This window comes from Perna viridis, chromosome 7 (genome assembly GCF_037379345.1).
Source record: "Perna viridis isolate PV_CMFRI_1.1 ecotype Kerala chromosome 7, ASM3737934v1, whole genome shotgun sequence".
NCBI classification, from domain to species: Eukaryota; Metazoa; Mollusca; class Bivalvia; order Mytilida; family Mytilidae; genus Perna; species Perna viridis.
Genome location: NC_142451.1, coordinates 38,319,470 through 38,546,163, shown reverse-complemented (window position 1 = coordinate 38,546,163; position 226,694 = coordinate 38,319,470). Strand labels below are relative to the sequence as shown.

The 226,694-nt window shown below is 33.5% G+C and overlaps 11 protein-coding genes across 22 annotated transcripts; 6 read left to right on the top strand and 5 right to left on the bottom strand.

The window, feature by feature from the left end:
- Window positions 1–3,181: 3,181 nt before the first annotated feature.
- On the bottom strand, window positions 3,182–36,735 carry LOC148612611 (uncharacterized). The gene is made up of 45 exons (XM_088594223.1): window positions 36,455–36,735; window positions 34,582–34,719; window positions 34,020–34,039; window positions 33,583–33,630; window positions 33,032–33,085; window positions 32,509–32,577; window positions 31,805–31,906; window positions 30,943–30,987; window positions 30,587–30,640; window positions 29,308–29,415; window positions 28,949–29,056; window positions 27,899–27,997; window positions 27,103–27,205; window positions 25,967–26,106; window positions 25,555–25,653; window positions 24,930–25,091; window positions 24,548–24,655; window positions 24,163–24,207; window positions 23,632–23,685; window positions 23,079–23,177; window positions 22,704–22,811; window positions 21,904–21,957; window positions 20,570–20,668; window positions 20,290–20,388; window positions 18,500–18,553; window positions 18,020–18,073; window positions 17,353–17,568; window positions 16,531–16,638; window positions 15,392–15,553; window positions 14,394–14,501; window positions 13,050–13,265; window positions 12,663–12,770; window positions 11,243–11,296; window positions 10,904–10,957; window positions 10,201–10,254; window positions 9,182–9,235; window positions 8,612–8,665; window positions 8,237–8,308; window positions 7,361–7,396; window positions 6,586–6,726; window positions 6,041–6,176; window positions 5,364–5,473; window positions 4,883–4,948; window positions 4,270–4,482; window positions 3,182–3,935 (listed from the first exon to the last, which is right to left on the bottom strand). The coding sequence occupies exons 1-45, from the start codon at window positions 36,531–36,533 to the stop codon at window positions 3,786–3,788; spliced, it is 4,314 nt and encodes a 1,437-aa protein (XP_088450349.1). The 5' UTR covers window positions 36,534–36,735; the 3' UTR covers window positions 3,182–3,785.
- Window positions 36,736–42,225: 5,490 nt separating this feature from the next.
- On the bottom strand, window positions 42,226–44,286 carry LOC148612610 (core alpha-(1,3)-fucosyltransferase-like). Its single transcript, XM_088595390.1, has 2 exons — window positions 43,941–44,286; window positions 42,226–43,362 (listed from the first exon to the last, which is right to left on the bottom strand). Exons 1-2 carry the CDS (start codon window positions 43,962–43,964, stop codon window positions 42,226–42,228), a joined length of 1,161 nt encoding a protein of 386 aa, XP_088451516.1. The 5' UTR covers window positions 43,965–44,286.
- Window positions 44,287–44,357: 71 nt separating this feature from the next.
- LOC148612609 (perlucin-like) lies at window positions 44,358–48,084 on the top strand. Its single transcript, XM_088594221.1, has 5 exons — window positions 44,358–44,515; window positions 45,101–45,201; window positions 45,949–46,039; window positions 46,534–46,765; window positions 48,022–48,084. Exons 1-5 carry the CDS (start codon window positions 44,467–44,469, stop codon window positions 48,056–48,058), a joined length of 510 nt encoding a protein of 169 aa, XP_088450347.1. The 5' UTR covers window positions 44,358–44,466; the 3' UTR covers window positions 48,059–48,084.
- A 362-nt stretch (window positions 48,085–48,446) lies between these two features.
- Window positions 48,447–53,297, top strand: LOC148612608 (perlucin-like). Its single transcript, XM_088594222.1, has 5 exons — window positions 48,447–49,025; window positions 50,085–50,176; window positions 50,937–51,027; window positions 51,447–51,672; window positions 53,103–53,297. The coding sequence occupies exons 1-5, from the start codon at window positions 48,980–48,982 to the stop codon at window positions 53,140–53,142; spliced, it is 495 nt and encodes a 164-aa protein (XP_088450348.1). The 5' UTR covers window positions 48,447–48,979; the 3' UTR covers window positions 53,143–53,297.
- Window positions 53,298–55,547: 2,250 nt separating this feature from the next.
- Window positions 55,548–64,851, bottom strand: LOC148612607 (kelch-like protein 24). Of its 2 annotated transcripts, none has more exons than XM_088594219.1 (2): window positions 64,756–64,851; window positions 55,548–58,027 (listed from the first exon to the last, which is right to left on the bottom strand). In XM_088594219.1, exon 2 carries the CDS (start codon window positions 57,968–57,970, stop codon window positions 56,159–56,161), a length of 1,812 nt encoding a protein of 603 aa, XP_088450345.1. In that variant the 5' UTR covers window positions 57,971–58,027; window positions 64,756–64,851; the 3' UTR covers window positions 55,548–56,158. The 2 variants fall into 2 exon arrangements, with proteins under 2 accessions (XP_088450345.1, XP_088450346.1); XM_088594220.1 differs by lacking the exon at window positions 64,756–64,851 and adding an exon at window positions 61,042–61,185.
- A 9,439-nt stretch (window positions 64,852–74,290) lies between these two features.
- On the top strand, window positions 74,291–87,991 carry LOC148612606 (nuclear receptor subfamily 2 group E member 1-like). The gene is made up of 7 exons (XM_088594216.1): window positions 74,291–74,449; window positions 80,749–80,991; window positions 84,436–84,544; window positions 84,984–85,360; window positions 85,609–85,989; window positions 86,893–87,063; window positions 87,598–87,991. The coding sequence occupies exons 1-7, from the start codon at window positions 74,401–74,403 to the stop codon at window positions 87,837–87,839; spliced, it is 1,572 nt and encodes a 523-aa protein (XP_088450342.1). The 5' UTR covers window positions 74,291–74,400; the 3' UTR covers window positions 87,840–87,991.
- Window positions 87,992–95,051: 7,060 nt separating this feature from the next.
- Window positions 95,052–131,370, bottom strand: LOC148612605 (galactosylgalactosylxylosylprotein 3-beta-glucuronosyltransferase 2-like). Of its 2 annotated transcripts, none has more exons than XM_088594218.1 (6): window positions 129,869–131,370; window positions 102,489–102,598; window positions 101,599–102,035; window positions 100,646–100,732; window positions 97,784–97,987; window positions 95,052–95,798 (listed from the first exon to the last, which is right to left on the bottom strand). In XM_088594218.1, exons 1-6 carry the CDS (start codon window positions 129,916–129,918, stop codon window positions 95,733–95,735), a joined length of 954 nt encoding a protein of 317 aa, XP_088450344.1. In that variant the 5' UTR covers window positions 129,919–131,370; the 3' UTR covers window positions 95,052–95,732. The 2 variants fall into 2 exon arrangements, with proteins under 2 accessions (XP_088450344.1, XP_088450343.1); XM_088594217.1 differs by lacking the exon at window positions 129,869–131,370 and adding an exon at window positions 108,434–108,727.
- A 2,803-nt stretch (window positions 131,371–134,173) lies between these two features.
- LOC148612604 (folylpolyglutamate synthase, mitochondrial-like) lies at window positions 134,174–155,798 on the bottom strand. Of its 4 annotated transcripts, XM_088594212.1 has the most exons (15): window positions 155,633–155,798; window positions 153,884–153,901; window positions 148,018–148,149; window positions 147,190–147,308; window positions 145,970–146,084; window positions 145,351–145,593; window positions 144,880–144,957; window positions 143,905–144,055; window positions 143,231–143,326; window positions 142,525–142,622; window positions 141,173–141,225; window positions 140,065–140,140; window positions 139,561–139,624; window positions 136,633–136,647; window positions 134,174–136,148 (listed from the first exon to the last, which is right to left on the bottom strand). In XM_088594212.1, the coding sequence occupies exons 1-15, from the start codon at window positions 155,777–155,779 to the stop codon at window positions 135,673–135,675; spliced, it is 1,881 nt and encodes a 626-aa protein (XP_088450338.1). In that variant the 5' UTR covers window positions 155,780–155,798; the 3' UTR covers window positions 134,174–135,672. The 4 variants fall into 4 exon arrangements, with proteins under 4 accessions (XP_088450338.1, XP_088450339.1, XP_088450340.1 ...); XM_088594213.1 differs by lacking the exon at window positions 136,633–136,647; XM_088594214.1 differs by lacking the exon at window positions 153,884–153,901.
- Window positions 155,799–160,292: 4,494 nt separating this feature from the next.
- Window positions 160,293–181,497, top strand: LOC148612603 (dual specificity mitogen-activated protein kinase kinase 7-like). Its single transcript, XM_088594209.1, has 13 exons — window positions 160,293–160,502; window positions 164,427–164,541; window positions 165,596–165,662; window positions 166,627–166,740; window positions 168,051–168,170; window positions 169,852–169,959; window positions 171,447–171,498; window positions 172,653–172,780; window positions 173,620–173,700; window positions 174,681–174,823; window positions 176,766–176,811; window positions 179,162–179,265; window positions 180,600–181,497. The coding sequence occupies exons 1-12, from the start codon at window positions 160,325–160,327 to the stop codon at window positions 179,258–179,260; spliced, it is 1,251 nt and encodes a 416-aa protein (XP_088450335.1). The 5' UTR covers window positions 160,293–160,324; the 3' UTR covers window positions 179,261–179,265; window positions 180,600–181,497.
- Window positions 181,498–184,035: 2,538 nt separating this feature from the next.
- LOC148612602 (uncharacterized) lies at window positions 184,036–188,357 on the top strand. 2 transcript variants are annotated; one of them, XM_088594211.1, is made up of 6 exons: window positions 184,036–184,088; window positions 185,750–185,845; window positions 186,082–186,183; window positions 186,783–186,884; window positions 187,788–187,886; window positions 188,231–188,357. In XM_088594211.1, the coding sequence occupies exons 2-6, from the start codon at window positions 185,753–185,755 to the stop codon at window positions 188,342–188,344; spliced, it is 510 nt and encodes a 169-aa protein (XP_088450337.1). In that variant the 5' UTR covers window positions 184,036–184,088; window positions 185,750–185,752; the 3' UTR covers window positions 188,345–188,357. The 2 variants fall into 2 exon arrangements, with proteins under 2 accessions (XP_088450337.1, XP_088450336.1); XM_088594210.1 differs by lacking the exon at window positions 184,036–184,088 and adding an exon at window positions 184,958–185,165.
- Window positions 188,358–193,266: 4,909 nt separating this feature from the next.
- On the top strand, window positions 193,267–225,047 carry LOC148612601 (ceramide synthase 5-like). 6 transcript variants are annotated; one of them, XM_088594203.1, is made up of 12 exons: window positions 193,267–193,438; window positions 196,057–196,155; window positions 201,001–201,232; window positions 202,207–202,333; window positions 202,596–202,702; window positions 209,879–209,936; window positions 210,880–210,930; window positions 212,180–212,272; window positions 216,230–216,358; window positions 216,812–216,918; window positions 218,331–218,508; window positions 221,059–225,047. In XM_088594203.1, the coding sequence occupies exons 3-12, from the start codon at window positions 201,054–201,056 to the stop codon at window positions 221,176–221,178; spliced, it is 1,149 nt and encodes a 382-aa protein (XP_088450329.1). In that variant the 5' UTR covers window positions 193,267–193,438; window positions 196,057–196,155; window positions 201,001–201,053; the 3' UTR covers window positions 221,179–225,047. The 6 variants fall into 6 exon arrangements, with proteins under 6 accessions (XP_088450329.1, XP_088450332.1, XP_088450330.1 ...); XM_088594206.1 differs by lacking the exon at window positions 193,267–193,438 and adding an exon at window positions 194,248–194,266; XM_088594204.1 differs by lacking the exon at window positions 193,267–193,438 and having other exon boundaries at window positions 195,799–196,155.
- Window positions 225,048–226,694: the final 1,647 nt, after the last annotated feature.

Genomic DNA, 226,694 nt, shown 5'->3' with positions numbered 1-226,694 from the left:
CAAAAAATATCGTTGAAAATGAAGTCAAATAATTCTTGAAATGTAATGTGTATTCACATATAATTGACTCATTGTACATAAAAATTATATAGATTGTACATGAAATTTGCACTTTGCAAGAGTTATCATTCTTGATTTGTCTTCATTTGGTTGCTTTTAATGAGAGATAAATGCATGATTTTCTCAAAAGTGCAAATCTGAAAACAGAAAAGGTTGTTGTTATGTGAAAGGATATCATATGGGACACTGAAAAAACATTTTTATTTGGTGGGTTTTTATTGACCATGAATCACTTTACCATTAGTAGTGTCTGAATTTAATGAGGACTTGTACTTAAAAAGTGTTGGTCAAACTAAGAATCATGTGAAGTTTGATAAAAATGAAAATTAAAATTTTCTGTTCTTTTTTTTTATGTGAAAATGCATTTATTGGACTGAGAAAACAATTATGACAGTTTGTTCTTTTGTTACCTAGAGAAAAAAAAAAAATTGGTTATGAACTATGTAATTTTGTTGTCTTTATTTTGTTGTTTTCACCAGATATACAAATAGTAACATCATGTCAATGAATGTCTGTATGAAAATGAATAGAATGAGTTAAATATGATATCTGAGTAATACATACAGAATAACCAAAAGACAGAAAATATCACAGTGCTAATGGTCTGAAATAGAAAAAATATGCAGTAACTACAATGAAAAACGATTAATTTGCTGATAAAACATCCTTTATATTAACTAGTACAGTTGTAGGAAAAGCATGGTCCATTAAAAAAATAGTGAATGATAATTTCATTTGATCAATGGGAATTGTTGATACATGTACTGGTAGTTGTGTATTGTGTTATGGATATTGTACTGAATTTTCAGTCATGAACTATTCTTGTCTGTGATACATGTGTATATAAATTGTTTTTTTTTTTTTTATTTCCATCCTAGATATTTACTGTATTTGTTAATTTACTCAGGATCATCTTTTAGTGAATCAAGAAATCAGTCTTTTGTTGTAGAATAGTTGTCAAGATACATTTATGAAAGAATACTGAAGTACAATATACACCAAAGAAAAGACCATTCTTAAAATAAACAATGTTTGATTGCTATTTTTTGTACAATAACTATACAATTTATTGATGTTGGTAGGTAGGTTGTTGATTTTATTTAGAAAAAAGGCCTAAATGGGCTTTATTTTTAAATAAATGATCTTAGAATAGAGAAAAATAGTAGGTTGGTTAATGAAATGCAACCCAAGAAAATTTTAAGAATGGCCTTATTTGTTTTGATCAGAATGTATTTATAATTATGTAAACCTTTGAATTATGGATGTGTAAAATAAATTTTTTAACTCGAACAAAATTTTTTCTTTATGTGTTCACTTACGAATAAAATCTAGTGTATTACTACTTCCCTTGGTGAAATATGAATAAAATCTAGTGTATTCCTTTTGGTGAAATATGAATAAAATCTAGTGTATTCCTTCTGGTGAAAGATGTATCAGATCTAGTGTATTCCTTTGGGTGAAATATGAATAAAATCTAGTGTATTCCTTTTGGTGAAATATGAATAAAATCTAGTGTATTCCTTCTGGTGAAAGATGTATCAGGTCTAGTGTATTCCAGTTGGTGAATGTATAAAATCTAGTGTATTCCTTTTGGTGAAATATGAATAAAATCTAGTGTATTCCTTTTGGTGAAATATGAATGAAATCTAGTGTATTCCTTCTGGTGAAAGATGTATCAGGTTTAGTGTATTCCAGTTGGTGAATGTATAAAATCTAGTGTATTCCAGCTGGTGAAAGATGAATAAAATCTAGTGTATTCCTACTGATGATTGTATTGCACCTTGATGTATGATTTCAAGATCTCAAATTATTGTTCAGACATCAGGAAAATGCTAGTTTCTGGCCTCTTTTTTGCCCTTATTCCTTAATAGTTCAAGTTACAACCCCTAAGATTAATCCCAGCCTTTCTTTGGTGGTGTGGCACTTTATGGTACAGTTTCAAAGAGACTCGATCAATTTTACTTGTCATTGTCTAGACTTCAAGAAAATGCTTGTTCTTGTGGCATCATTCCATACAGATCTTTACTTATACTTAGGTTATTGAATGGAATTGAAGAGTCTATGTAGGAGGACAACAGCGTGTTACCATTTTACGAACACAGATGTTTTGTGGTTGTATAATAAAGTGCATGGCAATGTGCAGCTTCATAAAATGACAAAGGTCAAACTCTGAAAAATTGAAAATGGAAATGCTTATTCCTAATCTGTTGAGGTCACAACCCCCAAAATCAATTTTTGCTTTTCTTATTTCTTGGTTTGACACCTTTGGTTTAAATTCATTTAGATCTATACACTTGTCTGGAAACCAGGTGTCTACAATGATGATGAAGCCACGAAAGCATCATACCACAATACCACTGCAAATATATATTTTTCATGTCTCATCTTATCTTGAGAATGCCTTGTTGGAATGGCTTAAGTTTTTCATACAGGGTTGTTAGTCAATATACTTTTTTCATGTTTTAGTTCACAATTTATGGCAGTTAACTAGTTTGTTTAAAGGTTGGAATGGGTGTACCATGCAGTCTAAATTGTTTATTTGATTATGAATGTTTTAGGCTTGGGAAATTCTGTAGTTTTTGCTTACATGGGCTACAATTCAAGTTTTATAAATTTATAGGCAAAACTCCCTTCAGTCCTTTTTTTATTTTATAATTTCTTGATTTTTTTTCAAGTTTTTTTTTAGGTCAGACTTTGAAAATCTTTTTTTCTTCAGTGAATTGTTAAATTCTATGGATTGTGTTAATGAACAATTTCTGGCAGGTTTTTCTCCTGAGATTTTTCTATTCAATTTCTACCAGTAAAATCTTTTTTCCAAATAATGATTAGAATATACAGGAAAATATGTTTCACAACTGAACATTTTTTTGTCAGTTTCTGTATGCTGCCAAGTCAATTCTGTGTCCATTCTTTTCATCTTTGTCATTAAACTTTCAAAATTTAGATAATGCCATAAGCATGTTAACCCTTGATTTCTCCTTCAATGAAAGTTAAAAATATTGTATTCATGGTTCAACAAAATTGCTACACAGTCATATGTCTCTACCCCTTTTTAAATTTGGAATTGCCCCATAACTACCATAAAAATCGCAGCTTGAGCGGAACAGTATAAAGACCAGTCTTGAACATTTTTTGTTTTATTAGTGAAAGCTGAGCATATCAGTAAACTGACCAGACACAATTTGGTAGCAGCTTACAATACACTTACACAAGAAAGTGTTTACCAACACATAAAACCTATAAAATTATTAAAGTCTTGAAACCATGGCAGTGTCTGGCATATATTATCACAGATAAATAATGTAACAAAAATTTGTTGCCATTAGCAACAGTGGTATCATGGCTGACCACAAGATATTACTAAAGTACTAATGGCAATAAATTTTGATCTTGAATAGAAAAAAATTAAAAAATAACATTCTGGCAACTTTCATTCGATAGAAAAATTCTATCTTCCACTCTCATAATACATTCTCCCTGATGTGTAAAATTATAAAAGGAATGGTCCCTCTCACAAGGACAAACACCAAATAACAAATCATAATACAAAATAGGTATTGCACACATACAAATCATTGTTACTCGATAAAATGGCATTTTCCGTCACAAATGTGTAAAAAATTACTCCTAATCATTTACAGCATCTTTACATTGTATTAAAGAATGATAAAAAAAAAATGGAAAAATATAATAATGAAAATTTGATAAAATGTTAATTTGATGATTTAGTTGAAGAAGCAGACTTCTCCAAGTTCTATCTTAAAGTCCTGGTCGGCACCGCCTATATCATAAACTCCTATATCCATAATTGGCAGAGCTTTGGTTCTCTTGGTGTTAACTTCAAGGACTGTCTTTTCCCAGGAACCATTCTTGTTCTGTAAAAAAAATAAAATGTCAACAATTAAGTAGCAGTCTTTGTAAGAATAATGCAGTCTGTAATACCGGTAGGTGATACACCTAAAAAAGGCTACACATTTTTATTTTTGTTAATAAATTGTTTTGTAGGTCTATATAATGAAATGTATTATCATTCGTTCAAATCTGTTAGCTCTTAGGAGAGCAATATGAGCAAAGATCTATTTACACTTGCATTTCTATGATGTTTTTTATCACTCTAATATACATATACATCTAAAAAAAAGCAGTAAGACTACAGCACTCTCAATAGTCAACTCCACTGACAAAATTTAATGCTTGTTTTGAACCTACCTTGCAGTTATCTTTCTTGATCTTATATCTGATGCTCCTCTTTCCTTTGCTGGAAAGTAGGCTGTTATCAAATCCAGCGAGCTGGATAGATTTGTCATCATCAATAGCAACAGAGTTCTTACATTTGTATACAATCTCCTGATTAGCCTTCTGATGGAGGTACTGTAAGAATTTGATCTGTGGTTTGACAAACAGAGATGGATCGTAGTCAAACTGAAATAGAAAAAAAGACATTGAACTCTGATACGACTTGTGAATATACTGTGAGTGCTTTCCATTGTGCGAGTCTTTGCAGATGAACCACAGATTCAAGTTTATTTATTGGTCCTTTTCAGAGTAGCTCATTACATATGATGTACCAGAGGAATTGGAAATAGAATAAGTGAAAGTGGGTTTGTAGCAGTAAATAAAAAACAAACTGTTCACACTGAAGGTAAAACAACAATACCTTATTGATTGTAGTAAATGACTTACTACATGAATTATTTTCTGTATATTTCTATTTAAGGGAGATACTGCCTTTACTGTTATTTTTTAATGTGCAGGGAATATTTTTTTTTTTAAATTATATAACAAAAACTGGTCTAATTTCATATTAAATTGTTAACTTTACCTTGCTTCCAAGGACCTCAGAGATCCAGGTATGGTCATTCTTCTGGGCAATATTCATATTCTCAATCTGAAAAAAAAACAATAATATTGGTACCGATATATTAGACATTATTTAATGAAGAACAATATGGAAGGAAAAACATGACAAAAATTAATTAAAAAAAAAAAGAATATGTAATGGTAAAATCCAGATCTGAAATGGCAGAAATGTACAAAAATTCAGAAGAAAGTCATTCCTGGTGTAAAGTATTTTATTTTTTAATTAAAAAATTGAACATTTATCTTGTATACCTCAAGTTGGGAAATAACAAGATAACTCCATATCTCTCAAACTATACCTTTACCATTATTTTACAGTTTAATGTAAGGAGATTCTTATCTTATTGAATGGGAACAAAAAGATATCTGACATGTTTAAGATTTTATGAAGCAAAGCTCTAAGAAGTGTTCTGCCTTACAATGGAACTAGTATAAGAACTTACGGTTTTAACTTCTGGTTGTACACAGGTGAAAACCCTCTTCTTTCTAAAGTCACAACGGACCTTGATGACATCGTAGATTGGACCAAGATTGGGGTTGATCCAGTAATAACCTGTAACAGACAAGAAAAATATATTAAAAATGTTCATTTATATACTGTAAATTTGTTTTCATTTTGTGACTTAGATCTCCATTTCAGCTAGTCCTGAAATGCATGAAATATCTGTCATAAGGCATTAAACCCAAATCAATCAATCCATGTAAAAAATATCTGCCATAGGATGGCTTTGCTATGTTCATCATTTAATCATAGTTCACTCGCATTGATTGTGGTTAAACATCCTATGATGTTTTACCCAGAAATGCACAACTTAGATAACCAATGACCACATCTGGATACAATCCTTATATGAGATTTATACTAAAAAACTGAAAAAAATAATAAACTAGGCTCATTGATATCAATTCAGATACTGTATGAGCTAAATATCAATACAACTAAAAGTTAACTTGTTCAGGGTACAATAGCTCTCAAGACACAAATGTGTGGGATACTTCATAATTTTTATAGACAAAGGAAAATGCCATCAAATCAGTTTTAAAATAAGTGAGTCTCACAAAACTTGACAGGCCAGCTACAACAACATGATTCTAAGACAAAATATTAGGATTCACTGACCATCCTTGATGTCTGGGTTGTGGGCTCTGAGATCTTCACAGGTGCGGCCTGGTGAGTCTTGTTCTCCAGTTGGGTTCTTGATCTTTTCAATCTGAAGTGTAACCTCCTCGAGGGCCTTGAACACATCAGTGTCAATCTAGAAGAAAAAACAAATTAGAGGTAAAATAAGGATTCATCTAATCAGTAGACTACAAATATTCACTATCTGTCAATAAGGGAATGTGTCAGAAATTCATAAATATTAGACCATCTTCCATATACTAAATTAAGGCACTAACTGAATATCATGCACAGAATTCAAATGTAATTTATATTTTACAATCTAAAGTCCACAACTAAACATGATCATAAAGAATAAAAGAAAATTTATGCCATGATAACATAACAATGCAATGTAAACAGAAATGTTCTTTGATTTTCAATCGTGCAGATGAATCAAACATTGATACTTGAAAATAAGTCCATCAGTTCATGCTTAATTTAAATTAATTTTATTTGGTGCTGTGACCTGGATTCAAAAGGTCATATTTAAGGACTAATCTTACCTCTTCAGCTGGAACAGGTTCATCTCCTTGCCAACCCTTGTTACCACTGGATCCCCGGAACCATGATGTCATAGCTCCTCCATAAACAGATCTACCTGGGGCACCAGGTGGACCAGGATTACCAGCTTCTCCCATGGATCCCTAGAAATGATGGAAAAGCTAATGATAAAGCAGATTTACTATGATTGAAAAACAAAGCAAATATGTCTCGAATGTTTACTATGATTGAGATTGTAGAAGTACTGCAACTCTATTTATAGAGTTATAAGTCGAAGGTCATAATTAATAGGGTCGGTATGTTAAGTTCTAGTTTCATTTCTTTACCTGAATTTCTGTTGTAGAATATATTGAAATCCATAGACTGATATGAATTTCATTGTTTACTTCCTGGATCTCGAAATGCTGTATTTCAATGAAAAATTCTTTTTTTTTTATTGTTTTTCCTATTAAACATTTTATTGTGTAGAAATATAAATTTGTTACTTTTTATCTGTATTTTTATACAGAAATATGTTTTGCTTTCAATACTGAACTCAACCCTCAGTAAATGATAAATTTCCACACATTTGAATGGTAGAAAATGATCCATTCTTGTGAAATCATGGTCACATGACCAGACTTACATACCCTATAGATGGTGAAATATATCTGTTTTTATTTTCATCAGCAGCACAAAAAGATATTGCAGATGGCAAGAAAACTTCATTCTACAAACAATGTCTGGTATTACATTGGAATTACTGATGTAAGAAAATATTAAATTGTTAACACTTACCCTTCTTCCATCTTCTCCTTGAGGTCCCCTTGGTCCCTGTTAATATAAAGGCAACAATTCAAAACAAATTCAAGTACATTTACCCTTAAAATGTAAATTTTGCCTGCTCTTTGAGTACTCTTGAAATGTTATAGTGGGAATTCCAATTTTTGCTATTTCTTTCCAAAATGTATTGGTGGAAATTCAAAGTATTGCCATTTCTCTTGGAAATTCCAATTCAAGCAATCATAACGCTGTTGTGTTTTTAAATGGTTAAACATCAAAATAATTTCCTACTTCACTGTACTGAAAGTGTCAAAATTATTTTTCATTCTTGTTTTTCATTTCGAAGTTAATTTTTTATAGACATATTTTTTCAGACATGATTTTATTTAGCCAACAAACAAAAAAAAAAACAACAAAAAAATGAAAATTTAAAGAGACATAATGGTATAATCTGGATTTGAACAAGCGGAACTCCATTTTGAATTTGAAGAAATTCATGCCTGGTTTTTACACTGCCAATAAGAACAATAATTGACAGGTAGCAACTGAGTAACTAAGAATAGAAAAGTTGTATAGTAAGAGGTTAAGAGTAGTTGTGGAAGGATAAGGGGGTAAAAATCTGATTGTACCTTTTCCTATGTACCATATCATGTAATCTTTGTGGGGTGCTAATCTGTCTTAAAACGCCAAAATAAGTTCTGCCAGATATGGACTATAGGCTTAATTTAATTAGTTCACCAAGTTATCATCCGACAAAATTAGAATGCCAAATTTTTTTGTATACTTTTTTGCTTAAAAATTGCTTAATTTTACATCTGCTGAAAAAAATCAGGAAAACGCTATATAGTTTATTTCCTAAAAATAACAACAAGAATAAAAGCAAGAACTTACAGGTGGTCCTGGGGGTCCAGATGGGCCAACCATACCATCAGACCCTGGATCTCCACGTCTTCCATCAGGTCCCTGAAAAAAAAAAGATTCTTAAAAGTTAACCTATGGAATAGAAGACACTCTATTACTATCAACACAAAGAAACTTCAGGCTCTATCATATCAACATATTATGTAAAAGTCTTATGAATGTAGCTGATTACAATAATGGTACTCTCTAAAAAGATTTTAAGTTAATTTGGAAATATTTAAATTTCATTATTCAAAGAGATTTTGACCACAGTACAATATGGCTAAAAAGATGAGCTTGTTTACAGGAACAAAATAAACACAAACCCACTCTGAACTCTTTTTTTTTTATTTCTGAGATACTGACCCTTTGTCCTGGAGGTCCTTGGGGTCCAGTCGGTCCAAGATCTCCAACAGGTCCCTACAAAAACAAACTTCATCCTTACAAGTATACTAAAACAATGATTTAATAGTTCCTAACATTTACCAATGATAAACATGATAAAAGTTTTATAAGTATGAATCTAATCATCCACAAGTGAATTTTACTGATGGAATGACAAAATGAAACGAACAATCAGTAACATTTTACATTCTGTTGCAATTTCCTCAATTTTATTTAAAATATATTACCAGTACTTGACATTTTTGCTTAAATTATGTCCAGTATAAATGTAGTAGTGTGTTACATGCAAAAAATTCAAATAAGGTAACTGGTTATATTTTAACTTGTGTTTTAGTCTATGATTCAATGTGAAATTATACCACCAGGATTCATACCACAAAGATCAGAGGGGGATTAATTTTAGGATGTCCAAAAAAAAATTGGGGGCCAACAACAACTATTTTTTTCTGGTTGGCATACAATAAATGGAGTGACTAGTGTGGATTTATGTAATAAAAACAAAAAAGGAAAATATACAATGAAAAAACTTACCTCAGGTCCTGATAATCCTGGCATACCCATGAGACCTGGGTCTCCCTTGTCACCCTGTAAACCAGTAATAAAATTATTCCATGAAAGTTATGTAAAATACACATGCATTTACAAAATAAGATTCTTTACCCTTCCTGGACACCTGGTCTTGATTACTGATTACTTTTACACATTTATGTTGCCAACCACAAAGTGTCAATGACTAATTGTTTTAACTCTGTTTATTATTATTATTATTTTCCTGTCGTCTTCCGTCTTCCTTTCAATGAACTTAACCAGACAAATTCTAAGAAACTGCAAGGCTAACTCTTACAAAACTTTGAACACATATTCGGTATAATCTTAATTTTTCAAAACTCTGAAAAAAGTGACCATTTCAAAAGGCTACCAAAGTAGGAAAAAAAGACAAAATATAGGACATTGCAATATCTCCTAGGTACCTAGGAACTTGAAATTCAGTACAGTGGTACAGTTTGATAGGCCAACAAAATTATGCAAAAAAAGGAAAAGATATATTGCTATTGCCATGGCAACCAATGTTTCCACCAAAATTTCAAAATGCTACGATTTGGACAAAAAATTGGTATTTAGGGTAAAACTGACATGCTGAGAAAAAATTTTAACATTTCAAGAAGATTCAAAATTTCAAAATGCTCTGAATTTGATGAAATTTTGTTTCTAGGGTGAAAATTACATGCTGAATTTTAATTTTGGGATTTCATGTAAAAGTCTCTGTTGCCATGGTGACCAATTTTTACCATCAAAACTTCAAAATTATTCCATTTGAGTATAATTTGATTTTAAGGGTGAAAATAATATGCCGCATCTAAATTTTTAGGTTTCAAGGCAATAAACATACAGGAGGTGATTTGCTCCAGGTACTTTAATTAAATTTATTTTAGTTGCAGATTTATATAATTCATCCGTTAGTAGATGTATTGGGTGAATTCTATATTCAGATTAATGTTTAAATAAATTCCATTTAGAATTGAACAATTGATGTTATCAACAAAACTTACGTTTTCACCAAGAGATCCTTTCTCTCCGCTTGGTCCCTGTGGTCCTTGAGGTCCCTGTAAGGTTAACAGAAAATATCAGTACATATATATCTTGATTATTTTAACACATAGTTTTTTTCTCAGCTTTTTGTATATAATTCCCACAAAAATGTACATGTCCACATTTAGGAGAGGTCCGAGCTAACTAATAGGTCTGTTTACACTTACTGAAGACGTTTTTGAAAGTATTAACTTTTGTATTTAGGTTTTATGCTGATACATTTGTTGTGTTTCACCATATCCATTTTTTCCTATGTTTAAGTAGCAAAAATACTTCAGGAAATAAAAAAAATACATCTTTCAGCAATTCTAAAAAAAATGTATTCATTTGCATTTATGAAATATAGATCATGTAACAAATATGATAACTTAGTAACTAATAAAAAACAAATTGACCCAAAGTAAAGACAAAGACAAATAGATTACAATCTTGGCCCAGACATCACAAAACATGAACAAATACTAAAACAGAGAAAATTCTTAACTATTTGCAATGTCATCAGTGCCAAAGACTATGATTGGAGTTACCATGAAATTTAAGAATATTTTTAGTCTTAAGTATTTTAAAAGTTTTGTGGCGCCCTGGCCTGAACATAGGATGTTAAACTGCCATTTTTCAACGATAACAAAGAATAATGTTTGTTTGGCCTTAGTAGTTACTTACTGGTGGTCCTCTAGCACCCTGTTGTCCAGCAGCTCCATTAGGTCCTGGTTCTCCCTGTTAAAAATTAAAAAAAAAATAACTGATAAATTAGCACAACTATTTATGGTGTCCACACTACATACCAAGTTTTAAAAAAATCTGTTCTGTAGTTTGAGAGGAGTTACAATGAGAAAAAGAGGATTGAAGAATAGACAGACAGACAGGTAAAAAAAAACAATATACTCTCAGCAATTGTGTTCTTAAGAATAATTTTTCACTATCAAAAGAAATGATTTCTGAGTATTCCATTATAGAATATCAATTAAATCATGAAAATAGAAAGAGGTACATTGTACTTACCCTTTCTCCTCTTTCTCCAGCAGGCCCTGCTGGGCCAGGAGGTCCAGGTGGTCCCTGTAACAGAAATATAATATAGAATGGTGTTATAAATATAGCATTCAATTGTATCAGAATGATTTGTTTTATTTTGCACGGTTTATATCTAATTCAAGATTGAAGTTCCTTGTCCTTTCGTTCTGAGTTTCAATGACAAATGACAACCAGGTAACCAAAACCTTAAAGATCCCTTCAAAGACAAGATAGGTCTAGGAGCTTGGACCCTTTTTAATTTGAACCACTGGTTTCGTGTTAAGTTCTTGGAATACTTTGCCTTGGTCTATTAATAATATGCACTTTCCATTTGTACTTAACAGCTTGGGACCTCTTTTATTGACATCTGGCATTAAAAAAGCTACTCTCATACAAGTTAACATAAATGTAAAAAAACTCAAGTAAATGCTGTTAAAAAAATTACTCAGTAAGAAGTAGAACAGCCAGGAACCTGACAGGGGAGACACCGTTTAACTCATCATAACAAAAGCAATGTACCAAATATCTAAGCAATCTCTCCAATAGAAAATGATGGACAAGATTATTGTAATAGGTGAGGGTATAATATATTGTAATAGGTGGGGGTATAATATATTGTAATAGGTGAGGGTATAATATATTGTAATAGGTGGGGGTATAATATATTGTAATAGGTGAGGGTATAATATATTGTAATAGGTGAGGGTATAATATATTGTAATAGGTGGGGGTATAATATATTGTAATAGGTGGGGGTATAATATATTGTAATAGGTGAGGGTATAATATATTGTAATAGGTGAGGGTATAATATATTGTAATAGGTGAGGGTATAATATATTGTAATAGGTGAGGGTATAATATATTGTAATAGGTGGGGGTATAATATATTGTAATAGGTGAGGGTATAATATATTGTAATAGGTGGGGGTATAATATATTGTAATAGGTGGGGGTATAATATATTGTAATAGGTGAGGGTATAATATATTGTAATAGGTGGGGGTATAATATATTGTAATAGGTGAGGGTATAATATATTGTAATAGGTGGGGGTCTAATATATTGTAATAGGTGGGGGTATAATATATTGTAATAGGTGAGGGTATAATATATTGTAATAGGTGGGGGTATAATATATTGTAATAGGTGAGGGTATAATATATTGTAATAGGTGGGGGTATAATATATTGTAATAGGTGAGGGTATAATATATTGTAATAGGTGGGGGTATAATATATTGTAATAGGTGAGGGTATAATATATAAAAATAATAATTTCGTTTCTATTTCTTTACCCTTAACAATGTAATAGGTGGGGGTATAATATGCTTTTCAAGACAGAAGGTTAAGTTTTGATGGCACTTATAAATGGAATTTCTCTTTACCCTTAACATATGAGTATAACTTACACTGAATCCCATGAGTCCCATAGCACCAGGCATTCCTATGTCTCCATCTGGTCCCTTCTCTCCCTGGGCTCCTTGTAATCCTGGGGCTCCATCAGGCCCTGGTGGGCCCTGTCAGAGGAAATAGTTGGTATAATAACAGATTGATTTTAACACAGTTTACATCATATTTACTTGTAATTTTATTACCTTCATTTTAAGATTGTAACTTCAGTACCACTTTCAAGATTACACATATTTTTACAGAAGAACATTTTTATCACTAAAGTTTCTCGTAGATTTGACCAGTTAATGCCTGGTTTAGTGAACTTATACAGTATATGTTTCTGACTAGAAAGCTAAACTTCCCATTATTTCAGGTTTTTTTTATCTAAGACATTATAAACATACTGGATGTCCAACTTCTCCAGAAGGTCCTGCTAATCCAGGTGGTCCTGGGGGTCCAGCATTTCCTGGGGCTCCATTCAGTCCTGCACGTCCAGGGTCTCCTGGTTGACCAGGTCGACCTGGTGGTCCAGCATTACCTCTTTCTCCACGGATTCCAGAATCACCGGGCACACCCATTTCTCCAGGGGGTCCAGCAGGTCCAACTTGTCCAACACCTCCCTAAAATCAAATATACGGAAATACAAACTGAAGAAAGCACCATAAAGACATTCTGGTTTATAATTTTCATTTTTCAGCTCACGGAAGACTTTAAAAATACATTTCTGGTTAAAATGAAAATGATGTAAAAATTGAAATTATTGTTTTTCATACTTACGGGTAAACATTTTTTTCTAGGCACAGAGGTGAGGGACTTACAAAGACAGTTTTTGATTAAGGCATGGATTCTTAGAATAATCAATTATGAAAATTTTTGTGAGGTCTATTTTCCCCTATATTCCAGTCATGAACAAATTATGAAAATATTCCTTTACTAAAGAAATAAAATAAAAAAAAGTACCACAGAAAAGACAATCACAAAAATAAAACCTCTCAAAAAGGTTTGATCATTAAAATTCCAAAATTTAAAACCACAAAAATAACCAGTTTTACAAAAAGCAGTTGAGCATTTTTGCCAAGAAAGGCATTGTAAATGAGGGAAGTCATAATAATTTTTCGTCAATTTTACAATTCATTTCACATACAATAATTAATGGTGTAAATGGTGGTTCTAACTTTCACTGGTGCCAATTAACTGTGGTGCAAACAGTTATCTCCCCATTTTTGTGATTAATCAATATATGTAACGATTTGGTCGTATAAACATTTTTGTAGGTGTGATTTTCACAGATTTTGTCAATTTAACATATTTGTGGGTATAAATTTTCACACTTTTAATCATCACTCAGTTTAATATAATTTTTAAAATATCAATAGAATAATTTTTTGTGTTTATTTGTTCATGGCAAAAATAACGAAAATGTGCACCAGGAAAATTAAGATTTACAGTATGCAATTAGAAAACAAGTACTATCTTTAAAAAAGATAGCCGATGTATATCCATGCTTTGTTAATACCCAAATCAGATTAAGACTTTATTTAGTGAACTGTGTGATCATTGTGCTATGTATCATATTTCAATTATATTATTGGTTCAACAAATAAACTATTTCCAATTATTAATATACAAATGGAGCCTTAAATTTCACAATTGCTATCACATTTGTCCAATGAAATGCAAGATTGTAAGTTATAAATGGCATGTGATGTCAAAATGAACTAAATACCCACTGCATCCGAACAACTTACAGATTCACCATCTTCTCCTCTAGCTCCCTTAAGTCCAGGTTCTCCAGGTAAACCAGGGGCTCCTGATTCTCCAGGGCGTCCAACATGTCCTGTCTCTCCTCTGGAACCCTGTTGCAGAAAGAAAATGTAAAATATCTAGTCCATGCGTAATAAAATGTAAGAGATCTTTTCCCTATTTATGTACCATTCTGTGTAAGAATCAGGCATTGGGTGGCACAACATTTATTATTTTTATGCCCTAAATATATTTGATAAATCTAGAAAACAAATGAAAGGGTTTTTAAATTTATCCTGAATCATCTATGACTCAGATCTTTTTTGACATCTTAAGGAAAAAAATGGGAGAAAATTTTCCAACCATTTTTTTATAGTGTATTTTAACAAAATTTGGCTTATCAATATCTTAAAAATGCAAAACTTTACAGACACTTTGATGGATATTCCTTGAAGTTATGAGGTATAAATACTTGGATAATGCAAAAAAATCTCTTTTTTTTCCTTCATGTGTCACACCTTACACACATTTTGCCTGATTCTCAGACAGAGTAGTACTTAAATCATGTTCTTTCTTTTCAGAATAGGATTTTGACTGCAATAAGAAAGGTGGCAAAACTAGAAGTAATATAGCATTTATACAGTTAAAAAAGGAATATAGAATGGTTAACATTCAGTTTATGAAGTTGAAACAAAATCACATTTTTATCTAGCTCAAATAATTTTAACTGTTAAATACTATTTTCTTGGATATCAAGCCATTTTTCACGTTAACCAATTTGGGTAGGAGAATTTTTTTTTTTTTTTAAGAGATGATGATGCTTTACTTTATTAACAGCCAGGAAAAATAAGGAAAGAGCTGCAATTTTATTTTTAATTTAATGATTTGGCAATAAAAATGGGTTAGAGGCAAACTCAAAAGAGATGAGGAAGAGGCTGAGAACCAATTAATTAATATCAGATAGCCTAAAGTAATGTTTTTTAAATCAGACAACACATCTGACCTTAATTCCATCTTCTCCAGGTGGTCCTGGTGGTCCATCATCACCATGGGGACCAGCATTTCCAACTGGTCCAACACCTCCTGGTGTTCCAGGCTGACCTGGGAGTCCCTGGGATCCACGGTCTCCTCGTACACCTTTCCTTCCATTCATACCATCTCTACCCTAAAATCTCACCAATCATAATGAAGTTTAGTTCAATTCTTACCTTGTTTAAATGTTTGGATGTGATACACACATGTATACAGTACCTATATAACTTAACAGTTGCAGTAAAAAACAAATTTAAAAAAAAGCCTGTTTCTCAGTTAAGTATTGTAAAAGTATTATTTTTTGCGGTGTACTAATTTTTGTTATTTTCGTGGTGGACAGAAAAGCATGAAAAATAGTAACCAAGAAATCGATTTTTAATACCATGTAACGCTTATTATTTTTTGATACCGCGAAAAATTAATACCTGCGAATACGTTCACTTGACAGAATCTGCGAAAATAAGCAACCGCAAAAATTAATTCGTTTACAGTATAACTACTATAACTCAAAATAAACAACAATCAATCTCTGAATGTATTCCTGATTATTTAAAATTAGGTATAAATAATAAGCAAAATACTTCCAAACTTTTCTTTTAAAATGATGACCTTCCTGAATGTTTTATATCTCCAGAATTAAATGTGTATAAAATAATTATGCAAAATATTCAAGAATCAAATACAAAAGCATAACAAAAGTTTCATCCATTATATAGTGATAACAGTCTTGACTTTAAAATTTGTTTTAAACAGTTGTTTTGAATTACCAAGGTAAAAAATGCATTTATGGAGGTAGGCCTAGGGTAAGGGACACAACTCTTACAAATCATTGGAATGTTTGTATTCAACATTTGACATCAATCTTATGTAAGTATCAAAGTAACTTGGATTGATTCTATTCTGTTCCAAAGGAAAGCTTGATAAGCTTTGGTGACATTGAATATGATAAAAACATATCACTGATCTCAAGAGTTACGTCCCTTACCCTTGATCTACTTCCTTACATTGATTAAAATGAATTTTTCAGTTTAAGTCAATCATCACAACAGCTTCCATATTAAATGGAACATACTTCAAGCCTTCTTGGCAGACAAGTAACTTTGTACTTACAGTGGGTCCTGGTGCACCTTGTGCTCCTGCAATACCAGCTGCTCCTTGTTCACCTTTCTGTCCTGTTTGACCTCTTTGACCTTTGGGTCCGGGTGCACCAGCCATACCCTACAACATTAAGGTAAGTCAATACTAACTTGATCAGGTGATATTTAGATATCTAAGGACTGGTATATTGTTTTTATTCTACCAGTAATATGACATGCTTCAAAGGTCTTACGACCAAATCTGTGGTAAAACAGTGATAAACATATGACCCAAATTATGGATATGTGATGGGTCTGATCTCTGATGTCATAGATAAGTTTTACCCAATTTTATTGATGTAAAAACTGGCTGTCATTTCATGCAACACATAGGCTGTGCCACATTCAAATCAAATGATTTTGCAGAATCTCCAATTCATCATAGTTTAACTGAGGGCTGGATATTTATGTTGCCTTATTTTACTCTAATCTGTAATAAAACATTTATGTTACTTGAGTATACAAGAGCAACTCTTTCACTGTACCTGTGTATAATGTTCTGAATCGGATCTTTATTGTGCTAGCTCACAGAAGCAACAGCCCACTCGGACACATTATTCTGACTCAGAGAAAACCAGTCGTCACTTTAATACCGTGTGCTTGGTGAAGAAGCGGTGACTTCCATTTTTAAAGTCTTTGGTCTGACTTGCCCGGGGATTTTTAAATCAAGGCAAGCCAAAGACCACCAAGGCGATTATGTTGTAGTGAATTTTATTCTCTGTACCATTAAATTTTTGGTTGAGTAAAAAAAGATATATTATACTTTTAATCAATTTATACCCAATAAATCACTTACAGGCTGTCCTGGTTCTCCTTGGATTCCAGCAGTACCTTGAGGTCCACGGTCTCCAGGGGTACCACGAGCTCCACGTTCTCCTGGGAGACCTAAATCTCCAACAGAACCCTTTTCATTGGGTTCTCCTGGTGGTCCAGGTTCTCCTGGGGGACCTTGTGGTCCAGATGGTCCTTTACGGCCTTCACGCCCATCTTCTCCTGGTAAACCAGCTTCTCCCTTAAGGAGAAAGTAAATCAAATTCAAATCCTATTTTGACCACTGTTGGTCAAATAAAATATTTATTCTTAGTTATTTCCTCTTTACAATTCTTCTTTTTTATTTGACCTTATCATCTTCTTAATAATTTTCTAATGTTTTTAGCAATTGATCTTTTACTAAAATATATGCAGTTATTACCTAAATGCATGCAGTTTTTGGAAAACAACTATGAGCAGATCTTCATGCCTGTTTATCAAGTAAACTTCAAATCAACAGAATTTCACTGATTTTACTGATTTTGTTAAGCATTCTGCTTATGTTTAATAAAATAATCAAAAATCAGTCTTAATATTCTTGAAAAAGGCAGAAACAAAATGTTGGTCATTTTCAGATTTTCACATTTCACACCTAGAGAAATCACTTTTCACCAAAATCTCAAACATAACAAATGTGAGAAAATTTAACTTACCATTTCTCCCTTGGCTCCTCTTTCTCCACGGGGTCCTCTCATTCCTTGACGGCCCTAAAACAAGGAGGAAATACTTAATACCAAATCTTCTATGGTACTTTTTGAAACTACTCTAAAGCAATCCAATTTTGGACTCGGTTTTGGCATATTTTTGGTTTAACAACATTAAAAATACATTTAAATTGATTTAAAAGGGCTTAAAAAAGTGTCTGGTTTAGACAGGTTTTCGGATAATTCAAGTTTGGTTTTGACAGACTTTTGTAATACAAAAAATTTAATTTCAATCAATAGTAGATTAGAAATAATGAAAGCTGAGTTACAAGTACCGGTAAAAAAGATACAATCAGGTCACAGAAACTTATTCAAATTCATGTTATATAGTTTGAAGTCTAAGCAGTAGTTACAAAATAATTATTTTGTTGTACATTAAAGTCTATCTATGATTCAACAGAAATGCCATTATAGATATGTTGTACTTACAGCTGGTCCTTCAGGTCCTGGTTCTCCAAGTCCTCCTGGCTCACCAGGGGCTCCCTACAAAAAAAAACAGAACTAGTACATAAATTGTGCTCAAAACTGGGCAACTAAAACATAAATTGTGCTAATATCTGGTCATCTAGCACAAAAATGTGCTAAAATTTGGAATAATAACAAGCATCACATTCACACATTTCATTAATAAAAGTTATGTGTCCTTTACAAAAGCCTGAATGTTGTTTAAAGCATGACACAAAATAAAAACTGATTTATGACAATAAAAAGGGCTTCCATTGAGAGTACATGGACTGATCTAACATTTCAGGTTAGGAAGGACCTAAATAAAGTGAAAAACAAAACAAGGTAAGAAAATTTTAAGGTGGAAGAATTTGAAACCAATCAAGTTTTCATGCTATAAATATGTTTTCCTCTACTTAACAGGGGGAGGGATTTGGTGGGCATATGCCAATGAATCTGTACCTGGAGTGTACATATCAACATGCACTATTCAATTAAAGGTTATAACATATAAAATGCATCACTGTAAGAAATGCACCACTTGGGTAACAACAAATAACTGAACACAGACTTCATAATGGAAAAACACCAATCACAATTACTTTATACAGTGGATTCCGCTTAATTGCATAGCCTATTTGCCAGTAAAAATTATGCAAATAACTGGGCTATTCTTATAACCGAAATTACGATTTTACCGGAAGTGTGAGTTCAGGTAAGACGACGATACTGTGGATCAACCAGGGATATCACTGTTCAACATTTCTGATCTGGTATTTAATTGTTATAGACCTTCTCATTGTATTGTTCTTTTATCAATAAATAATAATATATATTGTGTTTGTCTTGTTTATTGACCTTCTTTACATTGTGTGTATTTATAAGTAAAACCACTTGTTTCTCATCTATAAATAGTCAAGTAATTTCCTGACCTTTCTATGAAAGAAAATCCCATGTTTCAGCCAGGATTCAGTGTAATATTCATCAATGTTTGCAGTTTGTGGGCTACTGAAATGGTCTGTGTGTTTTTATTCCTCTGTTCATCACCATTGTACACTAATAGTTGTGTATTATACATGTCATTGACCTCGATATATTCCTATGAAGTGTGGATAGTATGGGGCACCTTAGGGTAGTTGAATTTCATTAGACATTGTTCTGAATGAATGATGACTTTTAATTTTCGGTTTATATTTATGCCTAGTAACCCAAGCTCACTAAAAACTGTTCAGGTCATTAAAGAAAATTAAATTTACATTGATAATCATTTGTAGTCAGAAGAATTTAAATAGGGACAAAAAATACCCCAAGCCGAACCCCAAGCTGCATCATAAGGTGATGTTTGGCATGTCGTCAAAAGTCAATGTTCACCTAGGTGCTTGTTTATTTTAATGTAATTAGAAATCATTTAAATTGTCTTTTATGTCCATTATGTTTTTAATCCATTATTAACACCTCCTGATTGATGATAATATAGTTTTTACAACAGTAAATATGATTGACATATTTATGACCCGAAGGCTTAAAATAGAATTTGGGAAAACCTGTCTTTACCTAGATGAGGCAAAATTATCTATGCAATAAACCGAAATGCACATGCAAGGCCTATGCAAATAAGCGAGTTTCTCCCTAATAGAATAATAGGAAATGGTTTTGTGCAGGAGAAAATTATGCTAATAACCGAAATATGCAATAAAGCGATATATGATTAAGTGGAGTCGACTGTACCATATATAGTATTACTTAACAGGATGATAAGAGAAAATAATACCCACCCTTTCACCATCCCTGCCAGCGCCTCCCTCAGGTCCTTGAACTCCTGATAATCCTGGTGCTCCTGGCTCTCCGGTCACACCTGGTATACCACGCTCTCCCTGCAACAAAATGCATATTGATTGAAAAAAAACCCAAATGAATTAGTTATGCACTTCTATCAAAAAGCCATAGAATAAGAATATTTTTAAAATTTGATCTAAAATCATTCTATTAACTTCAGCACAGTTATTGGAAATTATTTCAAGAACAATTTCTGTCTACTTTGTCCTATATACTGACCCTAGATCCTGGTCTTCCAGCCTTGCCTGCTTTCCCAGGGGGTCCTGGTTCTCCTGGTTTGCCTGGTTCTCCCTGTCCTCCTGGTGGACCTGGGGCACCCTGTAAAAATTAAAAACCAAATGTTAGTAGATTTACTCAAAAATACAATTCAAATACTTCTTAATAAAAAAAAATGTCAGACTGCCTACTCAATTACCCTATGTTTTAAAAGTACAGATTTGATTTTGTAAGATTCAATATACTGTAATAGTATTCATTTTTTGTGCTGTACTAATTTTTGCTATTTTTTCAGCGAATATAACAGCATGAAGAAAAGTACCTGAGAAATTGATTTTTAGGACTATATAAGGCTTATTATTTTTTGAATCCATGAAAATTGACACCCGCAAATATATTCACTTGACAGAATCAGCGAAAATTAGCAACCACAAAAATTAATAGGTTTACAGTAAATAAATGGCATGTTAAAAAATTCACCAATAAACATGAATTGTAATGAGGAAAATCATCCCATCATTATTTGATGGAGTAGCCATTACAATGAAACCTTTGAACTGTTAAGTACTTCTCCGTCTAAGAATCAGGCAAAATGTGTATAAGGTGTGGCACATGAGGGAAAAAAAAACACAGAGATTTTATTTTTTAAACAAAGTATTTATACACAGTAACCTCAAGAAATAACCATCAAAGTGTTTGTAAAATTTGCCTTTTTAGGATACTGACAGGTCAAATTTAGTTGAAATGTACTATGGAAAAATGGTGGTAAAATTTTCCCACACTTTTTCCTTATATAAGCAGTCAAAAAATATCTACATCACAGATGCTTCAGGATAAATTTAAATAGCTTTTCAGTTGTTTTCTAGATATAGTGACAAAAAAGACGAAATTGAGAGATATGATGTACCACCCATTGCCTGATTCTTACACTGAATGGTAAATTTGTTCTGTTTAGACAGGTGTATAGTTTACCAGGTTTCAAAACAGATGTCATGAAAGGACTACTGAAAGTACCTGGATTAGAAAGGCTTTTGGTTTATTCAGGGTTTGGTTTGGGATAGATTTCACTATTCTTGTTTTCTACTATAAAATCAAAATAATGAGGTGAAACACTACAGAAGTCATAGTTAAAATAAAGTCAAAGATAAAAAAAATATCAGATATGGTAAGTAAGGTAAAAAAGTAAAAAAAGTATTGAAACTAAAAAAAGACATAAAAAAATCATTGGTGTACAACCAAAAACATCTTACAATAATTGATGACAAAAGTTTCCATTCAAAATTCCTTCGGTCAAAAACAGAGATAACCTTAGTTTTAAATGATCAAGCTGCACTTACAACAAATCCTGGGGCTCCCCCATTACCTTCAGGTCCACGACCTCCAGGCTCTCCCTGCAAAATAATCAAATACATTGTATCTTAATAAATCATCAATGAAAAAAATCAATTGACATGCTAAATACTGTATGCTTTTACCTGCAAAATTGTATGCCACCCCCCTTCAATACAAAGTTTGAAGGGTATAACCTCCACAAAGTTCAGTGGATCATGAATTTCTGGTATTATGCAGAACTAATATGATGTTCTAATTTCCTAGAAAGTTTCATGAAATTTGATGCAGTAGTTTCAAAGGAGTTGCATTTACAAAAGTGTGATGAACAGATGGACAGAAAACAATGTCTCCCCATCAAAGTGGAATAATTAAGATTAAATATCTACCACAATAAGATTAATTGTTGTTGTTTGTAGACAAAAATTTAATAAAAACAAAAAAGGTCACCACGAAAGGTCAAAAACATTGAATATGTTTCACATATATTCAACTTTCAAATCCCTATAGATCAGAGATGATTTTACAAGGTCTACAAACAAAATGGAAATTAGCAAAATCTGAAGTAAATATACAGTTAAAAAAAGAATCGTAATGGTAAAATTCAGATTTGAAATCCATTAAAAAACGAAAGAAAATTATCCCTGACAGATGTACATGCACGTCTTTAGATAAGACAGATGCTTGGTTACTAGTAAAAAAAAAAACAGTTAAAAGAATGCTGTTAAAAGTGTCCTTGTATTCCATCTTATAAACTTAACATTCACCATCTAGTGCCAAATATATCTAGGATAAGTCCTATACTTACAACTGCTCCACGGGGTCCAGTGTTGCCTCTTTCTCCTGATGGTCCAATGTCTCCTTGTGGTCCTCTTGGTCCCTGGGCTCCTGGGTTTCCATCTTTGCCTGGTGGTCCCTAAAATACCCAGTCAAAATGAAATAGCATATATTTGATTGTAAAACAAGTATCTAAATGCACTCTTCTATTGTATATGTAATATGAGGCAGGTGTAACCTATTAGAGGATAAAGTTTTGACCTAGAGAGGCCATCATGTCAGAGACTGTGTGTTAACAGTAAACATCAAGTACAAAGGTTGGGATAGAGTATTATCAGTACTGGTACCTCCATATATTGAATTTTTGTTTCTGTCTTAATTTTTAAAAAAATATTTTGATATTTACCCTGGTTCCCGGGTTGCCCTGTACTCCCTGAATACCAGCAGGTCCTGGGACGCCAGGGGCTCCCATTTCTCCTGGTCTTCCATCATTTCCTGTTACACCCTGTAAAAATATATATCATTAAGAAACATGTAAAAATGGAACAGAAACTCTTGCAGAAGTAATTTTTTTCAACATACAAAAAATTAATGGACTGATTATTTTAAAGCCCTGGACTTGACTTTTTATGAGCAACTCGGCGGGTGTTTCTAGAAAAGCAGAGGACACTTACCCTACCGGTGCAACTGGTCCATGCTCCCAGTTTTTAGTGGAGTCTGAGTTGCTCATTTGCTTTTGTTACTTTGTATGTATGATTTTAGTTACTTTATGTTCTTTGTTGTGTATGTCTGTTTTTCATATCTGGTCTTTGTCCCTGGATTACATTCTTTTGATTACCGCTATAACCTTGGTTCCCTTGATTACGCTTTCAGCAGTCCTTTAATAAAACACAATTTAATGTTTGCCCACATATTAGTTAAAACAATGCAGAAAGTAAATATGATGACAATGTACTTACTGGAGGTCCTGGTCTTCCAGCCATACCATCAATACCTGGTCCCCCATTTCCACCCTAACATAAAGAAATGTTGGTTTATCAATATGATTTTAAGCTTTTCATATCAGGCAAGGAGCTATGTGTACTCAAGTAACAACTTTGCTATTATTGGTGTCTCGAACAACCAGAATATACAACACTTCCTGTGCAAGTTAAATTTAATGCCAACAAAAAATCAGAAGCAGATATATACCAATAGATAAAAAAATATAATAAAAACAATAAAATTTAGACTTGTAAAAGAGAAATCTTTTTTAAAGCCAAAGATAAAACATGTCTGAATTAAATTGGTTGAAAACAATAAAGTAGTCCTATACTGCCCATCCTTCAAACCACGAGCATAATGATACGATATCTTGTTCATGAATGTCTACTACAACATATTTTTTTAAGACATGAAACAGAGATTTGAGAAAAAAATTATTTTCATAGAAAGTGGTGTATTTTACTTCATTTATCATTAAAACTTATTTAACAAATACAAGCATTTACCCTTGGTCCACGAGCTCCTGGTGGTCCCATTCTACCTGGCACACCCTAAAATACAACAAAACAAGAAATCTGTAAGCTTAGGCTGAAGGCTTAGAAGTGATACCCCTGCTTTCGATCACATTGTAAGGAAATAAACAAAGTCCTCAGTAAACAGGAAGTTGTCAAATTTTTCAAAAATTGATCCCACTATATGGCATACCTACAGGAAGAATGTGTTAAAATTTCAAGCTGATGCAATAAGTAGTTGCTGAGAAAAGTGCAACAAAAATTTTCAAAAATATCAAGTCAAAAATAAACAATGAAGATGAAAATTATAAAAATTCCCCAGTTTACAGAATTTGAATAATTCATTCCTATCCTTCTATTTACAATTCAAAATACTTGCATTTGGTCCTGGTTCTCCTCGTCTTCCTCTAGGTCCAATACCTCCTTCCTCTCCTGCGGCACCTGGATCTCCGATGGGTCCTGGATATCCTCTCATGCCAGTAGAACCCTAAAAAGACACAATAATATAATGTAAAACATTTTCAAAAAGGTTCTGTCAATTTTTGACAATTCAATGTAAAGACAGAGTTATTATACACACAATAAAACATTAGCAACATTAAATACAAATGAATACATGTCAAAAACAGTATTTCTATATAAAGTACAATTTGAGAACAAACAGACAGACAGACTCTATAATCATATGTACCTCACAATTCATATCAGGGGCAAAATAAATTGTAATTTAAGTCTTCACATATTCAATTAAGGATCCCTACCCTTTCTCCCTGTGGTCCAGTAGGTCCTGGTTCTCCCATAGTTCCTCTCTGTCCACGTTTGCCTTCATTTCCAGGTGCTCCAGGAGGTCCACGGTCTCCTCCAGATCCCCTTATACCTTTAGGTCCTCGCTCTCCCTTGAAACCAGGAGATCCCGGTTGTCCCTTATAACAATAGAAATAATATTAATTTCTTTTATTTGTTGTTGATGGAATTCTTAAGAATGAAATTTAATCATGATCTATATTTGAAATCTGTTTTGTCTGGCAAGTAGGAGTATGAAGTTCCATATCCTATGAAGATGAATTTGAATTAAATGTAAACAAAATATGGTACAATGGCAAACCTTATCCGAATTAGTATTGTCTCATAAATTAGTACATTACAGTGCATAGAATGACGATGTTCAGGTGATAAATTGGTCTTCCGTTGATTAAATAACGATGAACTACCTTAGTTTGTCGACTTGACAGTTGAGAAGAAGATTCAAACTTCTATCAAACCATCAAATAGATATTGAAAAAAAGGTTTATCTCCTCAATAATTCATCAGGTGATTGATATCTAACTGAGGAAAGACAAACTATATCCCCTGAACATCACCATTGTCAGTGCTATAAATGCTTACAGGTGCTCCCTTAGCTCCAGCATTTCCTGGACTTCCATTCAATCCTGAGGGTCCTCTTGGTCCTTGGAATCCTGGGGATCCAGCTGGTCCTGGGTCTCCCTGAAAATAAAGAAGGGTAATGATATAATTGTTGACCATGTGAAAAAGATTTCTTATTTTTGCAAGTTTTGATTCAAAATTATTTAATATTGTAGATATATACACTCAAAGCAAGAACTGTATAAATTCACAAACACTATAATATAAAATTTTGTGACTGAAAAGTATTTTTATTACATATAAAAGCTATTCTGAATGATCATAAAAATGAAACCTAGGACGTCAACATTTATGTAGTTGTTTTCAAAGTGATTTTTACCTTAACAATATGCTCTTTATCAGAGTGATATCAATGTGTCAAACAGCTACTTACTGAAGCTCCCTTCTCCCCATTGGATCCTGGGAGACCATCAGATCCTGCCATTCCTTCGGCTCCCGGGGGTCCAGATATTCCTGGGTCTCCTCTGGATCCTTGAAGACCCTGCGAACCTTTTGGACCACTTGCACCAGCTTCTCCCTATAAATGGTATTATGTCTTTAGGTATCAATCTTAATAAAACTCAGGCAGGAGGTAAAACATGCATGTCAAAAACTGAATTATTTTACTGTGAAAGTACTATTGTTCGTGGGGTACCAATTTTCATGGTTTTTGTGGGTAGGTCAAACCACAAAAGTTGGTTCTTATCAAAAGAGAGATTTCCATTGATGTGTATATGAAAACCACTAATTCAAGAATCCATGAACTTGTTTCTTCCCTTATCCACGAAAATTAGTATCTACTACTTAAAGTACTTTCACAGTATTTCTAGTTCAAAAACAGTAACAGACCACATAACTAGCCTTAGTTTGTCATTTGTTTGTTGAACTTTCGAGACAAAAATTAAATAAGTTGGGTATGAAATTGTCACTTTACAAGAGTTATTGTTCTTGATTTGGTTGATTTTTAGTGGGAGAAGAATGTATGGTTTTCTCAAAAATATAAAAAGCCTGTCATTATGTGAAAATAAAGCATATGTAGACTGGGAAAGCATTATTTGTTTGGTGGGTTTTTCTACACCATGAATCTACCATAAGCACTGCCTGATTTTTTATGGAATGGTACTTACTTATACACAATATGATTTTGACTTACATAAACATTCAAATTAACATAAAAATGACCTTGGCATTGAAGAAATACATAAAAAAAATTCAAATTTTTTGCTAAAAATGCCAAAAATAAAAGACACAAATAACATTTAAAAATCTTTCATTGAACAAAAAGCAGCAATCAATATTCAAAATGAAGGATTTGTCACAGTGGACTCATTTTTCATGATTTTTGCACTGGACAATATTGTACCCAGGAAGGTCATTTTTTATTCACACAAAAAAATCATCTTTTCCAAAACTGTGACAATTAATATCCAGGTATATATTTATATTCATTGACAAAATCTGTGAAAATTAGTTACCTCAAAGTAAAATACAAAGTTTCTTTTTTTTAATTTATTTAGCATGAATTATCACTTGCCTTTTGTCCTGGCAATCCAGGACTACCTGGGGGTCCAGTTCTTCCAACAGGTCCAGGCTCTCCTGCTGCTCCAGCAAGACCATCAACTCCAGGCAGACCCTACAATAAACATGGTTTTAAATGATTATCAGAAAATGCTTACACAGGAAAAAATATTTCACATGATTTTCAGCTGAATTTCACATGATTTTCACCTGAGCAAATAAAATTTATGACAGTTCATGTGAAACAAGCCTTCAAGTGAATTTCATATGAATTTCTTACACAAAGTTGATGTTTGATGACTATCATGTGAAAATGACATTAATTTCACATAAAATATATATTAAGGTCAATTCATATGAATTTCATGTGAATAATATTTGCCTGAGTAAAACTATGATGTCTTTGGTTTATACTTTGCTGAAATATCACAATTAAAGAACTGATATAAGAGCAAAAACTGTGAAAGTACTTTCATTCACGGATATCAATTTTTCGTTGTTTACAGGGGTAATATAAATTCACAGATTCTTGAATTTGTGGTATGGACAACTTTATAAAACAAATAAATGGAAAAGTTCCTTTTCATTGTAAATCAAATTTTGTGGTTTGTCAAACCAATGAAAACCAAGAAAATTGGTATCCCACGAACAATAGTACTTCCACAGTACCAACCAACTGCACATTATAACAAGGGAACAAAATGATAAAACTGGAACTGATCTAGCCAGACTAGCCTATACATTAATGAGTTGCATATTTCTGTTTAGAATACTTCAAAGGTACTTTAGAATGGAAGATAATACTTACAGCTGGTCCAGCGCTTCCATCAGATCCTCTGTCTCCCTGACTTCCTCTGGGTCCTTCAGGTCCATTAGGTCCAGGAGCTCCAGGAGCACCAGAACTTCCCTAATGCATAAAATCACATACATAAATAAAAATGCTTATCAATTAATATATTTGTAGTTTTTACATTATATATAATGGGAGCTAAATTCTGATTTCATTTAATCATAAATGAAAAAGTATTACAGTAAGATATTGCAGTTATATACTCCCTGACCTTTGCATACTCCTATTTTATGTTAATCTTGTAACTTCCTTAAGCAATTTTCTTTCTTGGAATGGTGAATTTCTTGTTGCTGAGAATTTTTAACCTACCTGTAAGTATATCAACTCATCTCCAATCATCAAACCATGCAAATGAATGACAAATATGAAACAAAGTAGAATACACTCCAAGATTTTCATAAGCTTGTCGTAAAAGGCGACTATATAGTGCTCAGAAACCTAGCCGGGGGCTAGGCCCTCTGCCCACAGAGCAACTGGGATGTGTGCCCCAGGTGGTGGAATGGGGTACCCCTGGCATGTTAATGCTGGGGTTGTCAGGCTATAATACGGAAAACCTGACCGCAAACCATAGTGGTGCATCATGTTGGGAAAGATGCCACGTTCCTCACACGTTAAAGAACCCTGCTGTGGTATTCGATAGGAGTAGGAACCACTGTGCTCCGCCGCAGGAGGCTAAATTGCCCGACCTTACCCATCCCTCCCTTTTTCTAGTGGCAATCAAAATTTGTCGACCCTACTGTCCTTGTGTCCCATCCCATTTTTCATTTCATCATCATTTCATGTTCATTTTATCATCCATTTCATGTTCATTGTCTGAATATAGCTGAAATATTGCTGCTCGGACGTTAAACCCCAACAATCAATCAATCAATCCAAGATTTTCTGGTCTTACATCTTAACTGGTCCAATAAATATTGTGGGCCCAGGATCTATGCCAGAATAAAATTGGAAAGACCCCATAAATCTTCAATGTCCAATAAATAGTCTAAGCCAAGGTTCTACACATACCTTATCTCCTGGTCTTCCTTGTTCTCCTGATGGACCCTGAACTCCTTGGAGACCTCTGTGTCCCTTCATACCAGGCATGCCTGGCATTCCAGCTGGTCCAGTTGGTCCCTTAGATAAAAAATTACAGGTTGTGAGTATATTACTCTAATATGAGTGTCTTGTTGTTATGGAATGTGCTAAACAAAAAACAAAAAAAAACATACCATATGCCTTGTGTTTCTTTATTCAGGGATAAGTCCTCAAACAACATATTTATGAACAAGTTTGAAATCTTTAATTTAGGCTACCCAGTAATGGCTGAAAACATTTTTTCTTTAAATTGTCAACTGGTGTTTTGCCGTACTGATAAGTAAACAAACCTTTGGTCCTGATAAACCTCTGGGTCCAGTCTCACCATTTCTTCCAGAGTCTCCTTCTAATCCTGGTGGTCCTGGGGCTCCAGGGGCACCTCTTAATCCAGGGTTTCCCTAAAATAAAACAAACATAAACCATAGCAAAACAATCAAGTAACTGAAATTAGATTGAAATGTGCTCCACATTTAAATCATTTGCATACTCTAATGTATCATATAGTATTATAAGAAGGTAGATTTATAATAAGGGACATAACTCTTAAAATCAGTGATATGTTTGTATTAATATTCAATTTCACCAAAGCCTATCAAGCATTCATTTGAAACAGAATGAAGTCAATCCAAATTACTTTGATGCTTACATGAGATTGATGTTAAATACATTACACAAAGTTCAAATGATTTGTAAGAGTTATGTCCTTTAACCTAGGTCTACCTCCTTGAAGAGCATGTTAATGACAATTTTTTCCAAACCTTCATACAACTATACTAATTCAAGATTTTTCTTAACATATTTTTGAAGCAATAGCACTGTTTATTGTTTTTTTTTTATGTGATAAGAAAGTAACTGAAAAAATGTTTGTTCTACGTTTCTTTCATCCATCATACAGTCATGAAATTCAAGCAGTGTTCTATTTGAATTATTGTAACTTTACATACAGTAAACCAGGAAATTTTTTGGCAGTTTCTGCTATAAATCACCCTTCACCAAGTTTTAAAATCGTGATCGTTCATCCAATTTTATTGTAATGTGCTTTGAAGAAAATATTCACAATAGTTTAATTTTCATATTACAGATCTTGGTGTGAAAACAGTGAAAATAAAACTACAGCAAAAATTTCTGGGTTTACAGTATAATGGGAAATATATCAAGTATTGTACCACACCAATGGGCTCAACTGAATTTTAATATGCTAGCTCACAGATGCATATAGCCTGCAGGTAGCCATGTAATCACCCACACAGGTAAATTACTCAGTCCATGAACCTGCAAGTTGTAATGTACACATACTTGTTTGCTTAGTTGAAGAACAATAACTTTGAATTTTAAAGTTTTTGAAATGGGTCCACCAGGGATCAAAACCATTACCTACTCCACTGAAGGTAAGAGGACAACTATGAGACCACTGAGATAGTAGCACTACCGCAGGAGCATTGAGATGGTTCATGTTTTTTTTGCCAAATCAAAAGTTGTAGTAGAAAAAAAACTTTCCTTGAAACAACTTGTAACTGGAGTTTATTCTGGGTTACAGAAATGCTTATTTTTCAGTATGTTTAAACTTACAGGGGGGCCGGTGTCACCAGACTCTCCCCTCACTCCATCTGCACCTTGAGGTCCCTGTAAAATAAAGAAAAAAACTTCATTGTAGTTCAGAAAAAAAAAAAGCATTTATGGTTGTCATCAAAATGTTCCATTAAAAAAGCAAAAATATTTTGATCAAGTGAAAATTGTGCTTAATCACCAGAAACCACATGTTACTGTAATGCTTACTTACTCATAAATTGATAACTTAAAGTTTAAAGTTTTCCAAACTAGCAGATAAAATAAGGAATAAGGGAATTAACCTGCAAATGCAAAAAAAGATGGCTGCAGGTCAAAATTCCAGATTCCAATTTTTTCACATTTCTAGAAATACTTACTGGTTGTCCTGGGAGTCCTGGGGATCCTCTTGGTCCACTTGGTCCCTTAAAAGGAAAAGAAATGTCATAGTCAATTAACTCTGAAAACTGACTTTCAAAGGTAGATCTTAAAGAAAAAAAACATTTTAGTATAAAGAATCTGGGGCAGATTCATGATACATACCAATAATTTGAATAATTTGATTGAAGTTATTCTTGAAGTCATTTCATTTAAAATTCTTTGATATACATACATGTTGTCATCATGATCTTGTGGATCGTTATGGTGTATCCATCAGCACCATGAACTCGTGGATCGTCATGGTGTATCCATCGGCACCATGAAAACTGATTTATTCAATGGGTCATAGTTTGCCTTTCCTCGTTTGTCTACCCCGGACTTGACTTTTTATGAGCAACTCGGCGGGTGTTTCTAGAAAAGCAGAGGACGCTTACCCTACCGGTGAACCTGGTCCATGCTCCAGTTTTTAGTGGAGACCGAGTTGCTCATTTACTTTTATTACTTTGTATGTATGATTTTAGTTACTTTACGTTCTTTGTTGTGTATGTCTGTTTTCGATGTCTGGTCTTTGTCCCTGGATTACATTCTTTTGATTACCGCTATAACCTTGGTTCCCTTGATTACTCTCTCATGTACATAATTAAAGTTGCACTTAGAATTGATATTGACATACAACTTGTCTGCAAAAACTATGGAGCCTTGGAATGAAGAATGACTTACAATGTGGGCCTGTAAAAATCTTATAATATAAATAAACTTGCAACTTGGGTCATTAGGATATTTTGAATCTTAAAATAAGTGAATGTTTTACAGCCTGGGCCTGAAGGAACTTATGACCCTTAGAATGAATGAATGACTTACAACTTGGGCCTGTAAGAACCTTGGTCCCATGGCGGGTCCACCAGCCTTAAAGCTCTGACCATAGGTCTGCTGGAAGTATCGGTTGTATGCTTGGTCAGCTGACTGTAAGAAAAAAAATTATTGCAGCCATTCAAATTTGCTACTAATCATAAATAATTATTCATGTGATCAATTTTCTCAAAGGCAACAGCAAGAAAATTAATTGAGTTAAGAAAGGAAAAAAATTAGACACAATTTTATTTTCATTTCATTCCTAATTAAGGCAAAATAAAATCATACCTCTGTTTCTTGTAACATGTAAGAAAAAAATGGGTGGGATGGTCAGGATTTTATTTTATTTCATGAACTAACTTTTTCCCTAAATTTCATAGAAAACAACTTTAAAAACATCTTATTAACTTCCTGAACTTTGTGGAAACTAAAAATTGACTATGATCTATAAAATGTTGGGTCATTTGGTGGAACTTTTTATTGTTTGTTAACTTGAAAGTAAGTCATTTCGGGGTTGAAACGTGAGTCAGTTGGGTAATAGGAAACAGAGGTATAATTTTATTTGGCCTAATTGAAAACTTCGATTAAAAAGTTCAAAACAAAATCACCTGTCACCTCTCCTCACTGAAAAAAAAAGAATAATTGAAATACATATACCAAAATTTTTTAATGCTCACAATAAGTAATGTTTGTATATAAAACAGTGAACTTACCATGGGAGGAACTCCAGGGGGTCCTGGTGGTCCAGGGATACCATGTTTGCCATTGACACCTGGGTCTCCCTAAAATAACATATATATTTTTTTAAATATGTGACATAGATTGTATTGCTCTGAGAAAAGAAGATAACACCAAGCTCTTCAATTAACTTTTCAACAGTTGAACCACTGAATAAACAAAAAGTATAAAATATTCATGACTGAGATTATTATTCAGATAACAAAAAAAACATTCATTCATCTTATTTTTTCTTGCCATACTGATGTAAAGGGGAGTATATACTAACAGTAGAACTAGTCTAATTTGAAAGTATACCATAACAGAAATCGCTCATCTAAAAATCTTCTGAGACTTTAAATTTTAAGTTAATATTTTTTTTGTTGATTTCTTTCAACCTAAAATGTCCAACAACTTGATAAATCCAGAATAATTTTACCCCAAGAATGTTGAATAATATAAATACTACTGTACCCTAAGATTTATTTTATTCCAAAGGGATTCTTAAATAATACTTACTATAGGTCCAGGTAAACCCTGAGATCCATCTCTTCCAGGTGATCCAACAGAACCCTGAAATATAAATATGTATATGTAAAGAAAGATATGAAACTACTGTGTATGTTAAATTTCAGCCTTTATTAAATATAACAATTTTATTGTCTAATGGTAAAGTCAGCATAACAATTGCAGTTTAATCTATTTTAGTAAGTGCTAACTTATACTCTTTAATTTTTCAACATTAACCTTTTTCAAAACAAAATGTTGTTTTTAGACAGAAAATGTAAAAAATTATACTGATGCTTACATTACTAACTTAATAAACTGATATTGCTCACACTACAAATTGCTTTCACTACAATTCAGTGAACTGATACATGTAATTGCTCTCACTACAACTCAGTGAACTGATATTGCTCGCACTATAACTCATATTTCTCCCTTATTGAATTAAAATGTCCTATCAACATCTTTACTACTTTAGACAACTTTAAAAAGAAACACATCTGTACTCCCACATTGAAAAAAAGAGCCAAAAAGGCTAAAAGGCTTACTTCAATAGATCTTACCTCAGCTTCATTTTCAATAGCCTGGTGACCCTGAATGGCCGTATTACTCTGAAAAGTAAAAGATGATCATAAAACCTAGATTAAAAGGAAAACTTATGAAGGTCTAGGTGATGGTTAAATGCCTAAGACCATTAATTTCTGATGCAGGACCATTGAAATTTTATTTATATGTACTTACATTTAAGTTCTGGACATTCCATTCTTTACATTTACTCTTATTTAGGGCCTTTCATTTCTGATACAGAAAGTCAGTTTTCACAGTAAATCTGAAATTCTGAGGTCAAGGTTTTTTTCAAATGTTTTATGATAAAAGTTACAATGGGCCCAATGACATGTAGTAAATCTCATTTTCCAATTTATGTATTTATACATATTTTTTTTTAAATAAATATTTATTTCATCTTCCATTGGAAATTGTTATTTTGAGATATTCTTACCTCTTGACCAGTCGTTATCTCTACAATGTAAAAAATCTTAGTATAAATAAATAAGTCAAAAATATTTTAACAATAAGAAAAGTAGCACTCCAGATAAGAATCATACAAAATTTGATTCATGGTTGGAAAACCTACATATTTTTATTTTGATATTTTGTTTAAAATGTTATACTAAACAGAAATTAATATGTGGCTTTTCTTATAACCCTTGTTCTTAGGTGATGAAAATTATATAGAATGCACCGTAGAATTCTAAATTAAGGGATATAACTCTGTAAATAACACGAAAATACAATATAGAAACTGTTGGATTTTCAATGTGGATTATCTCCTAAGAGCAGACAGATTGGAATGAATAATTTTGCATTTCATATAGACCTACATGTATTGAGCAACTTCATAACAAAAATAAAGATGTGCAGCCTTTTTTGGGGTGTATCACATTTTACAGAATTTGCATGGTTCTTACAAAAATTCACTAAGACTTATGATGAACAAAAGCTCTTTATAAATAGATTGATTTTGGATTATACCAACCTATACCAGTATTTGCAGTACTTACGTCCGAATCCATCACAATCCAACAATTCTTTACAGTCTGCTACTCCATTGTCACAGACACACCATTTGCAATTTTCTGGTTTCCATTGGTCTCCATGGTAGTAAGTTGTACCCTCATATAAACAATTGGCCTTATCCTCTGAAATATGCAAAAAGGTTTAAGAGAGAGTCCAGGCAAAAACTAGGCAGTGGGTGGCACATGACAAATTTTGTTTAAAAAAATTTCACTCGCATCATGTCACAAATACATGATATTTAAAAATGATGAAAATTATGAATTTGAATGATGGTTGATGGTTTAGGATTAACTATAGTCCGAATTTGTCCAACCCGATATATCAATATCCAAATAAAAAAAGGAGGTTGCAGGGTCAGAGGAAATTCGGACTAGATTAAGTACAACAATTGAAGAGATCAAAATCGAATAGAAAGCATTGGAATTCATTTGAAAAGAGGGAGAAAATTCTTTTATTTTGACTAAATTTGATACATCTTAGACAAGAGCTAAATTACACTAGTACTCATACCCTTAGATGCGGGAACACCCCGGACGGCTTCGGATATTCTAAATTTGGTGAGGCATTATTTATAAGTCGGTGAAATATTGTCAAAAATAAATAACCACACAAAAAAATTCTAACTTCGGTTCAGTCTACGCAGAGACAAGGCACTGCTTGTTTTGGTATAATCACCTGGATATAACACTTCATATTTTATATTTTACTGTTTTTGAATTTCGCAACCGGAAACTCCAATACTAATTTCAGATGAACGTTCGGTACACCTATCCGGGACGAGGGTTGAGCAGTACTTCTAGATAATTGACAAATATCTTTGCTAAATGTACGACCTTTACTGGTATAATCATTGATGTGATTAAATTCAGTCAATATTTATTGAATTAATGCATTTCAAAATAATCGTAGTAGGTTTAAATCAGTAAAAATACTTCAGTAAATCTTACAGAAACGACATTCGTTGAAGGTTTAGATACATGCGTAAACGTATTTTGTTCATGAATTAAATCCGCGATCAAATAATTTGTATCAATTATTTTATAAGCTTACAGAGAGTCGAAAACTCACATTGAAAATGCGCCCTTCAAGTACCCCAACGCGCATGCATACGTGGCAGCTTGTAACTAGATAAGAGGCGCGGTAGGGGTAACTCTCATCAATAATGCATGGTTGATTACATGATAAATGGGTAGAAACATTAGCTGAATTAAACGGAAATAATTAAATCAGTGATCGGGAACAGCGAAATTGATATTATGACATCAAAAACTGTACTTTGTACAATGTCTCGTTATACGACTTTAATTTACCATCAGCAGAGGTATGGATATTATAAACTAACTTATGGGTTATTTATAAAAAAAATCCGCAATTTTACAGAAGATTTTCAATCATATTCATGCTGAACCTAATTGGTAACTTTACTACACGTTTAAATCAGATTTGCATGACAATTATACTTTTTTTGTCAAATATCAGTATGAAACACGGCCGTCATAATATAGCGAAAGACCTTGCCGTAAAATGACATGCAGTTTTGGATGGAAAATAATAAAATTTCAAATTATGTCATAGCATCTTATACAACAGCAATTTGGCTGAAAGGTTTTTTTTTTTTGCAAATGCAGCAAATGAGTCTTTGAAAGTATTTGAAAGTTTGGTATATACAACATATTGAACATTAGATAAGCACAAAATATGAATAGATTTCAAAATGTTTACATTCACGATTGTTAATGTAAGTATGCAATTTGGCATCTGTAAGCGGAAAACATTTTAAGCGTTAATAAAGGTATTTATTTGAAAAAACCTATTGCTTAGATGGAAGCTGAAACGATATTAACATGCATTTCTTACCTTCCTGAGATTTTACTAGCACTATAAAAAGGAATAATGGCGCTATACAGTTCTTCCACCGAACCGTTCCAAACTTCATTGTAAAAACCGTCTATAGTCTCAATTCTACCTCATTCAGATCGGAAAAAGGAATTAACAGAGAACTATAGGAATGTTTTAGAGCCAGGAATCCCGGCCCTTAACTCTCTAGGAAGAGCCGTGCTCCAATGGTAAATTGGAACACAGGATTCCTAGGCAGTCGGTGTTTGAGAATGGTAGCCGTGCCTGGCTGCTACTTTGCCGCGTAGACTACCAGATTACTAAACTTCATTACAACACTGCTCTAGTATTAGCCAATCAGATTCGCCGATTGCTCACTAAGTTGTTAACCTCAAAGGAGGCTGAGTTTTCACATAAGCTTTCAAGATTGAAACGTGGAATAGGTAATGCGATACATTAAATTTTATCAGACAGCTTCAGAAAGATATTTAAATTGCTTCTTGTAGATTTTTTTTGTTTTCCCACATGAACCGTATTAAAACAGGTCACCTACACTTGAAACGTGTACAGATGCTGAAGATGAAGTGCATTGTGTATTTTTCTATATACATTTACATGAAACAATACTAAGTTAATACAAGAAACTAATTAAAGCCGTATATGTCTTTAATTTTCATATATACTGTTTTATCTTCTATGTTACAATGACTGTAAATGAGGTTACCTTGCAATTACCCATTGTTAGGTTTTTTTCTGCTCCTAGTTTCCTGTCGTATGATGTCCTAACTCCCTGTTTATCAAAACTTTTTATCATAACGTAATAGCACAATAACATATAAGAAACTTATTTAAATACTTTCGTGCAATTACGAAGGGCAAAAGTATATGTATATTTGCTGTGTGCACAGACGGACAGACTTTTTACCTTTTTATTCGACATCCATGCAGATCTTGTTTAAGAATAGGCAAAAATGCTTGTGTACAAAATTATCTTAATTACGAACTACATTTTTGTTTATCTTGCATGCACTAATGTTGGAAACGTGTTATCATTTACTTTTCTCTTCTATGGTAAAATCCAAGAAGTTAACCCCACGGAACCTCAATGCGTGTTACACACAAATTGTAAAATAACAAAGCGCTTTAATGTCAGAGAACATAACTTCTTGATTTATAATTCAATGAATAACACGCCGTCTTAGTAACTCGACATCTTTTAGTAATCCCACGCACAAAGGAACTATGTTTCATACATGTAAGTTTCCACGAAATCTTTAGGCCAAGAAAATGATTTTCCGTTTATCATTTTTAGACGTACTCTGATTTATTTTTCAAACAATTAATGCAAAGAGTGTATATACAGTCCTGATCAGTGTCACCTGAGTAATTATTGCCATTTTGTGTGTCTAAGTATTCTTATATTCTTGTACATGAATTCATTAAAAATTGGTTTTAGGGGAATGAAATCTCAGAGGGCGTTTTTGAGTGTATTTCTGTATTACCGCTATTTTAAACACACAACTTTTTTAATGCGTTAAAAGATATTGTATATTTCAAGAATTTACCTTCAGCTATTTCTTGAATTGGACTGTATTCTGTCGATTAGTTTACAAGGCAGGGTATGATCGATTGGTCAATTGTTTTCGGCCTTAAATGCACGAATCACAATATCTGCCATAGGACGTTAAACCATGATAATTGGACTAATGTTCTGACTATCAATGATATACGCGTAGTCCTCTTGCTTTTTGTAGGTTCTTGGTCCTTGGTTTGCAAACTAAAGATGCTGTATTTTGTTATAAACTGTGGTCATTAATTAGTAATTTTGATAAACCTATTTAACAAAGCGTCTTATTTTTGCTACACGAAAGAAGAAAAATCGTCAAATATCGTAAATACAATTTGCAGAGTAACATTTGTTCTACTTCTCGAGTGAAAATTGTGTCAGAGGCTGGCAGTCGTTCACATGCTTCAGAAATTACAAATCTACCACTATTTCCTTTCGTCATATTTTAGAGATTTTATCGTCCGCGACTGGCATGATTAACGGCGTTGATTGTTACCCTCTAACTATGTAGGGACAATGAAATAATGCATCATGTTCTGCACTCTTAAAAATGAATAAAACATCTTAAACATGCAATAAATACAAGACATATTTGAGACATTATGAAACAATACATAGGCTACCACGGCACCTGCCACGAGAAAAAAAATTACGAGTCTAGACAGCTTTAAAATCGTCCCATCAGCTAAAATATGAAAAACGCAGAGTTGGCAATTTATGAAAATGTGAAAGAGATGTTATCAGATATGGTGTGTATATGTTCCAAATTATAAACACAAATGTAACCTATATATTTCATTTGCAACTTAATGTATATCGTCTTTATCATCGAATAGGTCAAGGGCATGCGGTCAAGGTTTTGTAAAAATAATAACACAGATTAAACAAAACCATGCAGGTCAACACAGATTAAACAAAACCATGCAGGTCAAGTTGTCCGTTGGCAAAATATTGCTTCTTGATGTAGTGTATTAACAATAATGCACGTTTCCGAGGGACTATTTAGATTTGGAGAGTTGGTGCATGCGTCTTAGTACATCAATATGCAACACAAGTGGCGGATCAAGGGATCTTCAGGATCAACCTCCTTTGATAGGAAAACCTTGCCATTTTTGCACAAAAATCTGGATATAAAATGAAAACCTTGTCCCATTCTATATATTGCTGGATAAGAGCCCCCTTTTGATAAATTCTGAACCCAGCCCTGTACAGACCTTTATATACTGATTAGAGTCTGAGAGCATTTTGGAAATAACTATATGTATAAATCCACGGCCAAGATAATAATACTATAATATTGGAACCCAGCTGTGATCCATTTTAATAGTGTTATTATCTGGGATTTGACTAATTAATATATGTTCTATCAAATTAAATTTTTGATGTAGAGATTAAAATTTGTTGGAATATCGACTCTTCAAACAACAGATAAAATCATCGATACCTTAAAATTGTGAAACACCCCCAACAGAACAAGAACTACCAAAAAAAAATAAATAAATAAATAAATTCACCGGCAACCAAATATTTTTACCCTGTCCAGTTACAAATATTTGCAAGGAACCAGAAAAATACACTCGGTTTGATTGACAAAGTTTTCTACCAAATGTAAGTTAGTTTTATGCTACACAAAATGCTCACCGATTCAAAGGTTCACAATCTTCTAATACTATGTTAAGAGTTATATTGTGCTACTTTTAATACTACCCTCATAGCTAGTCTTCTTCGAGATGTCAAGCTAGGAACGGAACAAGAAATTTATATAAAAAAGGGAGGTCAGATCCAGAAATTATACAAAGGGAGTCTAATCCAGTGATTTTGTTTTAAAAGAGGAGTGAAATACACTCGGTTTGATTAACAAAGTTTTCTACCAAATGTAAGATAGTTTTATACTACACAAAATGTTCACCGATTCAAAGGTTGTCTTATACAATTAAGAAACCTGGAAATGATTATTAGGTCTAGCAAGACTGACATTTAAAGAAAAACAATTTTAGTCAATGAAATTATACGAATATAATCATTATATTGACGTCTTCGGGACCACATTTTAGAGAAAATAATTGTAACCGTCACACTGCACTTACGCACCAACAGATTTATTAGAGGGGAGGGGGGTTCATGTAAAGATTATTCCCTGGTCCTTGTGAAGAAATACACATTCAGTTAAGCAATATATTTTGGAGAAAAAGATTGACAAATTTACTTGACAATATTCAGATAAGGTTTATTTGTTTATAGAGATTCTTATTTAATATCTTGCCATTTTTGTTCAAAGTTTGTGTGAAATCCTTTCTTGTCGTCCCATAAACATTTTACACTATGGAGTACGTGCGGTAATTGTATATCCTCTGAAGTTATGTTCTTTACAAACAAAAGTAACATATAAAGAAATATAATTCGAATTAAATTTTCCCATTACCTTATGTCATTATTCATAATTCATTTCATCAATTTTCCCGGTGCATTATGTTAATAATCATAATTATGTATAAAATCTAATTTCACAATTTTGATAAAATTGAACTGTGTCGATGCCACTGCTGGTGAACCAAAGGTTCCCGAGGATAGTCACCAAACTATAGTCAGACTTGTCTCACCCCGAATTATAATATCCATTATTTATAAAAAATTTCAGGGTTACATATTTCAAAATCCCTGTAAAACACTGAGGCTTCACTCCTTGTATTGAAAAACGGTAGAACCTCATGGTGATGGATTTGGCTTCCTATTACAATAGTTTTGGTTTTGTGTATACTTCTTGCATGCACTAAATTACTTTTGGAGGAGTAACCAAGGAAACCAAAATTTCTAGTGGAAACCAAAAGAATGTAATCCAAGGACAAAGACCAGACATGGAGATCAGACAAACACAACAAAGAACATAAAGTAAATAAAATAATACATACGAAGTGACAAAAGTAAATGAACAACTCGGATTCCACTAAAAACTGGGAGCATAGACCATGTGCACCGGTACGGCTTTTCTAGAAACATCGCCGGATTTAGATCTTCCTATGTATTTGATTATAATGCTTGCTGATGAGAGGTCACTCCTCGAAACGCGTGTACAGCATTTCGAAATTTGAAATATTAATCTGATTGGTATTTTTGTACTCATGATGAATGTTATGCAATACCCTATCCCGATAGGAGGAAGGACTACGGGCTCCACGTGACATTTTGGTGTGGTTCTAACCGGGTTTGCTTGCGTACCTTAATAGCCCATGTCCCGTCATAAGGTTTACAATCTTCTAATACCATGTTAAGAGTTATTTTGTGCTACTTTTAATACTACCCTCATAGCTAGTCTTCTTTGAAATGTCAAGCTAGGAACGGAACAAGAAATTTATATAAAAAAGGAGGTCAGATCCAGAAATTATACAAAGGGAGTCTAATCCAGTGATTTTGTTTTAAAAGAGGAGTGGGTTCCAGACTGTTATTTGCATAACTTTGCAAATGTTTCCTACAAAAAGAGGGCAGTGCCAGTGCCCTAGATACGCCACCGATTTCTCTGCTTGTTTGTTTGACCAGAACTTGAGAAGGCAGGGACATCAGCCATTTGCCCCTTCTGACAAAAAATGGTCCCTTCACATAAAAGAAATTGATATGATCTATGACAAAAAACATGAAATTGCCCCTTCTTATAATATTCTTTCCAACTACTGGTTCGATCGACGTTTGCTCTGTGGTTCCCGAGCAATATTGAATGAGTCGTTTAACCTTGCAATTACCATGCAGGAACTCGATTTATACCTAACTAAAGATTCCACTCGTGAATCTTTAGTGCTATATTTAAATCGGAATACTCTATTGTCTACTTTTTTCATAGATCATTTGTAAATGTCACCCTCAATCCAATAAAACAAGAAAATTTAGCAGAGTGGCCTACTTGGACATGGCAAAGGTAAGTGCATGTATGAGTTTTCGAGTTTGCCTCAGACTGTAATTGATGTTTAATTGTTATGATTACAAGTTAATACATGCTGGTCAAAGAGGCATAACTCTACTCGGTCATATTTCATAAGGTAACAGGTATGATAATCCAGGAGTACTTCGGACGGTTGACCCCATCCCTTTTTTTGGAAAATTTAAGGAAATGAGCAAATAATAGCCAGGACTCTTTTTTAACCATATGGTACATCCACCCATTTTTCAAAATCTATGAATCCGCCTCTGAAAAAGATGAATATAAAATAATATTATTATTGACTTTTATTATTTTCTATACTTCAAGATCAGAGGGCTGAGAGCATGCGCCCTCCCTAAACCACTTATTGAAATGTTTGCCAGTGTTCCGTGATACACTGTCACTACCAGAGTTAAGAAGTTTACACAAATCACAAAATGCACGCTCAGTTTTCTGATCAAACAACATAAACTTATCATTTTCTTTCAGATACGAAGTATATTCAGATTCGTTAGAGGCTAAACGTTTTAGATATCCTGCTAAAGCTTTCGGGGTGCCATATTGTTTTGTATTAATGAAAGTACCAGAGGGAACTAACGAATCAACATTCGGAGCGCCTCTATATACATTAATCATATTATTTCCGATAAGAAAACTTAGCTGGAGTTTCTCCGTAACATAGTCTTTACAAATACTATTTTCAAAACCTAGATAGAACTTGTAATCTCGTGAAAGCAACAACTGACACTTTGTAGAACTCATATTTTCACAGATGTTTTTCTTTTTCGAGCATTCTCCAAAAATATCAATGTCGATATAACTTTGAAGCATTTTCACATATTCCTCTCTTTTTGATTGAGTGTTGCAGTTGCTTACAGCCCATGCGGCAAACTTAGTTTTTCCTCGAAAAATATCTGTATAGTTCTTTTGAATCGTATAATTGTTTCTAATGATCATCCGTTGATTTACGATTTCACTATCGGTTCGATAGGTAATTGTCCAATCGAGCAGCCCCTCCAAGGCTGTTGAGAGGGGTTTGTCGTTAGCAGGACTCTCTGTATCCCATAGGACCCAAATTTGGCCCTTTGATTTTCTCGGAAATATTGTCTTCAAATGTCTGTGGTGGAATATGATAACGTCACTAGGTATGTGATTAACTTTCTCTCCTAATTTGCAGTTAAAAAATTCACAAGTTTTAAAATCAAATTTATTCGGAAGCCATGGTGGGTGTTTGTACCACTTTATGTAAAATGATCTGTTTTTACCCTTGGTAGTAGAAAGGAAATCGATAGTAGAATTTGTAGTGGACACGTCAAAATCGTTGATTACAGAATTACGTATCATCGCGAAGCTCAACTTATACTTGCTAAGAGTTAATAATGTGCAACAGCTAGTTAATATGAAAACTGCCGTTAAAGTTAATGTCTTGTTTCTGTTACCTTTCAACTTTTCCTGTAAAAAGAATTAAAAACGAATTAATACAATGGTCGTCAAAAATAATCGTCCCCTTCAGTAAAGCGAACTATTTTATTTATAAGGCTTCCAGAGACTACAAGCTGCATTTGGTGCTCATGTGTCGAAAGTCGAGCGAAGCGATAGAAAATGTTTACCAAGAGTTTTTGGATGCATATTTTTGTTCTGCAATAGGCCATTATGTGCTCACTGTGGAATTGTCGATGAGCATGCGTTCAGCATGCTCATTATATGCTTATTTTGTTCTACCTCACGGAAGTGTATGATGACCTTGCTCATCAACTTACCACAAAGGGTCTTTTCAAAGTATTTTCCTTTATTTACTTATGTTATTTCAATGCAAAGTTAATAAAGTACAACTAGTAAGTTTTTATACATAAAATGTTAAAATCTGAAAGACCTGTAATTTCAACGCAGATTTAGCCGATTCAGAATGACTCCAAGCAATTATCTGAACGATAAAGAAAAACGAAAGTAAACAAAAAACTCTCTTAATATAAGATTATACTCTTTCATTTATTACTAAACCCATAATAAGTGTTTTTAATTAAACTGACCTTGGTAGTATCTATAAGTGCCATGTTATGTTTCTGGTTTTCTTCATGTCATACGAGTATTTCGGACAAATACCCTCGGGGAATATGACCATGTACTTCCTAAATAGTAATGTTAAGGTTTAGTTTAATTTTAATCTTGTCATTTTTTAGTGTTTTAAATTAATAGAAATAGTAACTTTCCCGCGTTTCAACGATAGCAAACAATCGGAATTACCCAGGCTTTAAAAAACTTGCAGCGGAAATGGCCGAGTAGTTGCGATTGCGATTGCAATTAGTTGGAAATATTTGTGATAAAACTTGATTTGCATTTGTCATATGATTCAGGCCCCAATAGAGAAATTCCATTGAAAACTCAAGATTATCGGGTAATCCTACATGTTGAGGACTGGGAAGAGGAACACGTGCTGATACCATAGTACATGTTAAACATTGACCAGGGTTGAATGGTTTATGTACCAAACTAAAATGGAATTTAATACGTTAGTATTTACAGATAAAAGCATATAATACATATACAATTCTCAAAATGGAGTGTAACAATCGATTCTTTACTATAGTCTTGATATGCTCTTACGGTAAGCATGTTTAGCTTTTATTATTATTCAGAACGTGAGTGGTGGGAAGTACGTGTTATGTCACAGTCAAAGCTTACATCTACAGTGAAGCATACTTTCATTGTGTCCCATTTTTAATTAGCTCTCTCTATGGCTACATATTTTTATTTTTGTAATTAAGTTATTTTATGGGTCTATATCATGAAATGTGTAATTATTCATACAAATCTGTCTGCTCTTAGGAGATAATCAACTTTGGAAATCCAATAGAATCTGTTATATCTGAGTTTCATCTACAGAGTTATCTCCCTTAATTTTGAAATCTACAGTGCATTCCATATAATTTTTATCTCCTGAGAACTCGGGATATATGAGAATCCGAATGTTAATATCTGTTTACTGTGGCAATTCAAACAAAATATCAAAAATAAAAATATTTAGGCTTTCCACCCGTGAATCACATTTTGCATGATTCTTAGCTGGAGTGCTTCTTAAAGACTTGTACCAAATAACTTATTTTTTAAACTGACGTCATAACTGCCATTTCATTTTGCCTATTTCACAACTTTTTATGTGTAATTATGGTTTGGTGCTGTTCAACTGTAGCCTCGCTTGCAGTCTTTGGATCTTGTCCTTCTGGTTTCTTCCACCACGAAGAGTCATGCTACGTCATATTAAATGTATCAAGTACTTGGGCTGAGGCCATGGTAAGAGTTCTATAATTTAAGTTTTACCAAATATTATTTTGATATGATAGTCAAACGGGAGGGGCAGGAGCGGATCAAGAAATTAATCAAATTAAGTCTGATCCAGACAACTAGATTAGGGTGTAACAGGCTATAATTTGCTCTTTTTTTCCCCAACATTTTGCACAAAACAAAATTTTCGAACAATTGGGGAGGGTTTAACAACCCCAGCCCCCTCCCTTGGTCTGCCACAGTGGGGTGCAGAAATATTGCTACTAGACAACGACCTCATCTGATAAAATACAAATAAAATAACACCTTAGGGCAAGCTCAAATCGGTCCAGTCAGGTGTGTATTGATGCTCATAAGTTCGTTTGTCAGTTCATCCGTTTGTGTCTCTCATTTTGTGTTTTCGGCTGATAATTAAAGAAACGTCGAATTGTAGTTTACGACCAGAACAGACTAAATACAAGATTATGTGGGAAAACAATAAAGTATGGAACCAATCCTTCAACAGCCTGCCAGGAGGCGTTAATAGAATTACACACCAAGCGAAGCGAGGCAATACAATTTTTAGAAGAAGAGAACTTGTAATAGATAAATAAAGTCTTCACGCAAAAGAAGCAACAACAACAAAAACAAATATGGAATAAAAAAATACCCAATATATGGGATGTAGGCTCGACTATGCACACTCGTTCTTGGATCCGCGCCTGGCATTAAAAGCGGAGTTTTGATCTAATTGATTTTTTAACTACTCTTTGACAGCAACTGTGTGAAGTTTTTGGTGCTGGTTTGGCAGTCATAGAAACACAACACGAAGATATATTTATTAAAGGAATGTTACAAAAATTAAGGGGTAAATAGTATAGATCATCATTTGCCGTCTGTTATTGTGTAATCTTGATTACTTTTTCGTATGTACTTATTTTAAACAAAGAACCTTCCAAAATATCATCTAAAATTAATACCATATGTTCCTTGAATTGAGAATTTTTAGTTGATCCCTATTTCATATGTAAATACATTTTACTGTGCCATGGACAATAAACTGTCAAAATCGAACACTGACCAAACCGGTAAACAAGCAGCATAAACCAGACATCATCTTAGGTCCATTCAGTTTCAAAAGAATTTGAACCTCTGTAAACAAAACACCTGCCTTAACTGGACAAATTTCCCAGTCCAAAAAGAGTTTGGTTTAGACTGTTTTAATTTAATCCCATGATTGTCCTCTTATACCTTTTTAATCCGTTAAGATAAAGCAGTTTCCAGTTAAAAATCTAGTTTTAATCCAGAACTTCCCAATATTAGAATGTAATCCCCTCTCACTCTCTCTTTCAATTAATATAGCATCCATACACGAAAAAGAAGTGTGGTTAGGTGGAACAGACATGCTCAATGAGGGGGAATGGCTATGGGCTAAAACGTTCCAGAAAATTGCGTATGCCCGCTGGGCTCCGAATGAACCAAATAATGGCCTCGCAGCAAAGAACCAGCATTGCCTAGGGATGGAGGGAGATCAAGACTTTAAATGGGATGACTTCTTTTGTACTAAAATGGCTACGCCTTTTTGTGAACGTTCGTAAGTATGATCTAGATCTTTCAATATCAGTTTCCGCTATATAGATGACGTATTATCTTTAAACAATCCTAATTTCGGGGATTTGATACATGGCATCTAACCAAAAGAACTTGAGATAAAGGATACCACAGACACTGTGAAGTCAGCCTCATATCTTGACCTACACTTAGAAATCGATGGTAAAGTAAACTATTGACCAAAAACGTGATGACTTTTCATTCAGAATTGTCAACTTTCCTTTCATCTGTGGCAACATTCCTTCAGCACCTGCGGATGGAGTGTTCATATCCCAACTCATACGTTATGCCAGAGCTCGCCGAAACTACGCTGACTTTTTGTATTGCTCCAGAATTCAAACAAATGGGCTTCTGGAATAAGGTTGTGTAGCTACAAGATTGAAGTAATCACTACAGAAGTTTTGTGGTCGTCATCAAGAACTTGTGGATCGTTATGGTGTATCCATCTGCGCCATGAAAACTGATTTGTTCAACGTGTCATAGTTTCCCTTTCCTCCTTCGTCTATCCCGGACTTCACTTTTTATGAGCAACTCGGCGGGTGTTTCTAGAAAAGCAGAGGACGCTTATCCCACCGGTGCAACTGGTCCATGCTCCCAGTTTTTAATGGAGTCCGAGTTGCTCATTCGCTTTTGTTACTTTGTATGTATGATTTTAGTTACTTTATGTTCTTTGTTGAGTATGTCTGTTTTCCATGTCTGATCTTTGTCCGTCCGTGGATTACATTCCTTTCATTACCGCTATAACCTTGGTTCCCTTGATTATTCTTTCGAAGTCTAAATTTCGGATAAATAATCTTAGTTCAGAAATTCCATACATACATGTACCAGTTTGCTCATCAAAAAATTCGTAACCAGGCTACAAGAATTTTGTATCTTTCCTGACATGTAGCATTTGTAAGCAACTAGCAGTATCGGATCCAGACATTTCGAAAAAAAATGGATACTGACTAACCTAAGAGTGGACCAGCTCCAGTAATTTCCAGAGATTTACTATATAATTAAGAACCAATTTTTCAGACCGTTTTTGGTCGCCTATGGCTGGAATGTGACGGTTAAATAGTATATTTGCCCGTTTTCTTTAAACTGGGTTTCTTGATTTTTCTGTAATCGAACGCAGTTTGAACAGATTTTAAAACAAGTTCAGATGGCGTTTACAGCAATAGTTTTTTGAATCTGATTTCCGTAAAAAATCTTTTTAAACAAAAAATTAAGACATGTATTTCCTATTATGTATTTCAGCATGGATACCGATGTTGGCCAAGAGATTATAGGTTAAGGATTTGAAATAAACATTAAATAAATTGTGTTTGTTTATTTTTCATAAAGACGGAAATCATGGAGTCCATAAACTGACATAATAACTCACAAACATACTTTGAGGTCCATATTTACAACCTCGATAATACAAAAAAAGCTTTTTTTTTGGAATTATTCTCCAGCGTTGCTAGAGGTTGGCTTGTAAGCTGCTTATAATTGTGGATTCACTGCCATCATTCATTAGGAGTATGGGAAACGAAGTACCAATTATTGTTATTGTAGTAGTTTAGGAACTTGCAACTGTAGACAGCGGTAGTTCTATAGCGTTCTAAGAAATATAACTCTTGGATTAAAGAAAACCCGACGTCGATAACAGTTAAGTAAATACATGTACAAGTAATGCTAACAAGTCGTGGGTATGTCAAAGGCAGATCCAGACCGGCGTGCATCCGTCTGTTTTTTTTTTTTTTTCGGAAAAAGGTACTTGAAATGAATGAAAATCACTGACACGTGATGGTGCGCACCCAATATGTGTTCAGTCAGCCACCCTCACCCCCGTTCGTCAGTTCCCGTATTTACTCCTGCATATGTTGTACAAATCATGAAGTTTTAGTAGAATGAAATTGTAAAAAAAAACTTGAATAACTCATAAAATGATGTTTAAAAAATGGTCTGAACCTCCCTGATGGCGAGTTAATTTATATTCGATCAGAACACCCTCCTGGGGCGGATCAACATATTTATATAAAAGGTGGATGTTCATCGTACAAAAGTTAGCAACTCCAGGACGCCCTATATCCACCACTACTACCTGTTCCCATTCATACCCCATTTAACTCTTACCATGTTATCATAACGATTCGGATTTTTCTGAACTATAAAGGAATTTACTCGCTTATCATATATACCTGCACGAATTTATTGGAGTATATAATATGTTATGGAGATGAAGACATTTGTTGTAGTTTGTTCATATTTTCTTTGTGGTAAGTGGTTAGTAAAGTACTTAAGTAGAAAGGACATGGGCGAAAATATTGTAAATTCAGAAATTATTGCCGATGTTTTTATTATTGCGATAATTAAGTAACACTCTGTGTAGGAATCAGGCAATGGGTGGCACATCATATATTTCAATTTGGTCCTTTTTCCTCAAATAAATTCAATACATCTAGAAACAACTGAAAAGTAATTTATATTTATACTGAAGCATCTGTGACATAGATATTATTGACTGCTTATTTAAGGAAAATGTGCGGGGAAATTTTCCCGCCAATTTACATAGTGAATTTCAAATAAATTTCACCTTTCAATATCTTAAAAAGGCAAATTTTACAAACACTTTAATGGTTATTTCTGGAGGTTATCGAGTAAAAACACTTGGTTAATGTAATAAAATCTCTGCGTTTTTTTTCTTCATGTGCCACATTTAATACACATTTTGCCTGAACCTTAGACGGAGAAATGCCAAGAAATACCCCCAAAAAATTTTGATCTGCCCCCTACAGGCACTAATTAATATCTTTGGTAACGCGATAGTAGAGATGTGGTCATTAATGTATCTATTATCTCAGCAGGGTCTAAAGTTGGATTCTGGAGCGGTTTGTCTGGGCATGAGTACTTAAAACTTGTGTTGCAAAATTTATATATATACTAATGCGAGTTTTTTAACACAAAACCTGTATAAACAGAACACTTTGTGGACTTAAAAAAATGTTGGGTTTAAACAGGATTTCAATTAATTTTTCAAGCGAAGCTGGAAAACGTACTAGAGATGAAAATGTGAAAATTCTGCCTATTAACATGACACAACAAAAAAAAACAGAACAGAACAGAAAAAAACAATGTTAACAAACAAACAAACAAACGAAACGAAAAACAGGACAACCGGACAACTCGACATATGTTGATGTTGGTCCAGTGTATAGCAAAATTATGCGTTATTCACTGACAATGATCAGAAATGATTGTTACTCATATATACTTAATAAAAAAAAAATGAATGAAAAAGCTTTAAAAATAAATTAAACATTTTGATATATATTCAGTATTGGGATCATCATGCCCTCCTGGATTTTTCCATCATGAGGAGTCGTGTTATGTCCTCCTGAATGTAACTTGTACCTGGGCTGAAGCAATGGTAAAGTTGGCATTGTAACCGAAGATGTATCGATAACAAAAAAAAATTGTTTTCTTCTAAGCTCCGATCGAAACTCACCATGGAGCTTGGTTTTCTACGTCAGTGACAGACGCATTACGGACTTGGATACCGCTGTCTGTTCGTGTGTCTAAATGTATTGAATCTAGAAAAAAAAATTGTACAATTTACACCATGGTTTGAACCAATTTACTTTACATTCATTTTTTTTTTATTCTACCCCCCCCCCATAATTTTCAAGTTAGAAGTCTGTAATTTTAATACTGAAAAAGGGATGTTTCATGTGCTTTAGCGAATAATTTTATTAAATTGCATTAAGTACCCAGATGTCATTGTGAAAAAAAAATGTGGATATTGGCGAACTATATAATATATTCACACCAAAAGCTACTAAAACGGAAATTAAAAACATTACTTTCTATTGGTAAGCATTCACCCCTCAAAGTGAATCTCAAAATAATCTATAAACTCATCATAAATGCACATACATCCATTCTCGTTAAAGTACAAATAGCAAAATTACATCGTTTGAAGCATTTAAAAATAGAAGTATGAAAGCTGACGTGAAACTTACGGGCTAAACGAAAGTGCGAACACTTGTGACGTCTTCAGCCTTGAGAAGGCGGGGAGGTAGGGAACGTATTATAATCACCATTCTTTAGACATAGAGAAATTTCTAGCTAGCATCAAGTTAATACAAGTTGGTAAACATGAAACGTCTATATTAACTTGCCTTTTTCAGCAACTCTGTGAGACATTCGGATCAGGGCTTGCCATGCTAGAAACGCAACGCGAAGATTTATACATCAAAGGCATGCTCCGTAAATTAATTGGTAACTTTCTTATCTTTCAAAACCCAAAAGATATATGGTTAATCATTATGATATTTGACAATTTTTCTCTCTCCACTCCACGTGGCATAAGGTTATCAAATATTGTTTGCAAAAAATGTTTTTTAACTCCTAATTCGGATCCACAAAAAGACATTCGGGTCAGGGCTTGCCATACTAGAAACCCAACGCGGAGATTTATACACCATGGGCATGCTCCATATCAATTGGTAACGTTCTTATCATTCAAAACCCAAAAGACATATGGTTATTTAATATGATATTCGACAATTTTTCTCTCTCCACTCCACGTGGCATAAATTATCAAATATTGTTTGGTAAAAGCGATAATTTTCTTTTAACTCTCAAATCGGATCCAGAAAAAAAACATCTTTATACTATAATATTATTATACTTTGCAGCATCTATACCAACAAGAGAGGTTTGGCTAGGGGGTACAGACATGTTAAATGAAAGCGAATGGTTATGGGCTAAAACATTCCAAAAGATCACATACACTAGATGGGCTCCGAATGAACCAAACAATGGCGGAATGAACCAACATTGCCTTGGAATGGAAAAAGATCAAGATTTTCAATGGGATGACTTCTTTTGTCAAAAACTTGCAGCTCCGCTCTGTGAACGCTCGTACGGTTGTCGATACTTTCACAAATGGGTTTAAACGGTTTATCATTTACATATACCTCAACTTATTCTTAGTTCCTTACAAAAATACTTATGGCTACAAACCACTAATTCAGATTCCCATTACTCTCTATGTTAATTTGCTCATTTTCAGGGGATCCTCAGTAGTTTACCTTAAGTTTAAACTAACCAAAACCATATATCATCTGAAACATACACATAAACTGCTATGTCACTCAAAATTTCACAAGGGTTTACTGCCTTGCAGTGCAGCACTGATACTCGGAACTCATCTACCCTAAGAATAGCCTGGAGAATCCTAAAAATTCTTCATTTAGACCATCTCGATTTATAGTTCCACCAAATTAGTTTATTTAAGTTTGAGACAGCATACTCTGGACTCGAAATTATCAGAATAAAATTCCCTTTTTGAAGAAAGTTCATGCATTTAAAAATATTGTTAACTTTTTATATTGGCATGCTTAAGGGACTACTTTGTATCTTGGTGTAGGACATTTTTTGCGTACGTTCCAAATTGGTCAAATCAACCGAACACAATGACAACTTTAATAATTGAGTATTCAGGTATAATTTTTAATGATATAACAAATACTGGAATGTGCACTCTACTGTCATTATTTGGTGTGGATAAATTACTTTGGTTGAATGAATATAAACTTACTTTCCCAGAATAAATGATGCACGGACCTCTTAAGAAATTTAGCAATTTGAACTTAAAGTGATACCAATTTCATAACAGATCTAGGTCGGCTACTCAGTTATTTGATATTTTGCAAAAGGTATAACTCTGTCCAACATTATACCCATGTGTCCCACTCACCAGTGTGGTATTCCGAACAGTAATAAGCCACAGGCTAAGGTTTTCTCATTATTGACAGTTATTCAAAGAAAGAATGTGGTCATAAAGTAGAACACATTTTATCATTGCAGAGGCGGATTCAGGTGGGGCGTAGCGGGCGTGCGCCCCCCTCCCACCCCTAAAATTTGCAAAGCATGGGTTGTCCCGGATTGATTTAGGTGGTTTTAGGTTGAAACTTTAATTTCTCGCTAATTTTACCACAAAAGATATCTGCATTGCGCCCACTCTAGAATATTTAAAAAATTTAATCTTAAAAAATTTTAACTGTGCGCCCTCCTCTCCAATCTAAAATCCTGGATCCGCCCTTGCATATAGGGCACATTTTGTCCCAAGGAGAGCTATTTAAACTACCCAAAAAGGAACATCAATGTGTATTGATAGTGGTATTAGTCTATATAAAATTACCATAAAGGAAGCCTTCAATTATATCTTGACCTCCACAATTCGATTTTAGAAGCTTCTAAAATAGAGATTCGTCAAATATAACATATACTATTCCCTCACCTCAAAGAAGTAACAAGTATCTGATCCACGATTTTTTTGTTCTTTTCAGAATCGAACTTACCTGGGGAACAGATTTGATAGTTGGATAAGAACTATAACACATTCGGCGCAGTATGTCAAAGTATGATGAAGTTAATAGATATACGTTTATACTAACTTTTACTTTCGGATGTATAATTTGGAATGACTGCCTTCGTTTATAGTTATTTATGAATTGATTGATAATAAAATTTCAATTAATCAAGTCGATACTACTACCTTATATGCATTTGTATTGCAAACGCGTAAGTTACTACTACAAAGTGAATTTTTAACGTCCTTGGCTATTCTTTTGGATATAGCACACAATTTCTGGACAGTTCATATCACAACTTTCAGTCTTCATTTTGTAGTATAAGAAATTGTTGGAAAATTTCACTGAGGTCCATCAACATTTATCTGTAAGTTATTGCCTTGACATTAGAAAAATGCTTCTTTTTGCCCCCTTGTTCCTATTCGGTTCAAGTCACGACCCCAAAACAATACGTCCTCCTTTTGTGCTAGATATACCGGCAGTACCTTCTGGTATAGTTCACAGAGAGCCATACACTCGTCCGGACAACGAAAACAGCGCCATACCAAGAAATCGATATTACCGAAGTTATCATGTAACAGTAGTATAATACATTAATATTACCAAACTTCCAATGTAGCAGTGGTGTAAGACATTAATATAATCCCACTTCACATGTAGCTGTGGCGTTAGACAATACTATAACTCCACTTTTCATGTAGCAGTGGTGTAAGACACTAATACAAACACTTCCCATGTAGCAGTGGTGTAAGACATTAATATAATCCCACTTCACATGTAGCTGTGGCGTTAGACAATACTATAACTCCACTTTTCATGTAGCAGTGGTGTAAGACACTAATACAAACACTTCCCATGTAGCAGTGGTGTAAGACATTAATATAATCCCACTTCACATGTAGCTGTGGCGTTAGACAATACTATAACTCCACTTTTCATGTAGCAGTGGTGTAAGACACTAATACAAACACTTCCCATGTAGCAGTGGTGTCGGACATTAATATAATCCCACTTCACATGTAGCTGTGGCGTTAGACAATACTATAACTCCACTTTTCATGTAGCAGTGGTGTAAAACAATATATTAACCAAACTTCTAATGTAGCAATGTTGTAAAACATTCTAATCATATACTGCTACGTCCCATATGACAGTGGTATAGAACATTGAAATAATCCCACTTTCTATGTATCAGTGGTGTAAGACATTATAATAACCTAAAGTCCCATGCAGCAGTAGTGCAAAACTGATCAAATAGCAGTGGTGGAAGATATAAAAATAACACCACTTCCAATGAAGCAGTGACGTAAGACATCATTGATATTACCCCATTCCCATGTAGCACCGGTGTAAGTCATTAAAATAACCACACTTCCCATGTAGCAGTGGTGTAAGACATTGATAAAACCCCACTTCTCATGTAACAGTGGTGTAGGTCAATGATGTAACCCCACTTCCTACTGAACAGTGCTGTTAGTCAATGATATAACCCCACTTCCCATGTAGCAGCGGTGCAGGACATTGATATAACCCCACTTCCCATGTAACAGTGGTGTTAATCAATGATATAATCTCACTTCCCATGCAACAGTGGTGTTAATCAATGATATAACCTCACTTCCCATGTTGCAGCAGTGCAGGACATTGATATAACCCCACTTCCCATGTAACAGTGGTGTTAATCAATGATATAACCTCACTTCCCATGTTGCAGCAGTGCAGGACATTGATATAACCCCACTTCCCATGTAACAGTGGTGTCAGTCAATGATATAACCCCACTTCCCATGTAGCAGCGGCGCAGGACATTGATATAACCCCACTTCCCATGTAACAGTGGTGTTAATCAATGATATAACCCCACTTCCCATGTAGCAGCGGTGCAGGACATTGATATAACCCCACTTCCCATGTAACAGTGGTGTTAGTCAATGATATAACCTCACTTCCCATGTTGCAGCAGTGCAGGACATTGGTATAACCCCGCTTCTCATGTAACAGTGATGCAATACATTGATATAACATCGCTTCCAATGAAGCAGTAGTTTTAGTCATTAAAATAACCCGTTTCTCATGTAGCAGTCATGTAAGGCATTATATATAACCCCGCTTCCTATGTAACAGTGTGTTAGTCATTAATATAACCCCACTTCCCATGTAGCAGTGGTGTTTGACTTGGGTATAACCCCACTTCTCATGTGGCAGTGGTGTTTGACTTGGATATAACCCCACTTCCCATACAACAGTGGTGTAAGACATTGATATAACCCAAGTTTCTATGCAGCAGTATAATTCTGTAGTAAATGCCTTAAATGGTGGACATTTTCCCATGTCCTGTCGACCCCAATCAAAGATATTAATGAACTCTTAAGATAAAATATTTTATTTTTAAAAATAAATTATATCCAAGCAAAAAAACGATTTCTTTAAATATTTTATTTTTAAAAATAAATTACATCAAAGCAAACCAACAATTTCTTTAAAAAAAGTCTTTCTGCTTATGTACAATATTCTTATAAAAATACAGCACGACAGCGTGAAGATAAAATCAGTCGACAAAGCTTCCCTTAAATCATCATGTATATATCATATCATGCATATATCTGTACTCCTCCTTTAGATCACTCCGTTACACTGTCTAGCGAAATAATCGATCGCAAACTTGTCAAGTATTGAAGCCGGATGTATCTGCCATTGACGTTCAAACTGCAATACTTGACATATATTATCGACCTTGTGAGAGGGGTGTAGATGCATCCAATGAATTGAAGCAACAATGTACATTTATATTTGATATATGCTCTAAATTCCAAGTGTGGTCCATTTCCGACAAGTACGCTTGGACGAGGATGAAAAACAGAAAAAACGAGGGAGGCATGGACAATTTCTGATTATATCAATTTCGTCTTATTTGTGTACAATTTAAAAAACAACAAAATAATATACAACAGAAGTTTAAAACTTCGACTGTACTGTTAAAACCGGAATAAAATCACAATATACATACATACACAATTAAATTCACAAGAATGCTACTGAAAATACGTGTGATACATAAACTGCTTGTTGACTCTTCCCCTTTGACAAGCGTGAATCGGTTTCGGCTTACTTGTCGATTTTGCTGTGATTATTTCAATTCTCATTGGGTTTACACTTAAGTCTATTTTAAACATTTGTTTGTAGCACTGGGGCATATCTGTTCTACCACTAAGAAGTATGATACAGCCCTTGTAATGCGATACTGCCATTATGGGCAAATATTGTGCTGGTATCTTCTTAATAAGTTCGAATCTTAATTTATCTGAGTCAAAGTCGTACATTTCTCCCTTGCTTGTAAATGCAACAATTCTCCCGCCAAAATGGAGGACTTTAAAAGGTTGACTTATATTTTTACTGATGTCACATGCGTATTCAGTTTCGCGCAAACGCACGTTGAAGACTTGAACTTTGTTCAAGAATGTACCGTCATCTAAAATTCCGCCAAAAACGAAAACTTTTTCACCAGAGGCAGCTATACTTGCCGAATGAACAGGTGTTTTTAGTTCGCCAACGACTCGCCATCTTTTCCCGTGAACTTGGATTTCTTCTATTGTTCCTATAAGCGGATACGAACCATCCTTCCTCTGTCTGTCGATTAAACCACCGATAACATACAAGGATTCACCAACTGCAATCATCATGTGTTTAAATCTACCTTTTTTCAATGTTGCATCTTGCACAAGGTTGAACTCATTTTTCTCCGAGTCATACTTGAGAAGATTTTTCGACGTTTTCGATTCATTACCGCCCGTAATAAATATGTCTGTCCTGTAGGAAACCATATTCATAAAAAGGCCTGGATTTTCCTTGTGTGGAAGAGGAGATAGTGTAAACCACCTACTCTGTTGCAAACTGAAAGCCCAGAGACATTTTCCGTCCTGATAAAATGATCCAGAACGCTCCATGTCGAATTCTGTTAGAACTAAAATCACTTCTTCGTAGTCATCACTGTCTCTTAAATGAAACCTAACAGACGAGAATTCGTGTTGTCGAGCTGGAAGCATATGAAAATCGCGCGCTTCCTCCAAATATCGCTTACAGTCTTTATCCTCAGTGAGTGTCTTTTGTGTAAATAATTCGTAAATTAAGTACTCCGGACTGATATTTATGAAGCGCACATGTTTGAATAACCGGCCCGTGTGTTTTTGTCTTTCTATTGGGTCTTTGTGAATCCATGCTAGAAGGGCTTCACATATTTGCTCTTCATCAACAGGAACAAGTTGGTCATCTCGAACAATACTTTCTAAATCCTCCTGGTGTAATGTGGTGAACTCCTCCGATTTCCAAAGACCGTTAAATCCTTCCATGATAAATGGTCTACATGTCTCGAATAACGTTTTTGCTCCAAACATTCGCGACATTTTAAACAAGGTCAAACAGTTATCGTTACTAATTTCGTTACCAAGCACTTTTTCACATTCTTCTTGCATAGCATTTATTTCAAACAACGCTGATGCAGACAAAATATCAAAAATGTTCTCCTCATTAATCTTATCCATTTCGATATTTCCCGTGTAAATAAACGTTCTGATGATTTCGAAAACGTCTTTCGTCACATCCGGCAACTCAACTTTGCCATTATGTGACTCTATCATACCTGAATTAAACATTGCTCGAAAGTAGGGTGATACTGCAGATAAAATGAGTCGGTGGCAAGGGAATGCTTGACCCTCGACAATGATCTCCAAGTCTGCCATTTCTCCATTGAGACCCATCTCGGCCATGTTTCGAATCGTCGCAGAAAAATTGCTTTTTCTCTTCCTATCATTTTCCCTGCGTTCGGCGTCTTCGTCGCGGTCATCCATCTTTAATTTGTATTTAATTTCCGTTGTTCTATTAGTTTATTCAAATCGTGCACCAACCTTCAAAGGAGAAAACATATAAGAATTAAAATTAATAGAGGACGAAATCATCTTAGCGTTAATGATATAACATTAAAAGCACTGAAAGCCTGATTCAGTCTGACAGGAAGTTACATCCAGCGGAACTCTCCAGGATTTATGACTTTTGTATAAGCAAAATGAGCAAATTAGTTCCGAATGAAAAAAAAAAATTCAATGTAGAGTAAGCTAGCTTCGTATCTAAACAGATGGAACATGTCAGAAACACACAGAAAAATGGTTCACGTTCTACTAAAACTTGTGTCGTCATCGATAATGCCACTCCAGCTAAAAACTTGGACCACTTACAGATTAAATCTGCCCCACATTATTATTTTTTCATGGCTATTGTCAAAACGACCACCGGTATCAAGAAGCACAATAAAAAAAACATCAGGAAGAGAGACTGAAAATAAAACCACGGATCAACATGAAACATCTTTCTGTTTAATTTTCACTCCCCTGATCGCTGTGATAAAAAGCATGTTCTACCCTGGAGAAATGTTTGTTTTCGGCAGAAGGTTGGTTTAAGTTTCATTGTCTATCTCCTCCGCAAATAACCACTTCCTGTTTCACTACGTATCACTTCGCTAAATAATAGGCTCTGGCATACAGGATGTGAAAACATTCATAAGGCACGAGCACATCTCATTACAAATCTGTGAAGTTATTTTTGTTGTATTGTACTTATTTTCATAAAGAGTCAGGGTTGAGTACTGATTGTGGAATAGGCGTAAACTTTAAAACAGCGAATTCATCCTACATGTCGGATCGAGATTGGCATGTTACCTCATCAAAACTTGTTTTTCACACGAACAAGAAACATCACAACACTATTTAACAGTTTAATGTTTAAGGGTAACAGAACTGTACCCTTTTGGGCCATACTAAATTTCTACAATCTCGATAGTTAAATTTTCAATTTTGAAATGCTCGGCGGGCCTTCCACTTAAATTTAAAGAAAAATAAAGTACAGATGTCGTTTATCAGTGGATGAAATATAAGATTATATATTTTATACAGCGATAGAAAAGGGAAAAAAATTAAACGGAATATTACTATATATCAGATGGTCATAGCTTCGGAGAATGGTGCCTCCCAATTTACACAATGACAAATACTTCTGCCTGCAACTTATTCGTGCTCTTAACTGCTGTCTCCGTGCATTTCTGTTACAATACATCATAACATTAATTTTTGTCATAGATTAAGATTCAGTATAATTGTTTTCGGAAAAGATCAAATCTGTACCACACGAAAGCGTATTTATACGAATCTTTTTAAAGTCGAACTGTCGACTTTTTAAAGTAGCACTCTTTATATAAAAAAATCAGACAGTTGGATTCATGCATGTCATAAATCCACCAAATTCACCTTTATTTTTAATACAGAAACAGATAAAAGCAATTAAGAGGTCTTATTTTCATTCGGTTGTTGCACTTTCGAGATAAATGTTGTGTATGAAATTGAGTGCAAGAGTTACTGTTCTTAATTTGGTTGATTTAAGTGGGAAATGATAAAATACAAATCTGAACACAGAAAGGACTACTGTTATGTTAAAATATAGCATATGCAGAGAAAAAAAGCATCGTTTGTTCGGTGGGTTTTTCTACGCCATGAATTACCTCTACAATAGACAATTTCTAAACATTATATGGACTGGTATTTGTTTAGTTCTGACTTTCTTTATAGAAATTTCTAGTTTTGAATGTTCAAGACCAGTAGTAATACCAAGAAAAGTTGTTTTAAATAAAACATGTAGTATACATAAAAATAGATGTGTTATATCGCCAATGAGATAGTCATCAACCAAATGGCTAGCAACAAACAATTAGACTTTTACATGTTACAACACGGTCTTCAATTATGGGTAGAACCCATACCATAAAGCAAGCTGTAAAAAGACCCAAAATAAATGATGTGAAACTATTCATAAAAGACGAAAATCTACCTAATCTATATAACAAACGTAAAACAAATAAAAGTGAACACAAAAAAGCAACGACAACCACTGTACTACAGGTTCCAGGCTTAAGACAGGCATATAATATATGTGGCGGGGTTAAACATGTGAGGGCTCAATCTGATTAAAATACACGATCTGTATTGTGCCAAGTCACCTTTTATGGGGGGTAGCATAATTAAAGATTTAATTTTAATTAGATTGGTGAGGGCTGAACCCCCCTATATACTGATTTGCATATACACATTCTCTACAATTTTTCCTGATGAGGGAATAAAATCGCAAAAAAAAAAACGATAAGGAAATACATGTCCCAAAACACTGTAAAAGGGACATAAAAGAATGTTTGGTATTCGAAATGCAACATTTATGAAAAAAAATGGCAGGTCTTTTTAAATTTGAATTGACCAATCAAAACATTGAACTTGTTAAAATCAAAATACTACTTGTTTGTTTGTTTGTTTGTTGGGGTTTAACGTCCGAGCAGTAATATTTCAGCTATATTCAGACGATAAACATGAAATTGATGATAAAATGAACATGAAATGAAAAAAAGGATGGGACACAAGGACAATGGGGTCGACAAATTTTGATTGCCACTGGAAATAGGGAGAGGTGGGTAGGATCGGGCAATTTAGCCTCCTGTGGCGGAGCCATATGGTTCCTACTCCGGGAGAATACCACAGTAGCAGGGTTTTTTTTAACGTGCGAGGAACGTGGCATCTTTCCCAACACGGCGCACCACTATGGTTTGCGCTCAGGTTTTCCGTATTATAGCCTGACAACCCCAGCATGTAACACACCAGGGGTACCCCATTCCACCACCTGGGGCACACATCCCAGTTGCTCTGTGGGCAGAGCGCCCTAGCCCCCAGCTAAGGTTCTGAGCAGTATTTAGTCGCCTTTTACGACAAGCTTAGCGCTGCTGCAGGCCTATTCTTTTAACACCCGGATCTGTACGGGGCAAAAAATACAACTTGTATAAGTTTATGTTGTTCGACAAACTTAAATTTGAAATATTTATTCACTATACCTTGACAACGCTTAGAATTTCGCCACTGTTCGGTTTCTAAAGCTTTTTCCTTATGCTATAGCGTAACTAATTTGATTTAATTGTACTCCAAAATTTCAAGCTAAACAGGAAGGAAAATTACTTTGGTGTTATCTACAAAAATTTCAAGGATATTTAAAAATAGATCCTAAATGTTTACAGGTACTAGCCGCAATGATTTGATCGTAATATCCACCTTTTTTCATTTTTCCGAAAAATATCTCATAGGCTTAAGTAATAGAAAAATACATTTTCTGCACCATGTACCTGTAGTTTATTTTATAGAAAAGGGAGTGATAATTACTGAATATTACATGTCAAAATCTGTACCACATGCTGTATCAACCTGAGACTCCTATATCTCCCCAAGGGCCACCGACCCGCGCTGTGATATAGGTCGAAGGTTGATACAGATGTAAACATGTCATGTTCATTATATCATATACTATAACCAGACTTCAAGTATGGTCTGTGAAGGGGTGTGATATAAGGTATGTGATGTAGGTCTAGAGGTGTAATATAGGGTATGCGATATAGGTCTGGAGGTGTGATATAGGGTATGCGATATAGGTCTAGAAGTGTGATACAGGGTATGCGATATAGGTCTAGAGGTGTAATATAGGGTATGCGATATAGGTCTAGAGGTGTGATATAGGGTATGCATATATATTGAATAGAATATTACATGTCAAAATCTGTATCACATGCTGTATCAACCCATGACTCCTATATTAACCCAAGGGCCACCGGGTGTGATATAGGGTATGCGATATAGGTCTAGGGTGTAATATAGGGTATGCGATATAGGTCTGAAGGTGTAATATAGGGTATGCGATATAGGTCTTGAGGTGTAATATAGGGTATGCGAGATAGGTCTAGAGGTGTAATAAAGGGTATGCGAGATAGGTCTAGAGGTGTAATAAAGGGTATGCGAGATAGGTCTAGAGGTGTGATATAGGGTTAAACAAACACTTACAATGAATATACAAAAACAGTTATATTCTAATCTAAATATACGATATAGAGAAATAAAGACCAAATCGATAAAAATACATAATAATAATAATAACATACGAATTAAAACATCAGATTTTCACGTGAATAAAGCCTTCAGTTCGGTTGTAAACATATGCTTGCGAAAAAGCAATCGACAATCAGAAAATTACACGTGAAAATACTATGCAACACTACAAATATGCTAATCACTACAGTGTTCGGGATTTAACATATTACATGGTGCTTGTATAATATATGTGTGTTACCGAAGTTGACATGTTCATTAAGTTACCATGTAAAACGGTCTAATTCTTAAAGATAAGATTTTTCAAATCTAAAGAAAGAACAATGGAAAAACACATAAAAATAACCTTGCAATACAATATCATATTTTTCATGTTTCAATGTGTAAGGTATTTAAATTTTTGTAATTTAATTTCTGGTCTTCATGATTGAACAAATCTTTGCCAACATCAATTATCTCCCTTTTTCAAAAAGCACTCGCGAAGACCACCGAACGACTCACTTGACGATGAAGCAGACGCTTACTCTTCTATTTTTCATTTTATATAATGATAGCTTATTATATTCATAATCACATAAAATAAAACTTTTGTTAAAATGAAATTAAAGTACCCCATTATGCGGTCTTCTAGGGCATAATGTGCATGTTAAATGCATTAATATGCACTGTATATGAACTCAAGCCCACTCCACTGTTTAGTACATAGTATTATTGTCATCTTCAGTAGCAGGCTTACATGCTAAATTAGATATGCTACACTTATACTGTAAAGATTGGTGCTTAAATATTAATACCTCAAAGACAAAGATTTTGACTTTCAACAAAGCAGGCAGACTCATCAAACATAATTTTTATTTAATAATTCACAGATAGAGTGTGTGTCCAAGTATAAGTACCTTGGCATTACATTTAGTTGCTCAGGCACTTTCTCCTTTGCTCAGAATGAGTTATATCAAAAGGGATTGAAAGCATATCACAAGCTTAGAAATGATTTTTTATCTTTAAATCCTTCCATAAAAGCTTCTATTAAAGTTTTTGATCATACCATCAAACCAATTCTTCTATATGGTGCTGAAATATGGGGATATTTTAACCCATACAAAACTAGACTTAAAAAGGAAGTTTTATCACTCGATGATATATACCAAAGACTTATATGTGAAAAACTTCATGTAAAATTTTCAAAATTCATTTTGGGTGTTCATAAAAGGTCAACAAATTTAGCAGTATTGTCAGAACTAGGTTGCTTTCCACTTCACTTTGATATTATCAAATTGATGATAAAATATTGGTATAGACTAGAAAAGTTACAGTCGGACTTTCCATTGCTTCAACAGGCCTATGCAGAATCTAAAAATTTGTTTAGACAAAATAAACCCTCATGGTATGGATCAATAAAATACATCATGAACATTGTTCAGGATATAAAAGATAGTCTAGCAAACATGACTCAATTCTCATTTGAACGAATCTCTAAACTGATCCTTTCTCAGCACTATAGAGAGACATGGGTAAGAAATTTGAGAAAGAACAAAGAAGGCAAACTTAATGTATATGCTAAAATTAAAAACAATTTTGGGCTAGAGAAATACTTATCTCAAGTAAATTTTGAGCAAAGGAGAAATATTACAAAGCTGCGCATCTCATCTCATAGACTAGAGATAGAAACAGGGCACAATCATGGTATTCCTAGACAAAATAGATTATGTCGCAGGTGCGCCTCAGGAGAGGTAGATGATGAAGTACATTTTCTTTTTCCATGCTCATCAAATAAAAAAGAGAGAGATATACTATATAAGTTAATAATATCTACATGTCCACATTTTATTAACCTCAGTGATGAAAACAAATTGATATGGATCTTAAATTGTGAAAACTCTATTATTTTATCTGGTTTAAGTGATCTTGTTATATCAAGTGGTGTTTAAATTATAATTTTTCTTTTTTCTTTTTGTATATGTTATTTATTATTATAATTATTACTTTTTTTATCTATCATTAATATCTTCCCATATCTTTTTCTGCCTATATTGTAATATGTAATGTAAGAATTTTGGGTAATTAAAAGCCCAGTATATGCAAATTTGATCCTTAATTTTCATACTTGAAGCCTAGAGCACCATCCCTTGGTGTCCTTTGTCTTGAAGCAACTCAAAAGACTTGCTTCTCTGCACTGGGCACAAGGAAGCTTCTAGTGAGTATTATGTCCACTGCACTTATTTATTTTTTCTTTTCTTTCTTTCTTTTTTTAATGCATTATTATCACTATTGCAAATAGATATGCCCTTAAGTGAATATGCATTTACATTCTTTATTCATATAATAATTAGATGATCATAATTATAATCTCCATTATTATAATCCATTATATCATTTTGTAAATGAAACTGAGGTGTGCCAGTATGATAACTAAACACTATGTGTTGATTACTATGATGTATTACTCATAATGCAAGTAAAAGCTAAAACAAAAACGTGACAATTATTTAGTTTGTAAATTAACTGTTGATATTATATGTTATTATATATGTTCAATCAAAACTGTTGTATGTAAAAAAAAATGTATTGTAATCATGCCCTTTATGGGCCCTTAATTGGTGAATAAACAGTTCTATAAACAATAAAATAAACTACTCGCATTAGAAAATCAAACAAGAATCTATCTACATGTATACCTGAAAATGTACAGCTTCGAAAATCCCGAGTTGTTAACGAGGAAGTTCAAATTCAAACACTAAATCAATGGGTGTATTACAAAGGGAAGTAACTCAAAATCTATTTTTAGACAATATTTAGATAAATTTAAACATGTAGTTGTAACACGCTTAAAAACAGTTTTTACATCAACATGTCAAAATGATTGGTATTATATATATTTACATATATAAGACGTCCTATATACCAGTCGACCACCACATATCAAAAAACGTCATATGGATAGAATAAGTGCATTATTTGCTGTTATAACACATAACTTAGTATTTCATTTTCTTTTTAACAAAAAAAATTCCGTGTTTATGGTTTTCGTAAAAAAATACAGTTTTTAAATACAGTAAGGACTATTGTGACGTTAAAATATAACATATGCGTATAACAAAAATGCATCGTTTGTTCGGTGGGTTTTTCTATACCATGAATCATTTCTATCATTAGCACTATCAGAATTTTAAATGGACTGCTGCTTATGATTATCGCTGCCTCCATCCAATATAGAGCCCGACTATAACAGGACAATCAATCGGAAAGTGAATAACCAAAATTTATTAACTGATGACTTAAAATACAGTGTAAAAAGACTACATTTTGCGCCAAATACAAATAAGGAAATAAAATATCAATGAGGTAAAAAAAATTAAAATAAAACGATCATAAAATAAAGAAAATGAGTTAGAAATGAATAAATAAAAGATAAGGAGATTAAAGATATCTCCATGATATATCAAAATAACTTTTTTAACATTAACTCCGCCAGGGAAAGCTGCCGGCCCCAAGCCAGGAAAAAAGAGGAGGGTCTGTTCTTACATTTTTATACTAAAATAAAAGTCTTATATTTCTTATATTTTTATGATTATACTTGCCAAAGAGTTTGTTTGTTTGTTTGTTGGGGTTTAACGTCCGAGCAGTAATATTTCAGCTATATTCAGACAATGAACATGAAATGGATGATAAAATGAACATGAAATTTAAAAAAAAAAGGATGGGACACAAGGACTATATGGTCGACAAACTTTGATTGCCACTAGAAAAAGGGGATTGGGCAAGGTCGGACATTTAACCTTCTGTGGCGGAGCGCAAAGGTTCCTACTCCTATCGAATACCACAGCAGCAGGGTTCTTTAACGTGCGACGAACGTGACATCTTTCCCAACACGGTGCACCACTATGGTTTGCGGTCAGGTTTTCCGTATTATAGCCTGACAACCCCAGCATGTAACACGTCAGGGGTACCCCATTCCATCACCTGGACACACATCCCAGTTGCTCTGTGGGCAGAGCGCCTAGCCTCCGGCTAGGTTCCTGTGCACTATTTAGTCGCCTTTTACGACAAGCTTAGCGCTGCTGCAGGCCTATTCTTTTGACACCCGGACCTGCACGGGCCTACTTGCCAAAGAGATGAACAACCAGTTATAACGAGATTTTTTTTTTAAATGGTGAATAACATACAATAACCACACCGCGCATTTAATATAGCACAAAAACAATATCAAATATAAAGTTACCTGTATTCATTTAACTATGAAAGTCGAAAAGTAAACTGGCGCAAAAGGCCTCATTTTTGGAAAATGCCCATGTCCAAATACCCCCAACCCCCCCAAAAAAATTAAAAAAAATAAAATTGGGAATTGCAAATACAAATAAAATTCGGGCTGCTCTTTTTTTTAAGTATGGCTGAGTGGTGGTGTTGGAAATGCGACAAGGGAGATTACTCTTCGGGACATCTGTCGAAAAAAAAAAGATTCAATAATGGCTACGACTGAATTTGACAGGCGCGGATTCATATAGAGGACAGACAAGGCGTACGCCCCCTAAAATTGGGGAGGTGGAGTTTGCATGAAATCTTGATTTTTTCACGAACTATACCCCCAAAACAACTGTTTGCCTCGTTTCTTTCAGTTTATATCGTTCATATCATGAAATCCAGGATCCGTTCTATTTGGTGCGCTGTTACTAATTAAGAACAAAACGATATATATATATATATATATATATATATACATGTAAAACACAAAGACTGAAACTTTTTCAGGTAATGGGGTAATGAGATTAAAATAATTTATTCACCAGTTATCCGGTCTAGCGAACTTCGCCCATTGATCTTTTTATATTGATTAAAGATTAAATTTTCAAAAGAGACAGGTGTATGTATTTGATTATAGAAATAAGATAGCTTGTTGAGTCTTGCTTTTACATGTTTCTCTGTAATTATCTGAGTGATAACCCACCCTTAAATCGCACTTCAAGTTAATAATCAGATGTCCCAGGTACATGTATATTAAATACAACTAATTAATTGTCATTTTCTGTGGATATCAGGTAGCAGCTGAAACTTTGACATTGCAACTTGACTACTGGGATCATCAGGATCGAGAAATTAAGACAAGATTTCCCATATCATCGTGGTAAAATGAATTATAATTTCATTCAAATGTACATAACTAAACATTCCAGGGGCAGATAACGTACTCTGTCATTGACCAAAATTTTCCTACATTCTAATGAAATTTCTAGACATCTCCAGTGATACTTGTAATTTCAAACAAACTCCCATGAGTGAAATTATATTGTCTTATCAGTTTTTGACATGATACATGGTTCAGATTTTTCCTATTCTGCCTCATTCTTACAGACATATACTTTTAAGTCTTAATCAAACCCACATGTGACGTCATCCCCCAGCTGAATAGACAGGTGTTTGTTCGCAGGGGCTTGTTTCCACTATCAAATATGTAGCTCGATTTCCACGTGGATATATGACAAATTCGGGCTGCATATTTGCGCAGGTCGCAATGTAGAAGCTAAAGGCAGCACAAAATATTTTCCTTTTCTTCGGACATTTTCAAAAGGCTTTTTAACGTAGACGAGGGAAAATTTTTAGTTTCGTTTAAAGACATTATTTTCCTTTAAAATCCAAAGGCACTTATTTAAATTATGCAGTTCATGGAAATTTCAATTTATTTTATTCCTTTTTTCTTTAGAATTGAAGAAAATTTCTTGATGTGGGCAACTCTTTTTAAGTCGCTAATATTGTTAGCAACGTCTTGCACTCGTAATTTCGGTACTTAATATTCGCATATGATTTGCATAAATATACGCCACGCAATGCTGCAAATCTTCGCCGTGTTTACCGCCATAGCGTCATAGTTCTAGTTTCATACGAGTTGGAAATTTAGTATCATACACGTGTGTTCTACGTGTGTTTCTTGCCTGTATGAGAATGGGAATTTTACTTGAAATGATCGGTTAGCTTTGAACATTAGTCAGTTTCCAATTCAGGCACTGGGGCTCGTTATAAGACTATATATGTCATATACATTAGCACGCCCCAATATTTATGACTATTTATTGCCAGTTGCAAAATGTGGTTCCTAAGCTGATTCACTGGTCAGTAACGTACCTCTTTTAAAACATATCATACACATGTCTGTGCGTGTTTTTCTTTCTTTCTTCAGGCGTTCGTGACAATTGACTGTATTAAGGTCATCAGAACCCGATATCTATGCATAGCCTTTGCAAGTTGTTTAATCTTGTTCCGGGTGATTGAAAACATTCGGGTCATCACGGTTACGAAAGAGTACGCAATCATATCAAGGGAACCAATATTTTAGCGGAAGTCGCCCGATTTTAGAGCATATCGCATTCGTACCATTTCGGATGTTGAAAGTAAGCCAAAATCGGTGACCCTGAATATTTGACCATTAGCGACTTTGAAGACTTCAGTCTTCGATTTTTTTTAAATTATAATATTTATTGTAAAAAAAAAACGCTTAAGGTAATGGCGGGAGATATAATTCGTTGCGTTTATGTACTTCTCTGTCTAAGAATCAGACAAATGTATATAAGGTGTGGCACATGAGAAAAAAAGCAGATTTTACTGCAGCATACTAGTATTTATACCTCATACCCTCGAGAAATAACTTTCAAAGTGTTTGTAAACTTTGCCTTTTTTAGATATTGATAGATCAAATTTAGCTGAAATGTAATATATATGGAAAAATGGCAGGGTAATTTCCCCGCACATTTTTCCTATATAATCTGTAAAAAAGTATCTATGCCTCGGATGCTTTAGAATGACTTTAAATTATCTAGATGTATTGAATATACAAAAGACCAGATTGAGATCAATGATGTGCCACCCAGTGCCTGATTCTTACACAGAAAGGTACTTAAAATTGACGAAGCTTAACTTGCTATACTTGATTTTTTTGTTACTATGAACACACTAAAGGTTTATACAACCCAACACAAGCAATAAGGACACATTTGACTGCATGCAGTCACCACCCAGCTGACCGTTTCACAAGAACATTTACGGTAATGTAAATTAAGACTACGCGTGTTTCAAAAAAACTAATCGCAGTTACGTATACATGGAAACTTACGATTAGCTATGCAGATAAAAAGTTGAAATCGATATTTTTCGTCTGCCAAAAATGTCGAAAAAAAACACAAACACAAACAAGTCAACAGCAGAGACAAGTTTACTTGTTGAGGCGGTGTAAGACAGTATATATGTGTAAGAATCAGGCAAACTGTGAAAAACCAGAAACATCCATACCAAAAACACATCGATCTGATAATATTATTTCACTCAAGGATGATTTCTTTGTTTGAAAAGACCACAATTTGATTTCTGCATTACTGGATTTGTTCGGAAATTTTTCAATAGAAGTGATATTTTGAAATGTTCATTTTCACTGCATTCCAATGCAATTAAAATTCAATTTACCAAAGTGATATGGAAAGAGTAATCAAGGGAACCAAGGTAATCAAAAGAATGTAATCTAGGGAAAAGAACCAGACATGGAAAATACCAGACACACACAACAAAGAATATAAAGTAACTAAAATCACACATACAATGCAACAAAAGCAAATGAGCAACTCGGATTTCACTAAAAACTGGGCGCATGGACCAGGTGCGCCGGTAGGGTAAGCGTCCTCTGCTTTTCTACAAACACCCGCCGAGTTGCTTATAAAAAGTCAAGTCCAGGGTAGACGAAAGAGGAAAGAAAAACTATGACACGTTGAACAAATCAGTTTTCATGGCGCAGATAGATACACCGTAGCGATCCATGAGTTCATGATGACAACCATAAAACTTCTGTAGTGATTACTTCAATCTTGTAGCAACACAACCCTGTTCAAGAAGCCAATTTGTTAGAATTATAGCGCGATACAAAAAGTCTACGTAGTTTCGGTAAGCTCTGGCATAACGTATGAGCTGTGATATATGAAAACTCCATACGCAGGTGCTGAAGGGATGTTGCCACAGAAAAGTTGACAATTCTGAATGAAAAGTCATCACGTTTGTCGTAAAGTTTGGTCAATAGTTACCATTGATCTGTAAGTGTAAGTCAAGATATGAGGCTGACCCCACAGTGTGTGTAGTATCCTTTATCTCAAGTTCTTTGGGGTAGATGCGATGTATGAAATCCCCGAAATTAGGATTGTTTAAAGATGGTATGTCATCTATATAGCGGAAACTGAGATTAAAGGATCTAGCTAAACGATATTCTTTCTTTCGGATCAGATCAGCTATAAAGTCAGCCTCATAAGAGAGAAGGAATAGATCAGCAAGTAGAGGAGCACAATTTGTTCCCATTGGAATGCCGACCGTTTGTTGAAAAATGCGGAAAATCTTGTATTTACCAGATTTTCTAATGGTTCAAATAGTCAAATTACACTTTTAAAATGGTGAGATATTTTACACTATGTTAAACCCACTGACTGATTCTACAGAGACTGACACTTAGTCTAAATTAACAAATCGGTAACAAATATAGTACAGGTTACAGACCACCAATCAACCAATGAGCATTTGGAACGTACGCAAAAATAGTCCTACACAGAAATTACCCCTGTTCCTCATAGTGCTGTGAAAAAAGTTCTCATCTTATTTAAAAAATTTAAACAGTTTCTGAAAGGAAAAACATTTCTGTACATTTTATAGGTGCATTTTGCTTCTTGTGATGTGAAGCCTAATCTCCATAATGATTTCCAAATATACCCCTATCTTGTGAAAACACTGGGATTTCCCATGCTATTTATAGACACTTCACTTCCGGTGACCAGTACTGCACTGCAAGTCTGCTAACCCCACATGCCATTCTGAGGATTGTGAGCTGACATATGTAGAATCATGCTGATATATAGTCCTCTGCAGGTTAAAGTTAAGGTAAAGTCCAGAGAAGCCATTGAATATTGTGAAATTAGCATAGAAGCCTATGGAAAGTGGAATTAGTGGTTTTTAGCCTTAATACAAAGGAGTGTTGATCTCGGCGTAAATACTAGAACTTTCCCCATCTTACCCTTTCACCGTCATTATAGATTGCCACGAATGCAGCCAATTAGTCGAAATTTCACGAAATGCACGAGAAAATTCACACACAAAAATCGCTGCGAGTGACTTGCGTGTGGTTCAGACCAAATCAAATTAAGTACTTCAGATAATTAGGGCAAATTCATATTTTAAGAAAGGCACGTTTTAAGTACCATTCTGTGTAAGAATCAGGCAATGGGTGGCACATCATTTCCCCCAAATTAGTCATTTTGCCTAAAATATATTCAGTACATCTAGAAAACAACCAAAAAGCTGTTTAAATTTATCTTGAAGCATCTTTGACGTAAATATTTTTTGATTGTTTATATAGGGAAAGAGTGCAGGAAAATTTTCCCGCCATTTTTCCATAGTGCATTTCAACTAAATTCGACCTATCAATATCTTAAAAAGACAATTTTTTCTAACACTTTGATGGTTACTTCTGGTAGTTATCGGGTATAATTAATTGGTTAATGCAATAAAATCTCTGCGTTTTTCTATTCATGTGCCAAACCTTCTATACATTTTGCCCGATTCTTAGACGGAGAAGTACTTAATTATGTTTCACACCCCCGATACTGTTCTCAAGATATCCCTCGTAACATACATGTGTAATTGTAGTATATTTAACAAAATCTTGGAAAAAAGAATCGGTAAAACAATAATTAAATGGCACCATGCATTGGGAAAATTCGTTTTTTACCGGTTACATATTGTCTTGAATCCTCAACCACACCCACACCCTCACCAAAAAAAATATCATAACTCCTAAAAATTGATTTGGAATTTTTCGCACTTAAATAGCAAATTTTGAATGATGACCTAAAAAATGATACCAGTGTGACGTTCTTACATATAGTCAAAGAGGTTTGCCAGTAGAATTCGGAGGGGCGTCGCTTTTGATAAGGCAGGGCAGACATTTTTTGTTTCAAATAGATATTTTGGTCTTTTATGATGACTAAATTTGAAAGTGTAAATTTAACTTTATAAACACCTGTGTAAAGAATGTTTAATTCTGAGTCAAATTCCAAATTTAATCATTTTGTTAGCAAGAAACCTGGATTTTTAAACAATTTAAATGGCCGCCGCTGCTTGAGCTATTTTGAATTAAACGAATGTTGAAGGGAAAAACGCCAAAAGTCCAGAGGAACATTGTTACTCCTTTAAAAGTATTTATTTTTCATAATTTTCACAACAAAAATGAATAGAACACAATTGTTCAAAAAGCTCTGAAATCATATAGTATAGCTCATACCCGCATCTAATTTGACCGCTATAGACAAAGAGTCTAACTCAAGTCGTTGGGAATCGTGTTCAAGATAGAAATCCATTTGCAAAAACAGCCATGGGAAAGAAAAACATCTTTCATTTTTCATTAGTTCGTGTCAATATCGTGGTCATTAACTCAGTTTGTTATAAAAGTAATAAAACCATGAAAATACGACAAAATTAAGACATACAATTAACTTTGCAATTAACCAGAGATTATTTCAATAAATGAATTAAAGAATAAAACTAGAAATTTCTGAGAGGGTAAATCTTCTGTGAAGAGGATTGTTTTCATCCTTATATATATAAAAATTGCCTGTGTCAGTCTTCTGAATGTCACGTTTGCCCTTCAGTTTGAATCTGAGGTACTCTATAAGTACTCTTGAATATTCTTGGGAGTTTTCTTTGATTTTCAAAGAAGACATGTCATTCGTATCTATATAGAAAAAAAAAAATACATCTATGTGAGTTTATTAAAAGGGTTGATTGTATCATATGAGTTTTTAAACTGAAATATATAAAATGACAAAATAATTAAATAAAAAAATTCAACCAAATACAATTATTAAAAAAGCAAATTGAACGAAAAAAGAAATAAAATAAAAAAAAAAAAAAAAATAAAAAAATAAAATAAAATGAACTATTCAGAATTTTAACGGAACAAAGAAAACAATGAGTATTCACAAACGCATTGATTCCTAAAAAAACATATACTGGACTGAATAGAAAAGTTACTAATTCCAATTATTTATTTTTGTCCTGCAGTTCCAGACCATGAACGATCAAAAGCATGACCCAAACAACTTGTCTCAAATATCAAGACACGTAATGGTGCGACGTTAATCTCTAACTAAGCTAATTTTCATCACCTAACTTTGATCCAGTCTCCATTGAGAGCATTCGAGTAGGACCTGTGAAGTTACATTACAGCAAAGAGTGCGACCGACACTCGATTACTTCAACAACGGCTGCAGCCGATACAGATATTTGATCAATTAATGGGTTTTGCCACTTCATACAAGTTGATTCACTTCACTGTTGTAAGGGTGTAATTTGTTTGTTTATAAATGCTGTATCTTGCTCAAACGAATTTGTCCGAAGGACAGAGAGATTGATTTATCCAGTTTAATGTAGTCCGGTAGACCTCAGAAAAAGAAATGAAAGTATGAATATGATTATTGTCAAAAGTTATCGACTTTATAGACAAACAGTCTTGACAAACATGTTCATTCAACTGGTTTTGATGGTTTTCCATCATTTTCTTTTCTGGTAAATGTCATTCGTCTCTGTCGTAGTGTTCCCTTATTTCTGTATCTCAGAAAAAATGAATAAAAATTTATGAACTCTATTTACGAATCACAATTAAAAATTAAAACAAAAAGAAAAAAACATTATTCATCTTTGCCACCAAAAAAAAATAATAATAAAAACACTGAAATCATCAAATTAATGCATTTTTTCGCTGGGTGAAGAAATTAAGGGGTATGGTATACAGAGCCCCTCGCTCATGGCAACAAATGCGCTTAACCTTTAATTTTTTAACGTTTAACAACGAATAACATTCTTTCATTTAAGCTGATCCAAACAGTGGGGATAATCGCTTTTTATGGGGGATTCTATGCAGAAAGACGAAGGATTAAGCCGAACCCCCCATTATTTGCTCAAAATATTAATTCCATTAAAGTGGTTTAATTTTCAATAATCATGTAATATCGTAAAATCATTGCATAAAAATATTTAAAAATGAATAAACGCTAATTATTCCTCAATTGGTAGGATTAAAATATTATCCAATGAACACGATGTTCTTGGTTCTGTCAACCGTGTGACACCAATCAATTGTTAGGGTCATCGGCTATGCTAAGCCCACGTGATGCGAACCAATCGTGTGCTACTCAAAGCTTGAGTTCTTGAAAATGAAGGAGTGACATCGACTCATCACTTGACATCTTTGCTTCATTCCATCCGATGGTGTACGGAAAAGAGGAAAATAATAGATTCTGTGACACATTATGAGCGCCGGTTTGCCGCCACCTTCCGAATTACAGAATTTCAACAACAGTGAGTTTTTTTTTTCATTTATTCACTTGCACTAGCGTTCGGTGTCGTTCAAACAATCCCGAGACCTGTTTAATCATTATATGCGTCAGTCAATATAAGTTTTAATTTGGTCTATACCATCTCAAAGAAACTGTATTCGTTTTTTATCGGCGTTTAGCATTTGCATTACATTTGCATTAAACTTTCATTTTGTTCACTTGTGCATTGTAAACGGCGCACCATAGCCTCAGCCTTTTGCTTCTATCAACGTGAAAGATTGGAAAATGTGTTTTTTTTTTTTATTGGCGTAAATGTCACACGCCCGTTTTCTATGTATCAAAAATTGTGTATGTCACAATTGTATCAATTGCGTTTTTATCATAACAACATATTGTAGTATTCTATAATTTTAAATCAGCATTTTTTTTTAATTACATACGTAAATTTTAATACCAGTCGAGTTGTCAAGGTTAAATTTCAATCGAGTTTTATAAATTTTGAATGTCGTGCAAAATTCTAAAAAATAATGCGTTGTACCTGTCGTATCAGTTTACACATGTATGACATGGTCTATTATATTTCAATGTCCAGAATAAGGAGGTTTTGAAAGCATTTGATCTTTTTACAAGTAAAGTTTTTTTCTTACGTTATTTACATTATTTTTACCATTGAAAACTTTTCTCAAAAATTAAAGTTGAATGATCTCCTCAAAAAGACAAAACTATGTTTGATTGCTTAAAAACTAATTCATTGTTTCAAATGATTTATTAGCCCATAGCCTTGATGGTCCCCGAAGACCACACCATTTATGATCAATGAAGCGTGAAAATGAGATCAACAAGTGACAATACCCGACAATCTTTTGAGTTCTATTCATCAGGTCATGTACCATATTTCCCGCCAATGTGCTCATGCACGTGTTTTGGGAATACAATCTTTATTTGGACATCTGATGCCTCGAGGTATATTTGAACGAATTTGGTCATTGCTTGATTTCGCGGAGACGACAAATAGTACAATAAAACCCTATGAATGGATCAGAAAATAATGAAGACGAAAATTCGAAAAACAAATAATACACTTAAATAAGAAAAGAAAAAATAGCATGTTATCCGGAAAAAATATATTTCTGCCACTTCCGTGAATAATAGCATCCCCAGTTCGAAAATAGCCTTAAAGTTCGTTTCCCCAAGACTGAAGGTATGTGATTTTATTTTTAACAGACTTAGATGCAGGAACTACGTACCATGCTCTTTAAGTATTAGGCTGTACGTAGAAATAATTGTAAATACACACTTCAGTAATTGTACGAAAGTCAAATATAGGCATACATCAAGGAGTGTTATGTAAAGTCTCTGGAATAAAAAGTCCCAGTATACTTGTAAACAATTGTATTTCAGATGTTTTTTACTACATACAATTCAACATGTATTTCAAGCATACGTCATTGCGTCGGATGTACCTTTTGAGGGCATACTCGTTTACCTTCATATTTTTTCAAATTAACTTGCAAATTATAATGTCAAATGGCAAAGCTTGGTTTTCTGTGTAAAACGTCGAAATACCTATGATGTCGTTAACTCATTTCATTTTACGGGAACAAAGGGTAGAAAAAATTTGAAATCAAATGAAGGACCCATATTTTAGACGAGCAATTTGTATAGGTCGGGTATATTTTGAGGCAAAGACTTTGTGTGAACAGGTTGGGAACAAGTCCTGGAAGAGTAATCAAGGGAACCAAGATTCTAGCGGAAATCAAAAGAATGTAATCGAGGGACAAAGATCAGGCATGGAAAACAGACACAAACAACAAAGAACATATAATAACCAAAATAATACATTCAAAGTAACAAAAGTAAATGAGCAACTGAAAACTGAGGGCATGGACCAGGTGCACCGTCAGGATTAGCAATAAGGGTTAACCCCCCCCCCCAATTTGGGGTACTACCCCTCATATGGATTGTATTCATCCATTATAATAAATGTAAAGTTTTCTATTATAAAATATTGTTAAAAAGTGGGAATGTTTGTGTAACTTTGAATAACTTTTACAAAAGGAAGTTTAGTTTTATTTCCATTATAATACTAATCAAATGAAATATTTTGAGGTCTGCAACTTTATAAATATGAAATTTAAAAGTGGTCTTTCAGCAGAAAAATATATTTCAAATACAATAAATATCCCCTCTTTCATCTTTGATATGGCATATTTTTTTTTTAAACTTTCTGATTTTATAATGGGTAAAACCCTCCATATCAGGGGAAGTATTCCAAACGGGGGGATAACCCTACTTTTAGGACTTTCACAACCTGGTAAAATAATACCCCGCCCTTCTAATTGAAACGTTTACAGTTTTGATCGGTATTTTAAAGAAAAATATACATGTTTAGTTCAGTGTATTTTTGTTCTTGAAATGAGATGTTACATGTATATATTAAAGACAAATTGTACATGGTGACTATATTTTATGTTGTAATACTTTGATCAATAAGAAAACAACTTTTTTTCATAAGCTTTTACACGAATAAGGGTTCCCATGGGAAACAAATTAGATAAGCATGGTTTTTCCAGTACCGTTTCCCACTCTTCACGTTGGCGTACTCCCAAACAGTTGGAGTGGGGAAACGCTCTCGGACCCACGTGAGGTCTGGGAGTATGCCAGAGCGTCAACACAGCAGCCCAGCCGCTAGTAGGACATACTCTGACCGAGTTCTTCGATCAGGTGTCCCGAAGGCTGGGCTCCGCCACCAACACCAGTTGGTTCTACTAACCCACTAACATCGACCGTAAGAGGCCTGTATTGGTATTCAAGGTCGTTAAAACCCCCCAATCATCGTCATCAGTACAGTTTAGGGTCCCTAAAACTGCGGAAGTTTTGTTGTTTTCGGAAACCCAGCATTTCCTTTTATTTTTTATGCTTATAGATAATTCCTCTTAAAACATTTAACCAAGTCATCGGTTACTTAAAATTGACAGTCTAAAAAATTAAAATATGCGAAAAAAATCAGAGATCCAAGAATTTTTATAGCTAAAATGAAAATTTGAATAAAAAAAGTTTTCTGTAAAATGCTTAAAAAACGCTAGGTTGGTTGTATTCGGAACTGTGGATTCTCCTGAATAGCAGTTGCTGTTTCCTTTTCTTTTTTTTATTTTACAAGATAAAAAAAAATCTGTTGAAGTGGCTCAAATCAAACGTTAATAAGAATAATGAATTAGTGAACAATAGCCACAACTGGGGCTCATATTTTTCAATATTTTTTACGTTTTATTCATATTTTATTTGTATTTAGTTCCTTTTTACCATTAAAACACGGCTAATTTTCACTAATTTATTATTCTTTTTAATTTTACTGAATGTTGAATTTATCAAGATAAACATTTCTGTCCTTTCTTTTCAGGAAAGCATACAATCAAGTACTTTCTCATTTAATATTGAAAAAAAAATCTTTGAAGTATGAGAAGTCAGTGGCGGATCCAGGGGTTCCGTTGGTTGAAACCACACCCCTCTTTAGATTTGTAGAAAAAATTTGTTAATTTCGTGGAAAATTGGTGCAAAAATGAACAAATGGTAGCCATGACCTCAACCTTTATAATTTTCTGAACCCAACCCCTAAAAGTCCATGCATACTTGCAACTAATCATTTACAGTGTAGGTATCCCGACACAGTTTCACTCTGGAACTGTAATTCTTTACATTCTATTGATCTCGGCTTTAATTGTCGAATGGTTACGTTTGCTGCGCCTAGTTACGGCGCATTCGGACAAAAAATTATCCTAATTAAGTTATAAATGGCCTGTTTGTTTTTATTTACAAATATTGATTTTAACACCTTATTAAAAGATTGAATTATATATCTAATAAGTAACCTGTTTACTTCTGCTCAACATTATATTATTACGCGTTATTGCAAGATTGAATGGGAGATTACTCTTGCTTTTTATCGTTTAATTCTTGTTGAAAAGGCGAGAGAGATTATAATGTCTGACTTTTTTACTTCTTACCAAATAAATCCAACTTTTGACCCATTGTCGACTCTTTAATCTTTGTAACCACATGCTGGGAAACACCAGAGTATTTGCAATCGTTAATTCCGAAGTCGGCTGATTCCTTGCATGGACATTATACTAGACAATCACAAAATAGTTTAGAAATTCGCACGACAACTAACTTCTATTCTGAATACTTTCTGCCATCAACAGTTAAATTGTGGAACAAACTTCCTCAAAATACCAGGAGTTCTAGTTCCACTAACATTTTTAGAAATAAGATTAAGGAACATTTGATAAATTATCCGAATCTTTACTTTATTGGTACACGACTTGGGCAAATATTACATGCCAGACTGCGAAAGAACAGCGCTTCACTCAACGAACATCTGTTCAGTCGTAACCTTGTTAATTCCCCTAATTGCACCTGTGGTCATGTCGAATCAACTTCCCATTTTTTGCTCTTTTGTCCCAAATATACTTTATTACGAAATGAAATCATATTTTCTATGGCACTTGATGTACCTATTACTGTAAATGTATTATATGGCTCAAATATTCTAAATGCTGAACAAAATGTAGCAGTTTTACTTAAAGTTCAGAAGTTTATTATCAAAAGTAGAAGGTTTATAAATGCATGACTTCCATGTACTGCATCTCCACACTAATTTTGTAATTCCATTTTTGTTTTTCTATTCGTTTGTCTTATTTACAAGTCAATTATGAAAACCATTCCACATGCATCTTATTTATAAGAATACTCTTAAGGACACGGAACTTTGTATAAGCTATCTAGCTTCTTTCCGAATCCTACCATGAGTGTATGTAAATGTGTACACTGTATTTGCTTGTGCTTATATTTGAATAAATATGTTTAAACTAACCACATGCTGTTTAGTCTCAAACCATAATGTAAACATGATGTACATATTGAATAAACAGCTGCCTTCAAGCCGGTCATTTTATTCGTGTTAAACTATTTATAACTCTGAAACAAATAATAAAGGAAAAAGAGTTGGGGGGGGGGGGCTTAATTTCTTCATAAAGACAAACATTGTATCAAAAGTTAAAATCACTAGGGATCTTAAATGAATAGTCACCGAACGACAATCAGAAAGGTACCAGTTGGTTCCACGGTTGTCGTTAATCCCAAAATTCTGGAAACCAGGCACAGATTCAAGAAGATTCCAGAAAAAAATGTGCAGTATGTATACTCGCCTAAACGTGGGCAGACAGTAATTTTGATAACATGAAATTAATTTCTGCCTATAGGCTATAATTGTATTTACTGATATCCTGCACTGGATCGAGGAAACAGTAACTCCAGGAAGTTATATATCTCTTGCATACGACATTCCATTTGGTTTTCGGCTTCATGTAACGGATTTTCATATAGTTGAACAGCAATGCTATATAAACATGTGGTCTGTATACATGCATGCATTTTTTTCGTTTCTTGCCGAAAAGTACTAATACGAGGCGCCAATGTCGATTAGTTGCATTTTTTATGCATGGTTATAAAAGTGGACATTGTAATTACATGTTTTTAAATGTACATTTTATAAGAATAAACAAAATATAGATCTCAGCATTTACCAGAGGAAGGGAAAACCTGGTTTTAACGTTCCTATGGAAGACAATGAATTGCAAGGGAAAACATAAATGCTGCTAAAAACTCATAGCCAATTTGTATGACAAATATAAAAGTAATTAATACTTATTGCCGATATATATAAAGGACATGGAAGACTAACATGTAGATACTAATAACAGGGCTATATATATCAACCAGGCGCAGGAAGGTGTATCAAAACATGGGAATTAATCCTGGATCCGCCACTGGAACTGCGATAGTCATGTCGACATTTTTCCACTGTTAAAATGACTGTGGATGTAATGTAACTGGCATAAGACACAACTTATGGAGACAATACTTTGCAAATATGCATAAGTTCTGAAAGATGTGCATATTTGCAAAGTATTGTCTCCATTTTACTTGAATAAATTGTAGTACCAAAATTCGTGTGCAAACCTGAGGCGAGCCCTTTATCCAAATATAGTGAAAACGTCAAGGAAAAAATTGGTTTTAGCCAAACCTTAAAAAATCAGATGCCAAATAGCATGGGCGGGTCCAAAGATATTGAAAAAAAGGGAGTTCGTGAAAATAGGAATCCAGGCTATCATTAAATTTATTGGCACATTTTTCTCAAATTTTACACGAAGTCAAGGAAACTTTTCAAAAAAAAGTTGGTATACCGGTCCTCTGTACCCACCATCTTTGATTTACCACTGGTTAATCGACGTTATAATTGGTTTAAATGCACTTTTACAGATAATGTACACGTGACAAGGAAGCCGGAATCGCTATGTCGGGTTTGCGGGGACAAGGCGTCGGGGAAGCACTATGGTGTTATGAGCTGTGATGGATGCCGAGGCTTTTTCAAACGAAGTATACGAAGAAGTTTGGACTATGTATGTAAAGAGAATGGGAAGTGTATAGTCGACGTCGCCAGAAGAAACCAATGTCAGGCCTGTCGCTTCAAAAAATGTCTTGAAGTCAAAATGAATAAGGATGGTAAGATATACAAGTCATTATTATACACATGCAGGCTCAAATTTACTTTCTACTGATTTTAATATATTTTTATTTTCCATTTCGATAAAAAAGTTGGATATGTTTGTCTCCAATCAATACAATGGAAGAGAGGCACAAAAGTTATTTAAAAAAACAACCTCGACCTCTAAAAATTTTGCATCAAATCGCAGGAATTCTAATTTTCACCTTTTCATAGTGACGCATACGTCGTCTTTATAGATTTTTTTCCCTATCGCAGCATACGTTTCTTTGTTACACCCTTTTGAAGATATGACCAAAGCTTTTTGAAAAACACTCGAAATAAAATGTTTGCGCATGATCAGATTTAGTATCGGAGGATGATCTGGTCTGGAGTTATGTTTCTTGAGGAGTTCAGTTCCGGATGTTCTGTAAATATTTAAACGCTTATAAGCAAACATGATTTTGAGAAAACGACAGATGAGCAGATTTTTTGGTACTTATTTCTTTGTCAGATTAGATAATTACGTTGATAATTGATGTAATTGTGATCAAATGAAGAGTTTGTCTTGCTCTTCTGCTCAGGGAATGTAAAACGAGCAACATAACGCGGAGTAACAGATATAAAATCAATTGCCGTTTGAGGAAAAAGACGTAAAGTAATAAGCAAAATAGAATGATTCTCATATCTCATTTACAGGGAATTATAAGAATAGTAAAGTTCTTTTTTATTATTAGCACCAAAGATGTGTGTCCTCTGCAAGATGAATAATTAGGTTTTTTTTTAAATTACTATGATTCCAGAAAATGTCACTATTTTCAGTTAACTGACGATTCCCTTTAAGATTGAGACTGTTAAGTAAATTATAAATTATTCTTTAACCTCCTGACGAAATTAAGTACACGTGTGCAGTGCATTTTTTTTTACCAACACAGTCAGCATTAAAATTATTTATTTTTTTCCCTCAGATTATATTAGAGTCATGAATAGGTAACGGTATTAAAAAAAAAGCAAAATAGAAATTAACAATTCTGTGTACAAAAATATATTTATTAATGTAATCATTTTTCGGTGTAAGCATTGGTGAAGTTTATCTTCAATTCCCCCACTACCACGTAACGCTATAAAAAGCACTTTGTTTTGACCCCCTTCAGGAATTTCATATTAAATTTCATGAATCTTAATATACTCTTCTTTGGCTTGTCTCATTACTTAGTTGAATCAAAAGACAAAAAAACAAAACAAACTTTCTCAAAGCATTGTCACTGCTTGTAAAAATATTAATTAGTTTGTTCAATAACTCGAAGGAAACAAATGTGGATTTATTTATCTTTAGAACAGAATTCAAGTAAAGATTTAACGCATTACTTCGTGATATTGATAAATTTTCAAGTATCTCGTTTTCACAAAAATCTTCGCTAATTGGTGATCAGTCATGCCCTGTTTAAACACTCGAGAGACTAAGCTTAAGACACGCGCTTGACATCACGTCGGTCGCGTGCTGATTAAGTCGTCGATAATAGGGTACTTGATTGTAACAATTTTGATTTTGACTTACTCTGTGAAGTGATATCCGACTTCCAAAATTTAGGCTATATGTTTATACCAGGGTATATATACGCAATCATTTACTACAATACAACGCCGGACGAGAAACATTTGAGCAAATTTTAAGAATACTCAATTCAGCGCGAAATAATTGATACTTTAGGGTAGGGACTGTAGAACATTTGAGTGTTCCCGTTTCGCCTTAGCTGTGAATTACAGGTAAAGAAGTACTTAGGCAAAATGCAGAATTTTTATATTTTTTCTGTTGTAAAAACAAAACTGTAAACCAATGAGTTGTTACGATGATTAAGGCAAAATAATTATAAAATCAATTTTTATTATTTTTTTTCTTTTTATGCCACAAATTAAAATTCTTTTTTCGTTATAAAAATTCATTTTTAAAAAGATAATAATAAAATATTTACATATATTTTTTTCACGTCGCAGTATACATGCAGAAAAGGGACTGGGACTAATAAAAAACAAAACTTGAGTTCAAAAATGAAATATGATTATAATGAGTTATATGCATAGGATTGAATTAAACTAAACATTAAATAATTGAAAGTTAACTTGGTTATACTTATAGCTCTGTACCTTGTTGCAATTTTGTTCTTTAAAATCCTTTAGCATTGCGGTACATAACCACTGAGGTACATGTATGCTAGTGTCTTTTGGCCATCTTCAGTCTGACTACTGCAGGGAGAAGAACTTAACCTATTTTGGAGATGCAGCATTACACATCTTGAAGCATCATTGATTATTATATATATATATCTATGAACCTTCACAATTGTACCACTGATTTCAGCCCGAATTTGTCTTCCTTTGTTGCTTTTATCTTTGTTCTGCTTGAATTATGCTTTCATTACGATTTTGCCCAATCTTCGTTGTATGTTAATGACCATTTTAGTAATCTTATAAAATTGATATGTGCCTCATGAGTCAAGTTATTATCAAAGTGTTCAGTCATATCGTATCACACAATTTTGTTCTTAGCAGTTATTATTTACAGTATCCATTGAATAAAAAAGAAACAGGTGATTACAATCAGGAAAAAAATGACATATAAAAATATCAGGACAGAAACCTAAATAATTCAACTTAGCTATGTAACAATCAACTTCCGGTCTAGTAGGTTAGGTCCTAATGATTATCTATATAACAATCTACTTCCGGTCTAGTAGGTTAGGTCCTAATGATTATCTATAAAATTAAATACATGTACAACAAAATGTTTCATGCATGTTTCAATGTATGTGGAGCATTTTGATCCAGTGCAGAGGGTATATTCGTTATTTATAAGAGTTACATCTATAAGCTAGCGGAAGCACTCTACACGGTGACGTACTCACAAATAGATTGGGGAAATGCTCTTGGACCCACGTAGGATCGTGGTAGGCCAGAGCGTCAACACAGCAACGTATAGCGGCTAGTAGGACATACTCTGACCGAGTTCTTCGGTCAGGTATCTCGAAGGCTGGGTTCCGCCACTAAGACCAATTGGTTCTACTAACCAATAACATCGACCGTGAGAGAGGCCTGCATTAATATTCAAGGTGGTTAAAAAACCCAATTGTCATCAGCTAGCGGAGAGATACTTAGTATTTATCAGGAAGCGGTTATATGTCTGCGGAGATTAGTAAAAACAGCGAAAAGTACACTGTTGCGCCGTAACTTTATTCCTATTCATTATGACATTAAGTATGTTGTCCCTTCATCACCATCTCAGGGAGTTGGGATGAGAGTATTGAAGCACAATATTTAAGTCGAAGTAATTCATAAAATTTTGTTGATTTATATAGATCTATAATGTGCATTTCATTAAGGCCATGGTAGTGTTCATGTAGTCCACAACCACTTTTAAACAGTATGTTAATGCTTTTAAAACGGTAACCGTATTTTAAAATTTGCAGCTGTGCAGCATGAAAGGTCACCTAGATGCTTCCAGTACAAAAGGGAAAACCCTGACGACCACCAGATGAAGTTTGGTTACCCTTTTGGGTTAGAGGAATTCTTTGAGAGGTAAATGTTATAAACGTGCTACCATAACATATTATATTCATGAAGACCGCCCACATACATGTCATCAGTTATTATATCGTACATGTATTTTTGTCGATCTCAAGAAACGAGAACTTAGGATTCAGAAATGACTACACTACTTACGCTGCACTAGTCAAAGCTTCCATCTGTGTTACTCGTTTTCTCTCGATGTCTATGTAGTTTTTTTTTCTGTTTCAGTCTCCATATCCATTCTCTTGAACATAGAGTTAAATATAGCTTATCACTCTACATAAACCATGGTAAACCTTGGTTTTACTTATTGACAAAGTGGTAAATTCTGCTGGTAAATTATTAAAGTTCACATCTAATAAAGGTGATGGTAGTTTTAATACATTCATCGTACAGACTACAGAAAAATGTATAGCCGTCAACTAGTCATTATTATGAAATTTTGCAGTCGACAGCTCCATCATTTCCAGCCACTCAACACTAATCTGAGGGTTCCAGAATTTCAAACTTACAGACCAAACCCGGTTTACCCGTCATCCTTTGCTTTCCAGTATCAACCTGATCAACGCCGACCTCCATTTCACCCTCCTAGTTTCCCTACATGCAACATGATGGACATGCGCGCTAGGTTTGGTAACTACAACAGTGATGGTGGCAGTAACTCCTCGTCTACTTGCTCGCCTATTCATCCAGCAGTGAACAGCACAACCAGCCGATGTGCATCACCGTCTGAAAAGTCCGACGCCGAGCCTGACCGAACGGATAACAGCCATGACAGGGTGACGCCGTCACCGGAACCCCAGTCTACACCATCGTCGGATAATAGTAAGTTTGCTTACAAAACCATGCTATTCTCAATGGGACAAGGAACGATATCTATTAAACGTATACATTATACAATAAAAAGAAATCGAACAGAAGCTACGAAATCTTTAATGACAATAAAAAAATCAAGGTCAACTGCATGGCATGTGTTGCTTCTAATTACTAATGACTAATCATAACAGAGAGGCTTGAATTTCTAAATTTGCATCAGCTAAAAATTACTTTATAGTCCTTTAATTGTTTTATAGGTTCGCCATCATCAGATAAAACGGACAGTCCCAACGTCACGTCATCTACCAATCCAAAGAGCTCTAACTCTGATGAGTCTCCAAAACTTGCCCCAAAGATGTTGATGTTTTCCCCCAGCATGCAGACGTACCAGCAGGCCCCTCAGTCGTTCACAAAGTTTTCGCACAATCTTCTGCCAACAGATAATTCTTTCATAACTTCCGGTAGTGAAAATGTATTCGAAACAGCGGCTAGACTGCTTTTCATGTGTGTTAAGTGGGCAAAAAATATCCCGTCATTCCTGCAACTGCCATTTAGAGACCAAGCCATACTGCTTGAGGAATCTTGGTGCGAACTTTTTGTTCTAAGTGCAGCACAGTGGTCACTTCCCATCGATATTGGTAAGATAAATATGATCTAATCGCTTTTACATGCATGTATCATATTATGGTCGTGATAGCGCAGTAGCAATTAATTGGGTAAATCCCTTTAAACTACTGGATGCTGGGTTTCCACCAAAAAATGGATCTATTTTGTTTTTTAAATTAAGAATTTGATTTTCTCCAAAGGCTCCAATTTCCTTCGATCTAATCGTCGAAAATCGAGTAGATGCTTACGAAATTAATGTGCTGAAACTTTTTTTAAACAAAAGCTTATATGTACAAATGTACATAATATGATGAATTCAAAAGACCTAATTCTTCTAATTCCTACATTGTGTTCATCCATCTATACCATCGGAGGCCATACCAACTTATATTTCTCAAAATCGTCAAGCACGATGATTGAAGTCACTATTATCCAAAAACTTTTCTGTTTAGTAGCGCATGGTGTAAAAGAACCCCCCATAGTAGTCTAGCGTTAAAAACTTTTCTGTGTTTTATGATTTTCTAGTTGTCATTATTGCATGCGAGAAATGTAACTAGGAAAAAGCTAAGAACAAGACATAGCTATTCATCTCCTTACGAATCCTGATCAAAGCAATTTTGCAGTTCGACCGATAGTGGTGCTGATGACTTGAAAATAAAACCGTGTCGCAATGTGCTCCAAAATTTGGAAGCTGATAACTCTTCCTATGCAATTTCGTAGCTAGGTCATATATTATTTATGCTGATATCTGAGAAGGCACAGTCAGTTCTCCCCTGTAAAGAATGGTAAAAAAAACACTGTTAAATTTTTGCGTGAAAGTGTTCCTTATGTTCTTCGAAAGTATTGACTGAGCATACTCGATAGAAACACAAAAAAAATATATGAAAGAAAAGTTTAACATAAAAAACAACATCACCCTTAACTTTGTTTTCTAGGTGCTCTTTTGGCCAGCAATGGTTTTTCGTTTGATACAAACAGCGGTGATCGGAGTTCATTGATTGCTGCTCAACTTAGGTTGGTTCAAGATCTCACATCGAGGCTTGGCGCGCTTAGAGTTGATTCTACAGAATACGCTTGTCTGAAAGCTGTGGTTCTCTTCAAACCTGGTATGTTTTAGAAATAAACCTCATCATCGAGTGTCTTTCCTTACGCGATTGATAAAAATGGAATAATAGAAATGCAAGATTTAGTCCAAGAACTTAAAAGCAACACCAACAACACAACAACAAAAATACTGCTACCTATGCTTACTTATTGACCAATAGTTCCCCAAAAATGAATATTGGAACTAGGCCAAAATCATTGGACTTAAAACTGTACATATCAAGGTCTTTTAGTGAAAAATCAAAATTTCATGCAAGAAATAGTTTCCCAATTTTATGGGACATACACCCGGCAGTGGCAGATCCATTTTAAATTTACAAATAATGTCCTTGCTCCCCCCTTTTCCTGAGGAACATCGGCTGGCACCCGCCTATTCAGAGTGTGTGGATTCTGCACGCCCGTCCCTGTATTCGCGTCTGGAAATGATATCCTTCATTTTTGGTGAAGTATAAACATTCAAATGTTAAATAATCACGGAGGCAACTATCTATCATATAAAAACCTCTGTAGCTGGCAATGTGGTATTTTCGTTTCAGAGGCACGAGGTATAAGAGAAAACTTCCAGGTAGAATTATTACAAGACCAAGCCCAGCTGATGTTGAATGACTACATAATGACGCAACAGTCGAACAATAAGTTCCGGTTTGGAAAGCTTTTACTTATGCTTCCGGTTTTGCGCACTCTTAGCCCACGTGCAATGGAAGATGTTTTCTTCCGCCGAACAATTGGAAGCATCCCAATTGAGCGATTGCTTTGCGACATGTTCAAATCTAGTTGACTTTGGTTAAATCCTGTTATAATGAAATTTATTTTTTTGTTGATTTTGAATCTCTGTGTTGTGTTTAGTGCATATGTTGTCAAATATTTATTTTTTGTTGGATTGAGAAATCCGACGGCGTTAAAAACTGCCATTAAAGTTTGAAAACCCGCTGTTGAATCTTATTTTAAGTGTTAGTACTTCTATAAAAATGACTGTGAACGTTCTTGTTAGTACGTGTTTGTGCGATCACCTAGTTGAAAGGTATCATTATATTTTTAATAAGACAGGTTTGTTTTTGTTTAAAACTCTTGCAAATTTCATGATGTTTTTTTATAAGCAATTATTACTACTATTTTTTGTGCTATCAGTTTTATTTACCATCACTAAAATACCGAAAATCACTACACCAGAAAAAATAATAGTTTACAGTACCTGAATGAATATACGTGTAGATGTAATTTATGGATTGAGTCAAAATTTTCTGTTTTCTTATCAAGAAGCAGTTATACTTTAGACATTTTTCGAATAATGTTGTGAAACGCTACACCACGTATAAAAGTTCTTGTTAATACCGATACCCTGTCTTCCATTGAGTTTAAAATTAATGACATTAGACGGTAGTGTAGCCAAGGGGGATCAGGGTATTGTTGTGTAAATTTCATTAATTTTAGGCGTTTTATTTTGGTAAAAACTGCGCAGTAATATTAGCCCCAAAACCACTCTCACTGATTCAGGATCCGTCACAACTTGACTAAAAGGACATACCAGGAGTCTGCTCTTTTATCTTGACATACACCTGGAAATAGACGACTCCAGTAGACTGATAAGCGCAACGACTGTGTTTTCAACTCTCTAGTAACCCATTCACTTACACTCCTTGAAACGTTCACGTTTTCCATTTTAGCGTTCGTGCATCGTTTATCGTGTTTACACATCGTTTTGAGTTCGTTTAAACGCACTATAGAAGCGTTCGTTTATTTTTGTACTTTGATTATTTCCTCGATTCAAGTGTTATGTTTATATTATTTACTATTATTAATTTATAAATTATCATTAATTCAATTTTCTATTTTCCCTTACATCATTATTTGTAAATATAATTTTTTATCTTTTGTCTATCGTGCGTTTAATGTTCGTTTAAACGCATGATAGGAGCGTTCTTTAAACGCACGATAGAAGCGTTCGTTTTTCGTGCGTTTAGTGAGCGTTTAGCGTGCGTTTAGGTGTCGTGCGTGCGGGAAACCTAAACGTCTCAAGGAGTGTAATCATCCAAAAATAGAAAATTACAAGTTTTGCTCGAAATTGCAACCATTATGCCGAATATCGGGATATGACTCTGTGAGTACTTGGACAAGGTAATGCTGCCAATATACCAAGTTGTCTGTTCGTAATAATTGTCTGATTGTCCTCTTTGGATTGTTGGACGTCGCGCACAAAGTTGACTCCACGAACGTAACGTTTTCAAATCACGTTTTTCTTTTTTTTTAATTGACCATCAAACGTTACCTTATTTGCAAGCATTTTTTCCTGTTCACTAACTGAATCCATTTTTATATTTTAATTATGTGTGGGTGTTATTAAACGGAGGCTCTCTGATGATTTGTCTTATTGACTTTTATACCATAAATTTCGAAATATGACCTAGTGTCTGCGTACTATTCAACATCAATTGCGGGGTGATTTTATATTATTTCATTGTTTTGAAAATATTTTTTTCCGAACGGCCTTATTTGGAGCACGAGTATGAATCAAATTTATCATAGAAATAATCAAATATCTGCATTTTGCTCTTCTTATAAATAAACACAACCTAAAACAAAATTAAAGTTTATTAACTGTTATTAAAATTTTAGTCGACCTCTCACTCGTCAAGGTAGCACAGTATATTTCTATGGAGGGAATCGTCAATAGAAACTGTTCCGTCGTCACCCAGTTCTAGTTCCAAACATATACGTATACACTACAGAAAGCACGGGAACAATAGCAGGAATACGTTTTATCAGTTTTTGTCCTAGTGGATTTTCGTTCACCATTCCGAAATAATATCCGTGTATTATTTTTGTTCCGGGAGGATAGGTTATCCCCCATTTGTCGGTTGATTTTTTTCTTAGAACCGTCATTTGTTTGCTCGCTTTTACAAGATAATAAAGAACATTAGCATCGTCTGCTTAAACGGAAATCAATGTTCCATTCGACACAAGATCGTAAAGGTGTTCAATGTCATCAGCAACTTCCACTTCTTCTGATTCCTGATCAGCAATTTCTTTAGTCATTTTTAAGATAAAAAAAAGTTGCCAATTTGGTCAATATTCATGCAATCGTCGTAATCTGTATTTAAACATTTTTCACACGTATAGCAGGAAAACTTTCTAATTGTTACTGTTTCTAATTTCGTAGAAAATACTTGGTGAATTCTTTTGATGAGTCGATATGACAGAAAATCCTTCGTGCGCATTTTGAATCATCAGCAGTTTTACAAAGATGTTTTGTTGCAAAGTCATATAAGTAATGTGCACTTTGAATCACATACTGCCCACGAATTACAGACAAATCAACTTGCTTTTTGATGAAACTGCCGGCTGCATCTTGAGGACCACGAGCATGCGAAGTCTCTATAAAGTTTTTATCTACAGTTTTAATATGGGTTTACTTGTACCTCCACGCAACAACTTCTTATATATGGTATACTGTTTTTCCTGACTGTCAGCGTCCGTCATTGCGTCATAACCGATACCTACATTTTGGCAGGTGTAGTTATACTAGGATGAGTTTGATTATCATAGAATGCATTCAAGGGAAACCACTTTTCTTAGGAGAAAAGTGGGGGGGGGGGCTTCGTTGAAAATTATTACATGTAGGCCTATACATGTGTATAGCCTGGGTAGCACGGTGGATATCCGTTACGGATACTTTTCGGTCAATTTACGTTCCGTCATTTCTTTTTGCGCAAGGAACGGACTTTTGATGCACAAATGGACGTGTCATCGCCGGGTAGTGATGTTAATTCGAACCAAGGAAACTACCAGAGGTATAGTTTGTTTATTTTTATTGCACTACGGAACACTGTTATGTCTTGAGCCTTAAAACTGACTGAGTTCATTTTTTTTTTGCTAAAAAGGAAATAACATTTTCTTGCAAGATAATGATGCGTGTCGGTCCTCAACGTGATCCCGGCTTCCTCAATTTTGTAAATTTTAGAAAATACTTAATTAAAGGTGACGCAATTGCAAACTTATGTCAATAAAAACGCAATAATGATGCCAAAAACGAACAATTGAAATAAGAAGATATTGTGATGCGACGAAAACTTGAAGGTGACTGAGGACCGCTTAAATTCCCCAAAGGTCCATGGCAGCGCCCTGGTAAGGGGCGAGGGGGGCGCAAGCGCCTGAGATTTCAGGATTTAAAGGCTGTTTTTTTATAGGTTTTTTTTTTGGTAAATATAAAATCGTTTTTTGAGGGGCGCACGCCTTTCACGCCCCATCTAAATCCGCGCTATGTATACATTGAACTATTCATCAAACGATTCGGTTAATAATAACTCGCAGCGGCGAGATAGTAACTCGCCGTGGCGAGATGATATTTTTATGCATGACTCTAATACGCCTCCGTACAGGAATGATTTTAAAATCTTCATGAAAAAATATAAATGCGGGTTGTTTTTGAAATAATTAACAAAATGTCAGCACTGTAATTTTGTTTAATTTTTGTCTGCGGTCATGATACTCCAGACTTACTAAAATTATGTAAAAAAAATATTACAAAAGAATAAGCTATGACATTTATCGTTTTTTTTTTTCTATAATCATTGTAATCATTGTGTTTGATTTTGCTGTCCTTCGGGGCGCACTGATTCAGATGGCAAATAAAGTTTATTCTATTCTAATCCATTATATATACAATTTACAAAGGAATAAGCTAGGACATATACACATACTAATATGTACTTCCCCGCTGAAATGAGGAATCGTAAAGATTTCTATTCCTGAAGCAATAAAATCCGTTCTCTCTTCAAATAGACAGAAATCATCTTATTTCTCACCATAGTTGCTTATTTTTCTTGAACTTTAGTGTTGAAATGTGGAAGAGTGGTATATTTAGCTATGGAGTGTGTTTTTGTTTCACTATATTTGATTAAACCAAAAAAATCGAATGTAGAATATATTCAGTGCCAGATTTGGAGGTACGGTATGAATGTTAAAAAGCTTGCCGTGAAAAAAACCTGGAAAATACACACTTAAAATTTAAATACAATACATAAATTTATGCTCAAAATATTAAAAAGTTCCGTGGAATATCTGAAGACTTGATATTTGAATAAATCTTTTAATATTTTGGGTTTTTTTTAGTAGGCTGGTGTCACTTACCTCGTGTAACGCTGAAAATACTCGTTTCCTGTGCAAAAAGAAATGACGGAACGGAAATTGACCGAAAAGTACCCGTAACGGATATCCACCGTGGGTAGCGGGATAGCAAATCTTTTTTTACGGATTTTTTACCAATTTTGTTGAATGGTTAGCTTCGATATGATTATTTTAACAGATATTTGTCATGGAGGCTCTTTTCTGGTATAGTGACTTGATCTTGTCCAAAGAAAACATCTATTGGCGCGTATGTGCGCTATCGTGAACTCACTGAAGTTCTTTATCTTTTTTACTATATAGTTTTGTCCTATTTCAGGCCTACCTTGCTTTTTCCATTCAGATTCTGATATTTTGGAATGCCTCCTATCAAGTTTCATATAGTCCTTTCTTTTCTGTCTTTTGTCTTCCTTTTGTCTATTTCTTACGTTATATTCTCTTTAGTCTTTTGCCCCTGCGTTGTCCTTGTATACCCTTGAATTCTCTTTCGCAATTGGTTGATTTTTTTATGGTAGGATTTTCTTTTTTTTGTTGTCTTCTTTTCTGCAATTTGAATTCTTTGTTCAGTCGAAATCTTTCCGCTGATGATAACTTCCTGCTTGCCTGTTGAAAATTTAATTTGTGAATTGCGACGTAAATTCCATGGATGACGTCGATTTTTTCCCCAGAAAACAGACGCATAACAAGACTTTGGACATTTACTTTATCACATATTTAACTTGATTGTTCAACTGATTTCTTTTTATAGTACAAAATAGTATAATATATGAACATTCTCGGAATAAAAATAGATATATGCTAAGACCTTTGAAACGACAAAAGTAAGCGACTGATTCGTGACACTTATCCAGACTGAGTAATTTGCCTTAAAAACGTAATTACTTAAAATTGTAAGAAGACAACTTTAGAAAGTTAAAGGTGTTCGGCCTGAATCATTGAATCAACAATATTTAGCAGAAATTTAAAAAAAACTGCTGAAAAGCACATTTAGAACATGTAAGGTATTTTGAAATATAAAATAGCTGTAACATGTATTTTCTTACCGATTCTTCCATTTTCCAATATTGAACCTCTAAATATCTACTTTTACCCGTGTCGTACACCTTTTCGTTTCGATCACATATTCCGTGGCCATTTATTTTTTTGCATTGAATTTTGTATGACGTCATAGTCCGAATCCGCGAAATTCTATCATTCAAAATTTGGAAAATCCTTCAAGTTTTTTAGAAGTGATGGGCAAAAACTTCTTTTTATTGTCACATATTGTTACAAGTTTCCCGGTATTTTTTTTTACAGCTTTCTGTCTGTTATTTTCATGTTTTATATATAATAATAACGATAACATAATGAGTTGTGGAATAAAATAGTTGGTATTTCTATTTTTTCATGAAAAAAAATGTTCTCCAACATTATTTTTATCATGAGAGCATTAAACTACACGAAATAGCGCAAATTACAGTTGAAGTCAACTTTGTGCGCGACGTCTTAGTTTCAAGATGCCCCTTCCATTCTGCGGACTTCTGATCTTATCGAAGCACCTGATTCGTAAGTTAACGCCCGGTATTTCGTGTGTATTCTTTGTGTGTGTGTGAACTTTTTTGTTTCGTATCTGCCATTTGTAATGTGTTACTTCGTCTGTTGCACCATTTCTTCGGTTTTAAGTCCATGAACTTTCCTTCATGTAACCTTATTGGCTGCCAATAATGTGCATAGTAAAACCGAGAAAATGAATTCATGAGGCAACAACACAAAACCAGTGTCTCGTAAAATCACTGATCCTAAATTTGCTTTGAACAAGAACATTCAAAACAAACAACACATTCTTTTCAACCCAAGACAAGAGCAACATAAGATACATGTACAAGTAGTACAAAGTCACAATTTATCGTATAAGAGCTTCTAAAATGCAAAAGAAACTAAGAGTATTCAGTTGCACCGATTCGTCTGTGAACGAATTTCTCGTACAAAACTTGCTAATTTTTCATTTTTATTTAACAAAAAAAAAAAAAGATAACAAAAATAAATAAATTGCACAAAAATAGCTCATATTCCCACCATTATTGGCGCCACCTAAGAATCGTGCAAATAAAAAAAGTATTTTGTAAACTATTATAAAACTACCAACAAAAGGTATATTTATAGTTTGGAATATAAATGAAAGTCATACAAAAGTAAATTATCATAGAACTAGTCATTTTCGTCGTTACTATCCCCTATCCTGTCATAACTTTTATTGGTTCGCAAATTACAAAATGGTGGACAAACACGTATAGAGAGAGTTTTAAGAAATATTAAATCATCGTGTCTGCATAATTCTTAGGTGGGTCTATACTTAAATATTCATAACTATTATACAATAACATGAAAATCGTGGTCTCAGCTTTACAAAATATAGTTCAGGCGGCACCCTGGTAATGTCTTAACAATCATTCAGTTTTCATCCATTTTAGTTATCACTTAATAACAACCAACATGATCAGTTCAGCAAATCGAAAGTTACGACGTTATTATATAAATTCATGTGAACTTTTCAATATCTTATACCTGGTATATTCGCTATTTCAAAGATTTACATCTCTGTCGCTCACAGTACTTCAACCCGCCTCTTTATGAGAGCTAGTACAGCACAACGGAAATAACTAAGCGGATTTGTAATAAGTAATAATAATGCCTTGTGAAATAAGCTAGCGGAGTAATACACAGCTTGTGAATTTGGAATCGGTTATAGGTCAGCAGAGGAGATCGGTAATTTATCAGTATTACTCCCCAGATACAAATTATGCAATTGACGTCTCGAGATATGTTTTAAGCAATGAAAATGATAAGAGATAACACGGAGACAAAAGGAGTCATTGTTTTGGAAGGAAGATTTTGGATCACTTGTGTATATTTTAATAAATAAAAAACAATGATATGGAAAAAACACATCAAATATATTTTTACCTTGAAAAAAATTCATCTGAAACAATTTTTCAATCAGAAAAAAAACATCTAAAACCAAATGTTTTCGTTCACGGCAGCACGACAGTTTTTGTAACTCCATTTACGTCAAATATAAGATGCATATTCCACTGGGAGATGACCTATTCATGGATCTGTTTTGAAAATTCTAGGACCAAAAAGGTATGATGAAATTTCTAAATCTAGAATGAACATCCGGGTACTATACATGTTCATCCTTGTCTCATTATAAGCAAGAATATGCCTGATGAATGCGTTGAACGACCGACATTCTCTCGTATTCTCTCTGTTATTTAAAGTGGCCTTAGACTATTAAAATTATGATAATTGCAAATGTCAAAGTCGAGATCTGAAACAGCAGTCCCCTATTCGAAGTAACACGAGGTAGTCAGAAATTTCTCCGTTTACCATTGTTTCGGAACTTAATTCTTTACGATCTGAATAAAACAATGTCATATAGTACGTTTCCACAGAAATAGACATCATGCGCATGTCTCATCGTTTTTACGAGTAAAAGTTCTTGTTCAACAAAAAATATTCACAGTAAAAAGAAAGCAACGTTCACCACAATATCTCAAATGTTAGTTAATTAGACCTCTAAGTCACCGTATTTCCATACATTCGGTTTCGCTGTTTTAGTGTGCCAGATCAACACCTGAAATACAATAATATAATATAATCGTGAAATATTCGTAACTTTTTTTTTGCAAATAAATAACGCATATGTATTCTCATAAATCCACGCTGAATTACCACATAAATTAAAGACCTGACCACGCCCGTACCCACACATTGTCTGGAGGTTGAAAGGAAAGCTATATTTATTTTATTTAGCAAAATTGCCCTTAGTAGGCCCCATAGACATTGGCTTGAAAGTCTTGAATTAAGAAGAAATTTACAGCACTATTTTAATATTCAATAAGCTGTACTATTCCATGAGAAAATCATAAAAAGAGTTATTGTCCCACAAAGTATCCTAATTAAACATTTCTGACTATAGTGTTAAGGATCTTGCCAATACATATGAGCTTTAAAAGAAGTGACAAATGCCCCTTCTATAATTTTTAGATGAAACCATTATACCGGTACATATACCGATAGTCTATTTAGAGCAAGTTAAATAGTTATTTTCAGGAAAAATGGTTGGTCTTCTTTTGACTGTATAACTATTACCCCTTAAGTAGTAAAATGGACAATATTCCATAAATATTTAAATCTAGGTTTCATATAAATATAAAAATGTTTCAATTTTCCAGTTAACTACCTAATCATTCATTAAAAAAAGACCAACCCTCCCCCTTGAAGTTAACTGTTTTATTTGCTGCAATAAAACCCGTTTTAAGAAGCTTTTTCAAACCATGTAAGTTATCATTAATTTAAAGCACAGTTTGTAACTCCGTGAAATTGGTAAATGAAAATATTTGAAGAAAATCTTTCCAAGGTTCCTCGCGGCAAAAATTTTCTGAGCTAGTAGTCATGTAACTCAATCTGGCTTAAGTCTTGTAAAATGATATTCTAATTCATTCCACTACCTTTAATATTGTGGGGCACTGAAAAACCACCCATCCATTGATGGTTATATAAATATTTTCCTTTATTATTGTAACAATTTTAGAATATAACATAATTGTGGTTTTTAAACAGACAATAATATGCTACTTATCGAGAGGAAATTCCAATCTGTAGACACAATACTACTAAGCAGTCAAGGTTCTTCAATCTGGATATTAATAACCTGGAATTCTATTTTCCAACTTTAAGCCCGGTGTCATATTAATATGAGTCCAGTCGGATACAAAATGTTATCTTTCAGGGTCTGGTTGAACCCAGGACTATGCGACACAGGATTACTATTGGACCTTTTATTGCCTTAGCAACCCGTTTTTCAATTGCTCCGGGTTAATGAATTGCTCACCGCGGAAGAAGTCTGTTCCTAACCTTTTAGGCTTTATGAATATTAAATGATGTAGCTATTTGTTGCAAAAATCTATCATGAATAATTAAAAAAAGACAAATTTCAAAAGCTTCAAAAAAGTAGTTTACACCATTAAATCTTTAAAATCTTGCCCATGAAGTTCATTTATATCACACTGTTGTTTTCATGTTATGGTTTTTTTTTTTTTGGTTTTTTTTATTAATATAACTTGTACATGCACGTCGAAAAAAAATATGCTAATCCTCATAAGATTTCAGATCACAAGTAATAGAAATAACGGTGCAGATCCAAATTCAATAACATGAAAAAAAATCCTGGACAAGGAGCTAAGGATCGTGACAGAAGCAGGGGAAAAATCTTGGATAAGGAGCTAAAGGATCGTGACAGAAAGAAGAAAAAATCCTGGACAAAGCGGTAAGGATCGTGACAGAAACAATTAAAAATGAAAAAAAAAAATGATCTTATAGTCCCTCCCTGGAATGAAATTCTTAAGGGTAGAAAACTCTGCCGAAAACTTTTTTGCATTCTAAAGAAAAAAAATTCTTAACATATTCAGAGATACGGAGATCAGACAATGTTCATTTCAAATTGCAAGTCAGACTTCCTAGAGTATTGTGAGATTGGAAGGTTTTTACATGCATGTTTAAGATTTTTCCAATTTGCCTCGTCCTTTCAAAGTACTGTACCAAACTACTGAATCATACCTTAGTACAATTATCCGCCAAAGGTTCTATTTCTTCCAGTGTACAACATTTTTCCAAGAATGCTGTCTCTTGCCAACCTACTTCTCCAGAAAGGTCAAATCTCATCGGGTGATAATCCCACAACACTTTGGCATTGATGGCGAAACCCGCCATGTCGATGGCAAATTTTCTAGATGTCGCTTTCCATGCATCAAACTTAATCACCTGAATAAAAAATAGTAAAATCAAGTTCAATATCAACTGATAAGGACAAAACAATAAAATAGTCTTGTTTCCTGTGAAAACACAGAGTAAGTAGGTAGGGAAATCATTTTATTTCTTTAAAAATATTTTCATTGAGTAAATGGGGAAACAATCTATATTTTAACGGTGCTTGAGCTAAAAGGACCATAAAGTGTTAAAAAAGGTAAGGTAGCAAAATTTTGGCCTTAAATAATAATTGAATAAACCTTAACAAATTACTAAAAGCGACCCCGTCACCATAGCTTGCTGAACTTCCGCTTCCAGATTCCGGTTAATTTTCCGGTATATTTCAACACAAATGAGCAGTATAAAATTGCCACCGATCAAAATAGGTAAAATCAGTAGACAAAACGGTAGTGAAGATATGAACAATAATAAAATAAAATAAAAAGAACAATGAAAATAACAATAAAAAGTATGTAAAGTTTCAAAAAGTCTTTGTGTGGATGGTGCGTCAAGTTCAAGATCAAATAATAGTAAAATCTACAAAAAATTAATTTTTAGGCACATGAAAATCCAATATAAATACGATATGTTCGTCAAAAACAGAACAGTTTTCAATAAGATGTGGATATCAGAAATAAAACATTTTTAGGCAGCGTATGAGACGTTCATGTGTATTTAAAAAGTCAGAATAGACGCTACTAGCCCTGGCATACCTTAACAACTGAGAAATATAATTACCATATGCAGGGGAAGCTGGCATATTACTGTACAAGAAAGGGACACTTGTAATTTTTTCAATCAAAATCGTCTCGTTTGTCATATATTTTTGTATTAATATGACTACTGTCGTCAAATTCGATCTCGAGATGAAGCTCTAAAATGGCACAAAGGAACTGTGTCAGTTGTCTTTTTTAAGTTCTAGTTCAGGTGGATACATACACGGATCTAGACCATTTAATCTTTTATTTTTCACAAGATTCTGATTCATAAGATTAAAGAAACAGATCAGCTAGGAGAGGGGCATAGTTAATTCCTATTGGAATGCCGATACTTAGCTGAAAATTGTCCCTCCAAAAGTTACAAATACTTTGTCGAAATGAACGTAGTTATGCTGAAACCAGTATCGGATCTCTTTTCTAAAATCTGGTAAAAGGAAAGTTCAGTTTGGAAAACTGTTAATATTGAGAACAGTACTATAATAACTGACTACGTACTTTCGACATTTTTATAACGACATTAAAAATATATTTATTCTAAAATAGCTTAGAAGTTAATAAAATAGACACAAAACACATATGCTAATTAGATTGGTATTTTTCTGCATCTTGAAATCAGTAATTGACTCATACTTTCCCCCACCACAATGCTGGATCTCATCTTTCCCAATGGAACGCCGTAACTGTCTTACTGGTCAATAATATTTATATGCGGTGCTGTTTTCTTTATATTCGATACTTTATTTATATGCGGTTGTATTATCTTTATATGTAGTGGTTGTATCTTAATATGCGATGGTTTTACCTTTATATTCGGTGGGTTTACCATTATATGCGGTGGATTTATCTTTATATGAAGTGGATTTATCTTTATATGCAATGGATTTACCTTTATATGCGGTGGCTTCATCTTCATATGCGGTGGTTTTATTTATATATGTGGTGTATTTTTCTATATCAGCACCCTTCTTTATATGCTGTTTATACGACTTTATATGCTGTTCAAACTTCATTATACATGTATGCTGTAAAAAAGCTTTGATTATCTTAATGCAAGGCTTAAATGATCGGAACTTTTAAACGTGATCAATTTTGTACAGCACATTGTAAAAAAAAAATCGAGGAAATTTTGCAATAATTAGGCTTCGAGAACCTTATAGAATCATTTTAAAGGAAAAAATAAAACCTGACATTATTGGACATCTATCTATTTCTCAAATAGAATAGTTAGGTGTAAAGGATTGATCGGAAATGATGAAAATACGTCTGAAATATTTGCCTTATGGAAGTCGAAACCAAGTAAAAAAGGTGAAAATTTCACTTTGATGACGTTAGTTTAAACATATTTATTAAGTTATTTGCATATTTTAACACCAAGTCAAAACAATAGAATGAAATGAACTATAGCAAATTTAGCAAATTAATTAATTTCAAGTAATTCTTTAGGAATCTCGAAATTTTCACCTCTTCACCTACTTGGTTTTGACTTCCATATGGCAAGTATTTCAGACGTAATTTCATCATTTGCGATCTATCCTTTACACCTTACTGTTCTATTTGAGAAATAGATAGATGTCCAATAATGTCGGGTGTTATTTTGTTATTTTTTCCTTTAAAATAATTCTACAAGATTCTCGAAGCCTAGTTAATGCAAAATTTCCTCGATTTTTTTCACAATGTGCTGCACAAAATTGACCAAGTTTAAAAGTTCCGAACATTTAAGCCTTTTTACAGCATATAAAGAAGAGTGCTGATGTAGAAAATACACCGCATATATAAATAAAACTACCGCATATACATGTAAAGATGAAACCACCGCATATAAAGATGAAGCCACCGCATATAAAGGTAAATCCACTGCATATAAAGATAAATCCACCGCATATAAAGATAAAGCCACCGCATATAAAGGTAAAACCACCGCATATAAAGGTATGATAATCTGTATTATACTTACTCTCCCATCCTTTAGGATGGGCGCTTCAAATGTTCTACCACCAGAAAACCCAACCGGCCACATAGAGAGCTTTTTTGTGTTCCTCATCTAAAAAAAGTTTTTAACACTTTAATAACGTTTGACAATTTTTTTTTTATTTCAAAAAGAGGTTGTTAAAAAGGTTTCTACAATTTGTTTTCTAATATCAAAGTCATTTTTATACATGTAATGACAAACTAAGAAGCCGGTACTGTCTCATACGATTTAAGGATCACTGTAAATTGTTTAGTTTGTTTGTTTGTTTGTTGGGGTTTAACGTCCGAGCAGCAATATTTCAGCTATATTCAGACGATGAACATGATATGGGTGATAAAATGAACATGAAATGATGAAATGAAAAAGGGATAGGACACATGGACAATGGGTCAACAAATATTGATTGCCACTGGAAATAGGGAGAGGTGGGTAGGGTCGGGCAATTTAGCCTCCTCTGGTGGAGCCCTATGGTTCCTACTCCGGAAGAATGCCACAGTAAAGTTCTTTAACGTGCGAGGAACGTGGCATCTTTCCCAACACGGTGCACCACTATGGTTTGCGGTCAGGTTTTCCGTATTATAGCCTGACAACCCCAGCATGTAACACACCAGGGGTACCCCATTCCACCACCTGGGGCACACATCCCAGTTGCTCTGTGGGCAAAGCGCCCTAGCCCCCGTCTAGGGTTCTGAGCACTATTTAGTCGCCTTTTACGACAAGCTTAGCTCTGCTGCAGGCCTATTCTTTTAACACCCGGACCTGCACGGGGCTACTTTGTTTAGAAATAAATTTGCTGATTTTTAAAAATGTTACTTTTGCAAGCATTAAATTTAAAAGTATTTTTCGTTTCATATAATTTTTCATGGAAAGGCCATAAATAGAGTGCTTTTTTTATCGACCAGAGAGATTATGGTTGGGTGTAGTATTTTAGGGCTTACCTCCTGAAAGATTTTTGTGTTGTAAGCGTTGTCGTCGTCGGCAAAATAAACAACAGCACTAGAACTATATCTATGGTGTTCCATTATCCACTGAAGAGCTGTATTTCTCTGTTCTGCTCCTTTTAAACGTTTAGTTGTATTTTTAGATCTCTGTTTTGAGAGATACGTGAACGACATCCCGGAAGATTCCAGAAGTTCTTGAACACGCTGGTTGGTTGATTTAAAATCCTCCACCACAATCCAGTGAAGGTTCTTAACAATACTTAGAGTATTTGAAAGACGAGTTAGTTCGGCTATTTGAGTTAGTCTGTAATACGTTGGTGTGATTACAAAAATAATCGGAAGTTGGGTTTCAACAGGAAGTAAAGCTCCCGTAAGTTTCCTATTCGCTGCATACCAATACTGTCTCACATTTTCCTGACTAATATATTGTCTTCCTATTGTGGCAATAAAAATAACATTACTTTTTAATGCAAATTTATCATTTTCACAAACGCAAAAAAAACATCAAACATCATTTATTGATTGAAAACCAAAATTACGATCGATATCATGTAATTGGAGGGTGGAAAAGGGGTGGGGATACGAGGGTAAAGGGTGAGTAATGGTGGGGAAGGGGACGGAGAAAGCCGTTTGAAAGGGCGTGGAACGTGGAGTAAAAAATACCGGAAGAAGGGAATATGGTTTAGAACCACGCGGGGTAAAATGAAAGGGGACGGGAAGCGGTTGTCAGGCGGTGGTCTAAGGTAAGGGAAGCGGGAGTGAAGTACCCCATTTCCATCCCTCTACTATAGCCGATTAACATTCTTGTAATGAATCATTGCTATGGCCATGGATGTGAAAGTAGATACTATGAACATCTGACGCTGTCTTAAGCCAGAGGAACTTACCAGGTACGATATTCTGCACAGATAGATACCACAGTAAGAAAGGAAGAGATATAACGATTCCAAGTACTTTAAAACTGTTTAAAACAGACTTGATCTTTAAATGCATCATCCTGAAACAGAAAAAAAGTTCGAGGCACTCAGTAACTCTGAAATAGAAAGTCTGTTGAGATTTATACACAGTAACTTCGGTAAATGATAAAACATAAATGAACTCTATTTCATATGTTTAAAGTGTAACCAAGGGAACCAAGGTTATACAGTAATCAAAAGAATGTAATCCAGGGACAAAGACCAGACATGGAAAACAGACATACACAACAGAGAACATAAAGCAATTAAAATCATACATACAAAGTAACAACAGCAAATGAGCAACTCGGACTAAATTCTAAAAACTAGGAGCATGGACCAGGTGCATTAAACTCATGTGTTGTGAAATACGTTTTCACATATATTAATTATCCTAAAGTATTTTGGGAAGACAAAAATATACTTAGGGATAATGGTTTAGCATTGTCTTACCATTTAAGTTATTAATTATTACCATTTTAACAGAAGTCTGTCGCTGTTTTGACGTCTACATTTTCCGCCAAAGAAGAGTTATCGTTCTTTTGGCGTACATTAATTTTATACCAGGTCTGGTTAGAGGCTAAAAACCACTAATTCCACTTCCCATAGGCTTCTATGCTAATTTCACAATATTCAATGGCTTCTCTGGACTTCACCTTAACTTTAACCCGCAGAGGACTATATATCAGCATGATTCTACATATGTCAGCTCACAATCCTCAGAATGGCATGTGGGGTTAGCAGACTTGCAGTGCAGTACTGGTCACCGGAAGTGAAGTGTCTATAAATAGCATGGGAAATCCCAGTGTTTTCACAAGATAGGGGTATATTTAGAAATCATTATGGAGATTAGGCTTCACATCACAAGAAGCAAAATGCACCTATAAAATGTACAGAAATGTTTTTCCTTTCAGAAACTGTTTAAATTTTTCAAATGAGATGAGAACTTCTTTCACAGCACTATGAGGAACAGGAGTAATTTCTGCGTAGGACTATTTTTGCGTACGTTCCAAATGCTCATTGGTTGAATTGGTGGTCTGTAACCTAGATGCGGGTTTAAATTCCGTGTTTTGAGTAAATTAGTCTTGTTATAGAATATTGTTGTATAGTTATGTTTTATTCGTTCTGCATATTTGTCAGTTGCGTCAGGGTTGTGAACGTCTTTTATTCTGCGAAATTAGTGTATTGCGGGAAATTTCATGCGTTGTCGTCAACAATCTGACGTTGGTGTTTCTACTGAAAACAAAGTTGGGAATTCGAAATTCGACTGTTCCAGGGATCGGCTGTGTCGTTCCCTTGACCTGTTTATTTGTCACATTTGGACTTGTGGATATTTATATAGTCAACGGTAAGCTTTATAGCTCTTTTTATACACATCTTCCTATATTTCAAGTGTTTTTAGACGGTGAATTCCGTAACGCTTTTCCTTGAAGGTGTTGTTTTTGTTAGCCCCACCCCGGCCTAGATTTGATATTTTATTATTATCACTGATAATTATTTAGTGTTATATTTATATTTTTGTCTAAATTACTGACATTATGCAGGTTCTTTGACTTGGTAACGGAATTTGTATATTGTTTTTGGATTGTCAAAATTATATTCCTGCATAATAAACTATTCATTTTTATACGTGTTACATGCAGCTTCTACGCTCATCAGTTTCTGATAATTTCGTAGACTTCCGCTCGGTTTCCTAGTTTTACAATATTGGTGGCAGCGGTGTACGTACCCAGTTCTCATCAGTTTGTGTAGCTATATTTGACTGACGATTTTTGTAAAATAGTAGTTGCTGCATGGTTTTTCATTGCTGAAGGACTGAATTGTTTGATGCAATACCTCTTAACTGGAACGTGAATTCGTTTAGTTGAGAGTAAATTTGACTTTTTTGTATTCGGAAACTGAATAGTTTTGAATACGTTTGGGTAGAGAATTCTACCATAGTTTTTTTTAAAGAGAATTAGTTGTAGAAATTGAACAGTAAAATAGTTCAATAACTATGGCGGATAGTCCTGTGGCTCATTCTAGTTCTCGTGCTGGTGTTGTTACTAGATCTCAGTTTTCAAAAAAGGGGGAAAATATAGTATATGAGATGGCAAACTTTGACAATATTTCCCAAGCTGAGATATCACAGTTGGTAAGTAGTCACAGTAGTGGATCACTTCATGAGAGATGTTTAAGTGAAGGTGCATTAAATATAACCAGTTCTGGGGTAAATACAGAGTCTAGTGATGTTAGACAAGAGAATATGAAGCTCAAACAGCAGTTATCAGATGTAAGTAATCAACTAGCTCAGACAGAAGATAGTCTAGAACATGCTGAGCACGATGTAGCAGAGACAAAAAGAGAACTTTTTGACACTATGCAGAGTTTGTTGAAGGTTACAAAAGACGTGTCAAATTATGAAAAGCTCTTGAATGATGCAAATGTGCAAAATTGTCATTTGAAACAAGACATTGAGAAGGTAAAAACTGAGAAAATCAGGTTGCAGTACGACATGAAAAAAGATCTTGACCAGGTAAAGAATGAAAATGTCAAACTAGAATACGAGATGAAAAACAAAGATTCAGAGATACGTCTGACATTAGAGTTGAGAAATGTGTCAAGGGCAGGTAATTGGAGTGCCACTGAGAATAGTAACTCAGCATTACAGAGAAACGCTGGTGCACAGAGGGTAGATTATGGTCACGGAAATGAGTTTTATGATACTAGGGGTTACATTCAGACAGGTATGGGTAACCATAGTAGCTGTATTAGCAGTTACGAAACCATAGGAACTAAACCTTCATCCTCATGGGATTCAGGTAGTGTTAGTCATTCAGAGGAACCCAAGTTCAGACTGCCAAATTTTAATGGTAAAAGTGATTTTCAGAGTTATTGGGCTATCTTTGAGATTGGAATAAAAAAGTTCAATTGGGACAATGACAAGCAATTAGAACATCTTATGTGTAGCTTAAAAGATGAAGCTTTGATATTTGTGACCAAATTGCCTGTACCTGTAAAAGGTAATATCAGAAACCTTTATACTGCACTGGACCAGAGATATGGTGATTTTCTGTTACCTGAGCACTATCGGGAACAGTTAAATCGGGTAAAAAAGAACAGTAAAGAAACCATGATTGAGTATGCAACCAGAGTAGAGGAGATGGTGAATAAGGCATATCCAGAACTAAGTCCACCTCATTTAGTGACCACACTTACTATTGAGCACATTTTAAGAGGGTTGATAGATCAGAACCTATCATATGAGGTAAGAACAAAACAACCAAAGACGATTGATGAAACCTTGCAACTCATAACCTGGCATGAGTGTTGTAGAAATGGAAACGAACGCCAATTGAGTATAAGGCAAATAGAGGAAGATGACTCTGATGAAATTAGAAAGGTTGGTAACAGTAAGCAATTTGTCACAGAAGACAAATTCAAAGAGGTAAAGAATCAGATAAGCAATTTAACGGGTGAAATAAGTAAATTAGCTGCTACATTGCAACAAAATGGTGCTAACAGAGGTAATACAGAAAGTCGTGAGGAAAAAAGGGCACGATACACTGAAATTACTTGTTATAAATGCAATGAAAAGGGTCATACAAGCAGATTTTGTCCTCAAAACAAGGAGAAAAGAGGTAACCCAAGACAGAGTAATGATGATAAGAAAAACAGGATCAAAGAAAATTATGGTAAATGCAAAGGCAAGAATGTGAGTGCTGATGATAAGTCTTTAAACTATAAAAAAAGACTTAGCCCAGGTAACTACTGATGGAAATGAACCTTTGACACATGGCTTGGATAATTGTTCAGGGGTGGTTTTCCATCTAGTGTGAAAACTGTTGTTGATACTCCCACTGTTCCTACTGAGGAGGAAACATTCTCTAGTGTTCTAGTGAATGATAGTAGTAATTCAAAGCCTTCAGGGGTTTTGGAATTAGCTGATGAAAATCCTTGTAAATTTGTTGATTTTGATGGTGAACTGGGTGATGCAGATATTGTTATAGATAGAGTTAGAGCAGTTACATTGAAGGTTCCTGTTGTCATTAATGGTGCAATGGTTAATGCTGTTGTCGGTACAGGGGCAGAGGTGACTGTTATGAGCAAGTCTGCTTATTATCGAATTCCTGAGGTAAATCGTCCATGTCTTTATCAGGCTCGGAGAAACCTGGTTATAGCAGAGGCTGGAAGGAAAATGAGTACTTCAGGTGTTGCTGATGTTTCAGTACAAATTGGTTCTCTACAATTTGATTGGTCATTTTATGACCCAATAGGGGACGATATACTACTTGGTTGTGACGTTATTGATGACAAGGATATCACCATAAATACAAGGAGAGGTTTGCAAGTTGAAGGAGAGTGGGTTAATTGTGATGTCACTCGTCGAGCTGATAAAGTTGCACGTGTACTTTTAAAGGAAACGGTGATTATTCCTCCTAACAGTTAAGTTATTCTACCAGGTCGTAGTGTTAACTACGAAGTTTTGGATACTAGATATTGTAGTATTGAGCCTCTATTTGAAGATGACAGGAATTTGTTGGTTGCTAGATGTTTAGTAGACCCTTATCAGAAAACTGTACCAGTTCGCATTGTAAATCTTGAGAATACTCCTATCAAAATTAAGAAAAACTATTTGATTGGCGAGTTACATCCTGTAGTGCATTTTGAAAATATTGATTCTGAGGTCAAGAATGAAACTTCAATGTATGATAATTCAATTTCTAATTCTATTAATCAACTGAATATATTTGATCCTGGTATTCCTTTGATTCCTGATGAGTGGAAATGTAGTAAAATTTCTTCAGATTGTTTTGCTAATGAAGGAAATTTGGCCGAAGTTCCTAAATTACCAGAACATCTTGTTGAGTTGTTTGATAAAAGTGCAGAGAAACTTGTTGATCAAAAACACAAGGTTAAGTTAGTTGAGGTTTTGTTGAATAATTCTAATGCCTTTGCTAAAAACAAATTAGATCTTGATTCTTGCTCAGTTATTTCACATAAAATTGATACCTCAGGGGCAAGGCCTGTTAGACAGTCTTTAAGAAGGACACCTCAAGGTTTTGAAGGTGAGGAGGAAAAATATTTGCAAGATCAAATTGCCAATGGAGTTGTTGTGCCATCTAAATCTAGTTGGGCCTCACCTGTGTGCTTAGTTAGAAAAAAAGATATGTCAGTAAATGGTGTATAGATTATAGACGTCTTAATGATTGTACTATTAAAGATGCCTATCCCTTACCACAAATTTCTATGTGCTTAGATTGTCTTGCTGATGCAAATGTTTTTTCTGTGATGGATTTACAGTCTGGCTATTGGCAACTTGAAGTGGCACCTGAAGATCGGCACAAAACGGCCTTTATTACAAAATATGGTCTGTTTGAATACACCAAAATGCCTTTTGGTCTTTGTAATGCCCCCTCAACGTTCCAAAGATGTATGGAGTTAATATTTAGAGGCATGCAGTGGAAGACCCTTTTAATATATCTTGATATCATTTTATATAGTTCAAATCTTGATGAACATTTTTGTCAAATTGAATGAAGTTCTGTCTCGCTTGAAAAATACTCGGTTTCCTAGTTTTACAATACATGTAATAACGGCTTACAGATGAAACACCACCCTGACACCGACATAGTGGTGAATCCAGAGGAAAAGCAGGCCGTTGGCACCCCCTTTTTCTTGGAAAGTTTGTCATTTCCATGTGATAAATTTACAAAAAACGGCAAATTATGTCCTATAATCTTCAACTTCGACCCTCCAAGGCGTGACACACTCATTCATTTTGATTGCGTCCATAGTTACAACAAAAACATTTACAAGGAAAAAAAAAAACACACACACACAACACAATTTGTCAGTAAAAGTATCAACGCCATATAAGCAAGTTTAAATCCTACCGTGATCTGCAAATAGTCACATCCTCTGTCTTAAGAAAGTCAGTGTTGACTGACATTATTAATCATTACGACATATGAACACTGCGCACAATTTCTTTCAATAAAACAAGAACGTGTCGAAATTTTTATATTATCGCTAATCCTTGAAATATGAGGATTATCTCTATACATGAAGAAATCGGTACCAAATTAAAAGTGCCACATGTTGGTAATAAATTTTCGATTTTAATTGTTGTCATATTTATATCTTAAAAAAATCATTCTATTTTCATAGTCCTTTTGAGATATTTTTAAAAACACGAACAACGTCACAATAGTGGCCCATCAAACCGTAAGGATATTTAAATGGCACTCCAGCTAAGAATCATGCAAAATGTGATACATGGTTGGAAAGCCTACACACTTTTATTTTTGATATTTTGTTTAAAATGCTTTAGTAAACAAAAATTAACATTTGGTTTTTCATATAACCTGTGCTAAAAAGAGATAAAAATTGTACAGAATGCACTGTATAATTCAAAATTAAGGGAGATAACTCTGTGAAAGACACTCAAATACAATAGAATCTATTGGATTTTCAATGTTGATTATCTCCTAAGAACAGGCAGACTTGAATGAATAATTACACATTTCATAATATAGACCCATAAAACAACTTGATTACAAAAATAAAAATATGTAGCTTTTTTGGGGTGTATCACTTTTTTCAGATTTTGCATGATTCTTACAAAGACAGCTACTTAATACTCTAGGATCAGTTTCTTTAAAAATCAGGCAGAGGATGAAACATGCTCGCACTTTTACTTTTTTTTAGCTAAATTTGTCGACTGTTTGACATCAAGTTGGTTATAATCTAATTGAAAAGCAATACAACTGGCTTTCAAATATACAGTTACTTTTGTGAAAATGTAAAAAAAAAAAATTTTTCCTGAGACAAGTAGACAAAATAGCATCTAAAACAAGTAAAGGAGATCACCATTTCTGTAAAGTATCATTGAATATGTGGTTTCGCATGAATATTCTCCGATTTAAATTTTTGCATGAATATTCTCCGATTTAAATTTTTGCCAGATTCTTAGAAAGACTTGCACTGAAGTATTTAAAGGACAAGGTACCCTCTTCAAATAACTTCATATATTCCATAAAAGGCAAGGTATAGTAGCCCTCCAAAGTGACAATTTTTTCTTGTTTATGAAAATCTTTGGTTGTCTAGCAACGGATTTTAATGTATACCATGACACTTGGGGAAAACCCTTCTTAATTTCAGATATTGGCCAATATCAATGGATTACGTCCTGTTATGAGAATATATGACAACTACCTTAATGTGGAGTAATAAATTGGATTTTGTAAATGGCATTTACAACAGAGAATCAACTTTTTCCCAAAAAAAACCATTTGTTTTGCATAGCAACCATTCATTTTCATGGCAACCAACTATCATTTCTTCCATGTTGCCTATATATTTTTATTGAGTGTTAAACAATGTATTTTTATTACATCAGTTTTACTAAAATAATATAAACTCCAATTTATATTGTAAAAAACAAGAACAAGGTCTTCCATGGTTACCCAAAAGATTACATAGCAACCATTAATTATCATAGCAACGAACCATTATTGTGATATATTTTCGCATGTTCTAAAATGAATAAAGCTTTATGATGTATTTTTATAAGATCACTATCTAAAGTTATAATTCTATTATTCCAAACTAAATCAGGCAACATTGGTTTCCATGGTGACCAGAAAAAAATCTCCATAGCAACCATGAGTATATTATGTCAATAATGGTTATATCTAATTATATGCCGACAACATTCTTTTTTATTGGATTAGATAATATCACATGGACTAAAAAACTGCAAATTCTTGAATATTGTTTTGTAGAGCTATAAGAGACATGCAATACATGTATCATATGCATCTTATAGTATGTAGATTTCCGAAAAATGCATATGCTTCATTAAATGGCCAACTTCATTTTAAAAACTCATTGATCATGTTCATAATAACAAGTATGGGTCAATCACTTAAATGTATATGGTTCATAAACATGTTAAAATTGACTCAAAATTTAAGGCTGAATTATAGATCCCCTTGACGTTTGCAACTATGTATTTAGCTTATTTGAAAAAGGAGGTTATGGAATAAATTTGCGTGTACACGATACAGTGATACTCGAGAATTATACGACATATGAAGGAACGTCATATTTACATGTATTTGTTTGGCTTAGTTTATGTTTTGTTTGTTAGCTTTTTTGCTATTTGTCGTTTCTTGGGATACTAACCAACATAACAAATCTCTTGTTGAATACAGAATTATTAAAAACGATTTGCTTCCGTGTTCTTTTATTTTATGCTGAATGTTTTCAGAGTTTGATACAATCATGGAATATCTTAAATTCAGGATCATCAGCATAGAGTACTATTAAATGTAGGGGGGAAATAAAAAAAAAGCAATTCAGTATATAACATAATAATGTTGTGCTTTGAGAACATTGTCGTGACTGCATAGGTTAAATTTCACTTTGTACCTGACTATCGTTACTATAGTGTCTTATTACCATACATAAATTTTAACCGCATATGTATTCGTCCATTGATTAGAATTATATGATGTTGATAGTGGTTCGATTTTAAAGGCTAAATATTTACACTAGGCAATTAAAGTCTGTCGAACAATACTTCCATTAAAGTAGATCATACCTACATTTTTTTTTTAGATTTTGCAGAGAAATTTGACTTTTTCTAAAACAATTGAAATACTGGTGTGTACAACTTCTTGAAAACGCTTATCTGACTTTCTTTCATATTTAAAAAAGAAAATTTTGGGTCATCGATTCTAATAAAATACTTTCACTTCGAAATTCAAGAACAAGGTTACCTACCCCCAACATAACTGGAGCAAAACCCACAGCTATGTATACAGTTCAAATGAATTATAGACATTTGAAAAATAGTAAGTAATGAAATCTCGTTTTTATAGAATGTTTGGCCTGACAAACTGTGTTCAAATCTGCTCGACATTTAAAATATCAAATATCTCATTAATAGTATAAGATATCTTACATGTAATTGATATATGAAATAGATAAACATACAAGATATCTCTTACACTACATCTCTTATAATTATGATATCTCACATGTTGTATAAGATATTTGATAAGATACATATATACATACAATTAAGATATATCATATGTGATATAAGATATGATCTTACACTACATCTCTTATAATTATGATATCTCACATGTTGTATAAGATATTTGATAAGATACATATATACATACAATTAAGATATATCATATGTGATATAAGATATGATCTCATATACTGTATAAGAGATCTTGAATACAAAGAGATATCTTACGTGTTTTATTAGATATCTTGAATACTTTATTTATTTCTTATATGTTATATGCGATTTCGTATATAGTGTACTATAAGATATCTTGAATAATATACAAAATATCTATTATATGTAAGTTTATATATAAGATATCCCATGGAAATATATAAGACATCTGGTATACTACATGAGACATCTTTAATGTCGTTCATTGTAAACATTGAATGCAATAGACGTTATTCTATTTTCGACGTCATGCATTTGAAATAGCAAAATCTGCATTTGCAAAATGAAGGAAGGACGGAGAAGGGTAATGTGACCTCGATTATTAAAATGTTCGGTTCTTCTTCGGTGAATGAATTGCTTACTAAATAATCGTTGAATGTGTGTGTGTGTGTGTGTGTGTGTGTGTGTTGGTAATTAACATCTTTGGTATCAGTGGTGGATTCAAAGGGTAGTAGTAGGGACATTTGTTACCACTTAAAATTGTACTTTTCGCATGAACACTTGATATTCCACTTTGGAACTTCCAAATATGTTACTCACAAAACTTCACTCCTAGATAAGTTCTTATACTTTTTTTGATTAAATTTGATTTTAAAAATACTCCTGATTTTCACAAAAAAATGAGTTGAAAGCAGAATGCTCCCCATATAAGTGGAGGGAAAAATTCAGGCCATTATACAGGACACTTCAAACTTTTTATTTTTTACCATAAGAGCTACTGGTCAACACAGATTTAATCATTTAAATCAGTTTGGCCTTTCCTAGTACATTTGTGATATACAACTCGTAAGCGGGAAGATGAACAGCAATGATTTTGTTCGTCCGCCCGTTTGTTCGCAAAACCAACAAAATAAACCTGAATTGAATTCGTCTAGGCTTCTACTTCTTTGGTTTCATATTTGATGTGGCTTTGCCAATGAGTCGTACGTTGTAATTTTTCCTAGTCTACAATTCCTATTCTTCCTTCCTGTTTGTAATCTTGATATACCATGAAAGAGAGTAATCAAGGGAACCAAGATTCGAGCGGAAATCAAAAGAATAAAGTTCAATGATAAAGACTAGACAGGTAAAACGCACACATAAAATAACCAAAAGTAGCACGTACAAAGAAACAAACGTGAACGAGCAACTCCACTAAAACCTGGGAGCATGGACCAGGTGCACCGTTAGGGTAAGCGCGAAACAAATTAAACTAATCACGACATTGGCGCAACCCTTTGTGTTGCACAAACTTCTTCATTTTGTTTCGCTGTTACTACAGAACTATTATAGAGACAGCCCGTCAAAGCGACTTAGGTATATACAGTCCACATTAATCTCAGGTATATTTGAAGTAACCAGGCCTTCTCTGAATTGTGGCTTAAAATATATTTAAACAGACTGAAGTGATCTAAACAAAAGTGGCAATCATATGTAAATGAAGCAAAAACTCTAAAACACTTTAAAAATATTTTGATATCCATGATAGGAAAGATATCCGAGTTGTCTTGCGTCGATTTATTGGCGGGCCGATTTGTCCTTTAGCAACCAGTGCATACCTACTCCTACAACGTAAGAGGTTGGAATTCCGTTTCCCCATACCCTAATCTCTTACTTCCGAGCGCCATTTTGCATAACGCTCGTTCTTTGAAATCGGCTGAATTATAGTAAACTATTTATCATTTAAAACGTTTTATACAGTTTCTTTACCATAATATGGGAGAAGGTGACTAAACTGAAGAAATGAACAAATGATTTACCTGATGAGAAAATCCAGTAATCCTGGAAATCCTTTGTAAATGCAGTTAAAATGAACTTCATATTTGGTTTTTAGATTTTCTAGTGTGTAATTCCGGTTGATAAAATTACAGATTTTAAAATTTGCGAAACGGGCATATCAAATTAAACAATTAATTGCCTTTACCAACTTTTGGTTCATTTTGTCAAAAATACATTGTATTCCGTAAAATTAGTGACATAATTCAAAATTGCTGGTCATTTGACACCTGTTTCCATTACAAATGTTTTCTAGGTGTTTAACAAATACTTAGGATTTTTATCGATCGATTTCCGGTAGGTTTAACTTCTTTTATGTAAATAAAAACCTTAAAATATTTTAAAACACATGTTTAGCTTATTCACATTTGCGGTGGCTATCAACGTGTCAGATGCTAGAGGTCAGGATGGCACCAAGTCAGAAAATTGCTTGCCAGACAACCTCTAGCATTGTTGGAGTAGTGTATACCAAGAAATTAAAGGATATAGTATGTTCCCTGTGTGACCAAAATGTCATTGGAGACAAATTTCACTACATTTTAGAATGCAAATATTTTGAAGGAAAACGAAATAAATTTATTAATAGTAGATAAAACAATACCTGCAATATAATAATATTTAAAATTTAATGCATATTCAAAAGCAGGAAACTGTGTTCTTTCATTAGAATTGTAAATAAAGAAGTGAACTCTCACGAATACACTTAATACCTTTCTATCTGTTACTTTTAATGAAACATTTAATACAAACACTTTCTCCTAAATATCATACTATATAAATTAGATATTTTTTTTTAATTTAATTTTTTTTATTTATTTATGTTTATAAATTATGCATCTTTCTCTTAAATATCATAAATCAATTTATCACCTTTCTATTTATGTATATTTATAAGTTATTTATGTACTGTATACCATTTATTTTTATTTATACTCCGTGTAACCTCTGTTGCAGTTTATCTCTGACTTGGGACCTTTGAAATTTCATTTTCACACGTCCTTGACTTTCACCCCCTTCTTTGACACTTTCTTAAGAACTTAAAATTTTCCTCAAGCGGTCCTTTGATTTGAAACTTGCATAGTCCAGGACTGTCTGTTTTTGAAGATAAATTTGAATCCTTAATGTGTTACCATTTCATATGTAATGACAAATATGTAATCTGAATACCATTGTTCTTCAACGGTTCATCAGAAATAAAGTACATACATTGTAACTTTTAATAGTTGGCTAATCAGAACTTGGCTGATGCATATATGAATATTGGAAAAACCAGCATTAGGGAAATATACAAAACAAATTTAAAACAAATCAACAAAAAATTAAGGACCTACATTATATAGACCTTTTGAACTACAGAACTGTGAGGTAGTTGATGAGCATGCTCAATACACTTCCGGCAGAAAAATTCTGATGTTCTACCCAAAGCCCTACCTTCCGGGAGTACATTTCACACATGCTCAGCGACTGACCCGCTGTGAACACAAAAAGATCTGTTGAAGACAACTTGATCAAGGGGGCATGAACTGAGTTTGGTAAAAAGTGCACATCTACATCTTGGAAAAATAAAATGCAGAAATGGGACACTGAAGCATTTTCAAAAAAGATAAAATCCAAGAATTATCTACTGTTCAAATGTTGAAAAAATAAACAAGAAATATTTCACTCCAAACTATATATGCTTATTAATTTGGTTGGAATTGACAACGATGCAATTGAAAACAGTTACCTTTACCTCTGATCATTACATGTTGGTATTTTCCCGAATGAACTGTGAGTTTACTTCGATATTCAAGTTGTTTGACGCATAAAAAAGCCATTTGATGTTTAGCTAGGAAAGAAAACACCATGAGATTATTATAAATAGTCATCAATCCTAAAGAGGAAATAATACATTAGGAGGGATGCTGAGATCCAAATATTTACAAAAAAGGAAGATTAAGAAACGGGTTCCAGTCTCTTTTTTAAGAAATCAAAATCAAAATATCATTGTGCAAATACAAATAATTACTGAGAAGTTTCTTGTAAATGTTTTTTATTAAGGTTATTATTTATCACTAAGCATATTTTAAGTATTTAATATAAAATAGGAGTTGTGGTGTGATTTTTAATGAGATAGTAATCCAGCAAAGCCAAGGAACAAACAATTAAATGTGTACTGGTTACTACCCATTAATGGGTATACATGTAAGCATGCTTTATTACTCAACAGATTATAGAATTAGAACCTTAGAAAAATTCTTCAGATTAATAAATTTATCTTTTGATTTAGTTTCAATAGTGTCGAATTAACGCACTTGGGGGCTGTATTGTATTGCTTTTTAAGGAAGTTGCCTTTAAATAAAAAAAAAGATAAATATCAAATTGAACAACAAGCTAGTTGACCTTACATGACACCGCTTTTAAATGCAATCAAGGTTATATAAAATGGTCATTGTAAGAAAAAAAAAGAAGAGAATTAATTGCAAAGTAAAATATGTTGCTGAACTACAAAAACAAAAAAAAATTTAAAAACTTATATTACACCCTTCAAATACATTGATTACCCCTTGTACAAACAAATAGTATTTAAATGACAATGCTGAAGATATTTAAACTTTTGTATAGCTCCACATAACAATCCTGCAAGAACAAACAAGGTGATTCATGCACATTAAAATAGTTTTCTGAAGAAAACTGTTCTGGCTCGAATCCTTTCAGAGTGCTTTATATACAATATTTCCCAAAATAAAAGTGTTAGTGAAAGTTATGCTCAGTTGGTATTCATAGCTTAAATTTAAGTGATTCTATTGTTATAAAAATGTACACTCCTTAGCATAACTAGTTGAAAATTGTCTCATAAATGGTAACAAACATTGAGGGATTATTTCAGTGATCTATTGAAGGTGTAAGGGCGTTTTACCCTGATTATAGTATAAAATATCAACTAAAATTTGTTTCTGATGTATATGAATATTAGGATTATAGTGATGTCACAATGAGACCCCTACAATCCATTTCAGTGGCTAGCAGGGGCTTAATTTGTTGAATAAAATTCACGTAAACACGTTTTTAAACGTAGTCATTTTAAGGAGGTAGACCTAGGGTAAGGGACATAACTCTTGAAATCCGTGATATGTTTGTATTATATTCAATTTCACCAAAGCCTATCGAGCTTTCATTTGTAACAGAATGAAATCAGTCCAAGTTACTTTGATGCTTGATGTAAAATGCTGAATACAAACATTCCAATGATTTAGCAGAGTTGTGTCCCTTACTCTAGGTCTACCTCCTTAATTACATAATAAATAATGATTTATAACAGTAATTTTAGTTTCTATAGAGAAAACACACAGGGGTAATCAAAAGATTAAGATTAGGACTTTTTAATGTTCTTGAATTTTAATAGTGCTCTCGATCAGGACAACCTTAACATTTGATCTACTAACACATTGTGGAAATAATTCAAAAAATAATTACTTCACCGATACTGACTTGTAATCATTTTTTTCGATAACAAGTAATCGAAAATCAAATAAGTGATCGATTTCCTTTGATTATTGTCAAGGAAGTCGGCAACTAAATTACGTGACCAGGGTAGAAGACATTTCCACATATAACTACCAAAATAACACTTCGCGGATTATTCTCCTTGCAAAGTTTGCATTAAGATATCGCTCCGCCGCCGATCATAATCCATATCAAATATGTGATGTTTACGTACGACACGGGCGTACACGATATTAAGGCTATTTAATACAAGTATTAGCTTTTCAAAAAAGCTAGTCGTCTCTTAACGTTAAAATAGAATACGTGAATGTCCTTAAATGTTATATTTTTCTTATTTAAAAATTATAAAAGATATAAATTTTTAAATATATACGGTAAATAATTTTCGGTAAAAAATAAACTTTTAAGGGCTGTAATGTTTCAAAACATTTTGGATTTTGATGTAATTTTGCAGGATGGTAGAGCTTTGAATGTTCTACTCTAATGCTTCTTACATTGATTATCTATCTTGATGCTGACAGACTCCCAAAGATATATTCCCACAACTCATTACATCATCCTAGGATACATAGTTTCTTAGAAATTGACTTTGACATAGAACATAACCAAAGTCAATCATGCATGTTCAAACTTTCTTCTATGTTTACGACAAAATCATTCATGCGCGAAAAGCCCGCGAAAATACACGGGAATACACGATAGATAATGTAGTGAATATTAAATAGCATTGATAGTATCAAAACTTTCTTGAAATTATTGTTACATATCAATACCATATTGAATGTATATCGTAACTCTTTTTCCTTAATTTGATCGTTGCCACTATTTATGAAGTTTATCGATTCTTCTGATTTAAGACTGGTTTCCGTTCAGCCAGTATCAGTCTAAAGAAGATGCTACAATAATGATAATATACCGTAAGCGCATACGGTTCTACGTATTGATTTTAGAGTGTGTTATGTTGTCAGCCAATCATAAATAATCGGCGATTCACTTCTGTGTTATTTGAGATTTTTATCCAATGAGATGATGGTTTTCAATTTCTTGGTGCATGCTATCTGCTTTCAATTCTTTACAATCGTCTCCACGGAGACGATTAATTATTTTGTAGAATTGCAATATTTCAATCAGTATATGATATTTACTATTTAAATTTTGACACAGAGAGCTGGACTATTTCGTCAAATTGACCAGAACATTCGCAAGGAGGAGAGCTCAATCCAGATTTGCCAATTTATTTCTTTCGATCTGATCATGTTGTCGGGAGCTTCTAATGACGGATTTTTGGAGCTGCAATGTACACTTTTTTGTGTAGTAAGTATAGATTACAGTGGTGGATCCAGAGGAGGGTGCATGGGGTTGGCACCCCTCCGTTTTATTGGAGAATTTCATGTGTGATTAATTTGATCCCAGGAATTTAACTTCTTTACATAAAATGCTACCACAAGTAGACCTTTTCTAAGGGCTGATTTTCATGGACATTCTTACATGTACAATGTACTAGGTAAGTGTTGAAGGTATACATTATTTATTCATATACTTTGTATGTACACAGTTATTCAAAATTTTCAAAACTGGTGATTGGTATACTGTTTTTATTGCTAGTGTAGAACAGTATAGTCTTATTTCTTAGCACAATTTGCACTTTACATTTGTATGTCTGTGAACAAGAAATTTACACTGAAAACTACTAAAATACATGTGCATGTACTCTAACTATGGTTACTGGCATATGCAGTACAATATCAATTGAAGATTTCATACATGAAATTATGATATTTGTAACATAGTAATACATATATCTAATTTGTTTTCTACTTTATAATGTGACATTAATTGCTCATAGATAAATCAACATTCAGGGATTGATCCAGAGATTTTGAAAATGGGGTCCAAACATCATTATAAATCAGCAGGTAGCTAAAATCATACATGGAAGAAGCCTTAAAGCAATATCCTTAGCAAGCTTTCAATTTTCTGGATTTAGTAGATTTTTGTCTGGTTAAAGAAAAGACTTTAATTTATTGTTTTAAACTCATCACTTCAAACCACTTTTATGATCTATCTGGTTATGAGGGGATGTTGTTTTAACAATCACAGGTGAAAAGTACTCTGTTCTACTCTTTCTTATGTGTTACATGTTATTAATATAGTTATTGAAACAAAGATGTGCTCATGAAATACACTGTACATTTTTGTAAAGTTTGTTATGTTATTCAGATAAATTTGAATTATTTTAGAGAAAGAAATGTTTATTTTTTTCGTAATTAATACAGCTGATAGAGATATTAGAAGAATAAAACCTAAGAACACTGAAATATAGTAGATATATACTATATTAGCATTTTTTAATGTTGGACAAAAACTATGAATAATGACAGAAATATTGTTTGCAAAATTTTAGTCGACCAGTATTGATAACACTGGGGATATTGACCAGGTGGTTTAAAAACCAGTAAAAACTGGTACTGTTATAACCACCGAACCTTTATTTTTTTATTTGCACGAAATTATATGTACATGTAACAATATTTCCCAACAATAGAAGGTTTCTCCATTTCATATGGTAAAAATACATTAACTTACATTGTAACATTTTGCATATATCAGACACTGTTATGATTTTTTCTCTTGCTTTCTTTTCAGTGGTTTTCACTTGGAAATTTCACTAGATGAAGTGAGAAGAAAGCAAAAATAAAACAGACCATTTCTGTGCTGGAACACTATTTATGCATGAAAGAAAGTTCACGATTCACAAGTGCTGGTACATGTATGTGTAGCTTGAAGCAGCTGTAAATGTATGTGTCAACATCTCTTAATAAAAAACTATAACAACATGAAGCCTGATTTTTTAGCACTTATATATTTGCAAAACATAAGAGTTACTTGTATTGTAATCTCATACATATTTGTGAAACAATCATGCAGAAAAAAGTGAAAGAAATGCACATACACTATTGAAGGCAGACATATATAAAACACTCAGCAATAGTGATTCATAATAAAAAAAAGTGGTACTCATGGGGTATGGGTTCACTAGTAACTTTTTTGTTTTGGAGAGAAAAGAGATGGATTTATGCTCTATGTGAATTTGTGATAAAGACATCATATTTCCTGTATTCACCACATCTCTATATCATTGACTTTTCAACTTAATTGTAATCTTAAATTCCTCAAATCTATGAGCTACAAAGTTGGTTTTAGTTTAATGATCTTCAAACTGCATAGTAACTTTTACAACAAGAGTTTTTATTCTTGTTTGAACTGAAAAATTCCTAGAGAAAGGTAATCATTTATTGTAAATACGTGCACAGTTTTGACGAGTTAAACCCATAGCCTAATCTAGACAACAATGACAAGGACAAATTTTATTTTCAATTTATTACAAAAAGATTCTACATCGAAGTGAGCACAAACAATGAAATTTTTTTGCTCATTTCTCCCTTGAGATTAGGTCTTTGTTCAACTTCCTCCAGTCTGCTAGATTCATTTCTACTTCATGCATCTCCAAACCGAAATTTCAAGGTGTGGATCCATTCTTACTTTGAAAATTCATCGAATATTGATTCTCAGTGGAATTCATATTTTGTAAGAAATGCTGATTTAAGTGTTAGGAAATTTGAGGACATCAATGTAGGTGTACAGCCAGGTATACCGAAAGCAATAATACAAAAGAAGATCCAAAAATATATATTGATAAACGGACTGTATAAATATACACTGTGCTAAAATAAATGGTTATTCTTTAAAACGACTAAATTTTGATCGGTTTGTTTAGCTTACAATTTGGTTACATGAAAATTGTGTTTACTTTGAGGTCTTCCTTGACTCAGTGCCTCAGTACTTTGATTTTAAAAATATAATTGTATATGATTACAATCGCTTACAATTACTGAATACGATTACCACATGTCTTGTCAGACTCAGTCACAATGGTCTCATAATTATACGTTATAGAATATGGCTTTTTAATATCAAGCTATGTCAGCACTCAAGAAACAACTTTTTTCACATATGATAAACTATATACGTAATAATTTATGTTTTCGCTTAATTTGAAGTCGTTTCTTGTGTGTGGGCACAATTTCCGTGCAAGAAATATGGCCGGAAGTTGGCAAAAAAAACAAAAATTTATAAAATTTCAGTATTTTGGTTTTGAAACGAGTCTCTTGTCATTTTAATGCGAGAATTTTAATGAATTCTTACGTTTCGTCGGTTGCTATGGATACAAGTGTCCACAATATACACTTTTTAACACTAAGGGATGAATTTTCAGATATATATTTTCGCCCAATAAGACCCCTTAATGTGCCTTCTCCTTTATCGAAACTACAGAAGATTACAAATTGGTCATTTAATCCCTGACTGATTTTTAGACAGAGCTGTACTTCAGATATCAAGGATAAAACACGGTAAATTGTATACATTATTTGAACCACTATCATTATACCATCTAGGTATTTGTGTATTATTTTGTTCAATAAATGGATTTGGGTGACATTGATTCTTATAAAAGGAGTACAGAAAATTTACATACATCCGAAAAATCGTCGGATTTCGTCGACCAAGACTACATATCAGTAGTAGATTCTAGTGAACATGATGATATAGAAAAATCGTCAGATGATAGCAAAGAAACAAAGTCACCAACGGACGATGGCAACGACCCAACAGACATTATATGTAGCAAACATAAGATAATCTGTCATTTGTACTGCTTGAGGGACGAAGTGTTTGTCTGCTTAGACTGTCTGAAATTCACCCATCAGCCTTCGTTGTGTCGATGTGAAGCGATAGAGAAAGTTCATGCGCAAAAGCGACAGGAAATCGAAATATATTTAAGAAAAGACGAAAATTTTATGGAAAACTTAAGAACTCTTGAAGAGTTTGAAAATCGGAAAGAAGGAGAATTAAGAAGGAACCAGAAATACAAAAACTCCATAATAACGCATAAAGATGAATGTATTGAATATATTGATGAACAAAAACGGAAGATCGGATGTAAAATAGTTACAAAATCCGAGCACTTTAGGGAGGACTGTATAAACACGCTTAAACATCTAGAAGATAGTGAAAAGGATTTAGATCAAGTATACGCTAAAGTTGAGCAGACTATAACGGAAATTGACAACCCAAATGTTGATCTTGAGGACCTTTTGAAGAACGATTTTTTTCTGATTGAAGACACAGTAGAACGTTGTTTGAAAGATACCGTCAAACCTCCAAAACAAGTACTATTTTCGTTGGTTGAAAACAACATTTCTGCTGTATTTTCAGATATTGGATAGTGTCGTCATGGGAAACTTACTTTTCCGAAGTTCTAGACGTCCAGAAGATCGTCTTAGTCATGAGAGCTCTTTGAATGATAGTAATGACTACGAATCGGAACAAGAATCTGAACAAGCACTGCTTTCTTCCAAAAGTGCTGACGGCGAGGAAAAGCTAAAGCAAAAACACTTGGATACCGAAGTACAAGTAAATATCAAGAAGGCTCAAGTTGTAATTCAAAAGCCTGAAAATATTGTTGATAGCGATTATTTGGAAACTTTTTGTGAACATAAAAAGTTAATCTGTAAAATATTTTGCACAACTTGCAGGACATACATTTGTGAAAACTGCGAGAAAATCCATTCTGGCCATGATGTGAAAGAGGAACAAAAAAAAATAGAGGACATCCGGAAAACCATGGTATCATGGATAAAAGACCTTGCAACCAAGAAAAAAGATATTGTTAGTAAGAAGGAAACAGTGAATATGATGTTACATGAACAGACACAGAACCGGAAGGATGTAGAAAAGGCGCTTAATAATCGTCATGGTGATCTTCTGAAACTAATTCAAACTAATGGTGAAAAAAGACTCAGTGTTGTGTCTATTCAGCGGCAAATTATTTTAGACAAATACATGCCTATACGAACAATGATCAGACTACTTTCATACATTCATAAAAATAGTCACAGATTGCGTAAAATGCTGAAGAAAAACGATCCGTGGAGAGTCATAGTAGCATGTAGAAGATTGAAAGAAAGCTTTCCAGTATCGGAAATAGGAAATGACGTCACACAATTGCGTATAGAATATCCTTTTAAACGACGAATGCATTCCGAGAAAATCACCCAACCACTTTGGGCATTGCGGTGCTACGACCAGCCCTTTGATATAACTGATATTATATCAGTAAAATTAACTGCGAGATTAGACAATTCTATCAAGTTTATATCAATGAACAACTGCTGTGGTTATACCTTTCTTTCTAATTCATACAAAATAGTAAAATATCGTCAAAATGCAGGACGAATGGTAGCCATTGACGATTTACAAATAGAAAATTCACATTTTACTGCCATCAACAAAGATATGATTTTGGTTTGTCGTGGTAATGGTTTGATAGAAGTAAACCTTTCGAATAGAAAGGAAAGTAAGATAGTTAAATCTTTTGCCGATTTCTATCCCCAGGCGTGTTTCATAAGTAAAGAAAATGAAATCTTGGTTTGTCTTACGCCCAAGCCAAATTTTGGAAAATCAGAACATTCAAATAGGTCAGTTGTGTTAAAACTCAATGGTGAACATTCAATAGTACGTAAAATCGACATGGATTCTAATGGCTACTTTTTCTTTGAATTCCCGATAAGATGTTCCGAACATTCCATTTCTAACGAAATATACATTATAGACAGGACAGGACCAGCGGCGGGAAAAGTCATGATTTTCACGGAACTCGGTGAGTTTTTAAAAACGTACGATGGCAGGCAGATTCTTGGAAATAGAGCATTCTTTCCGACTGACTTAATTTGCCTTAAAAATGGGTTTACTGCAATTACGGATTGTAGGAACAATGTTATACACATTCTCGACGAATTAGGCGAGGTCGCCTATTTCATACAAACAAAACATCTAAGAGGATACAATATGACGAAACCAATCGCAGTATCAATAGACGCAGATTCCGTTTACGTGTATTCGAAATCATCTGGGGTAATCACAGTTATAAAAAATCCAGACATTTCTGCAGTATTTGAAAAACAAGCAGACTCTTAATCGATTTTAACAACTTTGAATAAGGCTGACTGTGTATTTTCTAATTATTTATTCTGTTTCAATACTAGACAGTGTTTCCGGCATATCTTCATCGACATCATTAAAAAGGGGTAATCAATTCGAATTCTTCAGATTCTTCACACACACCACCACTACCACCACCACAACAAAATTAACAAAAACAAGAATAGAAACATTAAACAAAGTTTAGAGAAAAAAAATAAGTTTATCATACAAAAGCCCTAATTTATTGAACAACTGACGTATAAAACTCCGATCATGAAGTGGAGACATGAAAGATTTCATGAAAACGCAATACGCAATATCAATATTCAAGTAAAACAAACTGCCAAACGGTCAAATACTAAAATCTTGAAAAAAGTGGGTTTCATTTGGTCAATGTAGTCCACATTTTGCACAAAAGTAACACAAGTTTCGGATCTACCATAGCAAAATGACAAGAGAACGAACATCACCGTCGAGAGATATGATCGTGTATGTTGCGGATCGTCAACAACTTTTTATTAAAGGGCTACACGGAAGATCAGAAACTTTGTACTCCTACTGGATTATCAGTTACTTCATTGAAACAGAGAAGACAGTTTGTCATAATGTTGCTATAAACACTATATATCCAAATGACAGCCAACGCGTGTGAAACCGCAGAGTTTTCACACAGTCGCTAAAGGCAGGTGGTGCTCTTACATATTCAAACATCAAAACAATGCAAAAAGGGTATTAGCACTTTACATATTAATTTATGACTATACCATTTAAGATTATATACACGTTCTAAACGTCCATTCAATGATTATTATACGAATATGTATTTATGTGATGGCTTTATACAAAAGAGGGGCTAAGGCTTTGGTTTTTAACTACAGGACACTCTTTATTAGAAGAAAGATTTTGTTTTGAAAAAATATATATATATATATATGCAATCGACCTTTACATAGATACCAGTCTGAGTTTTTGCATAGATACTGTTCATCAACTAATCGAATTGCATCATAATTTTTTGTACTTTCATAAGATTGGTTGCTATAAAACATGCATAACGTTTGGTGACAATTTAAATGTAATTTTATCATTGATTACGCTACCCTGACTTGGCACATGTCAGATCCTGTATTTTTATGACCTAAACAAACAATTTTTTTTATTCTGATTCTAATAAGATAAAAGAAGAACTTGATTCTCTATTTTAAAATAAATACAAAATGCAACTGTTCATTTTAATTCCAGCCATATTGACATGCACGATTTGGAACTTCCAATTCACAAATTTATACACAGGTCTATTTGATGATGCAAGAACCAGTATAGACCCTCTCACACTATAACGAATTATTTAAAGCGAACGAACTGATTGCGAATAGAAAAATAGAAAAGTCACCTGTCAATCACTAGTCTGATGAAAAGTTGATGTTTTGAACGAGCTGAAAAAGATTTTTAACGATAAACATGAAAGCGAATACGGTATGAACCTTAACGCAATACATATTGCTAACGATCTAAACGCATTGCGAACGAGTAGATACAAATGAAACGATCGCAAAGCGAACGCTTAACGAGCCTAAGACAGATTGCACTTTAAGCAAGATTCAGTAACAACCAGCTACTTCTTTATCGACAGTCACTATACGAAGCTGTCATATCCCAGGATCACCATTAAGGATTGCTATTTTCTCTTCACTCAATGTATGTAGGATAAGGTACATTTTGTACAGATCCGGGGGTAGGAGGTACATAATAACACGTGACTTGTAACCAAAGTACAAAGACCCAACTTCTCATTAACTCGTTCATCGGACAGTGGTACTTCCACTAGTCAGACGGGCATCAGTAGAGGGCGTATGTGTATGATTAAATGTTTTAGAGGATATAAAATATTTCAACTCAACAGTCAATTCTCATCCACTAAATGACTGCGCTATTAACTAATGGGTCAAGGCAAACAAACAACTATGGAACCACTAAGAAACCGAAGGACCCAGATCTACAATATCAATCACCTGGAAGGAGGGCACGACTGCTTTAAATATATGATCCAGCACACACATCCAAACATCTACACCCACTTCAATTACCGTAACGAAGAGCAAGTGGCCAATGAAATTACCATGAACCAGTACCAACCCGGAGGTGTCGGACCAGCCAAACGCCAAAAGTACATGCTGATCAATTCACACTCTAACAGTACAGAATGATGACGTTGCAGTGACCAATTATGGCTTCGTGTATATTGCATAAGACTGAGAATACATAATTTGTGTTATTAGCATGTTGTTTTTGTAATTGTCATTCTAGGTGCTTTATGTTTGTGATTCCGCTAGTATTAATACTGTGATATTGACATTATGAATTTAATATACACTTAAAAATTACAGTCAAAACAATTCCTGATTGTCCATAATTTGACATCACCCACCCCCATCCCCCCTCCAAAAAAAGAAAAAAAACCAGCGCAGCAAATGCACCGGCGTATAACCCAAAGGATGGCAAATACTGGACCCAACTGGATCTCCTTTTGGAAAATGGCAGAAGGACAAATAAGCGAGTCTTTACTGAATATCGTAAACTTGTAACACTATGCATGACTATCGATAAATGTATCTAAGGCGATTTAAAGATTAGGACACATTTTATAGCAACTATATTGTGATTTATTTACACACTTTGAGTATTATTTATGTAGCTAACATTAATATAAACAGGTTGGAACTAGTTGTTTCCAGTTTCGGATGGAATGGCCGTATGCATTATAAATCAGAATTGTATTATTCATCAGCAGATAGCCCAAATATATCCTGGTTCAAAGTTCAGCTGCAGATAGCCCCTTTCGTCTTAACTGTAGGGTAGTCGATGGACGCGTGTAAATATACTGAAGTAGAAATCACTTCATTGTGGTCATATTGTAACTTTTATATGTTTTTGTACAATTTGAATGTCATCAACGTGTATTTGTGTCCATCATATTCTTTACTCCTCATTGTAAGACTTCTCTTTCCCCATATGGGCTCCTGATTTGGAAATAAAACATACGTTATACTTCTGCGAGTTAAGGCTTCGGGTAGAACAAAAGAATTATCCGAAGTTTATATTAAACTTGTTCATTGACTACCCTGCAGTTAAGACAAATTGACCTTTTACAGAAAAAAGACCAAAAGACAGCAGGTGAAAAGCAAGTCAAGTAACATAAAGAACTAAAATGTGCACGTGAGCTTGGGGTGAACCAATTTGTCACGACGGAAAGATGAGCATTCCCTGTTTCTTGCATGCTGTACTATAAGTTTTAAGGTCATATCCAAAGAAAAAAGAAACATTCATGTCAAGAAGGGGTCGCAGTTTCATTTTCATACTGTCACTCCAAGTCTATGACCGTAACATTACTTCATTATGGACAACAAACCTTGTCCAATGAAAATATTCTCAAATGCAGTAACTAAAACACGGACAACCTATTTCCGGTTTGACTTATTCATATATTTGAAACCCTCAACATTGATGACGGATACGTTTGGTTGGGTGATTGAAACTTTACAAGTATAAGGAGTAGGAATGGTTCACTATTTTTAAAAAAGGAGACCACGCACAAGAGAATCAATAGGTCTTCCATAAATTAATATTTTGACAGGACGGTCTCATTATATGTCACTGGCCTGTCACCGAGCGGTTTTGTGCTTGTGAGACGAACCATGCCCGTTGCATTATATAAATCTAAAAGATAGTCATTTTGAGTTTTGATGGAAATACAGATTTTTTAGTGGTTATAAATGTGCAAACGAATGTAACTTAACAGCTTATGCAATGTACATGATGGAAACGGGAGATTTAGCGTGCTTTAATACCAATTCGTACACACCACTTCATCGGAAATGCCTGTACCATGTCCAGCATCATAGCAGTGGTTTCCAACTTTCTGATGTTTACCTGGATTTTGACTATTCCTTTTGAGTATTGGTAGAGTTTATCAGTTCGGGGATTTTGTAATTACTCCCCATAGAATTACAACTTACAATAAGCAGTCTCTATTGGAGCGAACACTTCTACTCTCAATGTTCGTTGAATCAATTAGGATTTTGAACAAAATACTTTGATTAAGCTAACATTTCAACCCAATTTATGCCATCTGATATAATTTCTACTTTAAACAAACATTTTTTCTGCGTAAAACTCAATTTCACTAACTTCATTTTTTCGCTGCTTTGAATTAACAACATTTTACGTTGTTATGGATTCATTGACGTCCACAGGTTAATGGGAGCAAGCTCCTTTCGCCAAATCGACCAACTATATAGTATAAAATGAGTTTAAAGTTACAAAGGTTAATTATTTTGCACGTCCTTTTGTTCGATGCCAGGCATATGTGGCCTAATTAACATAAAACGAATTCCAGAGGAAAAAAAACATATAAATCAGTGTACATATCTCTAATAGAACACGAGCTGAGATTTTTATAATTTCCATGTATCCTTACCTCCCATTTACGAATCAATTTGTCGCCAAAAAATAAGAACTTTTTGTATTTTTGACCACTTTTTTTAACTTGTTTATGAAAAAATCCATTATTCTTTTGTTTTTTTTCCGTTATTCAAAATTTTACTTTCTAGAGGACAAAGAAAATGAACATAAATGGGTATCAGCAGGCAACCAAATGACTGGGTTTTCTAGTGGTTGTAATAAATATGCGGTCACATTTGCAGATTTGTTTTCATTTCAACGCATCCATACCCACTGAAAAAAAATTGCTTTGATTGACATAGTTTCATTGTAATCTACTATAGTATTATGCCACAGTAGAAATGACTTAATTAAGTTGTATCACGATTGATACATTTTGGGTTCTTATGATGAATTGTGGCAATTTTCATATTCAGAAACCGAGAAAATCTGATTTTGTTATAGGATTTAAATAAGAGAATTATTAAAAAATGTTACCCTTACTGATATAAAATATGAATCGGAAACAAATATGTTTATGTAGGGAAATTAATGTTCCACGTCTTCTTGTTGCGGCACCCAATTTGACATAATACCTAGCTTGGCGATTTAGGAGGAGTAGCTCTTGCAAGGTTTTACCGTGTAAAACCCTAAATTTGGATCATCACCCTTAGGACTTCTTCGATAATAATTACTAGTATATTCCTCCATACACTTATACATATAATACCCAAACTTCGTAGAAAAATTACAAGAACATCCCTTGAGCGGTTTAGGAGTTGCTCGTGCGAGGTTTCAACATGTAAAACCAACCATTGAATTATCTTCCTTGGGAGTCCTCCGACAGTAATTATACTCCATCATTCATATCTACATATGATACCTAATCCTTCTTATAAAATTTCATCAAAATCCATTGAGTGGTTTAGGAGGAGTTGCGCTTTCAAGGAATGTAACCAGACAGACAGACAGATAGACGGGGCGATTCCTATATACCCCCAAACTTTGTTAGCGGGGGTATAATTAATGTGATATAAAAAGAATATTGTTTAAATATTAAACTGTTTATGATATTTTAACAAAATAATGCGCATCAGATTTGTACGCTTGTTCATCTACCCTTCTCCGTCATGAAACGGTAACAGTTGTAAACGTTTCTAGTAAAATGAAGATTTTAAAGATTGCAATTAAAAGACTACATACAAATACTATCCAAATTTTAATATATGAAATGCCATCGACGCGAGTATTTACGTTGCGCCATATTTGATGACAACAAAATCCAATGACATTGACCAATCAGTGATGGCATTACATCCAAAATTAAGTTAATTAATTTACCCACCTTGATTTTTTTGGCTTTTGAAAGAGATCTTTGTAGTCACTACCACTCATTTTTGTTTTGCTTCTATAATACAGCTAGCATTTTTTTGCCCAAAATCAAATATAACGTCCATAAAGCGTAAACACTATCATTTTTACATTTCTATACATCCTTTGAAACAATATATTTTTCCAATAACAATTTGAGAAAGAATAATGAGTTGAAATGCTTGATATCAGATGAAGTATAAAACATCATATGTTACCAACTTATAGGATTATGCATTGTAACCTCCCATTCTTTGTCTAAATATATCCAATATGTTGAAATCTGTTATTATTAGACTAATCCTATAATTAGATTTCTTTACAGTTTTCTATGGAAAGGAAAAAGAAATAAATGTAAGATTACAAAGAAAACCGTACAAGCCAACAAACACAAAAAAAAAACAAAAAAAAACCACCAAACAAACAAGCAAACAAAAATCAACAACTAAAGCCAAAACAAATAAACATATAAACAAAATCACAAACAAATAACCGTTCCAAAGTTTATCAACCAAAGGACTGCGGACCGCTTGACATAAATGATAATTAAGGGGACAAAAAATATCAGGTAACAATTTTGTTTCAGTCTGAACAGAACGCAGAAAGCTTATACTCGTTTAAGACATTAGGAAAAATTTTTTTATGATGCAAGAGGCAAGGTAGAAGAACACGCAAACACTTATAATGGTGTAAAAGTAATGAAGAACAATTACAAGGCTACATAATGGTATACCAACAGTGTATTGGTACATAATGGTATACCAACAGGTCATAGTTACTAACAAACAAAGGTAAGGGTAACTGCAAACAAAGGTACGGATAACCTTGAACAAAGGTAAGCGTAACATCAAACAGAAGTAAAGAAAACTTCAAACAAAGGTATGGGTAACCTTAAACAAAGGTAAGGGCAACCTTAAAGAAAGGCCAGCGTAACATCAAACAGAAATAAAGATAACTTCAAACAAAGGGAAAGATAAATTCAAACAGAGGTAAAGACAAATTCAAACAGAGGTAAGGGTAACTTCAAACAAAGGTAAGGGTAACCTGAAACAAAGGAAAGCGTAACACCAAGCAGAAGTAAAGATAACTTCAAACAAAGGTAAGGTAACATTAAACAAAGGAAAGCGTAAGATCAAACAGACGTAAAGATAACTTCAAACAAAGGTATGGGTAACCTTAAACAAATGTAAGGGTAACCTTAAACAAAGGCCAGCGTAACATCAAACAGAAATAAAGATAACTTCAAACAAAGGGAAAGATAAATTCAAACAGAGGTAAAGTCAAATTCAAACAGAGGTAAGGGTAACTTCAAACAAAGGTAAGGGTAACCTGAAACAAAGGGAAGCGTAACACCAAGCGGAAGTAAAGATAACTTCAAACAAAGGTAAGGTAACATTAAACAAAGGAAAGCGTAAGATCAAACAGAAGTAAAGATAACTTCAAACAAAGGTATGGGTAACCTTAAACAAATGTAAGGGTAACCTTAAACAAAGGCCAGCGTAACATCAAACGGAAATAAAGATAACTTCAAACAAAGGGAAAGATAAATTCAAACTGAGGTAAAGATAAATTGAAACAGAAGTAAAGATAACTTCAAGAGAAGGTAAGGGTAACTTTAAACATAGGTAAGGGTAACCTTAAACATAGGGAAGCGTAACATCAAACATAAGTAAAGATAACTTCAAACAAAGGTAAGGGTAACCTTAAACAAAGGCCAAGGTAACGTCAAACTGAGGGGAGGTTAAATTTAAACAAAGATCAGGATAACATAAAACAAAGGTAAAGGTAACTTCAAAGGTCAATCGTGGCAAGGGAATCAACAAAAAGTGAAATTATATTAAAAACAGAGGTAAGGGTATCAACTAATGAAGGTAAGAGTGACAACAAACATTGATATGATAAAAACAAACAAATACTAAGGTAACATCAAACTTAGGTAAGGTAAACATCAATAGAGGTAGAGTAGCGTAACAAGTCAGAGTAAAATTAAACAGAGGTGGATTTAACGTAAATCAGATGACATCTTGAAGTCACAAAGAGGCATTTAAAGGATAATAAATAATTAACCAACTTAGTTTGGAGTTAAATTAAACCGAAGTAAGGTTAGCGTTTAAAAGAGTAATCAGGGGAACCAAGGTTCTAGCGGTAATCAGAAGAATGTAATCCTGGGGCAAAGACCAGACATGGAAAACAGACGTACACAACAAAGAAATAAAATCTAAAATAGTACATACAAAGTAACAAAAGCATATGAGCAACTCTGACTCCACTAAAAACTGGTAGCATGGACCAGGTGCACCGGTAGGGTAAGCGTCCTCTGCTTTTCTAGAAACACCCGCCGAGTTGCTCATAAAAAGTCAAGTCCGGGGTAGACAAACGAGGAAAGGAAAACTATGACCCGTTGAATAAATCAGTTTTCATGGTGCTGATGGATACACAACGATGCACAAGTTCATGATGACGACCATACATCTTCTGTAGTGATGACTTCAATCTTGTCGAACTCGTACGGCTGTGACATCTATGATAACACCGCCTGCGCAAAGTCCAGCGCCCTAGACCACTCAGCAAGCTAGGCTATATTAAAATAAAGCTTTCGCCGGCCGGGTCATTCCCCATCGTAGGATTAATCTAAGACTGAAACTTAGTACACGATGTATGGTAGTACGGGACAGTTCATCGTCTGAATATAGCTGAAATATTGCTGCTCGGACGTTAAACCCCAACAAACAAACAAACAAACAATCATTTAGGTGTTATCATGTAGGATAGACTATCAAATTAATGATGCATGTCACAACAAATCAATATTAAACAAAAGTCTCAGAATGTGACGACTCTATTGCTACACTGCTCCACCGGATCAAATTGATTCAGGAAAAATAACACAAGCATTAAAATATAGAAGGGTCTGAAAAATTCCAACGGTGTTAGAAGTGCCGATTTTGGGAAGCAAATTTTGGTCCTTTCCTCCGCGGGACTCGAACTCGTATCGCTGTAACATCTATGGCAACACCGCCTGCACTAAGTCCAGCGCCCTAGGCCAGCTAGGCTATATAATATGACTTTCGCTGGCCGGGTCATTCCTCCTCGTAGGATTAATATAGGGTTGTAACTTAGTACACGCGGTCCTACTAAACAGAGTGGTAGAGAGCACAAAAGTCTGGTAAAGACGGGTATCGTAATTTTGAATTATTTAGTAAATAAATATTTCTTAGTATCTATATAGTGTTTATTTTTCTACGATACACGATATATGCATCATCATGTAGCCCAATGTATCCACTTTCCGGTGGTACAAAGAAATTTGCGGCAACACTTAGTTTTTGAGTTTAATGCAAATTATTTACCCCTTACCGCAAAGAAACGCTTAAATTGACATGTATTTCAATGTCAAAACTCCTAGACTATTTATCATTTATGGTTCATGTAAAAACGGCTAACTTGGAATTTTCTGCTTTGTCCCAAATATTATAAATAGCCAAAATATTTCAGTGTCGGTATGATATGAATGAGCATTTCGTTTGATACTGAAACCGACTTTCTTCAATGAAAAGTAGTTTTTCAAGGTTTCATGAATGTAGAAAGTTAAATTAACTTTCGAATAAAACCAAATTTGAGACGTTTTCGTCGTGCAGTAACTCAAATTTATAAATGGAAAATTAGAAATCCTATTTTTAACATTTTTTTGATAAATTAAGAGGATCAAAACTGCATTTCAAAAAAAACATGTTTTACTGAAGCATAAATACTCTAGGGGTTTTGACATTGAAAACTGTCATTTTTTTCTGTTCTGTAGGAGTACATATTTTTCATTTAAATCAAAAACCATAGGTGTCACTGCTAATTTTTTATACAAATACAAAGCTGAGACATTTGACTACCTTGTGCTACCTATATATTGCAATTCACTCAGTTCTGTAGTATGGAGAAGAGTGAAGAATCAAAACCCCAAATTTGGACTTTTGCCTCCACGAGATACAAAAGGTGGGAGCAAAAAAAAATTAGTTTATCTAAAATCAAAAAGGGTAAAGGGTTACACAAAGAATATTTTATCTGATTGCGAATGCTAATTGAGGCAAGCTCTCAAAAATGGATACATGTTCCGTGGTCTCTATTGAGTACATGTTAAACTTTATATTTGTTATGTTTCCTATCAAACTCTCTCTATTCATTTCTGCATACAATATCAAACATTCATAAGACAAGATAGATGGCGGAAAGGTGGTAAGACGGAAAAGGTGATGGCAACACGGTTGGAGAAGACAAGATAAAAGACTTAAAACTAAAATATTTATTTAATGCTGTTTTTTTTATATAAAAATTCCCATAAAATGCATGTCATTTAAAAAAATACACTACAGCTCATATGCATGTTGTCCTTTCCACTCTCCATGGGGAGACAAACATACACTCAACCTTCGCATAAAAAAACATGTTATGATGTATGCACAATGCAAAAGAATCTATCCACTTATCTCGAATGGATTCTAAAATTACTGTTAAAGTATTAATTTTTGTGCTGTACTAATTTCTGCTATTTTCCTGGTGGACAGAAAAGCGTGAAAAATTGTACACACAAAATAGAATTTTAACACTATAGAAGACTTACCATTTTTTTAAATCCCAATATGTTCAATGAAAATTAGCAACTGCGAACATTAATATGTTTACAGTATATCATTTTCAACTGGATTGGTTTAACTTATTTACAATTACATCATGGTCCCTTTATTTGCACAAAAATTCCAGGCAGTTTCATTTATATACCTAAAAAAAAATTTCATTTTTATACCTAAAAAAAAATTTAAGGTCACCAAAATGATATAAATTTCTAGATACCAACATTAAATTTTCAAGAAATCTAATATTGTCAACAGTCGTAGCCAAAAACAAAAATGCCATTTCATAGAATAAGCTTAGGAATAGAAATAAGAATTGTGTAACTGGTCAAGTGGGAAAGTTTTAAGAAAACTGAACTGCCCACAAATGAAGTTTACTTGCGCTTATAATCAGTTAAACAGGAAATATACCAATACATAAATCTAGGTGGCCAAGCTCTGTTGCCTTTGAAATTTATTTCCTGCGGGCAAGTGGGAGAGATCTTATTTCAATCCCTGCAAGCTTGTGCAAGTTGTGATAATGCCAATTACTGATAGATTGTCTCTGAAGTGAAGTTGCTTCCCCTGATGAAAGTTTCCCACTTATTCTAATAAATGATCTATAATTAGAAAACAATAAATCAATTCCCAAGCTGGACATCTGTTCAAAATAGCACTGATAAACTGCTTGGATTTATCTTTTTCTTCTAATTCCCCTTAATACAATAACAATTTTCACCACAAATCCAACATTTGATACTAGTATTCCAAATTTCCAAATGCATTTTTTCCCCAAATACTGTGAAAGTACTTTAATTCATGGATACCAATTTTCATGGATTTAGGAAGAAATGGAAGTCTGTGGATTCTTGAATTTGTGGTTTTAAGGGTTCCAGTAAACTCATCAAAGGAAATCTCCTTTTAGTTTGGTACCCAATTTCGTGGTTTGGGCTAACCATGAAAACCACGAAAATTGGTACCCCATGAACAATAGTATGTCAAAGTAAAAGAAAATGGGGGTAGTTTTGAAAAAGGCCAACATTATCACCGGCAGTGGCCAGATAACCCATGGTTATCACCTTTTGACAGACAAGTATGAACCTTTTCTCAAGAAAATCAGAGTATAATGCATTATTCAATTAAACAAAAATTAACAATAAATATTTAAAAAATCCCATTAAAATGTGTATTCATCAGAAACTAGCCCAAGAACCCCACCTACCAAATGAATACTTCCTGTCACTAGAACCTGGATATGGCTAGCTTCCTCTAATGGCAGAGGCAAGCTACATGGGTCTTTCAAATTACTGTCTCGTCCATGTGAGGCCCAAAGTAGGGCATCATGAATACAAGAAAATTTAAAAGCATGAATGTCACTATCACTGTCAAATGCTGAAGGTTTTGATTTGTTTAGATTATCACATGACTGATTGTCAATGTTGCTGTGGACAAAGTCTTCTGCTGAGGCCCCATTTGACACAACATTTTCTCTGAGTATTCCACTTGAATGATTACATACATTAACATCAGCACCATTCTCAGTATAAGTTTCAATATGCTTTCTTTTTGCTGTAACCATCTGTACCCAAGTTTCCAAATTGTGTTGACATTTCTGCAACTGAGAATCTTTGGTAACAGTCATGTTAGTTATGTCTACAATAGAAGAAATAATATTTCATTCACTACAATTAAGCATAAAACATGTAAAATGAATATGATGCTTACATTATGCTGTGTTGTGGAAAATTTTGTCATATTTTGGTTGAATGTTGACTGTAAATTTTCATTACTTCTAGTTCTGTGAAAGTACTATTGTTCGTGGGGTACCAATTTTCGTGGTTTTTGTGGGTAGGCCAAACCACGAAAATTGGTTCACAATGAAAATGAGATTTCCTTTGATCTTTGTACTGAAAAGCTCAAAACCACGAATTTGTGTTTCTTCCCTAATCCATGAAAATTGGTATCCATGAATTAAAGTACTTTCACAGTAATCTGAATTGGAAAAATGTTGGTTTTGGGCAGACAAATAATATCATGAGCTCAAATAAATGTTCAAAGTAAATATGAGCTGAACAAAAACCCTTCCAAACTAGCACATGTACAGGTCAGTCAAAACACCAAATGGAATGATTCTTACCTTTTCTCGAAGAATCTAAATCATAACAGAAATTGTGATTCTATTCAGATACTTGTGTTAATTGTACACAAAAAAAACACAAACTTGATTATATAAGAAAGGGTCAACACACAGAATAAGAGCTTTTCTGGTCTGCAGAAAGGCAAAAATGTTTCTAGTTGGGAGGGCCAAAACTGGTTAACCCTCCCACTTTTCGAGGGAAACTCCTACAAAATCAACGAAAACATTTTAACAGAATCTCCCACATAAAAATGTAAGATTTGTGGAAGGTTTTTGGTAAAAATTATACTATTTTTTGGCAAAAAATACTAAATTATTGAATTTTTCATATAAAAAATTTGCTTTTATGTAAAATTCTCCCACATGGGACAGAGTCAATAGGGAGAATGTCCAACATGAAGTCTTCCAAAGGATAACAGGTATGAAGGCCTACTATACCATACACCACTTAACCTGTTTTAATAGTCTAATTATAGACCTACTAATTGCCCCATTCAGTCACTGCATGTAGGATCTACAAAAACACCATTCTACCTGCTGTTCTGATGATCTTTTCAGAATCCATGGGTTAAATATTTCAAAATCATGAAAGCTAAAACCTGACTGGCTGATCTAAAAAGGTCATCTGAATGGAAAGTAGAATGGAGTGTTGTTAGATCCTGCATGTATGCAGTGACTAAATAAGATAATTAGTATATCAATTTTTTCTTAATTCAGTCTTTAAATATCAGTTACGAAATAAAAAGAATTTTATCAATTTTTTTATTCTATTATTTGAAAAACTGCTGTAAAAGGTTTTTTATCACATTATAATCTATTATATCCGAAATTCACACAACCCTATGGTGTATCATGATATCCCTAATAGGATACGCAAGTCTCGTTCTGGTTTCATTTTCTGTATTTTATTATTTACTTCTGAGTACTCGAAACGTTGTATAACAATGCAAAATCTTCTATTTTATGTTTTTTCTTAATACCTTTATCATGTAGAAATAGATATTTGTCATTTTTATTGATATTTTTTACACAGAAAGACTTTTGCCCTGAACACTGAACTCAACACTCTCTAAATGAAAAATCTCCATGCTTTTGAATGGTACACTAGGACCCATTCTCGTGAAATCACAGGGTCACATGACGAGACTTGCATACCCTATTATGCAGGTAGAGTTATTACCTTTTTGTAGGTGTAAAATTTAGCTAGCACAAAACATGACAAAATTATAACATGAATTGGACCAACATGAGTTAAAGGTTAAAAACTCTTGCTACCAATCATGTTATGAAAATATAGTGAAACAGGCCTATACTGAACTCTGAATAATAGAAAGACCTGTCTAAACCAGACACTTTATAAAGTTCTATTAAATAAATTCAATTGTGATTTGAACCTTTGTAAATAGAACGCATTTTAACGGCTTGTTCCCATTTGGCCTTAGCTGTCAAATTTGGTACAATAAAATTATCCCCATTTGGCCTTAGTAAAATTTGGAGTGAACTAAGGCGATATGGAAACTCATGTAAACATGTGATTTTAAGTGCAAGTTGTGTTTTTATAGCATTTAAACCTAATATACACATGTATATGTAAATCTTTGTTTTGCTTGTTGATATATTTTTGTCAATTTATTTATTTTTATTTTGTGATGTGTTTAAGTGGTTTTTGTCTTAATATTTTTTTTTATGAATGGCCTTTTCATTTTCTGTTTGAAATCACCTTTTTTATGGATACTATTAAAGAACAAAATTCAAAATAAATATGATATGACTGACAACTTTGATAGCAACTTAACTCAGAGAAGCACATCCAAATATTTATAAGCATAAAACAATGAAGAGGCAAGTTAAAATGTTCATATGAAACATACAACAAAGAATGAGCAAAATCGTAATAAAAGCATGATTCCTGCAGAACAAAATTAAAAACAACAGCAGAAGACAGTATCAGACTGAGGTCAGCGGGCACAATTGTGAAGGTTCATAGATCATATATAACAATCAGTGAAGCTTCGAGATGGTGGGGCTGCATCTCCAAAGTCCATGTCTTTTAAATCTCCAAAGTGATTTTGTCTTTATGTATAAGTTAATTCTCAATTATATGTGTACATGTTTAATCAGTACTCCGATAGTAACTATTCAGTCATATACATATACAGTCATTAGATTTGTTTTAAAAAAAAAAAATCATATCTCATTTTTGAACTTTTTTTTTTTTTAATAGTCCCTAAATTGTATGTGTACTAAAATATGAAACAAATTATATATATATTATCAGTATTTTTTTAAATGAATTTTTATTAAGACCAATCATAACTTGAAAAAGTATTCAGATATTTTAAATTAGTGGCTTAAAAAAGAAAAAAAAGCCTATAAAAATTGATTTTATAATTATTTTGCCTTAATCATTCTAACAACACCACATTTGTTTAGTGTTTTGTTTTTACAACATAAAAATATAAAAATTCCCATATCGCCTTAGTACTTTTTTTATCTATTTTTAACTGTTATTCACAGCTAAGGCGAAATGGGAACACACCATTTTAACCAATCAAATTTAAAGGTATAATTTTGTACTCCACTGAGGGTCATTTAAGACAGGTTTGACCATAAATCATCAAGTGTAGTGAGCATGTTCATGTTGATTGTACATTGGTAGTAAACCTTTTTGTGATACCCCAAAACTCTGTATCCTGACCCTAAATCTGATGAGTGTTATCTAGAAGTTTGTGTCAAAGCTCAAGCATTTGGCCTGTGAGCAGCATATGCCACTATTACTATCAATTTTTTAAAAGAATTTACCAATGGTCACATGATTTATATGCACTGCTGCTCTGGAGACAGTCTTCTGCTGGTATGCAATAAACTGGAACACAGGGAATTAGCAATATCACTAATGTATGGAACAGATAGTGATGCGAGACTTACCTGCTGAGGTTGCTGACAGTGAGGATATATTTGGACAAAAAACAGCTGCATCAAAACCACAACTCTGAAAGTATATACAAAAATTTAACAGCCATGCTTTCAAAAGCACATCATATGCTATGCCTTTTTTTGTATAGAAAGTATCATTAATTAAAAAGGAATATATAGTATTAAAATAGAGGTGTTTAGTGGTTATAAAGTAAGACACTTGAGTAAAATGCAGTAGTACATATTGACAATAGGCTCAATAATCAGTTACCCAATATATCAATTGTTGAATCACATCTCATAGGTTTATCAAAACTTTCATTTAAAATCCAAAAATTTTACTAATATATGAACCATTCACAGTCTGCTGCATTTGTCACCACTCCAGATCACCAAGGAGAAAATTAAATTATACAGTAAAAGCTTTCTAGCCATTGCATTTTGCCCTGTGATCAAATGGAAAACTTATCTAAATTGAACACAAAACAGGGTCATTTTGTATTCACAATTGGTTACCTTAAGTGGCCTTAGAAGTGTAGCAACATCTCTGTCCCCTGTTGTATTGAATACCAGAATTCTCACAACCTTGCCACTACAAATAAAAAAATAAAGTTGAAAAAAAAAACTTATCAATTTTCTACTGTTACCTATTAGGGAAAGTCACTTTATATTTGTAACAAATGGCTGTTGTGGGAACACTATTGGCTTAAATAACATTAGGCCTAATGAGATCAATATATGTAGTTAAATTTACATCCCAACTGATTCATTCGATGGACACCATCTTGTCCAATTTTATTTCTCATTTTCAAAATCACCTGAATATAGCTGAAATATTGCTGCTCAGGCATTAAACCCCAACAATCAATAAAAAAAACGTATTTTCAGATATTTTGTCATCTTGTAGTGTTATATTAGGTATATACTATAGTAAAGCAGTATTAATTTCTCCTCCATTTGTTGTATAACTACAGTGATACTAAAATAATAACACTAAAAAATGGAGGAAATAAAGAGTTTCTAGTGTAACCTTACACCACAATGTAATCCAGTTTGTTTAGTAAATGTCAGGGTCATGACAGTTTCACTTTCAGTCAAAGTGGATATAGAAATGTGGAGTTATGATGTACAAATCCCTGTTTTTTTTAAGTTACTGTTCATTAGAAGTATTTGATGGTGGTACCTGTGTTCATTTATTGAATAAATCTTTTGTTAAGTGATTGCAGAGCAGTAAATAATATGTTTAATTTTAAAAAAAAATTGAGTTGAAGCAAAGCAACCCTAAATCATGGATCCCCCTTTTTGTGTTCATATAATAGCAGAATTAAATAGTAAACATACTAATTTTCACTATTTGCGCAGTGGACAGAAAACTGTGAAAAAAAGTACATGCGAAATTTATTTTTAACATCATTTCACACTAACCATATTTTTGAAACCGCAAAATTGGTATCCACGAAAATAAATATGTTTACAGTACTAGATAGTTTTTTTTGTGTTAAAATTTTTTAAAAGACACATATCTATATTCAAACACTGACATGCCACTTTCAGCAAGGAGGGGGGGGGGTATTAAAATTCCAACACTTAAATGTAAATGTATTTTCTGATAACAATAACATACCTTATACTGTTGGTTTCTCTCTTGGAATGTTTATTGAACCAATCAACACATTGCTGAAATATAACAAAATCCACCCATGTCAGTCTTACAGGTATTGTGAACGTATTATTGTTAAAGGGGTACCAAATTTTGTGGTTTTCTTGAGTTTGGTTAACTGCGAAATTTGGAGGCCAATGAAAAGGAAATTTCCCATTCATATGTATAACAGAGTTGTCAAATCCACATATTGATGTTTATCAACTAGCCAATGTGCTAAAAATAGAATAAATAAAATTTGTTTTGGAAAGGATAAAAAAAAATTGAGTAGACAGTTTTTAATGAGTTGCTCAATAAACAGCAAACCAACAATTTTATAAGGTCAGCCTCAGGTATTTGTTTTTTGTTTGCTTTTTTTTTCAGGTCAAAATTGCATTGAAAGTTTACATGAAAAAACTTCAGTGTTTAGACAGGTTTATGGATTATTCAGGGTTTGGTTTAGACAGGTTTCCAGATTATTCAGGGTTCAGTTTAGACAGGTATATGGACTATTCAGGGTTTGGTTTAGACAAGTTTATGGATTATTCAGGGTTTGGTTTAGACAGGTATCTGGACTATTCAATGTTTGGTTTAGACAGGTTTACAGACTATTCAAGCTTTGGTTTAGACAGGTATACTGACTATTCAGGTTTGTTATAGACAGGTTTATAGATTATTCAGGGTTTGGTTTAGAAAGGATTTACTTTATACTAAAACCTGTCAAATTCTATTCAGGGTTCCTTCTATACAGGTTCCACGGTAATAAATAATCAAGTACAGCTCTGCCTTAAAACCTTATGAAGAGTGATTCATGCATTTCTAAATATCAAATATTTTTATTGCAAATCTTTCTGCAGGCCCTAGGGAATAGAAACTGTATTCAAAAATAAAAGTGCAAATTAAAGTGGAGATATTAATGCTTGAATTTTTTTAGTAAATATTAGAATATTCCTATCAAATTCAACAATTAACACCAAACAGAGACTGCTTTTTCAGGCTACATATGCTACACTTTTACATAACAATAATCCTTTCTGTATTCTGATCTGTTCTTCTGAGATAACCATACATTCATATCACACTAAAATTAACCAAATCAAACCAACTCAAGAATGATCTCTAACATACACAAACTATATAATGTGTATCGCAAAGTGCAACAACCATATGACAAACTAAGACAGGTTATGTCGTCTGAAACTGTTTCTGAATTTAAAATAAAGCAAATTCGGTGGGTTTTTGAGATGCATGAATCACCCCCCATCTGAATTTTATAAAGACTGCTACTTAAAAAGTTTTATGGAACTGAGAGCTAAGTCATATGACAATGTCTGTACCTGAATACTCTCCACTGTATGGGCTCCATCCAGATAGTAGGTCAAATTAGACTTTTTAATAGTCTGGTTCCTACCAAGCCATTTACATTCCATTAAACCTGAAAACAAATATATCATATTAATATAATATGCATTTCTGTAAGTAATATAGAAGAGGCTAAAAACTGAGATTTTATTTTTGGTCTATGTTAGAATCTGGCAGGGTTGAAACCCATTGATTCAAGTGTAATTTCACTATTGTTCCATCACATCCAAAGAGTAGATAAGAATTTCTGTATTGTTTTGGTAAAATAAGATATAATTTCATTGAAAAGCACTATAAAAGAACATTTTAGGGGCTAGCTAAACCTTAATATTTTCAACATCCTGATGAAAAATTTCCAAACAAATAAAGTGTTATTCAGAAATCATGATGAAGTAGTAGTTGTGTCAAATATAGAAAACATTCTTGAGTAAAAGAATATTGTCAAATCAATGGGTTTTTGACATGTTGGAGCCTTGTTAGAGAACTTGAAATCTTACCCAAGGGTGTCAGAGATTTCTCTGACTTGCATTCTCAGCAGTATTAGATTCTAAATATCTCATCGGAAACTAAATCAGAACAAGTACAGATGGAAAATGACCCTTTTTAAGGCCAAATCATCTTTACCTAATAACAGTTTCACCTGCATGATAACAATTTTCCATGGAAGTATCAATGACTTACCATCGATAATATTTGGACTGAGTGGAAATGTATCAGCTACTTGAAGCTGATTGTAACCATTGGTTAAGGTCTCTTTAGTACCATTAATCTTGTCTTCTGGAATTCAGAAAAAAATGGGAGATAATTTCAGATACAGCTGTGACTAAAATTACGATGCGATTACCACTGCTCCGAAAACAATCACACTGATTAACCTGTCAGTCCGTAAATTCTATTAGAAATCTTAATTTTTAATTCATTATTACTCAATAGTTCAATCAAAAGCACTTGCATTAAAACTCTCCAAATAACAATTTCCTGTTAAGAATAAATCACTCAATTTTTTCCCACCAAAAAAAAAAAATTATTTGAGGTCTGCAGCTCTAAAACCCTGCACAAAAAAATTTGCCATTCTAAATTTTCTCAATACTTTCTACATTTATTCATCTATCCTAAAACATGTTTATCAAATACCTGCTATGTCAACATTTCAAGAAGAAAATTAAAATAGCTTAAAAAAAACCCCCAAAAAACCTGTAAAAATGCTATTTACAGTCAATCTTAATCAAAACCACTCCATAATAACCCCCCCCTCCAAAAAAAAAATGCTTATCACGTCAGTTTCAAAATTATACAACCCAATCACAATTTATATGAAAAAACATTTATATCTCACTAAACATTACCCATAATACCTTTCAACAATTGCTGAGATTTCATCCATGTCCTTGAAAGCTGTAAAGCCAATGATGCGTTTACTTTCTGCATATGACCAGCTATACCAAGCTTAAATTTATGTTCAGGTCTATGGTATGCCTGGAACTGTGGAGCAACTTCCAAATGGCACTGTAATAAATTAGCTACAGTATAGGATAAAGTAAAACTAATAGTAATAAACTACTCAATCTATTTTCTTCTGAATATGGACTTCTTCTACGAATACCATTAGTTTTTAACCTTTTTCACATGTACATGGTATCTTCTGTGTAAGACTTGTACCAGTATCCTAAAAAAGATACCTGTATTTTTTGTAAGACTTGTACTAGTATCCTAAAAAAGTTACCTGTATTTTTTGTAACACTTGGCGGGTGTTTCTAGGAAAGCAGAGGATGCTACTGGTGTACCTGGTCCATGTTCCCAGATTTTAATTGCTTTTGTTTCATTGCATGCATAATTTTGGTTATTTCATATTCTTTGTTGTGTGCCTACTTCCCCTGTCTAGTTGTTATCCCTGAATTCTATTCTTTTGGTTGCATTCGAATCCTGTTTCCCATGATTTCTCTTTGACGTACTTGTTTTATAAGAAATAAATATTGCTACATATATTAAATATAGAAACATGTTACTAAGAAATTTAAACAATATCATTTAAAATTCAATACTTAAAGATGTATTTGATGATTATGTAAACATTCTTTCAGTAACATTTCACTTCCATTTTGTTTGTTTACATTACACAATCTCTTTCGTCTGTAAAAATCTTTTATTTCTTAGCCAAAACTTATATATTGATGCATAATACGCATCCCAAGCTCTGAAAATCATTTCTAAGTAAAAATATGGTAATGATTTTTTTCTTAAAATCTCTTCAGCAGCAAGGAGTCATAACATGATGCATAATTAATTTATTGTACACAAAGTACCTATAAATTGAACCAAAGTATACATACACCAATTTCTTTGGAGCGGTCGTACAACACATCCATTGCCTCTTTGGGTTGTGGTGAAGTGAAGGCAGGAATTCCAGGCTAGAATGGTAAACTTTGAATATAGTTGATGTATTACTGTAAGCCATTGATATGTTATATAAACAGCAATGGAGAAAATCAGAGAATTATAGTAATCAGCCTGAAATTCAAAGTAAATTGTTAAATGAACTAGATATTAGTAGAAAAAGGTATCCATTAAAGGGTCATACCTCCCTCAAAATAAAACATACCATTGTCAAAATTAAATCTAATGGAAAGAACCTTAAATAAAAATCTCTAATGCCTTCACCAGAAAATATTAAATAAGTATACATCTGGTGTGCTATCATTTCTTTTTCAAAGCCAGTTTCTTTTTTGTGAACTCTCAAAACAGTAATCAAATTACCATTTCACCAAGCACAAGCAGTGTAAGTAAACAGAGTATTTACTTACTTTGAAGATCCCAGCTTTCTGCCAGGCAATCTTATCTATGGTATCACCTAGTATAGAAACATGGTCCAGACCAAGGGAAGTAACTCCACATACAACTGGTTTCCTGATGAGATTGGTGCTATCATACTGACCCCCAATACCAACTTCTATGATGGCCACATCAGTTTGCTCTTTGATGAAGACATGAAATGCCATTAGAGTGAGGAAAGCAAAGTAGGCTGGCATTGTATCATTGTTTTGTTCCTACAATAAAGGAGTAGAAAATAAACAACGCATGTCCCATTTATATAACGCCACAGAAAACATTTGAAATAAATCCTTTCATTTAGAGCCGAGATAATTACAAAGAAATTCAGACAGATGGCCATTAAGTATACCGAGTTTTAATTAAGAATTGATTGTTTCATTATTAATATTTCATTGGCATGTAAAAGTGTTGACCAGTCACACATTTTGGAGATAAAGCACTTCATCAGAAATTTGGTACAGAATTGTGAGGAATTTCTAAAAGTCTGAGGTCTGATGAACCCATAACTAAAACCAGATTCACACATAATGCATTTCTGAAACTTTCTTGTACTATAAACTGTTTGATTATTTTTGTTTATTAAAACCTTGCCTTGTGATCCATTAGTTTGGTGTACACATCCCAGAAGTATGTAATAAACTTCTCTCTTGACAAAGGCTTGCCATTAACTTGGAATCTCTCTCTAACTTCAACTAAATGGGGTGAGCTAAAAAGTAAGGACAACTATCAACAACTGTCAATTATCTACTAAAATTGTTTTGGTCAGACTTGATTTTAATCAACAAAAATAAAACTTTAAATGTTTTCACAGTCAACTGCTCAAATAATAATTCATCATTTTCTGGCTGGCTAATTGGTACTGTAAATGTAATAATTCTTCGCAACGTACAGAGAGGTGAAAAAGAAGTACCGATTCTTAACACTGCATAATGTTCAACTTTTTTAGAAAATGTGAAACTTGATATTGGCTATATGTTCATTTGAAAGAATCATGAAAATTAACAACCTCAAGTGTTAAGTAGCATGCCAGGTAAGAATCATGCAAAGTTTGATTCATGGTTGGAAAACCTACATATTTTTATTTTTGATATTTTGATATTTTGTTAAAAATGTTATATTAACAGAAATTATTATAGGGCTTTTCATATAAGCCAAGCAGTAAGAAAAATAAATAGAATGTATTGTAGATTTCAATGGGAGATAACTCTGTAAATGACACTAAAAATACAATAGATACTATTGGATTTTCAATGTGTATTATCTCCTATGAGTAGACAGATTGCAACGAATGATAATACATTGCAACATATAGACCTATAAAGCAACTTAATAACAAAATAATAAAAATATGTAGTCTTTTTTTTTAGGTGTATCATATATTGCAGAATTTGCGTAATTCTTACAAAGACTGATACTTAATAGGATTACAGTATTTGGCACAAAAACCCAGATTGTTTACATTGTTTGATTTTTTTTGTAAGAAATATACTATATCAAGGACATTGGGAAGTATTCAGAGAAAATAAAAACGTCTAAGGACAAATGAACATACAATGTTCATACAATGAAACCTGATCAAAGCAAACCTTACATTATCTAAAAACCAGTCTGAACTGATTAAATTTTGAAGTTTAAAAAAGGTTCGGTGTTGAAAGTTTCACTGTAGTAAAAAATCAAATAAAGCTTCATTGTGTTGCATTTTCTTTGTTTAATTTCTGTTTTATGAGAATTTATCTCCAAATCTTATTTCACTTTTCTTAACACCAAAAAATACTCAAAACGCTGCTTCAGGTAATTGTTAAAATTTCTACCTGAAGAACCCTGTCTTGAGCCCCTGATGTCGCAGAATACTCTCACAGTATGCACATGTTGACCCTTTACCTTTGGTGCCACTGACATGTATAATTTTTAGTCTATCAATATCATCTAACTGTAAAATAAAGGAAACATTAAGTCATGCTCTGAATACCCCTGCATGCACTGGAAGTTGATATTGGACAACATCCAGAACTGCTTACAACATATGCCCCATCTATGTAAAGGCACTTACCAAATTTGAGATCAATCAATCCACTGTAAGCCAAAATAGTTGGGACTGACAAACAATGTGATTCCAGTATACCACCACCTCCTTGAGTGGGTGTACAAATATACATTGCTTAAGTTTATAAAGTATTAAATTATATTTTTAATAATCATTTTGTAAGTTGTGATGCAGACAGTATCAAAAATGATGTTCAATGTCATAAAATTAACAAAAATGTTTACAAAATCAATGATTTTGTAAATGCATTATGAATTCTGTATTCACTAATTTCCAGCAAATTTAACCATCTCTTGACCTGTAGTGTAAATACCAATAATCTCAATTGTAACATCATCAAAACATGTATTGTTTTATGACCTTATACACAAAGGTTTGAAGAATTTCAAATTTTGAATTTTGAATTTCATGTATTATAAAATTAGAGAAAGACTCTCTTACATACCAGTCTGACTCCTTAATTATCAGACTGCTTCAGTCTGGATATATGAATGACAGTATTTAAAGAACTCACTGCAAAAAATACCATCAATAAATCATCACAATTGTAAATCTGATCATACACTTATTACAATGTAAGAAGCTATATATTTACCGTAATGCCAACGCTGGAAGCCCATTTTACCATATTTGAAACATGAAGTGGAGCAAGTTTGTTCCGAGTCTGCCTGGTTCTTTCCAACGTCCGAGCATTGCTCTGCAGTGTGTTCAATGTCTGTACACATTCCTGTTAAACATAAAAATGATGTAGATTTCATTTATCGGTAACAAAAATTATATTTGGCTACCTATAGTAAATAAGCTATAAAAATAAAATAAAACTGAACTAGAATTATTATGAGCATATAATTTCTATCATTTTCACTTAATGAAGGACAGATGGTTGACCCAGAAAAAAAAGGTAAATCAAATACCGTCAACAACCTTGTTGTCCAGCTGGTATTAAATGAAAAAGTGCTTAAGTAAAAGTCTTTATAAGAATCATACAAAATCTGTAATATGTGATACACCCCAAAAAAGTTGAAACATTCTTATTTTTGTTGTTAAATAGTTTTATAGGTCTTTATGATGAAATATAAATTGATTACTTCCAATCTGTCTGATCTTAGGAGATAATCTGCATTGAAAATCCAAGTTTCTATTGTAATTTAGTGTCATTTACAGATTTATTTGAAAATGAGACATATAACAATATTTGCCATGATTTTTAACACATGTTACAAAAAAATCTTCAATACTTTTTTCCCATAATTTATCATAAATGGAAGATTTCCAAAAAGAGCCTTCAAGAAAAAATGTGTAATTCTGAATCAGATTGTCCCTCTGACAAATTACATTAATGAATTTTGATTCAAATCCTGGTACCCTCTTCAACATCATAACGAGAACCAGAAACAAACTGGTTCAGTACATGAAAATCAAAGCATTACCAGGGCAGAAATACTGGTAAAATCCTTTGACAAATTATATTAATGGTATTTCCTTTAAAATAAAAACAGACCACCTGTGACTTTTCAATACTAATCAAATTATGCAAAGTACAAAAAAATGTGATTCATGAATAATATGATTTTATTTTACATAAACCTGTAAGTCTGACTTCATGCCCATTTTAAGACTATGTTTCCTTTATAATGACTGATTTTATACAAAAATTTAATACAAGGATGTATTTCCTGTCTAAGAGAGATAATTACAGTATAAAAATGGTCTTAGTGCAAGTACTCACTGTAAGGTCCTTTATATCAAACAGGCTAAAATCTTAGTAGATTAGGTCAAAACACACCAGTTTATGTTTGTTTTGGCTAAAACTATATAAAATAAAACCAGGAAACTTTACAGAAAGTAACTGACAATAATTTGTTTCTCATTTTATGATAATAGATTATGTAAACAGATTTATTTTTTAAATAAATCAAAATTTACATATATTACTTTTCTATAACAGGCAGCTTGACACTAGTTTGTCGTTAAAAATTGTTTTCTTTTTTCACAAAAATTTAGGTATATCATACATTGGTCAGTATCTTTAAGCAAATTTGGTCAATTTTTCACCTTTATCTTGGATTTTAAACAAAATATGTCTAGATGCCTTATACTAGACAGAACACATGAAAACCATAACAACTCTGTGTCAATTACTTCTCTGTGAAAGAATCAGGCAAATGTTTATATGGTGTGACACAGGATGAAAAAAAATGCAGAGATTTTATTGCATTATCCATGTATTTACTCCTCATAACCTCCAGACGTTTGTAAAGTTTTGTATGTAATGAATACATTAGAGGCAAAAGTGAAAAAGACTAAATTGTGAAGAATGATGTGCCACCCACTGCCACATTCTTACATGTTTCACCACATCCATTCTATTTTCTATATAATGTTGCTTAAAAAGTGAGATTTCTTACACATTTAAATTTGTTTGTGAACACATTTTTTACACAAATTTTTCTACTTCAGAATATTTTCCGAAATACATCATGTGCAGTTAATTATAACATGTCATCAGTAAAAGCATTACACAGTTACAGTTTTATTTGATATATCTAAAAGAAAAGTATAGTAGAACCTGCCTAAACCAAACCCATTTGGACAGTTGAATTTGTTTTAGAAAGGTGTTTAGTTTATCTAGGTTCACAATACTTCAATCTTAAGAGAATGGTCTTTAGAAAGTGTCTGGTTTAGACAGGTTTATGGTTTAGTCAGGGTTCAGTCAAGACAGGATTCATTGTAATACATGTATTAGGTAACATCCTATATACTGACCTAATGGACAAATACATCTTAACAGCCATCCACAATGAATAAAAACAAACTTTCACTTCTGTATAGAATTACAATATTTTTACATAAAAGTTACGTAATAAACTATGGCTATTTATCATGATGTTAATGTTATTTCTACTCAGAGACCAATTTAATGTTTCCTTTTACAAGTATGACAGTTAAGTATGAATCAAACTACATGCAAATTTGATATTCACAGATCTACCAGTAGCTGAAATAGTTTCCATATAATTTATTATTAATTTTATTGACAAGTTCAAAAAAAAATTTTTTAATGTGAAAACATTAAAAACCAATGAGAAATGTTGCTATGCATAATTCACTCATGGGTTTCAACTGTTCATCAAAAGTTAAGTACAGTACGAACTTTCAGATTTGCCTTGAAAAAAATTGAATGTAAGATATTTATATTTAAGCTGGGAGTATTCCCACAACTGTACTCTGTTTTATTCTACCAATATACTGACTAAATTTTATTATCCTACGAATGTCAAATAAAAAGCTTTCAATTCCCAAAACAAAAACAAACAGATAAACCTATCTTAACCACCAATCCCTTTAACTAAACTAGATACATAATCACAAGCCAGTTTGTACAAGAAGCATAGACCTCTAATCCAGTCTATCACTAAATCCTTCTGTAACTTCATAATCTTATTCATAACATCCTGATTAAAGCCTGGTTTAGGATTAAGATAAAAACAAAATAAAATAGACTTTTATAAACCTTTCTCTACGATGACTTTATCAGGCCAAAAAAAAAAAAATATGTCAGTTTCCTGCTACCCTATCTCCCCTGTTTTTTCCCTACTTAATACATATAATCGCCATTTTGGTTCATAAAGTCCAGATTGTTCTCCCATTAACTCAATGTAAAATGTTTAAAAAAAAAATGAAATAATTTCTCTTTCTACCTACCCTATTATTTTTTTGTGTCATAAGTTCTCAAGGGATCTAGCTGTAATGTTTTTTTTTCCTTCAAATCAAAAATAGTATTTGCCAAAAAACTTGTGTGTGTTTTCTAATGTACACCTTGAAAAATGACAAAAAATTAGGATACATTATTTCATCTGAAAAAGAGTTGGTAGGGTAATATGAAACATGTAGCTTTTTTAAATTTGGCTTCAGTGAGAAGATTAAAAGTACAAGAAACAATGAGATCTGTAAATAAATAGCATCTTTACTGATAAAAAAAAACTTTATAAAGCAACATCTTGACCAATGCACAGAGACCAGTTGCAGATTTGGAGCTTGAAAGACCCAGCCTCTGCTGTGCGACCCCTCCCCCTTCCAAAGAATTTTTTAAAAAGTAAAATATTGGCAAAATTACTGCACTCAGCTTTTTTTTCAAGTCCTCTTTAATATTTGAAATCCTGGATCCTATCAAAGAGAGTGTGTTGTCTATTTAAGACATAACATGCACCTGTAAATTGGGTAATATTTGTAGAACGATTTTGTAAGTAAATTGTAAGTAAATGATTGGATTTAATCAACAACCTGCATTTCATGTGGTAAAAAAACCTGTTGAAATTTTCTATGAGCAGATATTTATCTATCAAATATTCTAGAGAAGTTGTCAATTATACTATTTAATTTATTTACACAGTAAAGTCAAATGAATTTAAGAAGTTCTAGGCCAGCTAGCAGTGTTTACAATCCATTATATGACACTTAAAATACATGTATTAGAGTTTAAACTTTTTGGTTAATTTTAAGAATAGTATAAAATGCTTTGCAAGGCACAATTTGATAGGACCACAGAAGTTGAACCCTGAAAAGTTCAGATGTGATTTTACAAAAAAATGCAGAAATAGACCAAAGAGGAAGAAAATATACAGTAAATGGAATTGAAAAAGCAAAATTCCATTTGAAAGCAGAAGAAAATCATGTCTGACATTTGGAGCAACACACAGCTTTGAAGTTTGACACAGGATCAGAATTTGCAAATTTATTGAACTGTCTCCTTTTTGGCCCTTAATTTCTAAATGGTTCAAGTCAAAACCTCCAAAATCAATCTGAACCTATCTTAGTAATATCAGACTTTGTAGTACAATTCAAAGAAATTTATTCCTTTTGACTCAAGTTATCGTATAGACATCAGGAAAATGTTTTTTTTTCATGCCCCTGGCTCCTAAATGCTTCAAATCTAAACCCCAAATATCAATGCCAGTCTAACCTTAGTGATATAAAATATTGTGGAACAACATCATTATCTATATGCTTTTTACAGGAGTAAAAAGTTACAACCTATGAAATACTGTTTTGGCTGCTTTTGGCCCTACATTTTAATTCCAAAACCATTGGGACCATAACTCCTGAAATTAATAGTAACCTCCATTTTATGGTTTGGAACCAAAAATTTATTTGATATAGTATAAAGTTACAAAATGTTGCTAACTGAGAAAGACAAACAGTTTCTAGTTTTACACTCAATCTAAACATTTAAGGATCTTGAAATAAGATTATTTTAATAGAAAAACGGGGAATGTTACAAAATTCTAACAAGAGTTCAATAAGGAGTAAATGACAGGGGAGGGAAGAAAAAAGATGCTTCAGACAGGGGAACATTTTGTTCACCAGCAATTAAAGTACATTCCTAGGTACATGTAGTGCTGAAAAGTCATTCTACACAACACTTGTATATGATAAAACCACAATTTTGTTATTAAACAGTACACAGGTTAGTAGTACTATATCAACTATTAATATGAGAAATACACAGCTGTATGAAAGTCAAACCAGGCCACAATGTTTAAAGAGATCAACAGGAACTAATCTGCCACACATGTTGATAGTATTACAAAAAACCAATGCAAGGAAAGATAAAATAATTAATGCTATTGATCTTGCACAATCTTCTTAAAAAAAAGCAAAAAGGGAAGATAATTACCAAATCTTGCTAAAAAAGGGAGATAATTACATCTACTCAAACCATATTAGTAAGGTAATTGTATTACAAAGTATAGGTCCAACACCAGAATATAAAAGATGCACATGTAGGTATCAAAAAATGTGTAAATAAAGCTCTGTATATACTGCCTAATGGGTAAATAAGGGGGTTACTTTTACACCTTTTGGCCTTTCAAGTTTTCCTTCTGATAAATACATATACCATGCTTCAGAGTACATGTCAATAAAGATCAAGTATACAATACATGTATGTTAACAAACAAACAATAAAAAGGTAATAAAGAAAATCTATCCCAGATATTGTTATAAAAAGACATCTACAAGTATATTCAGCATTTATACTGATGATAACAATACTAGTCATTAATTTGTTGTATTCATTTTTTTTCTACATATATTAAAGTATAGAAGATAAAAAAAGATTTCCCTAATAGGAAACTTTTGTTCTTATCCAAATGCCAGAATCTTTGAAAATGTTTCATATACTCTAGAATAGGGTAATGAATTTCTTTGAATTTCATATGATTAACAGTTCAGAATTTTGTCACCTGAGAATTTTTTTTTTAAATTTGTAGCACAGGGTCTAAAAGTAAGGCTGGACAGTAATACGGGTGCCTTCTGGTGTTGGCACATTTTTAAAAAAGCTTAATCATTGATAATTATAAAAGAAAGTTAATTTCATCTTTTTAAATTAAAGTTTCAGTTTTGATTGTGGCCTGGTTCATAACTCGGAGGCAAGACCAAAAGCATGCTAATTACTTTACCTTTAATTTCCTGCACAACTGAAGGAATAAAAGAAAATGATGAGAAAAAAATGAATAAAAAGACTTCATTGATTAACTTGAAAATGTGACTAAAGCTCAATAATAGATACCCTTCTCCCTAACCCCAGTATTGACTGTATAGGTAAAATATAGATGAAGTTGTCAAACAGGAAGTTGATTTGGCCTCATTATGAATTTTAATTCCCAAGATATGGCAAAAACGCTTCTGTCAAAAATCAAGTGGCAGTGTTGAGAGGTTGTAGAGAAAACTACGATGAAAAAATAGTGAGTAAACAAACAGATGGTCCGACATCCACAAATAGGAGGTATAATGAGTTACTGGTTTCCATACATGTTGAAAAGGTATTAACATCATAAGTTCATAAATGGAAAGTGCATGCAAGGCCCTACATTCAAAAATAGTTTGTTCACAAATTATGTACATGAAGAAATTAAAAACTTACCAATCAGGTCTTTAAGGGAATTGATTCATAAACAGCCAAAGCAATGAAGAATTCAATAAGGATAGCATAAAACTAAAATTCCTCAAGAACAAATTAAAAAATTTCTATTTCTCTATGTAACCAGAAGCATACATGTACATGTAGATAAAAAAATTACATGTATTTTGTTTGTTGATACTAATTATTTATTATGAGAAAAATGTGGGTGAAAAGAAAATAGCTATGTTGTGCACTAAACATTGTTATGAGAAATAAATGTTCCTTAGTGATAAGAGAGGGGAGAAAAACCATTAAAATATTTTTCATTTCATAAATTTTTTCCTGTTAAACCCTCAATATCTCAAAATTATCAAATTAAATTTGTTTTTAACACCATCCAAAGAAAGCTGCAATTTAAATGATAGGAAAGTACAAAAATGGTACAATGAAGACAATGGATGTGGTATACTATGGGTCAATAAACAATTCCCGCCAGTTGACTGGATAGGAGTTTTCTAGTAGATGTATTTAATCTAACTCTCCTGATTTCAAGACATCACAATGAAAAATGTGAAGTGTCAGACTGAAATTTGATGGGAGCAAACAATTGACTCTAAATTGGAGTATGAACTTAAGTTTCTTTGGGGGAGTTTCAGTTTTCACCCATTTCATATAAATATAGGGTTATTGCATGAATACTGGGGAATATTATCCAGAGTAGAATTTTAATAGCACGAGTTTCAAAACTGCAATATACATTCTACAAGGAATAATATTTCCCAGTATGCATGCAGTAATCCTTTTACTGTATAGCAATATAATTTAGTCTTGTTAAAAATAAGCATTTCTCACTCATGGATAATAATGTCACAAATTCTAACTATTTATGCACTAGTGCAACATAGGAATTTATTGCACACTGACATTGCATTGCGATCCATGGAAAAATTATATTGCTATATAACAATACCTTATAATAAATTTTGAACCAAATCTTAGGAAGCAGTGTTTCCTCTATTAAGCCAAGCCTGTGTATTTGCAGATACACACCTCCCCATTTTTTATTGATTGGATATCATTTCACTCATTGATCACTGAGCAGTGTAAATTTTAAAACCCAGACATTGAAAAAATATTGAAAAAGAAAATGCATTACAAAATAATAAGTATACATGTTCTATAATATTCTTATTTCATTTCTTTCCGTTCAAAATATAGAGTTCATAATTTGGCTCCAAAGGGGGGACAACTTTATTATTGACCTATTTAATTAACGGTTACAATTAATTTTTGATCGATGTTATACCTCATATTTTTTGTTGATATCAACTTTCTGTGCTATATTTGTTGCAGCAGGAACAAAACCTCTGACAAGTGGAGACATGTCAATGAGTTTGCTGTTGCTGAGTAGTCTTGACTTCGATCTAGAGAGAAAGCAAATGAACGCAGGCATGGTTGAAAATCGGTTTTATACAAACTTACAAGCAAAGCTAGCAATAGAAATTCGTGTTTTAAATATGCTCAATTATCATAAAACTCTTTAAAAAGTAAAAATAGATTTCTAATAATATAAGTTAAGCAAATTTTATAATTATACATACGAAACTAAATCAATCAATTTACAGCATTATAAACGAGGAACTAAGCTTTTCGCTACTTCTTGGTGTATTCAAGTGGTTTTCATGGCCAATTTGTTCCGTAACATTAAATTTAGGTTACAGACCACCAATTGCATCATCAATTTGGAACGTACATAGCAAAAAAAGTCCTACGCCAAGGTATAAAATAGTTCCTTTACCATGCCATTATGATAAAAAAAAAGTTAACAATATTTTTAAATGAAAGAACGTTTTTCATAACGGGAATTTTATTCTGATAATTTTGAGCCCAAAGTATGCTGCCTCAAACTTAAACTAATTTGGTGGAACTGTAAATAAAGATGGTCTAGATAAAGATTTTTTAGGATTCCCCAGGCTATTTTTAGGGTAGATGAGTTCCGAGTGTCAGTGCTTCACTGCAAGGTAGTAAATTGTGAAATTTTGAGTGACATAGCAGTACATGTGTATGTTTCAGGTGATATATGGCAAATTAACATAGAGAGTAATGGGAATCTGAATTAGTGGTTTGTAGCCTAAACTAATAATCCATTAATTATATTGAAAAGGTGTTAAGATAAGATCTACAGTAAACAGAAAGAGCTTCTGTGAATATTGCTCAAGTTAGCAGCAGGAGTTTTTTTTTTTTTTTAAAGGCTGATGGCTACTTGTTATTTCATTTGACTTAATTATATTATATATATGAGTTAAATTCGATTTCTCTTCAATTTTTTTTTCAGAAACGGCATTTTTCGGTCTTCCGTTTTGTTAATTAGGGCTTGATGTGTGTCGTCTGTTGCAAGTACATGTGCTTTTCATATTTGGGATTTGAAAATTAAAGAATATAAACATATACCATTTTTATACCTCTTGTTACCCAAACAATAGATGGTAAAAGTCATATATACTAGTACATAACATCTTTTTTATCAGAATTTCATATTTTTTATTTTTTTATTTTTCAAGTACATGTATTAATGGGAGTTGCATGTCTTTTTCATCTACTAGCAAATGAACTGGGTGGATTTTTTAACAAGATTTTAGAATCGTGAATTCTTTTTTCTGGTAATATTTTCATTAAATGAGCACAGAAACTGGCAACAAATAGATTTTTAATCAGAATAATGGTATTCATAAAAGAAAAAATGAAATGGACGGAACACCCTCATGTGCCTGCGCACAAAGCGACCAAAAATGCATATGTGCAGAAAAATGAACAGCAAGAACTACATTTAAAACCGAGAGTGAACTGAGGTGCTCCTAAAGAGTGAGCAGTTCCAACTTTTTTTGCAAGACAGTCTAATCCAACGAAGAGGAAGGACGCCTATGACAATTAAAGGTCGGAGATTCTTTTTATTCTTTTTATTAGACAGTAAAGTCACAATCAAATGAGGGCGACTGAAGAACCTGGCCTTCAAAATTATGTCCACTTTAATATCCATGTGCAACACGGACTGATCAGGAGATTTCGAAGAAAGGGGATCCAGAAAAGTGGGTTCAAGGCTATTATTTGTTCCGCTTTTGTTAGAAAATTTTGCACGAAATAAACATATTTATTTCAAGAAAAAGGGGTTTCAACCCCCGGAACCGCCACTGCAACACATAATTGTCCTAGTCGATGATCTGTTGTTTCTAGAGAAGCATAATGCGCGCTAACTGTCTAAACAAGTGTTTTTGAACTTGTTCAATTACCAAATTTCAGATCAATTGAATCTATCTGAATTTAATGAATGTTCTGGAGAGAGGGGTCAAGGGAACCAAGACTTTAACGGAAATCAAAAGGATTCAATCCACGGATAAATACCATACAGAGAAACAGACATACGCAACAAAGAACATAATATAACAAAAATAGCATATACAAACAAAAGTAATTGATCAAATTGGTCAAATAGGTACACTGGATGGACTAAAGAGGGAAAGAAAAACTATGATCGTAACGATCTACCAATTCATGATGACGACCATAAAACTACTGCAGTTATTACTTCTGCCTTGTAGCAACACAACCCTATCCCAGAAGTCCGAGTAGTAACGGCAAGATTTAGAGGCCACTGATCATATTGGATACGGAAACTCTATATCTTTCAGTCAGGCCAGGGTGAGGACAGTAGTTGTTGGAATATTGATTTTATTCTTTGGCAACATACCTCACTGGTATATGGTTTATAATATGTGTCAATCGCTGACCTCCGTCAGGAAATCGGCATAATGATTGCAAATTTAAAAAAAAATCATATACACTGGAGTCAACACTGACATATTACTACCAAGGAAACGATAGTTAAACATTTAATTAACAACTGGAAAATGAATGTCTTTGAGTTTGTCATATAGTTTAGTTAAGATGCCTTTGTTGAAAGGTGTCCTCTTTTTTTCTATTTTGAGATGAATGCCAGCAGTGTGTGTTTAGTGTACTTAGCCTCAAGCTCTTTTGGGTAAATTAGATGATCAAAGCGCCGATGGCACTGAACCTCGGAAGTAATAAGATATATACATTTATAGGTATTTTAAAAACCTTCGAAGACGCTAAATATAATCCGCCGATGGCATTTTCCCCTCTGTATTTTCAAAAGATATATTATTTACAACGAGATCGGCGCTTTCACTACTACCAAAACCACACATCCACACAATACGTGATGATTTCAAATTTCACTTAAATTTCGTTTTCATTATTTTTTGTTTCGTTTCGTTTCATTGTGTTTTTATTTTATTCGTGACAACCTATTTTTAGGTTTGAACATATCCAACCACGTGGAATGAATCCATACATGGATATCATAGGCATTGATAAAATATAGTTCAAATTATATATGTATTTGAATTTTTCTTTGACAATCACTTATGAATAATGTAATTTCAGTCATATACTGTAAAAACGGGCAGTGTATTTATACGAAATAATCAATTTGCATGATACATTATAATATTCATCCGCCATATCTCTTACTCGATGGGAATACTTTTAAGGCGGTTATCAAACGGAAGTCATTTTGATCGACATCAGATGGTTATAAGATTCAGAAGTCATATGACTTCCGAGTAAAAATAGCTATCAAGTCTAAGAAACAATATCTGATAATATATAGCGGAAGCAGAAATAAACTTGTGATCCTTTTGCGTGCATTATTTTTTGTGAAATCTGCATCGTTAGAGTGTAGAAAAAGAATAGCAAGTAGATTCACATACTTGGTACCTATTGGAATGCTTAAAGTCAGTTGAAACACTTATAACCTGCTTACTACAATTTTAAAACTACACTGTCTCTCTCTCTCTCTCAAAAAAAAAAAAAAAAAACAAAAAAAGTTCAATATACATATAATCATAATTTGATCGTCTGTATATTTATCGTTGGAATCAGATTTTCTTCCCACTGTAAGATGTCTAACGATTAAGGCGTTTTTTACCTTGGTAACTGACTATTGTAATGATGATTAAAAAAGCTGTGTTATTGAAATTAAAATTGTCGGTATTTCTTTGAGTTGCATAGAGAAAAGAATTTTGTCTACGTCTCTCCAGTGGGCTCTCTGTATCAAACTTCTTAGTTTAAAAAGGTCCACATATGATTAATGCCACTTCTTTATTCAATTTTAGTGGTCTTTTTCACAGAGAGACTGACAGCAAGTATAAATTGGCATTAAAATGAACTATTTTTTTTGGTACTTTTTTTTTCATTTCAAAAGATCAGTGTCGTAGCTCTTCGGGTTTCTCTGGCTTATGACTTCATCCTGTTGCACATGAGTCATATTAGTATTAAACAGCTTCTCGGTATATAGCAAAACAGGAAATGCATGTAACACATGGCACGCAATTTCAATTTTCGATGCAGTTTTTTTTTCAACGCCACTAAGTGAACAGTATTTGGCCGATCAGGAAACAGAATTTGTGATCAGGTGACTTGCGTTTCCATTAGAGCGTCTTTAAGGTCAAAGGGTAAAAAGCGAAAATATACCGACTACGTCGGAAAAACAATTGGAATTGTCTTTCCTTCCCAAGGGTTATACAGGTCTGCATTTTGGCATTCTTAAATGTTGAATATCTTCAGATATATCCATGTGGCGGCATGTAGTTACTTAATTACAGACCTGTAATTAAATCAATGTCTCTGCTTCAACGGATATTGTCAGTATAAAAATAATAGAAAAAGTCCTTTTTGCATTGATAACAACGTTTTGTCTGAATAGAACTGAAATTAATTTCGAGAGAAAAATAAAGATCGGGTAACCATATATCTGTAATTAAATTATATGTTTCTGGGCCGGGTAACTTATTCTAAAAATAAACTGACATCGTCGACCGTGGGTTTATAATGTTTTGCATGAGAAGCACTGTAGATTGATTCCAAGCGTCTACTTGATAGCCATGCGCATAGCTGATGAAGATTATATCATGTGATCAAAATGTCTTCTACTTTTCAGCAAAAGATAAACGATTTAGAACGAAGATTGAAGCTCGAGAACAAATCTAGAGACAATGATAGGACACGGAATACAGTCATGGGGAATGACTTATCCTTGGCCCGACCTCCTAAGGCCGAGTCAGGTCATCCTAGTCCCGCTAGGAGGACCAGACCAGGGCGTACGTTTCTACCATCAAAACATAAACAATGGAATTTATTGACCGAAAAAATAAGCTTGTTAATAAGAAAATTCAACATTCTTTGAACTTAATATTTTCTTTTATAATATATTGATATTTCAATTAATTCATATTTTATTGATAGTGATTACATATTTATCTGGTCTTCTTGTTCCAAGTTGGAAACTTCAGTTCAATTTTTCTTTTGATTATTAAGTACTTGCATCATCATACATATTTCTTAAGTTGTGGTTGAAGATAACAGAGCAGTAATGGTTTGTGCCACAATGGAATTAAGTATATCATATAGGTGACAGCAGTATTGTGCTGACCAAAAAATGCCACAATGGTATATGTGTACATGCCATTATTTTTCAATATTGTATGTTGTTGTGTAATTATACATTTGTAGATCAACATGTACAATAATGTACAGTGTTTTCCCCGAACTCTGCGCATCCGGTATGTCTGCGCTGATGTCATATCCGTAAATAGAAAATTGATAATCACCTGTTTTCATCCGTATAACAAAATATCAATCATGAATACAAGACATATTTGGTAAGTTTCGTTCTTTCAATACCACTTGTAAGCAAAATTATTAAAAAAGATCTCTAAAATTATGTAGAAGTCGATAAATGGACTGGATTAGAGGGGATTCCCTAATGTGTAATGACCCATGAAAGGATGACCTAGTAAACAATGCACTACATGTGATTTAGAATCGCTTACCTGTTATACCTTTTCATATATTAGCTCAAAATGATTTGCCATATGCAAATTTAAACATATATAAAGATAAACGAAAGTTTTATTTGCCATCATCACACAAGAGCGTCTGCTTTACTTTGACATTGACCTTAGATAGTGTTATATTCTGATTGGTTAGAACATCATTCTAAAGTAGTAAATAAAGGAAAGATTTCAATGTGTTAGTAATACGGATGTTGATGAAAAAAAAAACTTTTTAGAAAAAAATATTTTCTTTAATTTCTTTTAATTTTAGACAATGCAAAAGAAAAAAAGAGCAAATTATAATTTAGAAATGTTAAAAGAGGCTTTTGATGATGTCAGAATTAGGGGAGAAAGTATAAGAGGTGCAGCTAGAAGACACGGTGTCCCAGAGAGCACACTCAGATTACGATTAAACAATATTACAGGGGTTGATAACTTAAGAATGGGTAGTCCGACCATTTTTACAACTTCAGAGGAGATTGAGTTAGCAAGGCATTGTGTGTCAATGGTAGAAAAAGGTTATGGGTATGCACGATGGCAAATAATGGAGATGGCAGCTAATATGTGCACTTGAAAAGGAAGAAACAAAGCTCCGACTAAACATTGGTTTTATGGTTTTTTGTCCCGAAATTCTAATGTCAAAATGGTCCAGCCTAAAAAAAGAGAAAAGGTCAGAAGTGAGTATATTACAAAGTATTTTGAGGAGTTGAAATGTATTCTCGATGAATACAGTCTTACAAACCAACCCTCACAAATCTGGAATGTTGATGAGACTGGAATCTCTCTTGACCATTCCCCACCCAAAGTACTTTCTCCTCGTGGCCGTGATAAATTTTCTGTTACTTCAGGAAGGTCATCAACAACAACATTAGTGGTTGCAGTAAGCGCACTTGGTGAGACCATACCTCCTTACATTATATATAAAGGTCAGCATCTGACACATGAGTTGGTAAGCAAAGGAATGGCTGGTACCAAATACAATACATCTCCTAATGGATGGGTTAACACTGAGATTTTCTTAGATTTTTTCAATAACCATTTTCTTGTCCATGTCACTCAACGGCCTTTAATTCTATTGTATGATGGGCACTCTACCCACATCACCATTGATATCATTAAATCTGCCAGGAAATCAAATGTTCATCTATTTGTTCTCCCTCCACATAGTTTTTACATGTTGCAACCCCTGGACGTGTCTGTCTTTAGTCCATTCAAATAAAGTTTGAATACTGAATTCCACAAACATATGCATGAGAAACCTAATTCAGTAATTACATGTGATCAGCTACCTTCATTCATTAACACTGCATACAACAGTTCTATGACCGTTGCAAACATCATGTCAGGTTTCTGTAAGACAGGGATTTTCCCACTGAACCCAGAGGCTGTACAGCCAAAAAGGTCAGTGCCACAAATTAATCCAGTGTCATCAACAAACAAGCCTAGCAGGAAAGAACGTACAGATATGAGGTCCATCAAAGTACTGTTTGCACAGAAAGTAGAAACATTTGAAATGTCAAATCAAACTGAGAAACCCAAGCAGAAAAGAACAACTTTTGTACCTCCCTATGGCGCAGCAATTACTGAAGAAACATTCAGAGACTTACTGATCCAGAAGGAGACAGGAAAGGAAAAAACTAAATCAATAAAACACAGAAGAGGGAAAAGAAAAATGATGAGTTAGGTCAAACTGAGATAGAAAAACCAGCTCGAAAGAAAAGAAAACCATTTGAAACACCATATGCTAGCATTGAGAAAGAAATTCCATCAACATCAAATGCAGTGTCAAAAGCAAACAAATCGGTTAAAAATAAAACAAATGGAAAATTTAGGAAGGGGTCTTCAAAAGAAAACAAATCTAAAGGAAAAGGGCTTGCATAGTCAACAAAAACAAAAACTTCTGAAAAGAACTCAAATGTTTTAGAGGATGGTGATGAACTTGAAGTTGAGGATACTGAAACTTGCATTGTGTGTGGAAAATGTCAGCCAGATGAACTGAGACTGGATATAAGCCTTAAAATTGTTAACTGGGCACAGTGTGATTGCTGTCTCAAGTGGGTCCATTTGAAGTATTGTACCGAGGAGGAACACATATCTAAAACTGATAACTTCTACTGTCCCTTGTGTGTTACCTCACAGAGCATCTTATAAATAGTTTGATTTTGTGACTGTACCATAGACATTTACAATAGATATATATTAATTGGTTATTAAACCTTATAACTGCCTAATCAGTTCATTTAATAAAAGAAACTCATAAATTTAGCTCCACTTAAAAATCACATTATCACTAACAACTACAATACGAACCCATTGTTTTGCAACTTTTATTGGTTAAAATCAACTAAAACAGTTTGCTTTGTTCAATGAATGTTCTGAACAATTTGTAAAACTTAATTTGAAATTTCATAATCATTCCTTTATCCATACCTAGGTGTTTATTCTAGGCATGCGCAAAATGACCGGACTTTCACTGTTTACAAGAAAACAGCATGTTTGTCATATAGAAAACAAATAAATCAAATTTGCTAATGCCACTGGTTATAAAGAATGATTTCCTGAAAAAAACATTGTATGTACATTTAGTATTCGAAATTTTAAAGGACAGTTAACCATGAGCTTATGTTTATAAAAGACAGCAAGTCTTAGGTGCGCAGACATACCGGACTGCTCCGTACATGTAATTTGTGGAACAGAATAAAATCATGTTACACCTGTAGTACCAGTGTAATTCAAATTGCGATATGTATGCATTTAAGGAAAATTGTGTGTTAAGGCTTTCTTTTGTAAGCTCATGTAATGTTCACAATTCATTCACAATACATTGTACTTTTACTATCAGAAAGAAAAACATACAACATTAATTTTGTTGTTTTCCCATGTTTGATGTTATTCTAATCTTAGTAAGGCTGTATAAACTTTTAAAAAAAAATACAGAATTTAAAGATTTTCCTAGACCAATTTAGCGCAGTGCTGCATCTTATCATCATCTTTAAGCACCTTGATGACAGTCATTTATGAAATCACATGAGGTAAAAAAGGTATAAAGGCTGGTTATCACAGGTTTGACTTTAGTTCCACTGTAAGTACACTTTGTACTTAGTAAAAGGGGAATTTTTAATCAAGGTTCATAAAGTATTTGCAATATTTTTTCAAAGAAGTTAACCAAATACTGTTTTTTCATTGCAGTAGGTGATATGAACTTTGTAGGTGGAGTTTCTAGACCAAGCTCTGCTCCACCCCCAGGTAGAAGACGTCCCACTGGAAGTCTAGAATTACCGAACAGACAAAGACAGTATGATGGGTAAGATAGCACTAACTCTAAGTATAACTATGGTTTATCTTATCAGCTAAGTACTAGTCACAATACATTTGCCCTCCTCTTTGGAATTTGGCTTCCTTGTTATTTTTCCTTCATTTCTTTGTATTGTAAACACACGACGATATGATCTTACTTACCTCATATATGTACATGTACAATGGTCTTTTGACATAAACATTACACAAATAAAGGGAAATATGTTTTAGTTAATATATTTAATAAAATTCCCATTAAACCTGGAAAATACCTGATCTTATATTAACAAATGATAATTGGAGAAGAAATAAAACTAAAATACTTATGTATAAGTTCAACACTGTTCCTGTAGTCATCAGATAAAAGTGGTGATCAGTTAAACAAAACAAACAAAGCTTATTTGAGTAATTAGTTGTACATGTAGAAAAAAAATGAAAATGGTTAAATGATGTCTGTTTCCTGCTACCCTAACATACCCTAGTATTTTTTGTACCTGCCCCAATAATTTTATAGCTGGCATTTTAGCTCAAGCACCATTAAAGTTTAGAATGTTTCCCCATTAACTCAATGTAATATGTTTTTGAAAAATTAAATAATTTCCCTACCTACATATACATGTACCTACCCTCTTTTTTCTTTCTGGTAGTCCAGAAACAGGATAAATATTTTTTTTGGCCTCATCAGGGTGAATTGGACTTCTCCAAGTTTTAAATCAATGGTCCACTTGAGGTAAACAAAAAGTCCAAAATAAAGTGTCAATGAAAATAGTAGAAGGTCCAGGAAAAAATGAATTTCCAAAGTTCTAGTTCTAATTGATAGTTCCTGCCCCTGGGCCTCACACCACTACTTATTTGAACCCATGTGCTGATAATTTACAAAAAAAGAGCACTTACCTCTCTCCTAGAATAAATACTCATAAAGTATTAAAACTTTAATTAAGATGTTTACATGTACCCAATTTTTTACCACAGGAGTTTGAAAGTACATGTTTTGTTTTTTTTTTTAATTTTCATTTTTGATATGTTGATAACAAAACCTATTTTTTGTGTGCTTCTTTCAGAGCTGAAATTGAACAAAAATATCAAGAAATAATGAAGATGACTCAAATATTAACATTACAAGGGAAGGTAAGTGTAATATAACAAATTTAATATCTTTATTTACCTATATAAAGATTTCTCCTTTGCATTATGTAAGCCTGTGAATAAAAGTGTACAACTTTTTAACTACCAGGCAGTGATTAATTTCCCCCATTTTACATTTCTGAGTTTGTTTTCTACAGATTTCATGGGAGAAAAGTATTTCTTCTAATGATCTCAGGGATTACAAGACTTCTCCACTTTCGGTAGATAAAGTTTTGATTTAACTACCTCGAGTGGAGAAATCTTGTAATCCCCTGGAGACTGAAGGATAATATATATGTAAAAGGGGTTACAATCTAGCATTCTATATGGAGTAGGACTCAAACATACTTATATCAGTTCTTTTGGCCATTCAAATTCACCAGCCGTATTTCATGAAAGCCAGTAAGCGAGACATTCCTTTTAACTTTTTATTGCCCTTAAAAGGGTCATGATGACCTTTTCTTCTGTTAATAATAAGGTTTTCTATTGAAAGGGTTTAAAAAAATAAGAAAAGAGGGTACTAAGACATCCTCAATAGAGACAAGGTTAGGCCTAAGAGCCCAAATTTTTTTTTACCCCTGTTTGCAGTTGGGGGCGTGGGGGTATAAAGTGATAGGGTTGTTTGTCCCTCTTTCCGTCCGTACTTCTGTCTAAAGCAAAGTGGTATCCTTCTCTTATCAGCTACTCCTCTGTATCCGGTGTCAAATGTCTGATTGTAAGCTGTGTCAAGTTTGAATTGTATGTCCATAATTGCCCCAACTATTCAGGGTTCAACCTCTGCAGTTGTATTAAGCTGTGCCCTGGGTAGCATTATATTTTAAATAGTTAATAAAAATGCTTAAGCAAGAAGTACGTAACAAAAAATTAAACAGAAAAGAAATAAGAATTCATGATTCAGTGAAATTTTACTCAAAACAATAATTGTGCCTTGAAATAATTGAAAAAAAAGTTCTTCCTGTATTTCCAGAAATACCAAGCAGATATAAAGGAGCTGGAAACACAAGGAGATCTGGGACATGGTACTTGTGGTCAAGTTGTCAAAATGAAGCACAAACCCACTGGTCATTTAATGGCTGTAAAGGTCAGTATTAGCTAAATCTTCAGAGGTTATGTGGGTGTTAGGAAGCATATTCTCATTACTAGTACTAGAGGATGTTGGGTTAATCCCTGTCATTCTGAAGATGTTGAGGACAGAAAAGACAATACAAATTGGCTTGAAACAATCTTTTGTCGGGAAGGATATTTTTCAAATGGACCATTTTCAACAAAAATTACAAGTATTCAAGATGTCAATGAGCCATTTGTTATCATTCTAAGCAAAATTCTGTAACTTAAATGCAGGGATCGAATTTAAGGGGAAATACTCGCTAAATGCAAGTTGAAATTCAATTTTGCTAATAGAAACTATTTCCACTTGCTAAAATTTGCTAGTGGAATTCTGTATGTAATATAGGTAAAGTCAAGAAATAGCCTAAAAAAACTTAATTTTAGCAAGTGTAAATTTTCAGTACTTGCTAAATTTAGCTAGTGGAAAAAATTCTGAAATTCAATCCCTGGCCATTTTTAGCTTCAATGGGCATATGACCCATGACCCATGTCATTCCCTATCACTGAACATATAGTAGAAACAGAAACTTACAATTATCCCTATTGAGTCTCTTGGCTTTCACTTATTACTGAAGAAAAACATGTCCTTTCACTACTTCAACTGCCTTTCAGTTTTGAAAAAAACTTTCTCTTAAGGAGGTAGATCTAGGGAAAAGGAGACAACTCTCACAAATCATTGGAACATTTTTATTAACTATTTTACAACAATCTCTCGTAAGCATCAAAGTAACTTGGACTGATTTCATTCTAGGGGACAAGATTAACGGTCGCCAACTCGCCAATGGCAACCAGGAATGTGCCTGGGCGAGCATTTTTTTCTATTTTAGTAGCCCAGCTGGTGAATTGGAAAAAAAATTATTATAAACAGAAGTTGCGGTTGGAGTTTTAACTGGTTACCATTTGATCAGAAACGTAACATCCCTAGTTAAATTTTATCGGTAACCAGTTTTAGTAATACAGAAATCGTTCATAACCAACAAGTATTTTTACTTACCAAAATTTTGTCTGTAAAAGTCTGGGCTACCAACTTTTTGTCTGGGCTAATTGATTTTATAGTTTAGTAGCCCAGGTGGCTACTGGCTTCAAAAAGTTAATCTTGACCCCTGGATGCTGTTTCAAATGAAAGCTTGATTGGTTTTGGTGAAATTTAATATGATGCAACCATATCGCTGATTTCAAGAGTTATTTCCCTTACGCTAGGTCTACCTCCTTAAGTGAAAAAAATCCCTGATCTTTAATAGAAATTCAGTAAAAAGTCTGTAACAGTGTTTTCTAACTTTTCAGCAAATGAGAAGATCTGGAAATAAAGAGGAAAATAAAAGAATAATAATGGATTTAGAAGTAGTATTAAAGTGTACAGATTACCCATTTATAGTACAATGTACAGGCTGTTTTATTACAGCTGTAAGTAGTTCAATTCATATGACACCTAGAAAATTGCTTGCCCTAACGGTGGACTTGGTCTGTGCTCCCAGTTTTGGTTGTTTTTCAGTTTATTGTATCTTAAAAATCATACAAAAAAATGTTTTTTTAAGGCCACTTTGAAAAAATCTTGTGGGATTTATTTCATGATATACATGTATACTGCTCAAGCTGATGAATATTAATTAAACAGTTCAGAAAACATTCAATTGGAGGGAAAGTTGTGTGTGATACTCCATGGCTTCAAAATCTTCCTAGAGAATCAATTTTGCATAATATTAATGGCCATGCTTTAATCTGTGTCAAATAACTACATCTGCTGAAGCGTTTTGAACCTTCCCATCAAGTGCTAAAACCCAAACTGTTTTCAGACCGAACACAGAAACAGTACATATATTAACATTCTGCAGATTAAAATGTGCTGATTGTGTTTTAGAGATGCCGCAATGCCTGAAAACTTACACTATTTTTTCATTATAGCTGGAAAAATGTGATTGTATTGAATTCACTGTCTGTAATTCAAATTGTAGGCTATGACTTCCATTTCTGAACATATTCAGGGTTTCAGCTAGGATTTTGAGGGCCTTAGCCACTTTTGGGTAGAGCATGAACGACATATTATGGGCAGCAGAATTTTGTAAATAGTCAATAGTATCATAAACTAAAGACATAAACACTCTTAATATATTCATTTTAAGTTAACAGATACAGACATAACAATAAATACAATAAATATTACAACAAAATAACTATTATTTTCTATAAGAAAACGTTTTGTGCTTGTACAATTAACAGAAATGTAATTTGATGGTCATCAGATACATTTTACATTTCTGTTGTCAAACATTTGGCAGTCATCATGTAGCTCTCTTTTTTGCTGTAAACAGAATCAAAATGGAGTGTTTTCACTTCTGTTAAACATTTCTACTTCAGTAAATACAATGTAGGCTTGCAGGGTTTAGTTTTGATTTCTTCCATTTTAAGCCAGTATAATTAAAAATGCAAAAGACTGTTGGGGATTAAATTTCTAGAAGAAAGGAGTAGGTATGCTAAGGGCCATTGTTGGCCCCCTTCTTTGAATGAGTTGATATTCAATATCTTGAAAGTCTATACAAATTAATTTTTCAAAACAAACGAAAAACCATGTTCATATTATTTTTGGTAGCCTAGCAATGACCTTAATCCTATATGCCATTTTACATTTTCCAAGTTTTCCTAAGATTTTTTTTGGAGATACTAATTCTCTTTTGGGCTATTCTTGTTTTAAACTATTTATCCACTCTATGGTAATATTTGAATTTAAAAAAATGTTCGCTAAAGAAGCTCGCATTTTAAAAATCTAAATTTTGCTATATCCAGTGCAGAAATAATTTAAACATCCCTTTACATATGGAGAATCTGTATGTATGTGTAAAGAGTAGTATTGAAAAAAAAATGTTTCCAAATACACTGAAAAAGGGTAACAACAAAATTACCAAACAGTTATCCTATTCATAATCAAGTCTAGTTCAAAATAAATCTGGCAAAATAGATATTACCTAACCAGAGCAGCTGGTACCAATTTGATGTCTAGTTTCAACTGGTTTGATTGAATATTTTCTGCACAATTGACTAAAAATGTTTGGCTTTGTTATAAACTTCTCTCTTGATTTTATATTTACAGAGTGAAGTATGGATCTGTATGGAGTTAATGTCAACATGTTTAGATAAATTACTAAAGAGAACAAGGACTCCTATACCTGAAAGAATTCTCGGTAAAATGGCGGTAGCAGTAAGTGTCTAGTCTTTCACTTAACCCATATTTTCTGCAATATTAAGAAGTCAGAGATGTATGTATCGTGTTCATTGATGTTAAAATCAACAAGAATGGTCCTTGAGTTGGCTTACTCCTATCATAAGCATAGGAGAAGTTCTTTATGAGAGTTAAATATAATGAGAATAGGTATGGTGTATATGTCAAAGATACAACAACCCCACCAGGATGAAAATGTTAGCCCAAAGCCACCTATTGGTCTTCAGTGAACGAGGAGGAAACTATCACAGGGCTGACTCAAAGACATCATTATGCATAGGTACAGCGAATGAATTGCCCCTATATAGTCAAGTAACATATGAATAAACTAAAGGTGAAAACAAAATAAGACATACACTGTACAAAGACTGCAATATTAATATATTAATAAAAACGTGAAGCTTAACTATTTTTACATTCTTATACGCGTAAGTTAGATAATAACGCATAATGAGAAATTCTGATAACTGCATCATATAGATATACCCAGAAATAGCAAACTAAATACAAATTGGTCTATGATTTTGAAAGCTTTCAACGGTAGGAATTCCAGATAAAAAATAATTTGAGGATGAGGTTTAAAAGTCCTATAATTTCCAATAGATGGCCAAAAATGTTACAGTAAAAAATTTATAATTTCATTTTAGTATCACAGGGATGATTTTTTTTTTTGCTTTTTAGCGGAATTCCGCTTTTTCAAATCCGGATTTTAGCGTTACGATTCTTTTTTACTGTAAATTTACTTCTGATTATGCCAATTTCTACTTTGTTTGTAGACCTCATAAATCATCCCTGAATACGAATATGATGGGTGAAGCTTCAAATATGGTTGATTACATTACTGTCACATGGGGAAATTAGGTCCATGAAATGGTGGATTAAATTTTAGCCAATCAGAAAACATGTTGCATCTGAAATTAAGTTATTGTCATTCATATCAATACTGGATGATCTTGCAGTCCATGATTTTGCACAGTATCGTTCTTTTTTAATTGAAGACTGATAAAAGCTTTGGCCCCAGCTGCAGTTGACCCTGTGGTGTGCAGGTTTCCTGTCATTCATTGAAGGCCCATGGATGGCCATGAGCTGACATTTTTTCATCCCAGTGGGGTTGTCATCTCTTTGATATATTCACCATATCCATCCTCTTTATATTTGTTTATTTAGAGTCTAATTCTTTGTTGAAAGCTTGTTGATTAGGTACATTCCTGTTGTAATTTTGATCGGTGAATCACATATTAGAATTGTATTATAATCACATGACTATGTAAATGATCTTTCAATTATCATGTGATTTCCATTTGATTGATTTTCATATATGACACATTTGGCTGTACATTCAACTGTAAGTAACCTCTGATTTCTAGAAACACCCTGTCAGGAAGTTTAGTATAGAACAAAAATCATATTTTGATATTATCAATTTGCATTTTCTGAATTTAAAAAGTTTCATGTTTTTGTTGCAGATTGTCAAAGCATTAAATTATCTCAAAGAGGAACATGGTGTTATTCACAGAGGTATGTTGAATTAATTAACTTGACACAGAGTTATAATAAATTAATACATTTGACACAGAGGTGTTTTAAATTAATACACTTGACACAGGGGTATGTTCAGTTAATACACTTGACAAAGGAGTATGTCAGAGTTAGAAATAATTGCCAGACTGGCTATTTTTTTGCAGGGCTGGCTAGAAAATATGTATATAGCCATATAGTAAATATATTGCAAAACTGTATTCAGGACTGGGTAGAATGTTAGTGAGTTTCCTACCCTGGGTATGTTGAAGTAATAAACTTAAATTAATATACTTGACATAGAGGTATGTTCAATTAATAGGCTTGACACTGGGTCCCTTCTAGTAACTGCCCAATTATATTTAGCACATCTGTTGATTTTGGTTCATATGTTACATTTGAGTCAGAATAGTTCCAATGCAAATTATTCAGTAGGTTTGTTGACAAAAATTATGGTTCTAACCTTTGGAATCAGGACAAAATCCCCCCAGTCAAAAGCCATCCCCCCGATAAAAGCCCCCATGAGAAATTATTTTACAAAAGCCCCACCCCCCTGATAAAAGCCCCCATGAGAAATTATTTTGTCAATTATGAATAATATTTCTATAATTACTGAAAGTATTAAATTCGAAATTTAATTGCTTTGCAACGTATACTACGTGGACTGATCTATATAAAATGTCTAAATACTGGAATTGTAATATTTAAACACTTATTTCGTTTGGAAATTTTATTTAGTTTAAGTTTAGATGAATGGTATAATCAATTAGTGATAATGTATTTTGATCTTTGACCTTTTTATGATATTTAACTATGATAACAACTTTCAATTAGTTTGAAATAGAAGTCAATCAGGAAGTAATTAATTGAAACCATTTAATTTTTTGTTTTCATTTCTAAATAGAATTTTGAAAAAATACACACAAAAAACTTCCTAAATACATTAAACAGAATGAAAAAATACACAAAAAAAGACCAAAAAAAAAAATGCAATACAAATATAAAAGGATCACACAACAAAAGAAAAAATAAAAAAAATACACACAAAAAATGTATATATTAACATTAAGCTTATTATAAGATGGGGGCTTTTGTCCAGGGGGCTTATGTCCTAGCCTAGACCCATAACCTTTGACGTTTTTATTCTTTTCCAGATGTAAAACCTTCTAATATCTTGTTAGATGAGAATGGAACAGTTAAGCTATGTGATTTTGGTATTAGTGGTAGATTAGTGGATTCTAAAGCCAAAACTCGCAGTGCTGGGTGTGCTGCTTATATGGCTGTGAGTATACATACAGTAGTTTATGTTTTAATGGTGATGTAGAGATTTAAATTCAAACACCTGTCTATACCAAACAAAGTCCAAAAGTGGTTCAATTAAGACTGGGAAAAAAGATGAATCTCTCTAAATTTTCACAGATTTATTTTTTTTTATAATTTGATGAATTTAAGTAGTAGTCTTTGTAAGAATCATACAAATTCTGTAATATGTGATATACCCCAAAAAAGGTTACAAATTTTTATTTTTGTTACTAAGTTGCTTTATAAGTCTATATGATGAAATGTATAATTATTCATTCCAATCTGTCTGTTCTTAGAAGATAACCCACATTGAAAATCCAACAGTACCTGTTGTATTTTAGTGTCATTTACAGAGTTTTCTCCCTTGAATTTAAATTATACAGTGCATTCTATATAGTTTTTATCTCTTATGAACAAGGGTTCTGTGAATAGCCACATGTAATTTTCTGTTTACTTAAGCATTCTAAACAAAATATCAAAAATAAAAATATTTAGGCTTTCCAACCATGTATTACCCGGTACATTTTGCATGATTCTTAGCTGGAGTGCTAGTTAAAAGACCAAAATATTTTGATTTGTCATTGTTGAGATTGTCATGGGAAACAGTGTTGTGATTTGTAAAGTCCATTGTCAATGTCACTTTGTCAATAATGTCGGCATGGATGACAGTAGTTTTTTTGGATTGAATACAAGAATGTAAAACTAGTCTATATCATTTGTCTCTATCACAAATAATAACCAAAGTTGCAAATTCAAATTACTTTATACAGCTGTTTGTTTACTGAGTTGAAAAACATTTTCTGGTTTTCTGTATTTCAGCCGGAGAGAATAGACCCGCCAGATCCCCAGAGACCTGATTATGATATCAGAGCAGATGTATGGAGTTTAGGAATAACACTGGTAATCTTGTTAAAATTCCTCATTATATCCCCATTATGAAGGAGAGGAGTGTATACTATTTTACCCATGTGTGTGTCCATCCGTAACAATATTTTCTGTCACAGTTTTCTCAGCAACTACACATCACAGCGGCATGAATTTTTTACACATTCTTCCTGTAGGTATGCCATATGTAGGGATCTTTTTTCGGAAAAATTTGACAACTTCCTGTTTACCAAGGTGTTTATTTTCCTTACATCATGATTGAAAGTGGGGGTATCATTAGTGAGCCTTTCAGTTGTTGTGGTTCTCAAAAAAACATAAATGCTCATAATTAAATTCCTAACAAATATAAAATTTCCATTGGAAAAAAATTACAGAAATTTTGAAAAAAAATCCATGGATTAAATGAAGAAACTGCAAAATGAATACCCATAAATTATAATACTGATATGGTATCTCCACATCAGACAAAATGAATACCCATAAATTATAATACTGGTATGGTATCTCCACATCAGACAAAAAATTATTTGGAAATTAAGCATAATTTCAAATTGTGCTAAAACATTTAGTATTGGAGCGTTTATTTTTTGCTTTATATTGTGTTGCTATTTATAGTGCAGACATGGTACACACAGTAAATTAAGGACTTTCCTTGTCTATTTATAGTGCAGACATGGTACACACAGTAAATTAAGGACTTTCCTTGTCTATTTATAGTGCAGACATGGTACACTCAGTAAATTAAGGACTTTCCTTGTCTATTTATAGTGAAGACATGGTACACTCAGTAAATTAAGGATTACTTTGATTTTTTTTACTTTATTTTCATTTTAAACTAATCCAAAGCTACATAAATATTGTGAGAAGAAAAAAAAGTATCTTGAAGCAAACTTATTGTCCAAAAAAAAATACCTTGTACAATTAATTTGATTTTATCTGGATTTGAATGTAAAAATTTACACCGTAATATTGAGAAATGATTGTATGATTTACAGGTAGAGTTAGCCACTGGAGAGTTTCCTTATAAGAATTGTAGGACAGATTTTGAAGTATTAACAAAAGTTTTAACAGAAGACCCTCCACTATTACCACCAGGGCGAGAATTCTCGCATGAGTTCTGTTCGTTTGTTAGAGATTGGTAAGTAATCGATGTAAGAAATTTAGAAAGTCTGCCTAAAAAACTGGGAAAATATGGCATTTTATTTAAGATATGTTTCTAATATTTGAGTAGGTTATACTAAATAACCTGGTTTGTGGCAGTTTTCACTTATTAAACATGAAGCAGCTTATGAAAAGTGTTAACTGGCCCATGTCATTTCATATAACCTGTTCAAAAATTAGAAAAAAATGTTATAATTTAATTTCTTATAGATTCAAATCTAAATGTTTTGAATGAGTTTGTTATCAAATAGTTATTTTGTTTGTGATATTTGAATCGCTGTGTACAGACTGATCGACGTTAATGACATCACAGTCCCCAAAGCAAGTTAGTATACAAAAAATAATTTGGTTTGCCCAAGTAGAATCAACCAATCAGAAAGCTTGATACTAATCAAATTAGATTATATTGCTTTATCCCATCACTGATTTCATGAAAGACGTATAGAATCTATAACAAGGCTTGCCGAGATATTAAAACTATGAAACTTTATTTCTAGAAATGTGAGAAATTACATAATCGACAAGCTAAAGTTGTAGATTCTGTTTCTTTTAATTTTTTTCAAAACATAAACTGAGGCTTCATTTGGCATCTGTTATGGTGGAAATTCTAGCTATGGTCTGTCTATGACATCAACAGTTGTTATGGGAGAACAATGTTAGAAATGTCACTTTCAACCAGTGAGATTTTATAGATGATGCAATATAATCACACAACAACCAATCCCCCCTTTTTATTTCGACCAATAAGTGTCTGATAACTGTAGTCTCTATAGGGGAGAGAACTATTTTTCTCACACCAGTCAGGAGGTGTGAAAATCAATCGAAAATTAAAGGGCTGTTTAAACCTAGAGTAGATTTAATTGATGACTGGATATTTGGCAAATTATCACAATCTTGTTACTGTTCGATAAAAAGAATCATTCATTAAGAATTACTTTCATTTTGAATTTTTATTGAGTTGAAAAAAAAATTACATTAATTGAAAAATTAAGTCTGTCACTTCATATCAGTTTCAGTGAATTATGAACCTGTATAAACCAGACACCTTTCTAATCTGGAAAATTCCTTCTGTCCCAAAGAGGTTCAGACCAAACACCTTCCTAATCTGGACAATTCCTTCTGTCCCAAAGAGGTTCTGACCAAACACCTTCCTAATCTGGACAATTCCTTCTGTCCCAAAGAGGTTCAGACCAAACACCTTCCAATCTGGACAATTCCTTCTGTCCCAAAGAGGTTCAGACCAAACTTGTCCCTAATCTTGGCAATTCCTTCTGTCCCAAATAGGTTTAGACCAAACTCCTCCCTAATCTGAACAATTCCTTTAGTCCCAAAGAGGTTCATACCAAATACTTTCCTAATCTGGACAATTCCTTCAGTCCCAGAGTTTTGTGTACTATACATGTATTGGTCCACATACAATTCAGGCACTACCAATGGTAAATGATTCATGGTGTTGAAAAACCCACCAAACTAACAATGCGTTTTCAGTCTACATAACGATAATCATTTCTGCATTCAGATCTGTACTTTTTAGACAAGGATACATTAATCTCCCACTAAAATCATCCAAATGAAATCAAGTTAAGAACGATAACTCTTGCAAAGTGCCAATTTTATGTACAATCTATATAATTTTTATCTAAAAAATGCAACAACCAAATGAAAAACAAAGACTGGTTATGTGATCAGTAACTGTTTCTGAACAAGAAATAAAACTGAATTCAGTGGGGTTTTTGACATGCATTAATCACCTTCCTTCTGAATTTTATGTGGACAGGTACTCAAATGTATATGACCCTTTATTAATTTCATAAGGAAAGTTTAAATCCTCCTATTTAAAAAGAAATCTTTTTTTAACTGCTAAAAGTTATTAAAAGTTATATGTATTTATAAATCTTTATAATTTCTTCCATTCACAGTTTAACAAAAGATTACAAAAAGAGACCAAAGTATAGAAAGTTATTGGTAAGTTATTTATATCAAAATGGCTCTGAGGCCACTTCAAGGTAGTCTTTAAGTTTTCATTCATACTACCTCTAGAGAATCATTTAAGTATCATTCTTGTAAGAATCAGGCAATGGTTGGCACTTCCTTTTGTCTAATTTTGCTTTTTTTCTCATATGTATTCATTACATTTATAAAATGGGAAAATTAAAATTGATCTGAAAGCACCTGTGACTTTAATTTATTTTTTTAATGGCAAACTTTATAAACACCTTGATGGTTATTTCTGGAGTCTATGAGGTATATTGTATTTTCTGGACTATAAGTTGATAGTTTTTTTCAGCAAAGCGTCAGCCTTGACTTATTGTCCACTTCAACTTATATAAGGATTTTTCAAGCAAAAATGCTCATGTACAATGCATTTCATTAGATTTGTTTAGTTCACTTTTGATTGCTTTCATTCAAAATTTTGGGTAAACTGCATTCAATGTATGCCGTCAAACAGTCAAACTGGCGATCAAACTCGAAGATTATTGATCAGTGCCGCTCTTCTTTATAAATGAATAACAATGTTAATAAAATCTTTGAAACCATATATATATATACATAAACTCTAGAAGATAAGTTAACAAAACTCTTTTTTAACTGGAAAGTCAATATTGAGTGTTCTGGAGTTAGTAGTCCATAAATATGCAAATTTATACCCCTTTAAGGTTTGTTTTAACACATTTTTTTATCATATTCTGAAATATCAGGTAATATTGTTTATTAATTAATGCTCGTAATTATGACCTATTCATCAAACTAATTTCCCGCTAATTTCACACATGAGTACCCGCTCTCGACATGTTTACAATTTTGTACCCCTGATGATCTAAGGTTTCAGTGCAATTGGCATGCAATTCAATAAAAACAATTGAACTCGCAGACAAAATACGCTGTAACAAAAACACAAGTATAAATTTAATTCAGAAATACATTACAAATGAAGTGGCATCACTGGAATAATATGCTGTTAAAAACAAACTGCTTAAATCGGATCTCCATTGACAACTATGATATAAATATAAAAGTCCGATCTTAGACTTATCTGGCAAATTCGACTTATCTATGTTTTTTATTCGTTGATTTTGGTCAAAATTAGGCAATTTGACTTATACTCCACATCGACTTATAGTCCAGAAAATACAGTAGATGCTTGGATAATGTAATAAAATCTCTACATTTTTTTCACCTTCCACACCTTAAACACATTTTGCCAGATTCTTAGACAGAGAACTACTTAAAATTCACATACTGCTTGCATTCAGGTATCCTGATTTATTCTAGAGATGGTTTGAAGTATTGAGTTCAAAGGTTGAGGTACATTTACTATCAAAATTTTTAAGAATTGGTGTTTAGGTCATAGCAAACTTTTTCTTCCTGAAAGAGGGTTAAAAACCTCTAGTTAAACTTTCTTTATTGTCGTAACTACACCCTGGGGTCATTGTCATGGTTTGAAATGATCAATTTTCTTTAATTTTACAAAAGCAGGAAGTAAATTGCCTTTGTAACATGGAATGCTAGTAGCCAGTGTAGAAGCTTAAAATACTCAAAATATTCTTCCCCTCTTGTGGCACACACATCTTAATTTTGTAAAAATTATCAATGATTTAAATACCTATTTTTTGTTAAATCCTGATAAGTTTTTTTAAAATTCTTTCAAAATGTTATTCCTTGAAAAGATCAAATTATATAATTCATATTTGGTAATATTGGATGTTACGAATCATGCTTTAAAGGGAAAGACCACCCTTGCATTAAGTTAAGTTCAGAAAAATCATACCCCCCGGAAACAAAAATAAATAACCTTCCGTTGCAAAATGCGCTTTTGTAAAATGCACAAGGCTATGCAAAATCTTTGATATATGTGTGGATAGCCATCTTGCAGAACTCTTCCATTTGAAGGAAGATCATAAGCAGACATTGATTTTTACCAATAGTTTCTGATCAGCTCATGCCCCCACTAAGTCGGTTTGGTACTGATACAAGTACTGCATATTAATATGTAAGCAAAGAATATTCCGTAAATATTCTTCAATATTTTACTTTTTAAGGAAGTAGACCTATTGTAAGGGACACAACTCTTAAAAATCATTGAAACATTTATATTCAGCATTTTACATCAATCTTATGTAAGCATCAGAGTAACTTGGATTTATTTCATTCTGTTTCAAGTGAATGCTTGATAGGTTTTGGTGAAATTGAATATGATACAAATATATCCCTGATTTCAAGAGTAATGCACTTTACCCCAGGTCTACCACCTTAAATTGCCCTTTCTGGAACTTTAACCTAAAGGTTCCTGCATAGAATTGTTATATTTCCACAGGAACACAATTTTATCAAGAAGTATGAAAGAGAAGATGTAGATGTAGCAGCATGGTTCTCAGAAGTACATAAAGTAATGGCAAGATTGGAACCATCATGATAATGGTTTGTAGGATACATAATGACTGATTTTTTGTTCCCACTACACATGCAGTAATATACTTTGACTGACTCCTTGTTCCCCTTACCCTTTACTCATGCAACAGTATACTATGACTGACTCCTTGTTACCCTCCCCTTTACACACACTCAGTGGTATACCATGACTGACTTCTTGTTTCCCACCCTAACATGCACAACAGTATACCATGACTGACTCCTTGTTATCCTCCCCATTACACACACAAAGTATACCATGAATGACTCCTTGTTGCCCTCACCTTAACACACCCAACAGTATACCATGACTGACTCCTTGTTACCCTCCCCTTTACACACACAACAGTAAACCAGGACTGACTCCTTGTTACTCCCCACTTTACACACACAACAGTATACCATGACTGACTCCCTGTAATCTTCCCCTTTACACACACAACAGTATACCATGACTGACTCCTTGTTACCCTCCCCTTTACATACACATCACTATACAGTGACTGACTCCTTGTTATCCTCCCCAACACACACAACAGTATATCATGACTGACTCCTTGTTACCCTCCCCTTTACACACACAACAGTATACCATGATTGACTCCTTGTTACCCTCCCCTTTACACACTTAATAGTATACCATGACTGACTCCTTGTTACCCTACCCTTTGCCTACACAACAGAATACTTTGACTGACTCCTTGTTACCCTACCCTTTACATACATAACAGTATACCGTGACTCACTCCTTGTTATCCTCCCCAACACACACAACAGTATATCATGACTGACTCCTTGCTTCCCTCCCCAACACACACAACAGTATACCATGACTGACTCCTTGTTACCCTCCCCTTTACATACACATCAGTATACCATGACTGACTCCTTGTTACCCTCCCCTTGCACACACCACAGTATACCATGACTGACTCCTTGTTATCCTCCCCAAAGTACTCAACAGTATATTATGACTGTCTCCAGGTAACCCTCACTTATACATGAAATTAATCTTGAAAGGAGTTAACACCCAGATAACACCTAAGTATGGTTGTATTAAGCTTTATGTTCAAAATGGATAATTGAATTCAGGAAAAAGAAATGGTATATTATAATTAGAAGGAAATAGAACTTTGTCCAGTATAATTAAATTCAGTTTAATTTTCACCTAATTTAGTAATTACATGAATTATGTGTACATTGGTGTATAAAGTCCTTATAATGCTGGTTTTTTTTACACAGCTTTACAGTATACATGTCATACATATGGTGTTTTTTCACACAACTTTACAGTATACATGTTATGTATGACCTATTATTTCTATTCTATTCATTTTTGGTAGGTAAAGACTATTAGTTGGTTTTCACATCATGAACTTTTACTACAATGCTGGTCATTGGACAGAACGAGCTGGCCGCTGGTGTTCGGTTTTCTGTTTCCGTGTGTGCATGTTTGACGCTGCTATGAAACTGAAGCAGTCAGCTCGACGACTGCAGACTTGTATGATGAATCAGTGGAAATATTTGTTCTAACTTATTTGATTGTTAATGTTTGTGTATGTATCACCCCCTCGAAAATGAACCATAGCTGTGCCTCCCCATTTTAGGATCTTTTGAAAGTTTTAAAATGTATCTGGCTATAAAATGTTTTGTATAGCTTGTTTATTGTTCAAAAACTAATTCAAATATCATTGTTCAAGGAAAAAAAACCTGTAACTTCTACCCTCACAAATTCAGAGAATTGTAGCAGTCTTTGTAAATATCAGGCAGGAGGTGAAACATGAAAGTCAAAATCCCCCAAAAATTCATGTTTATTTCTAATTCAGAAATGCTTACACACCTCATAACCAGTATTAAGTCATTCCATTGTTACAATTATAAAGATAATATTTCAAAATTGACACTTTGCAAAAGTTATCATTCTTGATTTAGTTGCTTAAATGTATGGTTCTTCGCCAAAATACTGATCTGTAAACAAAAAAGACTAAAGTTAGGTTGATATATAGTGTACTGGTATGTAGATCAACAAAGCTCTGTTGGGTGGGTTTTTCTTCACCTTATCTCCACCATTGGCACTGCCTGACTTTTATATGGATTGGTACTGAATTAGTTGGTTTTTGTTTTCAATGTACTCTTGTTTGTTCCATTCTGTTCTTTGTTTCACTTTTTGGAAAAAGTGTGCAAGGGAGATCACTCTGTAACTTTAAATGATAATGTTAATAAGTAAACAATTGTGCCTAATACATGTTCGTTTTCAATTTACCATAATTTTAGCACTTACAATGATAATGTTTATGGGCATATGGTGGGTATTCCCTTGATAACTGTCAATCACCAGATTAATTTCTTAGGTAGATGACTGGACAACTATCATGGAATATGATTTTATAATTGGCTAGTGAACTACCTGAGGAAGTTCATCAGGTAATGATCATCATATAAATGGAAGACAAACTCTTTCCCTTGAACATCATAATTGTTTGTGCTGTAAACCTTTATTTCCCTTTTATGTGTTGGTTATCATAGAACTGGTGTTTTAAATTGATAGTATCAATGTATCACATTACAGTTCATGATGAGATAAAACAGACAAAAAGCTCTGATATAACCTGCTTTGCCAGTTCTGTGTTAATTTTGTTTATTTTCTTGGTTTTAGGAACCGTTTTGAGTTGGTGAGTTTTGGCCTTCTGGATTATAGTTAAGCTTCTTAGTTTCCCATGAAAAATTTCAGTTTAATTTTATACTCACCTGGCCAAAGACCATGTGAGCTATTGCCATCATTTGGGGCTTTCATCATCATCATTAACAATTTTTCTAAATTCTTTTCCTCTGACACTCTTGACCATTGGAACCAAACTCGGTGTAAATGTTTCTTGGAATATCCTGCATAGGACTGATGTGGGTTTTTTGATCCATCGAAAAAGATGGCCGCCATTACTGAAAGCAGACCATAGGGGTCAGAAGGAAGTTTTTTGCATTTATCTCCAAAACCATTAGGTGTAGCCAAATTTTGACATTGATAAAAGTGTTCAACATGATGAGAACTATATGTGGTCAAATTTTCTTTTTATACTTTTAAGCCATGTTGGAGTTATTGCCCTTTTTTGACATTTTTGTTGCTATTTTTGGTGTTATTTTTCTTCAAAAATCTTCTCTGACACTACTTGACCAATTGGAATCAAACTTGGTATGAATATTCCTTGGATATCCTGAATAGAACTGATGTAGGGATCTTCTTGGAGCCTTTTATTAAATTTCAAACCTGAAAACTTTAAAACCGTGAAAAAAAAATAGTAGCATACAAACTAAAACACTTTGACTTGGATTTAAAACAACCAAACAACTAAGGGTGTCAGGAGCCATGAAAATAATACACCATGTACTCAAAGGCACTGTAAAGAGTGAAAAGGGGAAACATACACTCCATCTTTACTGTAGGAAATAGAAAGCACTATCTTAGTTGTAAATCACTTCAGAACAACCTGGGTGGCTAAACATAAATCATTCTTGTGGCTAGAGACCTAAATATTGAGCATGTATTTCAATATGTATGCATCATTTCTATAAGTACATCAAGTGTTGAAAGTATACAATAGAGCATTTAAGATTATTTTTTATGGCCACTTGAAAGAATAATATAACTATTCTGTAAGTAATTTATTACCCACTTCCTCAAATGCAAAACTCTTCCTGGTAGAAATGCACCTTGTTTTTCAAGGTTAACAACATTAAACATAATAAGATTATCTTGTCACTGATTGTTTCTTTTTTAATGGGGCCATTTCATTATTGGAGGGAAAAAAGGGACTAGGTTACAGTGGCGGATCAAAAGGGGGGGATGCAGGGGGGGGCACCCCTCCGTATTTATTGGAAAATTTGTCATTTTCATGTGTAAACTTGACCAGAAATGACAATTCATGTCCTAGTACCCCCTTTTTTCTTAAGAATCTTCCTTTTCAAAGTGCCTGGATCCGCCCTTGGGTATGAATCGGTGATACATATACTTGTAGCTAGTACGTACAAGTAATTATTTTTCCATAAAATGTCAATCTTGAGTTTCTAATTTTGGCTTATATGTATGCACTATAAGTTGCTTTCCATGAAAACCTTGAAACTCGAATTCATCAAAATTTTAGTTTTTTTTTGTTATTTTATGTTTATTTCCGAGAGGACCAATTCTTCTACTTTACACTGCGAATTGTGATATTTTCCTCTGCAGTTTACATAAGCCAAGTAAACTTTCATGTATATTTCCAAATGCCTATTTCTTATGAGAAAATTATTTTATTGTAATCGATTCTGATAAAAATAATCACTCTTTTTCACAATCTCCGAAACGGAGGTCTTTGTATCTCCTAAGTCAAAGGAGCGGCAAACCTCGGTTTCGGAGATTGCCTTTTTAATATGGATCATGTACATATTTTTCCAAATGTTAAAAGCATTTGTTCAATTTTTTTCATGTGTATAACATGCATTTGTTTTCTCCGTCCTCTTTTTTATGATATCTGTATCACTATTATTTCTATTAAAGGATTGTAACCCTAATCTCCTGCACAGAGGGTATATTCACTATTCCATTTATTGGATGTTGGAACAGGTGCAAAATACAATAGTACACACCCCTACATTCTGATAAGACTCCTTTTTTTCTTTTCAACACTGATAGGAAACGCACATTTTTATAGATCGATGGAATTATTTTTTTTTTATCAAGGGGCCTTTTCTTTAAAAAAAGAGAGAGTATGAAATGCACCGGTCCATTACGCCTCCTATAAGCTATCGGACATAAGCTAAGTGACATAAGGCAGTGAATCAGGAAGCGGCTACTGTTTGTAAGTATTTAATTCGTGGATAAGGAAAGAAATGGAATCTTGAATTTGTAGTTTTGAGGTTTCTACTATACAAAGAATGGGAATCTCCTTTTCGTTGGGAACCAAATTCGTGGTTTGTCCTACCCACGAAAGTTACGAAAATTGGTACACCGCGAACAGTACTATTTTCACAATATTACATTTTAGGTCACTGTGGAGGAGATGGATTTTATCCATCTGTTCAAAAATACAATTTCCTTGCTTGTGACGTCATTATTTGACTTCCCGGCAACGCCTTTTCCTCATTTTCTACAAGACAACCAAACAATGTACTGTGACTGGCTGAACCGCAGCTTATGTGTTTAAAACTACAAAATATGTTTTACAAAACCCAAACGTACAGACAAATATGATATCGCTATATTATTCAACTAAACAGGCAAAAACAAAAAAAACATCAAAATCCAAATACGTCATATAAGAATCTAAAAACACATTCGTATCATTAATGTTCAACTAAAAAGCAATACAGTAAAGCCTGTTTTTAATCGAACCCTGACTAAATCAGAAACCCATCTTAATCAGATATTATCTGAAGCCCATTCATATCTATTTCAAAGCATTTTTAACTTGTGTAAACTGAAAAACTAACTAAACTTTGAACAAATTATTCACCTATAGAAATTCTGTTAAGACGGATATCACTGTGTAAAGGGTGTCAACTTAAACTATAACATGTCTTGCAATACAATCCTCAAATACAACTCATGCAGATCAGTCTTTTTGTTTTGGTTTACAGAATAAAATAATGCCAGTATAAAGTTTCAAATGCTCATACTAGTATTTTTTGTGTTTGTTTTGTTTAATTAGTTTGTTTTTGTATTAATTAATCTAAGTAAGTGAACTAACAAGACGAACTGGTGAAAATATGCAAGATAAAACTTTCATACACGAACACAAACATTATAATATACGCGAAAATAATTGTCTCTTCTGAGAATACAAAGGAAAAGACATACTAGTAGACTGTCAGGAATGGAGATAAAAATCAAATCGAAAGAGGAAATAAGACGGGAAAATATATTCCGCTTGAACCGAGTAAGTAAGGCCTACTTGTGCGATATATCTTTGATTTACATATGGCTTGTAACTTCAAAGTATACTAATAACACAATAGTATATAAATAATTGTCAGATGAATTAAAAAAACATGCAAAACAAGAAGCTCTTTACAGCGAGCAAAATAGTTAACTTCGGAGGATATCTAGCGGTTATCTTACTAAGTATTACCTAATGGACTGAATAAGGTCGTAAACTGGACCAATTCTGTTCCCTGGAGGGAATTGTTTTACTCGCTATAACGAACCGTTGTTTGGGATTATAGTTAACATTCCTTCTTGTACAAGTTTTCATCCTCATCTGTTTTTTTTATACCTGGCCACACGAAGTATGTATTATATGACACCTTCCGAAAAGTAGCATTTCCGTCCTTATGTCTGTCCCCGAGGGTTGCCGGGTGATAACTTGATACCGTATCAATGCATTAATAAAAAGATCCGTACAATTGTTTAGTTCCATCAAATACAGATCAAATTCAATTTTCAGCAAAACCAAAAACAGCAATTTTGATCAAAGCAAAAAGGATACCACCAAGTATTGCTTTTATAAATCTTATTTTTCAGGATATGGCAAATGCAGCGAAATTTGGAAGGACGAGCGAATTACTGAAACTTATACAGCTAGGGGCCGATGTCAACTTTGTATCTCCATGTAACTTTGTGAGTTTAAATACCAGAAACCTTTGCAGTGATTCGCTACCAGCTTGTAGAGCATATTAGTACTTGTTATGCAGAACAGGTAGTATGACAAAAGTTTCGGTATTTGGCACACTACATACATAGCGTTTTTATATCTTTGAAAAAAAAATATATATCGCTCGCCGGAAATCAATTTATCTTGCAAAATGGCCAATCCACAAGAAATTATTTTGAATGGTCTATCAATTTTTCAACAGGGTTACACACCATTACATCACGCAGCGAAAGAAGGGCATGTCGATACCGTGACAGTGTTGCTGAATTATGGAGCCAACACGGAAGCAAGGGATAAAGTGGAGGTATAAGTTCAAAAATTATTGCGATGCGATATTTTTATTGCGAAAAAATGCGACTGACATTAAATCGCGATGATTATAATTCCCATTAGTGCAAAAGTTGAATTTTTCTCAACCCCCCCCCAAAAAAAAAACAAAACAAAAAAAACAAAAAAAAAAAAAAAAATTGCATCGTTTACTAAATGACAAAATCGCGACAATTGATGCACGCAAAATACAATTCCTACCACGTTCTTGTTCTTTAACGCCTTTCCGAACACGTTCTTGTTCTATAACGCCGTTCCTAACACGTTCTTGTTCTATAACGCCTTTCCTAACACGTTCTTGTTCTATAACGCCGTTCCTAACACGTTCTTGTTCTATAACTCCGTTCCTAACACGTTGTTGTTCTATAACGCCGTTTCTAACATTCATGTCTTTGTTCTATAAGATCATTCTTAACATGTCCTTGTTCTATAACAGCATTCTTAACATGTCCTTGTTCTATAACATCATTTTTAACATGTCTTTGTTCTATAACATCATTCTTAACATGTCCTTGTTCTATAATATTATTCGTACCAACTTCTTGTTCTATAACAAGGCATTTTTTTTTCTTACAGAACCGCACACCTCTACACTATGCAACAACAAGAAAGAAAACTGATTGTATAAAAGTTCTTTTAGACAAAGGAGGGGCTTATATTGATGCAAGAGATAAGCATGTATATTATTTTTGAATAATATTGAAATAAATTATAGCATTTTCTAAAAGATAGTTATGGGTCTTTTAGTTCTTTTACTTAAACAAGTATACAAAATATATTTTATAGCTAGTGCTCCACTAGATATACATGTATCATCGTATTGAATTTGGGAGAAAAAGAACTGGATCATAAAATGAGCAGTTTATTTTGAGTAAGAAAAATTGTGAAAATTAAAAAAATGATATGCATTGAAGAACAGGATTTGTGTAGCAATTTCTGCTTCTCTACTTGAACCCGTCATATTGGTCAAAAGCCAAATTCGATAATATAGAAATGTAATTACATGAATTGTACAGTTTTGTAAGGTTGCTCATTTTAGACACATAATGCATTAAAATAAAATAAAACTAATTATATGAAGCTGAAGAATTTAGAATAAAGTTCCAGCTATTTTGATTGCAGTTCAACAATAAAAAAAAACTCGTATATGAAATCTCTGCGTTTATTAAATCATTGTTATGTTGCTACAAGATTGAAGTCATCACTACAGAAGATTTATGGTCGTCATCATGAACTCGTGGATCGTTATGGTGTATCCATCAGCACCATGAAAACTGATTTATTCAACCGGTCATAGTTTTCCTTTTCTCGTTTGTCTACCCCGGACTTGACTTTTTATGAGCAACTCGGCGGGTGTTTCTAGAAAAGCAGAGGACGCTTACCCTACCGGTGCACCTGGTCCATGCTCCCAGTTTTTAGTGGAGTCCGAGTTGCTCATTTACTTTTGTTACTTTGTATGTATGATTTTAGTTACTTTATGTTCTTTGTTGTGTATGTCTGTTTTCCATGTCTGGTCTTTGTCCCTGGATTACATTCTTTTGATTACCGCTATAACCTTGGTTCCCTTGATTACTCTTCCAGAAGAATACCGCATTGCATCACGCAGTTATCAATAATGAAATGGATGACGTCATTGCCTTGATTTACAGAGGAGCTGACAGAAACCTTAAAAACGACAAGGTATGCTATACGCTTAGTTTTACCACTAGATTCTTGAACAAGTAAAGGCACATACAATAATCGGCAAAATAAATTAATGTTTACATAGCTAAACCAAGATAAGCTTACGTACAGGAAGCAAATACAATATGCACATATATAGTAAATATTTCACAGACACTGTGGTCATGCAAAATTAACTAAATTTTCTATTTAAAATGGGGGTCGGAAGACCACTGCATCCTTTGGACCTCATTGTATAGGTTACGCATGAATAATTTACGTCCTCCCAACCTCTCATACTTGAGAGGTAGTCCAGTAAATAATCTCGTTAGTTGATGAAACTTGTAGCTATGATGTTTCAGGAACAGATTCCAATGGATATTGCTGTTAACAAAAGACATGATGACTGTATAGAGATTCTATTACGTGGACCTCTAAAAGAAGATGGAAGACAAGACAAGAAAAGAAAGAAATAAAGTCAAATACAAAGCTGCCTTTTCATTTGAAATTCTTAGTTGAACTCACTAGAACAGATTGATAACGAGCAACAACTTAACATGACAGTTCTGTTTAGAAACCGATCAGGAAACAACAAAAAGTATTATCACGATTCGCCTCTCTGTTCCAAACCCTAGCACCGATACGGTAGTATCCGAATAGGTCTCCTTTTTCACGCCGTATATAGTTACGATCCCAGTGGCGGATCCAGAAAGTTTCTTTTTTTTTTCTATAAAATAATTCGGATTGCCCTGCAGGTTCCGCCTATGGGAACGATAAATTCTTTTTACAACTGTTGTTACGAGTACCAGTTAAATTGGTTTCTTTCTGTATTATTGATATGATATATGCCCGTTTCACCCTTCTAACAAAGTCAAACCTAAAAAAAAAAAAAAAAAAGAGAAGAAAAAAAAAACGCACTTTGAAGTTGTCGATAGAGAAGCATGACCGTTTCGACCTTTTGGATCCAAGCCAATCGCTCCGTAACGAATTTACGTCAAGGGAGACCGCGCATTGGCATTTGTTTTATAAATCGTATTTTATCAATGAACATGATGCTTTCTCGATCATATATGCGCTAATACAATAAGATACGTATTCCATCGTAATTAAGCAAGATGCCTGGCTCTGTCGGCTATCTTTAATTGTTTCCAGGTAATCAAAATGAATAAGATCAATACCACTACAAACTCCCGATGTTCACAGAAAATGCATTGTTTTCAATTATCGACTAAATATTTTCTCAACGAGCAATAATGTACCAAGTACGTATAGATGCATGCAATGCACGTGTTTGCTTTGTGCTTTATTTTTTTAATGATGTGACGTTAGAGGATAATATATTTCAAAAATGGTAAGCTGTTCGATCAATAATTTACTTTTCACAACTACTAAGTAGTTACACTATTTGTTGTGAATAACAAGCAAAGTGACCCCTTGGGGTCTTCATGACCCTGCAAGGTATCATTAACCTACAATATGGGTATATATTTATCGATCTATATAGACGATAAGCATATAAAGTACAGTAACGAAGACGCGTGAAGGTTGAATCGTGAATTCTACTTATAAAGTTCTTGTCATTTATAAAATAAAAGCGGTTGGAGGAAATGATTGGAAAAGGGGGGGGTCTTGGAAATTTAGGTACCACAAGATGGCGTCTCGAAAAAATTTAGATATATACATGTAAAGGGCTTTAATTTTTTTCTATAAAGTCTTTCAAGGGGGCATTAAACTTCTCAACAAATTAAAAGATTAAAAGGGAGGACAGGAAATCGTAATAAGTTTTTGAAAGGGGTCTTGATTTCCCCCTATCTCCACGGAAATGTGTTGAAATATAATTGAAACAATTGAAAATTTCCTCCTATCCACAAAAAAGAGCCTCCTGAAGTCACATTCTGTATTTTAAAACTTTATTAACTAGTCATGTCATTCTTGTTTATGTCCTGTATATAACTTGGAGCTTGCAGTGGGGTATAATTTATTGCCAGTTACAGCTTGTTAAAGAAGTAACTTCTGAGTTAAAGGAATTCATAAAACAGTTCAAGATCTCGGCGATGGAACCGGTGGATATGGTTATTCTGGGAGTTCTATTAATTTCGTTCAAAATTTGGCAAAAAAAACAACAAACAAACAAACAAACAAAAATAGGTAAGATAGTCTAGTAACCCTCCTTTCAAAATATCTGATCTTATGACAGTCAGTTCTCCTTATAAACCAAAAATGCTTGAAATTGAGGATACTACAAACACCACATTGAAATCTACCTCTTATGTTCTAACATCGTTGGGAATTTTTCAGATCCTTCTATAAGTTTACATTACTTCCCTGTATCAATTTGTAGCGATATATATATATATCCACACACAAACGTCTCAGAATGTGACAACTCTATTCGCAACACTATACATATATACAAACGTCTCAGAATGTGACGACTCTATTCGCTACACTGCTCCATCGGATCAAATTGATACAGGGAATATATGTAAACGTACAGAAAGGTCTGAAAGATTCCCAGCGATGTTAGAACTGTTAACTTTGCGATGCAAATTTTTGGTTGTTCCCTCCGCGGGACTCGAAGTCGTACCACTGTGACATTTATTGCAATACCGCCTGCACAAAGTCCAGCGCCCTAGACCACTCGGCCAGCTAGGCTATATAAAAATACTACCATACATCGTGTACTAAGTTACAGCCCTAGATTAATCCTACGAGGAGGAATGACCCGGCCAGCGCAAGCTATATTTCTATATAGCCTAGCTGGCCGAGTGGTTTAGGGCGCTGGACTTTGTGCAGGCGGTGTTGCCATAGATGTCACAGCGGTACGAGTTCGAGTCCCGCGGAAGGAACAACCAAAAATTTGCATCGCAGTTCTAACATCGTTGGGAATTTTTCAGACCTATATATATATGTATATAATCAAGTCAAAGCAACACCCCAACTCTAGAATCGATGCGAGGTTGCCAATTTGCGATGCAAATCTGGTCGCTCCCTTAGCGGGAATCGAACCCCTTCTCTTCTTTGATATCTATGGCCACAACGCCTGCACTTAAGTCAATTGCTCTAGCCCGCTCGACCAACTAGACCATAAAAATATAGCTTTCGTTAACCGAGTGATACTTGATCGTAAGTAAATCTAGAGCGTGAACATTAGCACATGATGTAACTGAATACGACAACCTCTGATGGTATCGGGTAAGACAGTAGAGGTTTTGAAACATCTTGCAAATACAGCCACATCAAGTAGATATAATACGTATAAGAGGTCCAATGGGGTGAGGCAACTCTACCATCTTATTTGTTAGTGCATTACTATGTAGATACATAGCATGCACGGCTAGGAATTAACATAGAATGTTAATACAAGGATGCATTTATACATATAATCAAGTCTAAGCTACACCTCAACTCTAGAATCGATGCGAGGTTCCAAATTTGCAATGCAATTATATACTCACATACCGATTCAGCGACTTGTACCAAATTATACAGGGACATGGATATGTTGCCCATGGATATAAGTCGTCATTTCAGTAGTTCTATTTACGATCGGCATAATGACCCGAATGACCGATATAGAGTGTCAGTATATATGTATATGAACTTGATAGATCCAGTACGGTTAATGCATGTCTTGCATAACACCAAGCTCCGAAACAGCGTCTGACGCTCGAAATTCACTCCGGGAAAAAGTAAATGATTTCGACGTTTGATTTGGTATGCAGCAGTAATAAGAGAGGAAAGGAGCGTCTGTCGCTGCGTGGAGCTAGGCAAAACACCTACAAGAATTGCACGTAATCCCGATGTATTTGAATTCAAACCGGTTTTTAACAGGATTCGTGCTGTTCGTTTTTCTATGTGTACTTTTTAAAAGATATTTTCTGTTGTAAGACTGCTTCTTCGTTTGTTGTTCCCGGCGTTGCAATGGCAATGAATTTCCCCTTGTTTGCACGTGCGTAAAAACTTAGTCTTCTTTACATGAAAATGAATGGGAAGATTAAATTCTGTGCTACAACGATCAATGTTGTATCATTTACTTATTTATAAGACTAATTGTCAGACATAGCGAAGAAAACGGGACTGAACATCAATCAAAATTGAAAATAGAAACCGAAAATCAACCCAAAAGCTCATTTAAATCGATTTATATAGCGACTTCATAGGATGAGGATATTTTTATTGTCGAATTCCCTGTAAAATTGTTTTTTTTTCTGTTGCGGGTCTGATGCATGTTTTCTCTTTCCTCAATGTAAGTCCTCACTGTAAGGGTCATAACTCCTTAAGACGGAGGAGGCAGTTTCCCCTTCCTAACTTTTGGACAAATTTCCCTTTTAAATGAACAAAATGAAAGAGAGAGACAACAGCAATAGAAGTATGTATGAAATGACGGAAACGACTGTACTTTCTTACTTGAAGAGATAAGACAAAATTTATTTTTTTCTAAAAATAATGGTTCGACATTTATAAATATACAGGGACGTAAATGTCAAAGAAAGAGACATCTGTCTGGTTATCGTATCGTCGTTTTTACAGTTAATAGACTTTAAACTGGCTTTTCAGACTTTCTTTTCGGATGCAGCTCTTGTTTTGTTTTATTTTTTGGCGCAAAACCATAATTATTATAATATATATCTCCCACTTGCAAAGATTTTTTGGGTAAAATTCTGACCTTTCAAAACTATAACCGTGTTCAGTTACTGAGCATATTTCAATTTATCTACACCAGAAATGAGCAGATATACATTCAGTAGTCAATGGACCATTTTGTGTCTTTTTTTTCAGTGACTGCATTACTTTCAAAATAACTGCTAAAATTGTGTGTTGGTAATTATGTGACAACTTTGATATAAGTACTGGATTCAGATGATTACTATATACTATTTAATGGAAGGAACATTGTCCCCATCTAAAATTAAAAAAAAATGCATTTTCGCATGGAAACTTTTGAAGAATTTATTTGCCTTCTGTGATAAGTCAAGATTTGTATTTTTTTTGTATTATTCTATTTTTATGCTAAGGTTTGGATAATTACTATGTATATACCAGCGAAATTTGTACAATTGCCTGCACCATTGGCAGATTTGATTTTTGTAAAACAGGGTCTTTACATAAAAAAAAATCTTAACTCCTTATCCCTTACATAATATGGGTTAATGTTTTCTTTATTTCTAATCTTTATCAATTGTTTACTTAAAACACATTTTATTTGAACTATTGTTCATGAAAACAAGTCCGTCACTTAATTACGAGTAATTGGCTGAATATCCCCCGGGAATTATTTTGCCATTTGCAGATCTCCGGTTTAGATATGGACGCGACACGAGTTTCACACGTCTGATTACAGGTAAAAATGTATGTATTTCATTTGAGGCTACCTTTAAATCGACGCTACATACAATTTGGATTCTAATAGAAGTATCATTACCCTAAAGTCAGTGTGCGTGGACCGTTGTATATAATATGTATACCATTTTCTAATCCCTTTGGAAATCGATTCCGAAGGTCGTACAATCTCCATTTTCTGCGGGTCGCTTCGACAATTGGGAGACAAGATAAATTAGGCTAGAAACGTAAGTCATTACCATGCTTAATTATCATATTTTATATTTATTATAGTTCGATGTTTTCTTTGATTTTCCATTATTGATTTCAATTTGAATTGTGGCTTTTTATGTAAGTAATGCAACCGTGACGGAAAAGGTCTTGTGATTCAGCTTCAACAAGCATGCTATTTTCGCGGAGAGCATGCGTACGTTTTCAGAAACTACCATTTACAATCATTTACCTGACGTGTAAACAATTTTAATATTGTTTGTTTTTATTATCTTGCGTAACATTTGCACTAAGTACTTAAAGGTGTCTATTTATGATTTTTCGTGTACGAGCTTTAACAAGTTTTCATTCAGTTACTTAGCAACATGACGCTCATTTTAAATCAATAAATGATTTTCTGTATTGACATAAATCGGCCAGTATTTACAATTTTATGTTTCTAATTTACGGGTCAAATATTTTCGTATGTAATAGATTTTTATGGATGACCGCGATCCATCAAATAACATGTTACTTTTGACTCATTTACAAATACCTGTATTTCAAATGGAAAAAAAGTGAAACAAGTGTCCTTTTCGACAAGTGAATCACATGTGTTTTCATTGAGTCGGATGTCTACAAGTGAACACATGTACATTTAATAAACGTACACATGCACGAGATTTCAATCTTTTAAAATATTATCATGCTATATGGTACGATACAAAGCGTGTTCTTGTCGATTATGAAACACCCCGATATTTAACCCTCATAGTTACTATATCTGTGCATAATAGTTCTTTAAAAACCTGGTAGGTACTTTGTATAATTATACCTGGCTAGTTCGTCGTTCCAGAACTGACTTAGTAAATATTTGTTCTAAATCTTACACGTGATTATGAATTTCTTAATGTGAAACACGGGATATTTTGTGCATAGTGGTTGGATTTAAGTTTCCATCATGGTCATTTTAATTGAGTTTCAGACATAAACTCCGAGGAAATATCAAGAGAAAGTCTTTTATTTTAAAATGAAATATGGTTTCAATATTTAAAAAAAGCTAGAACATTCGTATTCAGGGATGTTGTGTAGATTTCTCGATTTTTTTTTTATGTCTTTCACGTTTTTGACTTCAAATTTAGACACCACCGTCACACGTGATGACGTACAAAAGATCTTCCACATAGGTTACATAAGTTTAAACGCTGATGTACTTTCAACATTTTAACCCAAGCATGCATACATTTAATAACTAAACTGGATCCAGATTTACTTGCTAGTATTTTTTTTCTTATGGTTAAGAATTGTGAATACCATCCAATGACCGCCTGCACTTATACTGAGGGTATCATCCCCCTTTTTTGGACTTGAGATTTTGGTCATTTTTAGAGTGTACTTTAGACATGGACACACAAGTCTATGGACTTCCAAACAGCCGTACTTTGTACTTCAAATTTCATGGAATTTGGACTAAAAAAGTCAAATTGTACTCTGTACTTGACCCAAAACATGGAGTGTATACTTTGGACTCGAAAGGGGGTGATACCCCCTATACTGTAGGGTCCGAAAAATATGCCATCTAGACTCTTGTGACTTGTTGCCATGATGTGCATGCAATTTTAACATGGTACCAACTGATGTTCTGTCCATATTACCGCCTTATATTTTGGGGATGGACAGAAGATAGGCTAGCAATTTTCACTTTCTTTTTTTGTTCCCCTCCATCATTTTTAGATTTCCATTCCCCAGCATAAAACCTCGGTTAACTTCTCACGAGTCCAACCCCTAGTTCCCACCTCCAGACTACGCAATTCACCCCCTCTTTTTCCATTTAATACCATATCCTGGCCCTTGTCTTGACCAAAGGTTAGAGTGGGTGAATATGGGATAGAATCACAGACTCTGAAGATTTAAAAAATGTATATAAAAAATCTTGCTTAGTGCCCGTGCCTGTGAAGCGCTCTACTTTGGGCTTTCACTGTTTGCCAGGTTACCCCCCCCCCCCCTCCAGCAGAATGTTTAACTTGTACCCGAAAGTATTTACTAACTAGACGCGGGTGCATTGGTTGCGTTTTTTTTTTTTTAATCTGACTTGTTTTACCATCGAATTGATGATCTCAATCGATGATGTTCACCAATCGAAGTTAATGATATTAACAGTTGGTGCACATTTAAAAATATGTATACGCATAATTTATTGAATATTTACAGAAAAAAAAGCTGATACGAGTGTTTTATTTTGAATAGATACTCGTCCTTGTGTTTAGGAAGTATATTATTTAATCTGCACTTCAGAATTGTCGGCATCAATATTAGATTTGTGAACCTTATTCACAAATTGATTTAATCAATTTGTGAATAATACATGTATCATTATTGATTAATTAACGAATGGTAATACACATGTATTTAAATTACATGTCTGTAGGAATTCAGAGATCAGCAGATAATATCGACTCGGAAACATTAAGTCGTTAATGAGGAAATAGTTGAAGACCTGTGATAAGATACTTGTGTTCAATATCGTAGCAGTTCCACATGTGATAGAACTATTTGTCATGTATTTTGAATGGAAATTCTGAGAATTCTACGACACCTAGGGAAAACAAATTGTACTGAATGAGAAAAGTAGCAATCGCACATTTTTTTCTTTAAGGTTTCAAGTGAAAATATCTACACAAGGATCTAATAGAGGTTTAGACTGTTATTGGGATTGCGTGCAGACATTTATCATTATATTAAGCATACCAGGAAGGTAAGTTACAACAATTTTTATTTGCACACGTTTCGATCTAAATTTTGACCCACTATTTCCGTTTTTAATTGACTAGGTTATACTTGTTAAAATTTTACACAATATTTATTGATTTATATTTCAAAATAATTGTTCCTGATACTGATCTTTCATTACACCAGTCTAAAAGCGTCTGTAGTCATACACACACATACATGACTAACTTGATCTCTGCAGACGACCATTTTCAAAAGAAGGGAGAATTGATCGACGTAAAAATATGACCAAGTTAGTAACAATTTTATTGTATGTAGACTACACTAAGACTTCACACAATCCATTAAATAAGGACTCGCTCTTCATCGATTTTTGTTCAGTTGATTAGTTCTTTGTAGATGTTTTCTCGAAGAAGATCACATGGTATGACGTAAGAGTTATGTGTCGACATTGTCTAGAAATATTCATAAAATAATTTTGTAATCTTTAATTTCCGTAAAATGCTTAGATCTCCCCGAATTATAGACCGTCAGTATTTTAGATTTATTACATAACAATTGAATTGCCATTGAACACAACCCTAAACAAATACTTGTCATTAAAAAAAATCGAGATACAATATGATTCATTTGAAAGAGCCATAAGCTTCAATAGAGTACTTGTGCAACATCCAAACAACAAGGCCGCTCTTGTCGATTAAGTGCATCATCGATCACTTTAGTCCAATTCTTTATAATCCATTGGTCATTCAGTTTTATGGCTTTGTTGATTTGATGCTTATTGGTCATATTAACTGGTTTTAAGAATCTTTTTTCTCATTGTGATGTATTGTCGTGAATAATAAAATCAGATTTCAACCCAAAAGTGATTGTGACCGATCATGGTGGTCTAATTTTAAAACAGTTATCGTTGATCGGTCGCGATAGAAGTCGGTAGGATTGATGTTTCTAACATTCGTATTCGACTCACAAGAATAGTAATGCACGCGCGGGAAAGTACGTTACCCCTAAAAAATATCTATGGACCCTACTACAGAGCATCGATTTAGTATTTTTATATAATTTTCTACCAGGTGCAGTTAATACAGCAATCCAGCAAATAGTAAATAATACATGTTTAATGCATATTTATATTTGTATCACGTTACGACATTCATATTTAAAAATACATGAAGTTTTCTCTACATAATGATAGAAAATAATTACAGCTTAAAAATAAATTCGTGGTTCGATTTAAGGCCTTTGTGTTGAATATTTCTATAAAATATAACTACTTAACCACAATGTTTTATTTACATTTTTAGGACAAAATATTAACAATGAATTTTATTTAATAGGCTTACTTGTCCAATCTTGATTGATATTAATCCCCACAGTACATTTTGCACCCGTCCTTAAATATTTGGGTAAACAAATATAAAATCTGGTCAACTGATTAGAGAACATTTAGATTTTGTTACCACAGAAAGTAAATTGTCTGACCAAGGCCTTCGGTGTTTACTTCGGTCATGGAATAGATTGTCATTGTCGCTTAGTTTATAGGCTTATTTTTCTCGATATCGATAAAAATGTAAGTCACTAATCTTGCAAATACATAAGTGGTAATATTTTTGAATTATTGGTATCTTTAAATACAGTTAAACGTGTCTGAGCGAATGCCTGCAAGTAACAAGTACTAGTATGATTAAAAATCCCTATGTAGTGCATTCTATATAAGCTTAACCAGTATATAAAGACCATCTGTTTTTACAACGATTTTTATTTTTGCTCTCCCTTGGAAAGTTTTCTCTTTACTTTTTCATTTCTTCCTTAGAAGAATCATTCACACGGGTGACCCCATGATGTTATGGTCTTTTCTGTGTTATCTTATCCCTTGTGGTGCTCTTTGGCCTTTACTTGGAGATAATGTAAAATCATCCAGCGCCGTAAATGTTCTTTTGTTAGACTGTCCATGAAGAAACCAAGCAGATCCTATAGTATAGTTGGCACAGAGAAAATTCTATCTCAACAATTTATTTTGTTCCAGTATATTGTTAATCATATTGTTATGATTTCTGAGATAATAGGTTTTTTTTTCTGTATCAAAAGTTGATGACTCAGAATATATTTTGTTCAAAGTTTCTCTAACAAAGTAACTAAATAATGCATAGAACAAAGAGTTATTTGGTACGTGCCACCTTCTGCTTAGGTCTTCCATGAAAACTCTCTTAATACCTTCTGTGCCATGATAGGGGCCTCTGATGGTCGGGTCTATGTTCAGATCAGAAAACCGGAAGTGAGTCACCAAATATGGGATTGAATTTAAGAGCATTTTTTCCCTAAACCACGAATCTTTCAGCCAATGCTTACAAAATTTGCTGCCGGCTTAACAATCTGATTTTACGAAATTTCTACATAGCGAATGGGCTTGTGGTTTGCTATGCAGACACACTACAAATTATCAGATTGTGAGGGAAAGTCTGTGTTGTGCTGTGGAAAGTATAAAAAAACAATCAACATTGTGAAATGATATATACTAAAAGACACTCAGTACTTGGCCTGAATAAAAAACGCCCAAAATATTAATGATGTACTGACAATCATAACTGAACCTTGAACGGAACTGAAACTTTACAAGAACACCCCTACGGTCTAGGTGTGTTACTGTTTAGGGTAGGACACTGTTATGTACAAACGGTTACAATAATTGAATTTATATGTCATTTGTAAGGAATTATCAACACAAAAGAATCTTGTGTGGAATGAACTTGATCCGGTTGCTCCGGTTCTTGGAAATGTCTAGAAATATTGACAATGAACAAAGTGTGAAATATAGATTTTTGATAAGTCTCTTTCAGATAAATGTTGCCCTAAGTTCCCATTTTGCCAAATATTCAGTCTGGTAAATATTTATTCAGACCATTAAAATCAATACTATGTATATATTTTATATTATTGTCCTTTGATCTGGTCACGGCATCAAAACTACACGGTTAAAGAACTACACATTACACCACATAGGAAGGATGATCTGATACAGCCTAATTTCAATTACAACGAACTTGCTCCTTATATGCGAACTTTATGACGATTGTGGTTTCTCTCCGGCTTGCTTATGTTTCTTAAATGTACATGTACATCTTTACATGCTTGTCTTGGATCGCAGTTCTTTTTAATCCTTTTTTTTGTAAACAGAAAATTTGCCTTTTAGAGTCCTTTTTCTTCTGCGTTGAATGATGGGAATGAAACACGAGCGAGCACGTAGTCGATTTGTACTTCTATGTATTTGCATTGTGTAAAAGTTTGAACTTTGGCCTTGTTTGCCCCGAGATAGTGCGGTTGTAGATCGCTCCAGTATTTTAATACGGAAATGATATGTCCCTTGTTAGTAGATGATGTAACCATGCGTCATCTGACTGTTGCTATCATTTGTCAAGATGACTTTTATGGGATTTTCAATATTTTATCTCAAACTGGAATAAATAAGATAAAAATCATATTCTCTGAGGGGCATTAATTTGAGTTTACTCCATTTGCCTTTTTTTTGCTAGTTTGCATCCTGTAAACTCCCTTATTTCGAATGCAAAAAAGGCCCCCCCCCCAAAAAAAAGCAACGGAAGCTCGAAAGCTTTAAACTGTTTAATTTTATTCACGGGGCGATTTGTTGTTTTTTTTCCAAATCGCCATGGTCTAAAGTCTTATATCATCGAATTCGCTGAAAAAAATATACTCATGAATGTAAAACTGCTTGGATTTTGAATTTGTTTTGGAGTAACATTTTTAATGCAGCATATCACATTCTGTTCAATAAACTAAAAGCTAATGTGTTCTTTTTTGCAGAAAGCGAATGCACTCGAATATCTCTGCGTGACTCTACTAAAGCCATTTTTGGCTATTTTTTTTTAAATTGACCTTTTATTAATTTTAAAATATCAATCTCTATACCGAAAGATTACCTTGATTTTATCTGATGGGATAGATAATAATTTAAATGCATTCTATATATTGTTCTTTACAATTACAGAGCATGTTTTACGTCACTTTGACCTTCATTTCGAGACTTGTAAGGCGAGCAGGTCGAAACAGTTTTACAAATGTTGTCTGCGATATTTTAGAACATTCGGCCATGATTGAGAAAAGAGTAATCTTTTCTTTAAGTCTCGAGTTTTAAAAAGTCGCATTTTTCTTTATTTGAGAAATTTTTAACGTGCCGTATTCTGTTCATACTGTGATCACCGCATGTGTCAGGTCTTTTATGACAAACAGAATTGATTGGGCATTTTAAACCCGAATCAGTAGTTCAAACATTGAAATTGACTACCCAGTTTTTAAATCCCCTGTTCGTACCGTGGCGTTCATTGACCTAATCAATGCCTTTGTGACTAATTAGGTTTCCATATTAAATAACAGTCTATGCGGGTTTAAAAATCATGACATTTTTAGAAATTCCACTTTTTGACTCCTACCCACAATTCAGAGAATGTTTTATGATCAGACGGTGGTATTTGTTTTGCTTCCGCTAGTTGTACACAGGGTCTTATAAAACACAAAAACGAGAACCTAAATTCAGGATTATTGCTGAACTCGGATTATTGTTTTTCGTCTTTTGTATGTTTCTAGTGTTATTTATGATCTCGGCTTAATCAAGTAGTGGGCATTTGTTTAAATGAGGGACCAACAACTAGCTTACAAGTTTGAATGTTTCGTCACCTTTCTGACGCTTCAACCTAAATTTCTTGTAAGATCATATACTTCTTCTCAAAAGAGCTCAGTTGGTTTTTACCCTCAGTTATTGTATCACATTGATAACATATAAACTTTGACACATGGCTTCATAAAGATAATCGGCTAAAATTCATATGAAGTTTTTTTTTCAATTTTATTTTTCAAGCCAACGAAGAGATAAAAAAGAAAATCTGTGTCAGTTATTGAATTCGTAAGAAAATGGAAACAACAGTAAAATGGTTACAGTCGGGAACAGATTGGTTTTTCCTGGATTATTACAAGCCTGATGAGCTCTCGGAGCAGAACCCGGGATCATACTTCCCGAAGGCGTCTCACATGCTTTTACCGTCCATAGCTTTTGGAGTTCTTTTAGTCGGAGTCAGGATGATCCTTGAAAGGTAAAGATTGATAATTAATGGTATGAGTTACCAGATACTTGCTGCTTAATATGGTGGGTGTATTTTCGAAAATCGCGGATCCAGCGGTTCTAGGCTGTATTTGCTCATTTTTGCTCTAATTGATTAGTACAAAATGAATTGATTATGCGAAATCATTTTTTTGCATGAAATCTTGATTTTTCACAAATTCTACCCATGGACTACAATTCTATTAACGCAATCCTGAAATCCTAGATCCTCACCTGCTGACAACAGCTGTCTGATTGTAAACGTAAAAAAGAACGTCGTAGTCTAGCCTTCACCATGAATGTGCATCGAACAGAACTACACGGGAAGTCTGATTTTAACCATCACACTTTTAAACTTTCTCAATAATACTCATAAAGCGCCAAATCGTGATTGTATTAAGCCATTGATAGTCATTTTTTCCACATGTGAGTAATGCACGAATAAATTGTCACATTTTAGTAATTTATTATTTATGATTTATTTTGAAACAATCACCACTTTGTATATATATTTCATTTGGTAATGAATTGATGGATTCGGCCGAAGCGGGGAAATTCCTGAAAGATTGTAAATGCGTTAAAAGTAAGGAAAAAACGAAAATAAATGGTAACAAAAAGTTTATCTCTGATCTCGACTTCCAACAATATACCAACAAACGACACATACACATGTATATGTTTTCTGGCCATATGCATGCCCCTAAAAAGGTCACATGTCGTAGGTACAAATATAGATAAGTTAAAAAAACCGCCTCCGTGATCAGGGAGAAAAAACTATAATTTTGGAAAATATTGAGGACATATTTGCTGTCTGATCCGCGTTAACATAAAACTATATTATATCTAAAACTTGTGTAATTGCGTGATGCCCATAGAGATAGATGACCAAGTTTGACATTTCAAGTAGTGAAGGGAACAGTTCAGTTAAAAAGAGGTATTTTGATTTTTTTCTACCCCATATTACAGTCTTGTCTTCAAACCTGTTGGAACAATGTGGGGAATAAAACAGAAGAAGATATACAAGATAGCAGACATTCCTGAGCTTGAGAAGGCTTACAGGATGTCTAAGACTCTACCACACGAGACAATCAAAGTAAGTTATATCTTCAAATTGAACACTTTAATCAACAAAAATGATAAAAAAATATTAGAAATGAATGACAAATTGTTTTGCAAATTGTAGATTTTTCTTAAGATGAAACACAACTTGCAATTTAAGCAGACTATGTATTGATTCATAAAGATGTGAAAAATACTGCTGATATTCAGGTCAATATTACTTCTGAAAAAAAAATAGTGCTGCACTTTGAATCATTTCAATATTGCCTAATCAGGAAAGCGGTCTGAATTTGTAGGGGTTGACAAAGAAAACAAACTTAACTGAACGGCAGATTCAGATTTGGATCAGAAAACGCTACCAACGAGATGCACCAAGTACTATGAAAAGATTCTGTGAAAGCAGGTACTTATTAATTAATGAGAGGCAAAACAATTGGTGAACAATTGGATTCCTAAGCAATATACATGCTAAATAGAAAAATAAATCTTTCAATTATTTACATCTCATTCTCTCTGTACCAAAGATGTTGGTGTTTAGAAAATAGAGATAAATAGACATCATGCTTGATGAAACAATACGAATATTGTCTAATGCACTTGCTGTCTTTGCAGTGTGGTTGCTTGTGAAATAGACGAGCTCTCTTTAAAAGGGGGATTTATAATTACCCATTGAATATACATTGAAGAAGTATGTATCTAAGAAATAACCTGTCCTTTTGTTTACATGATTAAGAAAGTGTTGGCCCCCCACCTTGAGAAGGCTTACACAATGCCAAATACCTACTTTTAATAAGGTGTGGGTGCCACCCAAAATTATGTAAATGTGGAAATGTTTCTGCCTTCACACAATGCAGATATAGTAGCTGCTATTTTCCTTTATGTTCAGAACACCATTTACCAAATTTTCCAATTTTCCCTTTGAATAATGCTTTCTGAAATCTGATGCGATTCTTCAGAAAGGTCATTAAAACAGAAATTTGATTGACTATTAAAATAGAACAAAAAAAACTTAGTAATGTAACTTTAATGAAATTGGCTTTTTTAGACAAAAAAGAAATTGATTCCCTCCTGATTGTTTCATTGAATTAAGCCTGAACTTTGACTAGTTTTGACCCCCCTATTTAAAGTTTCGTGTTTTAAGACATATTTTTTTGCTAAACAGGTGTTGACTAAGTAATGACTTTCTATTGAAAATGGCTTTGCCCATAGCTACACACATTTATTATGATTTAATGATTCAGACACAACACTTCATTGAATATCCATACTTATGTTCTTGTCGTAACACGATAAAGATTTGTAAACACTTCAAACTATAGTGGTTATACTAAGTGCAAATAAGTTTTTTTTTTGCTGAAAGATTCGTGTATTGCATTGAGTTACATATTGTCAGTATTTTTCTAGTGTCACATGTTTTTAACCGTGTTTAATTACTACTAAGCTTTTTATTGAGTAAGCTGTCTTCACCACGTGGTCTTCATCAATTGATCATTTCCTGTTAACTGCAAGGTAGTCGATGAGTATGCTTTATATACACTTTTGGGATTTTAATCCCTTTGTTCTTCCCATGCTCTACCTCGCGGACGTATATATAACACATGCTCATCTACTGCCATGCATTTGACACGAAAGGGTCTTGTTAATTAACTTGATACTTTTCTGTAGAAAGACATGCAGATTTTTTAAAGATAGGCGAAACTTTTACCTTAAAGCTTTATTTACACATACTCTTTTTCGTTTATTGTTAATGTGCTGGCCAAAGATATTCTTGCACAGAAGGGAAACAATCATGATATACCAGTTGGGGATCAAGAGGGAGGGTTTCAGGGTTTGTTATCCCCTTTTGTTGAAAAAAAAAGACAAAATAGCTAAACAACTACTGCCATGAATTCCATCATTTAGATTGTCAGGATCGGACCCCCTTTATAGAATATAAAAAAGCAAATCATGTACATGTACATTTATATTGAAAATTCGATATGCTGTACACGTGTTTCAAGGAGTAACATCTCACCAGCAGCATTAGAATGAAATGTACACCAAGATTCAAATAAAAAAAATAAGTGTATACAAGAAGTACTCATGACCAGTACTATCGAAATAGAAAGCCAAATCCATAACCGAGAGATTCTACCATGTACAATACAAGGAATGAAGTCTCAGTGTTTTAGATATTTTTGAATTTGCAATACTGCAAAATTTGATTAATATGATAAATAAAATCAGATATAAGTCTGAATACCTTTGGTCCACCAGCACTGGCATTTGATTTTTGATCAGCCTCTGGATAAGCATTAATTTGTTTGAATTATGTTTTTATGTATTTGAAATTGTGCTTAAAAAGTTTGCAGATCCTAAATTTTGGCAGACTTTATTGCTGACCTGATCCAAAAGAAGTAAACATCGTTTAGCTAGATCCTTTAATCTCAGTTTCCGCTATATGGATGACGTATTATCGTAAAACAATCCTAATCCTTCGGGGATTCGATACATCGCATCTACTCCAAAGAACTTGAGATAAAGGATACTACAGACACTGTGAAGTCAGCCTCATATCTTGACATACACTTAAGAGATCGATGGCAAAGGAGAACTATTGATCCAACTATACGGGAAACGCGATGACTTTCCATTCTGTATTGTCAACTTTTCTTTTATATGTGTCAACATGCCTTCAGCAACTGCGTATGGAGTTTTCATATCACAACTCCTACGTTATGCCAGAGCCTGCCGTAACTAAGCAGACTTTTTGTATTGCGCTAGACTTCTTTCAGTTAGGCTTATGTTGCTACAAGATTGAAGTTATCAGTGCAGAAGTTTAACGATCGTCATCATGAACTTGTGGATCGTTACAGTCTAACCATCTGCACCATGAAAACTGATTTGTTTAACGTATCATAGTTTTCCTTTCCTCTTTTGTCTACCCCGGACTTGACTTTTTATGAGCAAGTCGGCGGGTATTTCTAGGAAAGCAGAGGACGCTTACCCCACCGGTGCACCAGGTCCATGCTCTCAGTTTTTAGTTAAGTCCGAGTTGCTCATTTACTTTTGTTACTTTTTATGTATCATTTTTGTTATTTTATGTTCTTTGTTGTGTACGTCTCAGTTTTCCAGGTCTGGTCTTTGTCCCTGAATTGCATTCTTTTGATTTCCGCTAGAACCTTGGTTACCTTGATTGCTCATGCTTTAACTACCATTTTATTCGTCATCGTTCCCTTTGTCCGTGAAAAATTTTTTTGGTTTGGTTGCTGTTGGGTTGAGTTTGACGAAGAAAAAGATGCTTCCTTCAGATATAAATACATAGTTTTATTTTGCCCCTCTTTGTTTAATGTTTTTTTTTTTCATCACGTTATATTTTGTACTATTCCCGTTCAAAGATTTTTTAAGAAACAAGGACAGAATCAAGCACATTAAGTGCTTATTTCGACACTATACATATCCAGACATAAGAATAATGAAATATGTACTGTAGGATGTTTCTGTCATATAATTGTTTGTTTTAACAAGTTCTGCATTTTAACACAAATCGTAATATTCAATTATAATTCCGGTATTATTTCCCTATTTTGCATTTTCGTAAAGAATTTGTCTTTCAGAAAGTTTATTTTTCCTTGTATCGGTATTGTTTAAGGGATGACTGTTCTATTTTTTTCGGTCTATGAAGAAATAACCTCAATCACGTGGTGCACATTCAATAACCTGCGGAGCAGCTTATTTTCAGGTGTGCAACATGAGCATTGATGTTATTTCAAATAGACCGAAAAAAATATAACAGCCATTCCTATTAATTTAATTTTAGTTAATAATTAAAAAAAAAAGATTGATGACCTCATAGTCACATTACAAAATTTGGATTATGAGATGATGGACATTTTTTTATTTATCCAATCAAAAATCATGTTACGTCTGAAAGTACATTATATTGTAAAACGACTTTTGATCTCTGACATATTGATATTAAAATGTACTAATGTTGTCCTCTGCTGTTGCAATATGCCATACAATGATGTAAATGTCTGCCTCAGTGTGTCCATTTGATCTTTACACATGCAAATAATGTTCACGTGAAATTCATATGAGTCGAGCTTGGCATGAAATTCACGTGAACTTAACATGAAATGCATGTTATTTCAACAAGAAACTAATTTCCTAAGATTTTGATGTAGTAGGTTTGCGTGATATTCATACTTAAAATCACAATGAAAAAATTCCTAATATAAAATTACCCCAGCTGCTGAAATCTAATGATACGATTCTCCCAAAGGCCAGCGTTTGGCATACACCTCACATGGGTTACATAGATTCGAAAAGCTTTTTCAATGTACAAAGATGAGCACGATTGATCTAAAACTATATTTTCTTCGTTTAAGACAGGATTCTTTGTCAATATTACAGGAATGTTGATTGAGGTTGAATCGATCGTTGATATTGTCCTTGAGGAAATCGATTTGTACCTTTAATTGAAACCTGACCTTTGTTTTATTTTATATAACATGGAATAATTGATGGAATAAATTTGATTTAAGGACGATTAAAATTTCAAATTTCTATTGTCACACTCTCATCCTTTGTCAAATTTTTTAGTGTTATGGATTGAGATTTTTTTTTTCATTTTGTTTAGTTAATATTTCCCCTGAATATCGGCTGTGGTAAAGGTTTCCTGGAGTTTACCTGGATCATTGTTAATAAAGTCCTTTAATCTGTATCAGTTGAATTCGATTTTCACGTGTTTTTGTCTTACTTTAAACATGTGTTACCTTGGCCTAATTGTTCCTTTTTATAAAACAAATACTACAACAAAATCATCTGCAAATTAAATGCACATTACCTTCAAAAGACATCGATCTTCTGAATAATTATTTGTTCAATTATTGATGTTTTCCTTGATACCTTCATTCATCAATCGATTTATAACAATCACTGGATGCAAGATTGGTCATACTGCACTATTTATAGATTAATAATTGAAATCTGAAGTCTACCACGAATGTTTAGGCCCCCTAAATAGGCAATTCTACATCAGACATTCTATTCGTTTGTTTTATCCTAATCGATCCCAAAATGGTGAACTTTGGCTTTTCTTCCTAATAAGGAACAACATACACGAGACACAATGGCGATAACTAGTTGCTTCTGCAAGCTGTACAAATCATAAATCAAATCTGCGTGTTAGAGTGTTCGAGAAAACCTTGATGACAGAGGCTATTGAATATAACATTAAATACACAGAAGTATAGACACCTAGCAGCGATAACACCGTCGGTCCAAACGATTGTTTTATATCATTGCCCTATTATCAGTAAGCGTGTTGACTCTGAGCCCGTGATTTCCGACCATGTGCCATAGAAATGAAGGTGAAATAACAATATGGTAATAGTTCGGACCGAAAGTCTGAAAACGTGTTTAAATATGCTTTGATTTATTCTTATATATAGTTTATTTTAGGTTTAGAACTTCTTATGCATTTAATTCTAATGCTGATTAGATGTTGCTTATTGCAAGAGTAATCAAGGGAACCAAGGTTATAGCAATAGTCAAAAGAATGTAATTCAGGGACAAAGACCAGACATGGAAAACAGACATACACAACAAAGAACATAAAATCATACATACAAAGTAACGAAAGCAAATGAACAACTCGGACTCCACTAAAAACTGGGAGCATGGACCAGGTGCACCGGTAGGGTAAACATCCTCAGCTTTTCTCGAAACACCTGCAACACATGTACTGCTTACCGAAATTTACAGTATTTGTATTTACGTGATTGCTATTTTTGTAACCAGTCTTTACTTTTAAAGAAGAATGCTTAATACATTCAAAACCTTTTCTTTTTGGATTTTAAGATATTTTACAGAAATTTTCATATTTGAACAAGATTTGTTCGTATTGATTTAAGATTAAATTTAAATGTGAATTAGGAAAGTGTATCATAATTTGAAAGGCAGGGGTATTATTTACAACGCTCAATTGGGATAAAAGATATTGACATAATTGATTATTCAGAGATCTTCAATGTCATGTTTAGAAACAACAAGGGATCAACTGAAACATTTCGCTCAAGTTAGAAATATAGATTGATTTATGAAATCTCAAATGAACATTTTTGTTGAAAAATTGTCAGAAGCTGATAGCTAAAAGTCGTTTTATATAGCCTACTAAAATGACCAGCTTTTGAATTTATTTTTCTAAAGACAAACTAAATATATAATTGCCGAAAAGTATATACTTTGAGGCGAAGCTCAAGAATTTGAAGAAGGTCTTATTTGTAAAAGATCTGAAACAAGAAACACTGCAAATCAACACCGTAGTTCGATGAAATTTTTTTTGGATATATTTTCATGACACTCAAGCCAATATCTGTAGCAGTATTTTCAAAATATGTACAAATTTCAGTTTAACAATTTTTGGCTCTGTTACAGCATGTCTGTAATTTGATGTTCTTTACGTTGTTTCCATCCACTCCATGAAAACTGATTTATTCAACGTGTCAGTTTTCCTTTCCTCTTTCGAATACACCGGACTTTTATGGGCAACTCGGAGGGTGTTTCTAGTAAAGCGGAGGATGCTTACCCTACCGGTGCATCTGGTCCATGCTCCCCGTTTTTAGTGGAGTCCTAGTTGCTCGTTTGCTTTTGTTACTTTGTATGCATGATTTTAGTTACTTTATGTTCTTTGTTGTGTATGTCGGTTTCCCATGTCTAGTCTTTGTCCCTGGATTACATTCTTTTTATTACTGCTATAACCTTGGTTCCCTTGATTACTCTTTTACCATCACCCATACTAGTAGGTAATCGTGCGTATGTTCTCTTTACATCTGGAGTATGTACCTTTCTGATTGATTACCAACTTCTCTCTCTTTTAATTATCTACAGGGCCTTTAAAGTTTGTCCAAAACTATGTCTGAAATTGATAGTAATTTGGCTTTGAAACATATTTTGCATCTACTAAGTACCACAAAACTCAAATGAATTAAAACTTGAAACTTTGATCAATTGATAAACTTCCTATATTTTATTTACTATTTTTTTCTTTTCTGGTTTTAGTTTTTATTTCTTTTCTGAAAGGCGACCTATTCTTCGTCTTCTTGTCCTTATTGTAGTGCAAATGCGTTGTCTACGGAAATTACCGTCATTTGTACCTTGTTACTCCTGCTATAACCTTTCTTTAACATTTCTGCAAGACAGAGATCCAAAGACGCAGTGCCTTCTTTTTCTAACACTGCAATGTTTATAATTTGGTAATAAGTATAGGGAAGCGTGTAAAACTTGCTATCTTAGTCTTATATATAAGGTTCTGCATTCCCAAAGATTTTAGAAGTGTCAAATTTGCAAAGTTTTTTTTGTTCCCTCTGCTCTCTGCTGTGGCCTCGGAATCGTACCGCTTTGACAGATCTACGGCAAAATCGCATGCACTATCAAACGTCCTTGACCACTCGACCAGCTTGGCTGTATATACAAATGTTTATTTTTCTTGTTATGTAATACAGAAAAAACTGTTTCCTTTCCTCTTAATGTAGTTATCGGTATTTCAAATAAAATTTCAATTCAAATCATTTTTTTTTTCATTTTTTCTTTTCAGTTGGAACTGTGTTGTGCTGTCAATATTTGGGATATATGGTGTTTATGCCTTGTGGGACGTAAGTTATACAACATGTACTTACTAATACACACATTGCAATATCCAAATCTTAGTTAAATAACCCATTCTAAAACTTTCCTTAAAAAAACTTTATTGCCGATATCGAGATCTTATTGAGAAACATTATATTTCTTACAAACATATTATAGACGACGATGAAGAATTTTCATAATACCCTCAGTATATCTTCTGTACCTCTGTACTGTTTTGACTTCATTGAATTTTACAACCTTGTCCGGTGTCAATTTTATGCTCCCCGTTTTTATTGCAATATACCGAAAACAATAAAAAAAATAAGTCATTATTTAGCGCTATAAAACCTGGTGTAACCCTTCATTTTCACTGCAAATGTCTACTTTCCAGTTTTACCTTGATATTGCCATTTGTTATACAGAGTTTCCTTTTTGGCCATTCCTTCTGACTGTTGCCTAGTTCGGTGTTACTTAAAATTTATATACTTTTTGCTTTATTTTTTACTTGTTTGTCACAAAAACTCAGTTGTTTTATGGTAATGAAGATTTTAATTAGTGTTATTACCCTTATTGGAAACTTGGGTCCTTGGAAAAAAACTATCTAAAACATTTATGGATATATAAAAGCATTTGTGGAATCTATTGATTTATAAATGACTGAAAACGTGAATATGAAGATTTATGATTTAATATTGGTTTAACACTTTAGTAATAGCATTTCTAACCACCATACACACTTTAACTTCGTTTCACTATGACAATAAGTCATGACAATACTCATATATAAATGAATTTTATTGAGTTCTTCTCCGACGATTGTTTACAGGAATTTGTCCCTGGAGATTTTTTTGAAATTCATTGCTAAGTACTTTCAATTCATAAATGAATTTCAGTCCTTTTTTGTCTTGTGATAAGATAAATTATCAGTCAGTACTTGATTTTAATTAAGAATCTTATTTTCTTTTCCAGAAATCATGGTTTAACAAAGCAATTAACTGCTGGATTGGTTGGCCAAATCAGGTATCTATTTAGTATTGATCGCAATATTTAAAGTATTTCCAAAGCAAACATGAAACCGACAAAACTTGGATTTAAGAAATAACTGATATAGCATCGACAAGAACGGCATCAATGTTTTAGCTTAATTACAAGAAAGGCAAAGACTGTGACTTCATTCGAAGCTTTATGCCCTTGAACACATTAATATTATGTTGTTAATATTTTTACAGCCAAAAATAGAATATTCTTTTTAGCATCACCTGGCGTCCGTCATCGTCGTTAACAATTTTTCAAAACTCTTCTTCTCTGACAATACTTGACTAATTGGAACCAAACTTGGTATGAATGTTCCTTGGGGTATCTTGCATAGAATTGATGTGGGAATTATTGATCCGTCAAAAACATGACTGCCGTTACTGAAAATAGAGCATAGGGGTCAGACATTTTTCGCATATATCTCCAAAACGGTTAGGTTTAGCCAAATTCTTTCAATTGCTGAAATGATCCTTATTATAAGGCCTGCAAAAGCCTTCATGAATCAAAGTTGTCAGACGACTCCTTGTAAGAGTTTTTGCCCTTAAAAGATGAAAAATATACAGTTTACAGCCAATATCTTGGAAACTAAAATAGACAGGAAGAACTTTCAACTGCTGAAATGATCCTTATTATAAGTCCTACCAAAGTCTGTTAAATTCTTGGACAACTCTTTGTTAAATTTATTGCCCTTGAAAAACAAAATTTAACCAGGTGAGCGATTCAGGCTCCTGGGAGCCTCTTGTTCAATAACAATGTAAAGTCAAAATGTTTATCTCATAGACTCTATGTAAAAAAGTAAAGTATATAAAAATATCTACGTACCAAACATTTTTTTCGAAAATTGTTTTCCCTACCTATCTTGTTTTACCGCTTAAAAATGTACCCTGAAATTTTGTCATTTTTCAATGAATACTGTGCAAGTCAGAATGTTTCTCCATGGTCATAGTATGAAACGCAAATAGCGACATAAAAAAATTCCTACCCATCTACCCTGTTTTTTCAGTGGTGCAAAAGGAAGTGCAAGTATTATTTATATACTATATTGAATGCTTATGTAAAGAGAAAAACGGGATTAAAATACAACAGTTCAGCGACGGCAGCATTCAAAGTTCTGACATATAATCATTAATAGATTTTAATTTTCTATCACAGTCACTTAAAGCTTTCAATGGGAAATCATAGTGAGTCGATAAAGCAATATACTTGCTTTCTGATTGTACAATTTCTTTTTCAGCCAGTGACCACCGACATGTATTGGTACTACCTCATCGAGTTAGGATTTTATTGGTCGACCATGTTCATGATCACTGTTGACCACAAGAGAAAGGTATATTATCAAATTGTAAATTTTTCTTATTGCAAATTTATAAGGGCAAGATGAATAGGTGTAGCATAGTGGTAATTTGTTAAGTTCACAAAAAATATTTAATGGGCTTAAAGATTGTATAAGTTATAAATTGTACTACAAATTATCATTGTACGTTTGTTATGTAACGTATTTTACAAATCTTTCCAATGAAAGTACACAGATAGTAATGATATCAGCAGTGAAATACTAAATTCGTTTAATTATTTATTTGTAAAGCGAATAATAATTCTGATAAAGTATATATATGGGTTTTACTATAATTACTCAGATAGGTTAATATATGTGTTTTGCTGAAGTTGAATATAGAGGAATAAAACAGATAAACAATAACCCATGATTATATATTTTTAGATAACAAAATATATATCAATAGAAGGTGGTTTGTACTTCTGATATGAATAGTTAGCAATTTGTTACAATTTATACTAGTTATCCAAGCCAAATTTAATTGCCATCTTCAATATTTTAACGAGGAAATAATTCAAGTTAAAAGTAAATCATGGAGAAATAAATGAAAACTTCACTTCTCAGGTCACCTGAGGCCCTAATCGCCCAGTGTATAAACCTAAATTAAGTAATTAGATACAGAATATTGTAACGGCTAAATGTTGAAGGTTACACACCCCTAAATACGAAAAACAACTTCTCACTTTATCATGACATTCATTTCAATTATTTGGATAATGTGAGGAGGATCACGTTAGCTTCTAGATCATAAAGTTCCTGTTTTGACCTTACACCAAAATATATTTGTTGAACGAATATGGTTGTTACTGTGCTTATTCGAGCCTTGAATAAATTTATCTCAAATCATGATCTGGTTCATGTATTGTAACTTTAAATATAATCTTTCAAAGAATTTATAAAGGTTTTTGACATTGAGAACTTCCTTCATAATTTAAAGGGACAGGTATTTAAAAATCTGTACCAGTCCAGGTTATATATAATAGTCTCTGGCAGTTCAACACAGTTGTGCATTTGCAAGACAGACGTTTTATACTATGACTAGTTTCGAACTATATACAGATCATAGGGTTTACAAGATTAAATGTCAGTCTTTGTAAGAATCAGGCAGTGGGTGAAACATGGCGTGACACAACCCACTATTTTGAAAGACAAGATTTTCCATACCATGTCGGTAAATTGAGTTATAATTTCATTGAAATGCACTGAAAATATTTATTTCAAGGACAGACAACTCTGTCAAAATCTGCCATTTTCTAACGTTCTATTGGAAAAATTCTGAGCAAATCCAGCGATGCAGAGATCAGATAAATATTCTTTTCTAATAGAGAAAGCGTCCTTGAGTGATATTACATTGTCAGATTGGTGGGGTTTTGCCGAGGGTTTTGACATGCATGTTTCTGATTTATTTCCCATTTTGCCTCATTTTTACAAATACTAACACTAAAGATTTGCTGAATATGATTTGTATAATATATTTTGTTAAAAACTGGTGTAGGGTTCAACAAAATAATTCATACAAATATTAAACATTTTCAAGTTTTTATGGGGGTCAAGGAAATGCAGATCCATATAATTGTATTCTTATTTGTGATTCTCAAATCCCTTTATTGCACTCCTTGAGACGTTTAGGTTTCCCGCAATCACGATTCTCAAACGCACGACAAACGAACGCCTCGAGCGTGCGTTTAAACGCACTATAGACGAACGACGAAAAATAATAATATTGACATATAATGAAGACAGGAAAAATAGAAAATAAAATTAATGAAATTATATAAATTAATAATAGCAAAAAAATATAAAAATAACAGTCCAATCAAGAAAATAATCAAAGTATAAAAATAGAAGAACGCGTCTATCGTGCGTTTAAACGTGCGCTCGTATCGTGCTTTTAAACGAACGCTTCTATCGTGCTTTTAAACGAACGCTTCTATCGTGCGTTTAAACGTACGCCCGTATCGTGCTTTTAAACGAACGCTTCTATCGTGCGTTTAAAGGGACGCTTCTATCGTGCGTTTATCGTGCGTTTAAACGAACACAAAAACGATGTGTAAACGCACGATAAACGATGCACGAACGCTAAAATGGGAAACGTGAACGCCTCAAGGAGTGTAAGAAGTTAGTTGGGCTAACCAAAACCTTGGTTATTGAATGGATTAATTCGCAATAAGTAATTGATACTTTTCAACAATTCAGTCAATTTGCGTGCCATTGTTGCACTTATAGAAATAATTACATTTAGTATATTAACCTAGTCTCACAGCTAGCATTTGCCTTAGGTATATTATACATTATGCATGTGATTATTTTCTGTGTTTCTGTGTTCGAATTCATATTGTTTATGCCTTAATAATATAAGTTTTGATTAAGAAACACTCATTTACGATGAACTACTAATATTCAAAACCAGTTCGACCAATGACGAAGGAAATGCTAGTTGTTTAAGAGTGAGAAAAAAACTATTTTCAGGTACTAATATGTGTATTTCCTGTGGGATTATATTTTAAGAAATATTCATTTCATATATATAATATGACGCTCTCGTATTACATGTACATTTGAAGGGCTTTTCATAAGGTCAAAATTTTGCTAATTAGTGTTTATGTAAAGGGTTAATATGGTATATTATTTCATTATCTATTTATCATGTTTAAAAGTATTAAATGACCATGTTTATTATCTACAAATTATTTTTATATATTAAGATTTTGTTCAAAGCAGGGTCTGCTTGGTTGATCATATTTTCTCATTAAATGCATGAAATAGTCTTTTTACAATAAATCATTCTATTTTCGTCTGTTCCATTGTCCTTTAAGGTTGTTAAAAGGTGATTATAGTGGTAACCACAGTTTTACCATATAAAATCTCAGAAGTTTAAGAACAATAACAATAAGACACGATGCCTTTTTTTTGAACGACGTTGCGAAGGTCGTGTTGTATATAACCTAGATATGACCGACTTCCTATGTGTATTAAATTCACCAATTCTAAATAATTTGTACCATCTTGGTTTGACGATCATTAAAGATTTATTCAAATAGTTATGAAAAGTACAACTGTAATTTCTTTTTAACGTCCCTATTGTCATCTACAAGATAGAGTTTCCCTTGTCTCCATTAGAATTCCTTTTCAAGATAATACGAGTAATTTGTTCTGACACTCGTTTATTGTTTCGATTTGATCTCAAGCAATTACAAGTGCCGAATCAACTAGCCTTCATTGTCAATTCTATTTATGAAGAAATAGCCCAAGAAGCTATTGGATGATACAGAAATATCGATCTTCCTGTTGTTGTCAACAGAGTTGATGGATTTTTTTCTATTTTCTACTGTTGAAAATTTCTGTTACAATTACCTTATCTGATTATCAAATGATACTTTGATGTAATGGTATTTATGAAAATATCATTTTATGCGCAAGGGATTTTTTTATTCCCGTTTTAGAAGAATAGTTTCAGGATTGTGTTAATCATCCCGACCTTCAGGTGTCAAATGCTTCAAAATTACGTCATGATGCGACATACACTTTACATGTGAGTCGGCACTTTGTGGTATTTTTGTAGAAAACTATAAAAATGTAGAAAAACAGAAACAAAATAAATCATATTTCACAAATGAAATGATGAAAAAATTATACTCAAGTGTATCCACAACATTGTGTTGGTCATGGACACTTTGAATTAAAGATAAGGCAAAAAATAACCTTTAATCAGCAAAGTCCGAGAATCAATATCAATAGTTTTTTTACATACATGAAATTTGAAATTTGATAAACATTGCCTAATGGAAAATTAAATAAATCCTAGTTTTTAATTCTCACGTGGCTTTAAAAAAAACAATGGCATGCGTACTAAAATCAATATATATATATATACATTGTATTGCACCTATTTGTCCTAAATACTAAAGTTCCGACTGAGTTAACAAATTATTACTCGTTTTATTGCAGGATTCCACCGAGATGACAATACACCACCTGATTACTATATCACTACTCCTGTTCTCTTGGTCTAACAACTTTCTAAGAATAGGAACTCTAGTGTTAGTGGTTCATGATGCTGCAGACTCTCTTTTGGCGGTACGTTTCCATGAAAAAAGGAACAAAAAATACAATGTAGTAGTGCTAAAAGTCGTTACCAAGTTTTTTTTGTGATGGTATAATGATAGGCAGAAACTGAAAACATTTTTTTCTTTAAGATAAACAAATTTGCATCATTTCACTCTAGAAAACACAAAATCACTACATGGTTTGAAAGCCCACTACTAAAATATGATGCTATGATGTCCTTAGTGCATGTTAGTTTAAAATTTAAAACAATGTGTGTCTGAGTCCTTTATGGGTTGTCTAATACAGCATTAAACAAGATCACCCTTGAAGTGTCTTATATTTAAAATGTTTTTGCAATATTTTTTGCAATACATTCACCTTAAAAACATAGTCCTATGTTGTTTTTCTGGTAGTAATATTTTGATTTCTACAGCATTCCACAATTTTGTAAGAAACTAACTTACTTCGTACTTTGTATTGCAGGCAGCCAAGATGTCTAAGTACTGTGAAAAGGAAAAATTAACAGAACTTATATATTATTTATTTATCATTGTTTGGATATCTACTAGACTCGTTATATTCCCTTATATGTAAGTAAACTGAATATAATTATGTTTACATTTTTCGCAAGAGTCAAGTACAAGCTATGACGAATATAGAGTTATTTAAGTAAGAAATAATAAAATAATGATTTCATAGAAACAACAGTATGCGTATATACAGAGGACAAACAATTTATCATACGATTACAAGCTTTTGTTAATATCTGAAGACTGGAAGACTCTTTCACGTCTTTTATGAAACAGAAGGTTTCGTTGTTCATGGTTTTTAGTTTGCTGTCTACACTAACTTATGCCTCGCCCAACAACACTGGCCAAAATCATATTCATTGTTTGAATTTGATAACAAGAAATGGTTTTAGACCTAGTTTAGTAGCGGATTTTTAAAGATAGAAACATTTATCCTGTGTTATCAGAGGATATGCGTAGCTCTGGGGCAGGGCAGTGGAAATCCAAAAGAAATATTTCACAAAAATTTGAGGTATTCAACAGAATTAAAAGCGCGCAAGGGCTTTTGTTTGAATATCATTTTAGTCATGTCATATACTTCAAACATTGGGAGGTTGATGATGATTTCACCACCATTTTTGCATAGTGAAAAATAAGTCTAGAATGTTATTTTTAATTAACAATCTAATGGAGTGAAAGGTCTTCGTTTAAGCAGATTCTTCAGTGAGCTAGCAAATTATTGGTTTGTCTAAATGTTTTGCTCAAATAAACCATGCGTTATGATAATTGTGGTAGTTGATATACAATAAAATTCTGCTATGGTTCTTCAATCAAACTAATATGAAATATATTAAAATCGAAGTATATACCGAAGTGCCAGTCAAAATTGGTGTATCGAAGAGTGTAAATCCAAAATCCATTGTCAAAACCACGCGGGAAAAACACACAATAAATACATGAACTGACATGGACAAATATCAAGAAAGAAAGAAAATACATAGAGCCGTACAGAATGAACCCCACAAAAAAAAACTGTCCGGAATTTTTAGCAGCTCCTGCTTCATGTAAAATTTATGGCCTGTTTAATCAGTTATTCTATAAATGATTCTGGTGAGAAAACACGTGCACTGCATATCTAAATGTGAACTATCAATATAATTGTTTTGTATTTAATAACCACTGGGTCGATGCCTTTGATGGTGATCCTTAGGTCCCTGAGTGTACTCACCAACACAGTAGTCGGACTTGTCTGACCTCGAATTAATCGGATTTTATTTATCATATTTATCATTTTTTACAGTATTACTTTAAACAATGAGGCTTAAGTTCCCTGTGTTACACTTAGCTTCCTGTTTAATTAGTTCTGATTTTGAGTACTTCTTGTATAAAATCAATTTTTAGGTTGGGATCTTCCTATTTTTTTTTATTCAAATGCTGCTGATATGGGAGGTTGAAATATATATGAGGTATTTTTGTATTCAACTTTTTTGCAGGTTGCTGTATACAACAGATTTTGAAATATTTGAAGTCAATGAACCGATGATAACTTTAGTTAGGGAAGGATGGCAGTATAGACTGTTTAATGTGTTATTACATATGCTACTAATTCTACATATAATGTGGACCTACATCATACTGAAAGCAGCATATCTTCAATTAATATATGGAGAGGTAAGTGTATTACATGCATATATTTGTTGCCAATTTTTTACTATAACAAGACAAGGTATGAACTTCATTTTGGTCTCCCCTTCGTGTGTTGTTTGTCTGTTAAATTCATTAAGCCATTATCTAGACGTCAGTCGTGATCACTGGTTTGGTATCATACAGTATTATTTCCATGAGCATCTGTAATAAATTTTCAGAGGTATATACGAATTTTTGGTTGTGAAGCATTTATGACTAAAGTGTCATTCCTTTCAATGAATCTTTTTTTGAGCATTTAAGGCAGTAACCATTTAATTGTTATGGTGGGTCTTGAATCAAGTTTTCTTTCCTGCCGTTTTATTTAAGTTTTTTTTTAAATTAACAAAATAATATTAGGACTATACTAAAACATTCCTTTCTATTATTGTTCTTATGGGCTGTCCTATTCAATCTTTCCAATCCTGTCTTTTTATTTCAATTATGACCCTACCCCCATAATCATGAGATGATTTTCCCTCACCGTTAAATCGGGAATAATGTTGAACAGTGATTCAAATAATTTAAAGCTGTCCAACTGTAAGCTAGAGTTGATCGGTTTGAAATTAAAAAAAAAACATGATGGTTTAAATCATAAAATTGGCTGTTTAGATTGGTCTGTGATATAAATAACATGGACAATGTATTATCTCCAGGGTAGTTATGCAGGTATAAAACCTTCCCCATGTTTCTACACGCTGAAATTTTAATAAAGACTTATGCTATGTATAGAAGTGTGATTGAGTTATGAAATTTATAATGTATTTGCACACTGGAAACTGTTTCTTGTAATCTGTGTCACATGATTTCTGGCCTGGGTTTCACTAAAAAAAATCAGAAGTTGAGAATTTCCTCAAGTCCTGTGTTTTTTTCCCTCAGATCTTCAATTTCAAGTGATCTGATTATAGTCGGCGTCACATAAATAACATACTGTTAAAATTTGAATAAAAATATTTCCTACGACTTTATTGACACCTACCGTCGTTTAAATTGTCTTAAATGACTTGCTCATTCGTTTAGCCAAACGGCTTCTCCCTAAACATTGAATCGTTAAATTCCGGTCAGATTTTAATTCTAGGTGCCAATATTTACATTGTAAAAAGTCGGCCATGTTTACAGTGATCGGGTTGCTAGGAGATGTTGTTTACGTTTAAATGGTTTGTCCAAAAACCGAAGAACCCAGAATGCACTTCGGCGTTATTTCGGATATCTCGGATTTATTTTAAGCGAACAACGTACAATACCGAGAAGTTGATCAAGCAGACGATTGTCACCGGATTTCGACGGGAACTTACGAACTTCGTTTGTAAACAAATCGTCCCGTAAAAACCAACATGGCGGATATTAGTATGGGATTTTCCCGTAAGGATTTGTTACGCATGATTTAAGCTAATAAGCGACTTGTTTTTGAGAAGCTGTTTGGCTAAACGAATGAGCAAGTCATTTAAGACAATTTAAACGACGGTTGGTGTCAATAAAGTCGTAGAAAATATTTTTATTCAAATTTTAACAGTATGTTATTTATGTGACGCCGAGTATAGTCGAATTTTGAGTAAGTGAAGGACTTGAGGACTATCTCAATTTGAGATGTTTTTTGAAACCGGAGCCTTATCACTATGTGATAATGTGGCGTTCACAGCATTCACTAGATCAGTGCCCTGGTTGAACCACCGTTTGAGTTAGAATTCTACTTTACAGGGAGTCCTATGTAGTCTTGATTTTAGGATGTATCTAATTATAAAGAAAAAAAAACAATATCTGTAAACATTTCATTAACTGGTTTTCTGGAAAAAAGTTACATTTTTTGTTTAAGAAAACAGGATGGGCTTCTTATTGATATTGAAACGAAACTCGTTTTTATTTTATTATATGCTGTAGTTAAAATTAAAAGTTATGAAAGCATGTTAATGTATTTTGATATTGTTACCCTTCTGTGGTCTTGTAGTTGCTTGCTCGACAGCAGGATCAAAGGTTGAGTTACACCAATGACAATTTCAGATTTGTAGTCTCTGTATTTGCCCACCAAACATGCCTCATATAGAAAGAGTAATCAAGGGAACCAAGGTTATAGCGGTAATAAAAAGAATGTACTCCAGGGACAAAGACCAGACATGGAAAACAGACAAACACATCAAAGTAACAAAAGCAAATGAGCAACTTGGACTCCACTAAAAGCTGGGAGCATGGACCAGGTGCACCGGTAGGGTAAGCGTCCTCTGCTTTTCTAGAAACACCCGCCGAGTTCATAAAAAGGTCAAGCCCGTGTAGACGAAAGAGGAAAGGAAAACTATGACACGTTAAACAAAACAGTTTGCATGGCGGAGATGGATACACCGTAGCGATCCACGAGTTCATGATGACGACCATAATACTTATAGAAGATATAGTGATGAACACTAAAAGCATTTTGGTATCATTTCTTTTGTTTTCTGATTATTTTTCTGGTTCGAGAACCCATATCCCGTAGATAATTCTACATCTGTACCTATATGTAAGAAATATGCTATAGTTTTGTTACATTTCTTGTGATTTTTGTAGATAAAGGATATACGTAGTGACTCTGAAGAGGGCATGAATAGTGGAGGAGAACGTATAGAGGACGAAATTAATAGGAATAGCGATACAAACAACGGGTACATTAAACAAAATGGAAAATAACAACTGTATGTGTTCATAGAAATCCATTCCATATCCGACCAATTGTGAACTGAAGAGTGCCATTTAGATTTTGTTATTATACTTAAGTCAGCACTAGTTTTAGGTTGCATTCTTGTATGTCATCACATGGATTGTATCAGACATAGTCCTATGTTTCCTATGCTTTCGAATGACATTTATGTATGTAAAACTCTTGTATAGGAAGTGCAACATAGGTATTATTATGGTATTATAACCATAGATAATTCCTAGTCTCCATATAATTCGAAGTTGTTTTGGGAAATATGAAAAAGTATACTTAAGATATTGGAAGGATGCTGATATGCATGTATAAAAAAATGTATACATGTAAGAGTGGAAGTGGATGTTTTGTGAAGGTTTTATGTGTTTTTAAGATGTTGAGTGGTAGTGTGAACATCAGTGACTTGTAAAGTCGTGAGTGAAATTCCAATGTAATTACTTCATGGTTTTTATTTTGCTTGTAGAATCTGGATTTTCAATCTATAGTTTAGTGTTTATGGACTTAGTTCATGAATTATCTTAATTATATCAACCCCTTTAAGGACGCACATCAGTCATAATAATTTAGAGCTTCTGTTCCCTTTTTTATGTTGGGTTAATTACGTTTTGCGAAGCAATTAGAATTTCTAGTTACTGTTTCATTCTCTCAAGTTACTTTCTTTTAATTGTTGCGAAAGAACTACACCAAAATACACAGTCCAAAGATAATGAATGATCAGTTAAGTATTATATTTAAAATGTCGTCGAGAATTGACAAAACATTTGTGACAACTCCGAGCTCATTTTCAAACTTAACTACAAATTTTATATCCATGATTATTTCGGACAACAAATCATTCTCAGTCTAAAACCTAACTGTTTAGTTATTAAAAAAAAAACCATTCAACAGATGCTTTTAATTATGCTTAAAGACGTATTTGATCCTGAACCTGAAATATATTCATATGATAAAAGAATTAACACCTTTGAGCTCATCAATCTGCTGAAAAAATTACCTTTCAACTTTAGATGTATGAACTCCACATAACTTTAACTGAAAAAAGTCTTTTAATAAAAATAGTCTAATTATCTACTCATTCTATGTGTTACTTGTAATTCTAACCGGTATATATTGTATCATAATGTTTTTCGTGGAAAATCCTTTCCTTTTAGTGTTATGCGGAAGTTCATAACTATGTGATGTATTGTAAATAAACTAGAATAATATGTTTGTTGAAAGGGAGATAAAACATTTCTATTTAAGTTATTAGTATAGTATTACGTCTCTTTGTATGTTTTAATGCGAAAGACAATTGATGAACTAGACAAATCCCTTTGTCAGGTTTAAAAGATCCATCTATAATTTCCGTGATTTGGTATTATTTAACTAAGCCGAAACCGTGACTAACAAGTCAAATATTTAAGTATTTGGCCCACAGGACTTGTTTTAGAACTGTCATTAGCCCCTTTTTTCCTGAAAATTTTACCTTAATGAGATGTTCAGTAATTCGTCGCCCTCACTTCTTTGGTAGCACATTTGATGCGGAGGAGTAAGTAAGTAGTTACTGCAGTGCTTCCATTTTTCTGTTCTGTTTTCATTGATACTTCTCAATTTTTTATATACTAGATCAAATAAAATAGAAATATGTATCAAAATTGCGTTCATTCCCTTCTTTGCTTGGTTATTTTTTTTTTGCAATACATATTTAATGGTATGAAGGAAAAAATCGGAACACAAATTTCACACATAAGGACAAAATCAGTAATTTCCGCCAATTTCCGGTATGATACGGATCATTTCCGGTAAAACCGAAAGTACGTAAAAAACCAGGTCACAATAGCGTTTGAATAGGAGACTTATTTATATCACGTAAATCCAAGTGTAAATACAGTGTACTTATATTTTGTTCAAAATTCCTACAAAAAATAAGTGTATTGTAATGAAAGACATGAATAATAGGTGTGTATGTTAAAAATTAAACATTCTACTTAAAACCATACACTTTTGTGACTTAAACATGATGCTATTTTACAAATATAGCCTCACTTTCAGTCGAGAGAAAAAAAAAAATAAATAAAATGAAAATGGCTACCGACCTACCCTATTTTTTTGGGAGGAATGTAACCCTAAACAGACATATTTTCTTTGGCCTAAGTACCATCTTTCATTGTACGATGTTTAAAGTTTATTCTACAAGGTCTGCCATTCTATACTTTTCAAAACTTAGGTCTAAGTAAAATACTAGTAATGCACACGAGCAAATTTTTTTGCGTCTTTTTTCTGCTTGAAAGGCTTTGCAATATTGTGCCTTAGTGTCTATATGTCATTCTTCTATTTGATACTCAGTCAAATGTAGTCCGTTGTTAGAAATTTTGTATTTTTATCTTTTTTTCATAACCGTTTTACAAATACTTTCTCGCGTCCTTAATTCTGCCTACGTTCAAGATTATGCTGTTATACTTAATCGTTAACTATTCCGTCTATGTAAATTTAAGTGATTCTACAGGACACACAGTTTTGTTTCAGTTTCTGGAGATATTTCTTTTATCAAGTGTCTTTAGAATTGTTAACCATTTTGTTATTATCATTAATTCTTCAGTATGCATCCATCTTTAAAAGGTATTTGCCAAAGCTGATATAAATTTTCAAGTATGTATTAGACAAAATTCTGGTTTTGCTTGTATTTACGTACCTATTAGCTTTTAAGGTTTTTGTCTTGAAGCGTACAACTTATTTTGATTATGAGAATCTTAATTTATTTTCATTCTTAAGTTTCGTAATTAGGTAGATTTATTGCATTCTTAAGTTTCGGAATTAGGTAGAATTCTCCATTTTCTTCATTGAAAAAAAATTTTACACATTATTTTTATAATAATTCTTATCCAATAATATATTTTTTGTCTTTCCTGCTACGTCATGTAAGAATGGTATTTTTAATACATATTTTGAAATTAAATAAGCTTTAGAGATTGATGGAAGTATGACAAATTAACTCGATGATGGTCACCCTAAAGTTGATGGATTGATGTTAAAAAATTGCTCATGCTCTGATCTTTTTAATTAAAAAAACATTTCATTTCCAAACCTTTCAACCATATTTGAAAAACGAAAACGTGGCAGGGTTATAATTCCATCTTACATTTTTCTGCAACTAAATTTTGTAGTAATAATTAATTACTCTTTAATATAGATTCTAACTACGCAACTTTAATTTGATAATTTGAGCCAAAGAATTATAGTTAGAAGTATGTATTGTTACTTTTTTCATGTTTTCTTTTGTAAATAGCTTTTTTTTTTAGTTTAATATCATTTTAAACTTTTGATGCATTTTTCAAAGGAATCATTTGGAAACATTTCTCAGATCAATGAACTGTCACAAGTTCAATGGATCGCCACATGCTGAAATTGCTCTATCAAAAAAATAAACTTTTTTTGTTAGCACTAAGCAACAAAAGAAGGGTTAATCAAGTGCTGAAAATGTTGGCAGAGTTTCATTTGTTAATCGTTAAAAATGTTTTTTATGCATTGTTTTTAATATTTACAAAAAAGCAATATTTCCGGTCAGAAAAGTTTATATTTGACATACTATTTCCACATTTGTCTACTCCTACAAGTATAAGTTCCTCCATCAGAAAATAGCTTGCCAAACATACCACCAACAACGTTTACAAATTGAATTGTATGTATAGCTGTCTTATCTATTTCAATTGATTCTTTAAATGTTATCTTTGGATAAATTTGCAGTTTTATAGTTTTTTTATTTTTTTTTTTATTTTTGTATTTTGTTCATAATGAGAAGAATTACTCTTGTTAGAGATCTTACTGTTCTGATTTGTAAAATGGTATCTGAATAAATGTTTTATTCCAAGATTTCTCTTGTTATGATATTGTAAAATATGGATTAACCTCAAAATTCATTTCAATACAATAAAAAAGATAACTATAACCACAAGCAAGGTGTTCACATAATACTGACGTCCCATCTACAGTATTTCTTAACGAGTTCCATACTCACGTCTTTACTCCCAGCTGTCAAAGAGGGTTTGCAGTCCTACCACGACACTTGTTACTCATGTAGTGGTATTTATTCAATGTGGATACTGAACAGTTCGAACATTCTTCTGGAAACCCTCAATTTAAGATTATTATTAGAATACGATAGTATAAAAGCGTATGATTTTCCAACTCTTGATACTTTTATTCCCTTTACTCAATTAAAATCCCGACTCAAAAACATTATACATCGTACTTATCCAAAAAAGTGACGGTACATCTAGGTACAAATATGTAGCTGTTGGTAGAGATTACTCATACTTTGTCAAAATAATTCCAAATTATCTTCTAAAAATAATGGAAGAAGATGTATTCAAAATGCTGGAATTTTTTTATCAACAACATATTTGTCTAGTGTGTTGGACGCGTTTTTCAACAAACGGTCGGCATTTAAATGGGAACAAATTGTACTCCTCTACTTTCTGAGATATTCCTTTACTCTTTAGACTTTAGAGCTGATCTGATCCGAAAGAAAGAACTTCGTTTAGCTAGATCCCTTAATCTCAGTTTCTGCTATATAGATGACGTATTATCGTTAAACAAACCTGGTTTCGGGGATTTGATACATCGCATCTACCTCCAAAGAACTTAAGACAGAGAGTACTACAGGCACTGTGACATCAGCTTCATATCTTGACCTACATTTAAGAGTTCGAGACCAAACTTTGCGACAAACAAGGTGATTTTCATTCCTTATTGTCAACTGTCTTTTCATCTGGCAACATCCCTTCAGCACCTGGATATGGAGTTTTCATATAACAACTTATACGTTATGCCAGAGCTTTCCGTAACTACACAGACTCTCTGTATCGCGCTAGACTTCTTAAAATTAGGCTTCTTGAACAGGTTTATTTTTGCAACAAGATTGAAGTTATCACTACAGAAGTGTTATGGTCGTCACCATGAACTCGTGGTTCGTTATGGTGTATTAATCTGCACCATGAAAACTGATTTTCTCAACGCGTGTCTTACTTAGTAAGTTTCCTTTCCTCTTTCGTCTACCCCGGACTTGACTCTTTATGAACAACTCTGCAGATGTTTCTACAGAGGACGCTCACCCTACCGGTACACTAGGTCCTCGCTCCAGTTTTTTGTGGAGTCCGAGTTGCTCATTGTATTATTTTGGTTATTTTATGTTCTTCATTTTGTTTGTCTGTTTTCCATGTGTGGTCTTTGTCGGTGGATTACATTCTTTTGAATGACAACATGCAATCATAACATCAAAAGTATAGGAAACCTTTCAAGACAATATAACAATAGCATATATGTGATGAATTTATTGGACAAAAACCCAAGACGGGAAAGGAGTCATGACCATCGCCACTATACGTCACCTAAGTTACATGATGTCTCCATAGATGGTCTCCTTCCTTTCATACAAAACCTCTTGGATTTCATCACATTAGAACCAAACCATTCTATACCTCTCATTCTACTACACTCCCTTTACAAAACAATTTTG

Excerpts from the sequence above, each read along its gene's own strand:
- LOC148612611 (XM_088594223.1), bottom strand. The coding sequence starts at position 36,533 with ATGAAGTTTGGAACGGTTCGGTGGAAGAACTGTATAGCGCCATTATTC. Across the intron at positions 22,812-23,078 it reads AGGGCAACCCGGGAACCAGG|GGACCACCAGGCAAAGATGG; the intron begins GTAAATATCAAA and ends TGGGTATTTTAG. Across the intron at positions 5,474-6,040 it reads CAACCCAGACATCAAGGATG|GTTATTACTGGATCAACCCC; the intron begins GTCAGTGAATCC and ends TGTCTGTTACAG.
- LOC148612610 (XM_088595390.1), bottom strand. The coding sequence starts at position 43,964 with ATGGCACTTATAGATACTACCAAG. Across the intron at positions 43,363-43,940 it reads CACTTATAGATACTACCAAG|GAAAAGTTGAAAGGTAACAG; the intron begins GTCAGTTTAATT and ends TTCTTTTTACAG.
- LOC148612609 (XM_088594221.1), top strand. The coding sequence starts at position 44,467 with ATGGAGTGTAACAATCGATTCTTTACTATAGTCTTGATATGCTCTTAC. Across the intron at positions 44,516-45,100 it reads AGTCTTGATATGCTCTTACG|CCTCGCTTGCAGTCTTTGGA; the intron begins GTAAGCATGTTT and ends GTTCAACTGTAG. Across the intron at positions 45,202-45,948 it reads GTACTTGGGCTGAGGCCATG|CAACTGTGTGAAGTTTTTGG; the intron begins GTAAGAGTTCTA and ends ACTCTTTGACAG.
- LOC148612608 (XM_088594222.1), top strand. The coding sequence starts at position 48,980 with ATGGAGATGAAGACATTTGTTGTAGTTTGTTCATATTTTCTTTGTG. Across the intron at positions 50,177-50,936 it reads GTACCTGGGCTGAAGCAATG|CAACTCTGTGAGACATTCGG; the intron begins GTAAAGTTGGCA and ends TGCCTTTTTCAG. Across the intron at positions 51,673-53,102 it reads GCTCCGCTCTGTGAACGCTC|AATCGAACTTACCTGGGGAA; the intron begins GTACGGTTGTCG and ends TGTTCTTTTCAG.
- LOC148612607 (XM_088594219.1), bottom strand. The coding sequence starts at position 57,970 with ATGGATGACCGCGACGAAGACGCCGAACGCAGGGAAAATGATAGGAAG.
- LOC148612606 (XM_088594216.1), top strand. The coding sequence starts at position 74,401 with ATGAGCGCCGGTTTGCCGCCACCTTCCGAATTACAGAATTTCAACAAC. Across the intron at positions 74,450-80,748 it reads ATTACAGAATTTCAACAACA|ATAATGTACACGTGACAAGG; the intron begins GTGAGTTTTTTT and ends GCACTTTTACAG. Across the intron at positions 84,545-84,983 it reads TTAGAGGAATTCTTTGAGAG|TCGACAGCTCCATCATTTCC; the intron begins GTAAATGTTATA and ends GAAATTTTGCAG.
- LOC148612605 (XM_088594217.1), bottom strand. The coding sequence starts at position 108,489 with ATGTCAGTCAACACTGACTTTCTTAAGACAGAGGATGTGACTATTTGC. Across the intron at positions 100,733-101,598 it reads ACACAAAAATCTTTCAGGAG|ATGAGGAACACAAAAAAGCT; the intron begins GTAAGCCCTAAA and ends AACTTTTTTTAG. Across the intron at positions 97,988-100,645 it reads CCATCCTAAAGGATGGGAGA|GTGATTAAGTTTGATGCATG; the intron begins GTAAGTATAATA and ends TTTTTTATTCAG.
- LOC148612604 (XM_088594212.1), bottom strand. The coding sequence starts at position 155,779 with ATGCCTGCGTTCATTTGCTTTCTCTCTAGATCGAAGTCAAGACTACTC. Across the intron at positions 145,594-145,969 it reads CCAAACTAATGGATCACAAG|GAACAAAACAATGATACAAT; the intron begins GCAAGGTTTTAA and ends CCTTTATTGTAG. Across the intron at positions 142,623-143,230 it reads CAGTCCAAATATTATCGATG|GTTTAATGGAATGTAAATGG; the intron begins GTAAGTCATTGA and ends ATTTGTTTTCAG.
- LOC148612603 (XM_088594209.1), top strand. The coding sequence starts at position 160,325 with ATGTCTTCTACTTTTCAGCAAAAGATAAACGATTTAGAACGAAGATTG. Across the intron at positions 164,542-165,595 it reads AGACAAAGACAGTATGATGG|AGCTGAAATTGAACAAAAAT; the intron begins GTAAGATAGCAC and ends TGCTTCTTTCAG. Across the intron at positions 174,824-176,765 it reads TGTTCGTTTGTTAGAGATTG|TTTAACAAAAGATTACAAAA; the intron begins GTAAGTAATCGA and ends TTCCATTCACAG.
- LOC148612602 (XM_088594210.1), top strand. The coding sequence starts at position 185,103 with ATGGAGATAAAAATCAAATCGAAAGAGGAAATAAGACGGGAAAATATA. Across the intron at positions 185,166-185,749 it reads ATATATTCCGCTTGAACCGA|GATATGGCAAATGCAGCGAA; the intron begins GTAAGTAAGGCC and ends CTTATTTTTCAG. Across the intron at positions 185,846-186,081 it reads TTGTATCTCCATGTAACTTT|GGTTACACACCATTACATCA; the intron begins GTGAGTTTAAAT and ends ATTTTTCAACAG.
- LOC148612601 (XM_088594203.1), top strand. The coding sequence starts at position 201,054 with ATGGAAACAACAGTAAAATGGTTACAGTCGGGAACAGATTGGTTTTTC. Across the intron at positions 202,334-202,595 it reads TACCACACGAGACAATCAAA|GGGTTGACAAAGAAAACAAA; the intron begins GTAAGTTATATC and ends CTGAATTTGTAG. Across the intron at positions 202,703-209,878 it reads AAAAGATTCTGTGAAAGCAG|TTGGAACTGTGTTGTGCTGT; the intron begins GTACTTATTAAT and ends TTTTCTTTTCAG.